At 40.2% G+C, this 288,358-nt stretch overlaps 2 protein-coding genes and 2 long non-coding RNA genes across 7 annotated transcripts; 3 read left to right on the top strand and 1 right to left on the bottom strand.

Annotated features, from left to right (window-relative positions):
* Nucleotides 1–878: 878 nt before the first annotated feature.
* LOC103551697 (uncharacterized) lies at nucleotides 879–17,972 on the top strand. Of its 3 annotated transcripts, none has more exons than XR_545058.2 (3): nucleotides 879–1,224; nucleotides 13,314–13,508; nucleotides 14,522–17,204. It is a non-coding gene; the product is annotated as an uncharacterized lncRNA (long non-coding RNA). The 3 variants fall into 3 exon arrangements; XR_545057.2 differs by having other exon boundaries at nucleotides 977–1,224; nucleotides 13,314–14,232; nucleotides 14,522–17,972; XR_011542461.1 differs by lacking the exon at nucleotides 14,522–17,204 and having other exon boundaries at nucleotides 977–1,224; nucleotides 13,314–14,420.
* Nucleotides 17,973–24,735: 6,763 nt separating this feature from the next.
* Nucleotides 24,736–30,324, bottom strand: FOXA1 (forkhead box A1). 2 transcript variants are annotated; one of them, XM_070629298.1, is made up of 2 exons: nucleotides 29,709–30,324; nucleotides 24,736–27,374 (listed from the first exon to the last, which is right to left on the bottom strand). In XM_070629298.1, the coding sequence occupies exons 1-2, from the start codon at nucleotides 29,778–29,780 to the stop codon at nucleotides 26,043–26,045; spliced, it is 1,404 nt and encodes a 467-aa protein (XP_070485399.1). In that variant the 5' UTR covers nucleotides 29,781–30,324; the 3' UTR covers nucleotides 24,736–26,042. The 2 variants fall into 2 exon arrangements, with proteins under 2 accessions (XP_070485399.1, XP_070485392.1); XM_070629291.1 differs by lacking the exon at nucleotides 29,709–30,324 and adding an exon at nucleotides 27,783–29,637.
* Nucleotides 30,325–30,626: 302 nt separating this feature from the next.
* Nucleotides 30,627–32,937, top strand: LOC139084774 (uncharacterized). The gene is made up of 2 exons (XR_011542480.1): nucleotides 30,627–30,845; nucleotides 32,381–32,937. It is a non-coding gene; the product is annotated as an uncharacterized lncRNA (long non-coding RNA).
* A 12,377-nt stretch (nucleotides 32,938–45,314) lies between these two features.
* Nucleotides 45,315–235,034, top strand: TTC6 (tetratricopeptide repeat domain 6). The gene is made up of 32 exons (XM_070629311.1): nucleotides 45,315–45,433; nucleotides 55,174–56,097; nucleotides 106,390–106,458; nucleotides 111,052–111,273; nucleotides 116,519–116,652; nucleotides 120,879–121,073; nucleotides 133,932–134,073; nucleotides 144,643–144,747; nucleotides 152,281–152,373; nucleotides 155,025–155,099; nucleotides 160,297–160,670; nucleotides 166,473–166,935; nucleotides 167,247–167,376; nucleotides 168,264–168,436; nucleotides 170,107–170,243; nucleotides 188,659–188,828; nucleotides 191,321–191,441; nucleotides 192,856–193,006; nucleotides 195,943–196,025; nucleotides 196,961–197,037; nucleotides 197,476–197,636; nucleotides 200,546–200,680; nucleotides 202,164–202,313; nucleotides 203,161–203,301; nucleotides 204,580–204,693; nucleotides 207,754–207,873; nucleotides 213,192–213,265; nucleotides 220,739–220,949; nucleotides 223,796–223,948; nucleotides 224,799–224,969; nucleotides 233,801–234,026; nucleotides 234,472–235,034. Exons 2-32 carry the CDS (start codon nucleotides 55,189–55,191, stop codon nucleotides 234,606–234,608), a joined length of 5,616 nt encoding a protein of 1,871 aa, XP_070485412.1. The 5' UTR covers nucleotides 45,315–45,433; nucleotides 55,174–55,188; the 3' UTR covers nucleotides 234,609–235,034.
* The last annotated feature ends 53,324 nt before the right edge of the window (nucleotides 235,035–288,358 follow it).

The raw sequence follows: 288,358 nt of genomic DNA on the forward strand, positions 1-288,358 counted from the left end.
CTTAGCTAGTAATTTTTTACTTAGAATTATGTCTTTAAGCCTAGGCTCTCCCATCTCTTTGAAACCAGGTAATTAAAACACATAGTCACCTTATAGAACTTTCACATTTGAGTAAAATGAAAACAAAGAAATTGAATAACTTTTATATGTGACATGAGCAGGCATTTTCAGAGCTGGAAGTACAAATGTGTGTCCATTCCTTAGCTCCTGCATCCCTGTCTGTTTCTGTTAAGAGCTAAAACTTGTGCCATCATGGTTAATGTTTTGACAGATTTTATCATAAACCTTGCTGTTGTAAATTTGCCTTGAGCCAAAATTTAACATGTTGTAAGCTCAGAGACAGTTTTTACTGTTAGGGACCAGAAAAGGAAATAAATCAATTATGCTCTTTTGAATGATAGAGCATAGAGTTTAACTCTTTCAAGGTTACCTATTACTTGAAATTTAGGAGAAATTCTCATTTTGTATGGTCAAAGCCTCTCTCTTGTCAATAAAACATACATAAACACTTTTGCGACTATCACAAGGGAAACTACACCAAGGGAAATATTATGTGGCTTATGTATAAATTTTATAACCAAAATATTATCCCTAATTTTTTTTGCATGAAAACGTCCTTTGCCTCAACATATACAGTCAAAAGTTTAAGTTCTCAACATGTGATTGATTCAAAAACTATGGGGTAGGCACTTGGTTTCGGAATACTCTATCAGAATGCTCTTCAGTTAGCCCCTATTTTATGGTGTTTGTCATCTATTATTTTATAACTACTTAGAGTAGTTGTCCGTACTGTTCCTAACAGCCGGTAGATCTAGTTTTTTTCTCTAAAATGTCTTCAATGACCATGACCGTTAATATTTACTCCCAAATGCATTTGTACACAGGATCAACCACAGCACATCAGTGAAGGAAAAACAAAGGTTGTTACCCAGTTCTTTACCCTAGAATAAATCAAATCAACAAATATTTATTGAACGTCTACTATGTGCAAATAACCCTGGACTGGTCAGCTTTTAAAAGCCATCCAACTTTTCACTTTGACAAATCAAAGCATTATTATCTCAAGCATTGCAGAAACTGCCTCCATGTCCTGTAGGGGACAAAGCTTATGAGGACCCTGCAATTACTTGGGATAAAGAAAGATAAGGAAGAGAAAGCTCACTCACAGACTGAAAACAGGAGAAAGAATAACCTAAAATGTCACCGATGGATTGCATCCTGTATGTAAGTATGTGTATACATGTGTATATAAGTTTATGTGTATGAGTGTATATTATGTATGTGTCTGTATATTTACATACACATATACACACGAAGAATGGGTGAATTTGAGAAAAATAGACTTTGTTAAGGTGACATAAGAATGAGTATTTACATTTGAGTCCAGAGCTTTGCTTTAAAAATAGGCTTAATAGTTTGGCTAGTGTTGACTCCTGTGGCACCGTGAAACCAAAATATGTCATGATGGAACAGAAGGATTACTCATCTTGGCACCCCAACTTCTAACACCTAGCTTGCCCTGACGTCTATGAGAGACCTCATCAATCAATAGATTTATAATAGAAGAAGGGACTTCTACGTCACTGCTATAGAAAATTGTTACAGGGGCCCAAAAAGAAATTAATTTTATCATAAATAAGAGAAGCCACTTAAAAGCTCATTTTGGAAATTCTAATTATTATTAGAAACTAAACAAAAGCTACCAGAAAGAAATAAAACTTGCACACTTTATTACACTGTATTATATCGTATACTATTTTTGTTGTACTATACTATTTTATACTATATATATTATACTATATTGTGCTATAATAGTATATGCATTTCATTTTATAAATCTATAAAAGATGAAATAATATACTATCTACCCACATCAAATATTTAAATGTGTTTCCTTCGTGAGATATAAAAGGGACCCTGGCAATAATTTCCAGCTTTGTCAGAGAGAATTAATCCTGGCTCCTTTGCATAGGAGGTATGTATATATGTTGGCCATTGAAGATACTGCCATTGACATTCTCACAGGGGATGCCTGGTGTCAATTTTAAAATATTTGTTTAGAAGAACTAATTTTTTAATATCAATTTCTGCCTCCTGTTGTTAGGCTAAGTTTAATTTCTAGTAAAAATCAAAGCAGACTCTTCAAATTACCTTTTTAAGCAGCAACTTTTATCTTTCCTACAAGGCCTGAAATAAATTTCTCACTTTTGGTGTTAGGGAGAAAAAACTGTTTGAGCTCTATTATTCAAAGTTTATTCTTCTGTTAGGAAGTTGTTGGTTATTGAGATCACTTTGAAGCACAGGTGACTTCTCACGCGTCTTTTTAATTATTTGGTACTCTGCCTATCTGGTTGTAATTTATTTTCAAAGCACACCTTAGTTGCTCTGTAGTAAATTTTGCATTTCTGCTCAGCTGGAGTCTTTCTCTTCTCGGTAAAACAATACTATCGGCTTTTGTAAATATAGTGCACACTTTCAGTGTGTGACTACATTGATTTGGTTTCTTTCATTTATTTTCTTTGTATATTTAATGATGTCTTTGGATATACTCTAAATAGGATTTCATGTGAACGATCCAGATCTAATGCTTATGCTCATGAAGAAATATTATCCTTAGAGTGGTTTCTATTTTCATTTCATCTCCCCTCCTTTGACCAGAAATCCCAATATGGGGACCCTCTCACCTGGGACCTTGCCTGGATTCACCTGCCCCCTTGTGGTGTTCCTCTCAGAATAGGTAATGGATTTCTGAAATTTGGATTTGCTATTACAAAGCCTGAGAAGAGAAACCTCGTCTCTCTTGTCCAGCAGTCTAGGGTCAGGAGAGTTTTCTCCTGTTAGTCACTGGCTAACATAAAAACATGGAAGGAGTATTTTTTTTTTTATTTAATTCACAGCACAAGAAGGAAATTTGGCACTATAAAGAAATGAGTAGCACAGGATAAGTCATGATACTTCATTTTGTCTAGAATCAATATTAGTGAGCTGCAGATTGATAAACTAGAGATGTTTCAAAAATTCTCATACGGCAACTTAAAATCAAGTTTCTTCTATGTCAGCGTCTCCTTTTTTAGTGAGTGGGGGAGGAGGGCAGGATGCTATTCTATTTTATTTCAATTTCAAATAGATTTCCTAAGCCTTCCCTCATGGATAAATTCATAAATATAAGAAATAAACTAAACCTTGTATTCTGTATAATTAGATATGTCTGATACAATTGACATGAGTGGGTTTTATTTCCCTCTCTCAAAAAGGAATTCCTTCACATGCCTCACGACTAATTTTTACATCTTCAATTGAGGTCAGTAGGATTTGCACATGGAAAAGGGATTTATATGTTCAGTGAGTGAATTACCCAGCCGCAAATTCAGAGACATTTTGCAAGAATAGAAACTTAAGAATTAGGCCTCTAGTTAATAAAGAATAATATAAAGATAAAGAAAGGGGAAAGGACAGAAAAACACTATTTATAGAAATAATCTGTCTTAGAAGGAAGAGATTGATAAACTGTTGTTACACAAAGACCCCAGGTAAAATTCCAAAAATATCTTTTTCTATCTGTTAACTGTAAAGTAAATATTTCTAGCAGAAAAGGGTTATCTTTCTCTATGCTGTTCCATGTCCCACCCCTACTCCACACCAAAGCCTGATTTGGTTGAATAATAGTGATCCTCTGTGGCGTTTTAAATATCATGTCACCTCCCTTGAGATCTAGAAGAGACAGTATGCAGACTTTAATAAAACTATTTGTAGTCCAGCTCCCAAATTTCTAGGACCCACTACTCCTTTGCATTTCTCTTCCATTTGTAACAGTTGACCTACTAACAGGTTCCCAGAAACACAGGTCAAATTTTGGCAGGCTTACCTCACCTCTTTGTCCTTCCAAAGTACATAAATGCTGAACTGTGTTCACAGTGGGGAAGGCAGAGTCATCCCAATGAGACTTTTAAAACCAAGACCCTTTCCGCTCTCTACCAAGTTCCTGCCATCCTCTCCAAAGGAATAAAGTTTCGTCAGTGTGCCCTTGGCACAATTTCTTCAGCCTGGATTAAACACAGGTGACTGAGAGTCCACCTTATCTCCACAGGGCATTAGTCACTCTATAAAAGGTAAATTTATTATGAAATGGTTTGTTTGTGTTAACATATATCTTCTCTGGGAAGCTGGAAACAAAGGCATGTCCTTTAAGACTCCACATGGGGAAAACACATCCTTCTTTGGAATTTAACCTTAATTTGAACCAAGATCTGTGAGCAAAAAGCACTTTAGTGTATTGTTCCCTTGCTCCGCCCATCTATCCCCTTATCTAAATGGGGTTACTGTTGCTTCGTGCTTTTTAACTCTTCCCATTCCAAACCTTGCTTCCCTGAGTTTAAAATAGATCTTAGAAGAGAAGTATATTAAAATAATTGTGACAAACAGTTACGCTTTGCTTCAAGGAGGAGTGGTTTTATGTAATATATTAATTCTGATATCTTTAAAATTAAATAAATGTATAGCCAACTTATACCAATATATCTTATTGTTCATTATGTTGTTTGAACAAATAGTACATTGTAAAAAATATTTCATTTCCTGAAAATTTTATTTCCTGAAAATCTGCTCTAAGATTCTCTTACAAGCAAACCTTGTCATGTATGCATAGTTTATACTTTATTAGAAGTAAAGAATAATTAGAAGTAAGAAAAGTTTACGTCAGGAATGATGTTGCGGTATATTAGAAAGACCGATTTTGGACCTCTGCTTTCTTTCAGTCTGTTTTCAAAGTCTTTGTAATGCTTTCAATGGATCTAAATGCACAGATGCTCCAAAGTTTCTTTCTAAAAGCAAAAGCAAAACTCCACTGCTGCTCCCCTACCCCGTCATACAGACCAGGTGTTTACAAGCATTGAGGAAAGTATTTCCAAAAATATTTTTTAAGTTGACATTTAAAAAAGTAGTGGTTATATGAACACTTAAAATTTCTTTAATAGCATCTACCAACAAACTCGTAATTATCCAAAATTGACTTTCGTTACACTGAGGAAAAACCACAAACTAAATTTGAATACAAGCTTAGATATTCATTTATTTTAAAAAATATGAATATGATCTTTAAATAGAGGTGTACTCAACTACTCTACTCAAAATAACTTCAGTATTTTTATAAAATATCTTCAGTATTATTAAATTGAAAATTTCTTAGCAGAACGAAAAAAAACCATAGCAAAACATTTACAGATTCCTTTGGTCACACATTTCCTTATCACATAGTATATTTCATATACATTGTAATGTTGAAATTAGTTGGATAGATATGTTTTTTAAAAATATGGACTATATACACCATACATTTAGGACACTGGGATATTTATCACAAGGGATATCAAATCAGGGCATCACTGTTCTCCACCTCAGCCCCGCCTACATTTATTGGTTCCACCTCACCCAACCCTCATATGACAATCATCGAAGCTTAGTCTCTACCACTTGTTAACGCTTGATAATATGCTGTTATTGACATTTAATTCATAATATGTATCGTTTTTTCATGGAAATTATAAACTCACATGGAACAATAACGAGTTGACAATTGAAAAACTTTAATTTACCTCTCAGACTCAATTCCTTCGTTCTCTTGGACTTTGCACTGTATTAGATACCAATATGATACTAACTTTCTTAAAAGATAGCTGCCCTATACTTCTGTTCCCTTGCTAAATGCTGCCCCCACATTTTCCAAATTTTTCCAAGGATGATTTTGGATGACTACCTTCATGGCATATATAGATGCCTATATAGTTATATCATTCATTCATGGTCCTACCATAAGATAGCCCTAGGAAGATCTTTCCTAGGAGTAAAATGATCAACATAATAGATAACAAGATAATGGGAGAAGTGATGATAGTTAAGTAGAAGATTGAAAAGGGAGATAGTAACCAGAATCAAAGAAAAGAATGAAAGTGCGGACTTTGTAGATGATGGGAAGAGACAATTTAGCAAAAACTGAAACAAAGGAGCAAAAGAGAGAGAGAAAACCAAAGATAAGAGAATTCCAAGTTGCCAGATGTATCAATGTTAGTAAATCCCAAAGTATTTGCAAAATTGCATAAAAGAGGTTGTGTGCGTGTATGTGTTTATAAAAATGTGGACAAGAGTGGTCTTCGCATATTAAATTTCAAAGATCTAGGGATGTAGCAAAACAATCAATCAGAATAATAAAATACTGAGATGTTTATTGACCATGAGCTTTATTACTAGAAAAAACTATGTCAGATGAAATTAGAAATAATAAACAATACCATAAATTTCATAGGTGTTTATTTTTATTAGTTATTATTTATCTTTGAATCTCCAGCACTAACTAGAACACATTGAGCACAGCAGATATTTAAAAATATTTAGCTAAATCTAAATAGTCCTTACCCAAGGAAACCCCAACACGGTAGAGTCACAAGAAGTGTGGATAAGGGACTGTAGCAGTGGATGAGGGTTAGAGGGCAAGAGACTCAATTGTGAATCATCTAAGCTTTATTACTATATTAATCATTTAATGACAGATAATTTACAGTACAAATGAAGGTGAAAGTAGTGTTCTCAGAGGAAATGTTTCTATTCTAGTGACATTGGGAAGTCTTCAGGACAGTTTCTATTCTGATTATATTTGGAAGTCTTCAGTATTTTTCTAAAAGTGTATCTTGAGGAGAGAATTGAGAGAGATAATAGAGGGGAGTTTATTGTTTGCATTTATCAATAATTCAGACAGCATCATACCAGGTGCTGGGAATACAAAGTTGAATAAGACACACTTTCTGCCCTCATGGAAGTCACAGTCCAGAGGGAATGACACGGCTGTCAATAATTGTAATACAGTTCGATAGGTACCATCACAGAGGTGGGCTCAGAGGGCTTCAGCGTAACGGGTGAAAGGGTATCTTCCCTGTCTATGAGATTAAGGAAACCTTCTTAGAGGAGGCGGCGTTTGAGCAAAGTGCCATTGGGATTGGTGATTCAGGAGTCCAAGGTGACTTTAATGAGAGCAGTTTCTATTATAATGAGAGACAAAATCCAGATTGCAGTGAATGAAAAACGTAGAAATGGAGACAGTAAATATAAACTACTTTTCCTAGGAAATTGCTTCCTAACTCTTCTTACTTGCTGCCTCTGAAAAGATTTAATAAGGAATTTCACATCGCATAGCATAATTAAGTGCTAATGACAGTAAGGAGTTTTTTTTGGCTGAGTGCTAGTGAATGAATTGCACTCTACCTGTATGAGCTCAGTAACACGAATCCTTTGAACAAGAGCCTGAGCACTGGAAGGAGGGATGAATCTGCACGTTTGCATTATGAATGACTTTGAGCCCCAACTCTTCTGTTCCTCCTTTCTCTTTAGACTTCTAATTGTACATCCACAAGTGATTCAAATATTTTGTTATCCATACATTATCTTTCTAATGCTAAATATTACTTTCTGAATAAACTCCACATTCCTTAGAGCATCCAGGGCCCTCCAGATTTTTGTTCCAGCCTACTCCCTCAGCTGGATCTCGCTGAGGACCCTCTTTCACGCTTCAACTTCACCTTTTCTTCTATGCACCCTGAACTTTCTAACTTTCACTTCCAGACACTGTTACCTCCACCTGGCATTACCCGCTCCCTGCAGTCTCACATCTAAGTCCTATCTGACATTTATGGTCTTGCTCAGTTGTCATATTCCTTATGAAAGCCTCTCTTGATCTTCTCATGGATAAATAACTTCTCGTCTCAACTCTTAGTATTTTATGTGTGGCTCTCTGCCCTTCATTCTTTCATTCAACAAACCTTTCTTGAGCCAGGAACTGAAACTGCCATTTTCTACTTTTCCCCAGAGTTAAATAATTGTTTTATCTCATCACTCCTATCAGACTGTAAATTCTTTGAGATCAAGAATCATCTGTAAGTATCTATTATAATGCTTTACACGTAGGAATTGTTCAACAAATGTGTTGATTGCAATAATGAATAAATTAATCTCAAATGGAGATTCATCTCCTGAAATTAAATTAGACAAAGACAGCACCCAAAACTTTTATCCTCCCTGCCGTGACGTTCCCTCCTGCCACGATCTGCAAGAATACAATTTGTCACTTCCTCAGCTTAACTTTCTTAAAATGACATTGAGAAAAAAATGGTATCTGGCTTCCTTGTATTTATTCTCTTAAACTCTCCCCTGTCTTCATCTCCATTCATTCCACCAAAAGATGCTGCAAGTTATAGTATTAATCAAATCCTTCCACTTTACCTTCATTGCTACCTCAGTCTGATGGTGGCCATACTACAGCTTCCTTCTTAAAAGGATCACTCAACTCCAGTCACTTCCTTCTTTCAACCAGTCCTACATGTGTTAGCTTTCAATATGAGCTCAGATTATATTCCTTTTCAAATTTCTCCCCTTTCTGTAGATATTATAAAACTGTTTAATACTAATGTATTTCCATTTCTTCCCTAATCTTCCATCTTCTTGCTATTTATCAACAATCTTTAGCTTAAAAATGTCCTTCACTTCTAGAACATTCTACCTCTTCACTTCCACCAGCACAGTTTACTATCACTCCAGCTAGCTAGAACTCAGGTTAAAATCCATTTGCAAGAGAATTTTTTGATTAACTTGCTTAACCTAGGTTCATGTATCACAGTATTTATTTTCTATGTATTGTTCAATTACTATATTAATTTGAATCGAATATATACTTATCCAACTTGCCTCTCTATGAGATTCCTCTGTTAAGGACATTATCTAATCAAAACTATGTAAACTCCAATACAAATCCTGTACACTGATCTGTCTTCCAAGTGTGAAGGTTTACTCTTCATGATGATGTTAATCTGTAGTTTTCCTCCTCTTAGGCAAAAAAAACATACTGGACTAAGTAGTATCAAAATATTCAACTCTTCTATAAATTATAATATATAACCAGATGATCTTTATTGACAAATCAACCAAAGTTTATGGAAAAATAAATGCTACCATAACATGACCTCAATTATATGCCAATACATAAACTATGGGAAGAAAGTGAATGTGAGGCTTGAACACAAGGTAATTAAGAGGATTTTATAAGAATCACCAAGACTTGATGGTTAGGGGCTCGGGTTTAGAATATAATAAGGCAACGTTGTCTTCTGGCTGTAACAGAGGTGCTAGAAGGAGATTAATTCAGTCACTGAGAATAACTATAAAACCTGAATGAAATACTAAGGAAAACAAAACAAAATCTGAAGGCACTGGGAAACAACAGTGCAACCAGGACTCGAGGGCCAAGATCTTGGAGAGAAGGAGATGGGTGGAGGGGAGTCCTGCATTCTCAGCTGTGTTCTTCCCTTGGGGCATTCACTGATTCAAGAGAACGTTCAAAGCAGCATTCTTGAGCTTGTGGCAGTTTAACTGGGCTGGGGAAACAAAAAATGGAGTTCAGGGCTCAATTAAGCAGCTATGATATGAGGGGCCAAGATCAAGAGAAAAAAACTATAGATAGCTGAGACCAATGGTCTATATATAATTTTCCCTAAAGGCATTTTCTGATTTCTAAGAGATTAGCTTCAGGACAAGAAACAGAGAAACTGAGTAAAAAACACAAGAAGACGAAAAGCTAAGAGAGAATTTGCCAGTCCCGTGATGCTGGGAAGACAAAAATTGTACTGCAAGTCTCACCAAAAAGGAGAGACTCAGCTTTTGATTCAGATCCTGGGAAGCTGTGCCATGGAGTAAGGAAAAATTGTAAATAGACTGGCTTCATAAGACCAAGGTGATCTTCCCAAACTCGCTCACATCTAAGACACCCACCAACACAAGCAGAATTTGGAGAAAGGGACATGGAACCTGCCTGTGCCCTAGACCCTGCACTGAGCAGGAGGCAGAGACTGTCTGCCACTGGAACAGGTGCACAGGGCCTGCCTAAGACTCAGACGGGAGCAGGAGAGCTGAGAAACCCCTCCCCTGCCCCACGGGGAGCCTTGAATCTAGTACAGCTAACAGCCATGTACTGCTGGAGGAGGAGCAAAACCATGGAAATAGCTCCCTCCATGCTCAGGCATAGAGCACCTGCTGAAATCTGAGGGTGGAGCAGAGAGACTGAGAGCTCCAGACCTCACACAAACTACAAGGTCGTGGCAGTCAAGCCCACCCCTGGAGGAATTTGAAGTGTGTGGGTCCACTAAAGACAACCACAGCAACCACAAACCCAACTCACCTTGAAGGCTGACTAAATTCACTCAGATCCCCAAACTAACAGCCTGACAGAGGTATTCCCATTTTGGACATGACCTCAGTTTCTACTGTTCCTTTTTTTTTTTTTTTGGAGGAAGATTAGCCCTGAGCTAACATCTGATGCCAATCCTCCTCTTTTTTTGCTGAGGAAGATTGGCCCTGAGCTAACATCCATGCCCATCTTCCTCTACTTTATATGTGGGATGCCTGCCACAACATGGCTTGATAAGCGATGTGTAAGTCCACACCTAGGATCCGAACCAGTGAACCCTGGGCTGCCAAAGCGGAATGTGCAAATTAACCACTGCACCATGAGGCTGGCCCCTTTACTGTTCTTTTGTACACAATATCTGGCATTTAGTTTTTAAGAAAATACAAGACACATTAAAAAGAAAGAAAAAACACCCATATGAAAAGACAAAATAGTTAACAGAATCAGACCCAGAGATGACCCAAGTGTTGAAATTACCAGACAGAGACTTTAAAAAGAGAAAAAAAAGACATATTACTTTCTAAATAGTAACAATAAGACTGGCGATTGACTTCTGAGAGAGACAGAAACCAGAATAAAATGAAACAGCATTTTTAAAGTACTAAAAGTAAAAAAGTCAACAACCTAGAGTTAAATGCCCAGCAAAACATGAGAAGATATCACAAGCAGAACTCCACTAAGGGGAGTTGATTAGGCAAATGGAATGTGATCACAGAGGAAAGAGTGAGAGCACCAGGAAAGGTCAATATGTGAGATGAGATCAGTGAATAGTGACCATTTAAGGGAAAATAAAATACATGAAATAAATAGTTTATCTTGTTCAAAAGAAACAAATCTATTGTAGTTGAAAGTCTAAAGATCACAGCTAAATAAATAAAGCACGAATTCAAGGGAAACGTATACCCAAGTGGTCATCTAGTCTACACTGGAATGCTCAATGCTGGGAAGCTCACTCTTTGCTGAGATGGCCTACTCTGTCTATACTGCTGCAAATGGCCTTATGTGGAGCTGTAATCCTCTCCAGTTTCTACTTCTGGCCCTAATTCTGCCCTCTGCAATCACGTGCCATAAATTATCCTAATCTTTCTCACACATGCTTGAAATAACTGTAATGTCCTTCAAATGTAACAGAAATCTTTTATTCTATGGCCAAACACCCCCAGGCTAAACCATCCTTCGGGAGGCATGTTCAGTTCTTATCTATATCCAGAATCTTCTAAATGCACCTCACTTTCTCTATATTTCTCAAAGAATAGATCCCAACACATGAACCCAGTCCTGTGGTGACCAGGGCATTCTTGCTCTCCCCGTTCCATGTGTGCAGCAATGACATTTATCTTTTATAAGGGGGGCAAATCATACTATTTATTCATATGTAATTCCTAATTTTACCTCTGTGAAAACTCTGGCCTCAAGAGGTTAGGACGTATTTGTGTTCACTGAAACCTATTGATCAGGAATATTAGGCTAGAAATGGTGTACAGACAAGAATTGGCTAAAAAGATTCTGGAGGCTATTTCAACAGATGGTAGAAAGTAGTATGGACTAAAATTATGACCTTTGGAATCTCAAGGAAAGAAAGCTTTGGGTAATGGGGGTATTGATAAGGCACATTAATTAATTGCAGGTGTATGGGCACTAAGAGGGGTGAGTCAATGACAACTATGGCTTTTCAAGCCTGAGTGACTAAAAGAATGAGAAAAATATGGAAGTCAGGAGTCATGCCTTGTTACTGAGAGAACTGTGTTGCTGTAAGTTAAGTTTATTGAAAATTCGTGGAAATACCTTATAGACAGGTATAGAAATAAGATGGGAGTTTTGTGGGAGGACTGGGATGGACTTTTAGCTTAGCATACGTGACAGCTCAGGCCATGAAACAAAGGAACAAAGGACCTATCAATGTCCTCCAGCCAAAGACCATCAGGGACATATCTGTAGTTGAACACATTGGATTTACTGCTTGTTGCAAATAAGGGAGACCATGCATCTTAGGGAACTGTATGGCATTTCAGGAAGAGGGTGTTAGAAAGGACTTATAGGATCGGGGCTTGTGTGAGGTGATTTGGGGGAGGGTTCAAGAAAGTGGGACTTTGGATCGGATGCTGTCGGGATGTGGGCGTAATTCTGTGATTAGGTGGGTATGTTAAGAAATCTTATCTAGGAGGAGGGAAGGCCAGAACAAAGCTAAAGCTGTAATTTGTAAAACACACACACAAAGTGGTCCTGCATTTGTGTCGCTTCTCTATCGTTATAGATTGGGCTTGTTTAGTGTTCAGAAGAATTGTTTGTGTTTGACAGGAAAACACCTTGGCCTAACTGTGAGTGTCAGACCAATTCCTAATACACCACAGCCTCACTGGAGTGTCAAGCCAGTTTCTGAAGGCGAGGGGCTATTTTTTTCTCTCTCAAGCCAATGGACTTGGCCTTGGCCTTGGCGAGCTATGGTGGAGGTTGGACTAGACGGGGAAGACAGTTATAGAGACAGAGAAGCAGTCAAGAAGAGGCAGAGAATGAAGACGGGCTGGCACCAGGGGGTCCTTGGTGGGAAAGTGTTCAACGTTGCTAAGAATATTCAGAACTGTTAGGACTATTTAAGACTCAGGAAAAAAAAAAATGGAGTAAAAACATCATTGAACCAAGGGATCACAGATGATCTTCAAGAAAGAGGGTTTAGGGGCCACAGATCAGACTGCAGGGCTGTGGAGAAGCAGAGCCCGTGGGGGAACACCATGCATTTGAAAAGTCTAGCGGTGAAAAGGAGGGCAAGGGAAAGTTAACTAGATGATTTTGTGAAACCAGTTTAAGGAATTTTCCCCCCTAAAATGGAGATGGCTATTACATGTTTAAAGCTGAGGAGAAGAAGCCATTGGGAACAAAAACAGTAAAGATGCTGGTGAGGCAGTGAAATCCAGAAAAGAGCATCTGGGACTCAAACTTCGGTGGGTATGTTTGCCCTGGGGGGAGGCAGGACCCCTCCTCCTGGCCCTAGGAGAGGAGGTATTGGCTCAGAAACGGAAATGTGGAGTTGGAATATGGAGTAGAAGAAGGGATGGATAGCAGGTACAATCCTTTTTTTTGGTTTCCTTTTCAGTGAAGTTAGAAACGAAGATCATCTGTCAAGATTTAGGAGAAAGGAGATGAAAAAGCCTGGAGAAGGTTCCAGTCATCTGTCATGAAGTTGTTTAGTGACTCGACAATAAACTGCCATTTTCTATTAAGTTATCCATTTTATTAAAGAAGAAAATGCAACTGTTGCTGTATGCAGTGAATTTACAAGGATTTAGGAGTGAGATCCCTTTTACTCTCTCTCAAAAAAAAGGAGGGGGATGGGTTGCCATCTTTTTACATGAGTAGTGCAAATCTTTTTCTTGGGGTACTTAGGCTAGATTAAATACTGTTTGGAACAAATAACGTCTATCTTTTATTTTGGCTTTTGGGCTATGTCTCTCAAAGGAAAAAAAAAAAAACCTTGCTGTTTTCAAAGGCTGAATAGAACATCAACCAGAGACAATAGCCATCTAGAAGGACGAATTCCACAGTATCTAGAGCAAAGAGAATGAACGCTTGCACTTACAGTCATAAGAACGGAGCCCGCACTCCTGCTTGAGTTCTCTGTTTATACGTGTCTACACAACGAGACGCCCCCGCTCCTTCCCGCTCTTAGATGTGATTGAGAGATAACTCACTCGGCTGCAGCAGCGGCGGCGGCGGTTTCTGTGCAGCAGTAGCCCATGCTCTTGTGAGCATCAAAAGGAGATGAAGCCTGATTAACCATTTGGAAATCTATCGGATGAGGAGAAGTCCTTACAAAACAACTTTTATACGCTTTAATTAAAAACGTGTTCCGGCAGCTCAGAGCTGAATGGGCTTCAGGGGGAGCAGGGCTGAGCCCGTTGCCATGACGACGCCAAATCTTTTCACGCCGGCCCTTCCTCAGCGCGCGCTGTCTGGCTCTCTCCAGCCATTAATCTGCCCCCGTCCCATCTCTCGCTCCCTCAGTCCCCTGGACTGTGAGTCTATATATAAGACCCAATACTGTGCTTTCTGCTTTTTCTGCTATGGTACCTCTTCTTCCCTTCCCCTCGTCTTTTCAGCCCTCACATCTCCTTGGCCTTCTGTATTTCCTTGTTTCTTTTGAAAACAAGTTTACCCCCTAAGTTGAAAACACTAAAGAAATTTTTTTTTCTTTTTTTAGTCACAGCCTGGTAATCGTTATTACCCCTCACAATAACTCCATTTTTAGGGGTCTTGAGCATAGTCCAGAAGGATCTCACTATGTTTTATATTTTTATTTTTCAGGTTGAACACTGGCTACACGACTCCTTCTGTTGCCGAAGATAAGGCTAAAACAAAAAAGGCCATGTTTTAGTCCATTAAAGTTCATTTGTGCCTATTGTTAAAATCCCAGGTTATTCCCAACAGTATCATCTGGTAATAACTGTAAGTGAATGTGAGACTTGAAAATAAGTCCTGAAAAAGTGCACACCGCACTTCATTTAAGAAGGCTTTTTGAATATTTTTAAAGTTGTATTCATTATACAGAGAATTAAATAGTAACCCAACAGTATCATTTGTTCTGCCCTGTGAAACAAGAATTGGGGAGAACCTGCTCATCTCAGAATCCAACAGCCAACTTGGGAAAAGAGGATATCTTTGCAATCTTGTATTCAATGCATTTATATAGACTATAATATTATTACGCAACTGCTTAGTGCTACCCTTTGAGTCATCAGGGGCCTTACAACCTTTCATTTTAATTACAATTCCAATTTTCCTTTTCACCTAGTCTATTTTACAAGCTGAGTGAAATGCAATGGAGATCATTTCTCATTTCTCGTTTGTTCTACCTACTTAACTCATAGTCTACTCTTACTATGATTATACTTCCAATGTGAATTATTTGTCAGACTCAATAAGCATTTCCTTTCTAATTGCCTGACTCAGCAAAGACGTTGTAACTTAAGAGACAGGTGTAGTCTGGAGTGTTAATCCTTGGCATAGCATGGCCCAGTGGTCACCGCAGAGAAAGTGGGTGAATCCTTTGGAGCCCTGGGAGCCCAGAGTCTGGTTTTTGAGTCTGAGATGCCAAACCACAATGCAGCTCTGAAGCTCTAGCTGCTGCATCTGTGCAGTTGAAATTTAAAAGTTGAACTTCTCTTTAGAAATTTTATAATGAACTTCCTCGAACTCTTTACCATATAAAACTCGAACATAATATTTTCTTGATAAGCCACATGTAAATCAATGGGCCACAGTTAACAAATACTCTAAATTCTCTCTAGTATGAGGAACAGTATTTCTTCTAAATGAACCAAACCCTAGGTTGGTTTCTAGGTTCCTGTTCTTATAATTTAAGAACTTACCACATTTTGAGAAGCTGAATTCTTTTGACTTCTTACCATAGTCATACTTAAATGGTGAAGAGGTTGCATGACCTAGTGTTTAGGTGACGTCTCACAAATGGAGCAAGTCTCCTGTTTATAATGCTGGTGTAATTCAAAGGAATTGTTGAGGTTTAACTTTATTTTTCCCCTCTAAGTATTGAGAATGGAAAGTCAAATGCTTATACACGTTAGAGGTGTTTTCCCACGTGGGGCACTTTATTTGGATCAATCTTAGGTGGGAACTAAAGAAAGTAAATATGTATAGGTTGGCTAAATAAATAGTTAGACAGGCATTCAGTTATCTGAAACAGGTTTGAGACCTAATAAAAATGGATCCTCGAAGAGACATACTTAAAATGTAAGTTGATTTTACCTAAATATCAGAGAAAATATTCCATTGGTAAACGTTTTCCACTGCGAATATAGTATTTCTCTATTACACTGATAAACTCAAGAAGTGGGAGTCCTCCAATTCTTGACATTTAAATCTAATCTGGACCTGCCTTGGGAAAACTCTGAGGGGAGTCATCTTGCAGGTTAGTGGACTAGAAAACATAATAAAGCCTCTTCCATCACGATAGTCTATGGTCCCATGATTCAGTGACTCTCACAGCTGAAGTGTGCTTTGGGGTTGCACTTTAGATAACACTGAATTTTCATTTCTAGTTAAATACTTTACATTTCCTCCCCTTCTAATTTTGTTTCATGGCCAAACACATCCACGTGAACATTAGGGTATCTTTTCTTTAGTAATTCATCCATCCTATGGTGCCCTGCTCACATGAAGTCACATAATCCTTTATGTGTGCTCTGGCACTAGGCAAATTGTTTATGTGATAAACCACAGGACTCTCCTGTAGCTTCTGTGCTCTGGTGGATATATATCAGAATTAAAGCTTTTTTGGTAGTTGTTTTGAATGTATTGTTATTCATGGAATGATTCTTACTCTGAGTTCAGAATTTGATTCCTCTGAAATCCTCAAAATATCATTCAAATTAATTCCCAAATAGCTATACCTACATATCACTTATTCGGGTCATACAGGTTATGTTAAACTCTTACTCAAATTGTGAATCTGTAGAATTTAAGTCACTGCCATCTTCACCCTGTAAAAATGCCTTTCTCTCCCCAGGATTTCTAAACGTATGATGATGTGTAGGCTAAGGAAGCCCAGCAGTCCCCCAGGTGTGGGACAGTGAGTCAAACTGAGGATGAAGATTACACCTTCACTTGATGTTACAAAAAGAGTTTTGTAAAAGGTGACTGAAGTGACACCACACTGTCAATGTACCAGTCACCATAATTCAAACTTATTCTTTAGTAAGTTAATAAAAAGTGGGGTAAGGGTCCAGAAGAGAAGTCACTCATTCTTTGATAACTTGTAATAAGTATTTGGAGTTTAATAACTCATCTAAAGAATAGCATTTCCATAGGCTTCTTTACTAGAGACTCAGATATCTGCAAGGTAAATGTTTTACATCTTTTTTGGTGTAAAGGAAAACCATAAAGGCTTCACAAAAGTAAATGTATGCTTTAATGAAAGTTATATTCAGGATGCTGTTCTATAAGACAAAAAGAAAGGAAAAAGAAAAGAAAACGGAAGGAAGAAAGAACTGAAATCTTGTTTTTAATCTTACCTATCACCATGGAATTTTGTCTCCTCCCCCTCCCGCAAGGGCCTAGGCCTCAGAATTGAAGGGAGTGGACAGAGCTCCAGAGGCTGAATTTGTAAAGGTTGCTCCACTTAATGCTGGAGGGAATTAACGAACTGACTTCCCATATCTCATGATGAGAAGAATGCCTAGCCGGAAGTCTTAAATCTGAAATGCTTTACTTGGTTTACCCTAAATCAGCAGATTACTTAATTTATTGTTTTCTGCTTTGAGGACAGCCTTGTGGATGAGAAGGTCTTGTGGGTGCTTCTCTAAGTCAGCATATCTAATTGTGTGTGTGTACACACACAGACAATCCCATAGTATGTGCATGCTGGTGTATATCTGTGATATATATATAATATATGTACATATATCCCATAGTGCCTGAGTGCTGGCTCTAATTCCCTGAAGAAAAAGGGGAAACTGGAGAGCTTGCTGATTGGGATAGTCATGACTAACTGGTAGGGAACGACTAATTCTAACCCATGGTTACTACCATAGAGCATTCTGTAAGTGTTCTTGCAAAAAAAGTACTTTAATTCTGTTTATGATTATTCTTTTTATGATTGAAATAAAACTGCAATACATGCTTTCTTCAGCACTGGGTAAGGGGAAAAATAGTGTTGTGTAAGAAGTATGCCCAGTGATGAAACGACTAAACTCCTGTTTTACACACCAAGCTATAAAGTCTTCTTTGGTCATGAATCTTAGAGAATTTTTCTCTCTCTTTTCTGTCTCTCTGTCTCTGTCTCTCTCACACAAAACGCACACACACACATACACACGAGGTGAGGGCACGTGATAGTGCCCGTTTGTCTGTTTCCACCTCCATACACTCAGGAGAGTGAAGAAGCGGGGGCTGGAGGATGCTGAAAGGGCGGGGATGGCAGTGGGACTCGGGAGCAGGCGCTCGCGTGGAGGTCGCGGTCCCGGCCGGGTCCCCGCGGCCGGAAGCGAAGGGGGCGGCGCTGCACGCCCGGCGCCAGGGGCCCGTTCCCGGGTGCGGGACGTGGGGCCCGGCCGGTGCTGCCCAGGCTCCCGGAGCGCGCGCTGTGGGGCGATCAGGGCGGAGGGCCGGCGTGAAAGCGAGTCGGGGAGCCTGAGCCGAGGGGTCCAGGGCAGGGGCGGTTGGAAGCCGCGTGCATCGGTGCTGGGCTGCGAGTCAAGCCGGCTCCAGGCCGAGGGCGCGGGGCTGGGCGGCGCGGCCTCCGTGGCAGCTGGAGCCCGGGAGGGAGGAGAGTAAACACCCAGCCTGCGCGGGCGCCCTCGGGGAATGGTTGCAAAGGGAGACACGGAAAATAAACCCCACGAGAGCGCCGCCCCGCCCTCCCCGGCGGCCTCGGCGCCGGCGCCCGGGTCCAGCAGCCGGGGCGGTCCCGAGCCCCCGCGTCCAGGGGGAGCCGCCGCCGTGGCCGGCGGGCCGGGACTGCGCCGCGATCGGGTCCCGGAGCGCTCTTGCCCGCCCTCCCGCCCCTCGGGCGGGAGAGAGCCTGCTTTGCTCTTTTCGTTGGCCAAGCACAATTGCGTTATTGGAGATAATGAATTCAATCCCCATCAAAGGGCATTAGGCTCGCCCGGGCCCTGGAGTCGCTGATGCCTTTTTTTTTTTTTTTAAACCAGGAATGAAAGGCGGAGGAAAAAAAATTTCACTGGGGGAGCCTTTCCCCTGATCGCCGCTTTTGAAGTGAAGGGGCCCGGGCATTGTTGTTCACCTCGCGGCCCATACGGCCGAAGAAAGCCCGGGCTTTTGATGCGCTGAGAACAGCCTCGGCAATGAGCGCCACGCCGGGCCGCGCGGCCTGCGGGCAGCATGGGTCCGGGGCGCCCGAGCACCGGCTGGCGGGTGGAGCCGCAGGCCTGGCTGGAGGGCTCGGCCCGCGCTCGGCCGGGGCCCGGACAGCAGGCAAGGCCCGCACCCAGCGGCAGCGGCCCGGGGTGGCGGGTCCTCCCGCCCGCTGCGTGGCGGAGCGCAAGGGCTGCCCCCGTGCTTAATCTGTTGGGCCCTCCAAAGACAGGCCAGCCCCCCGCCCCACTCCGCCTCCTTGAGAGGTGGGGGTGGGGGAAGCGGGGGTCTCGAGGAGAGCCGCGGGCCAGGGCGATTGGAAGCCTTTATTTTTAACCATTGGGACCCAGAGTCCAAGGTGGTCGGCTTAGCTAGAGCCTGATGAGTCTGCGAAGGTGTACCCCTCGGGGATGGGCATCCGCACGACACGCAGTGAGGATTTTCACCGCGGACGCGAGGACACAGCGCAGCGCCACCAGGCCCCGGGCGGCGGCAGGGCCGGGGCCGGGTGGGCAGACCGGGCAGCCGACGCGCGGCCCGCGCGGCTAGTGGGACAGTTTCTCCAGCGTCCGCGGCATCTGGCCCTGGCCTCGCGCTTCTGAACCAGGACAGCACTTCAGCATCCGATCACCTGTTCCAAAAACTTGTTGCAGGCATCTCAGTTAGCTTTCAGCGCCCTCAATGTGAACTTTCCCCACCTGGATTCTCCTCCCGCGCCCCGCTTCCCCGCCCCCACCCCCACCCCCACCCCCACCCCCACCCCATCCGCCCCCCTGCCTCCGAACTCTTCGGCACAAGGGTCAGAAGCTAGAGCTGCTTGGTTCCCTTCCCTCCCTTCTCCGTCTCCAACCCCTCCACCCCTCCTCAAAGGATCCGGGTTATCCGCCCCATTAATATATTAGCCAGGCATGACACAAAGGAAGCGCGTGTCAGCAGAAGGCAGTGCGACTCCAGGGAGAGGCGAGGAAACCTGGCCGGTGCCCTGCGCTGCAGCACGGCTCGTTGCAGTCTGAGCTCGCGAAGCCGCCTCCCCCAAGGAAAGAGCCGGCGAGAACGTGGCGGGAGCTGGCGCTCGGCGTTCAGCAGCTGTTGGGTTAGGCGTTTGTAGCTGAGAGTGAAGCAAGAGGCTGCCAGGTGGGACTCAGAGCTAGGCGAACGTTCCCAAAACGCTCCCAATCACCTGAATCACCCGAAGAAAATCAGCTCTCCAGGACTGCAGCCTCCTTCCTCCCTCATACATAATGGGTCCTTAAAATTATGTAAACGAAACAAACCACCACAAAGCCCCTGACATTCTTCTCATTAAATTGCTTGTGTTTTAAAATAACAACTCCTTGGTGTGAGAGAAAAAAAACTGACCTGGGACATGATTAGACAAGCAAAGGAGTAGCTAAAATTTCATGGGAGAGAGGGCAAAGCAACTAAGGAGGTTTCCAGTTGAATGCATTGTTCCCTATTTCCAGGCAATGCTTTGGGGGGTATTTCCAGGTGGTTTTTCTTGGTTTCAGGAATTAGGGGGGGAAAAAAGCCCCTGATGTGTAATCTTGAGAGGAGTTGAGCAGAGAAGTAGGAAGTCAACCGCAGGCAGCCTGGTGATTAGAACTCTGAGTCAGGCCTGCCGTGGCACTGGCCAGGTTCTCAACTTGATCTCCATGTGACTTGACAAGCATCGCACCTGCGTTCTCAGGTCCTCTAGCACTCGTGCCATTTAAGCCCTTTCCTTCCTGGATTTTGAGGGAGAATATTCTGCTTTTATACTCTAAACTGACTAGAAAATATCAGGACGTGGCATCTAAAGGAAGGATGTTCCTCACTTTCCGGGACTGCAGAGGGGAGCTCACACTCACCTTGAACTTACACTGTGTTGCCACAGCTAACATAATTGGAGAAATGAAGAAGTAGGATAGAAAAAGGAAGGTAGCAAGTGAGGATTTCCCCCTTGTCAGATTCTTTACAATGTTTACAGCAGGAAAACGCATGTGTCTTGCAAGTTAAAGTTGAACTGCATGGGTATTTTCCAGCCCCATATTGCTTGCCAGAGTGATGGCTGGAGAAAAAAACAGGTGAGGACTGCAGTCTGAGCTGTCCAAAGTTCAGTGAACAGAACTAGACCCAGAGCTAAAAAAGAGAAACCCCAGTGGAACCATATGGCCTCAAATTTAACTGTTTGAAAGAAAAAGCCCAATATTTGAAGTACCCTGTAATTAAATGTAGCTTGGATACACCAAATAGGATCATCGGTAGAAAATAAAACTTGATAAATGACTACTGTTAAAAAACCTTCCATCTCCCCAAATGGATTCTATTTCTAAATAGGAAGGTTGTAAAATCTTCCAAGTTGTTTCATTTTATTACATTCTTACTTTCATGGGTTTCTATTGATGCCAATGATTCTTTCACAGCTTGGGAAAACCCTATTTCTAAATTTCAGCATAATTTAATTACCTATTTAGCCCAAGGTAGCTTACAAATAATCATCTTTTTGCACACATTTATCTTGAAGTAATTAGACATTATCTTAATTCCATTTAGTTGCAAAATACATTACAATTCAAATAAGCAACTAAAATTTAATCTTTGAAAGTAAAATATTTTTACAAATGTATTAAACATCTGTTAAATAATGTAAGCAATTTTATCTGTTCATCGAGTTTTTCCTCTTGCCATATTGAGGTATCACATTAAAATATGTTATAGCTAAATGTTCTACAATATTACTGCTAAATCGACAGAAAACCAATTGATCTTGAGGAAAGTTTAATTAATTTGGACCACAGGTCTCCTTCTTTAGTCTGCATTGAAAGTAATTTGTATCGATCGTTTTTTGCAAAATTTTTTTGAGAAGAAATTTAATAAGCATTTTTGTGGAATTGAGATCAATTTTTTATACTGCCAAAGCAAGGAGGTTTTTAAATTTTATCACTCCAGGAATTCTTTCCCTCTTCGGTTCATTCAAATCTGTCAGACTCCTGAGAAAAAAATAATGTTTTTTATACTTTCGGTGAAATCAATCGGGTATCTAGCCTTCAGAAAATAGAAACAGAAGTTAACAACTTTAATAGGATTTTGTTTGTTTAATCCCTCCTCCCATAATAATTCTCACCCATTTATTCTGCTATGAGGGGAACACCAAGGGACAATGCAAATTAAATTTTATCTTTGGGTTTAAATACTATGTTATCCACAGCGTGGAAAACACTGAGCTGCTTTCTAGTTGGGAACACTTCTAAGTTGTATAGTTTCTGCTGAGTAGAACTAGCGAGCTGTTCTTCTTTCCTATGTTTAATTGTCTTCTCTTTTTATCAATTTTAAAAATGTTTCAGGCCTGGAACAAGGTAAAAGTAACATTTGAAGTTCTGCTTTCCAGCGCTATACTCACTCCCGACACATTTTTCTTTTTTTGTAAAATTTTTGCTCGGTGGTGTCGTCAGTGGATCGGAGGGCCTCCAGAGCTTTGCACGCTCGGGTCTGTAGGAAGGTTTTCCCTTCTCGCTCCCTCCCTCCCCCTCCGGAGACCCCTCCCCCACCTCGGGCGAAATTCCTAAATAAAGCGAGCCCGGTGGACCGCGGCTGGGCGGTCAGCATCCCCTTTCCGGTCCCTGTCTGCAGGAGCATCCGAGGTGAAGAAATTTAGAAACTCAGAGATGCAAAGGGGGCCGGGGCGGGGGGGTGGGGGGGCGCGCCTCGGGAAGGCGGCGCGCTCCAGGAGGGTCCGGCAGCCCTGCGACCTACAGCTGTTTTCCTCCTGGCCCCGGGCGCGGCGCCCCGGCCCCGGGCGCCCGGGCGTTTGTGTGTCGGGGTTTCCGAGGAAGGGATTACGCAGCAGGAGCAGCCGCGCCGCGCGGGCCTTGGGGGCCGCAGGAACGGTGACGAGGCGCCTGGCCTTCTTTGTTGACTTTTAGGTCTCGGGCTCAACAGATTTATTCGCTGGGAGGGGAAAATGCCCGAACAATGAAGAACTAACTGCACTTGTCACCTCGAGATTCTGGCGGTCCTTGCTCTGCCCGCCTTCCCGGCAACCGGCCTCCCTGGCGCAGATCGCGCGCCCAGAGGTGGCAGAGGCGCGATCAGAAAATCGCGGGCGAAGCCCACGAGGCCAGCCCCGCTCGCCCAAACCCCATTCTAGCTGCCCAGGCAGGTCTCCAAAGGGGCCGCGGCCGGAAGCCCAGAAAAAGTCTCTGCCACCAAGTAAGAGAGCAAGAGCTAAGGCCAACTTCAGCCTGATGGGTGAAGGCAAGACATCGATACTGTCAACATGTTTAAAGAGAGGGACGGGGACATCACGGAGGGAAACACACGAAAGTTAGACGATTTAGGTTGAGTAGGGCCGGGGAAAATTCCGAGGCCCAGAGCTCACGCCTTTACGTTACATTCAGAATTCGAATTTGCCGACGTTTGTTTACCCGCTATACAAATATAAATAACTGTTGGGATTGGACGCTTTTTCCTCTCTTTGGCACGCTAACGTCCTTCGAGGCCTCCAAATTAGGTTTTGAAATTACTCAAACCAGTCATTCCCCTCTCTTTCATTAGCTGAAGTGAGAGCGGGAGTTTGGGATTTCTGGATTTCTCTCAAGGGCTGCATGGCACCCCTTCTCTCATCTGGGGAGGCAATTACGCGATCATTAAGGGACTCACACAGCCCTTTGTATCTTGTCCGCGGCGTGGAGTGGGGCGATCAAAGTAACGGCTGTCCAAGTTCAAGCGCTGGCGAGGATGGAGTTCACACCCAAGGGCTCAGGCAGGCCAGCCTTTGCTGGGGCTGGTGTTCTTATTGTTGATGTCAATCCGAACAAGACTTACAAAGAAATAGGTGGACTGGAAAGTGAGCCTACTATCAAAGGAGATTAATGATTTTGTGATCTCAAGCAACCGTGGGGGTGTGAAGTTGCATTTAAAAGCTTCTTAGAAGGCAAACAAATCGCCAGCTTTGCGTTCTCAGGAAAAAATACTTTTAGAAACAATGTTTTAAAAAATATCTTCACAAAATATAAAACAGCAGCTATCCTGAAATGTCCTGGCGGCGCAAAACTTCCCCTGCCGGAGTGAATTAACTTGCCTCCCCCGGTCGCCTCCAAAGCTACTGTGATGGTTACATTTTGTTTCCCTTTTCATGAAAAGAGGGTTCAGGATTCTCTGTTGTAGACAACTTAATTTTATCAGCCACATCTGATACTTTATTCTCACTCCAATACTTCTCAGAAAAAGGAAAATGATACATTGGGGAAGGTGGTTAAATTAATATTTGATTTCATTGTGGGAAGATTCAAAGGAAACACAGAGAACTTAAGCTCCTGTCAAAAAATTGAAGTAAATATTACTGGGAAAAAACAGTCTTCAAAATCTCAATTCTTGGGATATGAAATCAATTTATCTACCTACTTTTATTGAATTTCTTTAACTGCTTTTTACTAGCTACATGTTCATATATTAAACATAAACAAAACAATTCTGTTTTAGATTATTTTCCTTTTTGTCATTTATATTCAGTGCCAGGACTTTGATAAATATCACATTCAGAATATGTATTTTGGATTTAATTAAGGAAAATAACAGAAATCTTTTTTGTTAACATTTGATTTATTTAAAGTCCTTAACTGCAATTGATCAAGAACATATTCCACGGCTTAAAATTTATCATTTTTGTTATTTAAATCAAAATATTTTAATTACAATCACATTGATAAAAATTAACATTTTAATTTGTAATTTTAACCATCATTTAAAGCAATTTCAGCTGTAAAGAAAAAAAAATAAACCATGCAATAAATTAACATTGAGAAAGCAAAGAGGAATAATAATGAAACCCGTCTGGCTATACTAACACCATGTCCAACTGTGAAAAGTGCATTAACACTGAATGAAACAAGCACACGATGGCAATAATTAAAATGGCCTAAATCAATTGGATTTTGGAATCTTGGACCAAATTTTGAAATACAGCTCCCTATGACTTATCTCTCCTCCAACACTGTAATATTCCCTTTTTTCTGGAAAAAAAATTCTTTAAATGGTATAGATAACATAGAAGCTAATTTTACACGTTATGTGACCTCAGAATAACATGACCATGGCACTCTGCAAGGCAAGGAGCAGAGTCACTGAGGAGGGCAATTTTGAGGAATTGATTCCCAGGGCTGTATGTGGGTGGAGAGGACAAGGTGGTGGTGGTGGGGGGGTGTCTTTGTAACTTCTCGGTCAGGCAACTCTCGAAAATGTAGATGTATGTCACTTATCTGTTACCTCTGTATGTCACATAAATATATGGAGGATGTCTACATATTTGAGCATGTGCATAAATAAGTCCATACATAATATATATGTGTTTCATTTTAAGACATCTGCTGTCTGAATGTATGGGGAATGTAAGCTGGAAAACAAATGGCTCTGGTGTTTATAATCTGTTTGTTTTGCTGCATCACAGTGGTGTTGTCCCTCGTACTGTTAACAGCCCCTAGTGTCTACTTGTTTCTTCAGCCTTTCAGTTCTTATGGTTTAGAGTACTGCCATAGACCTGTAAACTCGTGGCGGGTGTTGGGGGTCAGGTGCAGGGGTGGGAGGGGAGTTGGGGGGTGGGGGAGCACAAACGAATATTTTACAAGCTTGACCAACTTTCCTTTTTTTTTAAATAAACCCTGCACAGACCAGAATGTGTCTGGAGGGGAAAGAGGGAAGAAAGGGACAGGGACAAGGAAGTAGGGGGACTATATACACACTTGTGGATCATTAAAACTTTGCAGGAAAAAAATTTTTTGTCGGTTTGGGGTTGGTTTTCTTTGTAATAATATACACAAGGCGTTATGAATAACAATAACAAAGTAACAGTCCTTTGCACTGGGGAAAAGATTGTGCACAAAAAAGAAATAAAAATAATTGGGGATTTTATTATGCTGTTGTCAGGTTGATATGTGTGGTTTGGTTGCTGTTGATTTTTTTTTTTCTCTCTCTCTCCTATTACCAGCATGGCCCATGCCAGACAAACCCCCAGTCCCGGGAGCTAGGAAGTATTTAGGACGGGTCTGGAATACACACCTTGGTAGTAGGCCGGCTCCAGGGCTGAGGGCTCGATGGGGCTCCTAGTGGCCACCGAGGCGCTGCCGAGCGGCAGGCTGGCGGGCAACGCGGCGCCGTAGGGCGAGTACTGTAGCGCCTGCTCGTAGGCTTTGAAGTCCAGCTTGTGCTGCTGCTCCGAGGAGGACATGAGGTTGTTGATGGAGAAGGGGTGGTTGAAGGAGTAGTGGGGGTCCCCTTTCAAGTGCAGCTGGGACTCGTGGGGCGCCAGGCCATGCGCCGGGTGGGAGGGGGGCACAGATACCAGCGCCCCAGGCCCGGAGCTGATCGGGGGTGCAGCCGAGGATGCTGGAGTCTTCAACTCCGAGGCGCCCCCTGTCGCCGTCGCCCCGCTGTGGTCCAGAGTCTGGGGGCTGGCGGCGGGCCCGGGGGCCGGCGCGCCCTCTAGCTGGCCCGCCTTACCGTGCACGCCCCGGTGGAGGGGCGAGTCGGCGCCGGCGGTGGCCGCACTCGAGGGGTCCTTGCGGCTCTCGGGGCCGCCCTTGGCACCGCCGCCGCCCCCGGTCCCGGTTCCCGGCTGCTTCTCGCACTTGAAGCGCTTCTGGCGGCGCAAGTAACAGCCGTTCTCGAACATGTTGCCGGAGTCCGGGTGCAGCGTCCAGTAGGAGCCCTTGCCCGGCTTGTCCGGGGAGCGCGCCACCTTGACGAAGCAGTCGTTGAAGGAGAGCGAGTGGCGGATGGAGTTCTGCCAGCGCTGCTGGTTCTGCCGGTAGTAGGGGAAGAGGTCCATGATCCACTGGTAGATCTCGCTCAGCGTCAGCATCTTGCTGGGCGCCTGCTGGATGGCCATGGTGATGAGCGAGATGTACGAGTAGGGCGGCTTGGCGTGCGGGTAGCTGCGCTTGAAAGTCTTGGCGTCGCCGCCGCCCGCAGCCCGGCTGCGGCCCAGGTTGGACGGCGCGTACGCCATGGGGCTCATGCACGGGTTCATGGCGGCCGCGTAGGGGCCCAGGCCGTTCATGGAGGGCGCCGGCTGCGCGCCCATGCCGCCCATGCCGCCCGGGCTCAGCGTCGTCCCCATGGCCGTCACGCCCGCCGCCGTCATGCTGTTCATGGCGCCCGCCGAGCCGCCCGGCATGCCGGCCACGGCTCCAGGGCTCAGGCCGGCGCCCAGGCCCGGGTTGGCGTAGGACATGTTGAACGAGGCGGGGGTCATGTTGCCGCTCGTGGTCATGGTGTTCATGGTCATGTAGCTGTTCATGGAGTTCATGGCGCCCAGGCCCGAGTTCATGTTGCCGCCCGGGACCGAGGAGTAGGCCTGCAGCGAGACAGCGAGGGGAGAGGCCCCGAAGGGCGGGTTAGCAGGGCGCGGGCGGCCCGGCCACGGCGGCGAGCACCTCTGCAAACCCACGACCCCGCCCGGCAAAGCGGCAGCACCCTCCCCGGGACGCGCGCGCAGAGAGGGCTCGCAGGCGGGCGCAAACCGCTAGCGCGGCGGGCAGGAAAGACGAGCGCTGCAGAAAACATGCCCCCGGGAAGACCGCGTAATCGCCCCACACGCCAGGCTCGGGCCGGCTTCTGGGACCCTCCATTGCCGCCTCCATCCACGCCAGGCGGCACCCGGCTCTCCACCCCAGGCGGGCCTCGGCAAAGCGCCCTTTTGGTTGAAAGGAGTTGAAACTCCGAAAATAGAATTAATCTCTGACTCTCTGCTTATTCACTCTACCTTAAGGGTGAGGTGGGTTCCCTGGTGCAGCCCCCCAGGGCGGGCAACAGGGACCAGCTCTGAGTCCATCTCGCCTAAGCCTGCTAGGCCCTGCTGACGGCGGAGCGGCCTCGGCTGTGCGGGGCGGCTGTTCCCCTCTCCCTGACAGAGCAAAGCATTCATGGCTATGTGACCAGCCATTTCCCAACAACTGGCTTCACTGTCTTAGCAGTTTTCGCTCAATGGTGATTTTTTGTTGTTTATTTTATTTAGAAGTAGTGTTTTCCATCTACTTGTAGCAACTGTAATATTAAGAGGGAAAGAAACTCAGAAGTTAAATGTTTTGGAAAAAAATTAAAAACAGATCTACCACAGGAGAAGGGGCTGGAAAGAGCGCATTATAATATCAACGCACTGCATACAGTTAACTAACATGTAACCTCTTTAAGCCACTCAGAAACTTGCACTAGTTTCATTGCCTAGTTCCAGCCCCCTAACGTTTGAAAATTTTGGTAACACAATTTGTAGATAAAAATCTCTATTTTTTCCCCACACTGATAAGTAGACACTGATCATTTCAAAGCCTGGCTTTCGAAACTACATGAATAGTTTCAAGTACTTTAAAATTCCAAAATCAAAGTCTACCTACTTTCCCTTAATGCTATTCTCCTCCCTATTTCTCAGCTGTAACATGTGAGGAAGCTCTTTCCATAGGGGGCTTAACTGACGAGTGGGGAGAGACGACTGCATCTGAACTAAACCTGAGGGTGAGTTCTGAGCTCCTTTTAAAATCAGCAGTAAGAGAAAAGCCTTATCAACGGCAATTTGGGAATGCACTGGCTATGTTAAAAACGCAGAGTCCAGAAATATAAAGACTATCTCTCTGATAATTTAATAAAAATGATATCCTTACATTTATTTTCATCAGCAAATATTATTTCACTTGAAAACATAAAAGATGAACAAAGATTTAACTAGGCACACACTCTGCTATGGTGTGCAAATAAACTCGAGGTAAGTTTGTGGAGAGATATATATACACAAATCTAAATAAATTACCATGAAAATATTTCCTGATTCTAAATTTCTATATCTTAAATTAATGTCTTAAAGTATTTTTACTTTTTTTTTTTCTTTCCCCAAGATTATCCAAGGCAGTTTCAAGAAGCATTGTCTATAATGGTAAACTTTTGGGGGGTAATCGCCAGCCGTTTCTAGAGAAGTACTTTTAGTAGGTGGTGGTCCTGCCTGTACCTGGCTGTCCTCGCAATCCCTTTGTGCACATTGTAAAATAAACCACATGAACGTGCCACCAAGGGGACAATGAAGAGAAACAGGTTCTCCGCCCAGAGTGCTGGAGGAAAAGTCAGCTCGCACCAGCGCCACCCAGCGGTTCTAGAGAAGAATGAGGACCCTTCTCCCTAAACATGGCTTTTGAAGAAGTTTTATAAAATTTCGGAATCGTTTCATTATTAACACGCTCAACTTAGCTGCAGCGCGCTTTCATCAGAAGACATCTGCAAATTCAACCGCGGGAGGAAGGGGCCGCTCTCTTTGCGGCGAACTGTGGCTTTCTTAGAGTTGCCTCCAACTGGTGCTGGCGCCCGCCCGCCAACCCGACACCCGGCCCCGGCACGGCCCCGGCTCCCGCTCTCCGCAGGCAAGAGGCGAGTGCTTCCCAGAGCCGGTCCTTTGAAAGCCCAGAGTTTCCTAACACCTTCTCGCCGGCCCGAGCGCGAGCGCCGGGACCCAGTCTCCCCGCGGGGCAGCCGATCCGGCTCCGAGGCCGGGCCAAGGCCGGGCCGGGGCCACAGCGGGAGGGCGGGCAGCGGTGGCACCGAGGAGGCGCCCCCAGCCCGCCAGCCTCCCGCCCTGCCCGGCGCCCGCCTCGCCTGGCCTCCCCCGGCACGGGCTCCGGGAGCGTCCCGCCCGCTGCCCGCCTCTTACCTCCTGTGTGTCCGCGTAGTAGCTGTTCCAGTCGCTGCTCTCATGCCCTTCCATCTTCACAGTCCCTAACATCCTGGAGCCACCCTGCCCGATGCAACCATCCAGCCCTGTGCGGAGCGACGGGCGGCCCGCGGCGCGGGGCGGGGGAGGGGAGCCGGGCCGCCGGAGTCACCGAGCGCCCGCGCCGCCCCAACGCCACCCTAGCGAGGAGGAAGCCGGGCGCTGCGGGGCGCGGCGTGCGCGGCGGCGGCGGCGGGGGCGAGGCGGGCGGGGGCAGGCGGCGGCCGCGGAGCGCGGCGCCCGGGAGCGCCTCCGCGGGAAGTGAGCGGGCGGCCTCTGCGAGGCGAGTGCAGTTGAGCTGATGTGGATCTTACGTCGCTCGAGTGCCCACCTCCTCGTCCTCTCCCCATTTGTCCGCCGCACAAAGACGCTCGCACCTACAAAGCCCGAGGTGCACCTGCGAGGCGGCCGCCCGCCAGTGCCGCCGCCGCGCCTCCCGCCCCGCCGCCGCGCGCGCCCCCCGCGCCCCTCCCGCCGCGCCCCCTCCCCCAGACCCGGCCCTCACTCTGTTTGCAAAGCAGCGTAATTGGTTTAAGCCCGGAGGTTGGGGGAAGAGGGAAATGGGGTGGGGGGGTGTAACCCCCTTTGGAAGAGGAAAAAAGAAAAATAGGCGGGGCCGGGCGGGCTGGCGAGGGTTCTGGATGGGAACCGCGCAGCCGGAGAAGGGCTAGGGGCGGTGGTGTTGGAGCCCGGCTCGCGGGGCAGTGCCGGCTGAATGACCCCAGCGTCTCTCCCCAGGGGTACCCACCGCCCTCCCGAGGCCCGGGCTGCGGGCTCGGCCCGCACCCCTCCTTCTGTTCTGGCCGCTTCCAGCCCCCACCCTCCTGACTCCTGACCTAAAGTTCAACCCCGGGAGACTGGAGTATATGGATCCTCCCCATAACTCACCCCCCCCCCACCCCCGCCTCGCCCCTCTCCTGACTTCAGGCTTGAAAAAGGAAAAAGCCCCACTTTTGCCCCGTCACTAGAAACTTGGCCATCTGAGTCAGCCGAGCCGAGTGACGTTAGGCCGATCCGGGCTCCTGGCTAGCAGAGTGGAGACGCTGCCACGAAACCCATACCTGCGGCTAAGAGCAGGTGAGTCACGGCACCGTTTTATATCTTTATGACATAACTTTTTTTTTTTTTTCCGCCTCGGTCCGCTCTACTCCCCTTGTCATCTGTAGCGATCATAAAGAGGAAGAAACTGAGAACAGATGTCTGTGTGATAGGGCAGGCGGACCGAGTCGGGCCGTCCTCCCTCTGCCCGGCTCCTCCTCCTGCCCCCCTTCCGCAGCCTCGGGGACTGAGCTAGAGGCAACCGTCTGGTTTCCGATAGGGAAAGGTCAGGGGGAGGGGACATCTCCCTAAATACGCGCGTTAGCTGGGAGAGCCTTGGAGCGGGCGCGGGAATGCATTTCCTCGGCTAGAGAGGTGCCAGGGCGAAGCCAGAGGTGGTCTCCGGCGGTGCGTGGTCCCATCTCTGACCTAGAGGGGCTGGGCTAGGACCCCAGGCGCTCGCTGGGTTTCTGTTCGGTCCTGGGCATCGGTGGGAAGTTCTTCCCCAAGCCAAACCTCTCGACTCCTATGAGGCGGTGGGTAGTGAATTGCCCACATGTCCTGGGGAGGACCAACTGAAGTGACTGCGTAATAGACACTGAGTTGGTGATACGTTGCACGAAGGTGCGTGTGTGTTTCTGAGTGTGTGCGTGAGTTTCTGAGTGTGACCATGTGTGTTTCTGAGTGTGTGTGCGCCCGTGTGTGTGTTGTCCTCCCTGTGAAACCACGAGGTTCTTTAAGTAGCAATAAAATATCTTTCTAAAATGACTAAGAATCGCAAAATGTTCTTGTTTGGCAAAGTTTTAAAAATATTATTAATCTCATTTTACGAAATACGTTTTAACTTGTCTTCCAGATATCTTTTTTTTTTCTCCCTGTGCTTTGTTCTTTTAAATCTTTCTTCCTTGAAATCTGGCAACAGAATCACGTTAAATCCTTGAACCAAACAAATCTCTCAAATCAGCAGGGGAGCACGGGAGAGTGAAGATGTGCAGTTAAGGAAATAAAAAAGATAAAAGCATTGGATTACAATTCCTTTTTTTTTTTTTTTAACTAAAAGGGGGCTGGGGAATGTCACATTGTAAGGAAAGGAATGAGGGGGAAGTTAAACCCACCTGGAACTCAGTGCACAGGCGCGCTCCTCCCCCGCCTGCCCCGGTGACCGCCAGTTAGTCCCCTCAGTTTGTGTAACTGTACCTGCAAATGTGTAGGTCTGCACATATTTCTCGGGCGACAGTCAGAAACTAATTCTTCTGTGCAAAGTTCCCATCAGCTGCAGGACCTTAGTTCCACTTGTGAAGTACACGGATGCTTAGCTTCCTCAGCCTGAGTGGGGGGTGGGGGGGGGGGGAGAATTTCAGTGCTAATGAGCTTCCTTGTTCCTTCCCGCAGTGATTCTCCAACGCCCTCTTGGCTCTTCAACAACGTCGAGCATGACTAGGGTATTTTCTATGGGTAGTAGCAACTTAGAAATCGCTTTTATGGTGCACAAAAAGCCGGTGCCTTAAGGGGGGAAAACCTGCTTTCACTTTAAAGGGGATCAATTAAAAAATCAAATATTCTTCCTCTTTTAGCCCGCTTCCCAAACCTACTAGGCCTCATCTTAAGGGAAAAAAAGTCAACTTGAAAAAAAAAAAGCTCATGTTCATAGCGGAATGGCCAAAGCGAAGTTTCTCCACGGCTTCTTCAAAGTCCAAGACCGGTAGTGAAGAGTGGACTCTGCCAGCTTTAGCCTCGACCCAGCTTGGGGGGTCCCGGGTCCGCGGCCCCAGGAGTTCCTGTGAGCACAGCGCCTCCTGTCGTGGGGAGGGAATGTTGAGTCCGCCCACAGGCGCCCCCGGCGAGCAACGCCAGGCGAGCCTAGAACTCCGCATGCCTCGCTCAGCCAGAGATTTGGGTTCAGAGAGGTGACCGCCAGAGGCCAAGAAGAAGGAAAAGTGGCAGCTCCGTCAGCTCCCAGCCTCTCTCCATCTCGGTGGCAATGACATTCCAAGACACCTAAGAAATTTCGGAGGTGAAGTTCTGGTGTACCCAGATGCCAGCCGGTCATTTCCCCGAGGTTTAAAAGCGAATCATCAGGGCCATGCAGGATCTTTGATTTTGAAAATAAACAACAAATAAATAAAACAAAGCTGCTACCCCCGGGTTGCTGGCCAGCAGGCAGCCAGGTGATGTGCCTGGCTGCTGCAGCCTGCCGGTTTCCAACCTCTTCTCCCAAACTGGCCCTGTCTTGACGGTTTGGGAAGGTGGTGCTGTGCCTTCTGGGGAACTGACCCATCTTCAGCCTCGGGGAGGCTGGGTGGACTCGAGGCAGGGGAGCCACGAGGGCCGCCACGTGGCGGCTTCTGGGGCGTCCCGTGCCAAACTGGCCCGGGGAGGACAGATCTGCACGAGCCTGGGGAAGCCCAGGTAGCGGGGCGGACAGGCTCCTCTGGAGGAAGCCGGGGCGGTCAGGATGGTGGGGTGCGCGAGTACCCCAGGGGGCAGAGGGCCTTGGAAGCGTCCCCGCCCTTCCCAGAAGCTTTCCGCGGGAGCGGGCGGCCCACGGCCCACGGGGCCATCTCGGCCACCTCCACTTCCCTTTCCCTGCATTACCTGGCTGCAAGCCCCTTCAGCCCATCTTCACTGGGACTAGAAGAAGCAAAGGGTGAGGACGGCAAGAGACGGAAGGAAAGGCCAAGGGCTCATGCCTCGGTCCCAGCAGGCTGCCTGAGGCGGCGCTGGAGTCCTTCGCGTTTAGCGGGACCGCAGGGCGGGCAGAGAGCAGGGCCCGGGGTGCCGGGCATCTGCGGTGACCCTGGAGCCTCCTGACGACTTCTCTGTCTCTAGTTCTCCCTAGTCTGTCCCCTGCCCCCGCTGACCATACCCCCGACGGGGCTGTGGCCAGGTCTTGGCTGCCCCGGGCCCAGCCACGCTTCAGGCAGGCTAGTCCGAGCCCCTCCGCAGGCCCCCACCCGCCACCCAGAGAAGAAGCTTAAACCCTCAGCCTGCGGGGAGAACCAGAAGCAAGGAGACTGAGACCTGCTGTCTTTAATGCGGTTCAAAGCCGACCCGGACTGGGACGCAGATCGATTTAGGACCGAGGAAGGCCTGGGACGCTGGAAGTAACTGTTTGCACTTGCTTGTGCCTGGCCTTAGCCAGCCGAGGTGTGTGCCCGAGCAGGGGAAGGGCCGGCGCCTTCCCGCAGCAGCCCCCGGTCCTCAACAGCGGGAGGCGGCGGCCAGGCCCTCGGGGCCCCAGCTTTCCCACCAGTCTGGGGCGCAGGGGGCCGGGAGAGGAGAAGCACTGAAACTCAGACCTTCTTTCCTCCGCCATTCCTTCTGTCATTAAGTCATTAGTTAAATTAATTCACGACTCACAAGCAGCAGTAGGTAGGGCCCTGGGACCACCCAACCGGCCTGGCGGGGCAGCTCGGTGCGGAGAAGTCTAAGGTTCCCGGCCGCACCCGTGGGTGGGCCAGCACAGAGACACATCCAGGGCTTTCATTCTACTGGAAAAACGTTAATGTAACATTTTAATCCCAATTCTTCAACACTGGGTTTGTTCCTTTCCCTACTGCTCCTGGGGCCGCCGCCGGGTTTCTGAGCTGCCCAGGGCGCAGGCCTGGCTCGCCCGCAGCCGGATGTCGGAGCCGGAGCTGCTCCCCGCCCGGCCTCGCCCGCGAGCGACGAAACTGTCCGTCTGGCCGTGAGCGAGAGCATCGCCTTGCCAAAATCAACTCGCATTTTCATGTATTCAAATGAGAAAGGTTGGGAAGGGCGACCGGCCCTCCTGGGAAATCACTAGCCTTGGAACGAAGGAAAAAGTCGGTCCCACAGAGAACAGGAGCCTCTCTCCCTCGTGGCCTGGGCTGCGGACCTGGCAGCCCCCCCCCTGCGCCCCCCACGGTCGCCGCCTGGGTCCCCGCGGCCGTCGCGCGTCTCCAGGCAGCTGCGTTCCCCAGTTACCGACTGCCTCATTCACAATGGTCAGCAGGCAGCTTGGCGAAGCGCCCCGTGCCAGCCAGTCTCTCCCCGCCCCCGCGCGCCCTGGAGCGCTGTCTCTGCTCAGTGGTGCCCCCACCTTCCTCTGGCTCCTTGAAAACCACGAGGGTTGCGGTCCTAGGGGAGGGACTGGAAGTGCACGCTTCAGACACGGAGCTGGAAAATTAGTGAGAAACGTGACAAACTTTAGGTCTGAAAGCAGAAAGGGCCCAGAGCGGCTGAGGCCCGACTGTGTGCCACAGACCAGGCAGGGCGCCTTGAGATCTCAGCGTCCCCCCACCTGCTGCTCTGGGAGGCTGGAAGCCTGTGCGAGGGTGGGTCAGAACCTCCATTCCTCCCAGGGCAGAAGCTCGCGCTAATGGGGAGCAGTGATGGAAACTGAGGGCCTCAGAAAGCTCAGCGAATGTCATCTCTTCCCTCGAGGCTGCCCGCTTAAACCTAAATCCTTCCTGAACGTCGACGAGTATTTAGCTTCGCAGTCCCTGAACCACCCCCTCCCTCCCCACGCCCCCACCCAACACAAACAGAAGCTTTCCCACGGCCCCTCAGGCGGCCCTGGTAGTTTAATTTTGGCTATTCAAATATGATTACCCAAATTTACATAGTTCCCTTTAACAGATGCTTTTCTAACAATCATATAAATCATCTCCTACACATGGGGGAAAAAAGGTAAAAGTCCTTTTCAGCTAGATTTTTTTCCATTCTATTGACTTCCTGTTTCCCCCCCCCCCCTAAATTTCCCTAATTTTGAAATTGAGCTTTGGACTGGCAAAAAGACTAATTTATTGGTATGCCTGGAGGGAGGTCGCATTCATTATTTAAAATTAAAATTTGACTAGAGGACACTATTGAGTGGCTGCTTCTGGGACTTCCAGCAGCTATCCCAGAGCTAACATCAGAGGAAGGTTTTGTTTTAAAAGTAGTGCATTTGTTTGAAGTTGTTTGATTTTCCCTGTCCTGTGGGCCACAGAGCAAAACCAGGACTTACCTCACATTGCAGTGAGCTTGCTTCCAAACAGAAACACTAGGAAGAGGCCTCCTTGGCAGCTTTCCCTTTCACTGGGATCCTAGCAAGATTTGCAGGACCTTTGGCCACCATCTGAATGCTGCCGGCCTGGTTGCCTACTACCAATGGATCAAAGAAAATGCAGCTGCCAACATTGGGCATTACCTCTGGTGGCAAGTCCAGGGCAGCCTTCCCTGGGTGTGTGGTGAGGACTTCGTAGACCTCCCCAATCCACTGAACCCTGCCCTCCCTAGGTCCACCTGGCTCTAGATTCCTGCCAGGCACTATCACTCCCTGACAGCAAATTCCATTTGCATCTTTTTCATTTGTTTTGTCTTCCCCTCTGGATTGGAAGTTCTCTGAGGGTGGGGACCACAGTGATCCCCTCTGCCAGAGCAGAGCCTAGAGCATGGTAGAGTTTCAAGAAGGATTTGTTGACTCAGTCAATTAACTGTGCCAATCCAGAGATTGGCCAGGCTGGCGTTGGGCGGGAAAGGATGGCTGGAGGCTAGAAACCGCATCGACCAATGCCAAAGTCTCCAAGCAGCAAGAGGACGCGGCTCAGCACGGTGGGCTTGTGGAGTGAACAGACTGATACACGGACGCTTCTGGCAGAATGGCCAGGGTCTCAGAGCCCTGGGATCACTGGGTTTCCAGGCCCAGTGGGCATGACCCTTCCCCTGGCATCGATGCTTGATTTTCATCAAAATCATCAGGGTTACATGATCAAATCGGAAATGCCCACACCTCAGCGGTAGCTGAACTCGGGCAGGATCAGCGGCCGCTCTTGCCCATTTAGGGTCGTCAACGCGTGACCCAAGGCAAATATTACACTTATCCCCGCTGTGAAAAGGCAGCAGCCGCGCCTTTATAGCAATTATTGATTAAAAGTTAAAGAACCCCATCAAGTTTCCATCAAGCAAAACGTTTCACTCAGAGCTGTAAAGGAAACGTCCGTGTTTAAATAACATGTTGAAATTGGCAAACAGATGAAGCTGAGCCCACGCAGTGAGAAGGAAAAGCCTCGGGGCCGAGCTCTCTTGTTAGCCCAGGGTCGCGCGCGCGCGCGGGCCTCCAGCACGAGGCGCTCTGTGTTCCCGCCCTGGCGCTGGGGGGCGCCTCGGGCTCTGGGCGCCAGCTGGGCTGGGTTTGCGCAACTAGAGTCGCAGGCACGATCCTCCCAGGGGCTGGCTTCTCGGCCAGCCATGGAGGTGGCAGCGCGCTCCAACTTATCAAGCCTTTTCTTTAATAGCCTCCCTGTCTTTCGGATCCAAAGCTTTTTATTCCACACGCCTTCCCCGTGTGATGCAATGGTTTTCTTAAAGGAAAGACCACCAAACCTCTCAGAACCCTCCATGTTGTTTCCAGGTCTTAACGGGAGACCCCTCGTGTCATCTTCTCCTCCTGAAGTTTCATTTGTTATAAAAGCATGCGTGGGAATCCTTGAGAGAGGAACACGTCCATCTTCTCTTCTGGGCTGCTGTCACTCGGGAAGCCACCAGGCAGCGCAATACCGCAGCTGCATCTGGTGTCCTTGACGTCCCATGCCCCTAACCCCCACCCGCACCGGACGATGGGGGGCTTGGGCCGTGGCTCGGACGCCGTCAGGAATCTGCGCCGCAAACTCCCTGCTTTCAGACCACGCTTTCTTACCACGGCGGCTCCCCACCAGGAATCCCGTCCCTGAGGCCGGGGAGAGGAGCTCAGAACTCGGGTTGAGCCTGATCCGCCTTGGAGACTAAGGGTTCTAGCAGATCTGGGGGAGGTTTGTTTTCTTTCAAATGCTTTCGGTGATGCAGGCAGCGGGGTAGATCCCGCTCTCCTCAGCCCAGCGGCCTCCTCCCGCCAAAATGCCTTCCATTGTGAATCTCTGGTCTCCTCTGACCTCCTCATGACCCTCCCTCACACCCCGCCAAGAGAAGTGGTTTCAATAAATAAAGCACAGGGCTCGGGTTGAAGGTCAGTTTACACTGGGGCAGAAGCTTCTAAAACCCCTGCAGGTGCTGGAATGGGGATAACCCAGGCTGTGGTCCCAAGAGATGCGAGAGGGAGGAAGCAGGACTAGAGAGGATGTGAGAAGACGCGGACAGGGTGTTGGAGGGGATGCGGGGCATGATCAGAAGCTTGGCCGCGGTCCAACCGACCTCGAATTTGCTGGGGAACCTTAGGCCTTCCGGCCTCAATTTCTTCCTTTTCCAAACGAGGAGCTTGGACTCCATGCTCAGGTCCGGGCAGTCGTCAGTTGTAGGAACGAAGCCTGGATTGCCTGGGGAGGCAGTGAGGCCTGAGGACTCCGCCCAGGGGAACCAGGACCTCTGTGAACCTAGGAGGGGAAGCGTTATGGTGATGGTGGTGAGGGGGCGGCTCAGCTCCGGGAGCAGCGAAGCATTTCTCCATGAGGGGTCGAAGACGCTGGGAGAACAGGTACCGCGAAGCAGAGTCTCCACCCTTTTGCTCTCGTTTTGTGGCCTATGTTTCATGGTCAATTTTGGGCAAAAGACTTGCCATTTTTCACTTTCCAGCATCTTCAAAGACAGCAAACAGCAGGAGAGAAACCAGAGCGTGTCTTCCAATTTCCCAGCCCAGGCAAAGCCTCCAGGCTACCAGGCGGCTCAGCGCTCGGCACACTCTCCCGGGCAGCGCTGGCCCCGCTGAGGCTGAGGGGCTCTAAGCCTTAGTCTCTCTCCTGATACAAGTTCCAGCCTGGCTCGTTCATGCAACTGACGAGGACAACAGGGTTTATCTTTAAGAACACAGGATTTGCAATCAGATCTGGCTTCCAATCTGTACTCTGCCAGAGACTTGCTGTCTCTGAGCTTCCGTTTCTCAACTGTAAAATGGGCACGTTAGTACCTACCTCACACCAGTGGAGTGCGGCGGAGGTGCAATAAATGGTAGCAAAGACAGCCTTCGCGGAACTCTGGAAGACCGTCCGGTGCTGGATGCTGGAACAAGTAGTGGCAGGTAACCCGGCCCAACAATCTAGGAGCCCTGCCCTCCCTCCCCCTGCTTTACAGGTCTTTTGCAGTTTGTCAGCAGCCCCGCACCCTGGACCTCGCGGTCGGCGGCGAGAGGGAGGGAGCTCCCGGGTGGGGACTGTGCGCTTGGAGGCTGGCCGCGCCGCCTCTCTGCGTCCATCGGGACCCTGCCTGGAATCCTGTCAATCTCCCCGACTCGCGGGGCTGCTCTCTGGGGAGTCGGAGAAGGCAGAAGAACAGCGTCAGGCACACGTTAAGGACCTTCTGGGAGGAGGAGGCTCAAAAAGTGAAGAGAGAAGACGTCTCGTGCCCCCAGGCTGCGCATCACCCGCCCAGGGCAGCAAGACAAATTGTCCTTCCCTTACCCTTGCGTGAGAGAAGGGAGGTCCGTGTGTGGCTCCCCAGGGGCGCCCAAGACAGTCGATCAGGCCCAGGCGCACTAGGCGGACTTGCACCATCGCCCTGGCTGTGGCGACCTCAGCCCACCCCCCGGGGCCTGGATGCAGGAAGCGTCCCTGTAGGAGAGGTGAAAGGAGAGAGTCTGAGCTTGCAGGAGGTCGTTCTCCGCTCAGTGCCTGAACCTGGGAACACAGATGAGAAAGCTGGACCCCTGATTCCCCAGACACTTTCTCCTTTCGCCCTCGGATCCCCTTCTCAGCTTCCTCTTTCCTGGACAGAGTTAGAAGAAACCACTTAGGGCTCATTTGGAGAAGTATTACTTAAGAGATTTTCTAAAATCCTCAAAACCCAAGACGATATTACCGCAAGGAAGCTTTAGTTGCTGTCTTTTAGAATTATTTAATATAGATTCCCTAGAACAGTGTTTCTTCCTGGGAGTCCAGGTCCATCTGAGATGAAGCAAGCATGCTGAGCTTATGGTGGATCCTTCAGTATTAAAGACACTAAATGTTACCTTGCAGATACAAGAAAGCTTAATGGGGTGCCAAGGCTTAATGAAGACAAGCAATACAGTATATGAGAACACCAAATCACAAAAGGGTTTCCCCAAATGTAGATCCATCTGCTGAGGAGAAGATTCATGACTTAATTAACCTCTTCTACTGAGGAGGCTTGGAAGAGCTGGAGTTTTGGGGTGAATCCCTGGGGTTCACAAGAACAACTACCTACAAATTTCAGAGAGGGCTTCGATGCCCTAAGAAAGTCCTGGGTACCCGGCTCTAACAAGTTTTCGAATTCTGCTTCACTTGGTAGTCAGAACCAGGTGGATAAAATAAAGAATTTCCTTCACTGGAGAGTAGGAAAACAACACATCATCAAAACTTGCTCATTTTCCTTGGATCGGTACGGGGGTGGGGGGGGGGAGGTACATTCATGGGAAGTGGGATGGTACACAGAAGTCTCAGGCAGGGAGGGATCTCTGGCTAAATGCAGCTTCTGTTTTTACAGCTTACTGAGGGAGAGCTGTTAGTTTTTCTAAGCATAAACCGGGCATTGGTTCTTTAAGCTCAATGTTTAGGCTACAAAGCACATCCACCCGTCGTACATGCTTACCTTCAGAAAAGGAATGGTTCCGACCTCAAACTCAGCAAAATCTCGAGTGCATTACCATACTCGGAGAACACCTAAGCAAATCTCTTTGGAATTGTGCAGAGTACCTGGAATGCTAAGCACCAGCCACTACCCCCAAGAAAAATAAATCCTTAATTCTCAGCCAGATACACCTGCTTTGGATAGGATTATTAGTGTTATTTGTATCTTTTCTTTTCAAACGGATAGTTTTACTCACAGAGTTTTTCTGCTCAGTGCTTGCTATTTTTATCTTACCTTAAAAACCCTGAGACCAGGCCAGGCGCCAGACTTCTGAGGCACCCCCGGGACGGGTGGTGACTAGCTTCTCAGGGGTCCATTCCTGAATTCCGTAGGCTCCTATGTTAGAATCACATTAGCGTTCCCTCACGGTCCGGAGGGAAGCCTGGCGTGTGTTAGTTAGATCAGCATGGGGGAAGTCCAGTGAGCAGGCTGGCTTTAAGCAATGCCAGGGGAGGACCTTAAGACAGGGGAAGCTGTCTCAGTACATTTGTTTCTGTGGATTAAAGCAGTAGAGGGAACGTTGGTGGTGGACTCTGCTGGTTATTCTGTTATGTTTCTGAGCTCCCTCCTCTGCCCTGTTCTCTGCCCCAGAGGCCAATCTCTATGGGCCACATCACCCAGTTTTCCTTGCTTTTCGGCTTCCAATTAGGTTTGGCCAATGTAGGGGCAATGGTGCAGGTGTGGAGGGCAGGAGGACTCACTCCTCCTGCTTTCTCCCCTCACTGGGGCTTTGTCCTTTCCTGCCTGTCTGTGCCTGCAGCTCCTGTCCGGCAGCCCCTCTTCCCAGCTTCAACTCTCAATAGGCTCTGCGAATACCTCCTTTTTTCCCTCTTCCCCTTCAGATCAAAGATGGTAACACCTTCCTGCTGCTGCAAGACCTTGAATGTCAGTTCTCTTTAACCCCACCCATACCCATGTAAATAGTTCTTGAATTCTCTCTGGTTTCCTCCCGGTCCCCCAGTTAGACCCTTTTGAGTGGTGTCATCTGTTTCCCATGGGGACCTGACTGATGAGGAGAGGCATGAAGACTCATGGAAGTGAAATATGGTGTCTTCAATTCTTTCCAGTGTCATCTTCAAGCTATAATTCACCGAAAGGCTCTACTCCTTCCTGTCACCACCCTGGAGTGAAGCTGTGAAGGCTCTAGGGTTTCTGCCATTGCTAGCTTTCTGCAGGAAGGCTGCCTTTGGGTCTAGCACGGGAGCAAACTCCGAGTTTGCCACTTTAATTTGCTTATTTGCATTTGATATCATTGTTAAGGTAATTGATGTTAAAACCAAATATTGATAGTATCCGAGGTTTTTTCTGACCTCCTGTAAACTGACATTTGCTATAAGCCAAGGACTGAGACTTTTGTTAGTGGTGAATTGTGTTAATATAACCAGGCACTGAAGTTTGTCCAGTGACCAAGGGTCTCCTGGGAGATGTTCCTGTGCATTCCCCAAGGCCTGACCATCTTTGGCTTCCTCATCTCTAGAACATTAAGTCGAGAGCACAGTTCTCTCCATACCTGTGTTGTGGCAACAACTCAGCCTTGACTGATAACTACACCAGTGACATCATTTGTGTGTACATCAGTGAGCTCTCTCTATGTGCCAGGCATGGTGCTAAACACAGAAGACACTAAATTTGAGCCAAGATGCTTGCCTTCCAACTATTAAAACAATGCTTTGATATCATTACTGTTAAATTTTGCATACCCCTATAATTAGGAAAAGTTAGCAAAAGTGGAACTTCTAAGTCAAAAAACATGCAAGTGTTTAAGGCTTTTGGGACATTTTGCTACATAATATCTAGCAAAGTGGCAACAGAAATCCATGAGTGGCCCTATTCCCTCAATCCCATGCATGGATTTCATTGCCAACCTTGTAATTTAATTGGCAACAATTGTATACCATTGTTTTAATTTGCGTTTCTGAGATTACTACTGAAGTTGAATATTTTTATATTTCTATTGGCCATAAATATTTCTTCTTTTGGAAACTGCCTGTTCACACATTCTTTAGCCAATTTAAAATTTTGAGGGCTTATCTATTTTTCATCTAAAGAATATTGATGCTATTCTGCCATAAATATTGTCAGTTTTTCACCGGTTTCCATTTGCATTATAATTTTGTTTATTTTTAAATGCATAGGTTTAAAAAAATTCATCAATATTTTTATTTATAATTTTTGCCTTTTGTGGTTTAATGTTTACAAGTCTTATCTATACCTGCTACTCTTGTATAACAAAATCTTTCATGCAGCTGGAATTTATTTTGGTGCATAATGTGAAGTGAAGCTATAACTTTAATTATTTATTTTCCAAATAGTTAGACCTTTGGGCAGGCCCTAATTGGGAGGGGCCTTGAATTCTCTTCGGAGGATTTTGTTGGAATTTGTTCTGTGAGGATGCTCTGGAGGTATGGAAGCTAGAGTTACCTTGGGTCTTCCTTTACTTGCTGTGAGGTGAGCCAATAGGGGGCTCCAAAACTAGACAAGAGGACTGGCAGGTGGTGGTTGGAGAGTGAAAAAACTAGATGAAGTGATAGTGTTTCAATTATTGCTGGAGTAATTTTATGCTTCTCTTTGAGTCTAATTCCCTTTTCTTCAAGATGGCACCAAAAGTGTTAACATTGTCATATGAAGGCATTACAATATTAACAATGAATTTGAAATGCCTTTAGATCAATAACTACTATTCCTCCTCCTCTTCCTTCTTCTTCCTTTCTTCTTTCCTTCCCTTCCCTCCATCCCTATTTCTTTCTTTCCCTCTTCCTTCCTTCCTTTCTCTCTCTCTTGCTTTCTCTCTCTCTCCCTTCTTCCCTCCCTCCCTCCCTTCTTTCCTTCCTTCCTTTCCAGTAGGCCTAGAATAGAGTTCCTAACACGGTATTAATTTCCACCTTGGAGACCCAAAGTAAATCCTTAATCTCTTTGACCATCAGTACCTTATCTATAAAATGAAGTTAACAGTATCTAGCTCATGGATTGTATTACACTATGATAAGGATATCTGAATACTTAGCTACTGTTTTTGATTATAAAAAGTATTAGGGAACAATATTTATTTATCATTTAAACTGTTTCCTTACCATATTATAGACATATTTCAAGGGTACATTAATTTTTAAATTTTTCCATTTCGGGAACATGGTCTATATGTTACCTTTGTGCAGTGTCTAGGATGGTACCAAGAATAATTAGTCACTTCCTATGCAGTTTGATTATTTGCTTATTTTAATTAGCAAAGAAAAGTAATTTACTTATTGTCTGAGCAGGTTACTCCCATGCTTACAGTGAAGCCCCCTCATGGAGCACCCCCTGGGCAGTGGGATGTGATGTGGGTGCAATGAAACCTCAGAGAAGGCAGGTCTTTCTCATCTTGTGCGCATTCAGCAACCATCTTTGAATTCATTATGTTATGGAGCAAAGCAACAAACCTTCGAGGTAAGAGTTGTATCTCCACTTTACAGGTGAGGTTGCAGAAACACAGAGAGGGAAGCCACTTGCCCAAGTGGCAACTTTAGATGTCCCTACCTGGCTGTGTGCCTCTACAATGGGGGCTTTCCTCACAGATGCCTGAGGGTGCCTGAGTGCCTCCACCTCCACGGGTGGGCTGCTTGGAGGCCCAGCACAGGAGCATCCTTTCGTCTTGAGCTTCTGGGATGCATGTTGCCCCTTCCAGCATCTGAAGTCTCATGGAGGAGTTCTAGAAGGTTTTATCTGCCACTTACCTGATCTCACTGATTAGTTGCCTGACTATTCGGAGAGAGAGAGGTTGGTGGAGAGTAGAGGCATATAAACTAGATGTTTGAGGTCCTGCTAAGTACTGGGCACTGAGCAAAGCATTGCCATCTACACGATTTTGTCTAATTGGTTTTCTTTTTTGCCCTTTTAAACAATGGTGAAAGATAACACAGGAAAATGAACAAAACAGAAAACAATGGCTTATCACAAAGGAAAAACTCAAGCAGCCATCACCAAGGTTAAAAAATGGATCAGTGCTAGCACCCTAAGACTCTGTAGTGGTCACCCACTCACCATCACCTTCCCCTCCCAAGAGGACTACCATCCATTTCTTACGGTGATTACTCTCTTGTGTTTCTTTGTAGTACTTCAGCTGAGCATGCGCTCATAAGCACTATAGTTTTTGCTGGCTTGGGTTTTAAAGTACAGCATGTACTCCTTTGTGTCTGGTTTCTCAGCTCAACATTACAATTGTGAGAGATTCGTCTATGTTCTCCACAGATGAAGTTTCCTCATTTCCTTCATGTATAATATTGCATTTTATCAATATACCACAATTAATTTATGCATCCTACTTTTCATGGACATTTGGATTGTTACCACTTTTTAGCTATTATGAAACTATCAATATTGGGGTACATGTTTCTCAGTGCATGTGTATATGCATTTCTATTGGGGGTGCAATCACTGGGGCATAGAGTGTGTATATTCAACTTGAATAGATATTGCCAATTATTGCTTTTTATAACCTTTCTTACCTCAGACGTCAAAAACTCTGAATACGGCCGAATCCGGGATTCTAACAGAAACTCTCCAGAAGTGAATCTCATGCCTTTGATTTCAAGATTCTCTTTATGAAATGTACCTTTAATTGGCATGTAGTGCAGACATATAGTTTAAAAACATACTCCTCCTCCAAAAAAAAGGCTTTAAATCTCTTGGTCCAGCATTATTCGTTTAAATGTAGAAAGAACAAGAATGCCAAGTAAGCAATTGGTCAAGTTGGGCAAAAGCGGCGGATCTAGGCGTCTCCAGCGCAAGAGGCTCTTTGGGACCAGCGTCGTCACCGCCGAGAGAGCGGAGCCCGCTCGCCCTGGGTTTGCACCCCCAGTCCGAGGCCGCCCCGGAGCTGCTTCCGCGGCGCGGAAACGCGCGGGGTGGGCACGCGCGGGGTGGGCGCCCACTGCGCGGAGGGATGAGCGGGAGCAGGGGGCGGGCGCGGCTTGTTGCTGGGCAACGAAGCGCGTTCTTCCTTCCCACCCACCGGGTCCGAGCCCACCCGGCCGCTCCGCCCCCGAAAGGCCGGTTGGGTACTCTGCCGGGCGGCGGCGGTGCCAACCTTCCCGCCGCCTGAATGGGAGCAGGGCCGTCCCCGGAGGAGGGTGAGAGGAGGATGCTGCCGGGGCGCGGTGACTTCGTCTGGGAGGCGTGGGAAGGAGAGGCTGCGATATTGGGGCGGAGCAGTGGTCGCCTCGTGCCACCTCTCTAACCCGCTCCGATCTCCGCGAACGTCAGGGGGCAACGTAGGGCTCGGGGTGGAGAAGGGATTGGGGCTGGAGTAGGGGCTGGGCTGCTTTGGGATTGCGGCTGGAGAGCCCGGGTGACGCGGAGCGGGGAGGAGTGAAAAGCTGGTGGAAGGGAAGGACAGGTAGACTGTGAAGACCGGGCTGTGGGGAAGGGAGAAGGCGTTAGGAAGGCCAAAGAGGGCGAGGAATCAGGCGGTTGTGGGGAGGGTGAAAGGTCACGGTGGAGGGAATTTAATTTCCAACTCGCTGACCTTTTCTGCCCTCCCTTGTCAGGAGCTGGTTGTTTGGGGCAAACCTTAAACACCACTAGGTGCCCCTCCCCCACTCACCATCGTCGTGTGTCCGTCCCACCCCCCCCACCCCCTCCCCCCCCGCCCCGCACCGTCTGTGTGTCTAATTTCAGAATCGGATGCTGTTTCTTGAGAGCGGCCCTACAGCCCTTTGTGGGGCAGTGGGACCCTGCAGGCTTAGGGCTAGGAGTATTTGCCCTTGGAGGCCACAGATCCGCAATGAAAGGACTGGGGACTACCACTGCAGGAGTTTAAAGTTCAAGAGTTCTTATTTTTAACATGCAAATATAAAAGTGTAACGAATTGTTTTTTCCTGTTTACAACGTTAGAGAGATGTAATTTCTATTCAATGAACTGCACAGAATGTCCGGTTTGTATAACGTACTGGTGTACAACTTGAGTGTTGACAGACGTATACACCTTTAAAAGAGTTACTGCAATCAGGAGAATTCCTCTGCCCCCTTCGCTGTCCACCCGCTTCTCAGGCGCTGGACCAACTACTGATCTGTTGGGTGACACTATAGAATAGGTTGCATTTTCTAGAATTTTATGTAAGTGGAAGCATGCAATATATACTCTTTTGTGTCTGGCTTCCTTTATTCAGCATTGTGATTGGCCAGGACCTTTGTCTCCATTGCTGTAGCTTTAGAGTGTGTTTGGAAATAGGGTAGTGTAAGTCCTCTAGCTTTTTTTTTTTTTTCTTTTAAAAAGTCACTTTAGGGGCCGGCAGTGGTGCAGCGGTTAAGTTCTCAAGTTCCACTTCGGCAGCCCAGGGTTGGCTGGCTCGGATCCCAGGTGCTGCGGACATGGCACCGCTTGGCACGCCATGCTGTGATAGGCATCCCACATATAAAGTAGAGGAAGATGGGCACAGATGTTAGCTCAGGGCCAGTCTTCCTCAGCAAAAAAGAGGAGAATTGGCAACAGATGTTAGCTCAGGGCTAATCTTCCTAAAAAAAAAAGTCACTTTAGCTACTTTAAGTCAATCGAATTTGTGTATACATTTTAGAATCAGTTTGTAATTTCTATAGAAAAGCTTGCTGGAATTTTGTTTGGGATTGTATAGAATCTATAGATCTATTTGTGGAGAATTGTCATTTTAACAATATTGAGTCATCGAGTTTACAAAAATGGTTCATAAATTTATGGTGGTATTCCATTTCTCTTAGCAATATTTTGTAATTTTCAGTGTGGAGATTTTGGACATCTTTTGTTGGATTAATTCCTAAATATTTTATGTTCTTTTGGGGGGGGCATTATTTTCCAATTGTTTGATGCTAGTGTATAAAAATACACTTGATTTTGTATGTTAACCTTGTGTTGTATAACCTTGATAATTCACTCAGCACTAGTAATTGTTTTGCAGATTCCTTGGAATTTTTAACCTAAAATTTATGTCATCTGCAAATGGGGATAGTTTTACTTTTTCCTTTTCAATCTTTATCCCTCTTATTTCTTTTCCTTGCTATATTGCAATGGCCAGGACCTCTAGTACAATGTTGAATAGATGTGGTAAGAGCTGAGACATTTTTGCCTAGTTGTCACTTTTGGGGGAAAGCAAAAATATAATGTTACCTGTAAGTTTCTTTGTAAGTTCTCTTAATCAGATTGAGGATGTTCTCCATGAGTCATAGTATGCCCAGATGTATTTATTTATTTTTATCATGAATGGGTATTAGATTTTGTCAAATGATTGTCCACTATTGAAATGATCATTTTTCCCCCCACTATATTCTGTTTATATTGTGAATTATATTAATTTTCAAATGCTAAATGAATTTTTCAACCCTGGGATAAACTCTATATGATCAGGATATATTATCCTTTTTAAAAATATATTTTTGGATTTGATGTGCTAATATTTTATTAAAGATTTTTGCATCTATGTTCATGAGAGATATTGATGCATAAATTTTCTCTTTTAAAAAAATGATTTTCTCAGGTTTGGTATTAGGGTGTGCGAGTCTCAGAAAATGAGTTCCTTCCTCCTCTATTGTCTGAAACCAATCTGTAAGACTGATCTTATTTCTTTCTTGAGTGTTTGAGAGAACCATCTGGGCCTGGAAGTTTCTTTGTGGTAAGATTTATGGTAATAAATAAGTTTATTTAATATAGAACTATTCAGATTTTCTGTTTCTTCTGTTAACTTTGGTAAGTTGAAATTTTCAGAGAGTTTCCCAGTTTGTCTGAATTGTTGGATTTGTTGGCATAAAGTTGTTTATCATATTCTTTTATTATCCTTTAATATCTTTAGGATCTCTCGTGAAAATCCTCTTTTTATTCTTGATAGAGGTGATTTTTGTTCTTTCTCTTTTATTCTTCACAGTCTAGCTAGGACTTTTTAGAAACTTGTTGATTTTTTTTTTAAAGAACCAGCTCTTGGCTTTGTTAATTTTCTCAATTGTTTGTCTGTTTTCTATGAATTAATTCATGTCCTTATACTTACCTCTTTCTATTTACTCTGGGTATACTTAACTCCTCTTTTTCTAGATTTGCAACGTGGAAAATTCATTTATTGATTTTAGTCCTTCTCTTAGTTTTCTTGTATCTGAATATGTCTTCATTTTTCTTTTTTAAAGATTTTATTTTTTCCTTTTTCTCCCCAAAGCCCCCCGGTACATAGTTGTATATTCTTCGTTGTGGGTCCTTCTAGTTGTGGCATGTGGGACGCTGCCTCATCATGGTTTGATGAGCAGTGCCATGTCCGCACCCAGGATTCGAACCAACGAAACACTGGGCCGCCTGCAGCGGAGCGCGCGAACTTAACCACTCGGCCACGGGGCCAGCCCCTGAATATGTCTTCATTTTCCCTTCATTTTTCTTAAAGAATATGCTTGCTCGATATAGAATTCTGTGTTGACAGTCTTTTGTCCTTTAGCACATTACAAATCTTGTTTTACTGTCTTTTGGCCTCAGTGGTGTTTGATGGGAAGTCTGTGGTCGTTTGAATTGTTATACTATAAATAATGTGTTGTTTTTCTCTGTCTGCTTTCAGTATTTTATCTTTGTCTTTGGTTTCCAGCAGCTTACATGGGATTTCCTTTGACTTTATCCTGCTTGGAATGTACTGAGCTTTTTGAACCTATAAATTTATGTATTTCTCTAAATTTGGAATGTTCTCAGATATCATTTGTTCAAATATTTTTTCCACTCCATTCTCCCCTCTCCTTTTGTGCTTCCGATTACCCATATGTGAGAGCTTTTGATATTGTCTCACAGGACTCTGAGGCTTCTTTTTATTTCTTAAAGATTTTTGCTCTATCTTTTAAATATTGTGTAATTTTTGTTGATTTATCTTCCAGTTCACTGACTCTTTTCTCTGATATCTCCATTCTGCTAGTCAATTTTTATTTAAAATACTGTTTTTTTCAGATGTAAAATTTCTGTTTATTTTTTATTTCTCTGCTAAGATTTTCTATTTTTTATTCATCTTTAGCGTATTTTCTTTTACTTCATTGAGCAGAGTTATAATAGCTGCCGTAAAGTCCTTGTTTAATAATTTCAACATCTAGGTCATCTCTCGACGGGCACCTATTAATTGTCTTTGCCCTTGAGAATGGGTCACATTTCCCAGCTCTTTTAATGCCAAGTGTATTTTGGTTATTTCCTGGACATTGTGAATGATTTGCTGTGTAGACTCTGGGTTCTATTATATCCCTCTGAAGAATATTGATTTTTTTCATTCAGCAGGCAATTCACCAGGTTTGACTCACTTTAAGCTCTGTCTCACTGTCTGTGGTTGGAGGTTAAGTTCAGCTAAATCTCTGTTCAGCTCTTTTAAGCCTTTGCTGTGTTGCCTTGAGTTTCTTCCACATCTTCATGCTTCAGAGGTCAGTCTAGACTTGTGTGGGGGTTTAGACACAGAACTAGGGGATTACTTTCTCTGGCTCCCTTGCCTCTGGGGTTTCTCTCTCACGCCTCAGTGGTGGTAATTGCCTTCGTTCTTTTCTCTGACTGGAATGATGAAGGGCTTTCTATTAAAGTTTTTGCTACTTGCACTATGCCGTTCTGCAGTATGGATGGCATTTAGGGAAAAGCCACAATAAGCCTGGAAACTCACCTCCAGGATAGGGTTTCCATAAATTTTGACTTTCTTTCACAATCTGCCTGCTTTTGTTTATTTCTAAGAATCCTCAGGTAGTTGTTTTTTATGTTTTATCTAGAGTTTATAAATTGTTATTAGTGGGGGATTAATCTGTAAGATGTGGAATACAACAAATTGCTTTTGAAATTGAGAGCATGCAACATTTAACATCTCAAAAGCATGATGTTAATAATTTAAAAAAATTCTTTCATTTTCCTATTTTGGCTGTTTAAGCACTTAGATGAAGAAAGTCCAAGAAGGAAAAATAGAACATGGGAAAAAGAAAAAGGCAGGGAAAATGTTTTCTTGTTCCACTACCCATTATGTTTGCAAGTATGTATGTATTTTTGTATGTGTGTAGGTATATTCACAAGAGATATGTGCATACTCTAGGTACTGGTTATAAAGAGTTGAATAAGTTAAGTTTTTGCAGTCATTGAAATTTCTATGGGCTTCTGAATAGTTTAGAAAAAAGTCTTTTCTGAGCTTGAAAATAGCTTTTCTCTATTTTCTATATCATTTTTAACCAGCACAATATAAATGTTAGTTACTATTATTGATATTACTAGGATTAAAGGCAGCAAAAACAAGTATTATAGAAAGTGTGGAAAAATAGAAAAAATTACTATTCTTCCATTTTCTTAGCAAAATTGTTAAAATGTTTGTATATTTCCTTTCAGACTTTCTCATAAATTATAATCAGTGCACAACAGATCTCCTTTCTACTGCTGATATTTCAAAAGCAAATATTGCTTTCCAGAATATTTTCACTTTCCTTGCAGTGCTAAAGATTTTATGTGATGAGATGGACTATCCTTGGGCTTTGGTGTTTCTTTTGGAACTTTAGTGTTGTGTATTGGAAGTTGATGTGGTGTGAAATTTAGGAAGTGGATTGAGGTGATATTTGGCGATGGACCCAAGAGAACGCAAATTTTGTCCTCAATGGGTCACCCTTCCCACTGAGGGGACAATATACAGGAGGAGGTCAAGGCCAGGTAATCCATAGAACCAGCTGTGGCTTTGGGTCCATTCCCAGTGTAATACTCTGATGGGCTAGGCCTGACATGAAGAACTCCTTTCCCTCTGTGAGGTGTTCATGTAGCTTGGAACTAAGTCATCTGGTGGTCTGCTCTATTTATTTCTACTTTAGTTAGAATCTAGAGCAGAGTTTCTGATCTTCTGTTCCAATAGGGGGAGCAGCCAAAACTGCATGAAGCAGAGAGCAACCTATCCCAGAGTCTAGAGAATTCACACAAGCAACCCTCCTGGGGCTTTAACCGTTTTTGGCAAAGCTTCCTCCTTATGTCTGCCCAGACCTTGTGGGAGAGGAGAGAAGGCTGGCTCTTGGCTTTTGGGACTACCTCACTGCTCAGGCACTGAGCCTCTTGGTAGAGGAGGAAGGAAGAGGCAGAGTTCCAATAACTGGGAAAGAAGAGAAGAGTGAAATTACTGCTTGGGTTGCAAAGATTTCAAGCACCTTCTGTCCTATTTTAAAGTGTAGGGTAAAGCTAATCAACCTAGCTTGTGAGCAGCAGGCTTGACCTCTTATGTAGATTAATACTTTCCCCTTTCAGGACAGCTACATTGTTTTCCCTTGGGTATCTCCAAGCCAGAACTAGTCTCTTTCTTTTAATAAATTGCTACTAAGAAAAAGAGAACATATTATTTTCCCATGAGACTGGATATTTAAAAATCATTTTACATATTTTGTAGCGTTGAGGGGTGGGTGGGGGCTATAAAGGCATCAAGCTTTGATGGACTGGCCCATTTAGCATTGGGATACCACCTACTTTGAAAAACACAATAGAAGTTCCCGTGAAATTTAGAAGTTCTATTTTCTTTTGGTTTATTTTTACATGTAAGGAACAACTTTCCTGTGAAGAACTCAGAGGAATGTACTGAGAAACGTTAAACAACGAACGCTTGTTAAACTGCAATAGCAAAGCAAGGGTCTGGGGGAAGTTGGGAAGGGAACACCAAGTGGGAACTAAGCAACAAAGGGAAGGCAGTTGGGAGAATCAAGTCAGGTTCTCCTCAGGTATCAGTGTGTTTCTGGTCCGGGCTCTGTCCCAGTCACTACCTTTCAGCCTTCTGTAGGAAGACTTGCAGACGGTGTCAGTAAGAACATATTACCACCTGTGCAAACAATAACGGCCACAACACTAGGAGGAGGATTAGACAGCATTTTTTAAACAGGAAAACTTCCTTAAGGGCTTTAGAAATCATTTCTAATGTTCATATACTCTGGCCTGGAAAAGAGGCAATGGATTATTATTTTCACTTTTTAATATGAAATCTTGTTATGGATAGAATTGAATTGTCCGAGGTCTAGTCATTGGTAGAGCTGGGGAGAGAAAGAAAGCCTATCGGTTCTCAGGTGAGAGTTGCCAGGTAGCAGGCTCTTGGGTTTGAGAACCAGCAGTGGATATTTTAGAGATTAAAAGCAATGTGACTATGTATATTTACAGGCTAAAAAGGATATTTTCTTCTTATTGCTCATATTACATGATAGATGAAGAAATGTGATTGTTAAAATAACTCTTTTATGAGTTGATATAAAGAAATTCAACACAATAAAGAAATGTGAATAGGTGATAAGCAAAGAAATGCAAAGTAAAATAAGAAAATATTTTCCACATTTGTCTTAAATCCATCATATTTTGGTGCATGGCATAAAATGAGGTGTGATTTCCCCCCAAATAGTCCACCAATTGCCTCAGCACAACTTATTGAATAATTCTTTTATCATCAATTTAATGTTGTCTTTGTAATATAACCCATATTATTCTTAATTCTTTCGCTCACTCAGTCTACCCAGTGATTCTAGCAGCAGTGTTCAGTTTTAGTTCTTATATCTGTGTAAGTTTTAATTATCTCACAGGACAAATGCTTCTTTGTTTCCCTTTTTCAAAATTTTGGCTAAACCACCTTGTTTGTTATTTCAAATGAATTCAGAATTATTTTTCAAAGTCCAAAATATCATTTTTAGATTTTGATTATAATGACATTAAACCAATGCAATATTTTGGGAAGACCTGATATAATTAAAATATTTGGTTTTCTCACCAAAAAACATTAACTGTCTCTCTATTTAGTTGAGTCTTCTTTTTATCTCCTTCAGTAAAATTAATAAATTTTATTCTTGTGGTTTCAGCACATTTCTTGTTATGTTCATTCCTAGATACTCTTTTAAATAAATTATAACTGGAATTTTACCATTATGCTTTTCAATGGATCATGTTTGTGTAAAGGAAGTTACTTTTTTGTATACATTTTTTTTAACTTAAATGCCTTGTAGAACACTATTATAATTCTAAATAGTTCTTTAGTGCTTATGTTTTCTGGGTAGATAATCATATTTGCAAATAATGATGATATTCCAGAGATGTTTCTGCTTTATTATTTCATTTTATTTTCAGAGAATCTTGGCCTTGGGTTTTCTAAAAAATAAATTAGTTGTTCTAATTTATTATTTTCTGGTTTATTTTCATTGTTTTACCCTTATTTCTTGAAACTGTCCTCTTCTTGGGTTCTCTGGAACTCTGTTCTCTTTTCCCGAACACTCTGATTGTTCTTGCTTCTCCCACCTCCCACACTTGAGGAGCCAAAGGATCTGTCATTGGCCCTTCTCTGTTTATATCTCCTGTTAGCCTGGCTTTTGGTAGTGACCTTAGAGCTCTCAAGATCTCAGAATCCACTTATGATCATAGCTGGCCCTGATGAAAGGCAGGAGTTTGTTTTTTTTTTAAATTGTGATAATACACATAAAATGTACCATCTTAACCATTTTTAACTGTACAGTTCAGTGAATAGCTTTGTGATGGACTTGGTTATGACCAAGACTTCATCAGGGTGATTCAAAGTTCCTATTTTATGAGGGGGCATTAATTGCTCCCATTTATTCCTAATCATTGGCCAGATCCTATCACTTTTACCTTGTTCTGTCTATATTTTCACTCTGCTTTGTTACCAAGGGCAGAGACTCTTATTTGCCCCCACACCCCTTTATTCTTTCTCCCACTCAGTATTAATCTCCTCCAAACACCAGATCTTATCAATTCACTTTTCTGTTAAAAGTTTTTAAGTGCTTTCCAGTAGCCCACAGAAAAAGTACAAACACGGCATTCAAGGCCTCATGGTCTCGCTGCGGCCCACCCTGTGGCTGATCACCTCTCTCCCTTCATACATTCTGCTCTAGCTCAGGTGACACGTTGAGGGAAGTGGGCTGGGTGAGGGATGGAGAGCCCAGGACCAGCTGGAGACGGAAGGGGAAACTGCTACCCTCCTATAAGAGCAGGGATTCGGCCCTTGCATTGTCAGAGCCCTCACTTATTTTTTTCCAGAGAAACTTTAAATTTGGATTTTTATGTGAAAATATCTCAATTTAAAATTGTTGGGTATGAATTAATACTTTTGAAAAACGAAGCAATTGAAAGATATCTTTGTGGGCTGGATCCAGGTCACAGCTGATGACCTCTATTCTCTCATAACAGGGTGACTTTAGATTTTCTATGCCTGTGCGTTCTGTGGTCTCTCTTGCCTGGAAGTGGGACACTACATTATAGTCTAAAGAAACGTTAAAATAAAGCCAGTAGGAGTTTTGGAAGTTCCTACTGTAAACTGCTTTAAAGGGTTTCCAAGGTTCCTGTGAAACGGCCAGTTGTTGTTAGTGCCATCAGTGGATTTCAACTCCTAGGACCCTGTGGACGGCAGAGTGGAACTGGTCTTTTCCACCATCCTCTCACCTTCTGGTGCTCTATCAGTGAATGCTATTCATAGGGTTTTCACGGCCAATTGTTTCAGAAGAGGGTGGACAGGTCCTTCTTCCTAGTCTGTCTTAGCCTAGAAGCTCTGCTGAAAACTGCCCACCGCGGGTGACCCTGCTAGTATTTGAAATGCCGTCGCATAGCTTTCAGCATCACAGTAACATGCAGCCTTGCCACAGTGTGACAACTGACAGACAGGTGGTGTGGGTCCCTGACCAGGAAATGAGCCCGAGGCACCCTGGTGAGAGCGCTGGCTCTTAACCGCTGACCACCAGGGCTGGCAGAAAAGGCCAATGGTTGGATTTAAAATGCTTACTATAAACTAATCCTCCCACTCCTCCCTCAGGAAGCACGGGGAGCATTCTACCCTGAGAAGCTTTTTTGGAGCTGGAATTTTATTTATTAACAGTTTTGTTTTAAATATATACATATTAATATATTGCTGTTATTTCACAGGACAAATTAGTCGAGATGTCCACGATTTCGAAGCACTTTGGACTGAAATACAAAGAAGAATCGTACATCTTTAAAGAGCTTGAGAAGGTTCGCCAGGAGACTAGAAAGGATTTCCTCCGATTCAAGCAGAATTTGGTCTCCAAGGCGGCCGTGGATGGAGGCCCCGTCTGCGGCCTCCAGGCGCCCGACCCGGCCCGGCCTGGGGCGCAGGGCGGCGCTGCTCAGGCTGGACCCCAAAAGCCATCGGGGTCCCCTCGGGCTAAAGGCGCTGCGGCCCCCCTGCAGCGGGCGCGCCCCCCGAGCCCGAGCCAGGCGGCGGCTCCCGGGAGGACGCGGCCCTTTCGGCCCCAGGCCTTCTACCTGCGGAGCTCAGCGTTCCTGCGGCCGCGTCCCCCCCACAGGCCGCCGGCCATCGCCTCCGGGGCCGGCACGTCCAGGCCGGTGGTCCTGAGGCCGCCGCCGCCGGCGCATGCGGACAGGGTCACGTCCAGGGCGCGCCCGGGCCCGCGGAGCCCCCTGCCCGCGGGCTCCAAGCCGGCTTTCGACTCGGCCCGCGGCCACCGCGCGACTCAGGAGGCGGCCCCGCCCGCAGAGGCCGGGCGGCTGGGCAGCTCGATTGCCAGCGAGGAGAGCGGCGTGGAGGCGGCGGGCTGGCCGCAGAGAATGTGGATTCGCAGGCGCTTCCTGCGCGAGGGCTCGGCCGCCTCGACCTGCAGAACGGTCCGCGAGGGCTTCCGCGAGAGGGCGCTGTCCGGCGCGGCGCGGGAGGCCGGCCTGCGGACCCCGTGGCCCTCGCGGGCCATGCCCACCACCATCGAGGAGGTCATCGCCTCCCTGGAGTCCGAGGCCCAGCTGGCCTCCGACCAGACCGTCAGAGAGCTCATCCAGAGCGTCCTCGGGCCCAACTACGACCTTAAGACGGAAGTAGGTGAACCAGAAGGAGAGTAATACTGCTCCTGGGTAAATGCACCTTTAGGAGACGTAGCGTAAGACATTTCCGTGCCTCTGGTGTGTGATGAGCTAGACAAAACACTGGGGCGTTATTCGAGTCCTTTGACTTTTGAATTTGAATTACTGAGTATTCCATCGAGGGGCTGTATCCTCTTTTCAAAGTGAAAGAAATCAAGAAGTTATTTCAAAAACTCGTTCAAAGAACATTAGTTGCAGACCTGAGTAATACATCACTGGTAACCTTTCCTTTCAAAGTCTTTGTGATTATTTAGTATCGAAATAACAGATGTTTCATATGAAAAACTGTTTTTTTCTGTTACAGCTTAGCATTATTAACAGTAAATTTATATCTTAAGAAGAAGATCAATGTGTTACTATCAAGAAGTTGAAAGAGTTCTATTTTCAGTGAAAACCATTCTCTTAAAATATTTTTAAAAAATTTACTTCCTAGACATTCCCAATTATAGAGATTATAAGTGATGCTTATGTACCAAGAGCCATGGACACAGTTTATGTGCATTTTTGTCCCAAGGACAATCCCATCAGGTGGATACCTGTAAGAGCCCCATTTGACATAGGAGGCTCTCTAGCTTCACTGAGGTTAAGGGGTTGGCTCAGTGTCCCACAATGAAGGCAGGGCAGATCTGGGATTCCCCCCAGGCGTTCACACCCCAGAGATGACTGGACCCTTGCCAGGACCGTCCCTCTGTTGATTGTGATATGTCCCTGGCAGCAAGCAAAACTGCATAGGATCATAGTTTAAGATATTTTGTCCATTATATAGACTTTGCTCTGGCGGGGACATTCAAAGCAAAAATAATAAGAAGGGAATCTGAGTCCTGTACAGAAAGAGAGAGAGAGAGAAAGAGAAAAAAAGTGACATAGTCTTTTTTGAGAATGGCAATGAGAATGACAGGGGGAAAAAGATTCTGTTACTGTTCTTGGCTGCAGCGCCAAACCTCTTGTTACTACACAGAATACTGCTGCCACATTATGTCTTTAAAATAGTTTCAACCCCAGAATACACTCTTGGCTGTGATTTAAGGAATGTGATCATAAAACCCATTACAGAAACAAAAACATGTAAGGACAAGAGTCCCCAGTGTCGCCTTTGACCTAACGTTTGTCAGTGGAGTAGGACAGATGTTTTCAGTTAAGACCCACACCTCCCCACAGTTACTGAACAAGATCAGTGTGACTGCTCGGGCCGTTTCAAAATGGGTATTTCTAATTAGGTCTCTGGGTCTAATACAAAAAGGAATCAGGACGCGCATTGGAGAGCCTTAACAGAACAAAGGCCTCGGTGTCTGCCCCTGTGAGAAGGAACTCGATGACATAGTCAGGTACTTGACATGAAGAGGCAACTGCATTAGAAACCAACTCTGAGGTCCCGTACATTTGGGGGAAGTCACATTTTCAGAGCAAAGGCCCAGAAGGGAGAGTACATTATGAGGAGTTCAAATAGAGTAGGATATAAGAAGGGAGCGTATCAAATGACGAATGAACACTGGGACAGTGAATTCTATTCTTTCTGGCATTCCATTTCTCTTGTGTATCCTTTTTTGGTGACCTGAATTGTTTTATGTAGGAGAGCGGCCTGGAGCATCTGAGTCAGGAGCCAGGGGGCCTAGCCCTGTGTTATAAGACTTGGCAGGTACCAAATGCTTCAGTCCCATCCCTGCCTTACGTGATATTGATGTTTAGTGCAGCCTAGATTTTGTTCTTGCTCTTTAAATTTTGCCTCCCCCTGCTCCAACAATTCCAGAAGACAGAGCTTTGCATTATTTTGAAGAAAAGTGGTTTCAGAAGTTTTATTAGGGAACAATGGAGAATTTGTTTAAATAGCTGGATAGGTGAGATAGGTGGCTGGATAGGTGAGAGAGCACAATAAAATGCAAATGTAAAAGTGGTGTCTAAATTATGATTTTAAAAATTCTTAAGAATGGAATAAGGATGTTTGTTTTAAACCTTTTATATAAACAACATTCTCTCCAGGATGAGCAAGAAATACTTCACTTTAGACATCTTAACCTGGAGCCACACAGCAGTCCCTACAGGGAAAGGCAAAGGATAAGACAGTCTCGTCAGGGAGTGTTGCCTCTGTTTAGAGCTTGGACAAGGCCATTCCAGACCCGCCGTTCAGAGTTCCATTACACAGGCCAATGGGTGCACAGAATATCTGAAGATTAAACTTAGCTATCAGATGTAGGTCAACCATTGAAACCAGGGTTTCCCAGCCTTGGCACTGTTGACACTTTGGGTTGGCTAATTCTTTGTTGTGGGTAGCTGTCCTGTGAATCGTAGGATGTTTAGAATTATCCTTGGCCTCTACCCACTAGATGTCAGTAGCATGATTTTCTCACCTCCCCCCGATCCTAAGTCATGACAATCGAAATATCTCTAGATGTTTCCAAATGAGACCCTGGGGAGAAGGGCCAAATCACTCCACCCACTACCCTCCACCATCTGAGAACCACTGGCCTAAACAGAATGCATACACTATGGCAGGAAGGGTAGAAATGTTATAAGGTCCTATGTTTGTTTTACTGAGGAGTTCAGTATTATCCATCACAAAATATATCCTAATTACATGAGACTGGAGCTCAGAGACTACCTTCCAGATGTTAACTGAGAATTAAGGAGTCAGCCCATCCTTACTCTTTCATGTAGAGTTGTTTTTGGCCATACAGCTCAAAAGAAAAATGGCTTGACATGACCTGGGTAAGAGGAAATTCATGTTCCAAGGTCTCTTATAAACAAATAATGTTTAGCTCACTAGAATATGTTACATCATAAGACTTATACCTACTTCCACTTCAGGGAAGATGAAATAGATGTACTTTTCTCTGTTCTGCCTGCTAACTACAACAAAGTGCAAACCCTGGACATTATATATAAGACAAAGATGAGAAGATTCCAAAAGGTGGAGAGAAGAAGACAGACTGGCTAGGGACTTCAGAATCCAAGGATGCACACAGTGATGAGTCCTCAGGTTTTCTTTTTGCCTCATATGTCCCAGACTTGGAGCTAACGAAGCTGGAAACCTAAGAATGCAATGGTTGCAGACAGAAAAAGTCCCAAGAAAAACCTGCTCTCTTTAGCCAAAGGATCAAGAAAGGGGCAGCTTAGCGAGACAAAACTTTTGGACAATAACTGCACTGTTCTAGTCGAACATGGAAGCAAAATCTATGGCCCTATCCCCACCCCCACCAGCCAAGGCTGAGTGAGAAGCCTAGATTTCTAATCTCACTAGGCTGTAACAAGGTACCCCAATCCCCTCCCCACTGAGGTGGTATCAGTGGAGAGTCAGGACTTTTCAACACTGCCCAGCAGCAAAGAAGCTTTAGTGGTGTCTCTGTGGTGTCACTGGAGGCCATATGGGGAAGAGCAATGAGACACTCGTATCCCTCCTAACCAGGATGGCATCAGTAGAGGCCTAGTGGGAGCCAGAATTCCTATTCCCACCCAGAAATAATAAAGAGGCCCCCACCCCTGGTGTCAACAGCAACTGAGTTGGGAACTCAAACTACTACCCCTAGCTGGTGATAATAAGGCAGCTCCTGCCCTCCCTGTACTACCCCTACTGGAGCAGCATCAGAGAAAGCCAGCTAAAACAGGAAGTTTAAATAAGATCCAGGCTCTCATAACATAAAACCCAAAATGTCCACGTTTCAATAATAAATCACTTGTCATACCAAGAACCAGAACACTTAGACTTGAAAGAAAAAAGGACAATCGATACCAACATTGAGAGGACAGAGGTGTTAAAATTATCTGACAAGGATTTTAAAGTGGCCCTCAAAAAAAAAAAAAGGCTTCAATGGGCACACTTGAAACAATGAAAGTCTTAGCAGAGAAATAGTCTCAGTAAAGAAACAAAACATATAAAGAGAAATAATGGAAATTTTTAGAACTGAAAAATACAGTAACTTAAAAAAAACTCAGTGGATGGGGGCTTGCCTGGTGCATAATGGTTATGTTTGCATGGTCTGCTTCTGCAGCCCGGGATTTGCAGTTTTGGATCCTGGGTGTGGACCCAGCACTGTTCATCAAGCCACACTGTGGTGGCATTCCATGTAAAATGGAGGAAGATTGGCACGGATGTTAGCTCAGGGCCAATCTTCCTCACACACACACACACACAAAATCTCAATGGATGGCTCAACAGCTGAATGGAGAGGACAGTGGAAAGAATCAGTGATCTTGAAGATGGAACAATGCAACTTACTCAATCTGTACAACAGAGAGACAATAGACAGGGAAAAAAATGGATAGAGCCTCAGGGACTTATGGGACTATAACAAAAGATCTAACCTTCATGTCATCGAAGTCCTGGAAACTGAGGGAACCCCAAACCAAGGAAACCCAAAGAAACCCACACCAAAACACATAATAGTCAAACTTTTGAAAACTAAAGAAAAAGAAAAAATCTAGAGAACAGTAAGAGAGAAACAATATGTTGACTACAGGGGAGAACAACTTGAATGACGTGGCTTTCTTGTCAGAAAGCAGAGAGGCCAGAAAGAAGGGCACAATGGTTTTCAAGTGCTGAAAGAAAAGAACTGTCCTTCCAGAATTCTATACTCAGTGAAATTATTCTTCAGGAATGAAGGGGAAATCAAGACATTCTCAGATAAAGGAAAGCTAAGAGAATCTGTCACTCACAGTCCTACCCTAAAAGGATGGCTAAAGGAAGTTCTCTAAACAGAAAGGAACAATTGGGAAAAGGACTCTTGGAACACTGGGAAGGAAGAAAGAAGACAATAAACAAAGACTATGGCTAAATACAGTAGACTTCCTTTCTCCTCTTGAGCTTTCTAAATTGTGTTTGATGGTTGATGCTAAAATTATGACACTGTCTCATGTTATTCTAAATGTACGTGGAAGAAATATTTAAGACAATTATAGATAGGGGAAGGTAAACAGACATAAAGGGGGGTAAGGTTTCTATGCTTCACTATAATTGAAAAATGATAATACCGGTTGACTGTGATAAGTTATGTGTATATAATGTAATACTTGGAGTGATGACTAAGAAAGCATACAAAGAGATTCACTCAAAAAATACTACAGATGAGTCAAAGTAGAATTCTAAAAAGCATTATGTAACCCATAGGAAGACAGGTGAAAGTAAACAGAGAAACAAAAAAGAGAGAACAAAAAGAAAACAAAAAATAAAGTGACACCCTCAAACGCTAACATATCAATAACTATATTAAATGTAAGTGGTCTAAATATACCAATCAAAAGAGATTGGCAAACAGATTAAATGTATAACCCAATTGGGTTATATATATGTAACCCAATTATATATATATTATATATATTGGAAGAAAATTACTTCTAATATAACTATATGGGCAGGTTGAAAGTACAGGATGAAAAAATATAGCCGGCATACATTAATCAAAAGAAAGCAGGAGTGGCTATATTAGTTTCAGATAAAGTGGACTTCAGAACAAAGAAAATTACCAGAGACACAGAGGGCATTATAACAGGATGAAAGGGTCAATCCACCAAGAAGACAAAGCAATCCTAAATGTGTGTGCACCAAACAACAGAGCTGGAGAGTATGCGAAATAAAAACTGAAAGGAGAAATAGACAAATCTACAATTTAAATTGAAGACTTCAACACCCTTCTTTCAATAATTGATAGAAAACTGGACAGAAATTCCCCCAGGATATAGAACTCAACAACACCATCAACCATCAAGGTCTAATCTACATTTCTGGAACACTGCACTGAACCAGAACAGAATACACATTCTTGTCAGCTGTCCATGGAATATATACTAAGACCATATCTGCGTCATAAAAAGGACTTCAATAAATCTAAGAGAAAATCATAGAGAATGTGTTCTCTGATCATAATAAAATCAAACTAGAAATTAATAACGGAACAATTATAGGAAAATCTCCAAACATTTGGAAACTAAACAATACAGTTCTAAATAATTCACGGGTCAATGAGGAGGTCTCAGGGAAATAAAAAAATTGAACTAAATTAAAATAAAAATACAATATGTCAAAATTTATAGGACACAGGTAAGGCAGTGAATTTATCCTAGAGAAATGAAAATTTATGTTCAAACAAAACCCTGAGATGAATGTTCATAGCAGCTTTTATTACTTAATAACCAAAAACGGGAAACAACCCAGATGTCCTTCAAAGGGTAAATTGATATCTTACTCAGCAATAAAAAGAAATCAAGTGCTGATACCTGCAATAACTTGGATGAATAGCGGTGGGCATTGTCTGGCAGAGCACCAGAAGGGGAGAGGATGACACATAAAGACCCGGCAGGGTTCCACTCTGCTGTCCACAGGGTTGCTAGGAGTCGGAATCCACTTGATGGCACCGACAATGAAAGCCTCCTTAACTCGCCAACAGTAATCTGTACTTCTTGTTGTTTATCCTTCTACACTTATCTTAATTCTTTAGTGCAAATGTGTACACATATGTACACACATCCATAGGGTTTTTTTCTTTACAAAAATAAGGACATATGGTACACATTACTCTGCAACTTTTTGACACATATCCATGGGCATGTATCAATATTTATGACTTCTAATTTATTCTTTGAAATAGCTGCATATTATTCCATAGTATTTAAACATTTCCTTGGCTTTTAGCTTTTCACATTTCACCTTTCTCTGTCCTAGGAACAAATTTTTGCTCATTAGAGGTCTAAATCAGGGAACCCACCAGGATCTGGGCGAAGACAAGCAATCTCTGTCGTTTGAGTGACACCAGTATAATTGGGAGGGACTAGTTTGGGCAAATCTTTTCTAGAGAAAATGACAGACACCTTTATTACACTTTTCTCTCACAAATTCCTTTTGTATGGTACTTTATTGTCCTCATAGACATAAGTGCTTCAGCTAGTACAAAAGATGTAATGGTTAAGAAGTTACTGGATTTAGTTTTCTTTTCTGTCAAGTTTTTTTTTCCCTGCTTTTTCTCCCCAAATCCCCCCAGTTCATAGTTGTATATTCTTTAGTTGTGGGTCCTTCTAATTGTGGCATGTGAGACGGCGCCTCAACATGGCCTGATGAACGGTGCTACGTCTGCACCAGGATCCGAATCCGAGAAACGCTGGGCCCCCAAAGCCGAGCGCGTGAACTTAACCACTCGGCCACGGGGCCAGCCCCTTCTGTGAAATTTTAAAATCTCTCAGACAACATTTGGATGCTTTCAACAAATACAAAATGTTTATGTATTTAGGTTTCATTCATTTTTAAAAGGTGGAAAATAAGATTTTTGTATTAGTTCTTGAAGGAAAATTCCTATTCCTTTAGCTGATTTGATTGTAGTGATGATTTTGAACCAAGCTAGAGATTGTTCCTTCAAAATAAGCATTCTTTGTTGGATACAAGTGCAATTTGTTTTCCATGAGAATTTTTTTTTTCAAGATTGAAATACAGAGATACTTAAAAAATGAAATGCTAATTTATTATAGAATTCAGATGTATTTTTTTTCTGATTCTTAGCACAGATGCTGCCCAGCAGTGATTTTTTTCTTTTGCCTGTTTGTGTAATAAAGTCCCTTAATTTGGACTGTAAAGGACAAATGCATTTGGATCTTGAAAGTGATCCATTTTCACATATACCGGGGCTTTAAGTACATGTGAGGTAAAGTGAAGAGTTTTTGAATGTTAGCAAAATAAATGCTTTTTCTGGCTACTTCAGGTACAATTATTGGGATTTTAGAATAAAAGCATTTCCCCTCCCTGGATTGTTATTTCGATACGTAACTCAATTTCAGCTTTGATTTCCTAATGTAGACCTTTTTCATGCTTTTAAATTTTCAGGACTAGTGTAAGGGCTTAGAATCTCCTTCACTGGGAGGTGAGATAGGCACTGGCTGATAAACTGGATATTTAAAATCCAGCACTAATTGCCAACTTCACATCGTAGAGTTTTAGTCCACGTTAAGGGTAATTTTTGTAATATCTTCAAGCCATGATTTTCATCTATTTTGTGTAAAATGAGAGGAAAGAGTGCATCCAATTTAAAAGAGTTTCTTAAAATGTAAAGTTGGTATTGGGGCTCAGGATAATATGGCTACCTTGACAGCATATTGAACCAACTGAATATCCCAGTTAGGTTACACGGTGACTTATTGTACACGAGAAGCTGTTTATTTTTTATTACTGCAAAGAACAGTATTTGGTTGCAGTTTAAGTCATTCATTCTGTAGCTGTAAACAGCCCGAAGCTAGGCAGCTGTATTCTTTACAATGCTTGTTTTAAAGCATAATAGGTAAACATGTGGGTTTTAAGGATGGATAGATAAACAGTTTTGACAGTAAAATCAAAATCTTGAGAACAAGCCAACCACAATCATGTTTGAGCATCTCTCATCCAAACAAAAGCAGTCTAACAGACTGTGCAGCACATTTTCTAGTTGTGCTGGATATATATTTCATTTTGGGGTAATATTCTTTTACAAGTACCCGGTGTCCTTAGTCCACTGCAAAGTGCATTGAATCTTGGTCTCACCTTGGTGGCAAGGGATGATGGCTTGACAAAATCAGCTGTATTTATTATCTTTATGAGTTTTTATGAGCATGGTAGAAAAAAGGTTAAATTCTTAGGCTATTGCATTAAAACTAAAAATAATAAATTCTCATTTAATAAATTTTCTTTGACATATTTTACTTTGTGTTCTTATTATACGGAAGAGAACTTTCAGAGTCCTGGTGATGAATTTTCCTGTAGCATTTTCTCACCCTCACTTTTCATTAAAATAGTTTCTGGAGCTGGGAGGTAACCTAACTAACTTTGTATTATAGAAACAAAATGGAGACCTAGTGAGAGAAAGTGACTCTTGTGAGGCCATTCAGCTAATTAGTGTAGTTGGGACCAGAACCCATTTAGTTCTTCTGGCAGCCAGATGAGAAGTGTTTCTCTTGTTATTACGTCATGTTGGTGGCACTTTCTCTCTCTTTCCCTCCATCTTCCCTTCCTTTTTTCCTTCACTGTCTTAAGATCTAGACCCAAGGTATCCAGAATTATTTCTCACTGTGACTTCTCCCCTCTCAGATCTCTGTGATGACTCTGCAATGGTGGGAGGACCATCACACTGTCTGTCCTGGAATGGCCACCCATGGCCTCTTGATGATGACTTCTGAGCCTGGCACACTTAGGCCTGGGGAAAGTCAGCAAGAAACAGGAAGTTGCTGCTCACAGAGCCTGGTGGTGGTGGTAGAAATGGTGGGTGTGGAATGGGACCCGGGCTGGGCACCTAAGATACCACATTGTGTCATAAAGTGAAAGGATGCAGGTGAGACGAATTATAGGTAGTGATGATATTAGGAGTTGGTTATATGATCACCAACCAGTTACATTCAGCCACGTATCACTGATTCTGCCAACTTAGGTTGCTGTTAATATGAATTAAAGATAAAATCTCCATTATCTGCCATCTCTCATGTCAAATAAAGGCAGAATAACAGACTGACCCAGTTCTACTTCACCTTATTAGTTTTATTTTATTCTGAAATCTTTGAGCTATTCTCAAAGTGAAGAAATACCCACAAGTACTTTCTCTTCTTAGCCCAACACATAAGGGTTATGAGTCCCCATCCTTTTGAGGAAGAGGAGCTACTTTTGACATGCTTGAAATCGTATTATCTATGGTGGGTTGGGGTCCTGTTGAGAATCCTTGACTTGAGAGAATAGAGTGTGTCGGTGGCCTTATCAAGAATTCCCAAAAGCCAGGAGGAAGAGCCAATGTTTTGGATATTATCTAAGTCAGTCTGCAGGATTGCCACGATCACGTGGTTAACTGCTAATCAGCCTACTAGTCATCCAGTTTGACCAGTCTTGATCATAAGTAACATCCTCTGCATCTTCTTCTCCTTCCTCACCTTTTAGATTGGTAGTCTGTCTTCTCTTCAGATCTCACAGATAATACAGTAAATAAAATTCCTGTCCTTTGCTTGGCTTACAAAAATTTATTAGGCACACAGGAGAAGATTATAATAAATCCAGACCTCATCATTTCAGCCAGATTTCCCCTTAAGAACATCTCCAACTCGAGCTCTTCATCTCTTAATCATCAGAAATAGAGTTCAGAAGAAATGAAAGATTGAGACAGCTGAGACACTGTCATTGTTCTGATTTCATTATGCTGTTGAGACCTGCTTAGATGTACAGTCTTTGACAATCAGTTATTACTCTGGAAAGTGATTATTAAACAGTTCACTGAATTATGGCTTTTTATGCATGACTCTGTTCTATTGCTCTTTAGGGTTAAGTGAAAAAGCTTATTAAATATCCATTTACAAAAGAATCTTTAAAAATGCCAGATGGAATGCATAATTCATATAGGCTGTCACTAGTACAATGCCAAATCGGTTTAACCAAATATCAGGTAACAAGGAAATGAGAGTAAGTGGCAGCCCTAATAGAACTAGTTCTGGGTAGCTAATGGGTGCAGATAATCAGAAAACCCAAAATAACTGAGACTTAGACGAGATGGAAGTTTATTTTCCTTTTGTACAAAGGTCATGTAAAAGGTAGTGCAGGACTGATAGGGTGTTTTGCAGAGTTAGGAATCCAGGATCCTGCCGTCTTATTGCTTCATTGACTGTGACACTCATTACCAAGGTCATCTCAAGGTCTAGTATGACTGGTCCGGCTATCACATCTGTATTCCAGCCAGCGGGAAGGCTCTAAACAAGAAAAGCATGTGTCTGAACTTGCCCACCACTTCTGCTTGGATTTCATGAGCTGGAATTTAGTCATGTGACCGCATCTAGCTATAAAAGAGGATGAAAAGAAAGTCACTATTCTGGGCAGCTGAGTGCCAAGGTTCACCTTCTATTACTATGGAACACGGCAGAAGAGATACTGGGGCAGTTTCTGTCATTGTCTCCATGGGTCATGCACCATCTATGGAGACTTTCGTGGCTCAGAGAGTTATTCCCTCTTCTAGCAAAGGTTTATTGAGCACCTGCAATATTTATCATTGTACTAGGCACTAAGAATTGAAAGATTTTGTATGTCACACAATTTTTAGCTTTACGGAGTTAGGTAGCATAACACAGAAATAGCAGACAATGGAAAATGGTGGAGAAAGCCCTAGGATTGCATATGACAACCTAGATATGGGTCCTTGACTTGTAATTTATTTGTTCCTTAAAATTGTTGGTGCCTCACTTTGTTGATCTGTGCAGGGGAGTTAATAATATTTACCTTACAATTACGTGAGAGTAAAATGATCTTAAGCAAAGTAACACGTGTCAAATATACCGCATTTTTTAAAGGCTCTTAGCACATACTTCCACATTGCCCCCCAGTAAAGCTGAACCACCTACATTCTCACGAATAGTGAGTGCAAATCTGTTTTCCTACATCCTCACCAATACTTTTCAGTTGTGGAAACCTATCTTCAAAAGAAATATTCAATGAATGTTCAATATCCCAAACATTTAATAGCATGGCAGCACTGTCTGAGTTGGGAATGAGGGACCTGGAAGCTGCCTGCTGGATTCAGGCTCCTACCAGCACTTCCTTTGGCCTTTAAGACATTCATCTATCCATTCAGTTTTATTGGTTGCCCGTTGTGTCTGGCACTGTACCAGACACTGGGAAACAGCAACGAACAAATGAAGTCTCTGCTTTCTTGGGGCTTACGTTCTAGAGAGAGGAGGCAAAAGAAAACAAATCAGCAATGTCTCGGGTTGCAATAAGTGACTAAAGAAGAATAACGCAGGACAAAAGAGAGAGAGCACGATGTGGTGGAGAGATATTTAAATCAGATGGTCAGAAAGGACTGTAGGAGGAGAGCATGGCATTTGAACAGAGATTTGCAGGAAGGAATGGAGCAAGCCCTGCAGTTCATGTATGGGGGAAGATCATTCCACGCAGAGGGAAGAAACATTGCAAACCTCCAAAGCAGGAATGTTCCTGTGGTGTTTGAGGAAGAGCAAGGTGGGGGGCTTTGAATGGGGAGTATGGTAGGCGATAGAGTCAGAGAGGGAGCCAAGAGCCAGACCAGCACGGCAGTTGTTCTCAATATGATCAGACCCAGCGCTCCCTTCTTATTGCATATACTTTGCCCCTTTTACAATCCTGAAATAAAATTAATAGATAATTATCATCTGCCTATCCATACAATGTCAAAAATTAATATAATGCCCTATTTTAAGTAAAGGAAAAGTGAGAGTAATTTATAGTTAAATTATAATTGTAAATGACTACACCAGAAGACATCATGAAGTTGTAGCTGCTTTTGCCTACTGATAATGACTGAGCAGCCATCATGTAAACAAATGACCAGAAAATGCAAAAGCAGTACAGGGGACGCTAGAATACATGCTAAGATAAATAACAGCAGACTAGACTGAAGCGTATAGGATGAGAGAAAATGGGAAGCAACCTTAAGCGAAGTAGGGATGTCTGCTACGACCAATTAAAGACTTCTGAAATGGAGAAAATGTGCTAGGCCTCTTTATAAGTGTAGTGTCAGAATAAATCCCTGTTGTGACATGGGACAAAGTGACAAAGTGTCAACCCCCCCCTCCCCCCCGCCATGTCTCCCAACTTGTAATCTCAACATATGTCAGGACACATTCAGTCTCTGGAACTTAAAAAGACCCTAGAAGCCGTCTCTTTTGATAGATGATGAGACTACAGGATGGACTGGAAAAAAGAAAGAGAAATACAAGAAAGCATGGAGAAAGAGCCTCTGTGGACAGTTTGAGAGTAAAACAAAAATAACAGGGCATTCAAAAAGCAAATACATAACTTCAAAGTGTAATTTTCATGACAAATTTATTATTTTGCTAAAAGTATTTAAAAATTATATAAATTGGCAATAATATCTGTACTTAAAACCTTGCCTTGATTAGTTAAACATTTGTTATTTCTATGTTTCACACATCTTTGCTAAATTAATTGTGTTTGGTTCTAAGTTTACGATGTGAACTTCATATAACCCCTGCACGTATTTGTGTGCACCTGCTGCCAATGAAGAATGAAACAGGTGTGTTGTTTGGTCAATAAACTCCTACAGGCAGGGCTGCCTTTAGTTGACCTGATATTCTAAAATTGTAAGGAACTTTTGTTGAAGTTCCTGAGAAAACAAGGTACGATCTTCCTTCATAGATTTACACAGTAGTTGCATTCCTGGAAAATATAGTGTGGGTTAAATGAGGGGAATATTTTGTGTTTAGATGTATAAAATGGAGTTAGATTCTGGTCTTAGAAATTTATAAAATGTTTTCACCCACATGAAAGCCTTTCCAGATATTTGATATTTATGCAGGATGTGGGACATTTCTTTGTTTTGTGGGACTGTCCTGTGAATTGAAAGATGTCTACTATATCCCTCGTCCTTCCTTGCCCACTACATGCCAATAGCACTTTCCCGTTGTGACAACCAAAAATGCTGTCCCCACCTCTCATGCAACTTATAAACGTCCCCTCGGGAGCCGTACCGTCCCTGCTGAGAATCGCTGATGTGCAGAGTCTTGTAGGCCAAGCTAAGAATTTGGGATTTCACTCTGAGCAACATGGGACGGCATTGGGGAGTTTTGAACAGGGTATGACATGATCTGGCCTTGTTTTAAAATGATGATGGGACTACTCTGTGGACAGTAGATTATAGGGGGAGGAACAGAGGAGGAAGGAACACCCATAACGTGCCTATTGCAGTAACCCAGATGAGAGATGATGGTGGCTTGGGCCAGCTATGGTGATAGTGGTGGAAAGGAGGTGAGAAATGGTCTGATTTAGCATACATTTTGAAGGTTGCTTATGGGTTGAATGTGTGGAGACAGAAGAGTCAAGGAGGACTCCATGATTTTTGGTGGGTGAAGCTAACTGGTAGAATATGGTTTTAATTTTTTGAGATGGTGAAGACCAACAGTGAGCCAGGTGGGGGGCTGATTTTGGACATACTGAGTTTGAAGTGCCTAATGTACTTCCAAGTAGAGATGTGAATAGACAGTTAGTTATAATTTTAGGGTTCTGGGGGAGGTTAGGGTTAGAAAGGTTGGGAATCGTCAGTGATCAGATGGTATCTAAATTCATTAAACCGGAAGAGACGACCAAGGGGAAGAGTATAGCTGGAAAGGAGAAGAAACATGAGAACTAAGAGCCTGGGGGCACGTTATTGTTTAGAGGCAGAGAGAAGAGGTTAGAAAGAAAGAAAGAAACTGAGGAGAGCCAGATGCAGGAGGCAAAGCAGGAGAAGGTGTGTGGTGTCTTGGAAACCAAGTGAAGAAAGTATTTCCAGAAGGATGCAATAGCTACGTCAAATCCTGCTACGTCAAATAAGACGAAGACTGTAAGCTTTAACTGCAACGTCGTAACTATAACATTTAACATACACAATACCTACCTTACAGATTTTATTGCTCTGGTGAATGGGATGTCTTTTCTATTTAAATTTTCCAATTGTTTATTACCGTATTGGTTTTAATATATTGATTATGTATCCCATAGCCTCTCTGAACTCTCTTATTGGTTCTAATAGTTTACCTGTAGAATTTCTTGTTTAATAAAATTGATGTTTAATGAAACTAGTGATAGTGAGCATTGCTTTTTATCCCTGACTTTAAAGCAAAGGCTTGGTTCTTAGCTTCACCACAAAGTGTGATTTTTGCAGTAGTTTTTTGATAGATATTCTTGATTAGATTCACTTCCTTTCTCAGTTTGCTAAGAATTTTAATCATGAAAGAGTGCTGAATTTTGTTGACTACTTTTTCTGCTTCTATGGAGATTATCATAGTTTTTCTCCTTAATCTATTATCATGATGTATTAGTCCTTCTGAACTATCCTTCCATTCTGGGAAAAACGTTCTTGGTTATGTTACAATAAGTTTTAATACACAGTGGATTTCTGTTAGGGTTTTTGCATTTGTGTTCATGTGAGATTGGTGTACAATTTTTTTTCTTAGACTGTTCTTGTTTATTTTTGGTATAAAGGTTGTACTAGCTGCATAAGTTGGATGCTTTTTATCTTTTTCTTTTCTCTAAAAACAGTTTGTATAAGAGAGGGATTACTTGTTCCTGGAAAGTTTGGTAATTTTCACCTGTAAAGTTATCTAGGCTGGAGTCTTGGGTAAGGAGAGATTTTTTTTTTATTATCTCAGTTTCTTTAATGATTATTAATTTATTCAGGCTTTCATTTCCCTTCCTCCCCCTAGGTCAATTTTGTGACATTTTATTTCTAGACAATAATTCTTTTTATCCAAGTTTCCCTGCATTTATTGGCATGAAGTTATTCATAGATTATTTCTTCTTATTCTGAGGCTTAGTCTTTTGATTTTATAGCTGTGGAGTCTGTCTCAGCATGTAGTGGGTAGGAATCTCAGTCTCCAAACACAGATGTGCAAGAAATATGTTTATTTCTCTAGAACTCAATTTAGTCTTCATTTGGAGTTCCCTTTCCAGCAGGACCACAGAAATTTAGTCTTAGGAAATTTGGGGTTTCCCCTCCCCATCTCTGGGATATTTACAGAGTTCCTTAAGGTCACGTGCCTTGCTGACCTCTGCTGAGACATCCGTATGTCTGTCTGGTGGTCCACTTAGGTCTTGTTGGGAAAGGGAGTCTCGTGCATGCCGTGTTTGACCCCCACTTGCCCTGAGAGAATGGGTCTTAAGCCTTGAGCACTTCCTTCCCAAGAGCTAAAGAGTCCTCACACCTTGTGCTGGGCTTGTAGCCTTGTGTGGGAATATCTTTACCTGTTTCAGACTCACTGTGTGCTTCCTTGTTCTGCTTGTGCGTGTGTGTCATATGGCACCTGGCCAGCCCCACTACTATATCTGTCCCCTGCAGGGAGGGGACAGGGTCCTTCATTCTGCAGCAGAAGAGGGGTGTGTGAAGGCCAATGGTGCTGCGTCAGCTGTCTGGAGGGACCCGCTGGCCATGGTGAACCAATGGCCACAGTGGACCGACGGCCACTACTGAAGCTGATCTCGCTCTTCTTTCTGATCTTTCTCTTCTTTATATAAAATTGTTCCATCCAGTGCTTGACTGTGTTGTGTTTTCGTTGGTGACTCCAATACCAAGATGCAGAGGGCAGAAGTGTTTGGACTTCTACTACTTGTGGTAGGCAACAGATGCCACTTGCTCGACACTGCGTTGTCAGTCCACACAGGTCCCTGCTGAGTTGCCCCTTGTTCCCATCTCTCAGGCTCCTTCAGTTTCCCCAGCTCTCTCATCGTGTTTGCCACTCTTAGGCATACAGAAGTCATTTTGGAGTTCTCAAGCCATGCTGGGGCCTGGTAAAATCTGCGAGATTATATAACGCTCCATCTTCCTCAACATTCCCACATGGCCATTTCTTCTCTGGGATCTTGCTGCTTCTTGGATTCTCCATGGGAAGAAGTCCCAGATCTGTTTTGCTCTCCATATCCACAAACACGTCTCCCTCTTGTTTTCTTTGGGCTTAGCCCTGGGGAGCTGGGTGCAAGCACCTATCCCAGGGACCCAGCAGCATCTATGTTTTCCTCACCTCCCCACCAGTGTCCTCAGGCCCAGGAATTCTATTCTTTTCTAGCTGCAGAGAGAGGAAATATTACTCAAACAAACTCAACTTGTTTTCTCCCAAATCGTCCTATGTTCTTCTGTTCCACAAGATTCCAAGATTTTTGAAACTTGAAAACCAGAAAAAGACTCTTGTTTTATTACTTTATGTTCTGTGCTAGCACCATTTACCTGAGGCAATGGGCCTGGAATGGCCAAGCTGAGTAAAGGGAGAATATTGGATGTGTGGGTTGGAGGGAAACATCAGTGGATGCTTCAAAACTATCTCTTCAGACCCTTCATTTGACAGATGAGGAGAGAGAGTCTCAGAGAAGCAACTGATTTGCCGAGGCCATGTGCAGTGAGGTTGGGGCAGAGAGACCAGACTTCAAATGCTGTGCTTGCTACTCGTGTTCTTTGAGTTATGTATTGCCTAACAGTTATTTGAAACACACACGGAGTTTAGGTTCTACAACCCAATGTATATTTCACCTCGATTTTTAAATACATTGTAACTGCCATCAAGAGAGTCTCTTAGCAAATGAATCATTTTAGATGCTGAATTTTCTTAATAAGTATGGGTACAGTCCTTTAAGGACAAATGTGCCCTTTTTAATGTTTACTCTTTCAGTAGAAACATTTTCTAAAATCTGTTATACTTTTTCCTCTTTGTAAAAGCTGGTGTGACTTGTTGCTCCTTGCATTCCCATACCTAGCTCGGATATGCCCTGGCAGAGGCGCTAAGTCGATCCTTTTCTTGAGGACAAAGGACGCGTTTTGGATGTCGGTTCCTCATACCCTGGTATAATATAGTGATGCTCAAGGTCTTATTGGGTGGCGAAGTGCTTGCCCCACACCCTAGATTCAGCCGTGCTCTGAGCTCTTTTGTTTTCTTTTTCTAATTTTGCTTCCTCCTTCCCATTGGGCTGACAGCTGTCTCTGTTGTGCAGTCAGTGTTTCAGTGGGCAGTAAGGAGCCCCTCTCCCACAGCTCTCTTCCTAATATCTTATTTCTATTCTGCCCTAGGCTTCGAAACTGGATAAATAAGCCTGGTAATATTGTTTGTAAAGTGAGAGTAAATAGCCTTTGGGGGAGGGCCCAGAAGCTTTCCTATGGGAAAGCGTGTGAGCTTCCTCTGCCCGGCTCTGCTGACATCTTTGCCTGCTCTAAGGCCTTTTTCGCTTACATCCTGCTTCCTGTCTCGGCTAGATCCGTGAGGTTGCAGGATGTCTGCACATTGAATAGATGACAAATAACTGCTTTTTATCTCCCCTTTTTTTATTGATTCAGAGATACCGTAGAAATATTTTGCATTTGAATAAGCCGTATGCTTAGCATAGTGCTATTAAGTAGGTATGTTGCAAATCAGAATAAAAAATAACAAACATAGAACCACAGAATACCTTTGGGCAATTTGATTATTTAAGATGCAAACTATCCCGCTGACCTTCGGGGCTTTTTGAACCTCGGCTGTCAGTTTAAACAAAACTCCAAACCTAATTAAACTTTTGTTGGATGGGGCACTAGTTTGAGAACTGGTTGGACAGCTTTTAAGACTTGAGATGTACTTCTTCACCAGAAAACACATAGAAGTCCTAATGCTTAGTATATTCTTTAAGGCTAACCATGAAGTCTTAGTTTTATCGCTTTCTGGAAAGAGTAGAATTTCCTGCCCACAGACTAATTGTCATATTTACAGATTTTCTTTTTTTTTTTTTTTTTATTTATTTTTTCCTTTTTCTCCCCAAAGTCCCCCGGTACATAGTTGTGCATTCTTCGTTGTGGGTTCCTCTAGTTGTGGCATGTGGGACGCTGCCTCAGCGTGGTCTGATGAGCAGTGCCATGTCCGCGCCCAGGATTCGAACCGACGAAACACTGGGCCGCCTGCAGCGGAGCGCGCGAACTTAACCGCTCGGCCACGGGGCCAGCCCCCATATTTACAGATTTTCTTCACGTAGTAGTTTCTTTGTAAACTTGAGGTGAAGCTATTTTTTCTAGACTCCTCTCCTCTCTCCTTTCCATGCTCCTCTTTCCTTTTTCCTCCTCATTCTTTCCTGCGTTATCTCCCCTACTCAAGACAATTTATAAATTCTTCATTTCCTGTCAGTATGTGTTTGAACATTTAAGTTAATATAGTCAGCCTTTTCAATATTCACTTTGGCCCGTAGAAGAAATTGAATCTTTATATATTTTTTCATCCATGATTCATTTTTGGGTCATTTATGAAAATACCCAATTTTCCTTTCATAAATATTTATCAAGTGACTTCAAGGCACCAAATATTAAGTACATATATATATATATTTATTTATATAAATATATAAGCATAAAAGGAATATTTCCGCGTGTGACTTGTTTAGTATGACTCAAGTATAGAGTGCAAGGTTGGGGTCACGCTAGGGTGGACGCAGAGACTGGAGCGAGATGAAGCTGGAGAGGTCAGCTTGTGGCCATAGGAAGGAATTTATGTTTGATTCTGATGGCACTGGGTTGCCACTGAAGGATTTTAAGTAGGGTAATGGTGTGATACAATGAGTGTTTTAGAAAGATCATTCTGGTGGCAGTGCCAACATGGATTGGTGGGCAGCAAGAGTTAGGAGGCTGAAGCCTTAATCCAGAAAGAAATGAAGAGTGAATTAAAGCAGGGTGGAGTGGCTGGAAAACAAGGCACAAATGAAACAGACAGCAAGAGATAGTCAGGTGACAGACTCACAAGTTGTCAGTGGTGATGACAGTAGGCCGTTAGATTGAACCGTATGAAATTGATATTTTTCCAGGTAAAAAATGATCCAATCAGCAATTTCATATGGTTCAATTCAATTTAATCCATTGCAGCAGATTGAGGAGGGGTGGTCAAGACCTGGTTAAAAAATGATTTGCAGTAAGATTGGCTGTGATAGAAAGAAAAGAAATTAATTGGGCTACAGCTATAGTAAGAGGTTATGTAAGGATTTTCTTCGAAAGGGTGTTTATATACAGAGGGGAAAGGACTAGGGGAGAGAGAGAGATTGAAGATACAAGAAAATATGGATTTAATGTTCTTATTGTTTATTTTATTGCTTTATTTTTTGTTTTATTTTTAATTTTTAATTTGCTCAAAGTAATACATCAACAATTTAAAAAGTCATATAGTACTACTAGTCTTATAACAACATTTCCTTGTCAACCTCTCCCTAACTGCCACCCCTCCTCCCAAGAGACAACCACTTTACAACCTTTTAGCTATATCGTCTTATATATATCTGTATATTCTTGAATCATATTTTAATGCTGCTAGTTTCTGGTTTTTCTCCATATTCGATAGCATCTCTTGATTTCCTACTATGGAATGTGACCATTTAGTGCTACCTTCTCAATATAGTCAATCATAATTTTTGATGTTTGCAATATTATATTTAGGGAGATATCACAGGTAACATTTCCTTTCTTGAGTAACTGCTTTTCCTAGAATTGATGATCACAAAGTTTTATTTTTCTCCCCAATTACTAAATTTTCTATGTAGATGTCATTAATTTATCCTTAAGCTCTTTGATACAAGCGTAAATGTCCTCCTGACACGTTCAGACACATCGGATAATCTCTCATGTTCTTCTTCTGAGAACTTCTTCTTGGAGCTCTTTGATTTCCTGGGACCGTAAGGGTCAGTTGCTCTCTGGGCCACTACTTTTTTGTGGCCCTGGCATTTGCCTTCATCATCTGTTGATTGGATCCCGTATTTTCCTCTTTCTTGATTTATTAACTCAGGAAAGGATACACGGAACATACTTTTTTTTAAGATCTCACCTCTGAAAATTTTTTTATTTTACCTTCACTTAAAATAATAGTTTGGCTGGTCGTAGAATACTAGCTTGGAGACCATTTTAGTCAGAATTTTGGAAGCCTCATTCCATCTTCTTCTAACCTCTGCTTGCAGGTGTGAAATCCAATGATGTTCTCATTTCCGTTCGGTTTTAGTGACCCTTCTTTTCCCTCTCTGAAAGCTTTTTGCTCCAGGTTTTCTGGAATTTCACAATGAAATGACTCCATGTGGTTCTTTTTCATTCATTTGTGGTGGGCCCTCAGCAGCACTTTCATCCTAAGAACTCACATCTTCCAGTTCTGCGAAATTCCCCTTTACTATTTCTTTCAAAATATCTTCCCCTCTGCTTTCTTAATTCTCTCTTCCTGGAATGCCTGTTATTTGGCTGTTGGTCCCCTGGAGTGGTTCTCTTATTTTTGTATATTTCTCTCCCATTTTCCTCCTTATTGTCTCCTCTTTGTTCTGGGAGAATTTACTCAATTTTAGCTTCTTTCTTTGTATTCAAGTATTCCTTCCTGCCAGCAGATTTTATTTTCAGCGCTTTCTGTCTTCTGCTCTGGTTTGGGAGAGGGAGTTATCTGACATCACGGAGGGGGATCGAGGGAGCCTGTTTTCAGCCCCACTGCACCCTCACTTTTGGAGGTTGGTACCCCAATTTCCTAAATCTTTGTGAGGTTCTATAGTGTGACTTGTTCTGCTTCTGGGCTTGCATTTTTGTAAAATGTAGTTACATTTCATGGAGAGTTTTTGATAAAATAATAGGAAAATATTTATAAGACAGTCTTTGTCAGCTTATCAATGTCTATTGTTTTTAATGTGCACCTTTATTTATTTGTTTATATACTGGCAACTTGCTCTATGCATTACAGTAATAAAGCACAAGAATAAATAACTGTCTTGCAGAACACATTTTGAGGTTCGTACTGTCTATCAAGTCATGTCCAAAGTAAACTGCCTTTAATATATTTGTTCCCAATTAGAAGAATGTTTATTTAGAGCAGTGCCTTTTTTTTTTTTTTGACGACGGTTAGCCCTGAACTAACATCTGCCACCAATCCTCCTCTTTTTCGCTAAGGAAGACGGGCCCTGAGCTAACATCTGTGCCCATCTTCCTCTACTTGATATGTGGGATGCCTGCCACAGCATGGCTTGCCAAGTGGTGCATAGGTCCTCATCTGGGATCCGAACTAGCATACCCTGGTCCTCCAAAGCAGAACTCGTGAACTTAACTGCCGCACCACGGGGCCGGCCCTAAAGCAGTGTCTTCTTAAAGTTTGTCTAAGACAATTCTTTCTGTAGATGCTTTTTAGAAATCCTCTTTTTTTTTTGGTGAGGAAGAGTCTCACTGAGCTAACACCCATTGCCAGTCTTCCTCTTTTGTTTTGTTTGAGGAAGATTAGTCCTGAGCTAACACCTGTGCCGATCCTCCTCTATTTTGTATGTGGGATGCCTCCACACCTTGGCTGATGAGTGGGGTAGGTCCGCACCCTTGATCCGACCCGTGAATCCTGGGCCACTTTAGCCACTCAGCCACTGGGCTGGCCCAAATCCTCTTATTTTTAAGAAGATTTTAAATATAACTTTAAGAAAATAGAGCTACAGAACTGTCACTCAAAGAGTAAAGCAGCTCAGGGATAAATAATTTTTCTCCTTTTTATCTAGTCTCATGAATTTAAGAGAAAATATATAGTTGGTATCTGGCCAAAGTTATGGTGGTTTAAATAATAGTACTCCCAGAAATATGGGTAAGTCAGGTACTTGAGTCACTGGAAAACTTTGTTTTCTAATCCATAAGGAATGATGCTAGATTTTATAGTTGACTGTAATCAACTAATGTTAATCTGGAGATTATACTATCCCATTTACCAATTGTTCCTTAAGTAATTCCCAAATTTATACGAAGTGTACGACTTCATTACCCTGTGATGGGCTTGGGAAGGCTGTGGGTGAGCTGTTTTGGCTCCTCTTAGGGTGTATGTTACAGTTACTGCCACTGAAGCTCCCCTCCGTCCCCTCAGCTCTTAAACCACTTACTTGTCTAGTGTAGCAGGCCCAAAGGTTTTAACATAAAGAGTGGAAAAAGCAAGAATCATGGAAAAATATCACCCTTGAATTTTGATATGTAAAGATGAATATTTATGATAAAATATAAATTGACAAATGTATTTATCTAAATAGAGAAACTGAATGATACCCAGAAGTGCAAAGACTAAAAGAGAAAAAAAGGCAAAGTACAAAATGGCTTTTCATATTAATTCTTCTATTTTCACTTTAACTTTCTGCATTTTAAGCTGTTTCCAACAGTTTTAAAATAAAACCTCATGTTTCAATTTCTATATTGCTACTTAGCTACGTGCTTCTAATATGAGTCATGATATCTTGACTTGGTAGAGAACTACCTTCCAGAACTACCTTTGTGTCAGTTGGAAGGAACTTTCCTTTCCCTTGAACTTTTTGCTGTATCTGTAATGAAGGCATGTGATATTCCTGTTCTAGACTTATTTTCCTCACAGCTCCTCCCAGGCTTGTTCAGCATGACTCAGCACCGTGAAGGGGCCCCAAGCATTTGAACAGGGACCAACAAAAGATAATGAAGTAATGAAATAAGACAGTTTCCCAGGAAATGCAAAGACAAACATTAATCTGATACTACCACCACTGAATATTTCATTCACGGGCATTCATAAGGGACTTTGCTACAAAATCATTCCTCTTGGGGGCCACAGTTGAAGGCTGGACATCTTCAGACCCTTAACCACCTTTCTTGACTTCGGCTTGTTGGTCTTTTAAAATCTGTAAAGTTGGAATGATAATAGCAACTACCACATGAGTGTGTGGTGAGAACTAGATGAAATAATGTTTGTAAAGTGTTCGGCAACGCCGGGCACACTGTTAGCGCTTGGTAATTGTCCATGCACAGTCTCTTGCTCATCTCTTGTCAAGTATCTAGTCTTCGGGGGTGTGTTGGGTTTTTTGGCAACAACCAAATACCATTTAAAGCAATATCTTGGTGGCATTGGGTGAACACTTTGACTGGAGTAAAGCCACTCTGTGTCAAAAATCCAGGTGTAGCAATAAAGAAAAAAACAAATTTTTTTTTTTTTTGTGGATGGCAAACTGTCTCTGGAGGCAGTTCCAAAAATTACAGAAGTATGCATAGAACTTCCAAAATGGACTCCTTTAGAGAAGTTGGCCACCTCAAGGAATCAAAGAAGACTGAGATGTTGCCCAGCGTTAATCTAATCGTGAAACATCTTTGAGCAGCTTCTGTATGCCAGGTGCTGTGATGCAGCCCCTGCCCTTCTGATCTGAGGGGAGAGACTGCTTCAAACTGCAACACAGTTTTGCAATCCGCATGGTGCTGATCGCCTGTGCCCCGGTTGATGAACTAGTCAGGGATGTCAATGTGTGAGCATATTGATGCGGCTTGATTTGAGAGGATTACCCTGACCGTAGTGTGAGGGATGAATGGCTGTGGTGGGGGGTAGTTAGATTGGTTGTGTGTGAAGAAATTACAGTGGGGATTCCCGAGACACGTAGGCAGCAATTTAATGACTTGGTGATAAATGGATTTGAGAGGTAAGGGAGAGGACAGATGTCAAGTATGGCTCCTCCTTTCTGGCCTTTGCACCTCGGGTGTGCATTCTGGAGATAAGGAAAACTAGAAGACAATCAGCTTCTTGACAGCTGTAAAGAACTAGAGGTGGTTGATTATAAAAATCACCTTCTAATTGGAAAGAATGACATAAATGCTAAATAGAAGTACAAACAACATGTTGTGAGAACAATGAATTCTGAGTGAATGTTCAAAGAGGAGAGGCATTTCAATAAAAAAAATTGTTTTCAAAAGGTTTGGAAGCTTTCTAATAAAAAAAGAAACCCCCTTTTCTCCCCTCAAGCCCCCTCAAATATCTTACTTATCTACTTATGCTACCTGGAAGAAACCACTGCAGGAGGGTATTTGGGAAGAGAATTTCTGTCTGAGGGACAAGCATAAGCTAGGATGCTGAGCCAAGAAAGGACCCAGTATATCTGGGGAACTAAGTATTTCAGTATGAATGGTTTGAATGATCTATAAAGAAAAATAAAAAGTTTATTGATATACTTCATGAATTGAAAATTATTTAATACATTGTCATTAAGTAGATTTTTTCACAGATATGAATTTTGTAAAGTATTATTTTGATTAATAAAAATCTTGTCAAGTTAAAGGGGAAGGGAAAAGTAGAGTGGCTGCTTAATTCTCAGGCTCACACTCTGGGTGACATTAATTTTGAGGGGAGATCCTGATTTATCTTGTTTTTCAGACAATATGGTATGTAATGAGTTGATAAAAATCAGTGTAACCCGTGTAACTCTACACAAGGAGATAGTGTGATTTCTTTTTTTGACATGTACCAACTCTTAACAGTATTTGTTTTGTCTGAAATTCCAGAGTGAAAAATTCATTCCTTTGGTCCTCTTTACAGATGCATTTTTCCTACAGTGTGGTGATTTCTTATTACCTATTGGTCATTTACATCAGGGGTCACCAAACTTTTCTGTAAAGGATCAGATAATAAATCGTTTTAGCTTGGTGGGCCAAGAGGCAAAATCAAAGGTAGTATGTAGATACTTATATAATGAGAGGAAACAAATTCCCACAAATATTTATTGATGAAATTTGCAATATTATTAATGGACACTGATATTTGAATTAATCTGATTTTCACTTGTCATGAAATATTTTTCTTCTGTTGTTTTTTTTAACCATTTAAAAATGTAAAAGCCATTCTTAGGTCAAGGGCCCAAGAGAAGCAGGTGGCTGGCTCCATTTGGTCAATGGGCCGTCCTTTGCCAACTCTTGATTTGTCTTATGTTGTGAAAGAGCTTGTCAGTCATTCTGTGTAATCATGGTTTCCTCTTTTGCACAAAAGAGAGAAGGTGAGGACATTGGCCATTGTTACTTGAAAGTGGGTGTGTGGGGGGCCCTCTGGTGGGGGCATTTTTGTCTAGTCTGTTTTTAGAAAAATCCCTGAATAAGTAAATGTCTGAAAAAGTCTTTATTTCACCCTCGCTTTTGAAATGTATGTAAAATGAAATGATTATGGAAACTCATGACGTTTTGAGAGTATGTCTATGCTTCCACTCTAAAATTTAGATCCGGGTCTCAGAAAACTGTAGTCATTGTGTGGCACAGAGTCTATTTTTCTTTGAAATATAAATTATATGATGATTAATTACCAGTAAGTATAGGTTGATTTCAAGTGTTAATCTGAATCCTTATTTCTCTTACTTGTGTTATCATATCGAAACTTTTTTACTTTATTAGTCATGCCAGTTATTTCAGACATGATGTTTCTGGTACTAACATAGATAAAGGTTTGAGAAAACAGTGGCATTTGTGCCACTGTTGACTGTCTGAAAAATCAGAGAATTGCCATGATAAAATTTAACGTGGAGTTTTACCTTATGAGGGGTCAGCTTCCCAAGTCAGCACTTAGATTGAAAATGGAGAACAGTCAAAATTACCCTTGAACATCTCGAAGGAAAAGGGGCCATATGAGATGGATTGCAGTCTTCTGGAAAGTCCAGGGGAGCGGGGCTGAGCCCAAGATGACTGGCTGTTAATGTCCTGGGGCTGTACATCTCCTTAAAGCCAGAATCACACTCCTTTGGTGAGATGCTCATACTCCGAGGCTACACCAGGAGCTGGGACTGACCTAGGCAGCGGCCGAGTCAAGCTTGTCATCTTGTGCACACACTGGAGCCTCGATTTAAATAGGTTACTTCTTTGCCTTCCTCTACTCTGAGCATATATAGTTGGATCTATGGTAGATAAATGAATCTATGATTACAAAGCAATTTACAAATCAAATGAATTCTAAATGCAAATTTGTTTTTAGATTGGCCCATCTATATTCTACTGTAACTTAACAAGAGCAGTGGTTTCCAGTGTCCCAGAGGGTCCTCGGGTTCTGCAGAGGTTGGGAGAGGACTGAGTGGGCAGGGCCCTGGCCCTTCCAGCACTCTCCATCAGCCCTCACCTAACTTCAGCTTTCTCTGTTGATCTGCTTTATATGGTGGGCTTCCAAGTATGAATCTGTTTGAAAAAAGGATCCTAAGTAAAAAAAGTTGAAAACCACTGATTTAAAGTTTATTTTCAATACTCTTAATTCTCCAGTGCCCCTGACCACATATAGCAGTTTTCTCCAGCAGTGCGGGCAGAGTGCCTGTTCAGGCCCCTGGGGAGACTTCTTGCTTCTCTTAGGCAGTGGCTCTTTTGTCATACTGCTCTTGAGATGCCTTGTTAGGGGGCAGCGGCTCCCTTAGGAGGGAAGAGGAGAGGAAGGAAGGAAAGACACCCCCAAAACTTGCTTGTTCTCAATCTGATAAATCCCCTCCCCACTGCAGGCCTTGTAGTCTACCACTTCTATCTTCTGAGGGGTGTAGGGGAAGGCTGGGACCCAGCCCCTGTGCTGGAATCATCCACCGCAGCTCACGGCTCTCGGGGTTCAAAGGTACACGGTGGTGGCACCTGGGCTGCATTATGACTTTCAAGGGCCTAGGCACTTTTGCTCTTGGGGCCCCTTTTGCCATAAAAAATATTAAAAAATTATATTTTATGACTGTGTTTGTATAAAGATAAATGTCATCCAGGCTGGAGTCATTATTACGTGTTCATTGTTATTATATTTATTTTTTTCTTCTGATTTTAAAAGAAATTAAAATGGAAGCATTTTTGTAGGTCCTTAAGGTATCATGGGCCCCAGGTGCTGAACCTGCTGAGTCTACTGGATCAGTCAACTCTGCTCAGAGCAGGGGGACTGAGTTGGGGGAAGGGGGCTCTTCATCTCCTAGTGGGACAGTGTTAATTCTCTCATTGTTTACTTATAGCACCCATCCGTGTTTTCTGTTGTGGGTTCCCATCCCTCTCCCCCTGGTCACATGCCTACTGTGTATCAGACATGAGTCCCACTGGGACAAATCTGAGAGACAGAACTGACACCTCTCTCAGAAGACCAAGGCTTTCTTATAGGGTTCTGCTCATCATGCCTAGCTCCTTCATTCTTTGGGTTTTTTTTTTCCAAGTGACTCTCCATATTCATGCAAATGAGATTTTCAGAAGTCTGTCCCATCAGGCTTTGCCAGACATGCCCACACATATCTGAATCCCATTTAGACTCAATTTGGGGCTCCCCCTATATTTCGAAAACTTGAGGGTTATTTTTATTAATCTTTTCCTTTGATCTATAAGAGTAGGAATGGAGAGTGAGAATTAATAGTGAATATTCTTTTAAACCTTCTCCTATTTCCACTGACTCTGCCTTAAGTTAGGCCCTCATCAGCGCTTCCACCTGGATCCTTGTAACAGCTTCAGAACCAACTTCCAGTTTTTACCCCACTAAAGTTTATTCTCCAGACACGTATATTATGTTATTTTCTCACTAAAAATTTGTCTGGACCCTTACTGACCACAGGAGGGAGTCCAACTCCAAAGCATGGATAGCATAGACTGTCCTTCATGATTTGAACTTACTAGCTTCATACTTTTCTCTTGCCATCTAATATCATTCACCAGTTGTGTCAATCAGCTTATGCTGTGTAACAAACAACTCCCTAAACCCTGTGGCTTAAAAAAATACTATAGCTCTTACATCTATGGATTGGCTGGAGTCAGCTGCTCAACGGTGGGCTTGCACATGTGTCTGTGGATCAGTTGGCTTTTCCATGCATCAGTGAATCAGCTGAAGACTTTAGCTCTGCTCCATGTGTCTCACCTCTGGGACCAACATCTAAACCAGGCATATCCATGCATGTTTTTATGCTGGAACCAATGGTTTGACCAGGCATGCCTTTCTCATGGTGACAGCAGAAGCTCAAGAGAGCAACATGCAAGACCTCTTGAGCCCTAGGCTTGGAATTGGCACATGATTACTCCTGCCTCAAAACACGTCACATAGGTGAATCAAGAGCAAGAGGTAGGAAAATATGCTTTGCCTCTTGATGGGAAAACTGAAAGGTCATATAGCAAAAGGTGTGGATAAAATGAGGGGTAAAGAATTGAGGCCATTAATGTGATTTACCACCCCACCCATCCACTGTACTTTTAACGCTTCCTGAACACACCATGTCTGCTTAGGAAAGGGATGGTAAGGATTCATTCTGAGCCATTGTCATGAGGAAGCCTGGAAAGTCTGTTCTTGCTAAAACACTATTATGATGCTTCTTGCTTCTTGATCCTGTGACCCCTTTGGTCTCTCTCCCACTGATTATGTGTCTTGCCAGCCTTTCAATGCCTCCTACATGAAAAGCGTCTGTTTCTGATGCTCTCAGCTGAGAACCTTGATTGAATACCTTGATGACTTGAATAAGCACCTTGCTTCTGCCCAGAGATGAACATTTTTGCTTCAGAAGTTAGCAAAGTAGGAGGGAAATGAAAGACATAGATAATGTGGTACAAGTTCTCACAACTTCCTATAAACCAAATTAATAAGTGATTTTTTCTTTTGAATTGGAACTTAACTGTCAGCAAAGTCATTTTATAGAATCCAATAAGCACATACAACCATAACGTTTATCTCGAACCCTTGGAAATAGACCTGGGGGTAGGGAGCCAACATGAAGATACCTTCCATCCTCACCCTGCTATCTGTAGTAAGTGGAGTGTGTGCGTCTGCCCCAGGAAAGAGACAGGACCTGAAAATCTCAAGGAAGCTTTCTCCACTTGGAATCCTGTTTGTATCCATCAGATACATTTAGTTTCTACCTTTCTCTTATGGCCCATTTTAAGGAATACTGCCTTCTATTCTAAATCTATTTAATCTGACCCCTCTTTGCCCCAACTCTGTGGTACAAGTTTACTTTCTGCCTCTCTTATGACATGTATTGTTGTTGTTTATGTACACACCAATATATATGTTTGTGTAGGCTGTGAATACATAAGTGATCAGAATTGAGTCTTACTCATCTTTCTGTTTTTAGTAGGATGGATCAAATGAATGCTGAATCAGTCTTATCTGACCGTAAACTACCTGGAGGCAAGATTATTTATCTTTTGCCTTTTTATCCCTTGCATCATCCCGCATAAGTCCTTGGATTTAGTAGTCACTCTATAAGTAAATATTTATTGAATGATGTAAATAAAAGTATGCTTACTCTTGGAGATCTGAATTTTATTATTGAAGTATTTATTTATGTCAACAAATCAAGTATGAGATTGGGAGCTTCAAGACTAGTCATGTGGATTCTTCTGCAAATTTATCGTTTCCACTCCAAGGTCCAGAAAAGAAAAGTTTGGAGGAGCTAGAATTTAGTCTGGAGAAGAGATAACTGAAAGCTGATTATTAATGCTCCTTTATGGATGCTATTAATCAATCATTCTTCATCTTAACTAAGGAAGGTGTATACATTGCCTAAAATATAAACATAGATTAGACGTTGTTATTTACAGATTTGTGTTACTCAGGGGACTTAGAGAATTTCCCTCACTGGCTTGAATAAGAGGAAAAAGAATCATGTTCTGGGTGTGGGTTTATAACATGTCCTGCTTCTAGTAAGCTCTTTAATTCCTTGTGATTCTGTAGTTTTCACAAAAGCTGTAGCAATGGTGCATGGGATGTGTCTTTTAAGCTTGCTGACATATGTAATGAAATGTGAGATGATAATATTTCATGATGTATGGGATAATTGTATGAGACAAAGAAGGGTATCTTAAGTATCACTCAATATATAGTGCTAACACACTTTTGTTTTGCTTAGAGATCTGGCAAAAATACTTCACTTTTTAATTGATTTTCTTAAACAATATATCTTTTAAAAAGGCTAAGAAAATTATGTACTGTCAGGTAATAAGAAAGACAACATACTTACCTAAATAAATAATAATTATGTGATTTTGAGATGATAGGTTCTCTAGGAAATGCCATGAAATATCTGAAGAGCTCGAGTTTTACCTTCAGAGTCTCTTTTAGTTGTTTATTTCTTTGTGACAAATCGCCCCAAAACTTAGCAGTTTAAAACAGTGAACATTTATGACTCCACGTATTTTCTGAGGGTCAGGAATGCTGGAGCAGCTTAGCTGTATGATTCTAGCTTGAGGTCTCTCGTGGGACGTGGTCAAGATCTTGTCAGGGGATACTGTTATTATTATTATTATTATTTTTTGCAGGGGAAGATTCTCCCTAACCTGACATCTGTTGCCAGTCTTCCTCCTTCTCCCTCCCACAGAGCCTCAGTATGTACGTAGTTGTGTATGGTTGTAAGTTCTTCTGGTTCTTCTATGTGAGCCACCGCCACAGCATGGCTACTGATGGACGAGTGGTATTACATGCTCAGGAAGTGAACCCCAGCTGCAGAAGTGGGTTAAAGCATGGAGCTTTAACCACTAGGCCATCAGGGCTGGCTCAGGGGCTGCTGTTATTTGAAGACTTGATTGGGACTGGAGGATCTGCTTCCAGGATACCTCAATCACAAGACTGGCAATTTAGACTGTTGCTAGGAGACCTCAATTCCTTACCATGTGGACCTCTCCATAGGACTGCTTGGGAGTCACGACATGTTGAGTGGCTTCCCATGGAGTGAGGGATCTAAGAGAGAGCAAGGTAGACGCCTCAGTATGTTTTATAACATAGTCACATACTGTGATTTCCACTATATTTTATTGATTACACAGGTCAGCCCTATTCTGAGGAGGGGACTCAGTGAATTCATACTCAGGGCTATGAATACCAGGAGGTGGAAATCACTGGGGATCATCTGGGACATTGGCTACCAGAGCCTTTTTGTATAAGATCTGCAAATGGCACTACGAATATTTTTGCTGAATATTTGGATAGGTTAGCTGTGTATTAACATGCTGAGTTTTATTTTAGCTAAAATTTTTTGAATGATTTTACTATAGGAAACATTTAAGAAAATTAATTGAACTTCTTATTTGATTTATGGACAGCAACACCTGAAAGAGTTTTTTAGATTTATTGTCATTTGAGAAACCATAACAAATATGTTTTCACCCTTCTTCCATTTGTGTCTGAAAAGTTTTAGTTTTATAGATTCCTGTTGACTAAATAAACAAAAGAGATATAAGAACTTTCTAAATGAATCGACTCAAGCACATAATGATGTTCAGTGGTCTATATTAAGATACGAAACGAGAGCCACCATTCTCTCTTCTCTCTCTCCTGCCCTCCAGGCCAAGAACCCAGCTCTTAACCAAATTTATTTTTCATTGGCGTAATTGGAACTGGTGCATTTTCTGATATTTATACTCTTATCCTCATCTCTCTATGTAAACTGAATTCCTATTGAACTCAGAGCCTGTCCCTAATAACTATTCTTAATTGAATACATTGCTTTGTATTGAAAAAACAATATTTCTAGTCTGTTGCTTTTGTCTCTCTAACTAGATTGTAAACTTCTTGAGGAAAAGTATTTTGCCTTATATTTCTCTTGGGTTCCTAGCCCTGAAGTGCTGTGGCACGGTGTGCTCACGGTGTAGCTGGTCATAACTCACTAAATAGTTGGTGCTTACTTCAAAGCAATGCCATATCCATTCGTATATGTGTGTAAAGATATGGCAGATACTATAACCTAGAAGCAGGCATATTAACTCAAATTTACCCATAGGCTTCTGAAAAGAAAAGCCCAAATTTTGTGTTGTCTTCTCTGGTATAAATGTCAAGGAGTAAAGGGTAGTGCGTTGTCTGACCATAGGCCTGATCATATTCTGGAAATATTTTTCTGATTGCATCTGTTTTAGATGACCTGGATTAAATAAGTTTTTCATGAATGCTTCCATCATTTTTTTCTAAAAGCACTACATAGTTTTACAGTATAGGGCACTTATCAGAAAAGTGGTATAAAAAGAGGAAATCTACTTGAAATACAGTGATTCTGGAAATACTTTGATTTTTTTGAACAGGCTTAAATGATGGACTATATTCTGTTAGGACTTTGTGGAAAAGGTACCTTTCATATTTAGTTATAGATAGTGTCTGTAGCAATTTTGATGTTTAAATTTCTAAGGCAGCCATTTAAGTTCTCTTTTTTTTTAAATTGTAGTTTTTAGAACAGACAGTTTACTGAATACAAGGTCCAGCCATCCAGAACAACATATAAAATGTTTAATTTAGAAAAAGGTCAAATGTGGTTAAGAATGAATGCAAAGCAGCCCTGGCACATTCTTGTGCCTGTAGGCAGGACTCTACAGGCCAATGCCAGCAGGGTTTTGCCTGCAGGAAGCAAGAGAAAGTCAAGGCAAATCAGGGCAGTTTCCCAAGAAGCAACCTGTGTGGACAAGTATTTGTTTAGGGCCGTAAAAATGTCTTTTCTTTCCTTCTTTCTGAAACTTGAACTTCATAGTCAGTTATTTAAAGGCAGTGCCCCTTGAATAAGTGCTACTGAAACCATAACAGGAGGCGTGTTAGAAATCCTGTTTGGGTCTTATCTTCACAGCCAGCGTCGTTTGGGGAGAACGTGGATTGCGTGAGGAACAGTGAGGGAAAGTTGCTTTCCCAACTTCTTCTGTTAAAGATGATTGAAAAAATACTGGGCCTGCCTAGCAGGCCAGAGGAACCCCGCTGCTTCCCTTGCTGGTCCATCTGCTTGAAGGCATTGAGGGGAAAGTCCATAGACTCTGTTTGTTTTGAATACTGCACAGCACACTTTGGGGCTCAAAGCTCTGGTTTCAGTGTCTATGAAATTTGAGCTTCCTTCAGACTTTATGGATTTTTCAAGTTCCTTCCAGCTCTGACATTTTGGATTCTAGGTTAGATGCTGCGGGTAGAGACTGCCCTGTGGGACACACGAAGAACGTCTCCAGGATTGTGAAGCTGAACTGCTCACGGCTTTAGATATTTTCAAGTATTTAAAAATTTGTTCAACACTGTGCCAGATGCTGTGAAAGGTGCAGAAATTCTACTCATTACAGTTTCTGACTCAGTTAGGGAGACAAGATAGAATTAATACATGTTAGGCAAAATATTACTTATATTTCTTTAAAAAAATTCTCTTTGATTTTCTTCTTAGTCTCAAATCCAAGATTTCTGATCCAAGGTAATTTTTATATCTCAGTAAAGTCTTTTAGTCTTCCTTACATTTCTTAAGGCACTGTTTTGGTAAATTACATTTTTTGTCGCTTTCGTAATTTTATTCCTTTAAATTTGGTTTTTGTGAATTGATTTTCTGTCTAAATAAACTTATTTCTAATACTTTTGAGATAGGTTATTTTGTGTTTTCCAGGCATATAATCATAGCCTCTTTCATTTGGTTAAATCGTTTCTTATAATTATATGTTTTATTTCTGTTGCATATCTAGACTTCCCAGTATAATGTAAAATGATGATGGTGACAATAGGCATCCTTATTTTGCTTTTTATTTTAATGTGAATAGTAATAGCTATTATTATATATATTTTCTGTTTTCACGTATTATCTCATTTATTCCTCACAATAAATATATGAAGTATATACTATTATTATCCCCATTTTCCAAAACTGAGGTCCAGAGAGATTAAGTAGCTTGTTCAAGTCTGCCCTAAAGTGACTGAGTCAAGACTGGAATCCAAGCAGTCCGACTATAGAGTGTGCGCTCAACTGATTTATCACACTGCCTTCCTTGTGACTTTCACTTGAGACTACCATGGAGATGAGTCTACGTTTTTGTTTTTATTTTTTTAAAGATTTTATTTTTTCCTTTTTCTCCCCAAAGCCCCCCGGTACATAGTTGTATATTCTTCGTTGTGGGTCCTTCTAGTTGTGGTATGTGGGACGCTGCCACAGTGTGGTTTGATGAGCAGTGCCATGTCCGCGCCCAGGATTCGAACCAAGGAAACACTGGGCCGCCTGCAGCGGAGCGCGCGAACTTAACCACTCGGCCACGGGGCCAGCCCCCAAGTCTATGTTTTTTTATTTGACTGATAAATTAGTGAATTTCCTAGTGTTAGATGAAGCATTTTTTTCAACTTTTACCTGTTACCTCCACATCCATTTATGAGTCTTTGTTACTAAAATTTAGCTTCAACGCTAACAAAATTATTGTCAACAAATCATTATTTTTTACATTACATGTCTTTTTTAAATGTCAAATGTAAATTTTTATTTCTATGAATTTTCTAGACTACAGACAAACAAAAATAAGTCCTTTTGTTATTGGGCAATGACTTATAACTATCAAGTATAAATTTTACTGCTATTTTAGTGAAAATGTCAAAAGAGCAGGAAATATTTCCAAGTGCTCATCACATGTAATCACTTTCTTTTTTTACATTGAGGTAGAGTTCATATAACGTAAAATTAACCATCTTAAAGTGCACAATTCAGTGGCATCTAGTACATTTACAATGGTGACCAACCATCACCTCCATCTGGTTCCAAAGTGATTTCCTCACCCCAAAAGGAGACCCCATACACATTAAGCAGTCACTCCTCATCCACCACCCCTGCTCCAGCCCTTGGAAACCACTAGTTGACTTTCTTTCTCTATGGATTTACCTATTCTGGATGTTTCATATAAATGTAATCATGCAATATACGACATTTTGTGTCTGACTTCTTTCAATTAGCATAATGTTTTTGAGGTTCATCCATGTTGTAGCATGTATCAATACTTTATCTCTCTTTTTGGCCAAATAATATTCCATTGTATGCGTTTGCCACATTTTGTTTATCCACTCATCAACTGATGGACATTTGGGTTGTTTCCACCTTTTGGCTATTGTGAATAGTGTTACTATGAACATCGATGTACAAATATCTGTTTGAATACCTGCTTTCAGTTCTTTTTAGGCATATTCCCAAAAGTGGAAATGCTGGGTCATACGGTAATTCTATGTCTAAGTTTTTGAGTAACCACCAAACTTTTCCCCAGTCGCCGCACCATTTACCTTCCCATCAGCAATATACAAGGGTTCCAATTTCTCCACATCCTTGTTAACTCTGGTTTTTGTCTGTTAATTTTCTATTATAGCCATCCTAGTGGGTGTGAAGTGGTGTTTCATTGTGATTTTGATTTGTGTTTCCCTAAGGACTAAAGATGTTGAACATCTTTCCATGTGCTTGTTGGCTATTTGCATATCTTCTGTGGAGAAACGTCTATTCAAGTCCTCTGCCCATTTTTTTCAGACTGTGTAGAAATGAAAATTTATTGTCTATTTTCTCCCCTGTGATTCCCGTCTCACTTTCACCAAGTAAATCACAGAGTTTTCCAAAGCAGAGTGCTGCAACTCCCAGAATATTCTTGTTGCATGTTACTGTCAAAGCTGTGCAGAAGGAAAGAGTACTAGACAATTCTCTGTTGCGTGGTGATGTTAATGATGAACAAATGATTCTGAGAGGAAATACATGCTTGTTTGAAAAGTGCTGAAGTCATTGACACTAAACAATGATTGATAACAGGGTCGAGGTCCGAGAGACTGGGGTGGTTAAGACAGTTACAACGGGTAGGAAGAGGGAGGGAGGGAGATTCTGAAACTGAATAACCACGACAGCTTCCTTGATTCCCTCCTCCTGCTTTTCCCACCTTAAAAACTACTAGTGTTGTTGAGGAAGAGTATTATTAGCTTCAAAGTCAGGAGTCCTCTGTTCATTTTTTGAGTTTTTTGTTTTTGTTGAGTTCTAAGAGTTCTTTTTGTATTCTGGATGCTAAACCCTTATCAGATAAATGATTTGCAAATATTTTCTCACATTCTATAGGTTGTCTTTTCACTTTCTGATGCACAAAAATTTTTAACCTTGATGAAGTACAATTTATCTATTTTTTCTTTTGTTGCCCATACTTATGGTGTCACTTATGAAAATCTATTGACAAATTCAAGGTCATGAAGATTTACCCTTATGTTTTCTTCTAAGAGTTTTATAGCTCTTACATTTAGGTGTTTGATCTATTTTGAATTAATTTTTGTAAATCATGTGAGATAGGGGGCTAATTTAATTTTTTGCATTTTCATGTCCAGTTGTCCTAAGCACTATTTAAAGAGACTATTTATTTATTCTTTATGGAATGATCTTGGCACCTTTGTCAAAAAAATCAATCGACCATAGTTGGGTGAGTTTATTTCAGGACTTTCAATTCTGTTCCATTGATTTAGATGTCTATCCTTATGCTAGTATCAAAGTTTTGATTACTGTAGCTAAATATAGTAAATTTTGAAATAGGGAGGTGGGAGTTTGCCAACTTTGTTTTTCTTTATCAATATATATATATATATTTTTGAGGAAGATTAGCCCTGGGCTAACTGCTGCCAATCCTCCTCTTTTTGCTGAGGAAGACTCGCCCTGAGCTAACATCCGTGCCCATCTTCCTCTACTTTATATGTGGGATGGCTACCACAGCATGGCATGCCAAGCAGTGCCATGTCTGCACCTGGGATCCGAACTGACGAATCCTGAGCTGCCAAAGTGGAACATGCGCACTTAACCACTGTGCCACTGGGCCAGCCCCTGTCAATATTGTTTTGCCCATTCAGGTTCCCTTTCAATTCCATATGACTTTTAGGATCAGCTTTTCTATTTCTGCAAAAAAAAAGGCCTTTGGGATTTTGATAGGGATTGCATCAAATTTGTAGATTCCTTTGGAGAGCCTTGCCACCTCAACAAGATTAAGTCTTCCAATCTATGAGCATGGAATTTCTTTCCTTTTATTTGCATCTTCGTTAATTTCTTTCAGCACAGTTTTGTACAAGTCTTGTACCTCCTTGGTTAAGTTTTTTAATTCACTATTTTATTCTCCTTGATGCTATTGTAAATGAAATTGCCTTCTTAATTTCATTTTTAGATTGTTCATTGATAGTGGTTAGAAATTCAGTACTTTAAAACATATATTTATCTTGTACTTGCAACTTTGGTGGATTTGCTTATTAGCTCTGACAGTTTTAAAAAAATTTTGGGGGGCTGGCCCGGTGGCTGAGTGGTTAAGTTTGGCGCTCTGCTACGGTGGCCCGGGGTTTCACTGGTTCGGATCCTGGGCGCAGACACGGCACCGCTCGTCAAGCCAAGTTGAGGCGGCATCCCACATGCCACAACTAGAAGGACCTACATCTAGGATATACAACTATGTACCAGGGGGGATTGGGGAGATAAAGCAGGAAAAAAAAGAAAACAAGATTGGCAACAGTTGTTAGCTCAGGTGCCGATCTTTAAGAAAAAAAAAAATTTTGGTATTCTTTGTGGTTTTCTGTAGATAAGATCATATCATCTGTGAATAAAGATAATTCTACTTCTTCTTTTCCAATTTGGATGGCATTTTTTTTTTTTTTTTTTTTTTTGCCTAATTGTTCTAACTACAACTTTCAGTACTATGTTGAATAGAAGTGGTGAAATCTGGCATCCTTGTCTTATTCTTAATTTTGGGAGAAGGCTTTCAGTCTTTCAACATTGAGTATAGTGTTAGCTCGGGGTTTTCCATCAATATCCTTTATCAGGTTGAGGAAGTTCCCTTCTAGTCCTAGTTTTTTGAGTTTTTGTTTTTAAATCATGAAAGGGTATTGGATTTTGTTAAATCCTTTTTCTGCATCTATTGAGATGATCATGTTGTTTTTTTCCTCTTCATTCTATTAATGGGGTGTATTACACTGATTGATTTTTGTATACTAAACCATCCTTGCATTCCTGGGATAAATCCTGTTTGATTGTGTCCTATAATCATTATAATTTGCTGCTGGTTCAGTTTGTTAGTAATTTTTTGAGGATTTTTGCATCTATATTTATAAGGAAAATAGTCTATAGTTTTCTTTTCTTGTAATGTCTTTATCTGGCTTTGTTATCAGAGTTATGCTGGCCTCACAGAATGAGTTAGGGAGTGTTCCCTTCTCTTCTATTTTTTGGAAAAGTTTGAGAGAGATTAATGTTAATTCCTCTTTAAATGTTTGGTAGAATTCACCTTTGAAGCCATTTATCTAGTCTTAGACTTTTCTTTGTTGAGATGTTTTCAATGGCTGATTCAATCTATTTGTTTATTATAGGTCTGATCAACTTTTCTGTTTTTTTCTTGGGTCAGTTTTAGTAGTTTACATGTCTTTAATTTAATTTAATTAATTAAATTTTTTTTTAAGGTTGGCACCTAGGCTAACATCTGTTGCCGATCTTTTCTTTTCTTCTTCTCTCCAAAGCCCCCGAGTACATAGTTGTATATTCTAGTTGTAGGTCCTTCTGGTTGTGCTATGTGGGATGCTGCCTCAGCATGGTTTGATGAGTGGCGCCATTTCTGGGCCCAGGATCTGAACCAGCAAAGCCCTGGGCTGCCTAAGCAGAGTGTGTGAACTTAACCACTTGACCATGGGGCTGGCCCCTACATATCTTTCAAAATGTAATTCCTGACATTTATACTCAGTTTTGTGAGCCATTTTAAAATTTTTAGACTATTACTTATATTTAAGTGGTCTCAGGGGCTGTTGCTGTGGTTGAGTGGTTAAGTTTGTGTGTTCTGCTCTGGCAGCCTGGGGTTTGCTGGTTTGGATCCTGGGCACGGACCTAGCACTGCTAATCAGGCCATGCTGTGGCAGCATCTTACATAGATGCACTAGAATGACTACAGCTAGGCTATACAACTATGTACTGGGGGTTTGAGGAGAAAAGAAAAAAACGACGGAGTTTGGCAAAAGATGTTAGCTCAGGGCCAATCTTACTAAAAAGAAAAGCAAAGCAAAGCAAAGAAAAGCTTTAAATAAAAAACAAAAACAGGGCCCAGGCCAGTGGCACAGTGGGTAAGTTCACGTGCTCCACTTTGGTGGCCCGGGGGTCGCCAGTTCAGATCTCAGGCATGGACCCATGTACCACTTATCAAGCCATGCTGTGGCAGGCGTCCCACATGTAAAGTAGAGGAAGATGGGCACAGATGTTAGCTCAGGGTCAATCTTCCTTAGCAAAAACAGGAGGATTGGCAGCAGATGTTGGCTCAGGGCTAATCTTCCTCCAAAAAAAAAAAAAAAACAGAAACAAAAACAAAAACAAATAAATGGTTTCATTGCATACCACTGTTACTTATCTCTTTTTATACTTTAGCTTCCCATTTTTGAGCCCTTACAGTCATGTATTGCTTACTGATGTGGATGTGTTTTGAGAAATGCATCATGAGGCAATTTGGTTGTTGTGTGAACATCATAGATGTACTCAAGGGGAACAAAATTTGCCACCCCAAAATGTGTTTCTTTAACGTGAGGATTATTTTAGGATGATTACTTTTAAGAAACAAAAGGCTCAGAAAGTCTTTTTTGTTACCTCCTCCTTAACTGTCTAAAAGAAATTGGATTAAAAACCCTGTCTCAGGAAGCAAGATATCACCTTAGCATAACATGAACTAGGTGGTAGACAGGGAGAAACCTAGAAAAGCCTGTTTGCTGGGCTCCTTTCTGTGTTCTTCTGTTTCTGTGTGGCCAAATACTGTTTTCCAAACATTTGCTCCTTTTCACATACTTAGGAACTGCCTTCCTTCTCTTGAATTGCCCAACTCCTCCCCCCCACCCCAAACATCATATTTGTCTTTAACTAAGGATGACTTTTAAAGCGAGGGCTTCATCCATTTTGGTGAGTTACTCAGTTTTCCTGGGTTTCTTCTGTGTATACAGGTTATTAAACTTTTGTTTGTTTTTCTCCTGTTCATCTGTTTTATGTCAATTTAATTCTTAGACCAGCCAGAAGAACGTAGAAGAGTAGAGAAAAATTTCTTCCTCTCCTACAATACTTACACAACCTAGATGGTATAGCCTTCTACACACCTAGGCTATATGGTACTTATCTTATGGGACCACTGTCATATATGTGGTTTCATGTTGACTGAAACCTCGTTATGCAGTGTTTGACTATAACTGCATCTTCAAATAATTTTTCCAAAAGTTCAGTTCATGTGTGGTATTTTCTGAGCTGAGTATATCTGTGATCCCCACTGAAAAGGAGACATGCAGAGTTCTGAGCCAAGAAGGGAGGATGTCCCTGTCTCTACTTGCTGTAGCCTCATTGTCAAGGAGTTCTTTGTGTCTCTCAGCCTCCTAGAGTCACCTGTGAAAAGTGTTCCTTCAGCTCTTGCCTGTAGCAACTTCTTAGGACCAAGGGCCAGTGTCTGAGACAGATTGCACTGTCTTCCTAATCCAGCCCACCTTCCCACTGTTGTCTGTCTGAAACGCTCTCTGTATTTCCTGCCCAAATTGGCCATTTGGGAGCTCTGCCCAGCAGGTCATCATTTGCTTCTGGAATATGTCAGAATACCGTTTTTTGGGCACAAACTCACACGTCTACTATATTTCTAGTATTTTACAAAATGTGTTTAGGTGTGCTTTTATTTTCACTGATTTTTTTCCTGGAACATGACAATACAAACCTTTTTAACTACCTACGCAGCCCCCCACCCCACACTCTTTGGAATCAGTTAAATCTTTTTCTATCAAGCTACTGACTTTTGCTTGTATTTCATTTACTTTTGTCTTCAGGAACATCAATTCTCCCCATGTGTGTCTCAATTTTCTTTCTCTGATTTTGTCACTATCTTGACATTGCATCCCCCCTCCCCTTTGGTCATTTTCCTCTACATTTTGGAAAATCTAATCATTTGTCTTCTACCTTATGATTTAATTTCCTTCATTAAAAAATGTTAAACTCTGCTTTTTAATATATATTTAAATATTTCAATACTATTATTGTTTATTTTCCTTTAAATCTTCTTATGTCATTCTAAGTTTTATTTTCATCTTGCTGCTTTTTCAACTCATTCTCTTTACATACATTTCTGCATGTTTCGATAGAATTCATATCTTCTTGGATCTTTTGAGCACATCACACAATTTATTTAAAACTAATTCCTTTGAGATTTCAGGTGTTGTTTCCTTTTCCTTACCTTTCAATGGTTTTCTCGTAGGCCTTCAGTTGCCTTTTTCTCTTTATTCATGAGCTGAGTATGTTCTGTAAAGTCTAGATGTTTATGAACTGAATGTGTTTGTGGACACCTTTTACCCTGTGCTGTTTCCTGGAGCCCCATCTATTGGGTGGGTTGACCTGTCTAGCTTATTCCCTGCTTCCAGCGAGCTTTCACCATGGAATCTCAATTTCACTGTGGTGGAATCTTCTTCAACAGCCATGGCATGTTTCTCAGAAATGTTGAACTAATGAAAAGCATGAAAAGCTGTAGGTTTCTTTTTGTACCATTTTGATTCCCTTATTTATTTTACTATATATTTTTTACTTATTTTCTTAGTGACTACCTTTGGGATTACAATTAACATCTTAACGTAACAATCTGGTACAGATTCATATCAACTTAATTTCAATAATGGACAAAAATTTTGCTTCTGTGTAGCTCTGTTTCCCCTCTCTTTGTGATTCTATTGTCATACAAATTACATGTTTATACATTATGTATCCATCGACATATTTATAATTATTACTTTATGCATTTGTCTTTTAAATCAGATAGGAGAAAAAAGAATTATAAACAAAAATTCATTAATATTTTATATTTGCCTATCTAGTTACTTTTACCAATGTTCTTTATTTTTCATGTGTATTTGTGTTATTGTCTAGTGTTCTTTCATTTTAGTTTGAAGGACTCCGTTTAGTATTTCTTGTAAGGCAATTATGCTAGTGACAAAATCTTTTAGTTTTGTTTATCTGGTAATGTCTTAATTCCTCCTTCATTTTTGAAGGATAGTTTTGCTGGATTTAAGAATTATTAGTTGATGTTTTTTTCTTTTAATATTCTGAATATGTCATCCCACTGCCTTTTGGCCTCCATGGTTTCTGATGAGAAATGAGTTGTTACTCTTATTGAGGATCCCTTGTGTGTGATGAGTTCCTTTGCTCTTGCTACTTTCAAGATTCTTTGTTTTTCAATAGTTTGACAGTTTGCTTATGGTGTAGTTAGCTTCTAGGATATGTAGATTAATATATTTCATCAACTTTGGGGAGTTTCCTGCCATTATTTCTTCCAATATCCTTTCTGTCCTCCCCACTCCTGGGACTCCCATTTTGCTTGATGGTGTCCCATAGATCTCTAAGGCTCTGTTCAATTTTCTTTATTCTTTTTTCTTTTAGTTCCTCAGGCTGAATAATCTCAATTGAACTATCTTCAGTTCACTGATTCTTTCTTCAAAGTCTGCTCAAACTTGCTACTGAGCACCTTTATTGAATTTTTCATTTCAGCTAATGTATTTTTCAACTCCAGAATATCTATTTGGTTTGTTTTTATAATTTCTATTTCTTTATTGATATTATATATTTAAAGAGGCATTATTGTCATACTTTCCTTCAGTTGTTTAGACATGGTTTCCTTTACCTCTTTGGACATATTTAAAATAGGAAATTTAAAGTAGTAGATCCAATGTTAGGGCTTCCTCAAGGATCGTTTCTATTGATTACATTGTTTCCTGTATTGAACCATACTTTCTTGTTTCTTTGCATGTCTTATATACTTTTTTGTTGTAAACTGGACATATAAAATAATATAATGTGATGTTTGTGGAAATCAGAGGCTCCTTTTCCCCCAGGGCTTGTTATTATTGCTGTTTGTTGTTGCTGTTCTTGTTGTCTTTTACAAAAATTTAGTGACTTGCTAGAATCAATTTTGTAAAGTCTATATTCTTTGTTGTGTGTGGCCTCTGAAGTCTCTACTTGGTTAGCTTAGTGTTCAGGTAATGACTGAACATAGATTTCCTTGAATGCCTGCAACCAATGTCGCTCAGCTTTTGCTGAGGAGTTCTTTTGTGTGTTGGGGCACACCTTCAGTGCTCAGGCAGGCAGTTTACCATTCTGTGTTAGCCCTCACTTTTAGACTGCCTAGACCCTCAAGGTGAGCTAGAGGTGAAAACTTAGAGTTTCTAGGTCTTTTCTGAGCATTCCACAGCCTTTGGCATGCACATCAATGTATTGTAAGCACCTGACAGTTAGCTTTTTTGATTTTAATGTAAGTGCCTGACATTAAGCTTTTGATTGCTGAGGTATCCACTTCGCACACATCCATCTTGAATAAATGCATTGCCAGCTACAAACTAGGGAAAGATCTAGGCTGCCCCACTCATGAAGTTCCTCCTTTTGGAAAGCTTTGGTTGACCTGGATACCTGACTGTTTGAATGACTGCTTGCTTTTCCCTTCCTGCACTTTAATTCCTGCTCTTACTTTTTAAATTCACCAATAGTGAACCTGGCCCACCTTCTCAACCCCAATAGAAGCAGAATTCTGGGTCTGTGCTCTTTATCTCTCTCTCATTCTCTGTGTCTCCCTGCAACCTTGCTGTGTGGCCCAGGGCATGCCATGTACCCTCTAGGACCTGTAAGTAATAAACTTTGTCTTTTCAAAGTTCCCTGATTGTTGTTGCTGAGGTGTATCTTGTGATCATAATAAGAAGCACAAGGGCTAGTCCAGCCACAACATTGGCTCTGGTTGGGGAAATGTCTGTGGGGGCTTGCCGCAAATAGTATGGGCCCAGGTGAATGCCCACAGACATTTCTGGCTGACAGTATTACTTGGTAGGCTGAGATTAACCCAAAACAATCAGTCTACACATTCACAGGCCTTAAAGTCACTAAAATATTTATTTTATTTTCACCTTTATTTTTCAAGGCTACTGCTTAGCTAGACAGCAGAACATGGGGGTAGGGCAAGTTAAAACACTAAAGTACTCACTCTTCCTACTGAGATCCATTAGTCTTTATTGAATAAGTGCTCCCTGGCTTGCTATAAACTTTTCAACAATATGAGACGTGAAAATAAACAGGAAAATTTGGCCCATACACAGAAAAAAAGCAATTAAATGAAACTGTCCTTGAAGAAGCCTAGGCATTGGACTTACTAGATTACAAACACTTAAGTTTTCATATACTTTTGTCTGTATACTTGTCTTATTGGGTGGGTTAGAGGGTCTGTTTTTGGCCATTCTGATGCCATTTTATTGACTTTTTCTGTTCAACATAATGTTTTTGAGATTCATTCATTTCATTGCTTATATTAGCAGCTCATTTTCATTTTGAGAATGGGATCTTTTTTTTTTTAAAGATTGGCACTTGAGCTAACATCCGTTGCCAATCTTTTTTTTCCTTCTCTTTCTCTGCAAAGCCCCCTAGCACATAGTTGCATACTCTAGCTGTAGGTTCTTCTAGTTCTGCTATGTGGGACGCCACCTCAGCATGGCTTGATGAGTGCTGCTAGGTCCGTGCCCAGGATCCAAACTGGTGAAACTCTGAGCTGCCAAAGTGGAGTGCGTGAACTTAACCACTCAGACTCAGCCACTGGGCTGGCCCCCAAGAATGGGATCTTAACTGATTATTGCTGGTGTGAAATTTTATTTATTGAATTTGTTAGATATATTTATTACTTCTATTTTGGTCTGATACTTTTTCAGCTGTTTTCTTTTCTTTTCTTTTTTTTTTTGAGGAAGATTAGCCCTGAGCTAACATCTGCTGCCAATCCTTCTGTTTTTGCTGAGGAAGACTGGCCCTGAGCTAACATTCATGCTCATCTTCCTCTACTTTGTATGTGGGATGTCTGCCACAGCATAGCTTCACAAGCAGTGTGTAGGTCCACACCTGGGATCTGAACCAGTGAACCCCGGGCCACCGAAGCAGAATGTGAAAACCACTGGGCCACCAGGCTGACTCTCAGTTGTTTTCTTTCTTCCTCCAATATGTGGTCATGTACTCTATTAATACTGACATTTTTGTCTTCTCTCTTATGTTACTTTTACAACTTATTATTTTTTTTCTTGTTGCATTGAGTCTGACCTGTTTAATGTTTTATTATGAAATACAATATTTGGTGCAGGAATCTGCAAATAGCTCTTGTGGGGTTGAGTAAATTTTCTTCTATTTCTAGTTAACTTTTACTTAGAAATAAGTGTTGAATTTTTTTTTTTAACGATTGGCCCCTGAGCTAACAACTGTTGCCAATAAATTTTTTCTGGTTTTTCTCCCCAAATCCCCCCAGTACATAGTTGTATATTTTAGTTGCGGGTCCTCCTAGTTGTGGCATGTGGGATGCCACCTCAGCATGGCCTGATGAGTGATGCCATGTCCACGACCAGGATCCAAACCAGCGAAACCCTGGGCCTCCGAAGCGGAATGTATGAACTTAACTGATCAGCCATGGGGCTGGCCCCCTAAGTGTTGAATTTTATTGATGATTTTCCTCAGCAGTTATTTACATGATCATATGAATCTCCATTTTAATCTGTTAATCTCATAAACTAGCAATGAATTATCCATGCAGTTTTGGGAAAAATTTCTGTGGTCAAGATGTATTGTTTCTAAATAGTCTGAGTAATTTCATTTGCAAATATTTTAATTGGGATTCTTGCATTTATGTTCAAGAGAGGTAAACTATAGGTTTCTTTACTGAGATATTTTTATTCACCCTTGACATTGTTTTGTTACCCACATAAAGTGTATTGAAAAATTTCTTTAAGGTATTTTTATTATGAAATATTTCAATTATAGAACAAGTACTCACCACTCAGATTTTTCAAAATTTAATATTTTGTCATATTCACTTAAGACTGTTTAAATAAATGAAAAGTTACAATTAAAGTAGAGGCCTCCTTAGTACCTCTTTCCAATAATTCCCTCCCTCCTCCAATGTGAACAATATCTTGAATTTGGTGTTCATTATTATCGTGTTTTTATATCATTTCCTTCTTCTTGAAGAATTTCCTTTAACATTTCTTGTGATGCAGGTTTGATAGCAATGAATTTTTTTCACCTTTTGTTTGCTGAAACAGTATTTCACCTTTGATTTTGAAAGATATTTTTGCTGGATATAGAATTCTCTGTGGACAGTTGTTTTCTTTCAGCACAAATACACTAAATATGTTGCTTCATTGTCTTCTCGCTTGCTTAGTTCTGGCAAGAAGCCTGCAGTATTAGTTTGTGGTAATTAGTCACCAGTAGTTCTTTGTTTCTTTGTGCTTGATGTTTCTCTGAATGCTTATAAGATTTTTCCTTTGTTACTGGTTTTTATTATTTCAGTTATAATGTACTTGGCACACTGTCCTTTGTTGCTTGTAGTTCATGGAGCTTCTTGCATCAGGGTTCTTATAGTTGTCATGAAATTTGGAACATTTTTGACCATTTTTTTGTACAGATATTTTCTGCTTCCTCCACACCCCGCTTTCTGGGACTCTAATTAAATATATATTAGGGCCGGCTTGGTGGTGCAGCAGTTAAGTTCGCATGTTTCGCTTCTCTGAGGCCCGGGGTTCGCTGGTTCAGATCCTGGGTGCGGACATGGCACCACTTGGCAAAAGCCATGCTGTGGTCCCATGCTTAAAATAGAGGAAGAAGGGCATGGATGTTAGCTCATGGTCAGTCTTCCTCAGCAAAAAGAGGAGGATTGTCAGTAGTTAGCTCAGGGCTAATCTTCCTCAAAAAAAAAAAGAAATTAAAAAAAAATAGATTGAGTATTTGTTCATTTTGTTTCAGTTTTTATTTCTCTCTGTGATTTATTTTGTATGGTTTCTACTGCTATGTCTTCAAGTTAACTGGTATTTTCTTCTGCAGTGTCTTCTCTACTATTAATCCCACTCAGTGAAATTTTTATTTCAGATAATGTATTTTTTTTTTTAAAGGATGTTTTAAAGATTTTATTCTTTTCCTTTTTTCTCCCCAAAACCCCCCAGTACATAGTTGTATATTCTTCATTGTGGGTCCTTCTAGTTGTGGTATGTGGGACACTGCCTCAGCGTGGCTTGATGAGCAGTGCCATGTCCGCACCCAGGATTCGAACCAACAAAACACTGGGCCGCCTGCAGCGGAGCGTGTGAACTTAACCACTCGGCCACGGGGCCAGCCCCTCAGATAATGTATGTTTTATCTGAGGTTTTACCTTGTTCTTTTGTTTGGAACATGTTCCCCTGTTTCTTCATTTTGCTTGACTCTCTCTGTTGGTTTCTATGCATTAGGGAAAAGAGCCGCCTCTCCCAAACTTGAGGGAATGGCCTCATGTAGGAGATGAACCTTGTTGTTCCACCCTCCTCCAGCTCTTGGTTGCCTCTCATGCTTTTGTGACTGTCCAAGCAGCCTGTTTTATTTTTAATAGCTCCCGGTATTTGGGGGTGGGCCAAGACCAGTCATTGTCCAAAGGAGAGGATCTCAGGCAGCACCTAGATTCAGGCTGATTGGAAGACAGACCCTCAGGCAGTAGCTTTTAAATAATGCAAATGTACACAGTCCTGTGGGACCACAAGCATAAGCCCCACTGGCCACAAGAGCCAGGCAGTGTAGAGGTATCTGGGCACCAGACAAAGGTATGAGTTCATTTCTGGAAAATACCAGCCAGCTGGAGTGAGGCAGAGAGAGAGAGCAAAAACTGTGTCGACAAGTCTCTGCTCCCTGAGAGCGCCTCTGTCCATAGACCTCTATAAGTGTGCCAAACCAGAAGCCTGCCCCTCAGGCCGAAGCTCCTGGACTAGCAAGTAGGCCTGTTTCCTAGGAAGACTGGGGTGTGCTTCAGTCTGCTGTCTGTGCAGTGCCCTGGGGGTGGCAGTCTGCCAAGAACTGTCTCTCTGGTTGTGACAGTCCCACAGGACCCAGGAACGTGAGCCCTCTGGCCTCCAGTGCCAGGCAATCTAGGGGCATCCCCTGGGTGGCAGCTGCAAAAACTGGGTCACCAGATAGAAAAACCAGAGCACCAGATGCATGTAGAAGCTCCGCTCTGGGAGATACTGCCACTCTGGAGAATGGCTGAGGGAGAGCACGAAGATGGCACCCACTGGCTGGCTTGAGGCAGAGGGGGAGTGCACAGATGGCTCTGGCTGAAAAAATAAAAAGAAGAAAAAGAAAAGAAATTAAAAAACAAAAAAGATGGTGCCCACCACCTGCATCCTTAGAGAGTATCCCGGCAGGCAGCTGCCCTCGGACCAAATTAGGTAATGAGTTTCTTTCACTTAAAGTCCGGGCGCTTTTCAAAGGGCTGCCTCTGTGCTGGGCCCAAGGGCAGGTGAGTCTGAGTGCCAGCCCTTTAAGAGCCCAACAGCCCCCAGCGGTCTTGTGGGCATGAGCTGCATTGGTCCTCAAAGTCAGATGTTTGGGGGGCTTGTCTCTTAGGTGCTGGTCTTAAAAGTCGGGGTGCCCAATGTGGAGTATAAACCCTTCTTCCCTCCTCTGGGGGAAGCCCTAGGTTTTGAGTGCCCTCGCAGTGCTGGGCCTCTGAGCACGGGGTAGGGTTTGTGGTGAGATTGTGTCTCAGCCTTTCCTTCTTAGTCCAGTGTGGTTTCTCACAGCGCCAAGGGGTCACTCTGCCACTGTTTAGGTTTGTTTCAGAGGAAATTGTTTGGTACATAGCTGTAGACTTGGTTTATCCAAGGGTGGAGGTGAGTTCAGGATGTTCCTACCTCGCCATCATGAATGGAGCTCCATAATGTATATCCTATCTAGATGTCCCATTTGATTCTGTTTTTATATTTTACATTTGCTCCTGATTATGTTTACATCTTTGAACATTTATAATACTTCTATTAGAAGTTTCAAGATCTTTATCTGCTGATTCCAGCATCTCTGTCATTTCTGGGTCTTTTTCTATTGATTTTTCTCCTGGTTACGTGTCACATATTCGTGCTTCTTCATATGACTAGTAACTTTTGACTGGGTGCTGAGCAATGTGGATTTTACATTGTAGAGTACTTGATTTTGTTGTCTTTCTTTAAAAAGTGTTGGAGTTTTTCCTAATAGATCAGCTTGATCTTTTCAAGTATTGTTTTAAAGTGGTGTTAAAGTTCAGAGAAGCCTCTACTCCAAGGCTGGTTTAGCACTACTACTAATGTGTGATCTTTTTGAGGTTTATAATGAATGCATTCAGCATGTCTGGTGGGAGATCTAATGACTCCCAGTATGTCTGAGCTCTGGGAATTGTGGCTTACCACAATTTGGTAATTTTTTTCTCTGGCAGTTTTTGTTTGTCTGGCCTCATGGGTTTCATCATTGCTGGAGCCGATCGGTATTCAGCCAAAGACTCAAGAACCCAATGCAGATTTCTGGAGCTTTCTCTAATCGGCTCTCTCTTCTCCATAGTGTGCCTTACAAAATCTTTGGTTTCTCCTCGCTCTGATTTCTCTCTCTTCAACTAGTGAGATTCCCGGGCTCTGTGTGGTTTCCCCCTCTTTGTGTTGTGGTCTGGAAATTCTGTGAGGCAGAAATCTGGGGAGATTTAGCTCTTAACCTTTCTTTTCCCCATTCTCTTAGTCATTATATCCTTGCACTACCTGTTATCCAATCCTAAAAGAGTTGTTCTTATATTTTGTTCAGTTTTCTCATTATTTATGACAAGAGGACAAATGTAGAAGTCAGTGGCCTCAGTTGGATCTTTTTAATGAAGCAAAGAAAAGGTAGAAAAGCAGAGTTTGAAAGCACAATGAATGTTCATATCTTGCTGCAGACATTACTTACAGGCTAGAGGAGAAAGAGCCCCAAAGAGTCATGTAGCTGAATGCCTGTTTCAAGGATGATAAAACTGAGGTGAAGGGAAGCAGAATAACTTGCCTGTTGAAGCCTGGTCTGTGACTTTACAGCTTGGGCAGAACCTGAGTCTCTTTATTCCTATCCGTTGTTAGACATTGCATTGTGCTATCTTCTTGCCACTTCAACTGAGTAGAGAGTGTATCATAGCAGTTAGCATTAGCAATGATAAAAATGACACCAACAGTTACACCCATTAAAAATTTAAGTATATTCATATTTCTTGCTCTTAAACTAAATTTTAGTTTTGATTTTATCTTTCTTGTGCATCATGAATAGCAGTGTTTTACATCTGATTTAATTTTACCTAATTGTCCTATTAAATCTGATGATATATCTATAGAGATTGATAATTTAAAAAACCATGAAATTGGAATAATAGATGAAATATTTTTATTGTATATTTTGTCTGTATTTCTTATTTACTGCACAATATTGAAAAGCTTATTTTTCCCATTCATATATTCCTCATTTACTGCCTTATATTGACTCACATTTTACTGCATTGAATAATATGCCTCAATGATTTTTTAAATTGTCTAAAAAATGGTTCTAATTTTTTCTTTTCCTCTTTCAAGGAAATTTCTTCAATGGGAAAAATGCACTGGCATAAAGCATCTCAAGCGCAAGCAGATCAAGGATTACAGATAAGTATTCAGGAACCTCAAATGATAATCTTTAACAGAAATCCTCCTTGCTTATATTGAAGTAATAGTCTGCCTCCTGTTGCTTGAATCTTTATCTGGGGAGTCAAAAAAATCTCCTCTGATTTATTCTAGAGATGTGTTTGGCTGTAAGCACATCTAATTGACTACCACATTGGTAGTCTTGGCTATTTTGGCTCACCGTTGCTGCCTATCATAGACTTTCTGAGCTAAGGTCTGAAACTCTTTTCAGAAGGGAAAGATTTTAACAATTCTTCTGGTCCAGAGACATTCAGATCTAGAAGGTAGTTGGAGAATTATTAATAGTTATGAGTTTATAAGAAAGCATCACCTTATTCTTTATTTAGCTAGAAGAATTGTGAAAAGCATTGACAAGGGGAGAATTTTGTAGAGAAACATGGACAATGGGTGACAGAAGTTTGTTTCAGAAAGAAAGCTTCCTTTTCATCCATCATTGGCAAAATTCTTGTGGGATTCAAAGCAATCTGGAACATTGTCCCTGGGGATGGGACGTGTCTGCCTGTATATAAATCTACGTTTATGTAAAACAAATGATGGCACGATGATCAATTCCTTTACTAAGAATTTGTAAAATGATATCATTAAATAGCAAGCTTCTTTAGTTCCTGAAAATATGATGCCACATACGTAAAAATTCAGATCATACTTCATTTTAAGGATAACATATTATGGTTAGAAAACATACAGAATCTTTTCTTTTCACAAAAGCCACAGATCCTTTAGAGTTACTACAAACATTTGAACTACCAGAGTTTTGGATGCTTCTGGGTTGAGGCCATGTCTTTTTCCCCTTTGTATTCTTATCACCCACTTCAGGACCCAGCAGGCATGGCACTAATAGCCATTCGGTAAAGGTAGTGGATAAATCAATTTTGAAGCCTTACCACATATCCTATGGGCTTAAAGCTGACATCTAGGGTAGCTGTGTCTGGTTGACACCATTTACAGATAGATATCAAAACCTCTGGCCTCTAAGCTTCTGAGAGGTATAGTAAACAAATACAAGATCAGTTAGTTTTAGATAAATAAAAATTTTCATTAATAGAATAAATTTGACTTAATACCATTCACTACATATTCATGTAAAGTATAAGAAAAAATACCATGTTGAAGGAAACTATGAAAAATGCCAATTATCAGGTACCTAGCTTAGATATCATCGTAATTATTTAAAATAAAAATTTAAACAAAAATATTGATTTCTTTGACATTCTGTGGGAAGCACAGCCTCAGCTTTGACATTTACGAGCAATCACTGGACCTCTTCTGGCCACTGGCTTTTGATGAGAAGCTTACAGCTCTTTTAGAGGTGAAGCACCTGTTAACTTGATGTGTGGTGGTGGTAGAAAGGCTCCTCCGTGGTATCTTTCATTCCAGACACGTTTTTGGGTGCCTACTCTGTGCCAGAGATTAGAACTCTATCTTTCCATCCTACCCATTCCTTAGACTTCTAGAAGCTTCCTGGGCTGAGATTTATCTGGGTGGTACTGGCCAGCATGCTCCCATTCCAAGAGGGCCTGCTCTTTCTAAGCGGCACCGGCACCCTACCCACAGATGGTGGGGGCTTCAGTTGTGAACATCTCAATGCCACATGCCAGAGGTCTCTTAGTTCTTTGATGCAATTTACTTTCTTTTTTAAAAAGAGCATTCTTAGTGGAATGACTTTTCTTCTTGGATACCCACCATTTTAAATGTAATAGTTTTTGAATATCACAGAGGATTATTTCCTCACATACTTATCAAAAAAATCAAGGAATTCATTCATTGTTTTTCCTATTATGTGGCAGGCATTGTTTTAGACGTGGTTGGCACAGACAGAAAAGGCAGTGCTTGCCCTTGAGGAGCTTATTGTATGGAACAGGCCACTATATAAAGAGACAAAGTACAATACTGTTTAATAAATATTCTAATGGAGACTAATTACATAGTAGAGAAAACATTGATATGATTTCTTTTCATTTATCTATTCATTCACCAGGAATTGCAGAGCATCTGCAATGCACTAAGTGCTTGAGATATACAAGATAGGTGGGGCACAATTTGTTTTTTCGCTTTAAAGCTTTAAGGTACTCAAACTTTTTGGTCTCAGAATGCCTTTAAACTCTTAAAGAATATTTTAAGGACCCAAAGGAGCTTCTGTTTGTGTGGATTATATCAACCAATGTTTAGCATACTAAAAATTAAAACTGAGAAAAATATAAAATATATAAAAATATAATATTCATCCATTTAAAATAATAATAAGCCAATACATATTAACATAAAACTTTTTTTAAGGAAAAAATAGTATCCACAACAAAAGAATGTAGTGAGAAGGGTAGGATTATCTCACATTTTTTGCAAATCTCTTTAATATCTGGTTTAATAGAGAGCTAGATTCTCATATCTGCTCTGCATCCAACCTATTGTATGTGCTCTTTTGATTGAAGTCTTGTCTCATACAGATTAGAGAAAGACTCATATTTTAGTAGGCTTTTTACATAGTTAGGGATACTCTTCTTTGTTAATACAGCAAAAGTCCACAACTGGTAGTTTCTTAAAGATTGGTGGTGATGGGGAATCTAAAACCAGATAAATAAATTTATTGTATATTATTACATTAAAATTCATTCATCTGCCTTGTTCTTTGAATGGATCTTTTACTCCTGCATGATTTTGTAATCTCATGCATTAATCGTTTGAAAAGTATTAGTTCACTGTTTTACCCGGCACTACTTTTCCATCATCAGTGCAAATGTCAACACAGTGAAAAGGGCAAATAAGCCTTAGTACTATTAGGAAAATAGTTTTGCTGTTGCAGATCCCCTGAGAAGTTCTTGAAGACTGTCAGAGTTCGCGGACTACACTTTGAGGACCACTAGGCTATTGAATGGAGGGGGAGGAGGGCAGCAGGTTCAAACACAGCTCTGCTACTTTCAGTGTGACCTCGCACGGGTTGCTTAATATCTCCAAGCTTCAGCTTCTTCATTCATAATATGGGGCTACAAACAGTTCCTACTTCATGGAGTTGTGATGAGGATTAAAATTAGAGGAGATAATGCTCATATATGTTAATGATTATGATTATGATAATGATTACTTAGACGATTGTAATATAGTGTGATCTATGCTAAAATAGAGGCAGGCACAGAATAGTGACAGGATCAGAGAAGGCTTTGTGGAGGAGGTGAGGCTGGGCAGAGTCCTGAAGAGGATCATTTGCAGCTGGAGGACTACATTTCCCTATCCTTAAGCTTTTCTTCCTCCATTTTCTATTTTGGAGGGTGGTACCTTCATCTATTGAATCTCCCAAACCAGAACCCTGGGAGAGTGTGTTGAGGAAGCCGGGAGCAGAGAAATTCAGAAGAAAGAGAGTGACTAACAGTGCCCAAAGCTATGGAATGTAAAATGAATGAGTTTGTCATAGGTGGACAGTATAGGGCTCATAACACACATTACCCCAGTGGATCTATTCTGCCATTTTATGAAAAGGATTTCATTAACCCCTTTTAACCAATGAGGAAAATAAGGCTAAAAAGGGCTAAGTACATTGACCAAGATCAGATGTCTATTAATTGAGAGATCCAGGATTTGAATTAAGTCCTATTTGATTACAAAGCTCTTACTCTTTCCCCAGCACCATCCAGTAGCTTTATAAAAGCGTCAGCTCCAGATTAAAGTTTTGTTTTACAAACTTAAATTTCTTGGTTTGGCCATCCCTTCTCTGTTGTGAACAAAGAAACATAGTATTTGGTACTGTGTGCCATCTTTACCCTTTATTTTACTTATTAGCAAGTAAGTGTATCCAAGAACAAAGTGATACAACTGCATTTTCAAGTCGTTTTCTAGAATTCAGACTTTTACGGAAGTCAAGCTGGTTTTATTAGTCAGACTGGTTTTATCACCCACTAATTTGAGGCAGTGAAGTTTTCCCTGCTATGCTCCATAATCCCAAATAATCTTGGTTTAAAAATGAATAATATCCAAATATGGCTGTAAACATACTTTCTTTAAGCCTTGGTGAGATACAGATTAAATCAGTGAGACATTTTTAAGGAACACGAAACAGGTCTAAGAGTGATATTTTGTGAGAATTTTTCATTTGGGTTTGGGATGGAGCTGGGGTTGTCTGGGAGGTCTTCTTGAGGCTTCTGGGTCAGCTCTTCTCTGAGGACCTGAAGGCAGGCTCCTGGAAGAGAATCTGGCCAGCAGGAGTCTGTTTCTCAGGACCGAAGAACCTCAGGTGGGGCAGGGGTCAGCCGTTTCCGTCGGCCTTGGCTCTGTGAATGTGGGATGGAGTCAGGGTCAGACTGGAGTTTTGTTATTTCTTCAGAGTTGGTGCATGATAACTGTGGGGTAGCTATATTTTCCAAGACAAGGGCTGAGGAAGATAATTTGCCAGTGTTGCATTTTTCTTAAGTCAGTTTGAGTTACTTTTTCTCAATCTTCTGAGGAAACTTCCTACCTCTGCTTAATTTCAGTCATGCGTTTTGGTAATCATTTTGTTGTCAGAAAATGCTGTATGTCTTAAAAACTTTGGAAGGACCAATAAAAAGAGCATTCTTGTACCTTTACGTTTTCCAGCAGAAGGTGCTTGAGGAACTTCCTGAGGGTGTACCAAGTGTTTTGCAGATTGAACAAGAGGATATATTTGAATGGGGAGTCTCAGAAGCAGAAAGCCTGCTATTGAAACCTCAGGAAACTTTGGAAGTCCAGGCAGCAGATGAATCAAGTAAACCTTTGGAAGATGAGGCACCTGCAGGTGACTCAAAAGCAGCCAAACGGGTATCTTTAAAGGTAAAACACTATTTATGTTGGAAACGGAGTTATGAGAGTTGAGGATGCGCAGGTGTGAAGAAGTGGGTCAGGCAAGGGCCGATGCAGGGGGTGGGGGTGGGAGTTCACCCTGGAAAGGACCTTAAATATGCCAATTGCTTATTTGGCAAAAGGGGACATCCTTTTTTTTTTTGTGAGGGCTTTTAGTCGCAAACCTATTCGCAACTCTGAGGTGAGAAGACAGCTTCTTGAAGAGGGATGGAACCTCAGCGCTTTCAGAAATTGACCCAAGAGTTTTCCCGTTAGCGTTGAGGGAATCGGGAACTGCAGTCCAGGGACCAGGACGCAGTGAACCTTGTAGTTTTTAGAACTCGGCCCGATTTGGGTTTATCCTAACCCCTGGGTCTTTTCCTATGCTGAGAATGTTTCCCAGGTTCATTTTACTTATGTATCATTTAAATAATTTTTACCATATTTGCGTATCACTTGATTACTATTTGCCTAGTACTTTTCTTTAATTTGAGTCACCTTTTGATTTAAATGAGTTTATTTAAAAATAGGCACATTATTATTAGGATTTTAAAAAAGCCATTTTCCCCTGAAATACAACATATTATCCTGATTATCACCAGGGATCTTTGCCTCTGACTGATTCACATGGATACCACTTCTTGCCTAGACAACCTTCCTGGTCGGTCCCTCTCCTTTTGGGTCCCCCTCTCCCCACCAGTGACCAGATTCCTACTGTGCTTCACCCAAGTCAACTGGCCATTACCAGTTCTTCAACTTTTGCCCCAAACTCTCCAATCTGAAAGCTTGCGTTTATCTGTGGCCTTCCCCTTCCCTTGCCTTCTACATATAATCAGTCTCCAAGGCCTAGATTCCTCCTAAACATTATTGCTTGTAATTTTTCTCTTCTCTTTTCCAGTTGTCCCCATCATAGTCTGGGTCCTGGTGACATTATGTCTGTATTAGTGAGTTGGCTCCTGGTTTTTCTTCATTTCTCAAGCCCTGCTTTCTTAGGCTCATCTTGCATGGCACTAGCATATTGATCTTCTGAAGATATAGGTAAAAAGGAAGTTCTGCAAGTCATAGCTGTTCAGAGGAAATCCACCACTGCCATCAGGGAGAAGGGACTTATGCCGTGATTGGTGATCAGCTTTTCAGAACTCACATTGTCTTTCTAAGGCATGAACTTGGGGAAGTGAAGTACGTCAAGGCTAAGTGAATCCTCTCATTGCTAACTACTCTAGGTGAATACTGTGTGTTAAGCCGACACCTTATGGATGTAGACACCTTAGAAAGCATCTTTAAAGACGATGGCATCTTGATGAGAAATTGCTAGGCTAGTGGGCACAGGTAGGGTTTTAATCTATTCTTCTACATAAACGTTGGAATTATGGAAATAAAATGTGTGCATGAGAGACAAATGGTTGGGTACTAAATGTGTCAACGAATGAAACGGACTTTCTGGACAGGGGTTTAACCACCACGGCCTGTCAGAAACTTAAATCCCACATTAGAAAAGTCCCATAATGTTAATTCTTTTGGTTTGTATGGCAGCTATTAAATATTACTAAGAAGTTATGCAAAATTATTTATTTTTGGTAAAAAGAGGTAGTCCTTTCCTAAGGTAGCTAGAATATATTGAGTGTTTACCATGTACCAGCCACTTTGCTAAGTGTTTTGCATGTAATCTTATTTTTTCCTAATAACAACCCTATTATCACCCTCATTTTATAGTTGAAAAAACTGAGTCATAGAGAAGATATGCAAAGATAGGCTGAAAAAATGCCTAGGGAGGGAGTGTCCCTCACAAAACTAGGAGGGATGGTTTGATGAGAGAGACTTGGAGAATGGGTTAAGAGGGTTCTAAATTCTAAACTGAAACCAGAGTGTTTCTAGTGGTGGAGAAGAGAATACCTAATAAGACTTTATGGTTTATTGTTGTGGGATGCTGTGGAACACATCAGAAATGCCGTAGAAAACAGCACTGGAAGTGTCCCTGTGACTCATCCCACCAAGTCTTCACCAAGTATTTTGTATTTACTTATTGTGTTAACATCTTAAGATCAGTTATTATCCATGAACTTTACCATGTTTGGATATTTGAGGCTATAAAGTTAGTCTCTAGCATCTCTGGCACAGGAATGAGGATCAATATACTCCAGCAAGCCAGGCCAGACTAGGGGGACAAGAAGACCGCTTTTGACATAGCTAATAGGGCTAGCACAGAGGTGTGATAAAGGAGCAATGCGGGACTTCCACTGCTCAGATATGTGCCAGAAAGTCTCATTCAGCAAAAAAGTAGAGAATTTGATCAATCCTTACTTTACTGACCATTTCTACTCTTAGAAGCCCATTAGTATAATAAATGTTATTAGGACTTTAGTCTAAGTCATGACCAAAAAGAAGAGAAATTAGATAATGGTGACTCTATGAAGAAATGACTGACACAAGAGCCCATGAGCAGATTGTTGAGCATCTTAGGAGGGCTAACGCTCAAAAGTGTGTAAAAAATATAGATATCATGTGTCCTGAGATTCTAAATGGAAAGAAGTTTAAGAAATGTGGGGTGCCCTAAATTCCCTCAAATTTTCACAAAACAATTATGAGTGATCTATTGCATTCAGAGTTTTAAAAATATACAAAAGATGAAAGAAGAAATACATATCCATAGGTAAATATAAAAGTTGCATGTGGCTATAAAAATTATACCAAGAAGGTTAACATCCAGAATGGGTTGAGGTCTGTGAATAATGCTAAGAATAAAAAAGTATTTTTTTCATGTTAGTTTTGGAGCAAAGAGAGAAAAAAGAAAGGATAACCCTGTCTTTATGGATGAAGAGTGTGATGACAACAGATGACAGAGTGGCCTTAATTTACTTTTGGAAAAATGTTGAGGTTTTAAATAGAAAGATGACAAAGAGAAAAGGAAGCTGATAAACTCATACTTTTCTTCTCTCAAATCTGACAAGGAGAATGAGCTTCAGTTTCGAAAGAAGAAAAAAAGAATTGATAAAAGAAACTTGAAGCCCAAGATTGGTAAAAGATGCCCCATCCCATTGGCTTGGATAGATGGGTTTCAGCCCGGCTGTGCCCCTGTCGGCAGCAGCTTTGAGGAGCTGTTGCAGTGGGAGAGGTGCTGGAAGCCCAGAGGCGAGCAACTGCAAATCTGAATTTTATTTCTTTTAAGGGTAAGGGTTACGGTTTCTGTAATCTATGCATTGGTCTCGGACAAAACTCCGCAATGATTAAATGAATTGTTAAAAGAATTTTGTTTGAACCCTTATAAGAGGAAGCAGAAATCTTCTGGAACCAGCAGAGTTCCCTAAGGACAGGCCATGGAAGACCAACCTTGTTTGTTTTTTTTGAATCACTATATTGAACATTAGAAAAGTGTTAGACACGGAGTTCAACACAAGAGTACCATGGTGAAGAGCCCAGCATACAAGAAAACTCAATAAACTTTAGGTATTGTTATTATCCTTTGGGTTTCAGCAATCCATTTATGGAAGCCTCCCAATGACAGTTTTGTAGACAAGACTGTGGTCAGGGTAAGAGCTAGATGGATTTTTAATTAGTTATGCAAAGGATGCACAATTAATCATGACAGTCTCTAGTGGACTGCAATAGGACTGTGCCCAGTTTGGCAGATTTCCTAATAATTTGGATGAGAATATGGAAGATTTGCTGATTAGATTTGCAGATAACATCCAAATGTGACTAGTAAGGTTTGGTTTGTCAAACCTCAGATGAAACTTAATTGGGATAAATGTACGCATGGCCCTTGGGTCCACAAACTAAGTGCATAGATAGGGGATGACATGACTTAGAGCAAATGTGAAAAAGACTTCAGGGTTTTAGGCTACAGTTTAGTTTTGCAATAAGAAGACAAGTGCAATCATAGTTTGTGTTGATTGACAAATACCATAAAAGAGGATCATCTTTCTCCTGCTTGATCTGATCATATCACACCTCAAATGCTGTGTTCAGATGTGGGTGTCCAAACCCAGGAGAGGCACTGACAAATTGGAGACTGTTTGGAGGAGAGCATTCAAGGTGACAAAGCACAGTACTTCAAAACAGTGTCAATGTAAGGTAGAGTTGAAGGGACTGGGGATGTTTATATGGGGGGAAAAGCAGGCCCAAGGGAGTCAAGTATATTCAAATATTTGTCTGTCAAATGGGAGAGAGCCATATTATGCCTTTATGATCCTGAGGTTTGAACTGAGATTAGTGGATGAAAGTTGTTAGGTTCAATAATAAAGAAAAAAACAAACAAAAATTCTAACAACTGGAAGAGTTTCAAAGAGAAAGTGGCTGCCTTTGGATGTATCCAAGTCCTCCGTTCCTGGTCTTGTTCATGTCAGGATGGATGACAATTTGATGGAGACAGTGTAGAGGAAGTTCAAACGTTAACTGGATGCTGAGATGGAATGCTCTGTACTCTGAGCTTTCCTTATTTGTCGTCACTTCCTTACCCGGGACGTCGCAGTAACCCTCTCCTTACTACTGCACCTAGTCCAAACGCTCTGCCTAAATTTATAGGAACCTCTCTTTATCTGGCCTCCTTTTACTTATTCAACCAATCTCTCTGCTTTCCCCAAGGAAAGCCTCTCTGCTTTCTTTCTTAAATCCAGTCTCAAAAAAATGCAGAGCAATGCACAGAGAAAAGCATCTTTGGATGAACTATTGCCGTGAATACTGCAAATTTTCTAAGAAATCTAGGAAAACAATACTCCCAAAGTCTATGATTGAAAGGCAATTATTTAAGAGACCAGGAATGCATTATCTTTCCCAAGCAGTAGAAATAGAAAACAGTACAACCGTAAGAAGTACAAACGGATGAACGTTGCTGAGGGTGCTTACATAAAGCATTAAAGCTCATTTCGGCTTGTGCTTGCAACCACTAGTCATGGCAAATTTTAAGAGACTAAGGGTAAGTTCTATTAAAAATGCCAATCAAGAAGAGTAGATTTATGGAAGGACAAAATCTTATATTTCTTCTTCATAGTTTTAAGGCAATAAATAAAATTTATAAGTAAATATGGTACAAATATTTTTATTGCCATGAACGTGTATATGTAAAAGTTTAGGAATGAATTTAGAGGAAAATATCAACTCACCTTTAGGATTTCTATTCTGTTTTAAAATATATATAGAAATTAGGAGTTTGAACATAAGACGGACCATTAAAAATGGGAGAAAGCTCTAACTCGTTATTACAACTTCCCTTAACAGCACATTTTATATTTTTTTAAAGGTGAAATCATCAGAATTGTTGCAAATCAGAGGAAAAGAAGTTAAGCGAACACGAAAAAGTATATTAGGACTTCCACAACAGAGACAAAAAAAGTCTTCAAAACTCCCGAGGGATCAAAAACTACCTAAACAAAAGTAACTTCCTTAACTTTACAAATTTACTGTCTGAAGAGAACTTATTCAGTAGCATTGATACCTGAAAATGCATTTTTAAAGGAAAATCAAGTGTTTTAGAAATTTGTGTATGAGATCTAAGTTAAATCTCACAGGAAGAGTTGGTGGCAGATAGTGCTGTAGGATGTACATGCTATACTCTACACTTCTTTCCATTCTTGTCTTTGAAATGTACTAGCTTAATGATATAACAATACCTAGAATAAAAATAGCTCTTTGTGAGACAAAAGAAAATTAAAAGTTAACATGTTAGATTTGACATTTTTGGTCATTGTAATGACTAGTTTGGATTAACTCTTTCTTATATTGCTTAATTTTGCTATGATAAAATAAAATAAAAGACAACTCAACACAAAATGTCCATAGGCCAATTGATTTGGTAATTTAGATGGCCTTATTTTTCTCTACTATCGTATTATGTTTCATCCCCCGCCCATATTTTTAATAGGGTTTCTTATTACACAGGGGTACAACCACAATTTTGAAAAATGGTGTGTAAATGCAATTTAGATTTATGGTTTATCTTTTGCCATTCACCTTGTTGAAACTGATTTTCTCCTTATTTCACCACTAGGTTTTTATGGGTTGGTTTATTCTAGATTCTCCTTCATTTAACTCTTTATGGGGCCTTAAAGAAGCTTTAATTATTAGCTTTTGTTGTTGCTTAGGGCACTGAAAGGTGTGCTGGACACGGAAGACAACCTTTTTATGGCCAGCCTAAACTTTGTAAATGGATATTACTCACAATTTAGTAGCTGAGAATAGACTCATGGGAAAAGAATTCCAAAGTTTATGAAAGAGTCAAATTGGCATTTAAGTGACCCTGTACATGCCATTGCTTATCTGCATTGCTTTAAGCTCATTTAGTTAGCAAGATTATGTATTAAAACAAATAGTGACAGCAGACAACAAGTATTTTACCTTCAATAAATAGTTACTGTCAGATTATCAATGAAGCAGAAACTTCTTGATTTTTTTTTCTAAAAACCTTGCATTCAGTGCATTAAGCAAAGTAGCTTGGCCACACACAGAGTCAGAGTCTTTTCTTTTTTATGTCTTAGAGTTTCAAAGGATGACAGATAGTTCTGTTTAAGGAGAGTGTGCTATAAAAACACACAGCTTTCCTAAGCATGCCAAAAATATCTGTAGATCTTTTTGATATGTATAGTACTGTGTTAATTCATTAAAACTGAAGTCAGAAATTTCCATTAGAGAGAAATAAGAATGAGACACAGAGGAATAAAAATCTGATATTTAAAAAAATTGTATAGTAAAAGAGAATTTTGGAAAAATGTGTCTGAAATCTTTTGTTCACTGCTCCTTTTTCCTTAATCAATTTTTTGCCTAACTTTTCTCACCAGTGACTAGCCCCCAAATTAAATTATTTTCTTGGGAATTGAGCACACACAGGGTGCCATCTCTTGAAAATGTAGTCTTATTTAGCTCAATAACCAAGGGATAGTCACTTGCAGATCTATGTTATTAGAGAATGATGGGAGCATAGGAATTCAGATAAGTTGTAATGCTTTTTTTAAGGAAAAAAAAACCCCTGTAATGTAATCTCCAGTACATTCCACTAGCCAGGACCTGTTCCAGACAGAATGATGATGTAGGTGAGCTTGACATCAGAGCTCACCTTTTTCTCCCCTCTTTTTTCAGTCCTTTCTTAGGAATCCAGAGTGCCTGGCTCGCTGGCTTTCTGGACACCCATTTTCACTCCTCCAGTTAGTTCTCTGTCTCAAGCATTTCCAGATTCTTTAGATTTACTTCTCTTTTCTTTCCCCACTCAAACACATACAAATTTCATGTCCTGGTCTTGTTTTGGAAATGACATAAACTGTTCTCTATTAGTGATTCAATAATGTACATATCATACCTAGCAATTGGTTAGCTGCTGTGCAGAGCAAATTAGTAACAACAGTAATAAAATTAAAACAAGCATTTCTTGAGAGTCCTACAGACCAGGAACTGTTATTGTGATCAATTCTTACAAATGCAAGAGTTAGGGATTTCTATTCTTATTTTACAGAAGACCTTCAGAGATGCCATGATACAATTTGCAAGAGTTAGAATTGAGATTCTGATCCAGGCTCAGCCAACTCCGAAGTCTATACTCTTTATGTAATGCTACTCTTCAGACACATGGAGCAGTCAGTAGAGACTTGCATTAACCCCTTAGATAAAGGGTCAGAATGGGCAGCACAAGAATAGCACATTGTATAAAAGGAGATATTTGTAAAAAAGAAAAAAGAAGTAAATTTTGCAGGGAAGTTTGTTCTGGAGCTATTGTTTGAAGGATGTTTAGACATGGACAAAAGAACAAAAAGATAGGCATCATTCTATTCATAACTGAAGGAACGGACAGGTTTTGCTGGCCCTGTGATTTTTCCTGGAGACTGATAATACCTAACATCTGCCATGTAAAAGAAACTGTTCTAAACTCACTCAGTCCTCTCTTTCTTAAAGCAACTTTATCCAGGATGCACAAATGTTGTTATTCCCAACTTACTGAGGCATGGAGAGATTGACTTGCTGATGACCAAGTGATCATTTTAAACAGAATTGGAACATAGGCAGTCTGACTCCAGATTCTACACTCTTAACCACTCTGCTAGAAGTAGGGCCAGATGACAGAAGCCTAGGAACTTAGGAGAGAGCAAGTTAGGAAGATGCAGCAAGCAACAAAGAACCATTGTGCTGGGTAAAGGAGTGTTTAAAGAAGATCAGTGTGGTAGATTTCTACAGGAATGTCATGAAGAACGGAGGACACACAGGGTGCAGTGCTCAACCCAAGTGGCAGACCCTTGCTAGTGCAGGCTGAGGTGCTGAAGACCTTGACTGGAGTGGGTTGGAAGTGAGGCGGGAGAAGGAGCACACCTGAGCAACTCCGTGAGGGCGAGAAGCTCTGTTTTCCACTGGACATGCAGGGGAAGGAAAGAGGAGTTGAAGATGGCTCCAGTGTTCTGTATCTTGAAGATGAAGAATCTAGGTGAGATAGTGATACCTGAGATGAGATTTGGCAGCTCAGCGCAGAGGAACTAGCTGAAACGCTGAAGACGGTTTTTCTGTGTGGAAAGAGAAGTTCGCCCCTTGGAAGCCATACTCAGTTTGGAAGATGAGGAAAAGACAGTGACTAAGTCAAACTATGAGGAATTTGAGAGGTTAATGGAGAACTGGAGTAGTGCAGACTTAAATAAGCTCATGGAAAGAGCGATTTCAATAAGGATCATCAATACTGTCAGCTGTGGGTTGGAGGTCAGAGAGAACAGGATCTAAAGTTGATTTGATTTGATTTGATGAGAAGGTCATCATGTGGTTGGTGTAAGAGTGTAACTTTAGTAGGGAGGTGGGGGCAGAGTAGTGCTGGATAAGGGCCAGTTCCACCTCAGGGGTCATCAATAGGCATTAATAGGAAAACAATAGGAATTAATAGGAAAACAAGTCGGGAGTGTTGTGTTTAGATCCTAGTAGCCACTCACTAATTTTGCAACATATCCAAAATAAGTCCTCTCCAAAATAACGATAAGAATACCCCTCATGTAGGTTTATTGTGGGAGTCAGAGAAAATGTGTATAAATCACCTAGCCAGAGTCTGGTACATAGTAGGTTCTCAGTTAGTCTTTGTTGGTTGGATGGCAAGTGACACTGGGGATTAGGAAAGCAAATCTTCATGCTCTCTTCTCCAGTTTGGAAAGGCAGAAGAGAGGCAAGTTCTAGTACAGTGGGAAGGAAGATGCCACATCAACTTAGAGAGATCCAGAGTTCCACTGATGCTAGTTATTGGATGATGCACCGTATTGCTCTCCTTCCTCAGGAACATTAGCATTTGAGCAGAGTAGCAGAGCAGTAATGCATGACCGCTGGATATGGGGTCACTTGCTGAGTTACAGAACTCAGGAGAGGAGAGATTTGGGGTGGAATGATAATGAGTTTGCTTTTAGACCTGTTGATTCTAAGACATGTAGGTTGAACTCCTCAGCAGGCAGGTGGATATACGACTTTGAAGATCTGGCCAGTGGTCTGAAATTGTGATATTAAATTTGTTATAAAAGATTATTACAGTTTTAAATCTATTCTCCTACATTTCTACTCCTTTTTAGAGCCTGAACTCAACTCTCAATGGTAAATGGTATTTTATATCTAAAGACTCCAAACTGTTAAAAGAAGCCCTCTTTTCTCTGTTGCAGAATTCCACCAGACTACTCTACTCCTACCCTTCACGATCTGTGCGCCACTGTCCCAGCCCGGGAGCTGCCCATTGACCTGCGCCTGGCTTCTCGAGTGTATCATACAGCCAGCAAGAAAGGCCACAGTCCTCTGCTGGGGCTATTTGGAACCTCTTTCTCAGGTGATCCCTCGACAGATGAAGAGCAAAGAGACAGGTAAGAGTTCCACTGGTAATTTTGTTTTAAACTTGACTTAAACTGTGAGAGACGTTCTGCCTTTGAGGTTTAGATTTTGGAGACTTGATTCTGTTCTTGGACACTAAAGAGGAGCGGTTTTTGTCCTTTTCCACCCCTTCCCAGGACGGACACAGTCCAAGTCAGTGTCTTCATTTCCTGCCATTATAACAGGAACAATGCCCTGTCATAAGGTAACTTTAGTTTGCCGGTTTATGGTTTCCAAAGAGTGTCACATACATTATCTCGTTTGTTCTTCAGAACAGCACTGTGGAGTACAGATGTGGAAATTGAGGCTCATAAAAATCAAGCAACTTCACCAGGCTTATACAACTAAGGAAATTACAGATTTGGGAGTTGGAGCCCATCTTTTAGATTTCACCACCATTGGGCATACTTGGGTCCAGTGATCATGTACAAAAGTCAGTGCCTGTGGAATTTCTTCCATTTCTCCTCATGTCTCACTTTCCTTTGAAATCTGAGTATTCTTTTGTGGAGGGTATATAATTTATAGTGTCCTCAAAAGAGAGGAGAAAAAGGAAGGCGCTAACATTTATGTAGAAGTGAGCTTTGCATCTTTCTTATTTAAATCTTCAACTGTAAGGGAGAAGTCATAATTTCTATTTATTATGTTCATGAAGAAACTTAGGCTCCATAATATTAGGATACCTGCTCAAGTTCTTATCTCTGAATAGTGATTGGAATCCAGATGTGTCTGTCTTAGTTTTTCTCAAACTTTTTTCATTATCACCCCCTTTAGGAAGTCTTTTTTAGACTTTTTTTTTCCTAATCACCCTCCCCATTAAATTGTAATACCCCAGATATACTGCATATCTGTTTATGGCACTGTATCTGTGCTTTCTACATAAAAAGTCTAAGCTTTTATTGCTGCCCCCAAGGCACCAATTTTCAGCCCCCTGGGGGTAATATCACCCGCCCAGCGAGAAGGTATACTCTAAAGTCTCCTGCCTTTCAGCAGAGCTGGTGAAAATCCTGAAAAACCATCTACTACGCATTTTAAGAATAGTAAAAGTGTTAAATATTAAGTTAAATTTAAATGGAAATATTTTCAGTATTTTCTTTTAACTATTCTAGATATATGAGGATAATATTTTAAAAGATCACATTTACTTATGCTGTCAAAAATTATTAGTAAATTACCATTCTTTTCATGGCATATTTTGAGCCCATTTCCTCAAACTTGACTTTTAGTAAAATTTCTAATACTTGACTGCATTCTTTCACGGTTTAAAATCATGTGGTTTCTGGAATCCACCCGGTAGCCTGGTGGTTAAGTTCCCATGCTGCGCTTCAGTAGCCCAGGGTGCTGGGGTTTGGATCCTGGGTGTGGATCTACACACTGCTCATCCAGCCATGCTGTGGCGGCATCCCACACAGAAAATAGAGGAAGATTGGCTACAGATGTTAGCTCAGGGCCAATCTTCCTCACCAAAAAAACGAAAAAACCATCTGATTTCCCTGTGTTCAGTAATCACAATGAGATTCAGTTTGAATCCGTAAAAGAAGGTCATTTTCATGTTTATTTTCCACTTAGGCAAAAGGATTTTTTTAGGGTTTGTTATTCGTCTAAGACTTTATACATCTAAGACTTTAGTTTTAATTTATCAAGTCAATGTTTGCTAAGTTTTTGAAAAAAATTATGCATGAAGAATGTTAGAAATTTCAAAACTGTTGCAGTATCTGTGGTAGAAAATAGCAGTTCCATGTGACGTTCTTTGGAATGTCTTTTAAAAGCCTAAAGCTGAGAGTGGAAAATTAAGACAAACATAATCTAGTAGTCATGAAACTACTATTCTGAGTCATTTCCATTAGCACTCTGCAAGCCACGCATCATTTTGAGGACTCCCAGCTTCTATTATTCATGCAAAATGTTAAAAAATACGGTTTTCCTTCCAATTCTAAATTTTTTTTTTCTTCAAGTGGATCTCACTTTCTTTTTCCAAGAGAGTCAATAAATATTCTATTCAATGGTGATAAGTCTTGGCAATTTGTTCCTAAGTACTAAATAAGAAGTTCATTTAAGCACTGAATATTTACTTCCCCAGCATCCGTCTCTTGAGGATTGCCTTGCTAAACATAGCGTAACCTTTGCAAAATATATCTGTCTGCTGAGCCTTCAAGTTTGGAGAAACGTATAATTCTTTCTTCTCTAATAAGTGTTCTCAAGAAAAGTAATTGTAAACACAAAATGAATACCCTTTTTCTTGGCAGCTTTTTGGTTTTTCTCTGCAATGAACAGTTACCTACAAAGCATAGTAATACTTGTGGTTATTAGTTTAATGCTTTCCTAATTCTGTGTATAGTAATTGTTATTTGTGCCAAACACCATGGATATTTTGGTAGAATAGCATGGGTACATACTCAAGTTTATTTAAAATAGCAATGTACTGCTCAAACTTATGTCTATTTTGCTAAACGGCAGTTTTGATGAGAACTACACAAATATTCCATATGATCATAGTTTTACTTTTAAAATTCCTGTGTTGTAAAGAGAAGTTTATAGACATTTAGTCAGAATTCTTAGCATGGAATTTTAGATTTTGGGTTTCTAAAATAAGAAAAATCATTGAAAGTGTTTAAATGCTTAGATTAGTGCTGAAAGTTGTGAACAGCCGTCTGAACATCTCTCGTATACGCACGTCTTTGAACGAGGTGTGGCGTTCTATAGACGGAACTTTTCAGTCAAGGTTATGTGTGAACATTTAAATTATTTCATAATATTCACTAACTTAACCAAGCTGCAATGTAAGAAAATTCCTAGGTGTGGAATTATTAAACTTTCAGGCTTAAAAATTTTGATACATATTCCTGGATTTATCTCCATAAAAATTATATCAACTTATGGTCATATCAACAATTTATGGCACTGTTCATTTCCTTTCACCCTTGCCAAACTACTAATTGTCAATCTTCTTAATTTTTTTCTAATCTTATGAGGAAAATATCTTTATGTTATTATTTTTTATTCGTTTCTAGTAGGATTGAGCATATTTTTTGATATCTCTTGGCTATCTGTTTTTCTCCTTTTGAGAATTACCAATTCATATTCTGTGTCATCATTTATCTTTTTTTTGATTTATAAGTGATGTTTTTATATTAAAGATTTTAATTATGTATAATATATATTGTAGACTTTATTTTTACCTTGTTGCTTGCTTTTCACTTTTGTTTATGGTGTTTTTGTGCCATACAGAAGTTTTAATTTTATGTGGTAAAAACTAGCAATCATTTTCTTCGTGTATTCTAGTCTTGGTGTCATTCTTAGAGTGGACTTTTCTACATTTAAATTTAAATGTATTTTCTCATATTTTCTTCTGGTAACTTTATGGCTTTCTTTTAAAAGAACAAATCTTTGACTCACCTGTAATTAATTTAATAAGAAGATTAAGCACTGTTTTTTTCCCCTAAATGACTAGCCAGTTGCACAGTATCATTTATTCAATAAATGCTCTTTTCATCACTAATTTGAAATGCCAGCTTTTCATACCTTAAATTCCAGTGTGTTACTGAGTCTATTTATGAACTTATATTCTATTTCCCTGATTTGTCTGAGTAAAACTGCTTGTGTATTTTGTTGATCTACCATCTATAAAGAGAGGGTTGGCAAAAATACTAGCCTACAAACCTTGGCTGCCCTTCTCAAGTCAGATGCCCCTGATGGCTGGCTTCCTGGTGGTGAGCGGTGCTTAAGCTATAGGTTTACACCTAACCCTCAACTCGACTTCAAACGATGAGGGAAATTTCTAGTCACATTTTTAAAAAAACGTGGACAGACTTTTAGTTCTATACATTAAGACAGCAGCAACTACAACAACAACAATTGGAAAACCAAAGCTTAAGTGTCAGAATTCAGTGTTTAACTTCATGTATTATTTTGTTACAAAATAATAGTAAAACTACGTTATTTCAGCAAAAATGCAAAAAAAAAAAAAATGGAAACCCCTCAATTACTCAAAATCTTGCCATCCAGAGATAATATTGTTTATACTCTTAAATTTACTATTCCAGACTTTTCAGTATGTAAATAAATCATAAAGAATGAAATTGAGATAATGCTATGTACGTATTGTTTTGTAACCCTATTTTTAAAACTCATTATGTCATAAATATCTTTCCATGTCAAGAAATACAGATCTGAATAATTACTTAAATCAATGAACAAATATTTTTTGTGTACCTACTATGTGGCAGGTGTAGAATTAGGCACCAGGAAGCATCTGCAAACAAGAGAAACATAATCCCTACCCTCAGGGAACTTGGAGTCTAGCAGAGAAGAAAGGTGGTGAATTAATTATTGTGAATGTGACGATTAATATGGAGATGTGCAAGGTGCTGTGGAAACATGTAAGAAGAGTTCCTGATTATCTGGGGCGGTTTAAGGCACTCACCTTTAAATTGAAACCTGAAGAATGAATGGAAGATAGTGAGGAGGAGGGGAAAGAAATATTTTTTAGGTTCTTGCTGCTCAAAAGTATGTTCCACAGACTAGCAATGTCAGCTTCAGCTGGGAATGTGTTAGAAAGGCAGATGATTTGTACGCACGTTGAAGATTGAGAGTCCCTCCTGCGGACAGTTGGACCCCATCTGAGAATTGGAAAGAAGTCCAGCGTAAGAGAGTAGCAGGAGCAGTGATACAGTTGAGGCTGGAGAGGAGGCAAGAGTCACATCATGTAGGATCTCACAGGTGCCCTGCAATGTGTACGTGAGGGCGTGCGTGTGAGGTTGGGGGAGAGATTCCTCTTCACGGTGTATTGGGAAGCCACTGACAGGGTTTTATGAGGACGAAGGACATGAGCAGATTTGCTTTACAATATCACAGTCCTCATCTTGACTTCTCGATAGCATTTAACTCAGTCGATCACTGGCTTTTCCTTAAAACACTTTTACCCTTGTGTTTCGGGACCTCACTCTGTCGGTTCTCTTCCTGCCTCGCAGCCTATGCCTTCTCAGTCTCCCTTACTGGTGTCTTCTCATCTTTTGATTTCAAAACATTGGAGTTCCCAGGGCTTGTCCTGGGACTGCTTTGCTCCCTACTTATACTCTCAAGGTGATCTAATCCAGGACCATGGCTTTAAATACCATCTATGTGCTGGTGACTATCATTTACTAAGAGAAACGCATAAGGATGTCCATTGTGTCACTTTGCATAATAACTATAAACTAGAAACAAGTGTCCATCAATGGAAGGCATTTTATGGGGCATCCAATGACGGGATGCATTGCAATCAAGGTAAAGAATGAGTAGAGCTCTGTGTAAAAGGAGGTAGAACTAAATATATAAATAAGTATGTGACTATATACAAACAAATTTTTTTGTATGTGGAAAGAAATTCAAGAAACTGTTAACTGTGGTCTGTTTTCATTGTAGATTGTATATTAAATCCATAAAAAGTGAAACTCTACTTTGTCTTACTTTTTGCTTTATTTATATGGTATACGTTTGCCCTTTTCTTTCTTTCTTTCTTTATTTTTTGTGAGGAAGATTGGCCCTGAGTTAACATCCGTGGCCAATCCTCCCCGTTTTTCTTGGGAAAGATTGTCACTGAGCTAACATCTGTGCCAATTTTCCTTTATTTTATTGGGATGCTGCCACAGCGTGGCTTGATGAGTGGTGCTAGGTCCACCACGAGGATCCGAACCTGCAAACCCCAGGTCCCTGAAGCCGGGTGCATGAACTTAACTACTGGGCCATCAGGCCAGCCCCAAAGGTTTCTTTTATTTTTAATCTTTCTTAGTTGTGTCCCTTGTAGATTGCATAGACTTGAATATTTTTTAAGCCTATTAGAAATTTATTTTCTGGTAACAGGGTGGATCACCCCATAGTCATTTCATGTCCTGTCAGATGTACTTAGTATTATTCTTGTCATCTTATTTTGTATTCTTTCTCACTTTTTTGCTCCTTTGCTATTCTATTACCTGTAATCTGACGTATTGGTCAACATTTGTCTGTCTTTTTTGTTTGGTTGTATCTTTATCCGACATCACTTTTTCTGTTTTATTTTGAGTTGTGTTTCCATTCTATTTATTGGTGCATATCTTCAGGAATATCAATTAGCCATGTGTTGGATCTTCATTATCTATCCTTACATTTATCATCTCTTTGGTTATATTTCTCTCTCAAACCTCTGTTCCACATCAGTGTGTTTTTTCTTCTGAGGTTTAAATTTTAAAAATTCCTTCTGATTGCAATTTTAATCCTACTGTGGCATTTTTCTTATTCCTTCTCAATTCTATCAATCTCTTAAGAAAAATGTAAGTCTTTTGTCTTATCTGAACTTTTGTTACCTGTTTTATGAAAGTATTTAAAAAATTTTCTTGACAAAACAAAGCAAATCCTTTCTAAAATATTTTTTTATTTCTATGATAAATCTTTTTCAGAAGGATGTTCTTCATATTATTTTTTGACTGCTATATATTTTTCTTATACTTTTCAGACTCTTCATAGAACTCATATTGGATTTTTCTGTGTACTCATCTTTGAATGAAGATAGGTCATTTCTGGCTGCCCAAAGCTAATATCAAATAGATTTACCTGGCATTTCTTGACCATCTTGGAGGGATTATAATACTACTTTTAGGTCTTAAGTTGGAGAACCAGAGGATGAAGGTTTATATTACTAATTTAGTTATTCAGAATCCTGAAAGGTGTTGGGAGTGGGATGGGGTAAGATCCAAACATTTTGTCTCTACGATTTTTATCCATGATTATTAAAACTATTGTACTAGAGGCTGATCTTTTCCTATTGGTTTTTCTACATGATAAAGATTATTATAGGCTTTTCTTCTGTGCATGCACATGTATTACATATACATACATCTTACAAAAATGACATTAAAGATATTGTTTTGACAGTTGACATTCCTGTAAGGATTTTTTTTAACTGGAAGACAGGCACATGAGTAATTGTTTTGACTTACTATCTCTACTACTTATAGTTTGCAAATCAACTATATAAGGTGTGCTTTTTTTGAAAGATTTTATCCAAATTCTCCAAATAGAATAGTGATATTTGAATAGGAAAACAGAAAATTACCTAGTAGAAAATGCATTGAGGTGCATTTATTGTATAATTTAGCATTAAAAACAACTCTATGTAGTAGATAAAATCTTCCCAATTCCCCAAATGAAGAATATGCAGTTCAGAGATTAAGTGAGTAGTCCTTACAGAAGTCCATATATGTACAGCTGGTAAAAGCTGGGATTCAGCCCAGCTCTCTCTGATTCTTAATGTGGTTTCCATTATATCCCACTGTTTCGTGACCTTGTAAAGGACCCTCTCATTTTCTTCTCTTTATGCTTTATTCTGAATACTCATTCTCATTTTATTTTCAGAACCAATCCTGATTTAAACTAGGAAGTAGCTGAGGAGCTCTAGTTGAATAATCTGAGATAAGCACATTTTCCTCACCCTTGGTGGTTCATATTTGATCCATTGTGACCCAGTTTTGGAAGCAGAGTTTCTACTTCTATTAAGGTGGGGGTTCTATTTTATATTGCTTGTTCCCTTTTAGAAATTGAAATCCTGTTTCTGAGTCCTCAGCCAGGTCTAGGGCCTTGCCTGGGGCCTGTGGAAGACTTTCCTGGTGTTACTTACTTAACTATTGAAAGCTTTTGCTGAATACTGCATGGTTTTGTATTCCCCATCACTGGTTGCCCCCACTAGAATGTGCCGTTGTCCCATGCTAGACCTTTCTGATGCCACGTGCAGTGCACCACCACCTGCATTTGAAATATCATGTTCTGTCTTCTTGTCTACATTCCCTTGCAGGGTGGGTATCTGGGACTGACTTGCCCCCACCATCCCCATCTCCTGCATTGTGTGCCATTCCTCCATGGTCAAGTCTAATCCTAGCCCCACTCCCATCCCTTACTTGGCCTTGTTCCTTGCTGCATAATCCAGGCAATGACCCAAGACATTATGCCAAAGAGCCAAAGACTTAATCCCTGTTTGAGGTCTGGCTGGTGATAGGTGTGACAGAAGCATGTGGGTTAGAGCTGTACGAGGCCTCAACCTTCCCCTAGGCTAGCCCTCTCACATTATGGAGGAGGAAACTGAGGCAAAACTTTGCACCCCAAATCACAGTTGGTGGCAGAGTTAGAACTAGAATCAGTAGCACCCTCAATTAGATTTCTATTACATCTATTTTCAGCAAGTAGTCCCTATACCTAAGTAAGACTTAAGCATATTTTAAAAAATACAGATTGGAATGACAAAAAACTATTTCAGTATGCACCAGCAATGTTTGCTAATATATTAGATTAGTGCATTTTTATTTTTATATGGAAATACCCAGAAAGGAATTATTTGGAAATTTGTCTGATTTCATAACTGCCAATATATGAAAGCTGGAATATTTTTTGTAAAGCAAAGCAATGTCATTCCACCAGATGTCACTGTTTGCATGTAGCAGTGGAGTTACAATGATTAAATATAAAATTCCCCCTCCCTAATCATGTTTTGTAAGAAAAATTTCTATATAGTTATACTCTTATTCTCCTTTAGATTTATTATTTTATCAAGACTGTGTTCCCTGAATTTTTGAAAGTATTCTTTACCTCTGCTGCAGATTTTTAAAGATTATACTAAAGAAAATTATTTGTAGATTAGCTTCTTCAAGAAGATGAGCTTCTAAAGTCTTTTCTAGACTTAGGAGTTCGCTTTCCAAACAACAGTTTTTGTAAGTTACTGTTTTCTAAATTGTGGATTGTGACCCAGTAAGTGGGTTGTGAAATCAATTTAGTAGCTTGCTGCAAACTCTTCAAAGAAATGTCTGGGGGCCGGCCCTGTGGCCGTGGCCGAGTGGTTAAGTTTGCGCACTCCGCTTCAGCGGCCCAGGGTTTCGCCAGTTCGGATACTGGATGTGGATATGGCACCGCTCATCAAGCCATGCTGAGGAGGCATCCCACATGCCATGACTAGAAGGACCCACAACTAAAAATATACAACTATTTACCAGGGGGCTTTGGGGAGAAAAAGGAAAAATTAAAAAAAAATCTAAAAGAAAATGTCCGGAATAGTATTACTTTGGTGAAACTTTTATACATGAGCACTCTTAAAATTTCCCTGTGAAGCTGCACCCAGGTTTTGTACCCCAAGGAGCAAGATAGCTTTTCTAAGGAATAGATGGGGAGATGTGATGGGGGAAGGTTCTCCGTTAGAGTCACACGAAGGAGGGAGAGCCCTTCTCCACGCTTCTCAGTGTGGAGCTCATGGGCACTTTTGTGGAACTCACAGAAGATGTGTGCAGAGATTTTTTATGAGTGTTCACAGCTTAGAGCAAAGGCTTTCCAAACTTCTTTGATGGCAACCTACAAGAAGAAGTACACTTTATGTCTCTGGCCCCATGGGAGACGGATGTTGACTGGGAAGGATGTTTGAGTCACTAGGAGAGAGGTGGCTTGTTTCCTTATTCAGTCCCCTCAGTGATAATAACAATAGTGATTGTAATATCAGCAACTTACTGGGCATGTACTATGTTCAAGCTCTTCACGTATATTATTCCTAAGCAATAGACCCTGAAAGACCCAATCATTGTTGCCATTTATAGATGAGGAAACTGAGCCTTAGGAGGCAAAAGTGACCTGCCCGACATAGCACACCAATTGGCCAAACTGGGGCTAAAGTACAACTGGGGTTTTTAACTTCATTCCAACAACTAGCTCTTCCCATATATCAGTGATTTCCAGGCTTCCCCAGAGGCTAAGGACCACCTGGAGTGTTTGATAGGTGTATCAGTTCTCAGAACCTACAGAATTAGAATCTCCAGAGGAGGGATCTGGAAAGCTGTAGATTTGACGAGCAACCCAGGATGTTATTATGATCAGGCTGTTTTAGGAAAGATTGTAGTACCTCAGTGATTCTGGAACTTCAGCGTGCATCTGAATCACCTGCAGGGCTGCGTAAAACACAGGTGGAGCTGGGCTCTACCGCCAGAGGTTCTGATTCATCAGGTGTGATGGGGCTCAAGAACCTGCGTTTCCAGCAAGTTCCTGTGTGGTGCTGATGATGCTGGTTAGGGAACATGCTTTAAGAACCAATGCAGTACATCTTGCTGACCCTATGTTCTCAGTCCCTCAGGACGGGTCTGGGACTAGCTTTAGCTGTGGTACTTTTCTCTGTCAGCCAAAGCTCAACAATACTTAGTCAGTACCTACTACATTTGGACCCATGGGAGACAGAAAATGAATAAGAATCACTTTTCTCCCTAAACTAGCCTATGATCTACTATGGAAAAGATAGAATAAAGTATAGTATATTTTATAATGAAAGAACCGATCAAACGCGGCAGGAAAACTAGGGAGGCAAAGATGGATTTTGACCGGGCAGAGGGGCATTTGTAAAGGTCTCATGGAGGAGTTGAGATCTGAAAGCCTGTTTTTATCACTTCTGTAGTCGCACTGTACTGTAACTTGGTTTGTCTGTCTCTCCTATTGCCCCTTAGTAATCTCAGCACCTAGGGCACCTTTTGCAAAGTGAATGTAGGTTGGACTGGGTATTAGGGGAAGGAAGTAGGAGTGGTAATGTAGATGGTGCCCAGACTGTGGAGGCCCCTGACTGCCAGGCTCAGGCGCTTGGGTTTTATACAGTGTGTGTAGTCATTAAAGTATTTGGAGAGGGGGTGACTGATGACAACTCTGGCAGGGGTATATAGGATGGATTGGAGGAGGGAGAGCCTGGAGGTAAGGGATGAGCAAAGATGTCGTCATGGGACTCAGATGAGAGAAAATGCAATGGACAGGAGAGACATTTTGGAGGCAGAAGGAACAGGACTAGAGATTATTGTTGGGAGTCAGAGAGAGGCTGGAGATGAAGAGATTTCAGTCTAAACTACTGAGATGGTGGTGTTTCCAAAGGGGATAACTCTAGAAAGGTTTGGTTCTTTTCTCTGGAAATAAAAATCTGGAGAAAAATGTCAAAGTCATTGACTCATCTTTGTCATGAAGGAACAGTTGCTACCGTTGGGGAGACTTCCCAGTGGGGTCCCCCATTTATGTTTATCAGAGCTATGTGCTCTAAAATGTCCAGTGACTCCTTTCACTTTCCCTCCAACCAACCACAATTCCTGTTTCTCTAGTGAGCTTTTGGAACATGAAAGGGCAAAAGATAATAAGATGTGAATGACTGTTACTACCTTGTTTTTGGCTTAGGGTCAGGTAAAAATGTAACAGTGCCTCAAGGTAGCTTCTTAAGTCCCTCTGTCCTCCCTGATTTTGGAAATACTTTACTGACCTTGATGTATATACTCTCCTGGCTTCTTGTTCTAGCCGATAAACTTTACCCTGTTCTTTTGTTTTTCCTGGATATATCAGTCAAGATTCAGTTGCAGAAAACAGAAATATTTTGGGCTATTTTAGGGAAAAAGGTAATGGGAATTTAGTAATGGGAACTGAATGCTTATAAAGTCAGTAGGAAGATTGGGCTCTAGGCAGGGAGGGCTCATAGAGATGACTCATGCAGCATGCTTAACTAGCTGCCGAGGTTGCTGCTGCTTCTGACAGGAATTCTGGAACCCAACATTGGCAACATAGCACCTTAGCTGAGATTCAGGGATCACGTGGCCTCTACTGTCACAGCTTTCGACTCTGGAGCTACATTGCTACAGAAGAACTCAACATTGCCATGACTGCTTGCCAACAGAAACATCATAACCTTCTTCCTTCCAGATTGTCTGTGAGTGCATCTGCTTACTGGATCCTAAATCACATTGAGGACACTGGCTGCAGGAGAGTTTTACGTCTCCATCCTCAGCAGTTCAGGAAAGCACGTTAGAAGGAGGATGGATAGTATTTTGAGCAGCAGTCCACTATATTCACTGAGCTGGGAGTTGAGCTTTGTCTTCTCCTTGAATTCAAATATTTGACAGGATAAGATAGGGGGCTTTTTTCCATGACTCTGCTTTGGCACAACCCTACCTTCTCCAACTGAGCTCTGGGTGGACCTGATTTTTTAAGAGCTTGTATGACAGGATCTGTGGGTTTCAGCATATTATTAAGTAGCTGAAATCAGTTGGGTTTGTGTGTGCTTAGTCTCCGCATTTGGTGGCTCATAAAGTGATTGTCTGCTTATGTAATGGTATACTAAAAAGGTGGAGGGAACAGTGGCTCTACATACTTCCGTGTGAAGCTGATACAGCTATACAGTTTGTGTGAGCCCTCTTCATACTCATTTATATTTCGTTTATAGAAAGTGCTGCAGCACAAAAGTTAATGTATTTTCAACAGTCTGTAAGTCAGTCATTAATGACACATTTTACCTCCGAATTTTGATTTACCTCATCTCCTTGGTTTAATTAAAGCTTATGTTGCTAAGCTTTGAACCTTCTGTGTCTATCCTGGTGTATATGTAGTTTGTAGCCTAGAAGGGAAGACCTGAGGCCGTAGCAGTTCTCTGCTCCCCGTGGCAAGATACAAATCCGGAAGAGAAAACGCTCATGTGAGGAGGCAGTTCCGCTTTCCTCAGTCTAAGACGTGAAACCATTTCCTGTGAGCTTGGAGCCGGGGGCGGGTCAGTGATCAGAAGGGAGAGAACTTTTACCTGTTTCATAATCAAGCTTCCATAGAGTGAATTTATGATTCCAATATCATAAAACAAAACCAAAACCATCAAAAAGCTTACTACTAAAATGTCTTCAGAACCAAACATAAATTATTTTTGAATTATTTCCTATTTTGGATTATCTGACTTCTGCACAATCTCTGTTTGGTACAGATATCAAACGTCAATATGTTTATTTGGGCGGAGATATGAAATGAGAACAAACGTCTTTTGCTTTATCAATGACTTAAAAAACAAATTTATTGTTTTTATCACACTGCAGAATCCTGCAAGGAGTTCCTGTTACGGAAAATAATCAAGAATATGTTGCTGTCCTTCCAACAGCATCAGGGGTTCGACCTGAATTGGCACCAGGAACTAGACAGCGCGCTCACAAACCAGACCTACAACTCTTGGGAGAGGAAGTAAGAATTTCCTGTATTAGTTTTCTCTACCTCACAAGTTCTCAAAACTTTTGGTTTCAGGACACTTTTTACACTCTTAAAAATTATTGAGGACCTCAATAATTATTTATGTGGGTTATATCTATTGACATTTACAATTTTGAAAATTAAAACTGAGAAAATGCCGAGATATTTATTTTTAATTTTAAAATTAAGTCATATATGTTAACATACATAATGTATTTTTATAAAAAATTATTTTTTTAAACAAAAAATTTGATGTGAAAACTAGGATTTCTTTTTTTACAAATCTTTTTAGTGGCAGCTAGATTCTTATTTCTGCTTCTGCATTCTATTTTGTGGTGGGTTGTTTTGGTTGAAATATATAAGGAAAATTCTGGTCTCACACAAATATGTAGTTGGAAAAGGAAAGATTATTTTAATAGCCTTTTAACATAATTATGGATATTCTCTGATAATATACCAAAACTCAACCAGTGGTAGTTTCTTGAAAGTTAGTTGTGAGACTTTGTTGTCCACAGCTGCGAAGGGCAAGGAATGGCAGGGACCGCCAAGGCTATTTGGTTGTTTAAGCAATTGAATTTTATTGAGAAAGGGAAACAGAAGGAGGAGCAAGGATAAAGGGGAACAACAAATCAGTACTTACAACATCCACACCACAATCAGCCGGGAAGTCCCAATAGTTTGTACGGCGGGCAGGAGTATTGATTGTCCGGGTCTGAAGCAAAGCGTCCTTTCCTCAGTGAGACTCCCAAATGTCCTATGCTTGTGACTTCCTTTTACTTTGAGGTTATCTAAGCTCTAACTTGGGGTTTTAGACAACTGGATACTTTGAGTTATTTCTTCTTGTTCCACAGAGGGGATGTTTTTATCTTCTAGTTCTCATGGATGGGATGTTTCTATAGTCTGGTCAGGTGCCCGTCGAGGTGGCCAGCACAGACAAGGAACATGATGCAGGACGTTGTCTTAGTAACTTGTGCCTTGGGGTCAAGGTCGAAGTGGCCATCTCCGGCTCCGAGCCCAGACACATTCTTTCACGTAGGCCCCAGATCCCAGTGTCCCCGGAAGGTGGGGAGGTCAGTGAACTCTGTACAGACTTCCACTTCTGGGGAAGATGGAGTAGAAGTACTTTTCCCTATTCTTCCTGCTAAGTACAACTAACCCCTGGGCATTATAAACATCAGAAGACTCTGAAAGGAGGCGAGAAGGAGGCACACTAACTAGGAACTTTGGGACCCAGGAAATGACAGGGTGGTGAGTTAGTTCCTTCGGTTTTCTTTTCTGTTTCATATAACTTAGACTTGGAGCTGAAAAAACTGGTAACCTAGAAACAAAAATAGGTAAAGACAAAAAAAGATCAAAGTCCCAATTAAAGCCTGTTCTCTCTAGCCGAGGAACCAGGGAAGAGGCAGCCTAGTAAGACAGAAAACTTTTAGACAATAACCGCTCTGCTCTAGACAAATACCAGAGAAAAAACTGTGCCCCCACTCACCTCCACTAGTATAGGCCGAGTGGGAAATCTAGACTTTTACTCTTCCCAGAGTGTAACAAGGCACCCTAACACGTCTGCCAGGGTGGTGTCAAAGAAGGCTGAGTGTGGAGCTGGGTCTTCATCTTAACAGGTTGGTAATGAGATTTCCCCTCCATGGTGTCAGCCGAGACCATCTGGGGATCCTGGATTTCCATTCCCACCTAGTAGTAGTGAGCCACTCCCCACTCTGGTGGTACCAGAGGAGGCCTAGTGGAGTGTCAGCTAAAACAAGTTTAAATAAGATCCAGAGTCTCATAGAATAATACCCTAAATATCCAACCTTCAATTGGAAATCACTAATCAGATCAAGAACTAGGAAAATCTCAAACTGAATGTAAAAGGACAATCAACAGACGCCAACGTTGAGATGACAGAGATGTGAGAATTATCTGACAAAGACTTTAAAGCCGCCGTCATAGAAATGCTTCAATGAGAAATTAGGAACACACTTGAAACAAATTAAAAAAATATTCAGAAAGGAAATAGAAAGTCTTAAAGAAATTTAAGATATAGAGAAGAAATTTTAGAATTGAAAAATATAGTAACTGAAATAAAAAGCTCAATGAATGGGCTCAAAAGGAGAATGGAAGAGACAGGAAAGAATCCGTGAACTTGAAGATAGAACAATAGAATTTATCCAGTCTGAACAACAAAGACAAAAAGACTAAAATGAAAATTAACAGAGCCTCAAGGATGTGTGGGAGTATAACAAAAGGTCTAACATTTTTGGTATTGCAATCCCAGAAGGAGAGGAAAAAGAAGGGAAGTGACTGAAAAAATATTGGAAGAAATAATGGCTGAAAACGTCCCCAATTAAGCAAAAGATTTAAACATATTCAGGAAGTTGAGCAAACCCCAGGCAGGAAAAACCCAAAGAAATCTGTACCAAGCTACAGAATAGTCAAACTTCTGAAAACTAATGCCAGAGAAAAAACCTTGAAAGCAGCAAGAGAGAAACAATATGTTACCTATAGGAGAAAAACAATTTGAATGGCAGTAGATTTCTCATCAGAAACTGTGGAAGCCAGAAGTCAGTGGCAGGACATTTTTCAAGTGCTGAAAGAAAAGAACTGTGAGCTCAGAGTCCTATATCCAGAGAAAATATCCTTTAGGAATGAAGGGGAATCAAGACATTGTCAGATGAAAGGAAACTAAGTGAATTTATCTCCAGCAGACCTACCCTAAAAGAATGGCTACAGAATTCCCTAAACAGGAATAAAATGATGAAAGAAGACATTTTGGAATATCTAGAAGGAATGAAAACAGGTAAAGCAAAAATACGGGTAAACGCAATAGAGTTTCCTTCTCCTTTTGAGTTTTCTAAGTTTTGTTTGTCAACTGAAGCAAAAATGATCATACTGTTAAATGTAGTTGAGGAAATGTTTAAGACAATTATATTATAAATGGAGAAGAGTAGAGAGACATAAAGGGAGGTAAGATATCTACACGTCACTTGAACTGGTAAAATGATGACATCAGTAGACTTTGATAAGTTATGTTTATATAATGTAATACCTAGAGCAAAACTAAAAATCTGTATGAAGAGATACACTCAAAAACATCATAGATAAATAAAAGTGGAATTCTAAAATATGTCCAGGTAACGGGAAGACAGGAAAAAGAAAACAGAGAAACAGAACAAACCAGAGGGAATAAACAACAAACAAGAAATGAAATGGCAGACTGAATCTCTGACTTAGATGTAAATGGTCTATGTATACCAGAGATTGCAGAGTGGATTAAAAGACATCACCTAACTATATAGTGTGTACAAGAAACTGACTCCAAATGTAATGATATAGGGATGCTGAAAGTAAAAGGGTAAAAAAAAGTTGTGCAAACATTAATCAAAGAAAAGCAGGAGTGGCTATATTAATATCAGATAAAGTAGACTTCCAAGCAAAGAAAGTTGTCAGAGACAGAAAGGGGCATTAAATTATGATAAAAATGTCAATCCACCAGGAAGAAATAACAATGTTAAAAAGTGTGTGCACCAAACAATAGAACTACAAAATATCTGAAGCAAAAACTGATAGAACTGAAAGGAGAAATAGGCAACTTTACAATTAGAGTCAGAGACTTTAACCCCTGTCTCTAAGTAATTGATAGAACACTTAGAAAATGAGCAAGGATATAGGAGAAGTCAACAACTCCATCAACCAACAGAATTTAATTGCAATTTATAGAACGCTACAGCCAACAAGAGGAGAATACACATTCTTTTCAAGTTCCCACAGGATATATGCCAAGATAGAGCAAATTCATAATGAAATCAAATTAGAGTTCAATATCAAAGATAGAAAAATCTCCATATGATTGGAGTCAAAACCATACAGTTATAAGTAATCCATGGGTTAAAAAGGAAATCTCAAGGGATTTGTAAAAACTGAGTTGAAAATGGATTTCAATTTTAAATCCATTTGAATTAAAATGGATTACAATGGAATTAAAATAGAAATACAACGTATCCAAATTTGTGGAACCCAGCTAAGGCAGTGCTGAGAGGGAAGTTGATGGCACTAAATTCTTATAGTAGAAAAGAGAAAGTATCAAATCAATAATTTGAGCCCCCACCTCAGGAAGCTAGAAAAAGAAGAGCAAAACAAACCCAAAGCAAGCAGAAGGAAAGAATAATAAAGAGCAGAAATCAATGACATTGAAAACAGAAAAACAGTAGAGAAAATCAATGAAACAAAGAGATAGTTCTTTGAAAAGATTAATAAAATTGATCTCTAGCAAGACTGAAAAGGATTTAAAAAGACCCGAATTACCAATATTAGAAATGAAACAGGAGCTGTCACCACAGATTCTGCAGACATCAAAAGGATAATAAGGAATCCTATGAACAGCTTTACACATGCAAACTGGACAACTTAGATGAAATGGAGCAGTTCCTCAAAGAACACTGACTACCACAACTAACTCAATATGAAATAGATATTTGAATAGCCCTATAACTATTAAAGAAATTGAGCTCTCTTTTTTTTTTTTTGGTGAGGAAGATTGGCCTTAGTTAATATCTGTTGCCAATCTTCCTCTTTTTGCTTGACGAAGGTTGTTGCTGAGCTAACATCTGTTCCAATCTTCCTCTATTTTGTATGTGGCATGCTGCCACAGCATGGCTTGACGAATGGTGTGTAGGTCCACACCCGGGATCCGAACCTGCAAACCCCGGGCTGCCTAAGCGGAGGGCGTGAACTTAACCACTACAGCACCAGGCCAGCCTCAGAAATTGAATTCTTAATTTAAAAACCTCCTCTCAGCCCTCTGGAAGGCAGTTTGGCAGGTTTACTTACTTTTTATTTATTTTTTAAACTGAACATGTGACTACTACTCATCAATAAAAAAAAGAATGAACTATTGATACATGCCACTTACAAGGGTGAATCTTCAGAGAATTATGCTGAAAAAAGCCAATTCTAAAAGATTACATACTATATGATTTCATTATACAACGTGCTTAAAATGACAAAATTATAGAAATGGAGAACAGATGAGTAGTTTCTAGGGTTTCAGGATGGGGGTGGGAATGAGTGTAAAAGGACAGTCTGAGGGATCCTTGTGGTGTTGGAATTGTTCTCTTGACTGTATCAATATCAATATTTTGTATGTGATATTTTACTATAATTTGGCAAAATGTTACCTTTGAGGTAAACTAGTAAAGGATAGATGGGCTCTCTTTGTATTATTTCCTAACACTGCACGTGAATCTACAATTATCTCAAAATAAAAAGTTGAATGAAAAATTGTGGTCATTGGACCAAATAAAAAAAAAAGAGAAAATGAGAAATTAAACTTAGTTAAAAAGAGAATGTTAAATGATAATTTGTATAGCTAAAAGAGAATTCTTAAAGGATGATTTGTACAGCTAAAGATGCTTGTCGTAGTGGAAATCTGAAACCATATCAATGACTTTTTCACACCTGAATACATTAAAATCTATTGGTTTATTTTATACTTTGAATGGGTTTTTTACCCATTCATGATTTTGTAACATTGTGCCTTGGTTATTTGGAAATATTGTTCATCAAGTTATGTAGATCTTCAAATGTTGACACATTTCAGTATATATATAATATCAAAATATCTTATTTTTAATATTATTAGAATAATGTTTTAGCATTGGGAACCTGACTAGGAGATGATGAGGGCCACAAAATTTCCCAAATTCTAATTTTTGCTAAAAGCTTAAGTCTTTTCATTGCCACAAATGCTCTTGAGTGTTTTATTTGAAATGACAAGTTTGCTTCATTCATTTTTCAAGAAAATGCTTGCCATGTACTCAAGTCTGAATAACCACAGTTTGATGTTTGTCCTTTCACATGAAAATGGTGGCTAATTCAGTTCACAACTCAAACGATAGCACCATGTTTTCCCTCAGAACCACCAGCCTACCTCACTGTCGCCACAGTACTTTATGTGTACTCCTCACTTAGTCACATTGAATATTAACAAGATGTGTACTTAAAAGTTGGGATTTAATAAAATTAACAATTTTTATTGCTTCCTGGTGGCCAGTTTTAAAATGCCGTTGCCTTGATTCATGCTGAGGCAAAATCAGTTTTACCTCATATTTTTGTTTTTACGCTATCAATGCAAATTTGAACACAATGAGAAAGGTGAATAACCTCTTAGCATTATTAAAGAAATAGTTTTCAAGGGTAGAAAGGTCTCAGAAAGACCCTTGAAAAGTCTTGAGGCTCTCCAGAGTCTCAGACCACATGTTAAAAACTATTGTTCATCCTTATGTTTCATTTCTATGAAGCTTAACTTACCCCTGAAACTAATTTGTGTGTCTCTCTCCTTTAGTGAACAGAATATTCTGACCTTGGTCTTCAGTCTGAACTTGAGTTATTATATTGGGTTGGAATACACATAGTATCTGTAGGGACTGTGAGGTGCCATTATACTAAATTAACCAAGTTTGCTTTATAGTGAACAATTCATTTTGCTGTGGAGTCTCTACCCTCCTGTCAGGTTCTAGCAGGCGCCAACCCTGCTGTTTCTAACCATTTTCCTCGGTCTCCTCTTCGAAACTTCTGAGCATTGCTGGGGAAGCAATTTACCATGAGGAGTGTTTATTCACTAGTTTAATTTGATAAATTCTCTCCTAAAGGTGCATCTATGTTTCTCCTTGAGAGAAGAGCGCTGTTGTTTAGTGATAGACTTTCCTCTCTTCCCACGTGGAGGCTTGTATCCTGCTTGCTTCCAGGGGAATGATTTTATTCCAGATGCTTAAGCTGCTGGAAGTCTAGCTACTACACGGAAGGAATTATTGTGTTGTGTGTGACATATCATTTGAATACCTGAAATCTTCTTAATTTCCAGGTGATCTTTGGAAGAAGAGTTGTCAGCTGATTTTGGAAGAGTTTATTCATCTTTTAGCAAGGACTTCTTGGCTCTAGGTCCTTACAGCACAAAGGGATGCAGTGTGCCCAGCAAAACAGAGGACGAGTGAGAAGGAAACGTAATTTTGAATTCCTGTGTTGGACAAATTAACCTGGCAACTGCAAAATCTGCCTTTCTCTAAATACCCTGCTGGTAGATGGGAAAAACATGATCAAGTGTATGGAATAGTCGAAGTATATTGGACTAGAAATAAAAGTGGTCAAGACTCAGTGTCACCTTATAATAGTGAACCTTTATTTATTGGTTTGGGTCTTTGTATTTTACTCTCAAAAGTCTGTGTAACACCCACACTCCAGGAGGTGTCACTGTTAAGGTTTCATAGTTAATGCTAGAATAATACTTGCAAGCTAATGCTCTAAAATCATTTGAGCTCATTTTTCTGGTGAAAGAAATCTTTTTGGGGGAAAATGCGTAGTCCAATTAAATATTATTAAAAGTCAATGAAAATTTTAAAGAAAATATAATTGCTAATAATACCATGGATTCAAACAGTTATTATTTTAAAAATCTTGCTACATTTTCTTCAAGATCTTGTCATGAGTGCCTGATTAATCTTTTGCCTCCAACTATTTTTAAAAATTATTTTTCTTTTATTGTTTGCTTTTTTATAGTTACTACTATTTTATTGAAATAAAGTTCATTTTTTAGAATAGTTTTAAACTTACAGAAAAATTGCAAAGACAGTGTGGAGGTTTCCCATATATCACACACTCTGTTTCCCCTGTTACTAATGTAATAGTAGGTTGAATAGTAGCCCCAAAAAGATGTGTTCAAATCCTAGTCCACAGTACCTGAGGATGTGACCTTATTTGGAAGCAGACATTCTGCAGATGTAATTAAGAATCTTGGGGTGGGCCCTAAATCCAATAGGACTGGTGTCCTTTTAAGAGGAGAATGCCACGTGAGCACACAGACTCACAAGGAAGAAGGCCATGTGACAATGGAGACAGAGATGGGAATGATGCAGCTGCAAGCCAAGGAAGGCGAAGGATAGCTGGCAATCACTAGAAGCTAGGCAAAGGCAAGGAAGGATTCTTAGCTAGTGCCTTCAGAGGGAGAATGGACCCCCCTCCAGCTTGATTTTGGACTTCTAGTCTTCAGGACTGTGAAAGGACACATTTCTGTTGTTCCAGGCCACACAGTGGTAATTTGTTATGGCAGCCCTAGGAAGTGAATACATCTTACAGTTGTATGGTACGTTTGTAAAAAGCAATGAACCCATATTTATACATCATTATTAACGAAGGTCCGTACTTTATTCAGATTTCCTTAGTTTTTGTGTAACGTCCATTTTCTGTTCCAGGATCCCATCCTAGATATCACATGGCATTTTGTTGTCTCCTTAGGCTTCTCTTGGCTGTGACAGTCTCTGAGACTTTCCTTGCTTTAGATGGCCTGGACAGTTTTGGGGGAATACTGGTCAGCTATTTTGTAGAATATCCCCCAATTGGGATTTACCTGATGTGGTTTCGGGAGGAAGACTACCGTTTTCATCACATGTATCAAGGGTACATCTTCTCAACATGACTTATCACTGTTGATGTTAATCTTGATCACCTGGCTAAGGCAGTGTTTGCCAGCTTTCTTCTTTGCAAAGTTTCTCTTTTTTCCTCCCTTTCCGTACTCCTCTCTTTGGAAGGAAGTCACTAAGTGTGAAGCTTACACTTAAGGAATGTGGAGTTATGCTCCACCTCCTTGAGGCTAGAGTATATACAAAAATTAATTTGAATTCGTCTGTGCAGGAGATTTGTCTATTCTTCCCATTTATTTATTACTTATTTGTATCAATGTGACTCATGGATATTTATGTTATACTTTGAGTTGTAATCCAATAGTATTTTATTATTATTATTATTTTTCTAAAACTGTTTGACCTTTGGTCATTGAGAGCTCCTTCAGTTGGCTCTTATGTCCCTTTGACATACCCCATCATTGTGGGAGTTTTCCAAAGACTTTCTTAATTTCTGGCACTACAAGATGTTCCAGACTCATCTTGTGTATTTCCTGCCCCAGTCCATAGAATCAGCCATTTCTACAAGAAGCCCTGGTTCCCTTTACTAGAAAATGTAACTAGAAACCAAGATCTGGGCATTTAGGTGTGCTAGTTGCTACTGGGGTCTTCTCAGCTGACACAGCAAGGAAATTTACGTGTGTATATTAACTCCTGCATTTACACATATTTAAAAATATTTCTATATGTAACCATCTGGGTCTAAATTAATCTAAGCATGACTTCCCTTTGATGTCTTCAACTCTAATCCATTACCACGTGCATCATTCTAGCCTCCTCCTTTGCTTATTTTTAAACTCCCGCTCTACCAGTGACAAACCTGGCTCCTACCATCCTCCATTCATTTACTGAATTGTTCAATTCCAGTATAGAGGTATACATGCATAGAAGTATCGGAATTATTAGCCTATATTCCAGTGGGATACAACTTTCGTAACTAAAGTTCAGTGCTGTGTACAGTTTCTTTTTGTATACTCCATTCATTTCCAAAGTTCCTAAGGTCAACAACTTTTCCCCCGCTCCCTTCAGTGAGGTTGTTTCATACAATTATAATACAGTTAGATTGCTTTGTTACATTCTGCATTCCATCCTCTTGATCTCCTAAGTGATTTTTAAAAATTTGCATGCATTAAGGTTCACTCTTTGTGCTGTAAATTTCGATAGGTTTTGACAAATGCTTAATGTCATATAGCCACAATTCCACAATTTAGGGAGAATAGTTTCATCTCCCTAAAAATTCCCTTGTACCTGATTAATTTTCATTTGGAAAAAGTTTAAAGAAACAAATAAATATAGAAACTAACAAACACTTGAGGAAATGTCAAGAATTTATGTGTTAAGGTTTTGTCATACTTGTTTCAGATTTTTTAAAGTAAAAGAAAATTTAAAAGTAATTTAACTAAGTCTTCTTGTACTTCTTCCTAATTCCATTTCTCTTCCTCCTTACCCAAGGCCAGTTGCTGTTAAAACTGTGGTCTTTCTAGTCCATGATTTTATGGTTTACTAGATCTATCTGTCACCTTAAACGATAAATACTATAGACACATTTATGTAAATGACACTATTTTGTATGTACCTTTCTAAAACTTGCTCGTTTTGCTGTCAGTGCTGTGCTTCTAAGATCCGTCTATGGTATGTAGCTTTCGTGCGTGAATGGCTTTACAGTGTTTAGTTATGTGAATATACTACATTTTCTTCATCTGTTTCTCTATCAATGGACATTTAGATTGGGCTTTGTTTTTTGCTATTTCATGTGCTGTATGAATATGCTTGTACATATCTCTTCATGCATGTGTGTAAGAATTTCCTTAGACCATACAGCTGGAAGTGAAATTTCTGGATCATGTGGCAGGCACATTTTCTATTTTACTAAAAATGGCCAAGTTGCCTCCAGTGTGGTTCAACTAATTTCCCCACATCCTTGGCATCACTTGGAATTGCCAACTTTACATTTTTGCTAATCTGATGGGTATGAAATTTGTCTTTCCAAGACTTTCAGAGGCTTTGGAACCAATCATCTCACTTTCTGGGCAGCTAGAAACAATTTTGACAGGAGCTTGGGTTTTTACCCTAGGGACCACTTGTTAGTTTCTAATAGCGTTTTATGTTGTTTTCAAAGGTGTCTGCTTACCCAGGATTTACGAAGTTGTTTTGGAATCTCACTTCACCCAAGTTCTCTGTTCCGGTATCTGTCATGAGGGAAACCCTATATCCAAAATATGAGGTAACATACTGAGTGACTTTTCTCTGTTGTTGTTGCTAATAACTAAATATTTGATTATATTTGATTATGACTTTAAATTTTACTGGACAGTTATGTAAATTGTCAGACAACTATTGCCATCATTAAGAATGAGTGGATGGCACTATAGAAATTATATATAATGAGTAATTACTATATGTGTGTATTATATGTATGTACATATATACACATATACTTATAAGCCCAATCTTATGTACATGTACTTATATATTGTATATATTTCTAAAAAATGTTGTACTTATCCATGTTACTTTAGCCAGTCAAGAAGAATATTCTGTTTTATTTTTGAAAGGATATTTTATTTGACTGAGCTTCCAAGATATGAAGCTACTTAGGTTGCTTAGAAGATCTTCATGGTATTTTCATTTGCTTTTAATAGTGTATTTTTAGTTAATTTAATGTTTAAAAAAGTTTAACACTACCCAATACAATTATTAATCTTTTTCCCTTAAAAAGGTTTACTTGCTCTCATTTTATGTTATACTGATTATTTTAAAAATGAGAAAGATCAAGAGAAGAAAACCCAAATCCTCTATGCTTCTTCTCTTTCAAGACAACTATGGTCCACTTTTTTGTCCATTTTCTTTCATTCTTAAAATTCTTCTTCCTCCTCCTTCTCTTATTTTCTCTCTTCCCCCCCCTTTTCTTCTTCCTTGTCATTTTTTTCTTCTTGAAATAATTCTGTGCTGAACATCATTGTGCATACATTTTTAATGATATTTAGGATTATTTTATTTGCACAGGATTTTAGGCAGCTTACTAAAACACATATATCAGAAAAGGATAAAACAAAAAAGTTAAAGAAATCATGGGAAAAACATAACAAGGAAAATAACCTAATAAGCTCAGAGATAAGATTAAATCAAAGAAATTCTGTCCATATATATGCTATTGCTTGAAACGGGGTCATTAATTTACCTTTTAGCTTCCCTGCAACCAAGATAGGGATGGCATCACATTCATATTTGACCTACTGAAACTATATGTTTAGAATGTGAATATTGAAAAATCTTTATATTTCTTGGATTGCTTGATCATGATGTATTGTTCTTCAATAGCATGTTGAATTCTGATAGGCAATATTTTATTTTTATTTTTAATATATACTCGTGGTGAACTACGCATGTAGGATTTTTTATCCCTCTGGTGGACTCCACTCTCAGGGGTATTCTTGCTTCATAACATTAACTGAGTAGCATGTCATCTTTTTGAATATTCTGGAATTGATATAGCGTAGGAATAATCTTGAAAATTTGGAAGAAATCACTGGAAACATCTGAGCCATTTGGGAAGGTAATTGTTTGACTATTAAAAATTTTTCCTATCTAATTCTTGGGTTATTCGTATTTAGTATTTTTTCTTGAGTTAATTGGTAACATGTATTCTTATGGAAAGCCATCTATTCAATTGAAATGTCTGTTACACGCAGAGTTCGTATATATCTACTCTTCAGTTTTAATCTCCATTTCTAATATTACGTCATTTTCTTTCCCATTTCTAATGATATTTTTGAAATTTGTTTTCCTTCCCTAGAATACATTTTTTAGAAATTGGTTTAATTTTTTTGCCTTTTCTCTTTTGTTTTTAATTACAATGCTTTAGTCTCTGCTTGTCAAACTACTATTTTCACACCGCTATAAAACCATCCCTTTAATTACTTTTAGCAAAGTTAAGATCCCTAGTTTTTGAGATTATGGCCAGTCAGCCAGAAAAACGGAAAAATATCTTTGACCAACAAACTTTCAGATTAGTTATTAACTCAGTTTTTGCCCCTCTGAGTTTTAGTTACTTCTGTCTTTGAAAATTTTTGGTTACTGGCTTCCTGCATTCCATAAAAGGTTGACATTTATATTTGGTATTTTTCTAATTTCTTGTGTTGAAAATTTAATTAATTTCTTTATCTTTGTTCTTTTTAAGTAATATAAGTACTTCATGAATTTTCTTCTGTGTAAGCCTTTAATCTTATTTCATAAATTTTTATAGTGTGTTCATTTATTTCTAAATAATTTCTATTGTAGTTTTCGTTATCTTTTTCACATACGCCTTATATGGGAAAGTTTTTTAAAACTTTTTTGACTTGTTGGAATTATTTTGTTTAAATTTTATTCTTAACCTTTATTAACATAAGGAAATACTTCCTTTAGAATACCAGTTTCTTGGAATTTATTGATATTTGTTTTGTGGTGTCCTGGATGTCCCATCAATCTTTATTAATTCAGTGGTATTATGTGTAGTGACCATTTTTACATTGTGGCAGCACCAAGGAGAGCACAGGCTTTGCATTATACACTCTTGGATTTGAATCTCACTTACTTCGCTGATAACCTTGTACTAGGATCTTAGCCACTGACAGTCTCAGTTTTTTTGTGTGTAGAGTGGGTGTTCTGAGGATTTAATGAGAGACGATATGTTTTGCCAGATGAATGGTAGGTGCTCAATTAACAATAGATATAGCTGTTGTATAGTTATATTCCATTTTTCTGTGGCATATTTCTTTCCTATGATCTAAAAAACATTGTTTGGGATTTTTCGGTGCAGTTACGTTTTGTCCATTTTTCTTGGTGTTACTGATAGTTCTTTCTTTATGTGAGCAGGAGCTGTTTCATCTTATTATGAATTCAGTACTCTTTCATCTTTGTTATGAATTCTGTCTCTATCAATTTTAGATGACCTACTTTGGCCTATTTAATGCTAGAATTCTGCTCTAATATGGCCAACCCTGTGTGCTTTTCTGTTTGTGTTCAGGAATATTTTCATTTTAGCCCTTTCTCCATTGTGTTTTTTGTTTGTTTGTTTTAGAAAAGCCGTATGAGTAGCATATGGTTAATTTGGTCTTACTCATATTATTTTATTTTGTGGTTTCTATCTTTTAAAAATTTTCTTTCTATTCTGTCTTTTGTTAAACCACCATTATTTTCTTTAGCAATATTATTGTCTGTGCTGTTTTCAGAGTGGCAAGGCCTGTTAAAATTACTTAAGAACTTGCACAAATAGTGTATGAATGCTTTCTTGTGGAAAAAATTCAAACAATAAAGACGTGTATAGTATAAAGAGTGCGCCCCACCCTGGATGCTGCCCCTCCCCTGTTCTCTTCTCCCTCAAGTTGACCATTGTTAAATGCGTTGTGTGTAACCTTTCAGACATTTTCATTTTCATTTATGTAATATAGGTGTACGCAAATTAATGTTTTTACGTACGTGGAATCATGTAATCTACGTTGTTCTGCATCTTGATTTTTTCCCCTTAAAATGTACTTGAACATATATCTTTGCATACATATGTGTATTTTTCTATTTGGAATTCCTGGCCAAAGTACATGTGTAATTTAAATCTTGGCAGGTTATTGCGTATATTTGTTTTTTTTTTTAGTGTAGTCTAGAGTTTTCATTTACTTGAGAAAATAATAATTATCCTTTTAGAAAAAGATACCATGAGCTAAAATGAGAAGGTTGATAACATAAGGTATATAAAAAGATTGCCCTAATGTAAAAGATTGGTGACTATTAATTTGTGTAAGTATAGCACCCATGAAATTGTGATGCTCACATCTCCTTCAAGAGAATATGTTGAGAGGAGCATACTTGACTGCTAGCCTCCAACCGCTGTCCTGTAGCTCCACCATGGCATTCACTCCAAGGCCATTCTTCCTCTGGGCTGCTCCCAGCCAGTGCCTGAGCACAGGGGGCTTGCTAGACGTGACCCATTCCTGCTTGATGTGGCTTTGTTTTAACAGGCAGCTTTGGTTAGAGACTTTCCATCTGCCTCACTGACTCTTTCTCAGAACTGCTCTGTAGTCTGAAGCTCTTCCTACCCACTCCTTCCTTTCTCTTCCCCTTTCACAGGTGTCAGACCTGGATCGTGGTCTGAAGGCTCCCTCTGCCTACTGCTGCCTCTTTTTTATGCATCTGCTTCTAACTGAACTGACACAGTAGGGGAGTCCATAGTATGAGTGCAATGTTTTCCAAACTACTGTATATGTTTATAAAGTATGGGTATGTATTTTTCTATCTTTGTATATAGGAAAGTGTGAATATGGGGAATTGAGAGTGGGCAGAGCTGTCTGAACAAAAGTCTGAATGCAAGAATAAGAAGGATTGGTTAGAACTGGCGATGATGGAGTAACCCATTAGAAAGGTGTTCCAAATTAAATCAGTACCCAATGAACAGACGAAAAAGGATCCAACAGGATTTTCTGGCACAAAAAGAGGGCTCAGGACACTTCCCGTGCACCAGAACTGGAATCAGACCTTTGTTCAAAGACTCCTGGTTCCTTTGAATGGGAATTGGTATTTAGATACAAAGATCTGTGTATCCCATTTTTTAAAAGCAATTTTAACCTATTTATATATGATTGTTGATATTTTTTGTTTTATCTTGCCATTTAATTTATGTTTTTATAGACTCTGCCTTTTGTTTGTTTTATATTCTCTTTTTATTCCTTTTCTTAAATATATATTTTTTGTTGTTCCTTTTTAAAAATATTCAGTGGGCTGGATAGAAAATATTATGATTTTATTTTTATTTTTTCAACTATCTGGATAAATTGTGTTTTATTATCTCTATTTTGGAAGTTATGTATGTTGTTTCTTATTCCTATGTTGGTTTCCCTAGAATATTCACCTTTAACTTCAATCAATATCTTTAATCAATATCTAATGATAATCAATACTTTTATACTCTTCTAGGAAAATGCAATGACTTTAAAATCTTTTAATTCCATTTTCCCCTTCTTGATTTAATGTGTTCTTACTTAGATATATTTTTGGATTCTTATATTTTAAAACCCCAGAACATTATTACCATTTTATGAAATATTCCTTATATTGTACCCATGTATTTATCTCTCCCTCTCCTTTTTTATTTTAGCATTTCAGACCTTTTTGTCTGAAATCGTTTTACCCTTTGCCTAAAGTATATCCTTTAGAATTTTCTTTAAGGGAAGCAGGAGGTCTGTAATTTGTGAAAACCCTGGGTTTTCTTTGTTACAAATATCTTTATGTTACCTCATTCTTGAGGAATATTTTACCTGGGTGTAATATATATTGTAAATATTTTCTTTTAGCATACTAATGATGTTCCACTATTTTCTGGTGTCCGCTATTGCTGCTGAGAAGTGTGTCTTAAGTGTGAATCCTTTGAAGTTAGTTAATTCTCTGCTTCCCTTCAAGCTGGCTACTTTGAAATTTTTCTCTTTCTTTGCTACAGTTTCACTGTGTGTCTCTTTGCAGGTTGCTTTTAATTGATCATGCTTTGGAATCACTGGGAATTTTGCATCTGTGGTATAATGTCTTTCATCAGCTATAGAAAATTTTTAGTCATTATCTCTTCAAATTTTACCTCTGTCCATTCTCTCTTTTGTTTTCTGGGACTTTAATCACATGTGTTTCTTTTTTCTCTTGAAACTGGATTCAGGACAATTTCTTTCGATTCTTCTTGTAGTTCAGGTTCAGAAATTCTTTCTTCAGTTGTGTCTAATACACTGTTAAACTTGCTCACTGTATTTTTAAATTTGCTTTTGTATTTTTCTTTTTAGAATTTCTATTTTTTTCTCCCTAATCTATTACATTCTGGTGTTTTATTTCTTTGCGTACCTGTCTGTCTTTAAATGTTTATCATTATATTTAAAACATTATTAGGAAAACATTATTATTATCAAACATTTGAGACCTAGAATGACAGTTCCTTTCTCCAGAGAAATTTTTTTGTCTGAACCTGGTTTCTTTACCACTCAGAGGCAGCCTTAATCTAAGGCTGAAAGTTTACCCAAAGGTTGATTTACTTCTGTTCACTCTTAATCTGAGGCTGCAGCCCTGAGTGTGTAGCATCCTGTAGACTTGGATACTTGTATTTTGTACATATACAATATTATGTATGTAAATAAATAAATCAGGGTACACAACTCAGGTAGATTCTGGGCTTCAAATTCTATCACCCTTGCTCCAAGAAGTTGCCAATCTGCAGCTCAGTTTTGCAGCTGCTTTGGCAAACATCTTGAGAACAAAAGCATCTTTGAATACTGGGCTTACCTTTCCAGGTTCTTGCCTTTTCTTAGATTTTGGCCCAATATCTCTTCATCGTCTTGTTAGCTCTTTGATGCTTTGAAGATTATGTTTTTCATATCACATGTGGTTTTCTTAGTTGTCCTCAGCAGAATTACTTAGCCTGCCATAATTAGAAGCAGAAGTTTTAATTTAATTGACTTTTAAAGTAGCAAAACTGTTTCCAGTTCCATCTGCATTGCAGCTTTTATTGCACGCATACCAGTTTCAGCAAAATCCCTGGAGAAGAGAAGGAGGATTTTTACTTTAGATATCGTGTAAGCGATACTTGCCCTTTCAAGGCACATTAGTTTGGGCAAGATCTTGGCAGGTTCCAACATATGAATCATGTTCTTTTTTTAAAAAACAACCATTGATTGTTAGTAAGTTCTCCTGTTTTGATATCTGTAAAATACAGTATTAAGGTTTTTATCCTTGTTGTTGTTAAAAGCTTTCTTTTAAATTTTTAACAGCTGCTATTCCATCATATTTGAATGTTTTGTGTAGGCATATGAAAAAATAGTTCCAAAATCTCTTGTGTATCACATAGTTTGTCTGAAGAATAATGGTGAAAGTGACCAAGTGTCTTTCTGCTATGAGCAGTAAATCTCTTACCTTACATTGTGCTGTAGCTACTTTATAAAACTACAACAGAAGAGGAAGAACAAAAATTCAGTGTTGGTGATTCCTAAATTACCCATAGGCTTCTCTGTATCTGTTCCATTCTCAGTGATAATTACATGATACTTTTAGAATCTGATTTCCTATTGAATAAATATTTTTTGAATTTGAACTATTAGTTGCTTGAGAACTGAAAATTTCAGCAAACGAAGCAGTGGTATGACTGAATACATCATGAATCCACCAGGCTGTCAAACTTAGATCTTCTAGTTGTTTCCACATACCCAAATCACTGATTACAAGATAGAGAAGTAGCACATTTAATAATAATCCTAATCATTGCAGCAGTTTACCCTTACAACAATAAATATACACATATAACTTAATTGACTGATACAGTTTGAATTATAAATCACTTAAGGAGATTTACATTCCAATTAACATTTAGAATGCTTACCTATAATTGGTAGTGAATAGTCATGTATTGATAATAAATCCAAACGATATGCCTTATTTGTAATCCTGATGTTTATATGCTAAATAGATTCAATGCTAACCTATGAGATCACAGATCGTTGACTGCTCCTAAGATTCGGGATGCCAGAAATAATGTGGAAGCATCCATTTGGCTAAAGGCCAACTCTGAAGGCAAATTGTGGGTGTTAGCCAAATACTAAGGTTGTAGCTGGACTTTGATGCATCTCTGGTTTTCTGCAGTTCTACCTTTCCATACATTTCTCTTTTGGTAATAATATTGTACTATGAAGCCACAGTGATAATAGAATTTTTAAAGTATTCCACTATACAATTTAAAACCGTTATCTTTTTATCGCAGAGTGTTCAAGCAAGCAGAATTTTAACTGAGAAATTTTCATCTGAAAACAAGGAAAATGTGATTATTTTAGATCAGTATAGCAAAAGTTCCAGGGTATGTATAATTTTTATTCTGAATTATGGGTTGGTTGCTTTATCTGCCTACAGCTCAAATACTGTTTCTAGTAATTCTGGAAATAATTTCTTGGTGCTTCCTCATTCCGGGAAGTACCTCAAGATGCTCCCTGGTGTCTTTGCTGAGGACACATCCTTTTTTTCAAATATTTTGTCTTTATGACGTTCAGAAGATGTTATTTACTAATCAATAGCAGGATATCTACTGTGAGTTTTCCTGAAATTTCTAAAATTTCTGGTTTTGCACTCATTTATCACTTCTTGCTTAGGTCTTAAATGATCAAAGGAACATGCTAATGAATCTTTTGACCAAATAGGGAAATTGTTTATGGCCATGAAGCAGCGTAAAACAGAATTCTCTAAATGGTGATTATCTCATGCTCATGACTTTATTATCACTGCAGTGTATCCAAATAAGCTGCTTAAACAATAAACACAATCAGAGAGAAAAGAGATAGTGATTGAGACAAGAAGAAAGGTATGAAATTCATATAAGTGCTTTACTAAAGGCCCTGAACTTTATGGGAGACAAACAAGCAACAGTTTATTTTTCTCCCCTTAGTGCCTTCAGCCCTCTACTTCCCTTGATGTCTTGGGATGCTGAGTGCCAGACAGTAGAGTCTCAGTGCTTTGGGACAATTGAATCCCTGTTCTAGTCAGTTAATTAGATTAAATATGTGTCCATGCCCCCTCTTTTGTACCCCATACAGTGAGGTGAAACCTTTTTCTTTTTTGGAGAGGATAATGTTTCTATTTCATCTAGATCACTCTTTTCTATTTTTCTTGTAGCACGTACTAAATGTTTGTCCTTATGTAAGTTTCATCTTTTTATTCCTTACCAGCCTGGGGTCATGTCCTTCTGGTTCAACCGTTTTATCCATAGCAGCTAGAGCAGTGAGCATCCTGTAAAAATAACTGAACCAACGAGTGGCACTTTCTACTTTGGAATGCCATTCGCACTTTCCAGACTATTGTATTAGCACTATTTACACCTACCTGTCAGATAGTCCCTTTTTTTTTTTTAAAGATTGACACCTGAGCTAACAACAGTTGTCAATCTTCTTCTTCTTTTTTTCCTTCTCCCCAAAGCCCCTCAGTACCTAGTTGTATATTCTAGTTGTGAGTGCCTCTGGTTGTGCTATGTGGGACGCCACCTCAGCATGGCCTGACGAGCAGTGCCATGTCCACATCTAGGATCTGAGCAGGGGAAACCCTGGGCCACTGAAGCCGAGCGCACGAACTTAACCACTCAGCCACAGGGCCGGCCCCAGATAGTCCCATTTTTAGTACCTGCTTCTTCCAATCCATCCTCCTTACCACCTCCTGCTGTATTCTTAAAACATGAGAATGATGGCACTCATGGCTCAACAAAATGAACTCCACCTACCAAATAAAGTCAGAGAGCTTAACTAAGCCTCATAACCTGGCCTCAACTGTATTTTCTATCTTACCTCCCATTATACCTCTGCTTCCATGCAACCTCCACATACCCTGTTCTTTGCCTGCACCAGAGTCCTGGGGGCTAAAATCCCCTGCACTTGGACACTTCCCTGGTCTTGCTTAGGCTCTTCCGTCGGCCTGGGGTGTTCTCAACCCCTTCTCAGCCAGTCCTGATGCTGCCTTGTCAAGCCTGTCTGTCCAGCTTCCTTCCCATTCAGAGCTGCCCTCTCCCTCTCCGTGCTCCCTTTATGCCTGATTCACGTCGCCTTTAGTCGTCATCACAGCTGCTTTGGATTACAGTTATTTCTTTATGTCTGTTTCCACCATTATACTGGTGGAGGACATAGAACATGTCATTTTTTTTTTGTACTTTCTACTCTATCTAGTAGATAGTAGTACCTCCCAACTCTTTTAATTTAATAGCTCTCATAATAAGTGATATGATAATATTGGTGTGGTCCCATTGAAAAAGTTGAGGTGGCTCATGATTAGAGGTGACTATTCAGGGGAGAGGAGCTGCTCCCACTGGTGCAGCCCCAGGGCTAGGAGAGTAATGGCTCAGCATATCTATGGCACGTTCACACACACCTGTGCCACTTGCACCAACCGGAAAGCTTTGGTAAGTGTTTGTTATATCAAGCTGCATTTTTAAAAATAAGAGTTTCAGGGCCGGCCCCGTGGCTGAGTGGTTAAGTTCATGCATCCCGCTTCTGCGGCCCAGGGTTTCACTGGTTCGGATCCTGGATGTGGATATGTCACTGCTCATCAGGCTGTGCTGAGGCAGCGTCCCACATAGCACAACCAGAAGGACCCACAACTAAGATATGCAACTATGTACTGGGAGGCTTTGGGGAGAAAAAAAGAAAAAGAGAGGAATATTGGCAACAGATGTTAGCTCAGGGCAAATCTTCCAAAAAAAAAAGTTAAAAATTTAAGCTTTAGAAGCTATAAGTTTCCAAATTTTGAAAAAAACGTTTCGATTATTATACACTTTTCTAAATTAATTGATGGATTTTAAGTTCTGTTCCTCTCTGTCAAGTCAGTGAAATGAGTAAGAACCTGTACTTTAATTAGTATTTCTGCATTTCAGTAATTTACCTAAACAGTTATCATTAGCCAACTGTCATGTGATATTTTAGTTTATCAAATAGTATCTATAGTCAATGTATACTTATCATTTGATTATTTCAGTTTTTTTCCCTAACAAAATCTGCATCATTTGAAAATATCCAAAAGTGTTTCGACACACGATCTCCACAATTAAAGGTAGGATAAATTTTCAGTTTTTGTTATTCAAAAGAAATGTTCATATTTCTGGTAACAAGCACCACCTGTGTTTTTTTGTTGGCTTTCCTGAAATCACGCAGTCAGTTGATTCATCCAGAGTTGATTGAAAGTTTGGGTTGGAGTGGGTATTTGGTAGACCCTGTAAAGTTGTGGTTGTGGTGCCAATTTAAGATTTCCAGTTGCTCTTGAAGGTGTCTCCTATTCATCATTTGACTTTACCTGGTATGTTTTAAAGGAAGTCGCTTATGATATTGACCTGCATTTGCATCGGGCTAGCAGTTCTAAAGCATTTTCATGGACACTATTCCAGTTTGGTCTTGAGCTTCACAATCTTATTATCCTTGTTTTATACATGAAAAAGCAAAGGTCAGAAAGTGATAAATGGCAGAGCTGGAACCTAAACCCGCACCTCCTCCTAGCAAATGCAAGGACTTTCCTCTGCACCAAGAATCCATAGGCCTTCTTGAAGGGCTGGTTCTTATCTTCTAGCTCCCAGCTTTTATTTTTCCCTCTGAAATATTACAACTTCCTTGATTCTCCATATTACTTGCTTCTAACTTGCTTTTAACCAGCTTAACTTTAGCCTACTTCCTATTTCATTTCTGACATTCTCCTTTCTTATCGACTTTTTGATTCCTCTGTTTTGTATCCCTGTACATTGACACTATCCTTAAGATCTTTTTTATTGACATATAATCGACATATAACATTATATTAGCTTCAGGTGTACAACATAATAATTCGATATTTGTATAGATTGTGAAATGATCACCACAATAAGTCTAGTTAACATCCATCACCACAAATAGTTACACATTTTGTGTCTTGTGATGAGAACTTCTAAGATCTATTCTTTTAGCAACTTTCAAATATACAATAAACTATTTTAGTTATAGTCATCATGCTGCACATTACATCCCCAGGACTTATTTATTTTATAACTGGAAGCTTGTGTCTTTTGACCACCATCACCAATTTCACCCATCCCCCACCCCCCACCTCTAGCAACCACCAATCTGTCTTTCTCTGTCTGAATTATTTATTTCACTTAGAATAATGTTCTCAAAGCCCATCCATGTTGTCACAAATGGCAGGATTTCCTTCTTTTTTGTGGCTGAATAATATTCCATTGTTATATGTGTGTGTGTGTGTATAACATTGTGTATGTATGTATATATATAACATACATATATAACATATATATAACATTGTGTACACATAACATATATAACATTGTGCATATATATAACTTATATATGTAACATTGTGTGTGTGTATGTAACATTGTGTGATTTATTGATTTGTGTATGTTGAACCATCCTTACATCCAAGGGATAAACCCCCATGATCATGTCGGATGCTCCTTTTAATGTGCTGTTGAATTCAGTTTGCTAGTATTGTCTTGAGAATTTTTGCATCTATATATAATATATATCACATTTTCTTTATCCATTCATCCATTGATGGGCACTTAAGTGGTTTCCATATCTTGGCTATTGTGAATAATGCTGCAATGAACATAGGGGTGCAGATATCTCTTTGAGATCCTTATTTCATTTCCTCTGTATATATACTCAGATGTAAGATTGATTGATCATATAGTAGTTCTATTTTTCATTTTTTACTTTTTTGAGGATCCTCCATACTGTTTTCCATAATGGCTGCACCAATTTACATACCCATCAACAATGCACAAGGGTTCCCTTTTCTCCACAGTGTTGCCAACATGTGATGTCTCTTGTCTTTTTGGTGATAGCCATTCTAACAGATGTGAGGTGATACCTCATTGTGGTTTTGATTTGCATTTTCCTGATGATTAGTGATGTTGAATATTTTTCATGAATCTGTTGGCCATTTGTATTTCTTCTTTGGAAAAATCTCTATTCAGGTCCTCTGCCCATTTTTAAATCATATTGTTTGTTTGTTTGTTTTTTTTGCTATTGAGTTGTAAGAGTTCCTTATATATTTTGAATACTAACCCTTTATCAAATAGATGGTTTGCAAATGTTTTCTGCCATTCCATAGGTTGCCTTTTCGTTTCACTGACTGTTTATTTTGCTGTGCAGAGCTTTTTAGTTTGATGTAGTCCCACTTGTCTGTTTTTGCTTTTGTTGCTTGCACTGTTTGTGTCATAGCCAGAAGTTCATCACCAAAACAAATATCAAGGAGGTTTTCTCTATGTTTTCTTCTAGTAGTTTTACAGTTTCAGGCCTTTCATTTAATCCATTTCAAGTTAGTTTTGTGAGTAGTGTAAGATAGGGGCTCAATTTCCTTCTTTTGCATGTGAATATTCAGTTTTTCCCAGCACAATTTATTGAAGAAACTATCCTTTCTGCATTGAGTATTCTTGGGTCCCTTGTGGAATATTAGTTGACCATGTATGCATGGGATAATTTCTGTGCTCTTGATTCAGTTTTGTTGGTCTATGTGTCTGTTTTTATGCCAGTACCATGCTGTTTTGATTATTATAGCTTCAAAATAAAGCTTGAAATCAGGAATCGTGATGCCTCCACCTTTGTTTTTCTTTCTCAGGATTGCTTTGACTATTTGGGGTCTTTCATGGTTCCATACAAATTTTAGGATTGTTTTTTCTGTTTCTGTGAAAAATACCATTGGAATTTTGATAGGGATTGTATCGAATCTATAGATGTCTTTGGGTAGAATGCACATTTTAAAATATTAATTCTTCTGACTCATGAATATGAGATATCTTTCTATTTATTTGTGTCTTCAATTTCTTTCATCAATGTAATTTTCAGTGTACAAATACTTCACCTTCTTGATTAAATTTATTCCTAAGTATTTTACTTTTTTTGATGCTATTGTAAATGGGATTACTTTTTATTTCTTTTTCAGATACTTCATTGTTAGCGTAAAGAAACAAGTGATTTTTGTATGTTGATTTATGTACCATAAAATTTTACTGAATTCATTGATTAGCTCTAATAGTTTTTTGGTATAATCTTTAGAGTTTTCTCTTTATAAGATCGTATCTTCTGTAAACAGAGACAGTTTTACTTCTTCCTTTCTGATTTGAATGCTGTTCTTCCTTTTTGTTTTCTAATTGCTTTGGCTAGGACTTCCAGCATTATATTGAATAAAAGTGGAAGAATAAACACTCTTGTCTTATTCTTGATCTTAGGAGGATAGTTTCAACCTTTCAACGTAATTGTTACATGACCTTTATTATGTTGAGGTACATTCCTTCTATACCAAATCTATTGAGTTTTTATCATGAAAGGATATTGAATTTTGTCAGATGCTTTTTCTGCATCTATTGAGGTAATCATATCATCTTTATCTTTCATTCTATTAATGTGATATATCAGATTTATTGATTTGTGTATGTTGAACCATCCATGCATCCAAGGGATAAACCCCCATGATCATGTCGGATGCTCCTTTTAATGTGCTGTTGAATTCAGTTTGCTAGTATTGTCTTGAGAATTTTTGCATCTATATTCATCAGGGATATTGGCCTGTAGTTTTCTTTTCTTCTAGTAACTGTAAAAAAGAAGGAAGTCTTGCCTTTTGTGACAAGATGGATGGAACTTGCGGCATTATGCTAAGTGACAGAGAAAGATAAACACTGTCTGTTCTCACTTATATGAGGAATCTAGAAAAGCTGAACTTATAGAAACATAGAGTATAGAATAGTGGTTGCTAGGGCTGGTGGGGGAGGGGAGGAATGGGGAGATGTTAGTCAAAGGGTACAAACTTCCTGTTATGAGGTAAATTATGGGGATCTAATGTACAGCATGGTGACTATAATTGGCAATACTGTAAAATATACTTGAAAGTTGTTAAGAGAGTAGATCATAAATGTCATCACCACACAGGAACAATGGTAATTATGTGAGAGGATGGAGGTGTTAACTAACCTTACTGTGGTAGTCATTTCACAATACATACGTGTGTCATATCATCACATTGTACATCTCAAACTGACGTATGTTATGTGTCAATAATATCTCAATAAAGCTGGGAAAAAACCCAAACTCATTCTGGCAGCCCTGCTTTAGAGTTGTAGATTTTGTCAACGATTCCTTCCCAAGTATTCCACAGAGCTGCATATAGCCTCTCTGCGTAATCCATATCTAGTCAGCAAGTGGGGAATGAGTGTCTTATGTTCTACTTTCTTTCAGGCACATGTTTTTTTGACATATAATATGTGTTTATATTTCTTGACATACACACATACATATAGTATGTAGTCTATGTATCTCTCTATTCTCTATTCTAATTACATATTGAGTTACATATAGTTTCTTGAGATAGAGGAAAGGACCGTAAGTCACGAAGGGGCAATATGTCTATTGTACTTTAGTAAATCTTAAAGTATATAACTAGCTTGTATGAAGTTGTTATGTTTGGAATTTGGACCTGAAGTCGCTATAAAGAAAAACATCTCTATAACAGATTATTTATTAGCAAAATTCAATGCTGTTAATTTATTGATAATGGCTCAGTAGTCAGGAAATGCTGTATCAAAAGATTGGAACTAGTCTCTCTTTTATTAGTAATGAGTGTTGTTAGAGTTTCAAGTGCTAATGCATAATTATTGCAAACTATTAACAGTTACTAATGTATCATTCTATTAATATCATTATTAAAATTAAGTTGATTCTCTAATGACTAGATAAAATAAATATTAGGCTGGAATTCTGTTACTTAAACTTGTAAATATTGATTTGAAAATTATTGTAAAGAATCTTTGAATGCTATAATATATAAATTCAATGTTGTTAAAGAGCTTTTGAAAGTAGACTCACAAATTGATTTTATAGGATAAGGCATTTTGATAATTTTTGCCCATTCTATCAATTTTTTTTTTTGCATTGAGAGTAAAAGCAGAGCCTGTACTTTATTTGGATATGTAAAAAGCATTCTCTTTTAATTAAGAATATATAAAATCACAATTAATGTATGTCTACTTTATACTATTATTTTTATGTAGCTAACAAAATGTCATATGACCAATCAAATTATTGTACTTTGCTTTAACTAACCCAGTATTGTTTATAAGCTGACTTTTGAAAAATTTCAGGGATACGTGATTTTAAATTTTTCAATAGTGACTAAACTACATTAATAGTAATCAAAACTAGATTATTTTAAATGTAGCAACTGAATTGATTTTGTGTTTTTTCTGCCTCTTTGTATCCTCATTAATAAGAGAGTAAAGTCAGCAGTTGAACTGAGGAAGGAGGAGACCACAGCCCCGTTAGAGATTAAGGATGACATGCAGAGCAATATAAAGCAGGTGATGTTTCAGAAAGCAAGGGAGCTGGAGCGTCAGATGACTGCACACAGCGAGACTGAAGAACGCACCTCTGTGAAAGAAAATATAGATACCATCTTAGACAACCTGCAGACCAAGCGCAGTGTGAAAGAGCTCTCTCACTCTCTCATTGAAGCATCTAGGAAAGCTGGCATTACTTACATTGTTTATCCCAAGAAAAAGAAGTTGAAACAGAAGAAAGGATTGAAACTCAGTAAACTTACGATGGTGTATGATGAGTTGTCCAAGCCTCCAAAAACTATTACAAGGTCTCGTTTCATCAGTAATTGTTTTAGTTTAAGAAATACATCATGGTTTTCACCTTAACTTTATAATTTCACCCATTTGAGTTATTATTTTATTCTGCACTGAAAATATGCCGAATTCTTAAAGGACAACTCCTTATATTTCGATATATAGATATTTAATAATATAAATATGTGAATGATTCAAACTATAATTTAGAAGTGGGGCTGATTTAAGGACATGAAGTGAGACTAAGTTAATTTGATGGCTAAATGAAATCTTTCAATGGGAAGAAATAAAATCTACCTGGAGCTGGCCTGGGGCACAGCAGTTGAGTTCACATGCTACGCTTTGGCAGTCTGGAGTTTGTGGGTTCAGATCTGGGGTGCGGATCTACACACCACTCATCAATCCATGCTGTGGTGGCATCCCACATACAAAGTAGAGGAAGATTGGTACAGATGTCAGCTGAGCGACAATCTTCCTCAAGCAAAAAGAGGATGATTGGCAACAGATTTTTTAGCTCAGGGCCAATCTTCCTCACCATAGAAAAGAAAAGAAAAGAAAAGAAAAAAGAAAAAAACTACCAAGTTATTTTTCTGAAGGGATTTGGCACCAAAGAGCAAACTGCTGCTCCAAACAAATACCACCCATTCAAAAGTTGAAATGAATTGTTGGAATGTAACTGTTTTCATATTTTAAACTATTGAATTGAGTAATAAATCTAGATAGACAAACTGTTTTTTGTATGTTATGAGCCCTTACTGAGGGTTCAACATACAGAAATAGTTTTTCTCCTTACTTGGAGGTAATCGTATCTAGCATATTTAAAAATGTGGAGTACCTAAAATAACAATAACTGAAATTCCAGAAATGTTCATATTTAAGTGTTCAGAACATAATTTTCTTATAACCCAAGTGTGGTGCAAAACAGTTTCCAAAAAGCTCTGGGCTTTATTTCTTTTTAGATATCCTCAGATGACAAAACATTTTATTAAACTCAAGCCCTTTTGAAAAGTAAAGACTTTGCTGGTGATGAGAATCATAAATGTTTTGTTCTCTTTATTGTTATAAAGATTTACTGATTCTTAAAAAGGGTTAATTGTATTTTGGTGGGGTGACACTGTCCCTTGAAAGACGGGGGAATAACTCTATGTAAGTGTGAGTGACAGAGTAGAACAGAGACCAGCCCTAGAGGGGATGCCGTGCAAGTCCTGAATTCTCTGCACTCTGCTTGTGCTTGTTTCCCCTGCAACAAATGTAATATCTAAAACCTTTTTTGTTAGCTTGTCTTTAGAAGACTTGGGGTAGGTTTTCCTAAGTTGACAAATGCTTCAGATCAGAACTAGAAGGTTGCTTATACAGTTTCGATACATTTTCTGACTTCAAAGTACTATGCATCTTCACCATCCCAGAGCACCATTTTTGGCCATGACTAAAGTGGCTTCTATTTCTAGAAAGGATGTAAGCAAATGAAACAGTACTTTGGTGGGGTCTTTTACTGCTTTCTGACCCTTTATCATTTTGATCATGCAGTTTCACCATTTAAAGAGGTTTTTGCCTTTTGACAACTGAATTTGAAATTTGTATATACTGCCAACAGGTGGAACAGGGGCCATAGGATGAGACTTCTGGTGGAGGAAGTAAAACAAACTGTGGGAGTATTTATCTAAGATAACACGTTAGTACGGCATTCCTAACTCCTTTTTTTCAAAAATCTGAACTTAAATTAATTTACCACAAAAGTGTAGCTATGAAATAATTGCTATTTTAAAACAAGTTTATGGAGCAACTTTAAAAATGGTTTTATTCCTACAGTTTGAGATCTTTTTTCACTAATCTTAACTTGGTTCACACAGAAATATCCTTTTTACCATTTTCTACCCCACCTTTAAGCTTGTTTAATCACACTCATTCTGGCTGGCTCCCTTTCCTGGTTAGGAGCAGACGGTGTACATACTCATATATCAAGTCAAATCTTGACTGTGGAAAGTAACTCCCGGTGCAGGCCCTTTGGGCTGGTTCAAGACCCAGACCCATACACTTCCCTTCAGTCCCTTTACAATAGGTTACCCCTCCTGCCTCCCCCCTCAGCTAGGTCATAGCAGGATGCCATGTGTCTGCAACAACTTTGCAGCTTCACCATTTCTCTGGAAGTTTCCCTTGGCTTTGGTCTCTGAGCCCAATACTGATGGACCAGCCAGTGAGGGACTATTGGAGACCTTCCTCAGCAGCTCAGTGACGCAGCAGGAAGCCGTGCTTATTGGTGGCTCCTGGCCCGCCTTGGCTCCCTTATACCCACTGCCTTCTCTCTTACCTGGACTTCTGTGAATTGCTGGACTCTTGGATCTCCGCAAGCATCCTGCCTTCCAGGACTGAGTAGCATGCCTGCTCTGAGATCCAGGCTAGCCCTTTTGCAAATGGCTGTCCATCCCTGTGAATGCGTCTCCTTGGGCCCTTTTCTAGAATAACTGACCTTAGTCCTAACTTCCACTATCAAAACTTCCAAATTCAACCAACTCCTGAAAACAAATCTATCGTCTCAGTCCTGGTTTTCTTGGCCCGTTTTTCTGCCACTACATTTCCAAGAGAGGCAGAATTTATTTTCTCCCAAGCAGGAGGTTACATCCTTTCTTTAGTGCCACTCATCTGTAATTTCCCTGATGGTCTTTCTGGTGTACTGTCTTGATGGGTGGTGGTATCGAATGGAATGGAGGCAGTGCCAGAGATTTCCACTTGACCCTTACTGCCATTCTCTCCTTCACCATATAATTTATGTTGTTAAGTGGATTCATTCCCATCACACAGTCTTGGACTAGGGAAATTATTGTGGGATAAGTCCATGTCTCACTAGATCCACTCTTAGATGGTTTCAGGTCAGAATTATTTATTTCACTTGACCTTCATAATTCCCTGATTTGATTGATGGACTTCAGTGGCATCCACAGTGGGTATCTGTGGATCAGCATAAGTTTAGAGTCAGTATCTAGTACCCCCCAGAAGATTTGGGCATTTCCTCCTTCCCAGACCTTTGGAAGGTTTTGGGAAAAATTCACTGAATACGCCACGCCATGTTGCAGGATCTTTTCTCAGTGGGACCAGGCCTGGCCTTCCTGTCAAGTGAGAGATTTGGGGCTGTGAACTGGCTTAGGTCTGAGAGCTGAGTAGGAGGTTGTGAACCCCCACTATAGCTGGTTAGGCTTACGCCCAGACCTAGAAGTTTTTCACCTATGTAAGTCAAAGAACACCTTAGCAGGCTGCCCATCTAGCTCATGTCTAAGGACCTGTAGTCATTTAGTTATTGCCACAGATCCCTGTGGGTTAAAATTCTCTGATTAGCATTCTGTCCCTGTGGTTTAGTGTGGTAATTGTGTCTACCATATCCAGCTGATACACCAGAAATCTGTGTTTAACAAGTCTTCCAGGTGACTCTGATGCTTTCTAAAGTTTGAGAATCACTCAGAGTATGCCAGGGAAGTTCTAGCCAAGGCTGCACTGGCAAGGGCTGGCAGCCACCGATCCAAGGCCAGCTTCACGGAGGAGGTATGTGGGAGAGTGAGGGACTCTAGTGGATGTAGCTCCACGAGAGGGTTCAGGAAGTCACAGCTGAGTGATTTGGGGAAGTGCTTCAGTCAGATCTGATACAGCGTATGCGGCAATGTCACAGTGTCGTCATTGAAGGATATTTATGCAGGAGAGAGTTGAGTTTCTCAGACTCGGGAATCTCACAGTCTCTCAGCCAGTCTCCTCTGTCAAGGGGAGATGAGTGGAATTTGGAGATTCAAAATTCTCAGCCTCATTCGTCCCTGCTCAAATGTTGGCTTCCCCTATTTCAGTTTCCTCTTCCTTTCCTAGTAGCTTCATTACCTGGGTGCTCAAAAGTTGGGAGATTTGGGAATTTAGTAGGTACTGGACCTTCTCTTTTGGTCTGAAAGAAGTCAAATGAGTCTACAATTTTTATAATCATTAATGTTGTCCTAGTGACTAAGTGGTAGCTGCTTGATCTCCCGCTGCCTTGCCCTCCACCTGAACATCACCTGCTAACACTGGTGATAATTTGAGAAGTTTTGATACCACAACATACCATGGATTACTTGTGTCCTGTTTCATCCCAGCAAGAAGTTTATCCCAGGCTCGTTTTGTGTGTGTATTTCTTGGGTCCACCTCTGGTACCAACTACTTGATCAGTCAGGGTCTGGTTAGTAAGCAGATAGTACTCTCAATTTAGGATAATTCTAAGAAAGCATAATAAAGGGGCAATTTATGAAGATGGCAGGGCACAGGGAAACCACAAATGATAATGTAGTATCCTGGGGCTAGAAACAATAGAGCCATTTTCTACCCCTAAGTCTGAGAGGACAAAAAGAGGGAGTGATTACTCGACTCCGCAAGAAAAGAGTTGTATAGAAAGGGTTTCCTTGCAAGAAGCAGTGATCTTTGGTCACTTGGTCTTTGGTCAAAGATCATAGCCAGTTTGAAGCAACCCTTCAGCAAGGAGCCAGAGGAATAAATACCTTGACATCACTCTCCTCCTTCCCTCTTCAGGGTTCCTGATTGGACATACTTGGAAGACAGAGAGCGAGCAATCCTGTGGACATATTAGTGCCCCAGGGCAGAGAGCGAGGCAGAGAAGGGTAGAGATGAATGTGGAAGTGGAAACAAAATGTATCTGGCATAAAAACCTTTTCTAAAGTGATGTTTAATCAGAAATATGTATTGAGAAGGAGCCATGAGAAGGAGCCAGCCAGTCACAAGAGCTGGAAAGTGCAATAGCCTTGAGGCTTACTCTTGGATGATATGGCTGGAAAACTGGGAGAGGAGAGTAGTGTTACCAGAGATATATGCTGTGGCCACATCATGTAGAGTCTTTTAGACCATGGAGAAAAGCTTAATTTGCATTTTTAGAGGGAGTGACATGATCTGATTTACAGTTGCTAAAAACAAAAACATGCCAGCTGCCGTGTAGAGGATGGATGAGACGACGAACAGGAGCAGAAGCGGGGAATTAAGAAGTTATTGTACTCTAGGCAGAAGAGAGATGGCAGCTTGCACTAGAATGTGGGGAGGAGTGGAGAGTGTCATAAAGTTAGGGAAGAGAAGGATGCTGACTTTTCTCACTTTTATTCTCTGACTGTTTAGCACTAGGTCTTTCTTATAATACACACTCAGTAAATATTATTGAAACGATGGGGTTTACATTTGTTTTCTTCCAAAAGAATGTGTTTATTCTATCTCCTGTGTCTAGTACAGTACCGGTCATATGGTAAATGTTACTGAATGAAATCTGTGTGGGAAATGGAGAATTTGAGGAGGATAATCCTAGAAATGTAGCATTTGAAAGCATATTACGTGTAGTCTAATTTGATAGCCTGCTAAAGAAGGGTGAAGACTGGGATGTTCTCTTGGTTGGCTGCTGTGGAGTTCAATCTTTCCTTCTTGCTTCCTCAACTTCATGTCCTATCCAACCTCTTGGATGGTGTTTCCTTTCTCATATTGAGTTTTATCACCTGCATTCTCCATTGTAATTCCTCTGGTTGGGGGTGCGGGTGTAAATTAACCTCGAAAGGAGTTCTGATCCCTTGTTTCGGTACTCTAGGGAGAATTCATCCTTAGTAACAATCTTTGCTTCCGTAGACTCTACGGAGATTCTTCATATGGTGTTACAATTTTAATAAATGAACAGGAGTACTTGGGTTGCATAAAAGTAGCATGTAATTTTATTTCAATAACAGGAATATAGTGCTTTTGTTTGTGGGTGAGTTGATTTATTGATTATAAAAATAATTATATTTCTGTAATTTAAAAATCACTCTCTTAAAACCTAGATCAACGTCTCATGGAGTCCTTCCTGGACAGAAGAAACATTCGCTCAAAGTCCCAGTACATGAACGTCTGTATCAGTGTCCCAGCCTACCTATGTGTTTAAATTTTGACAAATTTGCCCAAAGTAAGGGAGGAATTCCAGAAAATAGCAACCCTCGAACATGGGCTCTTGGGATGTTCTCTCAGCATAAACGTCAGAAGACAGCTACCGCAGAGAAAGCTGTTAAAATATCTGCTCATAAGGAGCTAGCTGAAGGAGTGAAAGGACCACTGAAACTAGAATTGAGCGATTCTTTGAAGTCTGATCTTCCTCTAGAGGTCATTAAACATTACGAATCCGAAGTGGAGATCTTGACTAAAGAAATAAATGATAAGACAAAATATCCTGCATTTTCATATTGTAGGCGTGGAGCTATTTACAGGAAACTGGGAAAGTTACAGAGTGCCATGAATGATCTACAGGCAGTAAGTTTTATTTAATCAAAATAACAATATTAACAATTTATGCTTCCTTATAGTTATATAGATAATTTTTACTAGAATTTTGAACAATAAATATTTGTAGTATACATGTGGGGATTGTGAAATTATAATTATTGGCATTTTCAAATAATTTATGTTAGAAACCCTAGATTTTGTTTGTCAGATTGGGAGTTACTATTTTATGCTATACACACACAAAGACTTTGGGATCAATAGTGTTTGAAAAATTTATTTGATAGAATATCTTCCTTTAATAAATCAACTTTAGTTGAATTTATACATATATTTTCTAGGCTATACTCTTGGAGCCATTGTTTCTCAATGCCTATTGGCACCGACATTTCATTTATCTTTTCCAAGACAAAATTAACGATGCTTTGGATGACTTGAATTATATAAACAAACATAATAAAAATAATGCAGGTGGGTTATCTTTGCAGATGGTTTTATTACTTACATCTTTACTTAAGCTTTGACCATTTAGTGATATTATAAAGATACATAAATCAATAGATATAAGTCTCCAAAAATGGTTGTGAGTTTCCTAAGTTAACTGTATTCTTGATATTGTAAACTTAGGACTTCTATGATCCTATATCGTTTTCAAAATATTCATCATGATTTGAAATGCTAATGTACTTGGTATACATTACAGTAAATTGGTTCCTTACTGCTCATCCCACAAGAAGAATACGAACTTAAAAATTTTAGTTATAGAAGTGATTCACAAAGCTTTTCCTGACCATGAATCTCTGAATTAGAGTTGTAGTGTTCCTAAGACTTCTCGGTTGGTTGAAATCTATACATTTACCCTGATGTACCGTCCTCTCACCGACTTGAATGCCTGAACATGGAACTTTTGGGGAATGAGAAAAGGTCATAGTCATCTTTTTGTCCCCAGCACCCCAAACATACCCCTAGAATATAACATGAGCTTAATAAATGTGTTTTGATCTATGCCGATCTCTGTAAAAGTCCATAAAATTTTGTGGTATCAAAATCTTACTTTTTATTGTGAACATTAAAAGATTATGAAATGTTTCAGACATACGAAAAGGTAACAGGTAATTTTTGTCACTTCAAATTGAAATTGAAAGTGCTTCTAACAATAAATGAGTATTTATCTTGCCCTTGAGAATAAATTTTGCATCATTGAAATTAAAAAAAAAAACTTAAATGGTTAAGAAGGTATAATAGATAAAGATTATCCTAAGACTATACTTTTGGATAGACAGGGATTAATCTTTTAAAATTATTGTAGTTAATGGAAGGACTGTGACACTAAATTTTACCTTTTTAATTTTTATTAGGGGCATATTTGTCAAAGGCAGAAATTTTCAGGAGAAAAGAAGACATTACTTTGGCAATTCTAAACTATACCCAGGCAATTAAGTGTAAGCCCATGGATGCTGATATGTATTTCAGGAGGGGTGAGATGCATGAAATAGCAAACAAGGTGTTGGCCATTGATGACTTTTCTAAAGTAAGCTGTATCGCATAAAGCTACCATCGATGTATTTTAAATCATAAGCTTCTCATCTTAATACAGAAATTGTTGATTCTTTCATATAGGTTATATAATCAAAGTTAATTTACTATAGATTACGACCTACAGCATTCCTTATTGGAATTGATATTAACACCATGTCAATGATGTTTTTTATTATTAGTGGATGAATGGATTTATGTCAAAGGGTTGGGTGTGGGAGCATCGAGACAACTCGGAGCGGGACTTGACTTTTCCAGCTGTCTCCTCTTGAACAGTGAAACAGTGGTTAAAGAAACCTTTGAAAATTGTTTCTTCCCTTCAAACAATAGAGAAAATGATCTTCCACTTCTTGACTCTTGAGATATAGCTGATTCTCTTCTGCAGCGAACTGTCTGCTCTCAAAGAGCTGTGCTCACTGGCTCGTTCATTCATTCATTAATTCACAAATATTTCTTGACTAAGACACTGTATACTGTAGTGGATAAATCTTGGTGAATAAAACAGACATGTTTCCTGCTTACGTGGAGGCTATAGTTTAAAGGACTGATATTTAAGAAAGAAATACATACATAAATATATAATTACAAATTATGATGAGTGCTATGAAGGAGATAAAGATGATGGGGGAGGTAATTTATATTTGGTTGGGCGATATCAGGGAATTCCCTTGGGGAGGTGAATTTATAGCTAAATTGTACTTGGAAGCTAGAGTCAGGCAAAATATTCCCCTCATTGCAGCAGAATAGTAACCTTGATCTCTTGCCTTTTAGCTCTAAATTCTTAGTACAATTGAGAATTTAGAAGTTATTTAAATAATTTAGCTTTCCATGTTACTAGCCACCCTGTTTCTTAATCTGTGATAGCCACATACTTGACATTCTTTTGGTTCCAGAGAATATTTTAAGTTTTGGTAACTTCTGGTCTAAAAGTGGCCAAAAATCTCTTTTGAAGATATTGAAATTTTAGATTATCTATTCTGTTCATTTCCTCCATCTGGCACTAACGGTTTAAAATTAATGCAGCAACTTGAGGTCAAACAAGCTTTTTTTTTTTCCTGTTTTAAAATATTTGGTAATCTTTGTGCTTCAATTTTTTCCCCCGCTATGAAAAGGCACGGAGCTTTACAACTGCGTAAACAGGGATTTAACGTGTTCACTCTGTTGCCTTGTACGTCCACGTGCAATGAATGAACCATGCCAACACCAATTCTTTCTTTCCACGTTTTAGGGACTAGGTTAATCCATATTTGATTTGATTGACTCAGCTGTGATGTGGTCTAATATGTATCATCTTTAATTGGGATAAAATGCTGTGATAGATCCAACGTAACCCTACTCTAGTTGAACAATTCGCTTATGAAGTTTTATCAGTAAAAATTTTAGTGGACAAAGCCTTGGCTTCTTGTATATGCTGTTAGGTTTTTTTTCTTTCAGAAAACCTCCCCTTTCTAGAATTTGATGATAAATAGACTTTCTAAAGACATGGTCTTTAAATACAAATCTGAAAGTTTTGGTATCCCAAAGTAGTTTGCTCTTTTGTAATCTGAAGTTAAAAATGTGGTTGTAGTACACTTAATTTTTGCTATGGGATTATATACTTCATGGTTTTTTTTTCATTGTGTGATATGTTTTTGTGTCTCCCCTCTACCCTCACACCCCATGTAGTGTATTTTTTATGATCCCAAAAGAACAGATGCCTTAATGAAACGTGGGATGTTTTACTACGAAAATGAAAACTGGATTGCAGCCACACAGGATTTCACGGCCTTGTTAGATATAGATCCCCAAAATTCTCAAGCAAGGTGAGAATTATGTTAGATGTAGTTTTTGAAATTATTATTATTTTTGAAATACATTCTCAGGAAAGAATATTGCCTGAAATACATCAGACAGCCCTTGAAAAATAGTGAATCAATTTTAGTGCAACCTGTGAGTGAAAACCTTTACCTACACCCTAACACTGGTGGGTAATTTAATTTAATAGGCATAAAATGACAATTTAGAGTTGTTTCATTTGCATTTCCTGAATATTAGTTACATTATCAATTTTTAAACTATTGGCCTGTATGTTTTTCTTGAATTTCTTTTTCATATTCTTTGTATTCATTGAGTACCGAGAGCTGTTCACATAGGGTTCTGTGACATCTTGTTGTAACTTGGATGTTAAACTTTATTCTTCCACCCTTATTGTGCATACTAAAACTCTTATTTTGTTGCTTTTCTTTTAATCTAAGTTTTGTTTCGAAGAAGTTTAAAAATGGATGTGTATTCATTCTTGCTCTTCTTTTCACTCACAAGTTTTGTTCAGTGTTAAAATTTTTTATAGTAAAATAAAGCATGCATCAAGAAAAGTGTACAAAATACAAATGTACAGATTAATGACTTAGGACAATGCAAATACCCGTGTAACCATCACCAGGTCAGGAAACGTTTCCAGCCCCCTGGAGAGCCCCTTGCGCCTTTGCCTCCTCCCCGAAGGTAGCCACTGTGCTGACTTTTATTTTATTTATTTTTTTTCTCTCTCTCTCTTTTTTTTTTTTGAGGAAGATTAGCCCTGAGTTAACTACTGCCAGTCCTCCTCTTGTTTTTGCTGAGGAAGCCTGGCCCTGAGCTAACATCCGTGCCCATCTTCCTCCACTTTATATGTGGGACGCCTACCACAGCATGGCGTGCCAAGCAGTGCCATGTCCACACCCGGGATCCGAACCAGTGAACCCCGGGCCGCCGAGAAGCGGAACGTATGCACTTAACCGCTGCGCCACCGGGCCGGCCCCCTGACTTTTATTTTAACCGCTTCCCTGTAGTTCTCTGTGGTTTCTTCACATAAGTATGTGTCCCTAAACCTTAATAGTTTAGTTTTGCCTGTTTTTTTGAACTTTCTGTAAATAGAATCATAAGGCAGTATTCTTTCACTTCTAGCTTCTTTCCCTGAATATTACGTCCTATTACATTTGGCTCTAGTTTGCTCATTTTATGTTTTGTATAATCAGTTACATGAACATGTTACAATTTGCTTATCCAGCCTACTGTTGGTGGACATTTGAGTGCTTCTAGTTTTTGGTGATTATGAATACTGTTTCCTTCAACATTCTTGTACCTATCTCTTGTTAAACACACATATGTGTTTCTGTTGGATGTACAACTAGGAGTGGAACGTCTGGTTCATAGGGGATGCGAGTGTTCAGCAGTAGGGCCAAACTAATTTTCCAAAGTGATTGTACTAACAGCAGTGTGTGTGGGTTCCACGCAGCACTAGGTATTATTATGACTCAAATTTTAGCATGCTAGTGGGAGTGTAGTATTATCTCATTGTTTGAATTTTCATTTTCCTAGTTACTAACATGATTGTGCCTTCTTCATATATTTATTAACCATTTGGATTTCCTTTTTTGTCATTCAGATCTCTTGGGTTTCTGTCTTTTTTTTCTTATTAATTTACATGAATTCTTATATATTCTTGATATGGGCCCTTTGTTGGTTATATTTGCGGCAATTTCCCCCCCCATTCTGGATTGTTATTACACTCCTTAAATATTGTCTTTGGTCAACAGAGTTCTTAAATGTAATATAGTCTGATTTATCAACGTTTTCTTTAAGGTTAGTGCTCTTTGTATTCTATGAGAAAGTTTTTCCTACTCCTATGTCATGTAGATATTCTATCTGATCTTCCAGAAGGTTTATTGTTTGTTTTTAAAATTAGATTTACAATATACCTGGAGTCAATTTTTGTATATACTGTGAAGCAGGGACCAAATTTCATTTTTTCCATTTGCATATCTGATTTTCCCAGAAACATTTAATAGAAAGGCTATCCCTTCCTCATTACTTTGCAGCATTAACTTTGTAAGAAATGAGGATCCACATATGGACGCATCTGTTTCTGAGTCCCTTTTTCCACTTTTTTGCCTTTTTGTCTATCCTTGCATCAGTACTATATTGTCTTAAATACTATAGTTTCATAATACGTCTTGAAGTCCAGTAGAACAATTCTTTTGATCTTTGAAAATTGTCAGAGATTTCCTCGACTTTTTCCATTTCCAAATATATTGGTTTGGGTTGAAATATATGAAAATTGACTTCTTTATAGATCAAGATAGTCAAATTTCACAATTTCATATGGTTTAACCCAATAGAATCAGCATGTCAACTTCCATGTTAACTCCTTTGTGTTTTGATTGGGGTTGCAGTGAATTTATAGACCTACAGTGGAAAATTGACATCCTAACAATATTGAGTCTTTTCATCTATGCATGTGGTACATTCTTCCATTTCTTTAGATCTTAAGTCCTTTTACTCAATAATATTTCATAGTTTCTGTAAAGAAGACTTATATACATCTTTTGCTTGATTTGTTCCTGGATATTTGGTATTGCTTTGTGTTATTTTAGGTACTAATTTAGTGTAATTTTATTTTTAACTTTTTGTTACTGATATATAGAAATACAATTGATAAATGTATATTGACCTTGTAACATATATAGCATTCTTGTTAAACGTATGAAATCTAATAGTTTATCTGTAGATTCTGTTGGATTTGCTCCATATGCAAACACATCATCTGTAAAACAGACTAGTTTTATTTTGCAATCTTTATACCTTTTACACCTTCCACCCCATCCTTTCCTTATCGTATTCTTGAACAGAAATGTGATAGGAGGCATCCTTATCTTGTTCCCAGTCTCAAAGAGAAAGATGTCAACATTTTACTCTCAGATATTATGGCTAATATATGCGTGTTATATGTTTCTTCAATCTTTTATTTTTAAACTTTTTATATTACTTTTGTTTTAAAAATGTCTCTGGAAGACGGTATGTAATGGAATATTGTTTTTTAACCAGGTTGACAATGTTTGTCGTGTTTGGTCCATTTGTACTTTCCTCTGCATCTATCATCTTCTATCTAGAAGAATTTTCCTTCCGTATTTCCCTTTACTTTAGGGCCAATCTTCTAGTAACAAGTCATTTGAACTTTTGTTTGAAAATATCTTTATTACCTTTGCTCTTTTTTTTTTTTTTAAAGATTTTATTTTTTTCCTTTTTCTCCCCAAAGCCCCCCGGTACATAGTTGCATATTCTCAGTTGTGGGTCCTCCGAGTTGTGGCATGTGGGATGCCGCCCTAGCATGGCTCGATGAGCTGTGCCATGTCCGCACCCAGGATTCCAACCGACGAAACCCTGGGCTGCCTGCAGCAGAGTGCGCAAACTTAACCACTCAGCCACGGGGCCGGCCCCTATTACCTTTGTTCTTAAAGATTGTCTCTGCCTTTCTGCTCAGTATGGAATCCTAGATTGGCAGTTATTTTCTTTTAGCACTTTAAATGTATTTCAATTCAGTGTCATCGAGATTTTTTTTAGCAAAGAAATCAGTGGTCAATCAGTGCCTTTGAAGGTCGTGTATCTTTTTCCTTGGTTGCTTCTAAACTTTCCTCATTATCTTTGGGTTTCAACAGTTTTGCTGTGTTGTGCGTAGGAGTGCTTTTCTTTTTTCTTACTGTGTTTATGGTTCATAGAATTTCATGAATTTGTGGTTTAAAGTCTTCAGGAGTATTGAAAAATTCTCAGCCATTGTCTTGTCTAATATTGCTTCTGACACATTCTTTCCTTTTCTTCTGTGATTCTAATTATATGTGTGTTAAGCCTTCTCACTATATCCTTTGGTTTCATACCATCCCTTCTGTATCTTCCATTTTTTTTGGTCTCTTTCTGATTCATTTTGGATATTTTCTTCTGACCTCTCTTCTAGGTCACTAATTCTCTCCAGCTGTGTCTAATATGTGATTTAGCTCCTCCATTAGTTTCTTAATTCCAGTCATACTTTTCGGTTCTAGGTTTTTCATTTTGTTCTTTTTTAAAGGTTCCAGTTCTTGGCCAAAATTCTCAATTTTGTCTTGTATGTTCTTGAACATTATAGGTGCAGTTATTTAAAAATGTGTGTGGCAACTCCTACATATCTATGGCTCCAATAGGCTTATTTCTATTATCTCTCATTTTTTAAAAAAAATTTTTTATTGAGGAATAATTGACATGGAACATTATATTGGCTTCAGGTGTATGACATAATGACTTGATATCTGTATACATTGAGAAACAATCCCTCAAATAGTCTAGTTACCGTCCATCATCATACAAAGTTAGCTTTCAGGATTTACTCTATTGGCAAGCTTCAAGGATGCTCTACGATGTTATTGACTACAGTCACCAAGCTGTACATTATAGTCCCATGACTTGTTTATTTTATAAGTGAAAGTTTGTGTCTCTTGACCCACTTTACCCATTTTACCCAGTCCCCAAGCTCCTTCCCCTCTGGCAACCACTGTTCTGTTCTCTGTATCTATGATTTTGGTTTTGTTTGTTCATTTGTTTTGTTTTATAGATTCCACATGTAAGTCAAATCATATGGTATTTATCTTTCTCTGTCTGACTTATTTTCCTTAGCATAATTCCCTCAAGTTCCAACCATGTTGTTGCAAATGGCAAGACTTCATCCTTTTTTATGGCTGAGTAGTATTCCATTGTATATATACCACATCTTTTTTATCCATTTATCCATTGATAGACACTTAGGTTGTTTCCAGATCTTGGCTACTGTAAATAACACTGCAATGAACATAGCATTCATATATCTTTTCAAATTAGTGCTTTTGTTTTTTTCAGATAAATACCCAGAAGTGGAAGTGCTAAATCGTATGGTAATTCTATTTTTAATTTGTGTGTGTGTGTGTGTGTGTGAGGAAGATTGGCCCTGAGCTAACATCTGTTGCCAATCTTCCTCTATTTTTGCTTGAGGAAGATTGTTGCTGAGCTAACGTCTGTGCCAGTCTGCCTCTATTTTGTATGTGGAATGCCACCACATCCTTGTGCTATGTGTACTTGATGTGCTGTGTGTAGGTCTGCACCTGGGACCTGAACCTGTGAGCCCTGGGCTGCTGAAGTGGAGCATGCAAACTTAACCACTCAGCCACTGGGCTGGCCCCCTATTTTTAATTTTTTGAGAAAACTCCGTACTGTTTTCCATACTGGATGCACCAATTTACGTTCTCACCAACAGTGCATGAGGGTTCCCTTTTCTCCACATCTTACCGAGACTTATTATTTCTTGTCTTTTTGATAACAGTCATTCTGATGGGCACAAGGTGATATCTCACTGTGGTTTTGATTTGCAGTTCCCTGATGATTAGTGATGTTGAGGATCTTTCCATGTGCCTGTTGGCATCTGTGTGTCTTTGGGAAAATGTCTATTCAGATCCTCTGCCCATTTTTTGTTGGATTTTTTTTTTTTTTGCTATTGAGTTGTATGAGTTCCTTACATACTTTGGATATTAACTCCTTATCAGATATATGATTTGTAAATATTTTCTTCCATCCAGTGGGTTGGTCTTTTCATTTTGCTGATGATTTCCTGAGCTGTGCAGAAAGAAGCTTTTTAGTTGGATGTAGTTCCGCTTGTTTAGTTTTGCTTTTGTTGCCTTTGCTTTTGGAGTCAGAACCAAAAATTCATTGCCAAGACCTTTGTCAAGGAGCTTCCTGCCTACGTTTTCTTCTAGGAGTTTTATGGTTTCAGGTGTTACATTCGTCTTCATTCCACTTTGAGTTAGTTTTTGTGTATGGTGTAAGATAGTGGTCTAGTTTCATTTGTATTCTCTCTCATTTTTGCTGGATTTTATTCTTGTAGTTTTTTCCTCCTTGTATGCCTGGTTATGTTTTACTGTACATATATCATTACATTTGAAAAATTGTTTTTTTGGAAAAACCCCGAAGGCCCAGAATGATGTTATCTTCCTCTAGGGAGGATTCACGCTTGCTTTCCACAGGAGCCAAAGGGCGCTAGCAATCCAGGATCTCTCCTTAGTCCATTTTCATGGGTCAAGAGGATTCCAAGATGAGCTGCAGCTCCATAAGGACCTGTCTGTTTCCAGTGGCTCTTTACACTTTACATGTTGCTCTTTGTGGCTGCAACCTACAAGGAGTGGAGGTTCCTCAAGGCCCGTCTTTCTTGATGAGTCCTAGACTGCAGTGCCTAGCCATTAGCCCTGTGAAACTGTCAGTACCACCAACCTGTTATTTTCCCCCTACAAGAGAGGCAAACAGCCTCGTTGGAAAAGCAGCTTCAAAAGCCAGCCTAATCTCCTTTGCTCTCCATCCTCTTCCACATCCTTTCCTGGTAATTTTTACTTTCTTGCAGCTCTCCAATATTTTCTACCATGTATTTTTTCACATTTAGCACATCTTTTCTAGTTGTCATCAGTAGGAAAGTTGGTTTGAATTACCTGATCTTTCATTATTGGTAGCAGAAATCTTCACTTTTAATATTTTCTATTGCTCCAGTAATAAACTCAATTATTTCTACTCAGAGTTGGGAAAACTTAATGATTCAATTTCTTTGTCTTTTAACTCTTTTTTAACAAGAAGTTAATTTTTTCTTATAGAAACAACACATTTCCATGGGGAATGTTTGAAAAAAAATGTGAAAATATAAAGAAGAAATAAAAAAATCACAATTTTCTCTTAATGTTAATATTTAAGTAGTTATATATGCATGACATACAAAACATACTGTCTTTCTGCAAAACTAAAGTCACATCACATATTTTAATATAAATTTTTCACTTATCATATATTGTGAGAATTTTCTCAAGGCATTAAATACGCTTCAGACTATGATTTTAATGGATTTATGATTTTTTCTTGTGGGTGCACCATAATTTATTTCATCACTGCCAGATATTTAGATCGCTTGCATTTATTCCTGATAGAAATAATGTATTGATGATCATCTGGTCATAAACTTTCATCTATGTCATTGATTACTTCTTTAGATTAAGTTCTTAGCTTTAGAATTACTGAGTTAAAGGGTATGGATATTTTTAATATTCTTAATAATTATTACCAAGTTGACATCTGAAATGTCCGCATCTACACTGTCACTATCGTTAAGGAGGAGGTCCATTTCCCCATGCCTTCACCAATACTGAGTGTTCTATTTTTATAATCGTTTAAAGTTTCAGCCAGTCTGATAAATTAAAATAATATTTCACTATTTACATTTCTGTTAGGCTGAACCAAAAATATATTTATTGACATTTTGAATAATTTTTCCTTTATTAGTCTTGTCTATATACTTTTTAAATTTAGATATCATCAAATTGTGCACGTTATGTGTGCATTTTTCTGTGTACAATGTTTGTCATTTGCCTCATTAAAATTTGTGTATTGTTTTTAATATAAAGAATTTAAAAATTGTGTTTGGCCAAATTTATTAGTCTTTTTCTATCAGTTTCTTCCTTTGCTCTTATGTTTAGAAATTCATTCTCTATTTTGGGATCAGATAACAGTTCATCTACAGTTGTATCTAATTGTATAAAAGTTTAATTTTAAAAAATTTCAAACTTTAATCCATATACACTTTGTTTTATATACATTGTGAGGTAGGGATAACTTTTTTCCAAATAGAGAATCAATTATCCAATATTATTTGTTGCACAATCCTTTCACTATTGATTGGACATGCTAATTTTTCACATTAATTGCATACATATATGGTGATATATTTTTCTTTTCCATTGATCTATCTTCCTATTCTTATATTAATATATCATTTTAATTGTTGTTTCAGGGAATGTACCTTCATTATTCTTTTTTTGTCTATATTTTCCTGGATTACGTATATTTCTTTCCCTTCCAGGTGAACTTTAGAATCACTTTCTTAAAAATATTTTAAAACATTAAAAAAATTTAAACCAAATATTTATAAATTTACAATAAACTTTAGTGGTTTTGTTCATATAGGTCCTGTACATTTTAGAGTAAATTTCAGTCCCAGTTTTTTTAAATATATTTTTTCTTGTATGAATGAGGTAGTTTTTCATAGCATTTTATAAGTACTTATTTCTGTTAATTAAGAGAGTAATGCTTTTTTGAATCTTGAATTGTAATTGACCACCTTAATTAACTCCCTTATCTGTGCTGAAATATTTTTTGCTGATACTAATAGATTTTATATGTAGACAAGCCAATTAAATTCAAGTACTGTTAATTTTGTCTCTGAAATTTCAAAATTTATACTTCCAAACTTTTTATTTTGAAGTAAAATTCACCACTTGCCATTTAAAAGTGTACAACTCAGTGGCTATTGGTACATTTACAACACATTGTATCTCATTCCAGAATATTTTTGTTCTTTCTTTCTTTAGACTTAATTTTTTTGAGCAGTTTTAGGTTTAAGACAAAATTCAGAGGAAGGTAGAAAGATTTCCCAGATATCCCCTGGCTCTATATGTGCATAGCCTTTCCCATTATCAACATCATTTAACAGAATGTCACACTTTTTACCAAAGATGAACCTACATTGATACATCATAATCACCCATCATCCATAGTTTACCTAAGGGTTCACTCTTGGTGTTGTATATTCTTTGGGTTAGGACAAATGTATAATGACATATATCCATCATTATAATATCACTCAGAGTATTTTCACTGCCCTAAAAATCCTCTGTGCTCTGCTTTTTCCTCTGTCTCCTCCACCGCTGCCATCTTTGGCAACTACTGATCTTTTTATTTTTTCCAGAGTTTTGGCTTTTCCAGAATGTCATATAATTGGAATCATCCAGTATGTAGCCTTCTCATATTGGCTTCTTTTACTTAGTAATATGCATTTAAGTTTCCTCCATGTCTTTTCATGGCTTTATATCTCATTTAGTTTTAACACTGAATAATCCATTGTCTGGATGTACCACAGTTTATTTATTCATTCACCTACCAAAGGACATCTTGGTTGCTTCCAAGTATTGTCAAGTATTGGTAAAGCTGCTATAAACATTTGTGTGCAAGTTTTTGTGTGAACATAAATTTCAGCTCCTTTGGGTAAATACCAAAAGAGTGTGATTGCTGGATTGTGTGGTAAGACTATGTTTAGTTTTGTCAGAAACCACCAAAGTGGCTGTACCATTTTGCATTCCCATCAGCAATGTATGAGAGTTCTTGTTGCTCCACATCCTCACCAGCATTTGGTGTTGTCAAAGCTCTAGATTTTGGCCATCCTAATAGGTATATAGTGAGATCTCATTGTTGTTTTAATTTGCATTTCCCTGATTACATATGATGTACGGCATCTTTGCTTATTTGCTATTTGTTATCTTCTTTGGTTAGGTGTCTGTCAAGGTCTTTGACCTATTTCTTAACCTGGTTGTTTGTTTTCTTATTCTTGAGTTTTAAGTGTTCTTTGTATGTTTTCAGTAACAGTCCTGCATCATATTTTTTTTGCAAAGATTTTCTCCAATTCTGTGGCTTGTCTCCTAATTCTCTTGATGTTGTCTATCATGAAGCAGAAGTTTTTAATTTTAATGAATTCCAGCTTATCAATTATTTCTTTCATGAGTTGTGTCCTTGGTGTTATATCTAATAAGGCATCACCCTGCCCAAGGTCATCAAGAAGAGGTTATCTTCTAAGAGTTTTATAGTTTTGTATTTTTCATTTAGAGCTATTATCCATTTTAGTTAATTTTCGTGACGAATATAAAGTCTATCTAGATTAAATTTTTTTGCACATGAATGTCTGGTTGTTCTAGCACCATATGTTGAAGAGACTATCTTTGCTCCATTGTATCGTCTTTGTTCCTTTGTCAAAGATCAGTTGACTATGTTTATGTGGGCCTATTTCTGGGCTCTCTGTTCTGTTTCATTGATCTATTTGTATAGATCTTTTCTTTCACCAGTACCACAGTGTCATGATTACTGTAGCTTTATAGTAATTCTTGAAGTAGGGCAGAATCAGTCCTCCAACTTTGTTCTTCTCCTTCAATATTGTGTTGACTATTCTGGTTCTTTTGCTTCTCCATATAAATTTTAGAATAAGTCTGTCAATATCCATAAAATAACTTGCTGAATTTTTATTTGGATTGCATCGAATCTGTTTAAGGACCAGAGTGGGTCTGCTTCTTGGTGAGTTGAAATCATAGTCTTCACCAGAATTAGTTGTTACACAAAGTAAAATTTTATTTGCAGCATGCATCAACCAAAGGAGACCACAGGGAATAATTTCACAAAGCCGTGGCTACTCTTGTGCATTTTGCCCATCTGCACAGGCATCACTCTTATGTTTGGAGTTTGAACCAGTTCAGGGCAGTTGGTGTTCAGATCTTCTTCCTGGAACATAGCTGAAACCAACAACCTCAAGGGCATTAGAGAAAGAAACTCATGCACTTTTCAGTGAGACAAGAGAAATAGGTCAGACAAGACAAGAGAAATAGTTCAGAATCCATGACTGGTGACAAATTTATAGATCAAGTTGGGAAGAACTGACATCTTGACGATATTGAGTCTTCCTATCTATGAATATGGAATATTTGTCCATTTATTTAATTTTTTGTTTTCATTCATCAGAGTTTTGTAGCTTTCCTCATATAGATCTTGTACATAATCTTGTACATATTTTGTTAGATTTATACCTATGTATAATGTGCTAATATACATGATATGGTGTTTCTAATTTCAATTTCCACTTGTTTGTTGTTGGTACATATGAAAGCAATTGACTTTTCTATATTAACCTTGTATCCTGCAACATTGCTATAAGTTATTAGCTTCAGGAGTTTTTTTGTTGAATCTTTTGGAATTTCTACATAGATAATCATGTCATCTGTGAACAAAGACAATTTTATGTCTTCCTTTCCAATCTGTATACATTTTATTTTCTTTACCTGCCTTATTGCATTAGCAAAGACTTCTACAGTATGATGTTGAAAGTGTGAGGGGACTCACTTGTCTTGTACCTGATCTTCATGGGAAAGCTTTGAATTTATCTCTGTTAAATGTGTTAGCTCTAGGTTTTTTATAGATAGTTTATGAAATTGAGAAAGTTCCCCTCTACTCCTAGTTTACTGAGTTTTTATCATGAGTGGGTACTGGATTTTGTCAAATGCTTTTCTTGCACCTAGTTACAGGATATGTTCATCTCCCCAAAAGGAGACTTCCTACTCATTTAAATAGTCACCCCTATAACTCCCTCTGCCCAGCCCCTGGCAATACCAACTCACTTTCAGTTTTTCTGGATTTGCCTATTATGGATATTTCATATAAATGGAATCATATAATATATGACCTTTTGTGTCTGAATTCTTTCACTTAGCATGATGTTTTTAAAGCTCGTTCATGCTGTAGCATGAATCAGTACTTCATTTTTTATGGCTGAATAATATTCCATTATATGCATATTTCACATTTTGTTTATCTATTCATTAGTTGATGGACATTTGTATTGTTTCCACCTTTTGGTAATTGTGAATAATGCTGTGATGAACATAGCTGTAAAAATTTTTATTTGAATACTTGTTTTCAATTCTCTTGGGTATATACTCAGCAGTGGAATGGTGGGTCATATGGTAATTCTATGTTTAACTTTTTGAGGAACTACCAGGTTGTTTTCCAAAGTGTCTGGCTGCACTGTTTTACATTATCACCAGGAATGTACGAGGGTTCCAGTTCTCCACATTCTAATCAACATTTGTTATTTCCCATTTTTCTGAATATAACCACCCTAGTGGGTATAAAGTGGTATCTCATTGTGGGTTTGATTTACATTTTCCTAATAATTATGTTAAACATTTTTTCATGTGCTTATTGGTCATTTGTGTATCTTCTTTGGAGAAATGTCTATTCAATTCCTTTGTCCATTTTTTGAATTGAGTTGTTTGGCCTTTTGCTGTTAAGTTGTAAGAGTTCTTTATATATTCTGGACACTAGACTCTTATCAGAGATATCATTTGCAAATATTTTCTTCCATTCAGTGAATTGTCTTTTAATTTTCTTGATGCTCAAAAGCTTAAAATTTTGGTGAAGTCCAATTTGTCTATTTTTTTTCTTTTGTTGCTTGTGCTTTTTGGTGTCATATCTAAGAAAGCATTGCCAAATCTAAGGTTGCGAAGATTTGCCCTTAGTTTTCTTCTAAGAGTTTTGTAGTTTCAGCTTTTACATTTAGTACCTTGGTGCATTTTGAGTTAATTTCTGTATATGTTGTGAGGTACATGTCCAACTTCATTCTTCTACATGGTTGTCCCAGAACCATTTGTTGAAGAGATCATTCTTTTTCCATTGTATGGTCTTGGCACCTTTGTGGAAATCAATTGATCATAGATGGATAGGTTTATTTCTGGACTCTCAATTCTATTCCATTGACCTGTATGTCTATCCTTGTGCCAGTACCACATTGTTTTGATTATAGTAGTTTTGTACTAAATTTTGAAATTGGGGCGTGTGAGTCCTTAAACTTAGTTTCCTTTCAGGATTGTTTTGGCTATTTGGCATTCTTTGCAATTTCTATGAATTTGCTATGAATTTTAGTCTCAGTTTTTCCATTGTTCAAAAAGGGCAGTTGGGGTTTTGATGGGAATTACATTTTTGATTCTATAAATCACTTTGGGGACCGTTGCCATCTTAACAACATTAAGTCTTCCATTCAGGAACGTGAGGTGTCTTTTTTTATGTCACCTTTAATTTCTTTCAGCAATGTTTTACATTTTTCAGTGTACAAGTCCTATCCCTCTTGGATAAATTTATTCCTAAATATTTAATTCTTTTTGATGCTATTGTAAATGCAACTGTTTTCTTAGTTTCATTTAAATACACCTGATTTTTATATGTTGATCTTGTATCTTGCAATTTTACTGAATTCACTTATTCACTTTAATAGTTTTTTTGTGAGTTCTTTAGGAGTTTTATATGTAAGATTATATCATCTATGAATAGAGATAGTTTCACTTCTCATCTTCTAATTTGGGGGCCTTTTATTTATTTATTTTTCTTGCTTAATTACTCTTTTCTAAAGCTTCCAGTACAATGTTGAATAAAAGTTGGGAAAGCAGATATCTTTGTCTTATTCCTGATCTTAGGGAAAAATCTTTCATTCTTTCACCATTGAGTATGATGTTAACTGTGAGTTTTCCAAAAATGTCCTTTATCATGTGGTTCTTTCCCCCCTTCATTCTATTTATGTAGTGTATTACATTGATTATTTACATAGGTTGAATCACCCCTCTGTTACTAGGATAAATTCCACTTGGTCATAGTATATAGTCCTTTTAATATGCTTTTGCATTCAGTTTACCAGTATTTTGTTGAGGATTTTGTATCTGTATTCACAAGAGATATTTGTCTGTGGGTTTCTTTTCCCGTGATGTCTTTGTCTGGCTTTGGTATCAGAGTAATGCCTCTCCTGCACTCTTTTGTTTACTATTTATATGGAATACCTTTTTCCATCCTATTTGTGTCTTTGGTTCTAAATTGGGTTTCTTTTACACAGCATATAGCTGATTATGTTATTTTAAAAATTCAGTCTGGTGATATCTACCTTTTAATTGGAGAGTTTGATACATTTACATTTAATGTAATTACTGGTAAGGAAAAACTAACTGCTATATGCCATATTTTTCTATATGTTTTCTGTATGTATTGTATAATTTTTTTCCCTCAATTTCTTTATTACTGCCTTTTTTGGTGTTTAATTCATTTCTTTTCTAGTGTACCATTTTGAGTCCCTTCTCACTTCTTTTATTTATTCTATATTATTGCTATTTTCTTAGTGGTTACCCTGAGATTACAATTAAAATGATAATTTAAAACAATCTAGTTAGAATTTAATAGCAATTTGGTTTCAATTGTATACTAAAATGTTACTGTCCTATATGTAGCTCCACCCCCAGCTTCATGTTGTTATTGTCATGAATTATATCTTTATACATTGTATATACCTTGACATAGATTTGTAATCATTGCTATATGCATTTGCTTTTTAAGTAACATAGGAAAAAAGGAGGCGTTAAAAACAAAAATATTATAATACTGGCTTTTGTATTTACCTCTTTGTTACCTTTACTGGTGTTCTTTATTTCTTCTTATGGCTTCAAGTTATTGCCTGATGTCTTTCATTTCAGGCTTAGGGACTCCTTTTAGCATTTCTAGTAATGCAGGTCTACCAGCAATGAACTCCCTCAGTTTTTATTTATTTGGGAATGTTTTAAATTCTTCAGTTTTGAGGGATAGCTTGCCAGATGTGGAATTCTTGGTTGGTAATTTTTTCTTTAAGCACTTTGAATATGCCATCCCACTGTCTTCTGGCCTCCAAGATTTCTGATGAGAAATCAACTGTTAATCTTATTGAGGATCACAGGTACATGATGAGTTGCTTTTCTCTTGCTTTAAGATTCTCTTTTTGTCTTTGTCTTTTGACAGGTTAATTATAAGGCATCTTTGTGTGAATCTTTCGGAGTTTATCCTACATGGAATCTTTGAGCTTCTTGGATGCATAGACTTATTTGTTTCATCAAATTTAGGAAGTTTTCACTCATTGCTTTTTAAAATGTTATTTCTGACCCTTTTGCTATCTCCTTTTCCTCTGCAACTTGCAACATATGCATGTGTTCGTATGTTTGATGGTGTTCCTTAGGTCCCCCAGGCCTTGTTTATTTACTTTTTCGCTCTTTTTAATTCTCCGACTGGACAATCTGAATTGACCTACTTCAAGTTCACTGAGTCTTTTTTTGCCTACTCAAATCTGTTGTTAAAACTTGATAGTGAATTTTTCATTTCAGTTTTTGTGCTTTTCAACTCCAGAATTTCAATTTGGTTCCTTTTTTTATAGCTTATCTATCATTCAATTTCTATCTATCCCTATCTTTATTGATGTTTTCTATGTGTTGAGATATCATTCTCTTAGTTTCCTTTAGTTCTTTGTCTATGGTTGTCTTTAGCTCTTTGAGCATATTTAAGACAGTTAATTTAAAGTCTTTGTTTAGTATGTCCAATGTCTGGGCTTCCGCAGGGACAGTTTCTATTAATTTCTTTTTGTCCTGTGAATGTGCCATACTTTCTTGGTCCTTTGCATTACTTGTAATTTTTTGTTGAAAAGTAGACACTTTGAATATTATAATGTGGTGACTTGGGATATTGGATTCACCCTCTCCCCTTCCAGGATTTGTTGTCACTGCTTCTTGTCATTCATGTTGTTTGTTTAGTGACTTTTCTGAACTGATTTTGTAAAGTCAATATTCTTTGTCGTGTGTGGCCACTGAAGTCTCTGTTCTGTTAGCTTACTTGTCAGCTAGTGATTTGACCAAGGTTTCCTTAAACTCCTGTAGCCAGACAACAACAACAATGCTTCTCTCAGTCTTTGCAGATTGACTTTGTGTTGGGGCACTCCTTCAGTGTTTACCCAGGCAGTTACAACTTCAATGCCTTAGCTTTCATTTCCTGCTTTCATGGAGTCTGAATCAGCCAGATTCAGGTGAGAGCTTACATTCTTCTTAGGTCTTTTCTGTGCATGCTTCCAGCCTTGGGCTTGCAGGTGGCCTTCTAGAGTCCCTGGAATATGTGGAAACTTTCCAAAACCCTCATTCCCCCAGGTATCTCCTTCTTTAGCTTCTTCCTTCCCAGGCTTTTTGGTCTGTCTATTGCTTGCCCCAGCTGTTATCCTGTGCCCCAGGTGGCAGCAGTCAATGCATTTACCTTTAAATGCTTTTGATCAATACCGTCAAGAAAGCTCAAAGGCAGACAAAACAGAGGGAAACCATTGAACCAGGCTTTCAGTGATCCACCAGACAGGTCAAAACACATAACCACAGTTCTTTGAGAACGAGATTTGTATTGCTCCCTTTTGTACTAGCAACCTGCACCAGGAATGCAGTGTGCCATCCTCAAGGCCACCGTGGAGCTGGGAAGTGGGGGAGGGTAATAGGGTAAGTTAGAACACTATAGAGCTCTCTTACCAAAATTCAGCAGTTCTTTCCCCTTTATTAAGCTTTCCCCTGGTTGTCGTAAGTTTTAATTAGACTTCAGAGTTCCAAAAAAGTTGATTATGACAGTTTTTGCCAGCTTATTCATTGCCTTTTTGGAAGGATGGTGTTCTGGAGTTCTCTATTCTACCATTTTTGCTCTCCCCTAATCTCCCAACTCATTTTATTGTTGCATTGACTTTAACTTAAAAATAATGTTAGTGATAATAGGAATCTTCATCTTTTGAATTTAATGAAAATGCTTTTTTTTTTTTAACCAGAAAATATAATAGTTGTAATTTTGGAGCCATTCGTTTTTTAATTATTTCAAGAGAGTATCCTTTTATCCTTTTCTTCTTATTTAATTTTTTTCTTGTGATCTACTTATAAGATGCTCATGTTTATAGGCTTTCTAATTTTGAAGGGTAAATGCCTCTTGGCCATCATATATGTTTAGAGGGAATATTATTGAACTATACTGAATTCTTTTTGTCTTAACTTTCTTTAAGAATCTTCATCTATATTCATTGTAAGAGTGTTCACTATTTTTGTAGTCAGATTTTGATTTTAGGATTTCACTACTTTCTCAAGATAAATTAACCATTCCATTTATTTCTTTTCTTAGAAATATGTCCTTTAGGATTGGACAGTTTTTGTTCTTTGAAAGTTTAAAATAACTTACTTCTAAAATTATCCCAGCTTGTAGCCTTTTGAAGGGAAGGCAAACTTTTTTGAAACGCTCAAAATTCTTTCCTAGTTGTTGGTCTATTCTGGTTGTCTACGTCTTCTTGAGTTAAAGGGGTATTACCTTTAGGTAGGAAGGCATCGAATTAATTGAAGAAGAGCAAAAAGGTCAATTCAAGGTATTATAAGACAGTGCTATCTTATGGAGGGCCTTATGTGCCATTTTAAAGAATTTGACCTTATCCCATTGTCAATATGGGCTGTTGAAAGTTTTTGAGAAAAAAGATCTTTATTATGTGATGATCAAATCTGATCACTCTACAGCTAGGAATGGAGTAAAACTACTAGCCCAGGTGTGAGTTGATGAGAGGGAAGTATGAAAGCAGTAGAAACGAGAGAAGGAACAGATGCAAAAGTCAGTGTGTTTGAAGAATTGCCATGACTTTAATGGTCAATTACTAAAGGTTATTACTAAATATTACTAAAGGTTTATTCTGTAAGATTTTAAGTTCAGAATCATATATATGCTGAAAAATAATTAGTAATATTCTTTAGCAATCAGAAATAATTAAAAATAAATATAAATTTCTCGTATTCAATAGAAAATACATAAGACATTTCTTAAAGATAGGGTAGGGGCCAGCCCCATGGCAGAGTCGTAAAGCTCGCATGCTCCGCTTCAGTGGCCTAGGGTTTCGCCGGTTTGGATCCTGGGTGTGGACATGGCACTGCTCATCAAGCCATGTTGAGGCAGCATCTCACATAGCATAACCAGAAGGACCCACAACTAGAATATACAACTATGTGCTGGGGGGCTTTGGGGAGAAGAAGAAGAAGGGGAAAAAACCAACAAAGAAAAGAAGATTAGCGACAGATGTTAGTTCAGGTGCCAATCTTTAAAAGAAAAATAATAGGGTAAAAAATATTTTGCTCCAGGATAAAATGTCCTGGGTCTCAGGATTCTTAGTGCTTTTGAAAGACTGTTACCTGTCTGCTAACATACTGGCTGCATGCTTTTCTCCAGATTACCATTGCTTTCATAATCTAACTTTCTTGAACCTCTATTTATCCTTCTCCTGGATTTATTTTAACTTCTTCAGAGCAGGCAACCTACTAGCTTATTCCTCTTGTTTTTTTTCTTAAATGTCTTCTTTATTTTATTTCTAAAAGCTAATTTCCTTTACATTATTAAATGATTAAAAATGAGATTTCCAGGAATTTATATAGGTCAATGATAATTTCAAAATTGAAGTCAGAAGTTAATGGAGACAGAATCCAATTCACACAACTGATACAATAGTTTTATCCATAATAGAGCAGCCTCCCGTTTATTTGGGTGGATCTTCAGTGCCAGAGAAAAATCCCATAAGAACTCTACTCGCTGAGGCCCGTTTCCTTCAAAATGGATTATCTGTTTTTTCTAGAGAACAATCTTCTATAAATTAGAGTCTAACATTTTGGGTACTCAACAAGTAATAAAAATAAATCTCATCTCTATTTTATTGTAAGGTAAAAGTAAGAAATATAATAAAATTAGTAAGCATATAACTAATAAACATATAATTATATATATGATAAAGTATAATTGATTTATTTATAAAAAGTTCATATCCTTTTTGCTATTAACATCATGACCAAACACTCTTGGGAAGCAAGGAGAAATAATCACAAATTGTTATTCAAATATAAGACTAGTTGTATATGTTTGCCAAAAAAAGAAAATGCATGTTTTTTGCAATACCTGTTAAAATGATTTTTTTTCTTTTTCTAGGACATGCCGAGGGAGAGCGTATTTTAAACGGCGCTTATATAAGCAAGCAATTCAGGATCTTTCTGTTGCCATTCACTTGGATCCTAACAACTGGGTAGCCTTCTACAACAGGGCCTGCTTATTGAGAAAGTGCAACCCTTTCAGAGCGCTCCAGGATTTCAGCGTTTCAGGTGCTTTCCCTTCGACTGCACAGAGATGGGAATTTGATCTGAGGTTCAGCACCTCACTTCCAGGGAGTGGAATATTAACGTGGGATGACTAATGTAATATGTGTATTATTATATAGTAAATATATATTCTTATATATTAATATCTGTTTATATAGTACATGTATGCATATATACTTATAAGCAACAATGGTTTAGCTAAGTGTTTTGAATACATGCTTTTAGTGTGTGTGAGTGTGCGTATTTACATGTGTGTGTAACTGTGGCAAAGGGAGAATATAATATCAATGAAATCTCCATATATTGAGTTCGGAGGATATTTCTGGAAATCCACGTCTATTTCCTAGTCAGCTTGCTAAAATGGCAATAAATTGTCCTGGTGGGCTGTGTCCTACTCCATAGGCCCAGCCCATGGATTAGTCGAATTCAGAATTTTTTAACCCTTAAACTGAAAATAGACTTTGAGAATCCTCAGTAGATAGAGGACGCCAACAGCTGAAAGTGGCCATTTCCGCTTGACCTTCTATCGGTGCATTCCTGGCATATGAATATGCACAGCACAATTGTGGGCATAGAGTAAGTGCTCAGTAAACAGTCCTCAGCTGAATAAATTAGCCCATTCGGACTGGCAAATTCCAGCCAGAGCCCAACGCTCCAACAGAGCTGTATTCACCTGGGAGCAAAGTGCTAGCACTTCCTCATTCTGGACAAGACAATATCTAGAGTTAGGGGACAATCAGACTCTCCAGAGAGAATGTGTCGCTCTGCAGGGAGGGATCCAAGATGACTGTGACTTATCTCTAAGTCCACTTGCCGTCTGAAGTCCCCTTCCCATGAATTTTCAAATAAAATCACTCAAATCCTATCATTTGTGCCCAGAAGAGTCTAGTGCCCTCCCTTCTATTTCCAAGGAGTCTTGGAGGAGAAAGCTGAGGATTCCTGTTGAGTTCTCTTGCAATCTTTGCATCTAATTTTTGCTTTCTGATGGCCTCTCCACTTTTGCTCACCCACTCACTTCTTGTGGCTCCTGTCCATTACTGAACGATTTAGGGTTCAAAGGGTAAAGTGAGCACAGACAATTTAAAATTGAAGGTCACACACCTTATTTCTGGAAGCATATCTCACTCTGTTAGCTCTGTCCATCTGCCATCTGGCTGAACGCCTTGTTCCCTGGTCTTCTCTAAGGGCCTCTTTCTCCTAGTTCCCTCTTCTCCACGTTTTGGGCTCCTCACCCCGTCTTTTCTAGGCTATCACAATAATACAAAATCCCAGTTATTTAATTATTCGGAGCAGACCAGCTGGATTTTGGCTTCAATCTTTTCCCGTAGGGTTGCCCAAGGAGTTTTACCTTCCACAATCAAAAAGGACCTTTGATGTTTTTCTAAGCTAAGATTAACATCTAACACTTATTGGGCATTTTACTACTTGCCAAGCACTATTCGAAATGCTATATATGGAGTGTCTCAATTAAGGTTCAGAATAATGTTATGAAGTAGGTGCTATTATCATCCCCATTTTACTGATGAGAAAACTGAGTCACAGAGAGTTTAAGTAATTCTAATAGTTTACTGTGAACTGAGCAGTCAGACTGCCTTCACGTGATTATTTACCTAATCTGTATGATTATTGCATCTACTAGAGAAACTTCCCCACATCTAGTGCTGTGACTATTTGTGTGCCAGACTGTGAGCATTATGCATATTTTTGGCAAAACTTTCCCTTCTTAGCCAGAATGGGCTTAAGAAGCTTAGAAGGCATGGATCAAATGTTGTGGAAAGCCCATCTAAGCCACTGGCACGTTCTTGAAAGCGAAGGGGGAAAGGGTAAGCGAGGAGACATTAGATGATTCTAGACTGGTTGCTGATGAGAGCTACACACCTGGAGTACTGAGGGGAGCTTCTTTTTGCCCCGTGCTTCTGTTAGTCGGGACATGCGTAGTCAAGCTACCTGCCTTAACTCCGAGTTCTGCTTGTCTTGGCGTGGCCTCCTTGGGCTGCCTGTCCTGGTTTGTCTGTGTAAACCTGACCTCTGCCGTCTGCCCATCTGGCCTTGTACCAGAGCCTGTTCTTTGGCCAGTAGCAGCAATGCCTTCCTGTCTTTCTGGGGCCCTTCTGACTGCAATTCACTGAAGTGAGTCAGAAGTTTCTAGGCCCATCTTTCCGTTGACTTACAGCACCACCATGGTCAATGTACCCAGCCACTTCGGACCTTAGTGTCTTCATCTGTAAAGTGAGTGGACTGTCCTCGATTACCACCCGCATGGCTTCCAGTTCTAATGACTTTGTGGACCACAATAGCCACGTTGTTACTTATAAACAAATACATTTGTATGTGAATACTGTTTTTCACTTTCCAAGTAAGCACATTCATTGTAGATGCTTTATTTTATGTAATGTTAAAAAAATAAGAATAAGCAGTAGGAAGGGTATTTACTAAAACATAACTCAGATATGTTCATTCAGAACCTGACTAAGAGATACCCTTCTATTTTTAAGCTCTCATAAATGACAGCTATGAGAATCTGAGTTGTTTTCTGCATCGGGGCATACTCTATGCTGATCAAAAACTTTGGTTGCTGGCAATCTGTGACTTCGAAACTGTTATTTCTCTAGACAGGTACGTTTTTCTTTTCATCCTTACTCGTTTTACTTTTGGATAAAATTAAGAAAAAAACAGAATGAAAGGAAAATGCTTTTCCTTCTCATTATTAATAACCTTGTAAAAATGAGACAATTATAACGTCATCCCAGAAGTGGAATACTGCTTCTAAGAGCAAGGTTGCTTCTAAAATAAGACCTGTTCTCAACATCTGTTTGCCTCAGATGCTTTTGCAAATTTTACACATTGACTGGGCTTGAGAGGAGTTAAGTCTGTGAATAACAGAATCAGCAAGTTGTTAAGAGCAGCTCGGGGATGCCCAGGTTAGAGCTTTTGGAAGTTAACTTTATGCAAAACTGTCTTCCAGTTTTAAAATGGCAGACTCTTCTGCTTGGATATATCACTGCTGTGCACAGCCTATGGCTCAAGAGGAGGGAACCCTCTATTTAGATCATCTGACTGCATTTTGCTTAGTAAAGCAAAAGAAAAAAGCCAGTAACATTAGAACGCAGGTTCAGGAAGAAACCCTGACTGAAATTTACACACGCTAGTCAGAAAGCTAAGCTGTAAAACACGGAATTTAATTAAATAATTCCCCTTCTTTTCCATGAAGCATTCCTTAAAACAGAAGGTGTCAGAAAGAATAACAAACCATGCCAATTCCATGCCAAGCAGCCTACTGTTTACTAAGCTTATCTAAGGTAAACTTCCCGCATGGCTCAGGAAAGTCATGGAGCATGGCTCCATAATGGCCACAGTGGTTTTCTTTCGGGTATTTTTGAGCTAGGAAGGGAAAGAAAAGAGTTTCAGTTACAAAAAATCCAAAAAATGGGTAGTAGGAACTTTGCTGTCTTTGAGGCACAGGGTCTGGGCTCCGATCAAGTCAGGCTGTACGACGTGTATTTTGAAATAGAGGCATGGAACAAAGTAATTTCTAAGGCCATTTCTGTATTGAAAATTGTTTGATTTTGAGAGAGAAAAACACCATTTATTTGATATAGAAAAGAGACTGGGTTAATACCTATGTGGAGAGGATTTTTAACCCCAAGCCTGAGAATATTACTGTTTCTCACTGTTACTCATGGTGAATTTAACATAGCCTGAGGCGAAGACTTTTGAGTTAAGGGAAACTATGTTTGTAATTCAGGATAAATCCAGATTAAGTCAAGGAGGAGTAAAGTATAGCTGAGAGTCTAGGAGACTTCAGGAATTCTCTTCCTAGCACAAACTCTGCAAATGTTGATTCCCTCCTAAGGATTTTATAAAGGTGTTTATCATTTTTAATAGAGAGAGTTTTACTTTGCTTTAGTAAAACATTAAAAAAAAAACCTGATATATATTGATGTATATATTTCATGAGGTTCATTTGTAATTGGAGAACATGTGGAATAATTAAAATGTCTAACAAGATTTTGCTTTCTTGTTTTTTTAGAACTGTTAGTTTGGCTTATATAAATATTGGCCTCATATATCTGCTACACTTGGATAACTACATTGAAGCCATTTGGCATTTTTCTGAGGCTATTAAACTTGATCCTTTATATATTCAAAGCTATATTTGTCGAGCAGAAACCTATCATAAGGTATTTAAAGTTTGATTTTTTTTAAAGGTTTTAATTTTCTAGATATTTGTTCAATACAATTTAAAATATATTAATGTATTCTTTTTCAGCTAATTACACAGGCTAATGCATTTGTAAGCAATAAATATCAAGTAGATATAGTTAACTATAATTATCCGCTTATGACGCCTCTATGATGAGGTGTGAAGTTTTGTCTTTTTTATTTTTTGGTGAGGAAGATTGTCCCTGAGCTAACATCTGTTGCCAATATTCCTCTACTTTGAATGTAGGATGCCACCACAGCATGGCTTGATGAGTGGTGTGTATGTCTGCACCCAGGATATCAATCTGTGAACTCCAGGCCACTGGAGCAGAGTGCGTGAACTTAACCACTACGCCATGGGGCTGGCCCTTTCATTTTTTTAAGTAATACCTGTTTTTTCCTTATTACAAAAGCAATATATACTTATTGAATGTAATATATGTATGCAAATAAGAATAAATTAAAAGTGATCCATAATTTCATTCTCTAGAGAGAACTACTATTAACATTTTGGACTGTGTTGGTTTTTGTTTGTGTTTGTGTATATGTGTGTTTGCATGTGTTTGTGTGTGTGCGTGTGTAAGTGGGTGGGCTCATAAAACGGGATCCTTGCATAGAATGGGATCCTACTCATTCATACTTTCCTTTAAATTTTGTTCAAATTTTACAACTTATTTAAGTAAAAAAATGTAATATATCCTTAGTCTAACAAAGTCAAATGAATACAATGAATAGTAAAAGGTCTTCCTGACTCCAATCAAATCTGACTCTCCAGAGACAGACACTGTTAACTGCTGTCTCCACCTTTCAAAAGAGCTGTTCCTTTCCATGACGCCACCGCTAACAACCCCTTCCAGGACACTGTCATTCTCACAAGGATTATGTTGGTGACCTCCTGGTCTTCTTGCTTCTGTTTTCACTCCTTTTGGATGGATTTTCAAAAGAGCAGCCATAGTGATCTTGTTAAAACATGTCAGATTATTTCACTTCTTTGACCCAAACCTTTCAACAGCTTCCTTTTGCGCTCAGAATAAAAGCTAAATCCTACAAAATCCCGAGGTCTCCTAGAGCCCACGTGAACTGGCTCCTCCTCACCTTTCTGCCCTCTTCCCCTACAGTCCTTTACTCACACTGGTTTCAGCCAGAATAGGCTAGGTTATGCTGTGGAAAAACAACAACAACAACAAACAAAACTTTAAAATCACCATCTTAAAATAACAGAGGTTATTTCCTGCAAAAGCTGCATGTCCACCGAGAGTTGGCTGGAGGCTCTGTTCTCCATTGTCTACATCTTGGGACCCAGTGTGACCAGAGTCCCATTCAAAGTCCTTACCTTCCTGATGATGGTGGTAGAAGATTCAGGGAAGGTTTAGTATTGTCCCCAGTGAAAATTTGCTCTTTACCTCTGTTGGGGAAGGGATGGGAAGGATGTGTGGTCTTTTTGCTTAACTCCCTGTTGATGGAGTTGAGGCCTCCTGTGGAAGTTAGAATTTCCTCTGAGCATACTTAGGAAGCAAAGCACCAGCGTAATAGCAGAGCGTAAGGACATATATTCAAAGACTCATTGTTCTGAGAGGCAAAAATCTCTACACAATAATGGTTGAATAAATTGTGTTGTGTTCACACCATAGACTATTATGTAATCAATAAAAAGAGTGATTAGAACTATATCAGCTGACTTAGAGGGATTTCCATGAGATATTGTTGAGTAAGAAAAGCAAGATTCAGAAGAGTATAAGGTATGTACAATATGATCCCATGTAAATAAGACAATTACAAATGAAACCCTCTGTATATATAGAGAAGAATACATATGCCTACTGTGTGGGTTCAGCCTCCATAGTGAACCCAATCTAAGGCCACCTGGAGAAGTCCAACCCCAGGACAGCTTGTAAAGATCAGAGAGTGAGCCTCCATCTTTCCCAACCAAGGTTTCCTCAATGCACAGATATGTATAGCTGGAACAGGTGGAGCAGTGCTGACATATGACTAGATGGTTTGTTAATTACACCAACCTGAGCAGGTCAGTTTGAGAAGAGCAGACCTGAAGTTCCCCAGAAATTCTCAAATTTATTTAAACACGTCTCAGACTCTCTCCTTTTGGGTTCTGTCTTTTGACTCCATCCACTATTTTCTCTAAACAGTTTGTACCATTTCAACAGATACTGCCTACTTCCTTGCACCCACTAGTTTCGTGCCTTCTCCTCTTTGTGTCACCATATCAGCATACGAAGAGGAGTCCTTGTTGCCCCAGGTTCATTTTGCTGGGATCTGAGTAGTCCTCCTTTTGTAATATCCCGAATGATAATAGATTTTTGTTCCCAAATTTGTACAAATCCAGATTGTACTTCTGTGACAGTGTTAAGGAAAGAATCAATGTTTACTTTTCATTATATATTGATTTTAAACAGATCTGTTTTTTCATCAATCCTGTATTTGTTTTATTCATTCATTTACTTATTAATTTAAGTGCAAGCTTGTTTTACTTTCCTTATTTTTAAGTGGAATTGTTTCCTTTTTATTTTACCCTCCTTTGCTAGTTTATTAACCTGGATAAAGTTTGGTGAAAAAGGTGTTATGGTCGAGAGAGAAAAACTGAAAAGCTAAACAAAAAAGGAAAACAAACTAGAATGTATGATATAATCACATTTACGTAAAATAATATATATGTGGGTATATGTAATTATTCTTCAAAATTAAAGATAAATGGTTTTAAAAAACCGAAAGACTTTGCATCGCCAACTTTTTTTTTTTACTTCTCTGAATTCCATTTGCTCTGATGATTCTTAAGAAAAGCATGTGTATTAGGAGATATTCCTGCAAAATTTCTGTATTGAAAGATGGGAGGGGATAAACCTCAGAAAGGAAGCAAGCAGTATTATTATGAGTTAAGTTTCTGTTTATCACTCAACAGCTGCATAAACTGAAAAAGGCAGTAAGAGAGTTATCTCGTGCGATCCACCTTCACCCAGATGGAATCCAATTATACATAATCAGGTATGAGCATAGAAATAGACAGAATTCTCCTTGGATAACTCAGCCTCTGAGCTAGCTGTTGGGATCTTAGTTCTCTCTTGGTCTTTCCAGTCTCCTCATTTTATATTTAATCTCCCAGCAATGGCCATCTCCCAACCATCAAGTTAGATGTAGTGATTGTTTTTGTTAAACTTTAAGATAATTTATAATATAAGATAACCAGGTCTTTCCTTTTGCTCTATCCATATATCAAAACACAACTGATTTGTTTTTCAGTTCTTTGTGGCTGTTTTAGACTACTGGTTATATAGCTATCACATAGCTCATGAAAGTAAGGTAACATGTTTTGAACAGTTGTTTGTGTCCACAGAGGTATCAAACATAAACCTCAGCTAATTCAGTGAAAGAAAAATGACACATTGAATTGTGTTTCAAATGTAGTCGAGCTTGCTGTAAAGGAACCCATTGCGAGTTATGAGTTATCACTACCCAAAAACGTTCTGGTCTCTAACATGAGAAACAGACTCACAGACATGGAAAAATGCACTGGAACAATGCTGTCTGAGAAGGGCTTGCTTTGTCTTTTAACTCTTGAGTCATAGTTTATCAATTTAGGTGAATACTTCCCCCTGTTATGTTCCTTGAACTATGTTTATCTTTTAATAATTTCTCAGCAACAGAGTAAAACATTTTAAATACAGATCATTGCAAAAAGATTTGAGTATTTTCCTTTCAGCTTCACATTTCCTAAATTGTTTTCTGATCACATCTCCATGCTAATTGGTCTATTTATACTCTATAAAATGCATATAATTTTCACATTGTTTATATCATACATACGTAAGTATGAATGAATGTACTATAATTGTAAAATTTTAAGTAACTGGTTATAGGAAACTTTGTTTTAGAAAAATTACTTTTAACTACTTAGAATTAAAAAGTATTATTTCTTCCAGAGGACAATATCTCCTTATGATGAAATGCTATGATCTTGCCAAGTTCACTATTTATCAAGTAGCAGAAATGAACAAAGGTAAATATAATTAATGCAAAATTATAATTGTCTTAGTTTAAAAAGTAATACCTCTTTAAAACTTTGATACTTGTTGTGATAGCTGTGTACAGATGAGGTGAAGGGGTCACTTGAAATTCAAAGTTAGATTCTGAAACTGTAAAATTTCAGTTTCACATGTACATAATCAGTTAGTAAAATGCTCCATAACACAGTGAATTTTGTGAGGGGGATTATTATCAGAAACACCAGGTTTACATTTTGACTTTTTTTGTTTGTCATTGGGAAGTCTTATTATCTGTTGATAGCAAATAGATTTTAGTGTCATATTGCTTTGTTAATTCATACTATAAATATAGATTATTGAATTCCTATTGAATCAAGGAATTCCTTAAAATAATTCTATTCTAAATCCTAGATCCTTGGCAAAGGTATTGATAGAGTTTCCTTTCCTTCTAGGTCTCATTAAGTTGAGCCCTATACAGCAAGCGCTCGTTTATTCGTTTTGTGAGAACCACGACAAGGCCATCCAGGTCTTGGATGGGCTCATTTTGAACAGGCCGGATATCACCACGTACACTCTCTTAGCAAAAACCCAAATGAAGGCCAAGAGAAGAAAGGTGAGAAGTCTTGAGTAACATTTACTAAGCCACTTAATGGAAATTTTATTTTGTGTTAGAATCACTGCTTACATTTTTTTTTACAAAACTAAATTATAGCATTTATTGATTGATTTTTCTGTTAATTAACATTTGAGTTGTTTCCTTTTATTTATTTTTTCTTCTTAAGAGTAGGGCTGCTATAAATATTCTTTTTCATGTCTTTTGTTTATAGGGAGAGTAGTTTTCCAGGATAGATTCCTAGGAGTAGAATTGCTGGTATGTAGAGAATGTGAATGTTGAATTTTCAACAAAATGACACATTGTTCCATTGGGTTGCACCAATTTATTCTCCCACTTGCAGTGTGTGAGTGTTCCTATTGATCTGGATCCTCTACAATAATTGGTGTTGTCAGACTTTATTTTTGTCAATTTGGTGGGTGAAAACTGATGTCTCATCATGGTCTTAATTCACATTTCTCAGTTTGAGTACATATTTTTATATGTTTGTTAGCCACTCATATTTCCTGTTCTATAAATTTCCCATACACATTTTTATTTGTTTTGTTCTTATCAATTTTAGGCATTAAAAAAATAAATTCTGTACATTAATCCTTGGTGGGTTATGTGTGTGCCATGTGTCTTCTTGCAATTTGTGGCTGGTCTTTTAATTTTCTTTATGGTGTCTTTTGATGAACAGAGGTTCTTAATTTTAATGTAGTCAAATATATCTCATTTTGTTTTATTGTCATAAAATTTAAAAAAAAATTCTTGTTTAAGAAGCCCGACCCTAGCCAAGGTCATATTTTTTTCTAAAGGTTTTAAAGTTTTAAAGTTTTACTTTTTCCATTTAAGAACTTGCTCTATTTTAAATTGGTTTTTTTGGAGTGTGACAATAAAATTTCAATTCTCCCCATATGGATATTCAGATGTTCCAGCATCATTTATTGAAATGTTCTCCTTAACCCAAAGATTTGAAGTGTCACATCTATCATACCATAAGTTTTCATGTATGTGTGGATCTGATTGTGGGCACTCTATCCTGTTCCTTTGGTCAATTTTTCTATCCATGGCCCAGTGGTACCATGTCTGAATTACTCTGGCTTTATCGTGGTTCTTGGTATCTTGTAGAGCAAGTCCCTGCACCATATTCTTCTCCAGGAAATTCCTGATTCGTCTTGGGCCTTTACTCTTCCATATACATTTTAAATTCAGCTTGTCAGGATCCATTAAAAACCCTTTTGGAATTGTGATTGAATTGTATTGAATCCCTAGATTATTTTAGGGAGAACTGACACCTTTCTGATAGTGCATTCCTTCTAAGAATACTCTTATATTTACCTTAATCTTCCCCCGCGCCCCCGTTGCTCTGCTAGAAACTTGGGGTCTCCTTTGATTGTCCCCTTCCACCCAATCAGTAGTGATGTTCTCTTGGTTCTACTTTCTAAATGTCTCTCAAATCCACTTCCTTTCTCTGTTGCTGTGGTCGTTATCCTAGTCCAGAACAATGTTGCACTCTTCCAAGCTTTTATCTACACAGCAGCCACAGTACTGTTTTCAGAATGTATACCTGCCTTACCTGAAGACCCTCCAGACCCTCCTGAGAGGGAGGTGGGAGATCCCCTAGAGGAGGAAGTGAAGATGTGTTCATTTTACTTTGAATGAGACAGAAGACTTTATGGACTTCAGCACAGGGACAGAGAGCCAAAAAAGGAAGGAAGTAACAGGTTGTGCTCAGGGAGGCAGAAGGAGCTGGGGTGAAGGACAGAGCTTGAGGAGTTAGCTCTGAACAGGAGAAGAAAGGGGACCATTTAAAGACAGGAGAGAAAAAGATGGAAATGGAGGAAGATAGAGACCCATTGAAAGGTAAAAAGGAGAAGTGAGAAGGTGATGGTTTTTTCTATGGCAAGGTCATGTGCTGAGAGTGAGGATGGAAGGATGGGTGCTGAGGTGGGCTGTAAACATGCGGAGTAAATGCACAGAGGACACAACATATCCAGGCTAAATCGCATTCTTTCTCTAGCAATTTGATATGATCAAGAAAATGGGCTAAAGAGTCACAAGTATTTGTATTTCCATATAGATATATACATTGATTAATTATGAAAAGACATTTCTATCTGGAAAATTGAATTTTTTTTTATTAATGAGTTTCAACTGTTTTGACTAAGTAGTCTAAATGGGTGACTTTTTTTTTTTTATGAAGAGACATCTCCCCCCCCCCCACTTTATCTCCTCAACGCCCCCCCCCCCCCCCCGCCCCCATAGTTGTATATCTTAGTTGCAGGTCCTTCTAGTTGTGGCATGTGGGACGCTGCCTCAACGTGGCCTGACCAGCGGTGCCCTGTCCGCGCCCGGCATCCGAACTGGTAAAACCCTGGGCCGCCAAAGTGGAGTACTCGAACTTAACCACTCGGCCACCGGGCGGCCCCTAAATGGGTGACTTTTGATGTTAGTTTATCTTCTAGTGTCAGTGGAATCCCATTAGGAGCACAGCAGGACAAAATAAAGGTTGATTAAAACCCCATCAGAAGTTGTCATTGGAGATCTTTTACTAATAGCTGCCCAGTGTTCCCTTCAGGAAATTACTAGGAAATTGGTCATAAACGAGTCTATAAATTTGTCTGATTTAAGACTATAAGAAAATAGCCTTTAGAATTTAGAAATTACAGTTCCAGAGGTCCACCTGTGTAAGCCTGCTTAGGTACTATCTTGTAGGGTGGGCCCCGCTGTGCGACTCGCTGCGGTCAGACTCCACATCCGGGTCCCCGTCTCCCGGTGCGCTAACAAGATCTGTGCCTGTGCCCTCATGAGAAATGAGAGTCGGGCAGCGTGCTCAGGATTCCTTTCAACATTTAAGGCTGCCGTGTTAAATAACTATGAAAAAGAAACATTCTCTTCCCCCCCTTTTTTTTTTTTAACCATTATAGGAAGCCATGAGAATGCTTAAAAAGGCGTTGGAAGTTTTTTCTCATTCAGATAAAGGACCAAATGCCGTAGCGGCTTCAGCAGACTGTCTGTATAACTTGGGTCTTTGTTACATGGACGAAGGCAACTTACAAATGGTATTTTTTCTACTTAAGAACATAGGTTATTTGTGATTTTAGAAATTGCTTGTATTCAGGTCTTTTTCTATACAGTGAATGACTAGACCCAAGCTTCTTGCAAAGCTTGGCTTATTACAGTCAATCTGCACACTGCAATATCTACTACGTTGTTTTATTTATTCAACACATTTTATTCGATGCTTGTTTGTTAACAACATTCTAAACACTAATACGTATTTCCTACCGAAACAATAAATCTAACTGTAGGAAATTATTATAGCAAAATAATTCCATCACATTAATATGAATTTACTTATTAAATTGTAAGTACTTTAAACTGAGTGCTTCAATGTAACGTAGAATAAACGGAAAATGATTAGGACACTGAGTTCTCCTATTGACAACTGAACAATTCAAATCAGATTGAAATTAATTATTAAGATGGCCAGATCCATTGAAAACCGCTTGATTCAATTGTCATGTATTTATCCAATATTAGGCTATTTTACACAATTCTCCACTTCAAAATTGTGGATGATATGATAAATATGTAAAATAACTGATATTTTCCAATGGCTCACGTTGAGTATTCCACAGTGCCATCTCTACACACACACGCACGCGCACACACACACACACACACACACCATTCCAGTCCTTATAGTCCTAGAGTCTAGAGGTGGAAAGGTTCCAACACTTGCATCTCCATAGCCTTGAAAAAAGAGGGGCTGGCCTGGTGGTGGAGTGGTTGGGTTCTCATGCTCCACTTCAGTGGCCCAGGGTTCATGGGTTTGGATCCTGCCTGCAGACCCACATATTGCTCATCAAGCCATGCTGTGGCAGCGTCCCACATACAAATTAGAGGAAGGTTGGCACAAATGTTAGCTGAGGGCCAATTTTCCTCAAGCAAAAAGAAGAAGATTGGCAAAAGATGTTAACTAAGGGCCAATCTTCCTCATCAGAGGAAAAAAAAGAGTTACATTTGATTAGTTGTTCCATTAAGAAATTCCAATAAATGTAAGATTAATTACAAATCTTTTCAAGTTTTTAGCCCTTTTAGATGAACAGAGCAAACCCAGTTTTGCTTTACAATGTTGGGAAAAATTCTGGAGTTCTGTTGTTCTGAAATTTCATGGTACCTGCTATGGTGCTTAGACTCTCATGGAAAATAAATATGCTGGTTGCGATTTCTTTGAAGAAATACAATATGAAGAATAACAATTAAAATTACACCTCCAAAAGTATTGTAATCTAACAACATGGATTATGTAGACATTAGTCTGGGAGTAAGAGGACTTGTAAATTTTTAATAATAACCCTGATTTGTGCATAAATATAACTTTTCTTTGCTCTACAAGTGTCACTGGGAGAAATGTATTTAAAATGACCAAAAATGAGTGAAAACTTTGCAACAATAGTTATATACGGTAATTTATTAACATTTTAAATGAATATGCCCTACTCACTAAATGATTTACTTTTTAACAATATACTCTTCTAGGCTTTAGATTCGTTTACTAAAGCTGTGAAAGCAAATCCTGATTTTGCAGAATGCTTTTATCAACGTGGGCTTTGTAAGGTAAAACTCCACAAGGATAACTCGATTCTGGATTTTAATCGTGCAATTACCCTCGATCCCAAACATTACCAGGTATCTAAATGAACAATTGCAGTGATTTGGAGAGTGAGTTCAATTTGCTACAGCTATTACATCCTTTATATGTCACTGTTATTAGTTAGAGATAATTGATTACTTATACCTACTTTTCAGCTAACTATGATAATCCATTTTGGTAATCCATATATCTGTATTTCCCCTTGAACTAAAAATATTATTTCCAGCAGGGATATTAACATATGTAAAAGTGCTTTATGAATTGTGATATATCTAAAATATTGTTAATATTTTAATGAACCTATTAGTTATTATAATTTTATATACCGTTATTGATTTATTTATTTCTTGTTTTGCTAACACGTTTATTCCTGCCTTATAAGAGACTGTGGAGACAACACAGAATTCAATGGGTGAAGCTTGATTGGATCCCAATTTTAAAAGTCTATGAAAGTTGAACATGGACTAAATATTAGATGATTTTAGGGAAATACAGTTAATTCTCTTAGCTATGTAGTGGTAGTGTGGTTGTGTAGGAGAATGTCTTATTCACAGGGGATGCATACTGGAAAACCTGGTGTGAGGTATAGTGATGTCTACAACTTATTTTCAAATAGTTCAGAAAAAAATAGATACAGCAAATATTACCAAATGTTAATAATGACTAGATCCAGGTGGTAGGCATATGGACCTTCACTGGACTATTCTTTCAATTATTCTGTATGTTTGAAATTTTTTCTAATAAAAGAGAGTGGAAAAAAAGACTGTATTTTAAACCGTCTTTGGGTGGCATAGATCTGTTCAGACTACCATGTATTTTGGTAGAATTGATGCTTTTACTAAAACATCCTTTCCTGCTTCCCTCCTCTCTCTCTCTGAAAAGGCATATTTAAGCCGAGTAGCCTTCTATGGTTTGAAAGGCAGATACTCCAAAGCAATCTTGAACTGTAACGAAGCCATCAGGATTTATCCCCAGAGCGTGCGTGCCTATATCTCCCGAGGAGTTCTGAAATACTACAACAAGGTGGGGCGACGTCCTGCCTGTTTCCTGAAGTCTGTGAGTGGGCAGGTGCTCAGATGCCAAGTGGGGACTCCCTTCCTTTTCTTCTCTCTGAGGGGAATCACCAGGGTGTGAATGGCTGAGCTACAGACGCTGCTTGACACTGTCGCATTGCAAGGGATTTCAGCGCATAGTTTCTCACAACATAGTGATATTTATTTTTGACATGTACATTTTAAATAACACAATTTATTTGTATTAAGAAAGTAGTATATATTCATTGTAGGGAATCTGGAAAATACAGAGGGGAATAAAGAAGAAGATTAAAATCACATGCCACCCTCAAATGACAATTCCTGAGAGCATTTTGGTGCATTTGCATTCAGTCTTTTTTTTTCCTTCTAAGATTATATGATACGTATTTTCCAAAATTGGGGTTACGCTACTTAAATAATTTCTGTCGTGCCTTGCTTCTCACACTTAATATTTGAAGATACCAGTTTTAATGACTGCATAATATTCACCATAGTTTATTTTTAACTACCTTATTGTTGGACATTTGAGTTCTTTTAAATTCTTTACTATTTTAAATAATATGGTTATACACACTGAGAACAAAATCATTGCTTGAGTTTATGATTGATTCCTAAACAGAACTGACTGGATCCAAGGGTGTGAGGAGCACCATTGATATCTGATACTTCCTGGAATACTTTGTTTCTCTCTACTTTTCTTTTCTGACCTTTCTTTGTAGCTATTTCATATGAAATATTTTGCAAATAATACCTTAAAGCAAAGGTAAGTCCTTGCATTACATGTTAATTCCATGAAAATTACTATCTATAGAAATGGATGATCTAGGGTATCAGAGGAGCATCAGAGAGGAAGCAGAGGAGAACGTGGGTAGAAAACATGACGATTATGTGATGTGACAGGACGAGTGACAGAAGCAAGTAAGCGCTGGTGAATGTGTGCTGGGTGAATGTGGCTTGCTGCTCCATTACCAATAGCACGTATAATTTTCTCCTTGCTGTACAGCAACATTGGCAATGATATAATCGTCGAAATTAAAGCTGTTTATATATTGAATTTTATTTACAGGTAAGAGAAACTCTAATAGTAATTCCTACCAAGAGATCTTAATTAACTCTGAAGAATTAGCTTGATTATCTTAATTTCATGGATGATACACAGAATGGTTAAATGAGTGGGCAAAAACTCTCTGAGAATCAAGAATTTATTTTACATTTGAATTTCAGTCCCTCATTAACCTTTCTCACGTAATTATTTTTTTCTTTGTAGACTTACAAGCTAGCGATTACAGATTTAACTACAGCCATCAACATGGACAAGAACAGTTATGTAGCATTTTATAACAGAGCGTTATGTTACACCAGGATAGGTGAACTTCAAATGGTAAGATGACCGTTTTGGTAAATAACACGTTCAAGCGTTTGTAAACACTTGTAAAGCACGTGTAAAGTATTTTCTTACTATTTCTGTTATAGTTTTGAAAAATAACCCCTGTGGAATTACAGACACACAAAAAACTTGAGAAACCAAAGAACCATTTCAAAGAATACTTAATTTCTTTGTTAGTGCTCACTAAATTTTCTTAAACAATGCCTGCAATGTCAAATGAAAAATTAATTTTGCAATGCTTATAGGAATATTTGGAGGCATATATAAATAAAAGTAGATGACATAATTCTCATTTGAGTAAACGTTCCTGCTGATACCCACTCCTGCAGAATTTTTCAGCAGTGATCCCCAGAGAAATCTCAACGTGAGCTCGAACAGTTTATTGAGGTATTTTTTGTACAGTGCTCAGACCACAGACACAGCAGGGTGTTTGAATGATGGTTTCCACCTCCAGGACCAGGGACCAGGATTGCCTGTGCATCTCGAAGCCCTAACGGACGGCCGCAGCACACCTTTTTCTCTATTTGTCCTCGTCCAGCTTCTCCCTGTGCAAGCCTCTTTTTTATTTGCTAATCTCGCCCCTCTCTCCCCTCCCCATGACGGTTTGGTCCTTTTCCAGTCAAGACTGCTCACTGGCCAGTTGCCCCGTGGTCCCAGTGCCCTGGCCTGCTCTCTTTCTCAGCTGTCCACTTGCCTCCCCTCCTCGTTTCTGTTCACGTGGAGTCAATGAAGCCTTCCTTTCAAACAGCACACCGTGTCCCCGCTTTCCGTGTGGACGCACTCCCTCGGTCTCCTTGAATCTGGCACAGTTCAGTCTGTTTAAGACATTCAGAGATTCAGACATTTATTTGCTATGGAAGAGAAGTTGAGAAACACTGTTTCTGCCTAAGAGGATGTAGAATTCCTAGTAACCAGACTATCAGGTTTCCTCCAGAAATGCTGACAAATGAATAACTAGTTTTTAACAAAGGAGTTGTTAAGATTCTAGGAGCTAATTAAAGGACCGTTTATCAGAGTAACCTGCTCAGCAGGTGTCTTTGACCACTCCCTCCCCACACCCACTCCTGCCTTTTCTGGGTAACTGGAGGCCGCAAACAATGGGCTGGTGGGGGCAGGGAACTCCCATTTTTGTTATCTCTGATATGTAACAGAGCCAGTGCTCTATGAATAAGGAAAATGAAAAACTACCTCAACTACCTCTCTAGTTAGAGACCTGAGTAGAATAATTCTGTATTACTATTTCAGAGCTGCTGCGTACTCAACGCATTTCATCCAAACAACTCATTTTACAGATGAGGAAACGGAAGTAGGGAGAGGTTAGAAACGCATCCACTTCACACAGGGCGTAGAGAGTGTATTGGTGTTCACAGGTTGGTTTGCTTCTAGTTAACAGTCTGTAGGTGACTTTGTAAAACCAACCGACATCCAGCATGGGGACCGGATGCCATTTAACAGCGTCACCTCCTCCCTGTTTATCTACTTCCACCTGTTTCTCAGCATTCCTGCCATCATTAGACTGAGAACCCAAGTAACTTTCTGCAGAAAAGGATCCTAGGCGTTCTTCCAAGATCTGGCTTCACAAAAATTAAGAAAAGGTGAATTCTGATTCTTACCACCCTATATTAATAAAAACAATAACAATTGCCACTTACTTAGGGCTATTGTGTGATAGGCACTGGGGCTGAATGTTTTACCAACATACCACCTAAATATCTTTAAGTGGACCTTTACAACAGTATGATGAGTTGTTAATATCCCAATTTTGCCGATGAGGAAATTGAGGCTTAGTGTTAAGTAACTTTCCCAAGACTGAAAAGCTAGTAATAACAGCAGAGGCATGAAGAAATCCTGCTCGCTGACCTTCATGGAGTCTCATTTCCCGGCTTCTGTTTCCTCTTGTGTCACTATTCAGCTGCTTAGTGGATCTTTAAAGCATCTTAGAGGTTTTACATTCTGTGATTCTGTGAAAGAAAAAGTACCCAAATCCTAGTTTTGTTCTGTTTTTACAGGTATTATGAGTTATTTTCGCAGCCCTGGCAATGTTTATTGATAGTTAGGCCACAGTGTACGTTATAGGATCTTTAATTGTACAATTCTTTTAGACACTTGAGTGCCTAATCATGAAACACTAGAGCAGGACCAATGAGCGTACAGTAAAATACTCTTTATTTGCGTTTTCAGTTATCATGAGTTATAGGCATGTAAGATTTGGCCCTTTTCTGATGAAACCATGTGGCATTTTTGGACAAAATGTTCAGTGGGAAAACCAGTTAAGAGATTCAGCTCCAACTCAGATTCGGGGTGCTCCTCTTACTTGGTGCAGAGTAGATGACCAGTAAAAACTTGTTTATTCACTGAAGGAAGAAAAAAGCTGAGAGTAATAGAGAAAGATCCTCTTCGTTGATTCATTCTCAGCTTAGACTAATGGCTTAAAAAAAAACAAGTATACCTATCAAAATATTTTGAAGTAATTTTCAAGCAAGAGCTTATTTGTTAGTTTTGCTAAGATTCATTTTCATCTATTCACGATCTATTCACTGAACAAAAGGTTACGGACCGCCTGTTATGCGCAGGCCCGGTGCTCGTGACTGGCTCTCCAGTGGAGCACAAAACGGGCAGGCTCTGCCGCCGTAGAACTCAGGTTTCAGTGAGGAAAACAGTAAAACACTAAAAAGAAATTAAATTTCCAAATGTAACAAGTGCTCTGTGTTAATGTCGACAGTCATTTGGTGAAACCGCTGAGTGGAGGAAGTTGTCACGTCCCCTCTTCCCACCCACAGACAATGAAAATACTTAGGAGGAGTCACAAATAACACGTGAGGCGCAAGCTCAGTCACGGTCCGCGCCACTTCATAGAACGCGGCAGTATCCATAATGTTTAGTTAAGGGGATGCCTGAAAGGTAACAAATGATGATTTTTGGCCGTAAGTTAGAAGTCAAATTAAAGAACTAGCTATGAGGTCCTAGTTTGGGCGTAAACACATTTGTCTATGGCCAATACAGTAAGGCTGTAAGGGGTTGAATCTAGGTTGTCAGTGATTATTTTATTTTTAGGCATTAACGGATTATGGAATTGTGCTGCTTCTTGATGCTGGAGAAACGGTGACATTAAATACCTTCATTAATCGTGGACTCATCTACGTAGAGCTCGAGCAGTACAGTTTCGCGTTAGAGGTAATACTTCCTGTTTCCTTGTAAAAATGAACCCACCTGATTTTGCAGGTTCACTGCTGAAAATAGTGAGCAAGTTTTTCTCGATATCAAATGTCAATATTAATGAGCAATAACTCAACTTCAGCAAGAATTGTATCGAAATACTTTGAACGACTACTAGAATCTTTGCAAAAAATGTGTATTTTTACTGTTTTGATTACAGATAAATAGCCAATATGTAAAAAAAAAAATAAATGTGTCTGATTTGATGAAATATCAAGACTATACCTCCCCAAGGGAGTATCTTGTTTACACACAAAATTCTATTATTTGGCAAATAAATCAATTTATGTATCGTTTACTTTGCTGGCCGGTGGTCTTTCTCATTCACAATTTTCCTCATTACTCATTAAAAATATATCAAAATAAATGTATTTTTTTTTGCACAGGGCAGAAAATAGCTGCTCACAATAGGCTCCTCAGAATAGATTTTTAAGTTAGTAGGAACCGGCACTCAGAATTGCGGTAGAAGACAGCATCTGCAATATATCAAAAAGAAACATGTGGCTTAAAAAGTATTTCTTTATAGAATAATTAAGCAAAATTTGCATTCTCATTTAATTTTATCTTATTTGTATTGTCTTTTTAAAGTTAACTTTGGAATTAAGATTAAGAAATACAAGACAAAAATTAAATAGCAATTTGAAGTTTGCAGTGAAATAATGGTAGCTGGGCTTCATTGTTTCTGAGGAGCCACAGCAGAACGTTATGTCATGGAGTGTTTCCTCTTTTCCTCACCTTCAAAGATGGCGTGTATGAATTTTCTGCTTCTGGAGTCCTCTTTTGCAATTCTGCCCTACAGAATGACTTATTATTAAGGAGTGCCTGAGAAACTTTATTCTAGGCAGTTTGCACTCTGCTGAAATGTAATTTCAAGAGTTGCACTTCTTTAGGTTTTGATTTTGAGATACACCATTCGGAATTTCCTCTGCTAGGGGAGCTAAAGGACTTTGTTTGGAGTAGGCAAGAAAGCTATGGCACTCTGGGCACCGGTGTTGGGGTGGAGAAAGGGAGGAAATCGGGACTGGGAGCAAAGGACCTCAGCCTCTGGAGAGCTAAATGTGAGACCTGTGTTATCTAATACTTCCTGAGTCCTTCACAACAACATTAACTCTATTTGTTGCACAGTTGCTACCTACCAGATTCTCAACAATGCTGCGTGATTTATGATTGTAACTTATAGAAGAGGTTGCTGACATTCAAAAGAGGTTAAATAAAGTCTTTCAGCCAGAAAGTACTGGCAATATTGGAACTCAGGTCTCACTTGATTCCAAATCCTGTGTTCTTTCAGACAAGGCAAGGTACTGGCACTGAAGATGTGAAGATAAATATGCCAGATTTCCAGTCCTCGAGGAGCTCATGGTCTAACGGGAATCATTCTTGAGCCCTCTCTTTGCTCACGCCTCACATCTAACTCATGAGCAAGTCCAGTCAGCTCTACCCTCAAAGCACATTCTGAATTCAGTCATTTCTCGTTTTCGCCACGACTGTCCTCCTAGTTCAAGCCTCCACCACCTCTTCCCTGGACGACAGCAGGAGCTTCCTCGCTGGCCTCTGCTTTTGTCCCTCTACATGCTGTTCTCCACACAGCAGCCAGAGCCGTCTCCAAAACACAGAGCACATCAAGTCATTCCTCTGCTCAGAACCCTCCAGTGACTTTCCATCACTCTTAGAATAAAATCTGAGCTCTTGACTGTGGCCAATCACGACCCTCCGTGATCTGACTCCTGCTCACTGATCTGACTTCACCATCAAACGTTCTTCTTTTCTCCTCTCAGGTCACTCCACTCTGCCCTTTTGCTATTGCTCGGAAATGCCAGGCTTCCTTCCTGCCGCAGGGTCCTCACACGAGCTATCCCCTATGCATAGAACACTCTTCCTACTGATCTGTGTGTGGCTCATGTCCTCCTTTCATTTCAGATGCCTGCTCAAATGTGCCTTCTTCAGTCAGAAAGATGGTGGATTAATTAAAATGGAACAAAAAATTTTACAATAATCCAAAATAAATCTGGGAAGGGAAAACAAAGCTGCAGAAAACAGAGGAGACCAGCAGAAAATAAATAAACAAATGGTAGACCTAAATCCAACCATATCAGTAGTTACATTTAATGAAATGGTCAAAATATGCCAATTAAGATAATGAGAATGTCAGATTGGGATTTTTAAAAAGCCCCAACTATATTCTAGCTACAAGAAATGCACTTTAAATATAATGATGTAGAGAGGTAAAAGTAAAAGGCTGGAAAAACATATGCCCTACAAACACTAATTAAAAGCCAAAAAGTGAAATTTTCTCTATGTAAAGTAAAAAAATTAATTTGAAAAATTGAACAAAAAAAGATGCAAGCTGAGGAGGAACTAATGAAGGAATCTAAGACTGAATAGTAAGAGAGCTAAAGGAAGAACCAAGAGAGGGCAGGGTCTTCAAACTCGCCCAGGGAAAACTTTTTAGTGGGAATGACTGATTAACAGAGAGGCCAAGCAGGCTGCGAGCTGAAAACATCTTAGTTCGTGTCTTAAGTGACAGCTGTCTGACCTTCACAGGAACACCTTGACTAGGAAGCAGAGTGCAGCATTTAGACTGGCGTTGGTCACGAAGTTAATGGTTAAGCTCGTTGGATTGAGAACATTTGTTTATCTCTTTGTCCTCTTGGAAACCTACCCGGAAGATAGTAAAGGAATAAAAAAGATGTAATTCCACAAGGTCAAAGATAGTGGAGAAGAGATGTTCAGGTGCTCAAAACTACCTTTCCAGATTTTAATGCCTCAAACTTAAATATGAATGGGTAGCCAAGGATCCTGTGCTTGAGGAAGGTAAAACAGAAACTAAAACAAACAAATTGTCATAGATATGCAGGGATGGTGGGAGGAGGGGAAGTGTGTCGAGTGATGGTGTTAGATAGCTAAACGCTCTCCTATGTTGGAAGTTAAACATAATATAATACTCATGTTATTTAGAAATTTGAAGGTAAATAGCAGAAGAAATAACAAGAAGATGTAAAAGCAATTGCGTTTGGGGAGTGGGACTCGGGAGAAAGAAAAGGTGGAGCAGGGATCACTCTAAGCACTGTAAGTTTTCTCGTTTTATTAGAACCTATACACCATATATATGAGTTAAACTTTAATAATAAGAAGAAGAAATATTTTCTTTAGAGGCAGTTTACAAATTACAAAATAAAGCTGGCCTTATTAAACAAGAATAAGAAGTTGATGGAATTTGGGCACTTGGAGACAGTGCGTGTTAACCATGCTTTCCGCGAGATTGGTGGTGACAGGCACTAGAAAGACATGGCCATGTGTGGTTTGCAGGCAGGGAGGGTTGAGGGAAGGCATCTTAGTTCGGGCAGTGAGACAAGACACAGAAGACAGCAGGAATATGATGGAACGAGTTTCCTGAGGGGATGGGAAGCAATGCTGTCAGGGGCCCACCCTCTGACACAGAAAGGCAGACAGTGTGGGTGAGGGTCCTCACAAGTAAACTCATCAGCTGAGGAAATGACAGCGGAGGGAATTTGCTTTGTATATGAGCGACATTGTGTGGTTATTTATGATCCTAATATTAGAGAAAAATTAATGCAGAAGAGAAAAATCATAAAAATTATGGTTAGCTTTATTCTAAGTAGTGCTAATCGTCATCATTTATGTCTATTGTTGATAATTAAGGCTTAATTACCATGTGGTATAGTAATGACTATGTGTGTAGAGACAAGTTGACTTTTGTAAGTATCTGATGACAAAACTAAGCTTGAATTCTTGGCCTTTAAGTTAGTGATCACTCCTCGCAACTCCCGAAATTAATGGAAACGTTTGTCATAAATCTCACGTATACTCGTTGGTTTGCTTCCATTTTAGCTAAACAATCCTCTTAAAGGAGTTATCTGGTAGCATGTTTGATTAGATTATATTTATTAGGCAATAAGTTTCTTATTTTCTTCCAAATAGTTGCATTTAGTATCAATATATGCTTCAGGAATCTAAGTGGGGAGTCCACGTTCACAGATTGGTCTGTGACTGACACCTTCTTCCTCCAGTAGGATCCCAGAGCACTCAGTTTGACCCCACTACTCCTTCTGCCACCCCTAGTATTTGCAGAAAACTCGTTCTACCCCGTAAAAAGCCAGCTTCCTCCCTCTGGTAGAACTGGGAAGGTCTGTGGAAGGAGCAAGGAGGGGAAGGAGGAGGTTGGGGGAGGGAAAGGGAGACTGGCTCGCATGGTCAGCTCCTCTCCAGGTGAGTAGAAAGCAGAACTCTGCCACTTGCCCTTTGAGACTGTAGAGTGCCAGTGTCCCAGCTTCCAGGAAGGGCATCTGGAGGGATTTCCTTTGCCCCTGCAGAGGAGGTTACAGTGCTCCCCCCTGTTTAGCTTGGTCAAGTGAGGTTACAGCCAAAATGACCCCTGAATATTCCTGCCGAAGCTGTCTTCTGGGAAAAAGCAGAACCATTGCAGTTGACGTGACATTTTGATATGTAGATATTTATTTAAATATTGTATTAATTTCAGCCTAGTGATGTTCTTATTTTGCTTCAGGTTTCCAAATATTTTTGTAGGGCTTTGAAAAGCTTATGAGCTTCGGACTGTGTGTCTCTGGTGCCTAACAGAGGACAGTGTTTGGAGCCACAGAGGCAAGAACTCTTGCAGACTTAGCACTTTTAATACTCTTAAGTAACCTCTTCCCCAGGGGTGTTCGAGTCCATCCCAGGTGACCTCCCTAACTTTAAATCTGGGGGTCAGAGTTTCTTTCCATTACTCCGTCTTAGTAGGTCTCTGGGATCCCTGGACAAAATGATGGACTTTTCCTGGGAAGCATGGATTCCAATTGTTGGAGCAGCCTTAGCTAATCCACTCGAAAGGCCCAGTTATGCCCTTTCCCTGGGTCCAGGGTACCTATTTGTCCTCTAGTCATATCACACCAAAGGTTCTCTCCAGGTGAATTTCCATTTCCATCTGGATAGGGAAGTCTCCGGTGGTGGTGATTGGAAAAAAAAAAACAATAAAAAGAAATTAAATGAAGTACCTTGTTGCACATAGCAGGCAAAAGCTCAGGAAAAGTGGAGACCAGTAGCACACAATTCTGCGTGAGTTTCCAGTTATGGGTTTCCTCTGATCCGTCCATTCTTACTGGATGTGATACTAAAGGGAAAAAAAAAAGTTTTAGGAACATGTATGTTTTAATGCTTGTGTTAAGTATATTCATGGCAGACTCAAAGTTAGAAGGAAGTTTAAGAAAGCACCAAAGATAATGTTGCAAAATTAACAAAAGTTTATAAAACTGTTTCAGGATTTCAAGCAAGCTGCACTGATAAGCAAGACTAGTGTGAGCCTTTGTCAAGCCACTGCCATATGCCATCACAGGTACGGAGTGCAGTTTATGTTCAAGTGAAAGCAAGCGGGACTGTCAAATTGACAATTATCATAGAAGAACAGGAAAAACAGAGGAAAATGCTGTGGAAGTGACAGAGTACAAAAAATGGGGAGAAACAGAAAGAATCCCTGTATAGGAGTGGGGGCACACCCAAGTGTGTCATCAGTACCCTTCTATCGTCTAATAAACTGTTTTAGCCAAGTCAGCTCGTAAACATCTGCATCCCGGCACTGAGGTGTCCATCTGATTCAAGGCCACTGACTGGGAAAGGACCTTGGTAATATACAGAATAAAATCACACATAGCTTGAAATATACACAAATAAAATCAAGTAATTTATTTTGTTCATAAAGTGGAACTAACTTTTAAAAAGTTTCTTTCCTGGAAGAGAGGGTGGTCTCAAAAAATACTTTATTTCCGAGAAAATTTTGTCTTTTAGAAGATATTCTAAAGCTAAAACCATTTAAAACAATGCCAGTAAATATCTACATAGTACACAAAAATCTACAAAGACATATTACTTAAAACATTATTACCTGTTTTTGGGATTACTGTAAAAATAGGTAAGTTGTAGAAGGGGAGAAAGGACAGTTACGTAAGGCTGGGCACTGAAGGTGACCAGTTTAAAAGTTGCTCTGAGATGAGATTAGAGTACGGGAGATTCATTTGGATAACGGTAATGTTTATATTTCTGCATGTACATCTGACATCTAAATATTAATTTCTGGTCATTTTACCTTTAAAAGCGCAGAGATCCAGCATGTGATGGTTTTAATGTGGGATAAAATGTATTTGGTTAAGTGATATTTTACAGCACTAGTTTTCGTGAGAGGAGCAATAGCGGTTAATTGGAGGAGGAAATTAGGACGGGAGACTAGGCTGTGTGAGTATCCAATTTAGACAATAGGACATCGCTTGAATTATTTAGGAAATTGACATTCTTTTTTTCCCTGTTTTAAGGCATAGATAGTACAGCTATATTTCCCTACGAGAGTTAGATTTTTTAATTTTATGAACATAGTAATATAATAACTGGAATTTGTGAAGTTGTCTTTGGGTTTTAAGGCCTAAACTGCCCTCGGACCTTTAATTTTGCACAGACAGCAAAACCTAGTCACACCACTGTCCATTTTAAACCAGCAGCCTGTGTACAATCCATGTCTTTATGTCACCGTCATTCTTAAAAAGAGATGCAATAATGATGACTAATGTGTTTGTTTTGGTGGGTGAGTGCAGACCGAAAATGTCTGAGGTCATTGCATTCTCTTAAAACTGAAAACAGATTCCAGAATTTCTCTCAACCTCGGTCCTGTGTTTAGCAGCTATTAGAGTCAGTAAATTTCTCTGTGTGCCGGTTTCCGGTCTCTTTTATGAAATGTAATCACTGGGTATATATGGCAGAGCCTCCTTAAGCTGATACTGCTTTGCAATTCCAAATAACCAACTTCCATCAGCCGACTGGAATCTCTATTGTCCTTTAATAAAAGTAGAGTTTAAATCTGAATTTAACAGTAAGGAATGTTCAGGGATTGGTTATATGTATTTCAGGAAAATATTTTTGCTTTTCAAGGTAAACTGTAATGTGCTTACACCGCAGCGGCGTGGTCTGTGAGTTTTGAGATTCGCTATTGGCATCTTAGAGTGGAGAAAGTAAAGATTTTCCCATTTGGAAAATTCTTTTAAAAGAAGGAATCTTTAAATTTTAGGACTTTGATCTTTGAACTCATGGGGTTGCAGACTTTTGAAGGATGCCTTTGTGTATCTCTGGTTCTCACTCTTGTGGTTGCTAGGAGACAACATTCCTTAGGCTGAATATCCCGCTTGTTGCCCAGTTTGGTCATTGAGAGTGTTCTGCTAGAGTTAAATTTTAGATCTTTGAGAAAGCCACCTTCAGATTTAAAATATGTCACAGAGGAGAGCCTGATGACTCAGTTACATATACCCCACTTTTTACTTCAGCACGTTTATTTTACTATTCTTACATTTGCATAAAATACTTTTGAATCTTTGACTCTGCAAGCTACATTCTTTAGTTTTGGGAGGTATTTATGATTTATTTGTACAACTCGGTAGAGCACATCTGGTCACGTATGTGGTTAATGTGGAAAATGCGGTGGGCCTTTGTGCCTGTGGCCTCACCTGTGGGCTCAGCACACGATGCGGAGTTAACGGACACTGAAATGAGAACCACACCCTTTCTGTCAGTGATTACGTTATTTTAGATTTATACAAACACATTTTATTTTAGAAAAACTATTTTGATAGACTTTTATATTTGTGGAGTTGATGCTTAACAATTTATCTCTGTGAACATGTATCCAGATACAACACAGATATTCTGCCATGTTTTTCCACTGTCCAAGCACCATGTGATTATTAACAAGAGCCTCAGCCTATAGGATACTTTGTGATACACACGTCTTCATTTTCAGTCATTATCAGCTTTGAAGAGCTTGCAAGGTGGCTTTCAAGGTCCCTTTCCAGATTTAAGGTTTAGTGATTATTCACTTACTCTGAACAGACTAGCTCATTAAACATTAGTGCTGATAACTAGATAGGTATAGAAAAATAGCTTCAATTCATTGCCTCATTTTTTTTCTTTTTAAATTGGTTAGTCTATACAAAGGGTGAGATTATATTTTATAAACTGTATATTGGCATATGTACTCACAAAGGATTTTTAATTTCCCTATGGGCAAGAGGTTTCAGTGTATCTAATGCAATTTGGATGTCAGTATACTAAGAGCATTTCAATGATTTATGGGAAAAATGTGAGAACTGGGACTGCCATGGAAATTTAGGTTTACATGGTCACCATAGGTATGCATCGTAAGTAAATAATTCACTACTCATAGATAGAAATCCTGAGCACAACAAAACATCAAATAAATGCATTTTATACAGAATTACTAGTCTAATTATTATTTCTTTTTATTGAAGTGATGTTGGCTTATGACATTATACAAATTTCAGACATGCATCATTATATTTGGCTTCTGTATGGACTGCGTCCTGTTCACCACCAAAAAGTCTAGTTGCCATCTGTAGCCATACACACATGCCTTTTTACTCCTTTCACCCTTTCCCCACCCTGTCCCCCTCTGGTAACCACAAATCTGTCCTTCTTATCTATGTGTGTGTTTGTTTATCTTCCACGTATGAGTGAAGTCATACAGTAATTGTCTTTCTCTGTCTGACTTATTTTGCTTAGCATAATACCCTCAAGGTCCATCCATGTTGTTGCAGATGGCAAGATTTCATCTTTTTTATGGCTGAGTAGTATTCTACTGTATATATATATAGACCATATCTTCTTTATCCATTCATCCTTTTGTGCGCAGTTAGGTTGCTTCCAAGTCTTGGCTATTGTGTATAATGCTGTGATGAGCATAGGGATGCATATATCTTTTCGAATTAGTGTTTTCATGTTCTTTGGATAAATACCCAGAAGTGGGATAGTTGGATCATATGGTTTTTCTACTTTTAATTTTTTGAGAAATTTCCATACTGTTTTCCATAATGGCTGTGCCAATTTGCATTCCCACCAGCAGGGTATAAGGGTTCCTTTTTCTCCACATCCTCTGCAACACTTGTTATTTCCTGTCTTATTAATTATAGCCATTCTGATGGATGTGAGGTGATATCTCATTGTAATTTTGATTTTCATTTTCCTAACAATTAGTGATGTTGAGTATCTTTTCATGTGCCTGTTGACCATCTGAATATCTTCTTTGGAAAAATGTCTGTTTGTATCCTCTGCCCATGTTTTGATCAGGTTGTTTGTTTTTATGTTGTTAAGTTGTATAAGTTCTTTATATATTTATGTATTTTGGATATTAACCCCTTATCAGATATATGATTTAGAAATATTTTTCCCCAGTTGATGGCTTGTCTTTTTCTTTTGTGGATGACTTCCTTTCCATCTTTTCTATCCAGCTTTTTTTCCAAAAAAGCTGTGCAGAAGCTTTTTAGTTGGACGTAGTCCCATTTGTTTATTTTTTCTTTTGTTTCCCTTGCCTGGGGAGACACGATATTCAAAACAATCCTGCTAAGACTGATGTCGAAGAGTGTACTGCGTATATTTTCCTAAAGGAGTTTTATGGTTTCAGATCTTACATTCAAGTCTTTGATTCATTTTGAGTTAAATTTTTTGTGGATAGTGTAAGATAATGGCCTACTCTTATTCTTTTGCATGTGGCTGTCCAGTTTTCCCAACAAGGGTTATCAAAGAGACTTTCCTTTCTCCATTGTATGTTCTTGGCTCCTTTGCCAAAGGGAAGCTGTCCATAGATGTGTGGGTTTATTTCTGGGGTTTCAATTCTGTTCCATTAATGCATGTGTCCGTTTTTCTGTCAGTCCCATGCTGTTTTGGTTACTGTAACTTTGTAGTGTATTTTGAAATCAGGGAGTGTGATAGCTCCAGCTTTGTTCTTTTTTCCCAGCATTGCTTTGGCCTGTTTAATTATTCTTGATAAGAGTTTGTTGTCTATGTTAGCATTATTTCTGTAATACAGTGAGAAGGCAGCTACAGGCATTGCGACCCAATATTCAGTGAACTTTTACTTCTGAAATGGTGCCAGTTATCAGGAGAGAAGCACAATTGTCTCGTAAACTACTTGAGGGAAGTGAGCTTCTGTTTTCTTAGTGAGAATCCACAGAGAGAACACAGAAGTTACCACCTGGCTCATGTACGTGAATGTTAACCTTCGCCTGTCTGGGACGTTGGAAGCCAAGCTTTCCTGTTGATTCCTGTGTGATGAGAGCACTTGATGCCCCACTTTTGAGCAGTGTTTGCCAAAATATGGAGCAAATATCATGAGTACCTCAATTATTTTTCATGGTGTGCACAAGCATTAAAAAATATATATATATTTTAAACTTATGAATTATTTCTGGAGTTTTCCATTTAATATTTTTGGACTGCTAATGACCACAGGTAACTGAAACCATGGAAAATGAAACCTCAGATAAGGGGGGACTACTGTACTTGCTGACTGTGTGACCTTTCCTTCCTTCCTGGAAAATGTCCTGTTTGGTTGGGCCACTTGTCATTCCTTCCTACTGATTTGCATGGCCTCTTCCCAAAGCTGGGAACTTAGTCATTCTCCCTTATGTGGTGCTTCCTCACTTGTCCTTTGCGTTTGGTTTTGTTTGTGGTGTAACTCCTTTTTTAAACCTACAGGATTTCTTACTTTTGCTTTAAGTCAAATTAATCATGAACTCCAGAAGGCATAAAGGAAAATATTGATACATTTGACTCTGTAAAAATCAAGGCCTTCTCCCCCCATAAACGCATGTTTTCTTCTGATACTTTTATGGTTTTATTTTTTACGTTAAAATTTTGCGGGGCCGGCCCAGTGGCATAGTGGTTAAGTTCACTCACTTGGCTTTATCGGCCTGGGGTTTGGAGGTTTGGATCCCGGGCATAGACCTGCATACCACTCATCAAGCCTTGCTGTGGCAGTGTCCCACATACAAAATTGAGGAAGATTGGCACAAATGTTAGCTCAGCAACAATCTTCCTCAAGCAAAAAAGAGGAGGATTGGTAACAGATGTTAGCTCAGGGCCAATCTTCCTCACCAAAAAAAAAAAAAAAATTTTTTTGGATCCATCCGGAATTTGTAAAGAGTAAGGTGAGAATCCAACTTTATTTCTTTGTGAATGCCAGTTGTCAGTTGTTCCATGATCGTTAGTTAATCCTTCCTCTCTTTCACTTGACAGCATTAAAAAACACTAAGTTACATTGTGAGAAACTTAATTGCTTTTCAGTTTCAAACTGAATTCCTTCACAAACCTTCTGAATACATCAAGGAGAAAGCCTTAGCTAAGAGCTAGTCTTAAACATCTTTCCAACACGGTGATAGATGGGGCAGCCCTCAGGTTCAGTGTTCTGCAGACTACAGTATCCAGCTCCAAAATTTATTTATTTTTGTGACTGCCTTCTATTTATGGCATGAGGCACTGATTTTTATTTATGGTATTGAAATTAAGTTGTCTCTTAAAACAGATTTAGTTAAATAAAACAGTGATTTGACTTAAAGAAAAATGTTCAGTAAATGATACTGTAGGTGGAGCCACTGCTACGAAGGAGGGGCTGAAGTTTGGGAAACGTGTTTCAAGAGATACTGCTGGGTAACAGCCAGGAAGTGATAGTTTCTACAACAGTTATCTTGGGTTCCATGTGTTTTGTAAAAGAAAAATTGGCGAAGAAGTGATGCATCTTGTTAGATTTTGAAATCTTCTGGAGAAGGAATGAAAGGAATGGAAGGAAGATAATCATCTTTACTGGGTGCAGGTCCCTGTGCTACGTGTCTTTCAGATGCTCGCATTGGGTCCCCGTGACAGCCTAGAAAGCTCAGTATTAACTTGCATGTTCAGGCTTAGGTCTGACTCCGAGCCTTCCTCCCGCCTCTCTGCTGAGATGCCAGCGCTCGTGCGCCAGCTGCAGGTGTCGTTAAAGGGAGGAAGGTGCCGTAGAGACGACCGTGCGGAAAAGCACGGCGTTTGGAGGAGGGTTTACCGGAGTTTGAATCCCAGACATTTACTCTGTGCAACCTTAGCATGCTCTTTACTATATTCTTTACTAGGTGCAGACTTTTCTGAGCCATTTTCTTTTAATCTATAAAATGTAGAAAATTACAGCTAGCTTAGAGTCGTTGGAAGGATTCAGTGGAACAGCATATTTACGTAGCACTTAGCACAGTACCTGGCAAGTTTCTCGATGTTAGCTCCTGCATTCTGTTTTTTAAAAAATGTCTCGACTTTCTCCATGTTAATGGAGATTAACTATAATTGTTAAATAAGCATGTGAGATGGAAATGCAACTCTCTGCCCATGGACGAATGTTTGATCTCTTCAACAGCCCTCACCCCACCACAAGAGAGTCATTAGGGGAGAGGCAGAGTTATCATTTAGTCGCATGTATTCACAAGTTAATAAATAAAATGCATCTTACTTCTTTTTCTCCCTCCTCTCCACAAAGAAAGGGCCTGCTTTCACAGAAATCTGAAGTAAGGACTTCCATGTAAGGAAAATTTGGCTCCTTTCATTGCATAGGGCAATATTAAGTACACATCAATAAATTTATTTTAGTCTGATTTAAGTAGTGTATTTTGTCAATAAGAGCACATGTTTTTCTACATTGGCCACTGATAGCTGTAAAAAACTGGTTCAGGATTGCCATTCAGACTTTTGTAATTCTGAAAAAAGAACTCCAGACTATCATCCCAGCATATTCTGCTATAAAAACGGCTCTTACCCTCCTCTCCCCTTTTACTAAAATCTTCAGAGACCCTATCAGACTTCCTTACGTCACATGAACTTACATACTTCCTTCCTATGATGGACAAGAAAAAGGAAAGGTTTTCTATTAGGGTCAATGCAAATCTTTATGAAAAAGTTATCTACAGGAAAGCACTTAGAAAACTCACCCGAAAGCATCGATATTCTCATTTATTTTCAGGAATAAAGAATTTGAAGAAGCTGTCGATTTCTTCACTTGGGCTCTTAAAATTAATCCACATTTTCTGGATGCTTACGTTGGACGGGGAAATTCTTACATGGAGTATGGCCGTGATGAAGCCACCAAACAAGCACAGAAGGACTTCCTGAAAGTGTTGCATTTCAATCCAGCGTACACAAAAGCCAGAATTAGTTTAGGCTATAACTTGCAGGTAATATTATATAGTTTGATTTTGGGCCGTGAAAGCACCTTTTGGACAAGAGAGAGAATGGATTTGGCCCTCACTGGCGATGGGGGTAGTGTTATCCCTTTGGTTATGAACACTTGACCTTTCCCCTGCTGTGAGTATCCAGAGCAGCAGCGGGAAGCAGGGGTCTCATTCCTGGGTACAGGAGCCTCCCTGGGGAGCAGGCCTGGGGCCCTGCTGTGTAGTGAGATGAGGATCTTGGAACCTGTTTCCTTAATGCCTGAACCCCTCCTTCCTTCCCCCTGACACTTACAGACAGCTGTTGAATTTGCCTGATGAGTTTCACATACAAGAATCTGGCTAACCTTTGTTTCACTAGCTTCACCTGCGCTCCCTAGGTTTTGTCCTGTCGAATTAGTGAAAAGCTAGAGAGAATAAACAATGTATGAAAGTTTTGAAGTGGACTCCAGCCATGCGATGGGTCAGACAAGCACTGTATGGGGACTTCTGAATTCAGCTCATCTTCCCAAAAGGCAGTGAATTAGAACACACTGGGAGGGCAGGAGACCAACCAGCATTTGTCCTCCCAGCAAGATGCAAGCGTGGCCCTCTCTGCAGGGCCAAGTCAGTCTCTGAGTGATTTCTGGGACACTCTGACGGGACCCATGCACCCACCAACCTATTCACACTAATTTACACTAATAAAAGATGTAGTGACATTTTTGGAATAAAGTGCTTAAAGTACTATATTCATGAAAAGGAACTGAGTAATCTTAAATCTTCTTTTAATACCCAAAATGTTAAACAATGGGCAAAAAGTATGTTTGAATTTTTGTAACTTGCAGAAATTCCTGTTAATAATTTGCCATTAAAGTTGATTTTTATTTTTTTTCATTTAAAAATAAGTGAGTTTGGCTGATCTGAGACTAATAACATTGGAGGTGATTTTTGGGATTGGTGGTTGCAGTGAGGTATGCCCAAGAACTTATTAATAAGGGAAATAAGATTGCCTTCTGAGAGTTAAACATAAAATTATTAGCCATTATTGGAACGCCGTAGAAATTTGCAAAGTCAATTTAAAGAGACAGGATGATGACTCCCAAAGCAGCCAGGGCTTGCAATCCAATAAAATGCATTAACTTCAGCATTCATTGCGTTCCGAAGGCGCACTGAATGCCTAATATAGGACAGGAACCGCCCCAGGCCTGGGGATACAGCAGTGAATGGAATGTACTTGGTTCATTTGGTGGAGAGATGAACGTCAAGCAACCATGTGAATAATTATTTAACTGCTCGTGATAAGTGCAACAAAGGAAAAGGATGGGTTTTAGGATAACGTGTAACAAGGGAACCTAGCTTTGTTTAAGGGGTAAGAGAAGGCTTTTTGAGAAATTAACGTTCCAATTGAGGTTTGAAAGACTAGTCGTTGGTCAGAGGCAGGAGTTGGGGCTAGGACACAGAGTTCCAGACAGAGGGAACAGCCCACCAGAAACTCTTCTGAGAAAGAGACAGAGGGCCCAAGTGGATGGAGCGCTATGCACAGGGGGAGAGTGATGTGGGATAAGGCTAGAGAATTGAACGATGACTAGAGGTGAAGGCCTTGCAGACCAGTTAAAAATGTGAGTATCATTCACGAGAGCAGTGACATCGGATTTGTGTTTTTATGAAGATCTCACCAGGTAGATAGCAACCTGAAGGAGGATCGAAAAGCACAGCAGTATGAGGAAGGGTGGAATCAGGAAGGGAAAGCCTGGAAAAGCTGAGTTAGAGGGCCCATCCAAGCCCTGTTCAGGGGAAGGAGTGACGATTTGTTCAACAAATACGTACAGATTCCCCCACCATGTGTCTAGCACTCGGGATCTAGAAGTGAGCCAAACAGACGTTGTCAGGAAGAGAAGACAGAAATCTTATTGTGAGGTTGTTTGCTGTTTAATAGTGTAACAACCTAATCTCAATTTGCCTGGTTCCTTGTTTATCAAACGAATTCGTGATCACAATGTTGAGTTCCAGGTAATTTACCCTGAGGGAAAAGATTTGCTGGCTAAAGAACTGTGTCTAGTTATCTTATTAGTTACATTGCTTATTAGTTTTTGCAAAAGTCACTGGGCTCAGCTTGGTTTATGTGAGTCAGCTTCTGAGATTCTGACAGGTTGAGATTTTGAGCCCACGAGAGTAAAGGACGGACCCTGGACCGGGCTGAGTTTATCAACGTGCTGCCGTCCTGTGACGAGGTATTTGGTCACCAACTGGTCTTCTCTAGGAAACACTCTGACATCGTTCGATGAACAGTCTCCCTCTTCTGACCTTTTGTCTGGTTTTCTGGTTGGTGCTAAGGTTGGTATAAATGGATGCCTGGTAGATTTACATGCATTTTCCATGGAGTATGTATAGTGATCCTAAAATTCCAGACGCTTGTATAATTTATCAAAATAGATATAACACCATTTGTTTATTCATCTATTGATTGAACACATATTTGTTTTATTATGTATTCATTATGTGTAATTGGAGATTCAATGCCAAGCAAGTAAATACAATCCTTGCCTGTGCGTGTGGAGCTCAATGTACGTTTTGTGATGATTGTCAGAAGCACTGGTGTTTCACATGGTGGCTGTGAGTTTATGTTGTCCAAGATTGGTATAAGAGATGACTCTGACAATTAGATTTCTTTTAATTAATTAAAATTCAGCTTAAATTATTCAGAGGTCAATTGAATGTACTTCACAGAACTGCCTACTTCCTTGTTTAGCGTATCTTAGATATAGCACTATATATCTTTAGTAAAGGTTTTATTTGATTAAGTTAGAATTATAGACACTTGTCATGTTACGGACTATTTGCTGCTTCATGTAAATGGAAAATTATTTTAGGCCCAAGAAAAATTCCAGAAAGCTTGGAACCACTTTACCGTTGCCATAGAAGTTGATCCAAAGAGCCACCTGGCCTATGAAGGGAGAGCTGTGGTCTGTCTTCAGATGGGCGACAATTCTGCTGCAATTCAGGATATTAATGCTGCCATAAAGGTAAACATCCACTTAGATTCTAGTGTCGTTAGCATAAATTAACACCATCAATAGCTTACTTCAAGTGAGATGTTCTCTGATACTTTTTTCAAGTGACTTGTAGAGAATATAATACTTCTATTTTTTTTTTTCCAGGAGGTTCCTGGAGTAGAGTTATGGCTTGCCAATTTTATAACCTAAATGTATTTAAAGTTCAAAAAACAAATTCCTGATAAATGTTGATTCCTCTCACTAAATGCCATTTGTAGTTTCATGGGACATCAATATTATTTTGTAATAAAAAAAGAATGCAATACATAATATTCTGTGTTTGAAGGAACTGAAAAAAGAATAAAGTATATCCCAAGATTATTTTGTAGTGAAATGGCAAATAAAAATCTTAGGGTTTGTTTACAGTGATAGAAAATCTTCCTTTTTTTTTTTTCCCTAGATTTTGGGTTTTGTTTCTGTAGATTTGCGTAGATATTGTAATCTTTGAGACAAGAAAAAGGAAAGAACTGAAAGATAACTGCTATTACATAGGACAGATAAACATGTTAGTTACTTAATTTCTCCTCCAGCTTAACAGAGCTAAACAGTAAAGCTTTTCTCTCTGTGTCTGTGCGTTGGAAAGGAGCTGAGTAAAGCACTAAGCCTGTTTGTTTTATTGCAACCAACTCAACAAAGTGTTGACACTAAACCAACTTCATATCAAGTCCTTTCTCAAAATATTTGTTCTAATGGGGTTTCACCTGCACTATAAAATTACTAGTTTCCCACAAGTAGATTTCATAACGTTCATTTTTGCAGACATGAAATCGGAGATAAATACTATTCCCAGATGCTAAATACTCCTACTATTATACTGCAGATCAATACAACGGCAGAATTCTTAACAAACCGTGGTGTGATTCATCAGTTTATGGGTCAACAACAGAACGCAATGAAAGACTATCAAGCGGCAATTTCTCTAAACCCTGAGTACTCGCTGGCTTACTTTAACGCGGGAAATATCTACTTTCATCACAGGCAGTTTTCCCAGGTAATGTGAGTTTCCCTTAAGAGTTTCTTTTTGACACTAAATGCTTTCTTTGTCATATATAGTTTCAAAATGCAATCCTTACATCTCAGGCTAATCATTCATTAGCTCTTCTTTTTATTTAATTAAATTAATTAATTAATTTATTTTTGTGAGGAAGATTGGCCCTGAGCTAACGTCTATGCCAATCTTCCTTTATTTTGTGTATGGGATGTGGCCACAGCATGGCTTGATGAGCCGTGTGTATCACAGCACCCGGGACCCGAACCTGCAAACCCTGGGCTGCTGAAGCTGAGTGCACGAACTTAACCATGACACCACTGGGCCAGCCCCTAGTTCTTCTTTTTTTTTCCAAAAAAAATGTTCCTTTCATAAAAATGTTTATAGTTATTTATTAAATGTTATACCTCTTTGGATTTATTCTCCTCATTATCACCAACCATTCAACACTTGTCCAGGTAACGTTGTTTGGGACATCCCCAAAGTCAGCAATTGCCTTCTTATCCATCTTCGCCAGCCCCCGCCTGGAATCCTCTGCTCTTTGCCGCCATTTAGCCAAATCTCAGACTTCCTTCAGGACCCTCTTTCATGATGTGATTATCTAACTCGTCTCAGTTTCTCCCTTTTCTAAATTTCAGTCCTGTGAGCACTTGTTTGGGACTAAGGAGATACGGATGTTCTGGTTTTGTGACTTCTTAATCTCTCTGGACCTCAATTCATAATGTCTGAAATAAAAGTAGGGGGTTATTAGATTTTTTAAGAAATATTTTGAATTTATTTTATTTGAACTGTAACATGTAATACATTTACAGAATTCAAACTTTAAGTTGAATTTTCATTTTTTAATCTATGGTCACTCTTTCGTTCTTTTTCTTCAATTTAGCTTTTCTTTGGTCTATCTTTTTGAGTACAAAGCTTAATTCATTTATTTCTCCCTTTCATGTCTGGTGATAAGTTGTTGAAGTCATGCATTTTCCCAAGTGGTGCTGTTAGCAATATCCCACATATTTTGGTCTGTAATGATTTTATTTTTGTTTGCTATCCCAAAATGTTGCACCTGAAATTTTATTTCCCTTTGACTAAAGAATAAAAAGTGTTAGGGTATTTAAAATGTCCAGATGTAAGGGCTTTTATATTTTCTAATTTGGGGAGTTATTGAATTTTAATGTGATCTAATACATGGCAACTTTTTTTTTAATATTCTAGGGGCCTTTCCAAAGAAGTGTTTCTAGTATCAGGCTGTAGAGCTAAAAGTATATGTCTAAAATATACCTTATTATTATTTCTTTTTTTGGTGAGGAAGGCTGGCCCTGAGCTAACATCTGTTGCCAATCTTCCTCTTTTTCCTCGAGGAAGATTGTCCCTGAGCTAACATCTGTGCCAGTCTTCCTCTACTTTATATGTGGGATGCTGCCACAGCCTGGCTTGATGAGCAGTATGTAGGTCCACACCTGGGATCTGAACCCATGAACCCCAAGCCACTGAAGTGGCACTCATGAACTTACCCTCTATGCCACCAGGCCACCCCTTAATTATGTTTTTAATTAGCCTATATCCATACTTTTTATCCACTTGGTTTATTTTGGTCTGGGAAAGCTTTATTCTAGTATCCCAGAATTAGTGTGGCCCTATATTGTTTTCTTTACATCTCTTGTAATTTCTGCTTTATGAAAATTGCTGCTACATTATTTCATATATAGATATTCATACATATTGCATACGCAGTGTGAACTGTAGCCTTCAGCCTTACGAATGCCCTTCTCGGTTTCTTTCAGCGTTCTTTGGCAGAGGTCCTGCTTTATCTGAGAAGTCCTCTGCTTTCACAGGTTTGCTCGTGCTGATCTTCCCTTGCTCTTCCTTTTATTTTCGTGTTGAGAATCCTTTGTTTTAGGTCTTCTTTTTATATGGCATAGAGTTGGGTTTTGCTTTAGATGCTGATTTAAGAACATTCACCTTTTAATAGCTGAGTTAAGCCCATTTACATTTTGGCATGATCAATATGTTTGGTCTCAGTTCTGTTGTTTTATGTCATATTTCCTGTTTATATGTATTTAAAATATTTTATCCTGTGGTCTATTTTATTTAATTTTTTTCACAGTTTTTCTGATATTTAGGAAAGTTTAGAGTTTTGCTCTAGTGATTACCTTTATAAAAATAACTATACCCTTAGTTCCTTATTTCTTTAATTTCTTTACTATGAACAACGGTAAAGTTACCTTTTAATCTCTTCCTCCATTGCTCCTCCCTCTCATCTCTTACGCAATTTTAGTTAATAGAATTCTCTTTTAAAAAAATGTTTATATTTCTATTCTTAAATATGCTTGAGCTTACTGTGTCCGCTTACTTCCTACTGTCTCTCTTCTCCCATTTTGTTGTGAGTTTCATGATTCCTACACTGCCAGAGGATTGAATATTTGCCTACTATTTTGTTAGTCTTATTTCGCATTTTTGTCTTAGTTCTCCAGTTAAGTATATTCAATCCTCATCACCAGGCTTTTTGCCAGTTTCCCTCCCAGCCAATCACTTCTTGGTTGTCTGAAATTAGTCCCCTAGTAGAGTCCAGAGAAAGGGCTCATGAGAACAATGGTCTGTGAATGTTTTCATGTTCATAGCAGTTTGCCTGTGTCCTTTACATCTTGTAACAGCATGGCTGGGTTTAAAATCCTTGCCTCACTTTTTCTTTCCTGGAGTGTCTTGTAGGTATTTTTTCACTATTTTCTGCTGTTGTATGTAGGGGTCAAAAAGCCTCATCAAACCTGATTTTTTTTTCCTTTATCAGTGACTTCTTTTTGTCAAGATAACCACAGATTTTTTTTTTTAAACAAAAAGTTTTGCTAAGGTATGCCTTAGAGTTGACCATTTGGGATCAAAGTTATGAAGTACACAGTGTACATTTGCAATATGTAGATTTCAGAAAATTTTTGTTGAATTCAGTGTAAAAATTCTTTTCTGTTTCATTGTTTTGATTTTCTTCATTGGGAATAAATACCAATTACTATATATATTGGATGTCCTTTGAGTTCTGTATACCAAATATTTTTTCTCAAATGCTTTTATCTCTTGATTTCTGTTTCATTTTCTTTGCCTTTTCCTCAAGTCTCTTCTAAATCTTTACTGTGTTTTCTGAGATATCTTTTATCCCCTCATGGACTTTATAATTCAGGTTTCTTTTTTTTTTTTTTTTCAGTTCTATCTATTTCCATGTCGTATCTTCCTGGCCATCTCTTTTCTGAGATCCTTTAATTCTGACTTATTGTTTTCTTAAATGCAATTGCTTCCCCAACATTTTTTTTCCTAGCTCATTTTGAAATGTTATGTAATAATTTTTAATCTACATTGTGGCAATAGTTTTTCCTGGGGGAATTTTTATAATCTTTCTAGAAATTAAGCTGTTATTTTTCATCCTTGTTTTTACAATGAAAGCAGGCAAATTACTTTTCTTTTACTCACGTCTGTATGAGATAAATTTTTTGCTGGACAGATAGCAGAGAGTCCTGCGGGAACGGGGAGGACATGCCGTGGTAGCCTTCCAAGTTGGGCTCCCTCTGTTGCTGTAGCAAAGGACTTTACAGTGTATCTCCTCCAGCTTAGCCTGCTTCGGGAAGGCCTCTCCCACAGCCTCTGTCTTTCTCAGAACTTTTCACAGCCCTTGCCTCCAAGACAACGTACTCATTTTACAAAGTTGTTTCTGTCGCTTGTGTTTTCTGAGACCTGTCCCCTCTGTATTCTTCTCTATCACCCAATGATGTCACCACACCCCTTAATAAAATGATCTTTGGGGCACCTTTATGTGCCAAGAGGCTATGTTTCTTGTCCATATTTTGCTGGAAAAGTTCCACAAACCTTTCCTGATTCGTCTTAGCTCATCCTTCTTTCAATCTCTACATGTTTGTGATATCCCTGCCAAGTGCTAGGCAGTACCAAAGACCCTGAGGATACAGAGCTGAACGAGATAAGGAAGGCTCCTTTTCTGATGTGAGTCACATTTTATTGGAGGAAGAAATAGGAAATGAACAAGAAAATAGTAGTAGTGATAAACGTCTAATACAGTCTCATGGAAGCACGATTATCTCAGGATTAGCATCTGTGTGGGACCATGTGAGATCACCTGAGGGATGGTACAGGTGGAGAGAAGGGGTTTAAGGAGTGAGCCCAGAGGTAAGGCTGATGTTCAGAAGTGAAGCAGAGAGGAGGCCCCAGAACGTAGACTGAGAAGGGAGCATACAGCCTGGATGATGGGAAGGAAAGCAGGAGAGAATGGTTTCACCTCCAAAATAAGGGCTCTAAGGGGGGAAAAGTGTCCTGTGTCAAATGCTGCTGAGAAGGCGAGGAAGAGGAGTGGGGAGGAGGTCGTTGATGACTCTGGCAGGAACATCGTTGGAGTAGCAGTGGAGGCAGAGCTTTGAAGGGAAAGGGTTGTGGAGAAAATGTGAGGCAAAGAATTGGACTGTTCAAATGTTTCAAGAAATTCTTCAGGGGCGGGCCTGTGGCCGAGTGGTTAAATTTGCATGCTCCACTTCAGTGGCCCAGGGTTTTGCTGGTTCGGATCCTGGGCAAGGACATGGCTCCGCTCATCAGGCCATGCTGAGACGGCGTCCCACATAGCACAACCAGAGGGACCTAGAATATGCAACTATGTACTGGGGAGGTTTGGGGAGAAGAAAAGAAAAAAGAGGAAGATTGGCAACAGCTGTTAGCTCAGGGCCAATCTTTAAAAAAAACAAAAAACAAAAAACAAATTCTTCTGTGAAGAGAATTAGTGAAATGGGAGTAATAGCCAGAGTGAGGTAAGAAGTTCTTATTTTTTATTTTTTTAAATATGAGGAATATTGATTCATACTCCTGTGTTAATGAAAGGATCTAGAAGAAAGAGAGAAATTGTTGGTGTAGGAGAGAGTGGCAGGGATAATTAGGATCAAGATCTCTGAGAGTTTGATGAGGTTGAAGTGTGGAAGTTGCAGGGGTGGCCTCTGCAGGGAGCAGGACACTCTGTCCATTATGTCACGAGGGAAGGCAGAGAGTTGGGGCACAATCGTATGGAGATTGGTAGATTTTGATGGTGGGCTTTGCTATGGACATATTTTCTCCATGGCAAACAAGTATCAGTTATCAGTTAAGAGTGAGCGTGGGCAGTTGAAAAGGGGGACAGGGTGGCTAGGAGTTTTGAAGAGAAAAGAGAAAATGTGAAATAATGTTTTTAGAGAGTGGTAGGGTGAACACACTAGGGAAGGGTCGTAGGATTACCAGACAGCATTAAGTTCTCATTTTAGGTTTGTGGGTAGGAATTTAAAGTGAGATCTTGACTCTATGCTGCTTTGTGCATAATTCTTTCCCTACCGGTTGAGTACTGCCTTGGGTCGCTCTACAACTGTTTCTCTGTGTCGATCTCTTATCTCCTCACTCCAATGAGACTGTAAGCTCTTTAGGGCCAGGAGTTATGCTCTTCCTTCTTCTCCCTACATTTCCTTACTCAGAACACCCAACTATACCCATGGCTTACTCCATGTCAGCCTGCACCTTTCTTCTGAGCTCGTAACTCATGTATACCACCAGTCACTAAAATTGGATATTTTATAAGTGCATTAGAGCCCAAACTGAGTTGATCTTTATAACCTCTACCCCTAGTCCAGCTCTTCTTGGTATAAACCCTTCCCCAATTCAAGATGTCATCTTCCATAAAGTCACCTGAGTAAAAAATCAGTGTCAGCTATAACTTTCTCTTCATCACCCTCCTTCATCTAATCCGTCATCTCATCTTATCAGTTTTGCTTCTTCATTTTTTCTCAAATATGTCCGCTCTATTCTGTTTCTACTGCTGTTGCCTTGGCTTGGCTTTTTTCTTCCCAAAGTTAGATCATAACCCTAACAGCTTGCTGACCCCTGTGATGAGCCTGGTTGACTTCAGTGGTGAAGCTAGATGGCGGGACAGAGAGTTATCAAAGGTTTGATTCTGTTAGGCGTGAAGGAGATTGTCGTAGCTCAGATCTCAGTGAACAGCTGGGAGGTTACTATTTTCCCAGGCTGACAATTGGGTCTATTGCCTTCAACTTCATCAAGCTCAGAGCACTCTCTGGCTAGGTCCTAGCAAGGTTTCTCCACATCACAGAGTTAGTTAATGAGATTAAGACAAATGCAATGCCCAGGGCAATTTTCTGTTTCCATGAATGTCTGAGATCCTCATGAGGGGGAGACCCTCGCCTTCTAAACTTGTCTTTAATAACTCTGTGGGCATCGTGTGCAAAACTTTTTGGTTAGATCCAAAGGTAGTTTGATCTTTAATTTTTTTTTTTTTAGTATGGGTCTATTTCCTCCAAACTGGGGACACATAAGCTGGGCAAATATTTTACCTAAAAAGTGTCCACTCCTCTGTCTTGATATCCTGGATGTGTAGGATTCACAGAGCACCCTTCCTCCAGAGACAAGCAGACTTCGAGAACAGTCATTCAGCTGTGTGAGGGTGCTCTAGGGTCCCTCAGCAGATCCCGTAATCTCTAGAGGGTGAAAACATGTATGTGTTCTGGCTTCTTATAGCGTTAGTTAGTGACTTAATGATTTTTAACCACCTTTGGACGGGCTACGTGCATGCATCTTGAACTACAGGTGACTTTTAAAAAATAACTGGATCTGCTTTCTAATTAAGTATGGATATGAGAGTATTAGATCAAGTGTTAAAAAATCAGGGCCCTCCATTGTGGCAGGGGTCTCTGGCCTCTAGTCGCGTCACCATTAATACTCCTATACTGCAAGGAACCCCGTTACATTTGTAGGCGTTCATCTTCTAAGTCACGTACTTTGGAAGCTATGATAGACAGTTAATGTTCAGAGTTAAGCACATTATTGTGTTTCACTGAGTGCTCTTCTCTTAGCTGAAGCAGGCATTTGCTCCTACCTGATTGAAGTCATGCTTCTCTGATGTAGAATAGCGTGGCCTTTATTGATCGATCATTTATTGGCGAATTAAAATGAAGCCTAAATTACTTTTTGAAGAAAGCCTTGGCCCTGCTTTGAGTTACTCCCTTGCCTCATTTCTGACGATTGTGAGTCCAGCCTTCTGTTCAGGAGTAAATTCTCTTTGAGCTCTTCACAGAAGGATGTCAATTCTGCTGCCGCCTTAACAGATCCTTAAACTGCACTTATCTGCAGCATAGAGTAGTTCTATCAGGGGAGAGATGGGTTATACAATCTCGATCTAATTGCCTCTCAAAAGGCAGAGGCAGCAAAGTTCATGGAGTGTTAACTGGGGGCTATGTTGTGTCTTCATCTGTAGACACTGAGAAAGAATGACTTATCAATAATAATTGATTGAGTCCTACTGTATTCTGGATATCGTTCTCAGTACTTTACATATTACCTCACTTGTCCTCAAAGCAACACTGGAAGTAGAGTTCTATTTGTTACCTCCATTCTACAGATGAGAAAACTGAGGCAAAAGGAGCTTTAGTTACTCACCTAAAGACAGATATTAAGTGGTAGAGCCAGGATTTGAACCCGGAAATCTGGCTTCTTGGTCTGGGCTCCTGGCCACCATGCTATCTGTGTTTCATTTCACCCATGACGGAAGTGAATTGAAGGCAAATCCCTGGGAAACATAGAGAAAAGTAGTTCAGTGGAGGAGACCGAGAGAAAATGATCAGAGAGGTTGGAGAAAAGCCAGGGAGACACCCTGTCCCAAGAACAGAGAGAGTTTTAAAAAGGAAGGAGAGATCAAGAGTGTCCATGCCACAGAGACGTCATGAAAGAAAAGAACTAGGAAATGTCCACGGGGCTTGATGACATCTGCAGACTTAACAAGAGCAGAACTCACAGAACAGGGGGAGGCAGGTGGAAGCAACACTGTGGTGTGTTGGAAAAAACCGAGTGGGAGGGACTTGGAGAGAACAAGCCATATTATTAAAAATGACCTTTCCTTTAAGGTAAGTTTTAAAGTAGGAGCCAAATTTTCATCCATCGTGGAGTTAGAGGAGAGATTGCTGCCTTGAGTAGTAGATGTCGAATCAGCATCTGCTGCTGTTTGTGGTGAAGGGTCAGTTTTTTAAAAAAAATTTCCGATAAGTTGTTGATTAATACATTGCTAAAACAATAAAAATGAGTTACTAGAAGTATGTTCATGTGCTGCCATGTCACAGCCACGTCAAAATGCTGTAGAAGTTACTGATAGTTCACTCTCAGTTTCTGTACTTACCTCTGGGCTGACCTGTAAGCAAATGATTCTCCAACCAAGACCCCAGTACTGGTCTACAGACCACACTTTGAAGGGTCCCTTCCAGCTCAGTGATGAGTAACGAATAATCTAGAGTCTTTGGTCTTCTTGACAAGCTATTTTTTTTCTCTCTCTTCCTTCTTCATAACTTTTCATAGTGTAACTGAGTTTTTATCCCTTTTCGGTATTGTTTAGAACCTTATTTTTAAAATTTATTTCTCTTGCTAGCACTTAGATACTCTGCTTTTACATGAAAAAAATTTAATTTTCTAGCATATTTTATCTTCTTGTTGGGACCTTTTCTAATCCATAATCTACCTTTTTCTGGTGCAGTGCGGGATGTGGGATTGGAGGGGCGGGGAGTGGAGCGTGTCACCGCAGCAGGGAGGAGCGCCCTATCACTCACAGTATCTAGATTTGCTGACACACGGTGATAACGAAAAGCAGACCAACTCTTGGCAAGTTTTAATATCATATTTTGTGTTCCTTGTCGTCATTTGCCGGGATGACATGCTTCCGCCGCCCCCTTGGTACCTCGCTGGCCTTAATTTTAAATTAAGAGTAAAAGTACTTCAAATTGCTATACAGCTGCCAATTAAAATACATTCAAATTATCTTATCTTCACATTTACAGGCCAGTGACTACTTCTCAAAGGCTTTAAAATTTGATCCAGAAAATGAATATGCTACCATGAATCGAGCTATTGCAAATACAATATTAAAGAAATACAAAGAAGCAGAAGAAGATTTTGCAAATGTAGTTAAAAACTGCCCCTCTTGGGCTGCAGTATATTTTAACAGAGCACACTTGCACTGTTGCTTAAAGCAGTACGAGCTGGCTGAGGGAGACCTAACTGAAGGTGTGTGCTTTTTGTAATTGTTTGGGTAGGAATACAGTGCTTGAGGGGCTTATTTTAGATAACAAAAGATGAAAATGATCAGGTCTATTGGTCTGGATAAACTTACATAGGAATTAATGTTTTTATAGATCATATCTTTAATGTAATCAATATAAATTCCTTTATGCCATAACTTAAAGCATGGGTGAGCTGAGATATAAAAAATTATTGGGGAAACCATCCACAAGCAATGCCAGCCTTTCAAAGAAAGACGTTGTGTTGTGTTTCCCCAACTTAGTTTTCTGAGATTCGATGTATTTAATTTGACTAAATAATTATGCACATTTGAAGAAAGATGTTTTCAAATAAGTGATACTAAAGTTCTTACGAAATTTTATTTTTTAAAAAATGAGACTATTTTCCAGTGCCAGCATAAAACATGTCTTGAAATGTTTTTCTTTTACAGCCCTGTCTTTGAAGCCTAACGATGCTCTGGTGTATAATCTTAGAGCAGAAGTTCGTGGCAAAATCGGGCTGATCGAGGACGCTATGGCTGACTATACCCGAGCGCTCGATCTGCAAGAATATGGCTCAGTGATATGATTGCATAGACTGGCTTCTGGCGTGGTTCACACAGCTCTTCTTCCAGAAATCGAGACTCATTTGTTGTTTAAAAGATGACACTATCTTCATTGTCGTATTCATTATATTTTGTTATCTGTGTAACCCTTTAATACATTTTAACAATACATTTATGTTCTATATAAATTATAAAACTTTCAGATCATTTTCTGCATATTTGGAATAACTAAAAAATGAATTTCTTCATAAGCTGCAGAATTTAAGTGAGTATTTCTTAAGGAATATCAACACTTTAAACATTTTCTTTAAAGTAAAATAACTCCTTTTGAAATACTACTGCATGGTTGTAGAAGATGTGGCATCGACCTTTTCATCAATACCTACTCATAACATATTTAACAGTCTCCAGATTAAAAACAATAAATATGGAGCCCATGGCTATAGAAAGATCGAAGTCAAGTACATTTCCTCTCTCTTCCTCTAAACAATGTCTCTACAGGCCTGTATTCTTCCATCAGATAAACGTGCCTCTTTCACGTGGTGCCTCCCTTCCAGGACAGCATCCAGGAACATTTCGAGCATCCCGTTTCCTTGAGATAGTTCCCTCCGCCGCTTCAATGCAAATTTCATAAACATATATAAAAAATCTGTACACACTTAAAATTAGTGCTTCGTAGAAGTTAGCAAGTAAAAATAAAACAGCTAAAAATTCTTCACAGAATGTCTCTGATGGATCCTTAGGTGAACAGCAAAACTCCGTTCCTTTATCTCACTGAGAACAATGAGGTTTCACACAATTTGCTCCACTCGGTTTATTTTCCTTCTTTCTTTCCATCTTCCTGTCCATCTCCAGCTCCTCAGAGACCTCTTTACACCACGATCGGACATTTTGGAAAGAAGACCTCTGTCCACTCAGCTTCTTTGTTTTTAGTTTGCTTCACCAGATTTTCGCAATAGGAAGTTGATTGTAATTTGTAGGCTGCTATGGGGATGCTTCACGTTCTTTCAGCATAATTTTCTTGACATGCTATGTGGGTCCACGTGAGGACTGGGTCCTCCCTAGTGAGTTATTTCAGCTGGGAGTCAGCCACATTTAATAAGCCACTTCAGATGCTCTTGCCTTCACTTGTCTGCAGACCATTTAGTCCCAGCTCCAGCCGCTGATGAGATTCAGACTAACCTCATGCACCCACAGACAGCCCCTTGCCTCCTGCCACAGCTGCACGTCACCTGCCCGCCACCCTGGGGCGTCTCTGTTAATGCTGAGGTGCCGGGGGCTGTGGGATTCCCTCAGTGCACCCGCTACCCATGCACCGCAGATATGCAGGACCTAAGTCCCAGTCCAGTGAACCTGCGACGATGGGAGAAAGGAACTGGGAGATGGATTCTTCGCCCCTCCATTGCTTGGTGGAGTGTCCTAGACACTCAGTTCCCACAGCATCCTGGAGGGCGGTCCTGGGAGAGAAAGCCGTCAGGGTGCACTTACTGGTGGCCCACTACAAAACGTAGCTGTCCCTGAACCTGTATGGGCGCTTCTGTCTTCCCTGCCTCACTCCCTTTTGTCACCTCTCCTGCCCTCCTGGGTTGCACTTCTTGATAAAGTCCTAGCACAGAAGCACTTGCCTCTGGCTCTGCTTTCTGGGGCAACCTAGGCTGAGACACTGAGAAATTTAATATTTTTTTCTGATTACACACAAATGCTTATAACGTGAGGCAGGAACGATACAAACCAAGGGTGGTGAGAGCATAATGGAGCAAACCACGTCTAACTTGCCAAATGCTATGTGTCCCAGGTCCGTGTGTCCTGGGCACCCCCAGGTTCTGTGTGCACTGACAGCATCCTACTGCGTGCACCTGCTGTTTTCCACCAGAGGTGTTTCTCAGTCCACACGTGGGCCAAGCCAGAACTGCAGGGGAGTTCCGGTCACAGGAGCAGCCTTCAGCAAGTGACAGGTGGGACCTGGAGGACAAACACTTCAGCTTTCTTCACTTTTGGGGGATACCTGTCCCTAACTTTCCTGGTCGGCTGAGCCCCCCAGTTGCCCACCATATAACCTCCTCGATACACACCGTTTGTTAGCTTTTCCCTTCCCTGCCTTACTTCTTCCTCCCCGACACCAGCTTGCTGGGACCTCCTCCCAAATAAAGCCCTTGCACTCAAATCCCTGTCTCAAGATCTGCTTCTGGAGGAACGGAGTCTGAAACAGCATCACCGAGGAGGAGGGGCTGAAGCTGGATCCCTGTGGGGTAAGTGCTCACGGGCAGAGGCGTGGAATAGTAAGGTCCTCCGTACAGATGCAATGTCAGGACAGAGATGCAAAAGTGGGAAGACAAAAAAGCAGGTTTGGAGAGTGGCTGGAGCAGAGTTGTCTTGAGGAAATGGTGGGAGGAAAACATGGTCACGTAGTCAGAGTCAGACATGGAGAATCCTTAATGCTGGCTAAAAGAGTTAAAACAACACAAGGAGTTAAGACTTAACTGTGTGTGTGAGAGAAAGTAGGGGTGGGGCGGGGAGCGTATCCCCTTCACTCCCTTTGTCTCCCTCCATCCTCACATCAGTGGACTTGGGGTGTTCTCGTATCACCAAATAAAAGTTGTGCTTATGAAAACTGATCAATACTCTCCAGAGAGAGGTTCCTCTGCCCTGTATGTGCTCCACTCTGATTCCGATTGAGTTACTTCTTCTCTGACTGAGAAGATCCAAGGCAGGTGAAGGAGAAACAGCAGGATGGAGATCAAGGGAGAAAGTGACTTCCGGAAGGTCATGGGAGCTGAATCAGGGACTGTGGACCTGAGGGAAGAGGAGTGAGGGGTCTGGATTCCGTCCTTTTCTAATTTGCACGGTGGGACCCCTTAGGCAGATGCCCGAGCCTCTATCCTTCCACCGCTGCAGGACTTGGTGATCAGGCTTTGTTTATTTACAATACACGTACAGGCGCACACGCGGCTTACTGATGGTTATCTCTGGGAGGTAAAACTGGAGGGAGAAAGGATAGGGAGACTTTTTTTTCCACGTCAAGACAGAAGAAGACTGCTAGGATTATAGATGGTCTTTGCTTTCAATTTTATGGGTTTCCGTAATGCGCAGGGCTTTTTGTTAATTGTATTTTTTTCTCTGCTAGATCATAAGCTCTATGAGGACAGGGACTTTGTCTTTTTTGTTCAGTGCCGTATCCCCAGTGCCTATACTGCCTGGCAAATAACAGATGCTCAAGATGTATTTGTTAAATATCAACCAAGTTTCCACTGTGATGAATCAATGTTATTCTGTAGCTATCGTGGTAGAGTGATTGCCCGTCTCATGTTCCTTCCAGCTCCTTGTGTGCCTTCTGCTGGTAGGCTGGGTGGCTCCAGAGTAGAGCTGTCAGATTTAGCAAATAAAATACAGGACACCTGGTTAAATTTGAATTTGAGATAAAGGAGGAGTAATTCATGACTCCTAGTTAAACACATGGCACCCAGTTAAATTTTAATTTCAGATCAACAACAATTTTTTTAGAACAAGTGTGTCCTGTCTATTGTATACAACACACTTCTAACAGAAATTCTGTTGTTGATCTGAAATTCAAATTTAAATGGGCGTCCTTTGTTGCATCTAGCAACCCCACTCTGCAGCTGACCGTCATGGCCTGGCTTCCTGACCCTGGATGGATTGTACATTTTCCGGGAGCCCGTAGCTTCCGTGCCCATTTCTTGATTTCCCACCTTTCTTTTAATGGCAGAGCAGCGTCTCCCCAGGTTTGGCCATTTTTGCGTTGCTGTTCTGATGGCCCCACCTAGAACCCACTGCTCTAGACCTTCCAACGATGATGTGAGCACCCCTTTCTTTACGTGAAATCTCTTTCTGCTTAAAATTACAAGAATGGCTTCTGTTATCTAGAATTGAACTCTGAATGATAGCATTTCCAACATTTTTAAAAAAAATCAGGGGTTTTCTTCTCTCATGAATGGACTAAGAGTAATAGCATCTTTTCTGCAATGAGCTATTTATGTGTTTGGTCATGGGCAGTAGATAAACTTGAAAATAAGAACTGTGATAATCATGATTTTTAGCACGTACTTTAATCAAGGCAGAGTGTCCCATGCTTCACGTCCATTGTCTCTACTTTCTCAACAGCCTGTAACAGTAGGGGTCGTTAGGTGAGGAAACTGAGTCTGAGGAGGATCGAGTTGTATGGTCAGGGTCACACAGCTAGTAAACGGGCTGAGAATCAACCCTCTTTCTATTTAAAAGCCTCTGCTCCTGCTGCTCCTTTTCACCTAGAGAAAATTAAAACAAGATAAACTCATAGACTACTAAACAACCTTTACCATGATGACATTAAAGCTCTTTGTCTGCCTGATGATCATTAGGGCAGAAAAAGGATTTCCAGTCTTTAACACTTCTTTTGTTCTGGCATATATATGTGCAATTTATGTCTATGTCTATGTCCACGTATCTACGTATCTAACCTTGCCTTAGATGAGCGCTTAATAGAAGTAGATTATCTTGAGCTTTTCATTTGAAGTGCAGTCAGTGTACAATATCCTACATTTTATCTTTAATAGTAAAGGCCAGATAGGAATGACAGTAGAAAGGTCAGTATGTAGGCAGTAAAAAAGGGAAGAAAGAGGCAATTGTCATTGTTAAAAATCTACCATGACCAGAAATGCAGCTATGGCTTAAGGGTATTTTCATTTCACCGCTATCGGTGAGGCACGTCTTACTATTCCCATTTTGCAGAAGAAAAATGTGAGGTACAGCAAGGTGAAAGGATCAGTTTAGAGCACCCTTAGTATAATGATGTTACCCAAACTTTGTTTCACTTTTATTTACTCAATATATTCCTTTAAATTGACTAGCGAATTTATTTAAATTTGAGTTTAAATAAAATTGAATTGAATTTATTTAAAAAGAAGGAATTTGCAAAAATAAATGTATAGCTGTTAAAGAGTTTGTCCTTGTTCTACTTAAATTAATCTCTTTTTATGCCAGTGTTACTTGTATTACACTTTGGGAAACATTTTGCTCCATGGTGTTGTTGCTTGATGGGTGCAGCTGGAAGAGCAATCAGAGTGAGGGAGAGGAAATCATGTCACACCTGTTGAGACGGGCGAGGGAGAGAGAATGAGCAAGAAGCAGAGGTTGGCTGTTGCCTGGCTGGGCACATCAGAGCCAGAAGTAACAGTCTTGTTTTGAGAGCCTCAGTCTACATTCGTAGCCTGTTGTAGCAAGGTCTTGCTCCCAGAAGTTCTCCAATGGCATAAAAAATATTTTGTTAGTCAATGTCTGAGAACCATTGATTTCCAAAAATAACAGGCACTGATGACCGTCTAGTATGAGGTCCCGATGTTCACCAACTCTTCTTTTCCTCACCCATCTTTGCCTGGCTAATCTATTCTCGGGAACAAACTCCTTCCCTAACCGGGAGTGTGGCTAGATCCGCCTGCTCTCCGCTTCCTCAGCACTGCTGCCTGCTCTGTTGGAACACCCTTTACATCTATATAGCCTTGTTTAACCGCTGTCTTCCCCACTAGACCAGAAACTCAACGAAGGCAAGGATTAGGTGTGTCTTGTTCACCGTTGTATCACTAATGCTTGTAACAGCTCCTGGCACATAGCAGGTACTTCATAAATATTTGATGAATTTACTTAAATAAAATGCAGGTCTGGACATGCATAATGCTGGACATTATGACCAGACACACTGCAGATGTATGTTTTACTATTCATTTCTATGATAAAGTGAGGATCCTGTGAGATTCTAGGCAAGCCCAGAATCTTCTAAGGTCAAAGCAATAACAACATGCACTGTCAGTGCTGTTTTTATTCAACATTTCCTGTGGGTAGAGAGGCCTCAGTATCTTCTTTGAATTTCACAATGCCTAACACACACACACACACACACACACACACACAAACACACATACACATACGCACACACACACAGGGCACCCTTAGGGCTACAAGATAAGATGAATAACCTTAGAAAATGAAATTAGGAAAAATCAAGATGTAATGAATGAGATCAGCCTGCTGTAAAAACAACAAGAAGGTCGCTGAAAAACAACTCTGTCAAGGTGACCAGGGGGAAATGTCTGCAGTCGTGATGCATCAACCTCTCAAGCTAATCATTGTCATTTGTATAAATGGATGATGCGATGACATCATCAAGCTATAACCCAATCAAGTAGAGTGAATAAGAGACTATAACAAATTTTTAATTACTACCTTTTACTAAGAAAGTTTGCACTAATCCAGGGGGCATAGTGTGTCCTGAACCCAGAATGGGGATAGGGAATGGTCAGAATGCAAACATTTACATGCACGTTCCTGGCTCTGTCTGCAGAACTGGTGGTTTAAAGAGTAGACAAGAACATTTTGATCTTTTGACTTCTTATTAGTTGGCAAATTCCCGTAGAGTAAATGGAGCATCCCATTGTCTTAGCTTCAATCTGCTAAACCATTAAGGCAATTCAACTCTGTGTACTTCTTTTCCTTCTGACTCTATTCTAGCGAAGACACCTTCTAGTGGTAGTTTGGCTTTCCATATGGACATATAGAACAATATTTATGGTATAATTCCATTTTATGCTAAAACTATGCATATGTAGAATATACTTATTATATTTCATAAAAAGTCTTAAGTGATTTTTATACACCAGCCTTTAACTGTGAACACCTGGGAGGATGGGATTGCTGGCATAGAGTTTGTTAGTAGAGAGGGTGTGAGACGTTTAAGAGAACCTCAGTTGGATTTTTGACTTGACATTTCTGCAGTCTCTGATTTCTTTATTTTCTAATCATCGAGCATGTCTTGGTTTTTGTTTTGAAAGATTGGCATCTGAGCTAACAAACTGTTGCCAATCTTTTTTTTTTCCTGCTTTTTCTCCCCAAAGCCCCCCGGTACATAGTTGTGTGTTCTTAGTTGTGGGTCCTTCTAGTTGTGGCACGTGGGACGCCACCTCAGCGTGGCCTAATGAGCAGTGCCATGTCTGCACCCAGGATCCGAACCGGCAAAACCCTGGGCCACCAAAGTGGAGCACGTGAACTTAACCACTTGGCCATGGGGCTGGCCCCTGTCTTGGTTTTATAACAGGAAAAATATACACTTATGTCTCCTGCCCCCTAAGTTAAGTAGCTTATTGGAGGCAACTTTTAAGACCATAAAAGGTGCACGGTGCCCTTTCCCCCGGGCGCCTCCAGTGGACTCTGAGCTAGAGCTGGCCAACAGGCCCCTTCAGAGGCCCAGCTGGTTCAGGCAGGTCCTGCCCACAAAGCATCCCAGGTCCATGTCTGCATCACAACCATCTCTTTGAAAAACCTTAGCCTTAAACAAATCTCTAAAATACGTAGAGTAACGATCATAGTCACTTAAATTTCCAAGGAAAATATAAAATTTGCTGTCTAAACCTGTGAACCAATTGAGACCTTTTATCTTCCCAGCACTACAATTTTAATTGATTTGCAGAAGGAGAAGGTATTCACTTGCATGCACTCGTGTGGTGATTCTGCTGTGCTGTACAGCTCTGGAAGAGTAAAGCTCTGCGAAGCCTGAGGAAAAGAAACAAAGTTAATCACCGAAAACTTGGCCTCAACGGGTCTACCAACTTTATGACACAGATTTTAACGGAGAAAGGAATCTTAAGAGACTACTGGTTTATGCTGAGAATGGTTGCAATTTTGTAACCATCGCTTAAAAGAAACCAATCACTAAGTGGAAAAAGCATCATTTACATTCCAAATAGAAAAATACTCCTTCATCTCACCTCAATTGGTTCACAGGTTAAATTCCATTTATTGTTACTATATATATATTTTGTTATTTGGCACTTTATTGTTTTTACTTACGTGGTTCTAAGACCTAAGGAATGGGTCCCTAATTATGTTGCATGAAACATTTCTTTTTTTATATAACCTTCCCATAGGAGACCCACGTAAGTCTATAAATCAACTTAGCTCGACTTACATTTAAATAAAGAAAAAGTAATTGGGAATTTAACTTAATATTTATGGCATTATGACTGTTAGACAATTGTAAGTTTTTTAAAAAAGCTTGATATAAATCACAATCTTCTGATTTCATTAGACTGGGAGACAGCCACCTAGGTATGTTTGCTTTATCAGGTAGGAACAAATCTCTCCTTTGAATTTGAAGACCAAAATAAGAATTTTAGTGTCTAAGTTAAGGTGCTTTATTACACAAAAACTAAAGATGAGCTCTCTTTTCCTTAAAAATTCTAGAGCAATGACTTTATTAAAGTCTTAGAGTCCTATTCAGAAAATTTACAAATTCTATAGTGCAGCTCTGTGCCTTTGAAGTGTGGGAGACATCTCCACACAGTTTTTCTGGGTGTCATTTACCCTGAATAATGGATGAGTTGTTTAATAGCCCTGCAGCGCATTCTCCTCTCCGCGGAAGCCTGCCTTCCCTCATATTGCTTCTCCTGCTTTCCATTCCTATGCCGTGTATTTACTATATTGGCTCTTTGGTGATGAAGAGACAAGGTGAGGGAAGAATGTATGAGAAATGGAAATCCTTGGCAATCCAGAAAATAGCTTAACACGCTGGATTTCTCACTGTAGCTTGATTGTGAAGGTGTGATTTTTGAATAGAACTTTCCTCTTGCCTTTCTGAACCTGGGATGTCCTTGTCACGAGGGAAAGAAGTGGGTAGCCAAGGAGTGTCAGTTTTACTTGAGGAGTGTTAGAGGGGCAGAGGAGGGAGAAATTTAAGTAATTTAACTGGAAAGCAATTTAAACATTTTTACATAAAAAGACAGCTGTGTCATGGAATAAAATTTTAAAAATTCGCAGGAATCTTAATGGAAATACGCAAGACTTGGCCACTTCTCTCCCTTTTGGTTGGCTGCTTTGGGATGTGCCACCATCCACAGGGGCCGGCGTTCTCTCTCCTCCGTGGCCGGGTACCATGAGACGGCAGCCGCCTCCACCACCGCAGCAACATTGCTCCGGAGGCTGCGTCCACAGCAGGTGCTCATGAGCCCATCTTACAGAGGTGGAAACTTGGATGCTGAGAGAGTAGGTGGCTATTGAAGTCCCACATTTAATGGAGGAGCCATATTACAAACCCAGGCTACCCGAGAAGTCTGAGAAACTCATTGTTTCAGGAATACTTTGGGATGGAAATATCAACAAAGCTGGATAAAGAAGGCTGAAGCCTCTCTCTCTGAGGTTCTTTTGGATTCTGATCTAACTAGGCGTAAAATAATTCATTTCTCAAAGTACTTTCAATGATACATGTGTTTTTATTTAATATTTTAAATGCCATCTTCATGTCTACTTAGATCCATTCTATGCATCAAATATGTGAAATAAAAACATTTAAGCTAAGTGTCAACATTAAGCTGTGTCAATAAAAACATTAACTGTCAAGACCTTTTCTAAATGCTCTATATGCATCATCTCTTTGATTATTGCAAACAGACCAGAACTTATTATGACCCTCATGCCCATTTTGTAGATGAGAACACTGAAGCAGAGAGAGATTATGTCGTCTGCTGAAAGTCACACATGAATTAAGGAGTTGGGCCATCTGGCTGCAGGGCCTTTGCTCTTTACCCCGATTCTAAGCTGCCTAATGGGGGACAGACCCCGTGGCCCCGTCCTGCAGGAGAGCTGCTGTCTGCAGCCTGCAGGTCCAGAGAGGTCTGTGCCCTGGAGACTCTCTCTTTTGGCATCCCAGGAATTATACGGTTCCTTGAGAATTTCAGGAACTCCACGTTTTCTCTTCTGTTTGGAATAACCTAGACAAAATCGGTGATTCACTTTTGTTTTAAAAATGAGGAAGCTTAGAGGATAAAACTCAACCCTAAAACCTAGCAATTAACCTCACTATGCTATAGAGTTGTAGTTTCTACTGAGCCAGAATTTTATTTTCTGGATACTAGGTCTCTCTGAGATTTATCCCTGAAAGTTTATAGGAAAGAGAAAAGACCCTCTGAGAGGAAATGGCTAATGCTGACCCAGCTCTCTAAACAGGACCAGGCTTTAAGAGTAATTTCTGCCATTTGTCTCTCCTGTGACCCACAACCCATAAGTGACAGTCTTTTAGAAATGATGATGGCTTATCAAATTCTTGGGCATCAAGCGGGGGAGAAGTGAAGTGATTTCTCTACACTTGTAATGTCAAGAGGAGTCATACTCAGAGACCTCTGTTATGAAAGAGGAATTGTTTACGGCTATTGAAAACCCTTCACAGAACTGTCCATCAAACTTATGAAATGTGTGAGTTATTTCCGTATCAGCTTTCTGGATCTAATTTTCTTTCCAGAGCGTTTAGAATCCAACTCTTTCCTTACTGGCTGATTTCATAGTGATCCACATAAAGCTGCTTTACTTTCTCTTTCTTCCTTTCCTTCCTGTTTTGGTTGACTCTCTCTTCACATCCTTTTTTCTTTCCTTCACCCCCCCGAAACTATATTCTAACTCTGTTTCTCAAAATGGGGTCTGTGCTCCACCTGTGTCAGAATAGGCTGGGATGCTTATTAAAAATGCATGCTTCATGGGTCTGGCCCCATGGCCTGGTGGCTAAGTTCTGCCTGCTTCCCTTTGGCAGTCCAGGTTCAGTTCCCAGGCACAGACCTACACCACCTGTTGGTGGCCATGCTGTGGTGGCAACCCACATACAAAATAGAGGAAGATTGGCACAGATGTTAACTCAGAGTGAATTTTCCTCAACCAAAAAGAGGAAGATTGGCAACAGATGTTAGCTCAGAGCCAATCTTCCTCAGCAAAAAAAAAAAAAAAACAAACAAAAAGCCAAGGCATGTTTCAGGCCTTACCTTAACTGTACTAAATCAGATTCTCTTGGGTGGAGCCCAGGACTCTGCATTTCAATTAGCTCCCAGGGAGATTCCTGTCTATGCTGAAGCAGAGAAGGTCTGGTCTAGTGATTTTCCAATTTCCTTGTGGAAGGCTTGTTTCAACAGAATTCTAGGCCCTGGTCCAGTTTCTGATTCAGTAGGTCCTGGATGGGGACCAAGAACTTGCATTTCTAGGGAGTTTCTGGGTGATGCTAATGTTGCTGGTTCGGAAACCCCACTTTGAGAACCCTAGAGCTTTGAGAATCTCTGATCTTTGAAGTCCTGAATGACTTTTCAATAAAACATGCCCCAAAATGTTAAATGTTAAACATTTTGGTTGTAGAAATAAAAATGTTAATCAAAACACCAAAATTTCTCTCTGTACCTGCGTGGCCCATTCCTCCCTCTCCGTTTCTGCACATACAACTCAGCTCTTCCTCCAGAGGTGACGCCCACGCCCTTCAGGAAGCCTTGATTCACACAACCGTGGGTCTCCCCTCCTGCCCTCCCAGCAGCCCTGCTTCTCGCTCGCCCTAGGACAGGATCCCTTTCTACATCCAGGGGCAGTTATTTGTGTTTGAGGGAAGATGTTTCATCTTTTCTACCATACTGCAAACTCTTTAAATACCAAGTTCGTGCCCTTTTTCATTCTGTCTTGTCTGACAGTGGCGCCTCACTGATGCTCAGCAGGTGTCTGATTAATGAATGAATGTTTCCATGGGAGAAGGATGAATTTAATTCCCTTAAATTAGAGCTAGCCTGTTACTGCTTTGTATTTTCCATTTGAAGGATCTATCTTCACAGCAATGATGGTCATTCTTTAATCTAGCTGACAGGGTAGGTAGAGTCTGGGATGACTATCTCTAGAGTAAAACTTATTAAAATCCAAGAAACACTCCAGTAAGGTGCTGAGGCTTTTTACTGGTTTCTTAGAAATAATTCTCTCCTCTGGCTACACCAAGTGTGGTTCCTGGACCCACAGCACTGGCCTCACCTGGGTATAATGTTAGAAACATGGAATCTTGGGCCTCACCCTAGAACCAGAGTTAGAATCTGCAGGTGCTTTGTCCGTGCACTCAAGTTTGAGAAGTACTGCATTACTCAGAAGAGTTTCCTTCTGACTGAAATAGTTCTTAAAAATAGTGACAAGACACCGCTGAAATCTTTGTTATTGGTGCTTATTTTGTTAAAAAAATTTTTTTTGAAAGATGCTCTTGTGGTAACTGAGAGTTCTGCTGTGTGTTTGCAACCGTCATCAAAGGCTCCTACTAAATCAGCATCATTTTGTGCTTGACACTATTAAAGAAACATAATGAATCTGAGCTTTACCACAAAACCAGACATCACTGATGTGTGTAAAGCATGTATTAAGACATAATTAAACACATGAAGTATATGGATGCAACATCAATACAACGTGAGTGGCTTTGTTTTTCAAAGTTTTTGTTATTATTCACCCCATATAATCCACATTTCTTTGATTTGAGACTTTTCAAAACAAGATATTTTTGGCTCTTTAAATACAGAAATTTGGTATTAAACTGGGCAGGTTGTATAAAGACTGATATTCCTGAGTTCCTTGCCAATCTATCTCAATTTGTAACGAAGGAGAATAAATATCCTTTGATACAGAAAATTAGTTATGCTCTGTGGTACCTGAGTGAAGGCGTCTCTTCTTCAATTTCGTGTATAATAGAACATGTGTAAATGGGTCAGGCATCAAAGGCATAGTTAATAGTTTTAAATAAAGTGTCAAAGATAAGGGAAAGTATTTATGTGCTTTGTATTAAAGTATTTACTCATAATTTAGGGTTCAAAGTATGTCATGATTATTCAAATAGAAAAACATTCATTTAAGCTTATGTGAGATTACCGTACTTAGAATATTGACCTATCTTGCTCCCTAGTGAATGGATTATGCAATATTTAATGTGTGAGGCTTACATGGGATCTGAACTTTCTTGGTTAATAAGATCTTTTTCCTTTTATGACAGTTGTGGTTCTCAAAAGATGTTCATTAGAAAGGTCAGAGTGGCTGCTTTGAGAGTGTGCTCAGTAATGGACGAGGGTGTCAGCGAGGCTATGGAAGGACTTTGGGAACTTTATGTGTCTTGTTCGTTACTGTGCCCTTTGTCATTTCTTTGGGAGGTTTTATGTGACATAATTTAACCAAAGAAGAACAGTGTCATTAAAAGGCTATTTAGGATACAGATGGTAGCATCAGATGTAAACATTCTGCTCTCTGATGCCCGGGAGTATTAGAACAAGGGAATAGAGCAGTTAATTATGAGAATATCTTTTTCCATTTTACATAACATTATAGTATTTGGGTGAATTATTTCTTTACTGTTGAAGACTTTACTTTTAAATGGTCTACTTACCAGTTATACCATTTCTGTTAAACTTCTAGCACATAATAATACATTATTCATAATAATTTTGTTTCACTGATGTTGCCTTTATTTGAGACTGTGGGATTGAAAACAACCAATGCATGCTACCATTTCAAAATACAATAAGATAGCCATGTTCATTATGAACAGAAATAAAATAATACCCATCTCTTCTTAATGGGAGGATTAAAACCTTTCTGAATTCTATATGCACTTTTCTGAGTTACATGAAGATTAGCATGTAAACAGTCAAGTCTCTTATAAGCTTTATTTTTACATGGGGAATTTCACTTTTTTCCTCTTCTTCCTCTCAACGTAAAAACCACGAAGTCCTGGATTCGGTAATGGATTGTACAGCACAGAGTAGGCATTTGATGCGTGTTTGTTGAAACAACTAAACTTAATATTTGGGTAAAAATATTTGACCTCTCAAACAAGAAACAGAATTTAAAATGTGAGCATGGATCTCAGTAATTCACAATAAAACGTCAGCGCTAACTGCCGGGATGCAGAAGGCTGTCTGTGTGTTTGCTATCGGTAATGATCAGACGCCATGCCCTTCAGTCTGGCATTAATGTGCTTCAGTGTGCAGAATAATAAACTTCACCATAAATGCATATAAGTTCCTTGATCTCACTCTGCATCAGTTTTCTGAATCAAAGCAAATTTAAAGTAAAATAAAGCTGTTCCCAGAGATGAAATAGTTCAAATGACTAGGGTAGTTTGTTTTTTTCTAAAGTGCATATCTGGACTTAGGGTTAGAATTGCATGTCTGGAAAAACTATTCATAATCTGCTTTTCTCCCCCTTTCTTTTATTTTTGCGCATATTTATTTTGGCCAGCTGGCGAGACAGATCTTTTTCAGGGGCTCAGCCTTCCAGTCTGAGTATGGTTCTCCAAAACCAATCTTTGGATCAAATTCCTGTCTTACTTGCTCTGGTGTCTGAACAGTGTTGATGTCACGGGGGCATGGTGACCCAGTTGTCTGTCCCAGATGCCTGATGACTTGCCAGGTAAAGAGCTTAGCTAGGCAGCCACGCAGTCCCCCGCCTCATGGCGGGAGGGAGGCTGTGGGACAGTCCTTGGGCAACCTCTCACCTTCGCGTTTCTCAGGTCAGCTGTTTAACGTGAAGGTAGACACAGAGGTCTCTTGATAAAATAAAGTGTCTCTCACCCCCTTCCCTGCTTGGTTGTCATGTTGTCTAGTCTTGTTAGTACATCTATGGGCTCACACAAGGGTTAGTCCAAGGAGGCAGGGGCTGGAAACTTATCCTTCCTGTGGAGATATTCCCTGGCTTTGATTCTGGGGGAATACTGTAAAATTTGGTCCCATTCTAGGTGGCATTTGTTTTAATGGGCTTTCAAGATTTCGGACTAAGTTTGGTTCCTATGTTTCACAGTCAGTCTTAGAAATGACCTTTCTTCTCAGAGATTCTGAAATTCCAGACCTAGGGATTCCCCCGAGAAAGCCAGGTAGGATGCATTGACTGGGAGACGATGTTCCCTTGGAGTTAGAGAGGCTGAAGGTGGGGCTTATCGCTTCTGTCAGCTGTAACATTGGCATGTGAGGCACAGCAGGTTTAAGAAGTTCTGTACCTCGAACGTGGGGGTCTCAGTTGATGTGGTCATGAAACAGAGACGTTCTACCATTAAAACCCTCGAGCACCTCACCCTCTTTCCTTCCCTTGTGGTCATCTGCAGACTAAATGACCACTTTCAGCTTTCCCTACTTGAGACAGATGAGGCATCACGGTGAGTAGAAAGTCAGTGGGTCTGGTTGTCAGCACTAGGTTTTCTAGTCCCAACTCTACCAGTTGTGTTAACTCAGCTGCTCTGAGCTTGTGTTCTTATCTGCAGCATTGGTCTTCAAGGCCCCCCCTTCTAGCCTTAAGATTGATGGATTTGATGGAATAATATTACCTGCTCAGCCTACCCGACTGGGTTGTTGTGGGAATTCACGGAGATCATATTTATGAAACTACTTTGTAAATCCTCTACAAAAGATTAAGGAATGTGATACTATTAACTCCCTCTGAAGAAGCAAAATCGCTTGCAATTTACTTTTAATCTTCAAGACTGTGTATATGTCTTTTGTATTTAGATCTTTAATGATGTACACCACAATGCAAGACGAATGAACAGGCTAATCTCTCTCTCACTAGATGCTACTCCAAGTGTCATTCTAAAGCAATGGGCTGGAGGGAAGAATTTTTTTTTTAAACAGAGGTAAAATTAATCCCAGGTACACAGGGTTCTGGACTTTTTTTTCTACTCCTTTCAAAGTACTGAAAAGCTGGTTAGTTTACTGTTTCACACCAGAGATTGCTTAAACAGAGCTGGGGACTCAACATAATATCTCCGGGGAGGAATGTGCTGTAGTCCAGAACCGCCCACCGCTGAGGGCCAGTGTGTGGCGATGACAGGAGCAACACACTCAGAACCCAAAGGGAATCATGGCGTCCTTTGTACTGGCTATGAGACACAGCAGCCTTAAATTAGGTTCTCTATCCAGTTGTGGTATTAGAAGAATATTTTACATTGCTCCAATTCACAGAGTGACACAGAAACTAAAATACCCCAAATATTTTATATATCTCTATCTCATTTATCTATGTATCTATGTATCTATGTATCTATGTATCTATCATCTGTCTGCCTATCTATCTATAACTGGATGCAGCTAAGAGTAGTACAGAAAAAATAAGAGTACCCTTCAGAGGTACTGACTTGTTCTCTAATTCTGCATGCACATTTGTCCTCTTGCCAGCTAAACTGCATGATCCTTGAGGATAGGAAGCATGTCTTGGGCTCTTTCCATATTCTCTCCTTTAGCCCAACAGCATCGGATCAAGCCCTTGGTCCATAGTAAGTGGTAGATAACTCCTATTGGTGAAGAGGTGGATGCTCAGAGAGAAAGGGAGGAAATTTGATGTAGGAGATTCCATTCTCACTCCTACCCTCTCTTATATCCTTGAGTTTTGAGCATATGGTTAAACCTAAGGATTAAGCTGCCCTTACAACTGCTAGGGAAACTCAGTAAGGTGTTGTGAGACGGTGCAAAGTGCCCCAGAGAGGAGGCTCCCAAAGAAATAGCCCACCCTCTGCACACCCCTCCATGTGATGAATTCTAGATCACTTGAGGTTACCAGCCTGTTAGGAGGAGGAGCCATTGAAAGTGACTTAAAAAAAAAATAGGGTTTCTGGAGAGTGGGGCAGATCAAATGAAGGGGACTAGCAGTGTTTCTAATAGTACTGAAATTTAATTTCAGTGCTGACCTTTTATTTGACATTTTAGATAATGCTATGGATATGCTCAGCTATTTGTTCTTAACATATTTTCCATCTTTTAGGGGCACTAATCTACTTAAGTTCAAAGCCAATAAAAGAATAAAGTAAATTTTTGGCTTTTAAAAGATCAACTTTTGGAAAAAGGAGTTCATTCACAATAGTGGCAAAATATGCAATGCATATGAATTAACTTAAACAATGTTAACAACTATGAAAAAGCACAAAACTTTAGAAAGAGTCAAAAGAAAACATTGGAAAGAAAAATCATGTTCTGAGATGGGAAGGGTTCATATTATATACATAGGTGCAAATTTTCCCAAATAAATATATGAAGTTACAAATTCTATTAAAAATCTCAAAGAGTTATTTTTTTGGAAACTGACAGCACAATTCTAAAGTTCATCTGGAAGAATAAATTGATTAGATTGGCGAAAGTTTAAAAGCTTGAAAACATTAAACTCTGGTGAGGCTGTGGAGTGACGAAACTCTTATATATCAATAGTAGCAAAGTAAATGTACAACCACCCTGGGGAGCACTGGGACAACCCTTAGAATAAAGTTGAAGAGGTGTACATCCCACAACTCAACAATTCTACTCATAAGTATATCTCCTTCAGAAATTCCTACGCGTATATACAGACACAGGGACAAGAACGTTCACAGCAAAAGAAACTACATAAAACTTCATCTACAAGGCAATGGATAGATAATTTAAATGATACATTCCATTCATACAATGGAATATTATGAAGCAATGAAAAAGAAAGACTGGAGCTACATGTGTTAGTTGCACAAGCTTCACAAACATAATATTGAACAACATCAACAAAAAATAGTAACATGATATTCAAAGCATAATTTTTATTAAAAGTTAAAAAAATGCTGCATAAATGTATATATTTACATACATAGTTAGGGTATAAATAAATTCAAAAGAACCTTAACAGGCATGGTGGGTACGTGGGTATTTTATTATTCTATGTGCCTTTTTAAATGGTTGAAAATTTCATAACTTACTGAAAAATGTTAAAGGATAAATGGGTGAGATTAGCACAATTTCTATTTGAACAAAACAAAACAAACCAATCACAAGGACCTCACCATACCATACTAAATATTACAAGGTATTATAAAGCTAAAATAAAGTGCATAGTGTTGCCTGAGGAATGGAATATTGGTTAAAAGAAAAAATAGAAAATCCTCAAACTGGCCAATTTATCTATAAAAATTTGGTATGTAATTAAAGTGCCCATTAAGGGATGAATGGATAAGGAAGATGTGGTATATACACACAATGGAATACTACTCAGCCATAAAAAGATGAACTCTTGCTGTTTGTGACAACATGGATGGAACTTGAGGGTATTATGCTAAGCAAAATAAGTCAGATGGAGAAAGTCAAATACTGTATTCCACACACTCATAAGTGGAGGATAAAAACGACAACAAACAAACAAACACATAGAGACGAGATTAGATTCATGGTTACCAAAGGGAAGCAGGGAGGGAGGAGGGTGATAGGGGTGATTGGGGCACGTGTGTGGTGATGGATGGTAATTAGTCTATGGGTGGTAAAAATAACGGGGAGGCAATGGTGAAAAGGGATGGAATCTTTATCAAATAGTGTTGGAACAACTGGCTATCCACTTGCAAAACACATAGTCACAAACCACTACTTCGCCACCACATGCCAAAATAAAATGGACTAAAGAAATTTAAATGTCAAAAAGTTTTAAGAATAGTACAAAAAATTTTTATGAATATTTGTATAATTCTGAGTGTGCTAGATTTTCTAAACCTGACAACAAATCCACAAATCATCAAAAGAGAATGATGTATAAATTTGGCCATGTACAAATTTAAACTGCTCTATATCAAAAACAGCACAAAAATGGTAAAATAATATGAAGCGTTGTTAAACATAAGCATGAAAAATCCTAAATATACAAATTTTAAAATGGGCGAAGAACATAACACAAATAGGAATAAATCATATGCATAGTATGCATTACAATATGTTCAAATAAGCAAATAATGAAATATAATCATAATATACAGCATTCAAGAAAATGGCCACTTTCAGTCATTGCAGAAGAAAAATTAAATTGGTCTAAGATTTCTAAAAGATTCGTCAATACTCACCAAAACCCTTTAAAAAATACCTATCTTTTGACCTAGAAATTAGACTTCTTTAAATTTGTTCTAAGGAAATGATTACAAATGTAAGCAAATATTTAGACGGCATGCACATAAAAGTTCTGCTTTTAAAGTGGAAAAACCGGAAACAACCTAAACGTACAAAAACATAGGTTAAATGAATCATGTTATATTTATACAGTAAAATGTTACTTCTCTATACAAAGTACTGTATATAGTAGCTAAATATATTTCCATAGAACAATGTTCGCAATATATTGTTCAAAATATAACTACAAAATAATGTGCAAGTATGCTATTGTTTCCATATGTATCTAAGAGAATTCGTTCAGTATGTATGATTAGTCATTATCTTTGAATGGTGGGATTACGGGATTAAAGATTTTTCTTTGCTTTGCTTATATATTTTTTCTAATTTTGCTAAAATAAAGGTGTATTTTCTATTTTTCTGAAAAGAGAAACAACTTTACATTTAACTTTTAAGTCCTTTTTATTTTTAAACTATAAAGTAAGTCTGAAATTACAAACAAATATTCATGAACTGCCGTAGGAGTCATGGGAGCATTTTCTTTAAATAGAGATTATTATCTTTGAGTACAACTAACAGGTTTTGGCTAGATTTCACAGAATGAGGGCCATTGTTTCCATTTCATTATCTTAGAATGTATGAAATAAAGTATATTGAGTTTATCATATATTTAAGGCCTTAAAATAAGACTCACAATGTCTATGTGCTATTACTATTATTTTTATATATTTAGCAAGAAAAATGCCCCTGTAGAAAAAGATATTTTCAGGAATGAGGTTGTGCATTGATGCCTTTGTAAGTTGTTTGAGTAAGTTAAGAATATACGCCCAGGGGTTGTGGACTATGGAAGAAGGCCCCCTCATCCATCTGAGGTGAGGAGAGGATGTGGGGCATCCACAAAGGCCTCCCGGAGGATGTCCCCCTTGTTGGTAAGCCTGGGTGGGAATCATTTTATATATCGCAATTAGCTATTGGTGTGTTCTGATCTGCCCCTCCCTCCAGTGGGCACACCTTCCTAATTGTGATTGACATAGGCTGTTGTTTATGTTAGTTTTCACTCCCTGAGCACACAGAAACGCCAGTAGCTTGAGCAAGTGTTCTGGTTAGTAGGAAGACATAAGTTTGGGATTAAAAGCTATCTTCTTGCTTGTTCATGCTACTGAATATTATTGTAACAGGAGCTACTATAAAGTGTGGTCATGAACCTGGCCCTGTAGACAAGAGTTTTCTTGGCTATTAAACAAAGATAAATCTTCCTGAAGGAACCATCTTATGAAGTCACTCTTCTGCTAAGGAATCTTGAGTGCCTTTGCTACGGAGCAAGGGCTGGATCTGCTTGCTGCAAGATAAAAGGCCAAGCAGGTGGCGCTGGAGAAAGAACTTTAATAAGCAATAAGCTAGCAAATCAGAAGATGGTGGACTGTCACCCTAAAAATCCCATCTTAAGGGAACTGATTTGGAAATGACTTATATAAGGCAAACGGGGCTGGGGAGGGGGCTCAGGAGCGTCAGGAGATGGATGACCACAGAACGCTGGGCGCCTCTCTGTAGTGGATCTGCTGAAGGAGACATTCCTGAGGAATGTAAGAAACCTCAGTTACTTCCTTATCTGGGACAGAAGGAGCAGTTTGGGCAGAGGACAAAAATTTTCTGCTAACAAGTCCTTCTTTCTACCGGTTACAGATTAGCTTGCCTACATGTAGTTCTAAGCGTTTTTCCAAAGCATATCATGAGAATAAGACGGGGAGGAGAACATTTGGCCTTGGGAGCTGAAGTTCTGAGTCCTCTGCGCGGTGGTGATTGTCTTTCATATGTCTTCATGGGCCGCACGCGCAAACTCGGGGGGGGGGGGGTCTACGTGTTGCATGTGGTGGATCTTTATGCCGTGAAGCTTACAGGTGGTCATTTTAGCTTCTCAGTGCTCCTGCGTGATGCTTAGTCAGGCGGGGGCTGTCCTCAAGCTACTCTCTTAGCAGAGGTCCCTCTGCTGTTCTGCAGGGCAAGCTCAGAAACTTTGGTTACCTTATTTCCCACGTTAACCTTGTGGCTACAGGCATGGTTTCATCCTAACCCAGGGAATCTTCAAGTGCTTCATCCTCGGTTTCAACTTCCCATTACTTTATACTGAGAATCAGACTCCTCGGGCTGCACACTGAGCCCTCCGTTTCCTGACTATCCTGCTTCTCTTCCATGTTTCACACTATTTCTTTTCCTATACACCATTGCCCAGTCAAATGGAACTGCCTGCTTTTATTTTTAAGCATGTGCAAACTTCCCCTTCTCAATACCAGCGCTCACACTGTTCTCCTTGAGAACATTCCACACCATCTTCGCATGCACTAATTTTACCCTACCCCTTAGCTCCTACACAAATCCTTCCTAATTCCCCCAATACTGTACAGAGATCGTCTCTCTCCACCACCGGAGCCAATGCAGACTTTATCTGTGACTATGTAATGACCCATTTCTAACCCATAGTATAGATATTTGTGTACTTATAGAGGGATTAGTGCAAGCTTTCAAATGGCAAGACCTATGCTGAACTTATTTTCTTTTGCAAAGTACTTAACCCAGTGCCTTGAAATCCTGAGCCACGGCAGCTGGAGGTAACAGCTGGTGGTCCCGTGAACGGTCTAGTGCATCCTTTGGACTCTTGCCTCTATCACTGCTGTGGGGGCTTCCGTCTAGGTCCCCTCAGAGTCTCACAGTAAGTTCTGGGGATCCCTAGGTACGATGTCATGGGGCTTTATGAACAAATGGCCGTGTCATCTGTTCCTTTGGTAACTTCTCTGCTGGAGGCCTCTGTTGCTGATGAAAGCCACCAGGGGCACCTCGCCAAAGCTGACCCCTGCTGTGAGTGTCCTTTCTATCTCCTTTGGGCTTGGCTCGACAGGTGAGGTGCAACAGCCCGGAGAAGTTGGGACGGAGAGAAGCCAGGGGCTGCATCACCATGGTATCCCTTGGGCGGGCTTCTTTCATTTATCCTTTTCTTCTCTGTCTATTTGTGTTATGAGATCTTTGTGCTCATAGTGAGAAGTCTTAAAAATAAAAAATACATCAGTGTCATCTATTTAACATACATTTTAGAAGCAACCAAAGAATTCCAATGAGGGAGGCTTATCATAAACCACGCAAGTGTCACAGTCTTCCGAGGAAAATACCGACAGCCTCGTAAGCCACTCTCCTCTGCAGTTTAGCCTATTGTTTTGTGTCCTTCCCGTGCTGGCCACGGCCACCTGTGGGTACATTTGGAAACGTTGGCTTCAGTGCAGTCCCACGACTTCACTGTGGTGCATATAGAACACGTCCTTCCAACACCCCAGTTGAGAAAGTGGACTATCCCTCAGGTGCCCCTTGGTGGCCTGGGGACTGGAGAAGGAGTCCCTGGCCGCAGGTGGGTCAGCAGAAAAGGCCTCGTTCTCCTTCCCGGCCAAGAGCGTGGTTGCCTGCCTGTTTTGTACCTTATTTCCTTTGAGCTGCTGCCCTCTCTCCCACGCTGGCAAGTGCCTGAGTTTGGCAGGGAGGTTGGCAAGCATTTCACAAGACTGCAAAGGTTAAGGTACGGTGGAGGCTATTTAGTGCAGCATTGTAAATATTTGTTAAAAGGTTTGTGGAGCTGCTGCTTTTGATACCTCTAATCCACTGAGACAGAAAGCACTTCAAAGCCATGCCTCTTCTGACTTGGTGCTCAACCAAAGGGGAAGATCAGCTACCTCTAAAATATGTTTTCACGCACATCCAGGCAGCCTGCCTTAGCAGGAGGCGTGGAGCGTGACTCATCGGTTAATTGTCTCCGGGCACTTGCACATCTGCTGAGGAACGTCAGCACGGCAGCTGCTGAGCCGCATGAATACGTGTGAAGGAGCCTCTTGTTTACACCGTTCCATGCTGTCAGCAGCGGAACGAGAAGGGAGGTTGGTGCCTCTTCAAAAGGATGGGCTGAGCCAGCTTCTCTGCCTGGAGCACAGGCATGCTTCTCTACCCGGCTGCAATGAGCTCGACCCCCTGGGCTTCTCTAGAGATTTCAAAGCAGGGATTTCCAAACCGTCCTGTGACAGCCAGGCTTCTGAGAAGCTCCAGGGTGGAGGAAAGGAGAGGAAAGGGAAAGGGGGCTATTTTACAATTGCAGTTGGGTTTTCGGAATTCTGGTAAATTTTTTTCATATTTTGAATTTCTGTAAGCAATTCTGTAAGCAATTACTGCTGAATTCAGTTTCTTAATTTTCTTTCATCTCCAAATTATACTCTTATTTTCATCTCACAGAGTCTCATTTGTTCCCCACAGCAATGAAGAACAGATGAGTGAATACTATACATGTTGCCACTTTTAGGGAGAAAACAGATTACATGAAGTAATGAACACTATAAAAAGTGAACAGAGACATTTTTTACATCCTCCACTATTCCCAACCTTAGTGCTTTAAATATTTAATTGCTATTATTACTACTATTTATTATTACTACTATTTCTATAGCCAATACTACCACTTCCTACCATGGATCATTGGCCACGAACAAGTATAAACTCTATTAAGTTTTGTGTCTAAATTAACAGCTGAAGAGGCTTCAGTTACTCGGGACACCTCAGGGCTAAGGCTGCCTTCTTCCCCAGCCAGTGCGCCCTGGCCTTGAGGTTTGAGCCCTGACTAAAGCCTCCCAGCCACTTTCCCCAGAAGAATCCTTCTCCTCCGGGGGACCCTCACAGTTATTCAGGGGAAAAAAAACCTCTGCCAGCAATAGAGCTGGGTAGGCAGGCGAAAGTCCGAAATCATGGCTATCGATGGAGGGAAGTATTTCATCAGACAGGGTGCTGTCAGATTTAAATGGTTTGAGAACAAAGAGATCCAATACAAGTCTTTGTGATTTAACAAAAATGAGGCTAATGAGTCAAAGGATAGTGTAATTAATATTTGCAAGGAGTTTGAGTTTAGAGAAGAAGATCATCAGCTAGTTTGCTCCAAAAGGACTTCATGAACCAAGCAAGGCCTGAGCTGGTCTTTGAGGATGTATCTGGAGAATAAATTCTGGGAAATAGATTCTAATTGTGTGTCTGGGGTGGTGGCACACAGTAAATGGCTGTTCACCAAACCTGTGTCCTCTTCTTACTGGACCCTCTGCTGGACACTCCCCTGGACTCTATTGGACTCTATTGAGCTGTCGTGTGACTCAGCTCTGACATGTGCCACCTCCAGGCCTGGCCCATAACAACCAGATGGAAGATCCTGGGTCCCTGAATCCTCACTTGGAGGAGAACTACCTCGCAAGTAGGAACACCTGTTTGGGATTTTAAGTGAGTGAGACATAAACTTCTCTTGCGTTAAGCCACTGACATTTTGGTTTATCTATTCCAGCAACTAGCATTATCTGGAAGTGAAAGACACATTTAAAGGGCAAGAAACAGATCGATGAGCTCAGGAGGAGGGCCGGAAATGGGAGGAACTGGAGAAAAGGTCGGAAAAGCTTGGGGAGGACTCTGGTTCCCAAGGGAAGTGTCTGGATTTCCGTAACCTTATTCTTCATATTTGTATTTTCACATTTAAAAAAACACTTCATACTCATTATTTAATTTTTCCTTATAATAGCCCTATGATGCAGATATTAATGTCACATTTTACAGATGGTGAAATCTAGGCTCAAAGTAATTAAGTGATTGACTAAAGTTACAAAAGCTATTCAAGCATAGAGCTATGATTTGAACCCAAGGCGACCGATTCCAAGCCCAGCGTTCTCTCCGCTTAATATTCCTGATTCATACTGCCAATCGACAGAAACTACAGCAAAAAGCCTATGTGTGCAAGGCAATAGTGAAGGGTCGTTGTTTGGGCGGCAGTTTTCAGGATGAATTAGCAGAGCAATGATTCTAATTGGTGAACTTCCGAGGCAAGCCAGGATCAGAGAGATAAGAAGCTCGAATGAAGACCGTGGCAGATGATGCAGGAAAGGAAGGGTCAGGGTGACGTTTTACAAAGGAAAAATGTACAGGACCTGGCACTTGGGTGACTTGGGTGTGAGAGTCAGGGTGAGGCAGGATAGACACTCTCCCGTTAAGACGCAGGTCTATCTTGGCATGTCTGTCAAATGGGAGGGAAGACACAGAGTTCATTTGCATGGGGACTTTAAGTTTTCTTGGAAGAAGGGTATCTGTACCCTTTGGGTGATGGAGGAGGGGGGTTTATTCCATTCCTGGGGTCTCAGTCTAGATCTGAGACGGGCAGAGAGAGGAGCAGAAGGCAGAAGCGGATGCAGATGTTTCCACGAGAGATTTTGTGCGATGTGGGGCACAAGCCAGGCTGCTTTGAGGCTCCAGAAACAATGTGGGCCCTGTGCTGGAAGGAGGCCCTCTTGCCTCTTCTGGTGTAGAACCAGCACTGCTCTCACCTTGAGGCTGGAAGGGGATGTGCATCTTTTGGCCACTGGTGTGTTTTGCAGATTTGAAGCCTGGGGATAGCACGGGGGCAAGAGTGGCATTTGGCAATGGCATCCTTCAGAAGGCGCCAGCAGCGGGGCAGGACCTGTGCTCATGCAGAGGGAGCAGGTGCAGCCTTCTCATCTGCATGTGGGAGCCGGTCCAGGGTGGCTCAGGAGCAGCTGGTGGGGTGAGGGAGTCCCTGCAGGTGGGGACAATGGGCGGGCAAACTTTGTATTGCTGTTTGTCTCCCAAGGGTGGTGAGCCCTGGGAACATTCCGGGTCCCACTGGGACCCACACTGAGAATTTAAACGTATAATTGAATGAGGGTACACCTTCCCTGCACTGCATGAGGTAGGATCACTTAAGGGTTGAGACCCGAACAACAGAAATGAGCTTATTTGTACAAACGTAACTTAATCCTTACCCTTTTTAAGCTTCTTATTGTGCCTTGTTACTTGATGGGACTTGGTCTGGCAGCGTCCTTGGTGTTTAACAGGTTATATTTTCAGAAAATAAGGATTTTTTTTTTTTTTGCTTGACTGTTTCAAAATGCTTTCATGGTATGTGAAGAAAGCCACTTGATTAAAGCGTTTGTAGTTGACGCTAAATCCTTTTCTTCTTTCCAAAGAATTCAAGGTTCTGGCATCAACTAAAAGGGTCCAACTACACCTGGTCCTTCATTGTGTAGTTTCACAAGCAGCAAATATCATGAGTAGAGTCCAAAATATGAGTCTTCTGTGAGTATTTGCTAATTTCTCCCCCACGCCTCTCTACACCCCATCTTCCTCACCATGTAAAAACGTTACTCATTTATCAAGCACTGGTGTGGTGAAGAAGCAAATTGGTGGTTTTTGCCACCCCTCCATTAGTTAGGAGGGAGAAAACCTGTAGAGACTAAACTTTTGCTCTTTAATCTGTTAATCGCAGCTCCCCTGCTCTTGCAAAACCCACTAAGGAGAAGCCACCTGGTGAGGGTTCTGCATTTGTCTGCTCCTTCTCGAGAGCGTTTGAGATGCAAATGGAAAGGGTGGCTATTTAAACACACAAAACCCATCCAGACATCGAGTCAAGATGAGCCCATCCTAAGCCACACGCTATTATTTTTCTTGCTTTGAGGGTCATTACCGCAGCCTCTGCCTTGCTCTCATTTGTCATCCTCCTCAAATAAATAGCTCCCACGGGAGAGGGGAGCCCTCCTGTGCCTTCTCAGCCCCCTCCGAGCAGCCTGGCTTATTTTGACAGATTGCTCCATTAAAGCAAGTCTATTTACTTAAAAACAGACCTCCAGGCTTCTATAAACACCGGCGAGAGAAGGACAGTGCGGCTCCTTGTTCTCGGCCCAGCTCTTCTCCACGTTGTTTCAAGCCCTTTCTAGTTTGGACTGGCGGGTGGAGACGTGGAGTGCAATGCTGCCGCCGCCGTTGCTGGCACTGTGCTGCCGAGTCCCTACCCTACCGTCAGGGAGCCAATGTCATTTTTAGGCATCAATGCAAAGCAAACTGAAATGCTGGAGGAAATGGGTTGGCAGGGCATGTTACACGGGCCCAATTCAACAATGGCCTCATAATTTAATTTTTGCACATTTGTTTTATCCTTTGCATAATACGCTTTAAGGCAAAGTTAGCACAAATCATTCATTCATTCATCAAGTGCTCACTGAGCGCCTACGGTCAGCCAGGCACTGTACAGGTGGTGAAGGTACGGCGAGGGAGAAATCTTTGCTCTTATAAAGTTTACATCCTGGTGGGAAAAGGCAGAAAAAAAATAGCATATTAGGTGAAAACAATGCCACTAAACATAAAATTATAGGTTTTCACCTATTTCATAAATCTATTTTGAAATAACTAACAATGGCATATCATTTTACAGTCTATAAATTTTTTACATATCAAGTTAAGTCATAGGAATTTCATTAGTTTCACTGTCCACATCACCTCATCATTTTGATAACTCTGTGGTGTTATTCTTTACCCTATTTACAAATGGTGAAAGAGTGGATTATGTAAGATAACAGACACACCGCAAACCCAGGTACTCTGACAGAACAGCTAGGAGAGCAAAGCCAAAACCACAGATCTGACGAGTGGCAAACTATTGAAATAATACTGGCAAAAACTTAAAAACTCAGGTTATTCTGTCAGTTATTGCGTGGAGGGAAAGTCAAGGAGCTTTATAAATCATGCTATTGTCAGTCTCCCTGAATCCTTTCTGACTTGGCCCCTGAAAGTGACACATTCTCCAGAAACCCTGGGAGCGGCAGGTGAGACAATTAGTGTGAATCCAGCTCCACGCTTTCCGGGCTTATGGCAAGATGCGGTGCGGAGACCACAGCGTTTGGAGCTCCCGTACCAGAGTCTGAGTTGCACGGTGACTTGAGCTGGAGATCACAATTAACGGGAGACTATCTGGGGTAGTCGGGGTTCTACCAACTCTAGAAACTAAAAACCCAAAGCTCCCTTCAGAGGCAAAGTTCTGCCTTGAGGGGAAACTGCTGAGAGTAGAAATAATAATGGCAAAGGAATGAGAAGTGCTGGAAAACAGGAGAGGGGAACAGAGGAGGCACACTGCAGAAAGCTCAAGGACATATATTTCTCTCTTCAAAAATAATAGAAAAGGGGATTCTAGTGCTTTGAAACTGGAAGAGCCAACTCATCCTTCCTTCTTTAAAAGAACAGGAAATTCATCTGTTGGAAAAATGAGCAACACGAAAGGATTGTGAGCGGATCAACACAAAGTTATTCAAAAAAGGCGACTAAGAAGTAGAATAATGTCCCCACTTAATGAAAGATTCCAGAAAAATGTACCCACAAAGCAGATACAATTGTAAACTGATACTTCAAAACAAGCTAAGAGAAATTTATAGATACCTTGAGAGAACAACAGAATTAGGAAAACTCAGAAATAAGACAATTGGAGAAAAGGAGCATTTAAATGAGAAATAGCAGAATTCACAAAAAAATTTCGGAAATGACAAAACCAGGAGGAAAACAAAAGCAAATTAAACACAGTGGATATTGCTTTAAAGAAATACAAGAGTGAAAAAGGAAAAATTTTAAAAATCAGTAAGAAATGAAGGAGAGAAACAGGAGTTGAGAGAAAGGGATGGACACATGGATAAGCAAAGAACATCCAATATACACATGACAGGAATCCCCAAAGAAGAAAACCAAATAAATGGAGCACGACAAATGCTGAAATCTACAATTCAGGAGAACTTTCCTGATATAAAAGAAGATTTCAATCTTCAGATTAAAAGGGAAAATACTTGGTAAAACTGATCCAAAAAAGGTCAACACTGAGACACAGTCTAGTAAGCATATTGGACTTGAAAGAGAGAAAGAAAAAAAATCCCGGGGGGGTATCCAGGCTAAATCACAATTCATGTGTCAGGGAAAGGAAATCGATTTTCATCAGACCATTCAAGAAAAATGAGTATTGCCAGAAAACAACAGAATAACATAATTAAGATAAACAAGGAAAGAAAATTAAAGCTAAGCAGTTTAGCCAACCTTACCTCCAGATACAAAGAGTTCAGACCCGCTGTCAGGATCATGCCAAAACCTAGGAAGCATTGGTCCCATGAGTTCTTCCCGAGGGAAGAACTGGAGGACGGTACTAGAGAGCGCGCCGCCGAACCGCAACGCTGGGAGAGGCCCCGGTAGAAGGGTTGGTGGGCATCACGGAAGGACTTGCTCCACTCAAATGAGGGAAAAAGCGAGGAGGAAGGGTGGGATCCAGGAAACATGGGATCCAACACAAAAAATGTGAAGCTGAGAATAATCTGACAAATTCCTCTACGTGAAAAGCTGTCCTCGGAAGAGACATTGTACAGGGGTATTGGAGGGTGCGGGAAATTTAGTCAGACGGTCAAAGTGAACTAAGCAAATACAAAGACAAGACAATTATTAATTCCAGGATAAACAAAAGTTGTATAGGAGATTGAATACAGTCACAGTACACTGCTTGACATAGTGTGTTACTTGAATGATATTTCTATAGTCATAATAATGGAAATAGTGAATATAGATATGACTCCCCAAATAAGCTATATTTGGAAAATAAAGAAGAGGAAGAGATGGTATAATTGCAATAATGTCCTAATCACCATAGTCAAAAAAGGCAATAGCTAATGATTTGAGTATAGGATTGCGATGTACATATTATTTGGAAATGTGGAGGCCAATACGGAGAAGAAACAGTAAAAGAGATGAGAGACGTTGCTTCTGGGGAAAAGGATGAGGAAGACAAGGGGGACTGTTCCGGTTGCAAGCCTCTTAGTCTTCTTTGCAAGTTGTATGTAATCTTTGATAAATAAAAATAAAAAATAAACAACAAGGAGAAAAACCCAAAGCCTCCACAGAGCCTGGCTTTCAGGCCAAACTGAGTCACTGCCCGTCCACGTGCCCCGGAGCCTCTCCTGGTGACCGGCCACCTCTCCATGGCCTCCATCCTCTCTCAGACTCCCCATCCTTTGCCTGTAGGACAGGGACCCTTCCAGTTTCCTCAAAGCCTGAACAAGAAGCACTGATCACAGAATGCGAAGGTTGGAAAGGCCCATCAGAGATCGCCCTTTGCACTTCCGGTTTTACTGGTGCAGGAATCAAGGCTGATGGCAGGTGAGTGGCTGGCCCAGAGGCTCTGCTCATTGGTTTCAGCGTTTTAGATCTTGGGGCTCCTAACTCCATGAGTGGTTCTTTCCTCTCCTACAAAGTGCTCCCTCCTGTGAGTTCGTGTGAACATCTCCTTCCAGGGTCCTGCTTTTCCAGCTGCCCTCTTACCCGCACTCTATTTTGAGCTTTATTGTAATTGCCACCAGGGTGTTTGACCTGGGGGGGGGGGGGGGTGGGGGTGGGGGGGGGTGGGGGTGGGGGGGGGCGGGGAAAGTCCTGTGCAATTTACCCTGCCCTCTGCTGCCCTCTGCTGGCAACAGATGGTCTTTGCTGTTTACCCTTCAGGTCCTGGCCCCACCAGCCACTAACATATGTTACATTTGGCACTTTTGACACTCTCTCTCAGTGAAAAAAATTATTTGCTTCAAGACATGATCGCCCTCTGACCTGTGCCAATCTGTGTTGTCTAGTCCTGTTTGTTCTAGGCTCTTGCTTGCCACTTAAACTGTGATCCTTGAAGCCTCAGTATAGACTTTACTGGGGAGGTTGTTAGAAGTGCAGAATCTTGGGCCTCACTCTGCATTTACTGAACCAGAATCTGCAATTCAACCAGGCCCCCGAGTGATTCATAGGCACATGAAGGTTGGAGAAGCGCTGCTCTAGATCAAATTCAAATACACGTCAGGAAAGAATCCAGATCAATCTCGTCCACTTGATAATTGCCTCTGATCTCTCGAATACCTGTCCAGCCCTGTCACCTGGGAATGACGAATTCTGGCCCAGATGCTTTATGCTGTTCCCTTTCTGCCAGGACGGCTGCCTACAATAACAGAGAGAAGGAAGTAGCACACACGGAATTCCAAATTAAAAAAATTCACAATTAACATTAACTTCGTCCACTAAACTAAGTGGGGGGAAGGAAGGCAGAGCACATAAATTGTGTGACAGTATTTTAATCCTTCTGCATATTTTCTCTTTTCCTCCTATAATTATTAATAGAAATGTCATATTTTGGCTTCAAAGATAGACTAAAATTATTCTATAAGTTTTTAAAAGATCTGTTTTGTTTAAAAGATCTAATTTGTTGAAAATCTCTATATATAACTACAATGAGTGCTTAGGAAACGTTAGTCTGGGGTTTGCTAGAAATGGAATATATCACTAACCGAAGTGTCCCCCATGTTTTCTGCATGACTTCATTCATTCTCAGGCAGTCGGTCAGCAAAGGTTTACTGAGCACCCACTATGAGCCAGGCACAGGTGCTGGGAATTCAGGGCGGATGTAGCTCCTGCTTTGATTGATCTTCCTGTCCAATGCGGAAGACAGCCATTAAACAGACTCTGACTTAATAACCGTTGTATTGGGCGCCTAAAGAGGACGTGTAGGGTTATGGAAGAGCAGGTTGTCTTCCACAAAGAAATGATGCTTAAAGGATATCGGAGTTGGGGAATTGTGGGGGGAAGAGCATTTTAGGTAGAGAGGGTCCAGAGAGGAGCAGGTGCTGAGTGGGAGGACCAGGCAGGTGACCGTGGGTGCAGCGCAAAGGTGAAGAGAGAGAGTCCATGAGTGGGGCCTGGGAGGTATGTCAAGGTCAAATCTGTGGGTTTAATAGGACTTGGACCGTCTTGGTGATTTATCATAAGAACCACGGGAGCCGCCGGAGAGTTAAACGCAGGGGAATGAGGTGAACCGATCTTTTCATTCTCACCAGCACGCTGTTTGTGCAGGTTGAAGCTGACCCTGAGTCTCCTGGCCTGGCACCATTTTGGGGAGTATGTGTCTGGTTCGAGTGTTGGCTCTGAGCCCTTGGGGTGCCTCATCCCTCTCTCGCTCTTTCCTTCTCCTCATCTCAGTGGTGACCTCTCTCGGGAGCTCGACTGCTCAGACCCAGGTTCTGGGACCGACTGCATGCTGCTGCACCCAGTGAGATGGGAAGACACCCAGTTCTCATCCTTCACCACCCTCATCAGCACAGGACTGCAGACTGTGGCCACCCATATTGTGACAATTCCCTGGAATAGGTCCTTTTGTCCCCACAGCCAGTTCCCTGCTCCAAAGCTTCAGTGAATGGATTTGATGTAGTCTCTCTGAAGTTTTTCCCATAATGTATTCTGACTCCCTGTCAAATGATGCTTATTCTTTGAAAAGAAGCCTCTGGTATATAAAGGTTAAGCATAGTTTTCTCTTGGCTTAAAGCAGACACTGGTGCCGGTTCAACCCTGGATAGAATTACTGGGAAGGGAAGTTCATAGGGAGAGTTCTGTCTTGACAAGAAGGATCTCAAAAGTATGATTTTGCTCAAAAGAGATTTACTTCAGGAGGAAGTACTCACACTATTCTAGAAGGAGCAGGTGAATTATTTAGAAACTCTGAAAATTGACTAGCAGGCATTTGTAATTCTCTAACTTTCAGCAGAATGGAAGAAAGAATATTAATCTATTATTAGAAATGGAATTTGCTTCTAAAATACTTTGCAGAGACTGTGAGAGAGAGGAGGCAAATAAAATTGGTATGAGTCAGAAAGATTTTACTCTGTACCTAAGTTTTATTTTCTTTGATTCTGTATTCTGTTATTACTGAAAAGTTGTTAATTTAGAGAAGTACATTATTTAAGATTTCTTAACATATGTAACTATTTATTTGACATTAATAACACTGACATGTGGTACTTAAACGTCTGTCTTTGTCATAAGCCCTGTGGACAGCCAAGCCCCGGCTGCAATGAGCCACACTGATTGGCCACTTGAGTTCGTGGCTGGAGGTAAGATATGGTCTTCAGAGATGTCTCAAGAAGCCGGGGAGAACCAGTCTCAGGACAAAACCCAAAGTGGGTGTGTAGTTCCTAAAAGCATTCGTATTTAGAACTACCTTGACCACACCAGTACCTATTGCTTTGGGCTAAAGCCAGGAGTCTGATTTGGCAATTTTAGCCTGCTACCAATATTTCCAAGGATGCTGTGAAATCCTCAGACCTGGCTGATTGTCCACTGATTCATACATTTCTATTTGTGCCAAATAAGCACATGCCATATAACACACTGAGGGATTCTGGAATGAAATCACACAATGACAGGTTGTAATTCCAAGAATTCTTAGCAACCAGTGAGGGTCCAGTCTTTTCCAGAACTTTCTGTGAGCTGTCAATAGGGCAGGTAGTGTGTGAGGATGATTTATCCCTCAGCTGAAGCCTATTCAAGTCACTTTCTAAATAAAAAATTGCTGCTCCCCAGGGAGCAGTCATTTCTCTCCATATTTCCTCTTTCCCGCCAATTTTCCTTCCAGATTAGCAAATACGGGAGCAAGACAGCAGAACCTCGTTCTGAGGCTCAGCATTTAACAGGTGAAATTCTAGAAGAGAGGCCAGCATTTGGGTGCCATCAAAGTCAGTAAGGGCATTCCTGGTGGAACAGAAACATGTCCCCTGCCGGCAGATAGCTCAGACATCTCACACTTCCACTTCTCAGAAAAGGTAATAAATCCAGTAAAATATGTGATTTTCTTCAGATGTTCTGGGTGCTTCTCCCTCTGAGATTTCTCTTTGTGTCTTTTTGTGTATGCTATTTTGTGTGTCTGTGTACAAGAAAAGAAAAATGTGTTTCCACTAGGATGGGTGGCCGAAGTCAGGCAGGCGGGGGACCGGCACGTCTTTACAGGAAGGTGCTCCTTGTGGGGGCAGGGGTTTGCAGAATGAACAAAACCGGGTGAAGCTAAAAAAGAAAGCCAGGAGTAAAGAAAGTGGCTACATGGAGTGAGTTTAAAACGTCCTAGTTTCTGCCCATACAACAAACCAACCTCTGAGAGCCACGTTCAAGGGCTCATTAAAAGCCCGGAGCTGCAAGAAGCGTCCGGAGTTTATCGGCCTGTTTCTCTTTCCATCTTTGCCCGGCTCCGGGCGCAGGAACCTGGTGAAGAAAGAGAGGAAAGGAAGTGAGCGGAGAGAATCGCCTTTAGAACGAAAGCTTTAAATCTGAAGAGATTGAGTAAACTTAAGTGGAAATAAAGGCTCAAGAGCTAAAATAACATCGGTTTTGGAAAAACAAAGAGATGTTAATTTTTGCACATCCGAGTCTCAGTACATAATCTGTGACTTTTATATCAGCTCAGTCACCGAACAGAGCGCAGGGCAGCATCCGCACCGCAGAGTTCCCCAAGAGCACGTGGCCGTGTGGAACTTAAAACCGTCCTGGTGAGTCTTCCTAGGGAAACCATCTCCACAGGTGACCGGTGGTTACCTTCAGAAATGTGAAGGCCAGCAGGTCCTCACCGGCCGTTCCTTTGCCAAAAAGCAGAACTTCTTCATCTGGCATTGGCCAGTTTTGTGGTGCCTAAATCTGATTATTTGCTAAATGCATATGCCATGCCTGGTCCTATGTAACTCTGGGGTACAGCTGTAATATAAATGTGGTACAGCCCTGTCCAGGAAAAGCTTACATTCTAGTTAAAGAAATACGATCTATACATATTGAGCAAATAATCAAGGGATAGGACAGGGTATAAGGAAGTCTCATTGTGGTACAACTGAATAATAGTAATATTTATTAAGCACCTACTATGTACAGCTTCTGTATAATCACTCTATGCCCATTAACTCACTTATCCTGACAATAATCCAATGGGATGAGAGCAATTATTGTCTCCATTTGCAGAAGAGGAAGTGGAGGCGCAGAAGGTGAACACCATCGCCAGACTCTATGTGGCTGAACTGGCATCAGAACTGGCAGTCTGGTTCCAGTGCTCGAGCTTAACCTCTGAGATTTACTGCCTCCCAGAGTTAAAAGCGAGGAGAACAAGGGCCAACATCGCCTGGGTGGTTTCTTGGAAAAAGCAGGGTTTGAGTTGGGGCCAGAGATACAAGTAGACAGATGTGAACTGCTGGGAGAAGAGGCTGGAAGAGACTTCCAGGTGGGGGAACAGTGTGGACAGGGACGGGCTTCAGGCAGAGTGAGTGGAGGGGCAGTAAGGAGACACGCCCACTTGGAGGCCAGTGTGTTCCAGTGGAAAGAGCAAGGGCTCCAGGGTCAGACCCATTTTAGTTCAAGTTCTAGCTCAGTCACTTACTCACTGGATCAGCTGCCCAGAGCCTCAGTTTCTTCATCTGTCCATTGGAAGGAAATCAATACTCTCATCACAGGGTTGTTAGTAAGAGATACTATACATGTAGTCTCTAGTGCGGAAACTGTTGCATTGTAGGTGCCCAATAAAAGGAAGCTGTTATATTATTTTGAAAGCTATATTAGGAGAGGTGGGAACTCACACAAGATAGGGAGATGAGACGAGATGGTGGAAGCCTTGCAAATAGACATGTCATGAGAGCAGCTTGGGAAGTGAAATCACAGCATTTAGGCCAGTGTTTTTTCAAAGGGGATTATGACCCATTAATGGGCAGTGACCCATATCGTGGGCAGCAACAAGTTTGCTTTATTCATTTTTTAACGAAATAGAGCTGGGATTGAAATTTCAGCATGCATCTGGAGTAATAAAGTAATAAAGTATTATTTCATGATTCTCTTGTATTTTATATATGTGTGTGCGGGGGTCACAATATAAAAGCTATTTTGCATTGTAGGCGGAAGTTAAAAAAAGGTTTAAAAGCTATTGCTTTGGGGAATGACTTCCCCTACTAATTCCAGATGTCCCGATATGATAACTTGCCAGCAAGACCCAGAGCATTTTTGAAATGCGTGACATTGTAGTAGGTGTAAATGATAAACCATGGGAAACTGAGATTGTCTGGGGAGTCCATCTCGGCTTTATCCTGTGGGGCTGCAGAGGCACAAAACCGTGGCTGTGCCAAACAACATGAGGGGAGAGCAGTTTCTCTGTAAGAGCTCTGTTTTACTGCTTTTGACCTCAAGGAGCCATGTGGTGAAACTTGTTGTAAACCTGGCTAACAACTTTTACAAGTCTTTTGGAAAATTCGCGTCAGTTCAGAAATTCCTAAAGAAAAAACAACATGTAGGAAATAATCATTCTTACAGAAACATTATTTTTAATTTTGCTAAATAGAAGGAATTTTTCCCAAAGTGTCTTTTTTCCCCCACCAGCTACACCTTCTAACCATTTGACATGTTGGGTCTGTAGAATTTCCTCATTCTTAGGATGCAAGAGCTGGTTCTTCTTGAATTGTTGTCAACGGCAACCATGAGAGAAAAAAGAAAAGGTGAAAGGTGGAAAGTTGGAGAAGGGAATGTGAAAGATGTTTAATAATTACCAGTTAACAAGGTCAACCCAAAAAGAATCCTGTCCTAAATGTTTCCGTAGGTGAGATTCCTCTTTGCGCTCTACCACGGAGGGCATCATTCTGTTCCTTCAGCCTCCAGCATCCTCCAGCATCCTCCAGCATCCTCCAGCATCCTCCAGCATCCGCCAGCCCTTCTTCCTCGATCCATATGCAGGCAGTTAGCCATAGTTCACATCTGACCTCTCTGAGGACTTTGGTGACTTCCACCAGCTTCTTATTGGTGCATCCCCAAAGTTACATTGCTGTTCCGAAAGGAGAGACTATTGTTGTCTTCTAATCAATTTTGTCCTCCAGAAAGACATTCTGGTATCTCCTCTCCAGTTTCATACTCTTACCTGCCTGCTCTGCTTGTGCGTTGAAACCCATTCCCTTTTCCTTCTAGCACAGTGATTTGAGAAATTGCCCCCCTGCATCCTGTGTCTTTACTTCATAATGTAAATGCTTCCCCAGGCTCTCTAGTAATTGTTTTGAGTTAGATTTTTGTCTGGAGGACAGTGAATTCCTATATTTCCCAAAACCCACTTTCACTGATCTAATTGATTCCATTCTCCTTTTGCTTAAGGCCAGGAAATTTCTCTTCACAATCATCTCTTGACAATTTGGTTTTGTTCTTTTTTTTTTTTTTTTCATTAAAATTGACGTAAAGCAGGGCCGGCCCAATGGCCGAGTGGTTGAGTTTGAGCACTCTGCTTCAGTGGCCCAGGGTTTCTCCAGTTTGAATCCTGGGCACCGACATGGCACCACTCATCAAGCCATTCTGAGGTCGTGTCCCACATGCCACAACTAGAAGGACCCACAACTAAAAATACACAACTATGTACCGGGTGGGTGGGGCCTTTGGGGAGAAAAAGGAAAAATAAAATCTTGAAAAAAAAAAAAGATTGGCACCTGAGCTAACATCTGTTGCCAATCTTTTAAAATTTATGTAAAGCAACTCTCTGCTTCTAGAACAACTTCCTGCTTCCTGAATGCCTAATCTCATTTTCCCCTCTTCTGAGATATTTTCCAGTACTACTTTTTAATACAGCAAAAATGTGGATTGGATTCCCAAGAACCCAGCTACACCCACCAATGACAGAAGAGAAAAGGACACTTAAGGACTCGAGATGTTAAATTCAGTAGCGACCTGGCCCCAAGAAGCCTGAACTTTTGCCAGTTTTCTATTCAGCTCTTTGACACGAGCCACTTTCTTTTAAATTTCTTGATCATGACATCATTTTGTGCGTGGGCGTATGAGGTGAAACATTCCTCAGTGAAAGGTATTTATCCTCCGCCTTCTCCAAATATTGATTTGGTGCACGCTCAAAATGTTTGGACTCCTTGATTTGAAGATGATAACGTGACATATGGATTCCTCTCATCGGTGTATTCTCATAAAAGGAATACAAGCTAATGGAATAACATCCTGTAAGGTTAGAGAAAATCAGAATGAAACTGTCTTCTTTGTCTTCTATTATTGTGACTTTAAACCAGGAAAAGTGAGAGGATCTGATTCCCTTCAGCGGGTGTCTCTCTCTCACTGCAGCTGGCACTGGGGTCCTTCCTCTCTCCGGCATGGTATCAGTACGTTGTCGCCTATTGAGTGTCCTGCGGGCCCCATGTCATGCTAGGAACTGCATACATTCATCCCAACACACTTGTAAGATGGAGACTACTTACCAACATTTTCCTAGTGAGGAGCTAGCCAAGGAGGAGAAATACAGGTGGGATGCCCTGGTCTACAAAGCCAGCACCATTCCTATTATTTATAGATGCTTAATTTACCACTTTCATATTTTCACTATTAAAAGTCTGCACTGTCCAATATGGTGACCACTAGCCAGGTGTGCCTACTGAGCACTTGAAATGTGGCTAGTCCAATTGAGACGTGGATTTCAAAGACTTAGTGGGTCAAATGGGTGTAACATATCTTAATGATTTTTAAGATATTGATTACATATTGAAATGCTAATAGTTTAGGTATATTGGATTAAATATAGCTGCTTAGTATTATTATTTTAAGCATATTATTAAAATTAATTTTACCTGTTTCTTTTTAACTTTTTTATGTGATTATTGGAAAATTTAAAATTACAATTGTAGCTTGCATTATATTTCTGTCAGACAGTATTGATCTCAATAGGAGGTAAGAGAATTGATGAACTTTATTGTCCTCGGTGTCCCTAATTCACAAAGTTGACTTTGTTAATTCCTGCTGCGTCCCAGGCTGGTGACTGGCATGGGCCCCTCTGCTGCACTTGGATGTGAAGTTCCTTCTCTGCTTAGGGAGTCTGAGCCCTTTAATGGTCTCTTCCAGAAGGTCGTTCCTCCAGCTCAAGGTCAGCAGGACGTTTTGGCTCACACGCAGATGTCCCATTTTCTTGGCTGGCTGTGTGCCAGGCTGTCTGTCTGCTTCTGTGCTGCACCATCTCTCAGCCACCAAAGTCAGTGTCACCTTGTCCCCCTGCAGATTCCTGTGAGACAGTCTGTGGGGAGCTTTTGACCCTAAAAGTCTTGGCTAAAGGCTTGTGGGTCTTGAGAAATGGTTCCAGAAGCCCCAGATGAGCAGTGTGGTTTGGGTAAAAATGGAGATATGTTCTATTGCCCGTGCAAATGCTATCCACAGACACCTGAGCCACCCTGCCGCACATCCCAGCACCCCCTTGGCTTGGCTGAAAGTTCGCCTCATCCGTGCTTGTTGTCTGATAGATTTTGAGTAAAGTTTTCAGATGCCCAAGCAAATCCTGGGTTAGGAATTCCTTTGAATGATAAGTAAAGCAGAAAATGTAAAAATAGCGGGCTGTTTTACTGACCAGACTGGTGACCTGCGTCAATTGTGTTTTTGTTTACAATTTAAGCCAAATGAAACTCTCATCATATGTACTTAATTCATTTTATTACCCACTTATTTATTCACTCATTAATAGAGCATTTACTGTTCAGTAGGCACTTCAGGGTACCCAAATGGTATGTGTTCCCGCCCCTCAAAGTACACTTCAAGCCACGTATGCAACTGGACACAATATTTGGCTAAATGTGGATTTGTATTCCAGGAGCACCAACACAGTGCTTTCTGGAGTTTAGAGGGGAGAGAACCTTTGCTTTGGGATGACCAGGGAAAACCTTTAAAAAAGGAGGTCTAATTTGGACTGAACTTTCAGAGATCAAAGAGAGTTCAAGAAAAAAGGAAGAGGATGTTTGGGTGATGGAAGTCAGGCTAGAATATGATGTTTGTAGATGGGGGCGGGGGGCAGGAGCTGAGCTCAGGAAGGCGGGTGGGATCACATTCAGTTCAATTTTCAGTGCTAGGCTGAGAAGTGTCTGTCTCTTCATCTCCCTGCTCTTCTCCATACTCCATGTTAGGGAAAATAACAAAGTAAGTAGATTTCACGAAACATAAACATATACAATGAAATAATAAAACAAATAAAAACTACTATCACTCTAGGGAAAATACAAATTAAAATAGGAAGACAAGGATAGATGACCCAGCCAAGTAAAAACTCTGTTTATGAGCTTCCTTGTGGCCAAATCAAAAAGGAAAGTAAGATTGATATGATAATTATGATAATTATTACTGTCAGTTCTAAAAAGCAAAGCTTTTCTTTTTTTTTTTTTTATTGAGTTATTGATAGGTTACAATCTTGTGAAATTTCAATTGTACATTAATGTTTGTCAGTCATGTTGTAGGTGCACCACTTCACCCTTTGTGCCCACCCCCCACCCCACCTTTCCCCTGGTATCCACTAAACTGTTCTTAGTCCATAATTTTAAATTCCTCATATGAGTGGAGTCATACACAGATTATCTTTCTCTCGCTGGCTTATTTCACTTAACATAATTCTCTCAAGGTCCATCCATGTTATTGCAAATGGAATGATTTTGTTCTGTTTTGCAGCTGAGTAGTATTCCATTGTATATATGTACCACATCTTCTTTATCCATTCGTCTGTTGCTGGACACTTAGGTTGCTTCCATGTCTTGGCTATTGTAAACAGTGCTGCAATAAACATTGGGGTGCATAGGACTTTTGGGATTGCTGACTTCAAGCTCTTTGGATAAATACCCAGTAGTGGGATGGCTGGATCCTATGGTAGTTCTATTTTTAATTTTTTGAGGAATCTCCATACTGTTTTCCATAGTGGCTGCACCAGTTTGCATTCCCACCAGCAGTGTATGAGGGTTCCTTTTTCTCCGCAACCTCTCCAACATTTGTTGCTATTAGTTTTAGATATTTTTGTCATCCTAACGGGTGTAAGGTGATATCTTAGTGTAGTTTTGATTTGCATTTCCCTGATGATCAGCGATGATGAGCATCTTTTCATGTGCCTATTGGACATCAGTATATCTTCTTTGGAGAAATGTCTGTTCATGTCTCCAGCCCATTTTTTGATTGGGTTGTTTGATGTTTTGTTGTTGAGTTGCGAGAGTTCTTTATATATTACGGATATTAAGCCTTTGTCAGATATATGACTTGCAAATATTTTTTCCTAGTTAGTGGGTTGTTTTTTTGTTTCAATCCTGTTTTCATTTGCCTTGAAGAAGCTCTTTAATCTGATGAAGTCCCATTTGTTTATTCTTTCTATTGTTTTCCTTCTCTGAGAAGGCATGGTGTCCGAAAAGATCCTTTTAATGCTGATGTCAAAGAGTGTACTGCCTACATTTTCTTCCAGAAGGCTTATGGTTTCAGGTCTCACCTTTAGGTCTTTAATCCATTTTGAGTTTATTTTGGTGAATGGTGAAAAAGAATGGTCAATTTAAAAAGCAAAGCTTTTCTTAATACAAAGTTGAAAAGAAATTTTTGACATAGGCTGAGTAATATGCAGAAAATGCCTCAACCACACAGATTTATTTAATGTCCCTTATCAAAACAGAGGAAAACACTGTAGATTGGTTCTTTTCAAAGTGCCATGTGCACGCAGTCACCTGAGGAGCTTGTTAAAATGCAGATCCTGAGTGAGTAGGTCTGGGGCGGGCCTGATACCTTGCTTCCCCTGCTGCTGCGGCTGCCATCTGCAGAGTATAATTTGAGTAGGGTCAGCTACTAGAAAAGTGCATTAAAGCAGGAAATCATTAAAAAATGATGCATGCGATATTCATTTTATTATAACTAAAGGGGCAGTCATTTAGCTATCTTTTGATGTAGAGCCAGGGCCTTTTCTTTTTAATGCCTTCTGAATGAGAAATGATTCTAAATTTCTGCATTTTTGGAAATTTCCCAATTTTTTACAGTTGTCTAATATAAATCTAGTGTGACAGCAATTTTAGCATCTAATTTACTGAGCGTATCCAAAGCAATCAACTAAATTTCCACAGAAGCAGCTAATCTCTTTTCACCCGCATTTTGATCACTTCATATAATATTTAACCAAATTATAAATTATAATAACAAAATTAACTAGTATAAATAGATTTGAGAAAAAAACGCAATTGAGTCTTGGCAAGCTCACAACTAGGGAGAGAGAAATGCCCAGATTTGCTAGCTGCTGACACTCAGTGGGCCAGGGGCTTTCTTGGTGCATTGGCCAAGGGCACGGGCAACATCTGTTAACCAGCAAGGTGGATAAGTGGGGGTCAGCTCGTGCGACTCCGAGAGAGCAGAGGTGGAGAAAGCAGTTCTTGGGGAATGAGGCTGGATAGAATATTTAAAGGGCGGCTGGGCAGCCTGTCCTCCAATATTCCTTCAATGTTTTCTCTTGACTTGACTGGTGCTGGCCAGCAGCTAATTCAGCATGGGGCTCTCACAAGGCCTTGGAGGAGGCACAGTCCTGGGAGTCCTCCTTATTGAGGGTGGGTCAGTGAGTGGTTGGGGAAGGCCCAGGTCATCCAGAACAAGACAGTTTGTGTGACGTTGAGTCCATAGAATTCTGGTCTCCACCCAGGAGCGGGGCTCCCTGAGGACCAGCCAAAGCTTCCGTGCCTAACCAGTGGCAGCCAAGCCACAAAGTAGGACAAGATGTTTTCAGCACATAAGAAGATACCAAGGATTGACGCCCAGCATTTATGAAGAGCTCCTTCATATAGGTGAGGAGAAATCAAATCCAATTGCCAAAGGAGAAAGTATTTGAACTGCTAATTTACTCAGGAAGTTTTCAGGGAACGTTGATTAAAATGAGCTACTGGATTAACAAAAATGTGAAAGTCTTAGAACACAAAACCTCAGCAAGGATGTGGGTCAATGGGCACGCATATACTGTTGTGATTATATAAAGTCTCTTTGAAGGGTAATGTCACAGCAGTCATTCAAAAATGGAGTCTTGAGGGCCAGCACTGCTCTATGGGCTGGGAATATACCCGTGAAGAAACACAATTCTGCTCTCCTAGAGCTTAGCTTTTAGTGGTGGATGATATACAATAAACAAATAAGTATACGCCTGGGGTTGAGAAAGGCTGAGAAGGAAGGAAATAGAGCAAAGTTAGGGCCGAGCCTGGAGGGGGTGCTGTTATATCTGGGAAGGCCAGGGACGCCCTCAGATAAGGTGAGCTCTGACTATTTGCATCACTTAGAAGAATGACGTCCGTGTCCGTCTGCGTAGGTGTTGAAAGAGCTTCCAGACGTATTATTTCTTGAAAATAGCAAGATCTTGGACTTAACGCCTTTATGTTATAAAGGGATGTGTGTGTGTGTGTCTGTGAAGGGTACACACAGACACCCCCCCCCCCCGCCCCCCGCCAAACTTTTACCCCTGGTTCTTTCTGGAATTAAGTCTGATTGCACAGGCTGAGGCAGGAAGGAGGGGGACTATATAGTTACTACCTGAGTACTTTTTTTTAAGTAAAAAGCAAAATACTGGAAAGACACAAAAACATTTGGAAAAGTTACAAGTTTAGTAGAAGATGACAATGGTAAAACATATTAAAACATTTTTTTAACCAAGCCCTTGGGGGACAACCTTAAGGAAAAATACCAGCAGGCTTCAAAAAGGAGAGAGAGAGGCAGGCAGACGGTAGCTCAGTGTCACAGAGGGAAGCCCAGTTTGGAGCCATGGTTCACACACCGCACCCCTCACCCACTTGTGGTGAGGCCTGGGGCCACCTAACCTCTCTGGGGGTCCATTTCGTCACCTGTAAAATGGGTAACTACTTCTCAGAGCAGTTGTCAGAAATAAACGAGTTGATACACATGCAGCGTTCAGAACCCTGGCACGTGGAGTGCTTAATCACCGTTGGCTATGAAAAAGGTCCTCAGTTCTGGCAAGTTAGGGATGGCTCCTCACAAGGCGGGCTGCCCCCCAGCACAAGGTGGGCCCCTTGACCTGCTCTTTAGCATCTTGGGGCTCTTCTCAGGTGTCTGGCAAAGTTGACAAATGCACGTTTGGTAATTAGAGCACAAACGCCTGCCTGACATGAGGTTAGAGGACAGGAAACAGGTGTGGGCCACAGTGGATCTTATACAGTGGAGCTCAGATCTGACCCCACCCCGGATAGCTTCACCTGTGTTAGCTGAAAAATAAACAGGTCTCCACACCCCTGCTGGGGTGCCCTTTGCACTCTGGAGAGAGGGAAAACAGCAGACAGGCCCTCTGTGCTTTGCTGACATTTGCCTTAGTAAGTTGTACTATTGGTCCTGAGAGAATCAAGGGTTTAGCTGTTCTCCTAGATTTCTAGAAAATGTATGTTTGCACACCTCAAAGTGAGTAATTAACTTTAAAATAAATTGCTAGACACTTTTAAGTTTCCAGAAAGCAGCCTGCAAACTCTTCCCATTGTACTCCTTTCATTGCAAACAGCAGGAGAGGGTGACACATTTAATTTTGCTGAGGACAAATGTTAAGGGACCTTACCTGAACTTCTTCTGTTGAGGGAGAGGAAGCCCAGAACTTCCCAATATCCCCCTGGACATCACTTTTCTTATTGCTTCCCCAGTAGGGCCTTTCCCTTTCCCTTCCAGAATAATCCTGCCAAGTAAGTCGAAGTGTAGAATGGCCTTGCCAGGGTCCCTGGGCATAAGATCTTTGGGACAAAAGTCCATCAATCACTTCCTAGGGCCCCTCGTGGAGTATGTAAGTGGTCACACACCATTTGTGAAGCCGCCCCGGCAGGGTTTCTCTCCCCCTTTAAACTTCCTCCTCGTTTCTGACTTCTTTCTATTCATTTCCCTCTCTTCTTTTCACTCAATTTTTGTCTCCATTCTTTACCCCATGGTCTGTGCATTTCTTATACATGTCTTTTCCCATCCTGTTTCTTGTGTAGCACACTTGACAACGTTGTGTCCACCATTTTACGTTTATTTTAATATCCTTGTGTGTGCTCAAAATAGGCATATCTACAGATGTCAGGGATGAAAAGAGTTGCCAGTTACCAAGCTAGAGCGGGCTTTGTCAGATTGCCGTTTCCCCGTGAAATCTTATTGATTGCTCTTTTTGAATGCTTCGTAGCTGTCTTTGAGAAATACCATCTTTGGGAAGTCAGCTATAATTTATTGGGAGAAATTAACTTTAATAAACACTTAAGTACTCTCATGGTAAGCGACCAAGCAGGATTTGTCTCTGTTCCTGAGTGTTTAAGAATTCCAGCATAAAAGCGTAGCAATGTTCCTGGTCGATGGTGGCCCCAGAGTTAAGATGCTTCAGAAGATTAAGGGGAGTTTCTTGGCTAATGACTGTTGTGACGGATGCTTATGGATTCTGTTCTTGACACTCAAATCTGCACGCGGGGCATAGTGGTCAGATTATTGAAGGGGGCGCAAAAAAGTGGTGGCTTTATGAGACTCATTTCTTCTCCTTATCAGGATTGCTTCATTGTTTGTCAACTCGGAATATTAGTGAGGATTTAGGGAAATAATCTCGCTTTCTAATTAGATGAAATTGGAGGCTGACTGCTGCAGCCATAAATGATCTTTGAGGTGTTGTTTATTCAACTAAATCTCAGATGGCCGATTTGGGCAGCCTGTTGATGATCTTATTCTAGTGAAGAAGGGTTGGGGAGATTGGCGATGATTAAGAAAACTGGTTTTGCTCACAACCTAATGACAACACTTGAAGGTAATGTAAAAACAATAGCAACTTCGAAAGTCAAGATGGGTGGTCCAGCAGTGAACTGTTACTCAGCTCCCTCCCAAGGTTCAGATCACTAAGCGCTCAGGTACATGAGGAAGAATAAATGACCGATCAGTGCTGTTAAGGCTAATATTCTTGGCTAGTATTTAGAGTGACTGACTGGTTCCCGCCCTTTCCGGGGCCCTGCAGGGGCAAACACAGCTGCACTGCCTGCTGTGTTTCCTCTCAGGGGCCCAGCTGTCTCTCTCTGGGGAGCAGTGACAGGAAGGAGGCAAAAATAATCTCCCTGTGGTGTCTCCACTTCTCTGGCATCAATAATCTACGCTATAAGGCCTTGCTATTCTTTCTCTGCATCCACACTGTGTCTCGGTGGGGTTTGTTAGCCTTTCTTCTAAGAAAATGGCCATCTAAAGATGTCTTGTGAAGGAAATAGGATATATATCTGTTTCTTTGCTTTGTATAATGTCCGCAGTCTTTCTTTTCACATGCGGATGCTGGCTTTCTTAGAGAGAAGGGCATTGTTTATTATCAGGGCAATGGAAAGGAGCTGAAAAATGCAGCAGTACTTGGTACCTGTATAGAAGAGAATGAAGATCAGAAAGTGCCAGGATGCTGCCTGGACCAAAGACTCCACCCTTCCCTGTGATGGACCAGGCACGCCCACTCACGGCAATTGATAGAAGAGTAAGGGCGGGCACTTCGGGTCCATCCCATCAGAGCCAGGTCCAGTGGGTCAACTCAGGAGCAGATCCAAAGGGGCTCCAACAAGCCCCTAAAGGCAAGAACATCCTCGGGTTCTAACAGTGGAACCGACAGCACTTTCAGGAGCAGATGTGTGTCTGCTAATTACCAGGCTCCGGCCTTAAAATCGCTTCTGAAGCCTTCAGGTTTGTACTTGGCAACTCCAAAATATCAATCTTTTCTCAAGGCCATTAGGATACTTTCTATGTATTTCTGTGCTTTAAAAAAAATGTTTCTCAAAAGAGTGCTGGTTTTAATAAGATTTATTTCTAAATAACAATGTTGGCCATATCTGCTGGGTAATAGAAAAACTTCACCTACATTGTGAGGAGGATCATGATGATCTTTAAATTTATGCAAAAAGGGCCACTTAGATGTGAACTGCCCATCTTTTTTTTCATCTACCATTTTCTTCCATCTTCCAGTGCACTTTAATCAAAATACCACCATCATAAGAGTTCTTGTACAATGTTACGTTGGGCTTGTTGGTTTAGTCCTACAAATGGAATTTCCACGGATTTGCACTTCAAACTTGTATGAAAAACAAAATATGTGATATTTAGCTCTACAAATTTCCCCATTCTATCACTTTATTTTCAAAATAAATTACTATCTCTGTCCAATAAATCAAGCAGCCTGGAGTCACGAAGAAAATATCAGCCAAATGAGATTTGCTTTCTGAAAAAGTTCTGGGGGAAATACTTGATGGAGACAGTCAGTGGCTTACAGGAATCAACATGAATTAAAAACTAGTACACTCCTCACTGTGGGGGCGGGACATCAAAAAATGGGAGCCTTCTATTCTGGCATCAAATCTCTTCGAGGACAAATGCAGGGTTGAAGAAAACATGTCATACAGAGTGGGTCTTATTTGAGTGACCTGAATGTCAAAGGTAATGTGGTTATGTACCTGCTGAAAAGTAAGGAAGATCCATTTCCAGAATATATTATTAAGATTAAAAAAAAAAAAGCATGGTGCTAAAATTGTATATAATATGCTACCTTTTGTGTGGAACCAGGACAAGAAAATGAAAATATATATTTGATTTGCTTGTATTTGCACAAAGAAACCCTGGAAGGATAAACAAGAAACTAATAAAAGTGGAGGGATGGCGTGGCTGGGGACTGGGTGGGAGCGTGACTTCTCAGGGTATACCTTTATATTGCTTTATTTTGAAACCCTGTAAATGTATTATTCAAGAAAAAAAAGGTTAGAAGACAAAAATATGATTAGATGTTTTTTGGAAAACTTAACCCAAATGGGATATTTGTTGGGAAAAGGTAAAGCATGACATTTGAACATAAACACAGCACTGTGACGTAGGGGAAAGGTCAATGGCCTGAGAAACAGGGGACGTGAGTTCAGGTCTCAGTTTTAGTTTTGCCACAAATTACTTTGACATCATTTAACGTTGGATCAGCAAACAAGCTTAAGGTGTGACACCAACCGTGTTTATGATTGAATGTGAAGAGGCTGCCTGAAGCATTCTGTCGAGAAAGATTTTAAGGCCACGTCCAGGTTCAGTTGACAAGATTTCTTTCATTGATTAGTGCTCTGTGCCATGTGGGATGGGACAGCGGCAGCACGCCCGGCTTCTATTTGTCCGTCCTGGGATTCTTTTTCCCAGGACTAGAAGATCTTTCTCCTCCTTGTGGTTCTAAAACGTTAATCAGAAACAGGGCATATTCCAAAAGATAAAACGAAGAAGGGCAGAAAGGGAGCTGCCAGAGGGGCAGAGTAAGGTCCCCTGTGGTTCTGTCCTTAGAGCTGAGAAGATGGCCGTAAGTGGAATGTAAGAAAAGCAAAGTTTCAGAAGGGTCCCTTCCCAACTGGGTGAACAGGCACCGGAACCTAGGCTAAACGGCCCAGTGTTTCGTTTAGTACCCCTGAGTCATTCCCTGGGCAGGCAGTTAGGGCTACAATGGGACAGTTTCTCAGAGAATTTGCTGGAGGTGGTTCTTGGAATACAACAGGCTTAACTGCCCCCCATTCCCACTTCCTCCGGAACATCATAACAACTAAAGGAAGAACCTCGGAAGAGCGCCCAAGGCTGCCGTCCCCGGTGGTGCTGGGCAAGAGCTGAGCAACTGAGAAATGGAGAGGGCTCTCTCTCCTCGAAGCCTGGGGTGAGATCACAGGGTTTTGTGGCTTCTTCAGGGCCAGCCAGTGGAAGCGTCTGGATCCTCTTGAAAAGGAGCTCGCCTGTCTACTTGCCATGTGTGGTTCTGATGAATGGCCTGATTCTACTGTCTCCTGAAATTTGAGAGCCACAGCTCGAGTTTAAGGCCAGGAGCCAGAGCAGGAAGCCCAGGATGCATGAGGGAGGGGGCTGGCTCCCCATGATCTGCAATAGGACATCAAGTCGGGATCCCAAGAAACCTGAGAGGACTCTCGGTGCTGTGGAAACCTTCAGAGTCTTGGAGATGAGGCATTTCAAAGCCCTTGATGCCAGGAATCTGCAAAGAGGCAAAAGACACTTGGAGAGCTGGCCCAGAGCCCACTCGAACTGGCAGCTCTCTTCTCCTCTCTGCCACCTGGAGCCTCCTCTGCTCGCTGGCTGGTCGCAAAGCAGGCTGGACTTAGTCGTGGCAGCCCCAGGCTCCTGGCCTCTGCCTCTCAAGTGGGGTCCCTCCTCTCCCAGTAGCCCAGCTGGACAAAAGCTTCTAGGTACTCTTCCAATGTGGTAGCGTGACCATTTAAATTCAAATTAAGAATAAATAAAATAAAAATTCCAGTTCCTCAGTTGCACCAGCCACATTTCAAGTGCTCAATAGCCATTGTGGTTAGGGGCTCTTGAATCGGGCGGCACAGATAGAGAACATTTTCATCATCACAGAATGTTCCATTGGACGGTGCTGGTCTAGAGTGAGTGTGTCTGGAAGGCTCCATAGACAGATGGATCTACAATAATAAAGAATAATAAATAGTAAGCCTAAAACTAGTCAAAAGGGTCTAGGTATGTATATTTCCCTTCATGTAAGATGCAAATGGGCTAAATTCATAGTCAAAGGACAGAAAAATACAGATTGCGTTTAGAAACATACTATATGTCTTTCGTAAGAAATTCATGCACTACAAAGTGGCCGAGAAAGGTTGAAAAGTTCTTGTTGATGTGTGATAGTCATGTGGTATGGACTTCATGTGGCTGTTTATTATCTAATTTTATAAGGGATATTGTCAAGCTGTGGTTGTAGAGAAGAAGGCAAATTGGGCTTGGGGTTCACGCTAAAGGAAATTAACAAACTTGTGAACAAAGGTATCACTATCTTTCTGTGACTCTCCCTGGGAACATTATTCTGCTGGAGGTCAGGGAGCAGGAGAGATGGAGGGAGAATCAGTCCCTTTAGGATATGTGGTGTCAGGGAGGAGGTAGGCTTCTGACCAGCTGGAAGGAACCCTGTGGTGGGGTGGCTGGTAGGCATCCTCTTGGGAGCACTGATCCCGCTTGCCATTCTCTGTACAACCCACCAAGGAGCTTGTCCTGGCAGGGCCATTAGCAGGCAGGGCCACCTTGGGAAACATCAAGTCTTTCCCTCTACCTAGTTCCGTCCCTCTGGGGCCTGCGAAAAGCAGTTGAGGCCCATATACCCTGATTGCTCTCATCAGATCCCTCCAGATCCAACGATAATATTTCTGTTTGCATTGCCGGTCAATGATCAGGCCACATGTCTTAGGATAATGCCTGTATATTTGAACGTCCTTCTCTCCCTCTGATGTTTCCCTTGCTTTCATATGTTCAGGAATAGAAATTGAAAGATTTGGAAGTATATTTTAGCCATTTTATAGTGTGAATCTAGCATGTCAAGCTAATAGATTTAATGTGATGTGCACATGAGTACTTTCCTAGGATGCAAATGTAGAGGAAAAACAAACACTTGGTGTTGGAAACAAAGAATACTTGGACTTTGTCAGCCTTTTCCTTTTACCTAACTCTGTGGTGGCACATAACAGATATTCAATACATGCCATTAAATTAATGCCATTTAGGAAAATGAATTATATCCACAAACTTGTATCTCAACAGAAATAAAATTCAAAGTCATCATGTGAGCTAAAATTGTAAAACCTGAGCTCAAAGCTGAAATGAAGTGTACCCACTTAGAATCATCTAAGCACATAGGATTAATTCCTTTGCTTTTTTGTAGGACTTGAAGATGTGAGTGGAAAGCTGTGCTGTTGACAAACTGAGAACCTAAAATGACCCAGGCTTTTTGCATGAACTTTTACTTTTTCTCCTCAAGTCCAGGAGACACTGGATAGCAGCCTGGAGTCCAGCCAGTTGGAGGAATGGCAGGTCTTCATACTACACGCGGGCAGAGAGGAGTGAGAACTAAGCTCCTATCGTTCGAATGACTGCACGGTTTCTTTCTGAGTTTGCCGGTGTCAGAGGGCGGCCAGGAGAATGTGGACTTTGAACATTATCTTGGTCACTGTGTGAGTCTACAGAGACTCTCGTCCTTTCTAGTAGGTTGAGATTGTCCCGACCTGTGCTCGGGACGGTTATCCCAGCAGGGATCCTCCCCCGCTGTAGTCACAAGATGTCATCAGAAGACAAGATCCTCCAGCACAAAGCCGCGACCTCTGTAGGCAGGTACTGCAGTGGCCTTTGAACTGGAGGTGGCAAAACATTTGATAACGCTTTGTCATATTGTCTCTTTTCTCAGTAGTAGAATGTAAAATAGTTCTTATAAATTCTCATTGTTTATGTGTGGTGGTGGACAATGTTTGGACATTTGGGGTTTGTTGGGTTGGTGCGCCTGCATTCATACCTGGGGACCTGGAAGAACCTAATATTAGAGAGATGTGCATTTACACTCATACTATCCTTAGTTAGAAATACTTTAGACTTGTCAGCTGGCAGATGCAGGGAACATGGATATGGAGGGCCCCAAATGCTGACTGATACTTGGTGCTGTGTTGGAACTTAGTAATTCAGGAAATTTGGGCCCTTCCCCATCACCTGCCATCTCTTCTCACCGCCCTCGGCTAAGTCCATCGCGCCGCTTTCCGCAGTACTGGGCAGGCTCCCTGCCCGGAAGCCTCTCCTAACACTATTCTTCACCTTTTGTCTGCGTTCTTCCCAAGTCATAGAATTGGCTGTAAAATAGCATACTACCATTAGGTGTCGCTGTCTAACACATAATGTACTTACTGACAATGAAAGATTTCAATGTATTTAAAGTCACCCAATTGATATTACAGGAAATTAACTCTATAGATTTTGAAAACAATTTCGTTTTTGCAAATAAGAAATTCTTTCATAGAGAATAATTGAGAAATCTTTGGTCAGGGTTTTTTAAGTAAATAAAATTTCGAAGTTTATTTACTGCAGAGATTTCAAAAGAAAATTCATACCTTTTAGGCTGGTATTCAAAGCTTCCCCTGATTTATTTCAAACTTACATTTCCAAAATTGCATCTTCTTCTAAGTGTTAAATGCCCCACCCATCACTCAAATTGTGCTACTTGCCATTCTTTGGATATTCATGTATTTTTCTATGCTATTCCATTTACTAGGAGTGACCTTCTTTCATTTCCCAATCTCATCTTCTCAGATGGAAGCACTTGTTCCTACTTCTGTATCTCTGTGCCATTTTATTGTGCTTCTTGTGCAGTATTTTGTAAATGCTAGCTCAAATAATAATTATTCCTGTATTATTATGAAAGCAAGGACTATAATATAATCACTACAAAACCTAGAATGGTGCTTAGAATAAAAGTTAGTAAATGGTAGTGATGTTAGTTAAGTGAATGAATTGCTAATAAAAAATGGATACAGGAAGATTTGGTTCTAGTTGACTTCGGAAGCACTGGCATTTCACTGGGTACTAGAAACTGGCCCTACGATGATAATTAAAGAGTAATGATAAATGGCAGTATATCAATGTATGAAGAAATGTGTCCTACACAGTGCTGTAGGGAGCCAATCAGAACAATTGATTTATTGGCCACGATAATTGATGACATGAGAAAGTAAACAGCTCATTGATGCCTCAGCATCTCTATTTAGAACTTCCTGCTTGTTAGCCATGCTCTTGTGTGTAAGCAAGTATACAGTTAGAAATATGGATGCACTCTGTCTATATTCAATTTAGGAAATGTTTTTCCTTCATCCACCATATTCATGATGGAATGAGAGATGGGATGCTTAGGGGGAAGATGGAAAGCCTATCAAGGTAAAAATTAAGGAGACAGAAGTTCCAGCTCATCCTTTAGCAACCCACTCTGCCAGGGAAAGGTGAACATCAAGCTGCATCGACAGCAGTTGTTCCCATCACGGTTGGCCTTTGTCATCATTATTGGAAACCTCAGCTGCCACCCTGTCTCATTGCTTATGGGGAAGGGGCTTCTTCAGTCACAGCCCAAAGGTTGGTAAACCGTCCCCGTAAGCAGAAATTCTATGACTACTGACAGCCCCAAACGTTGAAGAACTGACTGCCCATGCTCAATGGGACTTGTCCACTAACTTCCCGTGCAGTATTGAGTGAACCGGCTATTATTCTTATTCTAAAAATTACAAGAAACCACTTATAGAGTTTGAACAGCTATACATTTTGATTGAGAAATTACCCAAGAGAGACTAAAATTTAACTAATTATGCATGCTTCTGATATTATTTTCATCTCCCTTTATACTCCTCCATCTTGAAGATGTTTCTAAAAAATGACCTAAAACAATCTTAAAAAAACCCAAACACATACAGAAATTTCTAATGTGTGATGATGACCAACTCATTACATCTAATTTACCCCGTAACCTCTCCATTGAGATATTCGTCAAAGTACATGCAATTGCAGAGGCTGTGTCAGGGAAATGCAGAAATGATTTTCTGATTTGCCAACAGTGGAAGAGCTGCCTCTAACTGTTGTGTGGGGATCAAGAAGCTTGATCTGTGCATCACCAACTGGGAAGCTGTAGGAAAGCTAACAGCCGGTGCCCGTTGGTATGTCCCATCTTAACCAGTTACCAGAGTCAGGAGATTCCTCCCATCCTGGACCACAAGTGCTTTCTAATTTAGCCGAAGCTACTTCTTTGTCCCCAACCAGATCCTTGAGAAAATCTATAGCATGTATATAAACCGCTAGTCCATGGCTTTATGTTCCTCAGTTTGGATTATGTGCCAATATGCCAGACACTGACAGGAAATGTGAGAGGGAGCCTCTTCAGAGGCAGGTTTTCAAGGGAAGTGGACCTAAGAAGGAGTTCCGCATCTCCTGGACGCCTCAGAGAAGATTTTGCAAGGAGAGTACTGAAGTTTTGTCTGAAGTAGTGTGTAAGAATGGTATAAATTCCTGCCCTAATCTGGGATGGGTGGGCACTTTGCCATCTTCTAAACCCAGTCCTAATGAGGGCTCTTCAAGGGGACCACTCAGGGAGAGGGCTGTGCCACACGCCTATCTGAGAGAGCTAAAGAGATTGTGGACTGAGGTATTAATATGAACTTAACGATTTTTAATATATATGTGTACACATAAATTCAGACAAATCCAGAAATAAATATAGATGTGTGAATGTATATATATGTGTATTTTCTAGCTTTGTCTTCAGAGAGCGCCTAGAACCAGTGCAATCCCATAGCAATGAGCATACCTAGGACCCAGATATTGGTTTCTAAATACCATTATTCAATAAAAAGGGGATAGGGCTTTTTGGAGAAATTGTTGATTCTGGTTCTAGGGCAAGAAAAATACAAAAAGAACTTGGAACATCTTATGGCACCAAAAGTAAATGAAGTGCTAAAAAGAAGATGAAGACATGTCAAAAGGATCTTCCAATGGTCAAATCCGGGACACGTTGAGAAGCAAATAGTATGATAGTAATGGATTAGAGCTCATAGAATAAAGTAAATACCAATGAACCATAGTTATATCAATAAATAATTGGATAAGTAAGTAAATGGGGAGAAAAGACAGCTCTTCACTACTATAGAAATTCAATTAGTAGTGAAAAAGGAATGATAGAAACAGAAAATCACTATTAGGCATACAATACAATAATAATTGTTGCAGAAAAGAATAATGATGAGTGCTAAAATTAATGAGTGAAAGTATGATGCAAAACAAGATATTTGTATAGTTTCAAAGTATCTCTCCAGAAGATACTTGTTAATTACAGAGTG

The sequence above is a fragment of the Equus przewalskii genome, chromosome 1 (genome assembly GCF_037783145.1).
Source record: "Equus przewalskii isolate Varuska chromosome 1, EquPr2, whole genome shotgun sequence".
NCBI lineage: Eukaryota > Metazoa > Chordata > Mammalia > Perissodactyla > Equidae > Equus > Equus przewalskii.

What these genes read in the sequence shown, in the direction of transcription:
- FOXA1 (XM_070629291.1), bottom strand. Translation starts at nt 27,962, where the DNA reads ATGGCTGGTCACATAGCCATGAATGCTTTGCTCTGTCAGGGAGAGGGG. An exon ending in GAACCCACCTCACCCTTAAG is followed by an intron (nt 27,375 to 27,782) that starts GTAGAGTGAATA and finishes GTCTCGCTGCAG; the next exon opens with GCCTACTCCTCGGTCCCGGG.
- TTC6 (XM_070629311.1), top strand. Translation starts at nt 55,189, where the DNA reads ATGTCCACGATTTCGAAGCACTTTGGACTGAAATACAAAGAAGAATCG. An exon ending in ACTGTTATTTCTCTAGACAG is followed by an intron (nt 191,442 to 192,855) that starts GTACGTTTTTCT and finishes TTGTTTTTTTAG; the next exon opens with AACTGTTAGTTTGGCTTATA. An exon ending in TTCTGAAATACTACAACAAG is followed by an intron (nt 203,302 to 204,579) that starts GTGGGGCGACGT and finishes TTTTCTTTGTAG; the next exon opens with ACTTACAAGCTAGCGATTAC.